Raw genomic sequence first — 261,871 nt, 5'->3', positions numbered from 1 at the left:
CCCATAATGACAAAGTGAAAACAGTTATATTTTTTGGCACATTTAGAATTAAAAAAATACAGAAAAACCTTATTTAAATAAGTATTTCAGACCCTTGGCTTTGAGACTTGAAATTGAGCTCAGGTGCATCCTGTTTCCATTGATCATCCTTGAGATGTTTCTACAACTTGATTGGAGTCCACCTGTGGTAAATTCAATTGATGGGATGTGATTTGGAAAGGCACACACCTGTCTATATAAGGTCCCACAGTTGAAAGTGCATGTCAGAGCAAAAACTAATCCATGAGGTCAAAGGATTAATGTGATTAATGTGGATTAATATGCAAGTCCTGGTGAATATTATTTTGTGCCCATACAGTAACTTAACTCATGATTGCCAATGAATGCTCATCATCGTTCCAGAATTTGTCATCCCCAAAATATTTCCTTCATGAGAATGGTGTGTACTGTACTTACGGAAAGTATTCAGACCCTTTGATTTTTTCCACATTATGTTACATTACAGCCTTATTCTAAAATGGTTTAAATATATTTTATTTTCTCAGCAATCTACACACACTTCCCCGTAATGACAAAGCAAAAACAGTTTGTTTTGCAAATGTATTAAAAATAAAAACCAGAAATACCTTATTTACATAAGTATTCAGACTCTTTGCTATGAGGCTCGAAATTGAGCTCAGGTGCATCCTGGTTCCATTGATCATCCTTGAGATGTTTCTACAACTTGATTGGAGTCCACCTGTGGTAAATTCTATTGATTGGACATCATTTGTAAAGGCACACACCTGTCTATATAAGGTCCCACAGTTGACAGTGCATGTCAGAGCAAAAACCAAGCCATGAGGTTGAATGAATGGTCCGTAGAGCTCTGAGACAGGACTGTGTCGAGGCACAGAGCTGGGGAAGGGTAGCAAAATATTTCTGCAGCATTGAAGATCCCCAAGAACACAGTGGCCACCCATCATTCTTAAATGGAAGAAGTTTGGAACCACCAAGACTCTTCCCAGTGCTGGCCACCCAGCCAAACTGAGCAATCGAGGGAGAAGGGCCTTGGTCAGGGAGGTGAGAACCCGATGGTCACTCTGACAGAGCTCCTCTGTGGAGATGGGAGAACCTTCCAGAAGGACAACCATCTCTGCAGCCCTCCACCAATCAGTCCTTTATGGTAGAGTGGCCAGACGGAAGCCACTCCCCAGTAAAAGGCACATGACAGCCTACTTGGAGTTTGCCAAAAGGCACCTAAAGGACTCTCAGACCATGAGAAACAAGATTCTCTGGTCTGATGAAACCAGGCTGAACTCTTTGGCCTGAATGCAAAGAGCCACGTCTGGAGGAAACCTGGTACCATACCTACGGTGAAGCATGGGGGTGGCAGCATCATGCTGTGGGAATGATTTTCAGATGCAGGGACTGGGAGACGAGTCAGGATCGAGGAAAAGATGAACGGAGCAAAGTACAGAGAGATCCTTGATGAGCACTCAGGACTTCAGACTGGGGCGAATGTTCACCTTCCAACAGGACAACGACCCTAAGCACACAGCCAAGGCAACACAGAAGTGGCTTCGGGAGAAGTTTCTGAATGTCCTTGAGTTGCCCAGCCAGAACCCAGATTTGAACCCGATTGAAGACCTGAAAATAGCTGTGCATTGACGCTCCCCATCCAACCTGACAGAGCTTGAGAGGATCTGCAGAGGAGAATGGGAGAAGCTCCCCAAATACAGGTGTGCAAAGCTTGTAGCGTCATACGCAAGAAGACTCAAGGCTGTAATCACTGTCAAAGGTGCTTAAACAAAGTACTGAAGAAAGCGTCTGAATACATATGTAAATGTAATATTTCAGTTTTTAGTTTTTTTAGTACATTTGCAAACATTTCTAAAGACCTGTTTTTGCTCTGTCATGGGCTATTGTGTGTAGATTGATGAGGGGGGAAACAATTTAATCAATTTTAGAATAAGGCTGTAACATAACAAAGTGAGGAAAAAGTCAAGGGTTCTGAATACTTTCTGAACGCATTGTATGCTGCAATTGTTTATGTGCTGGGGTGTTAGGGTCAGTCTGGTATAATTCTCCAGTCTTATTTGGGGTTCTGTGTGATCTTAGGTATGCTCCCTCTAATTCTCCAATCTCTATCTCTCCCCTCCCAGAGGACCTGAGCCCTAAGACCATGCATCAGGACTACCTGGCCTGAGGACTTCTGGCTGTCCTCGTCCTCAGTCCACCTTGTTGTGCTGCTGATCCAGTTTCTGCTGTTCTGCCTGTGGCAATGGAACCCTGACCTGTTCACCGGATGTGCTACCTTGTCGTGCTGCTAATCCAGTTTCTGCTGTTCTGCCTACGACTATGGAACCCTTACCTGTTCACCAGACGTGCTGCCTTGTCCTGGGCCAGCTGTTTCAACCCTCTCTTTCCCTCTCTCATCTTTAAGAACGATCTGGTCTTGATGGCCATGTAGTCGTATAATCTCCACCCGGCACAGCCAGAAGAGGACTGGTCACCACTCAGAGCCTGGTTCCTCTCTAGGCTTCTGCCTAGGTTCCTGGCTTTCTATGGAGTTTTTCCTAGCCACCGTGCTTCTACATCTTGCTTGCTCGTTGGGGTTTTAGGCTGGGTTTCTGTATCAGCACTTTTTAATAAGCACTTTGTGACAACATTTGACTGATTGATTGAATGCCATAATGGTTGTTATGCATGCTGTGATGATGTAAACTAGGTATACACTAAACCTTTTTTCTCCAACTCGTCTAATTATGTGCTAAGCATGCATGGTTATTTTTTTCTAGAAATGTGTTCTGTCACATACACTATGAAAGCAAATGCACATATTATGAGAGGTTAAAAGGGGTTTAGGCTAAACGTTAAAAGGTAAAAGAATGGTCGTTAAGAGGGGACAATGCAATGAGCCGCCTTCCCTATCCACAGAAAATCATGATAATGAGAGGCCTATACAAAGAAAAAGAGGTCTGAAGTGCAGATCATCCACATACAGCTTACATCATCACCACATGGTGGGAGACAGGCTCAGTGACTTGTCACAGCCTATCAAAGACTCCCTTGCTAAAATGTAGCAGTATCTATTTAGGGATGGAAGAGCATCTCACACATTGTGCAAAGTTATTATGTTCCACATTAAACTTAAGAGAGTTTGTGGTGGAAAGTGAAGGAATCTAAGTCTGAATACATGCAATGGTAGTGGATAAGCAGATGATTTGATGTGTTGCCTCTTGGTTTTAGGCGACATAGCCTATGCCTATATCAACTTTGTGTTGTCTTGCTGTTACTCTAAATTCCTCAGGCCCTTGATCATAAGTAAAGCTTCATCTTAAATCATGTCTGAAAAAGTAACAGAACTGCCCAAAAGAATCCCTTAGGATTTTGGTATGGATTTTTACTATGGCAAGAATCAAGTTGCAGCCTTTTCTTTGATCAATACAGGGAGTGAATTTGAGAAAAGGTACTGTATGTTGTTTTAATCAGCACTGCATCCTGGTAACTGTGACATGAAGTTCTGAATTCCGTCTGATGCCCAGGGCTGAAGTCCAACAACTTGAAGTTCCTATCTGTCTTTATCCCTCTCTTAGTTGAGGGATGTACTGTAGCATCAAGCAGTAAGCAATAGGCCATGGGAAGATAAACAAGAGTGAAGAGAAATAAGAAAACAGCAGAAATCCATGCTTCCATTTTACAGAGACACTGTTACACACAACATTGTTTTTGTTCGTATCACTGTGATCAGTTCATTGTGGCTAATACAGATGGATTAACTGGCTTTCCAGTGTTCATAAGTATAAGCTCCCAGTTACTGTCGATGTGGCTGTATGTACTGTCAATGAAACAAAGGCTGAAAGCAGCAGTGACCTTATTCCAACTGCAGTCATGACATGCAGTACTGTAGCATAGGTATACCGTCAGAGTCACCTAGTGTATTCATAGAACAATAGGTACAATATATTTAGGAAAGAGAGAAAACATAATCTTACACAAATTAAAGAGGTGGAATAGAGATGATGCAGACGTGTCTGTGATTTAGCTGAACAGTGTGTGCCTGATGTGTGCCCTACTGTGTCAGATCACCACACACACACACACACACACACACACACACACACACACACACACACACACACACACACACACACACACACACACACACACACACACACACACACACACACACACACACACACACACACACACACACACACACACACACACATAGTGTAGTATGCATAATGCTCAGCCCCTGCAGGATAAACATGGTTCTGCTGCACCACAAGGCCAGAGTGTGCCCCTGTCTCCCTGGCCATGATGGATGGTTCCATGGTAACCCCTAGCGACCTAGTCACCCCTGGGCTGCTCTCAACTGTTACTCACTGTTTGGTAGCCCACGTTGACTGACAGCTCTCAGACCAGAAGAGAAATATAGGTTTCTTTTTGTGTGGAATCTTAGCATCAGAGCATGCTTATTCCCTCTGGATGAAGTATTGGGTGGGTGAATTTCTGTCTGGAAATTATATTTATTTCTGGATGACTTGTTTACTTACAATTTACAGTACAGTACACTTACTGTACAGACTGTTCCACTCCTCACACACAAGCCCCAGACCTAAAGTAAACAGTCAGATGAACAACTCATCACCACTCAGTTTCAACTATCATGCATCATGAAGAGAATTACAGAGTCTGGTAGAATTATTGATCTCTGTTTCACCTGTTCTGAGACGCAGAACAGGCACTCTGTAACTACAGTCTCTTGTATCCTCCCCCTAGTTGTTCACCAAGACTGGGGCCTTTCCTGTGTAACACTTGAGTCCTTTTCCATCCTCTCATGTACTTTTCAAAAAGGCTTTACGACGAAAGCAAACCAAACGATTATGTTAGGTCAGAGCCAAGTCACAGAAAAACACAGCCATTTTTCCAGCCAAAGAGAGGAGTCACAAAAAGCAGAAATATAGATAAAATTAATCAATAACCTTTGATGATCTTCATCAGATGACACTCATAGGAATTCATGTTACACAATACATGTATGTTTTGTTCGGTAAAGTTCATATTTATATCCAAAAATCTGAGCTTACATTGGCGCATTATGTTCAGTAGTTCCAAAACATCCAATGATTTTGCAGAGAGCCACATCAATTTACAGAAATACTCATAATAAACATTGATAAAAAGATACAAGTGTTATTCACAGATTTAAAGATATACTTCTCCTTAATGCAACCGCTGTGTCAGATTTAAAAAAAACTTTATGGAAAAAGCAAACCATGCAATAATCTGAGTATGGCGCTCAGACAACAAATCAACCCAAAGAGATATCCACCATGTTGGGGTCAACAGAAGTCAGAAATAGCATTATAAATATTCACTTACCTTTGATGATCTTCATCAGAATGCACTCCCAGGAATCCCAGTTCCACAATAAATGTTTGTTTTGTTCGATAATGTCCATAATTTATGTCCAAATTCCTCCTTGTTCGCGCGTTCAGTACACAATCTAAACTCACGACGCGCATGCAAGTCCAGCGGAAAGTACGGACGAAAAGTCCAAAAAGTTATATTACAGTCCGTAGAAACATGTCAAACGAAGTATAGAATCAATCTTTAGGATGTGTTTAACCTGTTGGGGATGGGGGCGCTGTTTAGACTACTTATGCTAATTTGGCTAATTTTTTAAACGGCTTCCCACAAAATCCTTGATCGTACAATATGCATATTATTATTATTATTGGATAGAAAACAGTCTATAGTTTCTATAGGAGTTGAAATTTTGTCTCTAAGTGGAACAGAGCCCATTCTACAGCAATTTCCCTGACATGGAGTCAGATTTGAGAAATGTTGGCCACTGTTCTGAAGTCATTTAAAAGGGCACTGTCGTTGCTATGACTATACGGACACTTCTTACGTCTTCCCCTGGATGCCTTTACGTGATGACGATTCCAACGGGGTCGATTGCGCGTTCACAGGCCCTACAAATGAAAAAACCCTGAAGCTAGTCATTCTTTGGGAGCTGCGTCATGAGCCAAGAGGACACCGGCGCGCACTTGTTCCAAGCGTTAGTTTAGCCTGTTATATTTCTCCGGTCATCTTTTCACTCGTTATAGGAGTTAAAAACATCATAAGGTAGTTAATTTAAAGCGTTTTATAGCAATTTATATCCGTTTAGTGCGATTTTGGGACATTTATTTTTGCAACGATGTGAAAAGTTGGGCACGCTTTTCAGTTCATCCCGAACGCAGTTGACATTTCCACATGGCAAGAGGACAGCTTTCCACCAAAAGACGATTTCTCCCAAGAAAGGATCCTTTGCCCAAGATACTGATGGAAGAACAGCTCAAGGTAGGACATTTTTATTATGATAAATCGTGTTTCTGTCGAAACATTTTAGTGGCTTAGGACGCCATGTTTTTTGACGTAGCTTCGCTTGGCGCAAACTGTATTGAAAAGTAAGGATAAATTAAAAAATGTAATAACGCAATTGTATTAAGAATTAAATTGTCTATCAATCCCTGTCCACCCTGTATTTTTTAGTCACGTTTATGAGTATTTATGTATAAGAGTAGATCACTGTCTAAGTGGCGCAAGGACATTTTCTGACCAACTGAGCTACATTTCACATTGTCTAACCATGATTTTGGGGGCTAAATATAAACATTTTCGATCAAACTGTATATGCATGTTGTAATGTGATGTTACAGGAGTGTCATCGGAAGAATTCTGAGAAGGTTAGTGAAAAAATTAATATCTTTTGGCGATGTTGACTTTTATCGCTCACTTTGGCTAGAATCAATGCTGGGCTGCTAATTGCTATGTGCTAAGCTAATATAACGATTTATTGTGTTTTCGCTGTAAGACACTTAGAAAATCTGAAATATTGTCTGTATTCACAGGATCTGTGTCTTTCGATTCGTGTATGCTGTGTATTTTTACGAAATGTTTGATGATTAGTAGTTAGGTAAACACGTTGCTCATTGTAATTATTCTAGTCCATTTGTGATGGTGGGTGCAATTGTAAACTATGCCATCTACCTGAAATATGCACTTTTTTCTAACAAAACCTATCCCATACCATAAATATGTTATCAGACTGTCATCTAATGAGTTTTTTTGTTGGTTAGGGGCTATAAATATCTTAGTTTAGCCGAATTGGTGATGGCTACTGGTGTTGGTGGACAAATAAAAGATGGTGGATTATGCTAATGTGTTTTTAGGTAATATATGTACATCTTTACATATTGTGTCTTCCCTGTAAAACATTTTAAAAATCGGAAATGTTGACTGGATTCACAAGATCTGTGTCTTTCATTAGCTGTATTGGACTTTAATGTGTGAAAGTTAAATATTTAAAAAAAATATTTTTTTTGAATTTCGCGGCACTGGTTTTTCAGTGGGGGGGGGGGGGGGGTGTGCCGCTAGCGCCACGCTGATCCTAGACAGGTTAACATAAATCTTCAATAATGTTCCAACCGGAGAATTCCTTTGTCTTCAGAAATGCAATGGAACTCAAGCTAACTCTCACATGAACGCATGGTCAGCTCGTGGCACTCTGGGAAAGACCTTACTCAATCCCCTCTCATTCGCCGCCACCTCACAGTAGAAGCATCAAACAAGGTTCTAAAGACTGTTGACATCTAGTGGAAGCCTTAGGAAGTGCAACATGACCCCATTTCCACTGTATCTTGGATAAGCAAAGAGTTGAAAAACTAAAAATCGCAGATTTCCCACTTCCTGGTTGGATTTTTTCACAGGTTTTTGTCTGCCATATGAGTTCTGTTATACTCACAAACATCATTCAAACAGTTGTAGAAACTTCAGAGTGTTTTCTATCGAGATCTACTAATAATATGCATATCCTAGCATCTGGGCCTGAGTAGCAGGCAGTTTACTCTGGGCACGCTTTTCATCCGGACGTGAAAATACTGCCCCCTACCTCAAAGAAGTTAAGACTGACTCGGACGCAGGTCACGTCTCTAAATGAGTCACAGGATTTCCTTTTTGAAGAAGGGGGAGGGGAGGTCAATGATCTCACTGTTTGTACACCATCACACAGCATAAGACTATTCTTTCATGATACATTTATATGTACACATGCTGTTGTTGTTTTGTATGTTTTTTGTTATCAGGTCATTTCACATTAATCATATGAGTAATCCCACTTTGGACTTTCTCAGTGATGCAGGGGACAACTGGCCTGCCTATCTTTCCATAGTATGGTTCCAGCCATTGCATGTCAGTAGGGAAGGACTAAATGCTGTGCCGGATGTGATTGTTAAGCTGGAACCTGGTCTGATCCTATGGGGTAGAAATTTAGTTTTATGATCACAGTGGAAAAAATGTGTCTGGCTCAGGATTCTGTCAGAATCACAGAGACTGTTAAAAGCCTCAGAATGAAACCCCTAAATATAGAACGTGTGAGAATTCAGAGGAATGGGATTTCATTTCAACTTTATGAGTCTGAAGTTGAAAGTGTGAGCGGCTATAGGAATGTAGGCCTGTGTGGCATAGTCTTCACATTACCTGCCCATAAATCCCAGCTTGTATGATTTATTGATTCATCACCACAAATATTGAAGCTGCAAATGTCACATTTCAGGGATCTAGCAACCTGGTGTGCCTGAACTATATCCTAACCCTGTGCTGTTATTTAATTACAGCAGATTTTAACAGCCATTAAGCTTGACAGAAATCTTGACTAGAGATAGGGAGAATAGTCACCCTTCTGCAATCCTCCAGGATTACAGAGGAGCAAGCTCATCTAACTCAGTACATCTGTCCTCTACATTTATTACATTTGACAACATACTATGTGTTCCAAATCTAAAAGCCATGCCATCTCCAGTTGCTGGAGAAAATGTAAAATGTGTAGTATATTTGAGGTTTCTAAAGGTTTCTAAAGTTTGTAATGTCCACTTTCAGATTTGATTTTCCCTTAAGAAAAACGTATCAACCCCTACAGGAATAACATTTCATTTTGCTGCAGGATTATTTTCATGCTGTAGCAAACTGTCTCAAATTAAAATCCTACATCTGTAGGCCTCAAAGGCTTCTAAAGCCATACCTTATGGTTTCGAGACATGTATTTTATGACTGACCTCATATATTTGACATACTTGACATACCCCCCCTAAAAACAACTTCCAGCTTGATTGAAGTGGATGTAGAATATTTTAACTTTCCTGTAATGATAAAATGACATGTATATTCAGTTAATAAACACGATAAATGGTAAATGCCTTTACTTCGATCATTCCAGTGGACTGTTCTGTCTTAGTTTGTAGAGGAGTAAAGAATAATACTAACTCCAGTTTATTAGTTACACTTAGTAAGGCAAAACAGGACCCCGCTTCTCAGTTATACCTAAAATCTTAATATAACACGCCTATGTGACAGCTCCGTTTTACAGCCTCTTGAATAATTATGTTTTACACCTCAAATTCCTGTAGTCGGTAATGTTATGCAACCTTTATGAGGAGAAAAACATAATTTTGAAAACAGTTTTGAACAAGCTGGTCTTCATGCCAAGTGTTGCTTGTAGTGGTGTTAACATGAATCCCATTTCCGTGCTGCCTCGACTGCTTGACTGTGGAGAACAAGATGTGCTCTGCTGGTGTGTACTTAGGTTCAGGTCTGCTGACTAATGACTGATGACCTGGGGACAGCCTAATGAACAGTGGGAACAGCGGTATGGGGGGGGGGACTCCTGTCCTGACCCATCCATACCCAATTTCCACTGTGTTTATGTACCTTGGTGAGTAGAGCTCCAATCACTACTGAAGTGTGGTACCATTCTGCGCCAAAACGTTAAATCTCCAGTAGGCTTCACTGCTTAATAATAGCAGTGTTAGGCAGAATATCAGTAATATCAATGTCGCCAAAGTGTTTTATTTTGCATGTTGCGGTCAAAAAGGTTGATGTAGTTCAAATTAACCCCAGCAGCAATGCTAAATCTGAAAGCAGTCTGAGGTAATTTTCTGTTACCTGATTGAGCCCAGAGATTCTGGAGCAAACTAAGCTGGGTGATTATTAGGAGATTCTGGTGGATCTACCATACTCTAAGGACTGAGACCACATACCTAAGCAGCTCTCCCAGCTAGCAATAAGGAATCGGCCCAGAAGCGGCCCAATGCAAATTTAAATGAATGAATACAAAATTACCCGATTTAGTCATTTTAAATATTACTATTATACATTTTATACATACAAATTATACCCATCGAACAAAAAAACATTTTGTGTTGGAGGAAACACCATACACCTGGTGACCGTGTCAGCGTGCACGCGCCTGGCCAGCCACAGGAGTCACTACAGCTCGATGGGACGAGGACATTCCGGCCGGCCAAACTCAGACGACGCTGGGTCAATTGTGCATCACCACATAGGTTTCCCGGTTGCAACTAGCATGGGTCTCAAACCAGCATCTGTAACAAAGCAGTTTGCACTGCGATGCAGTGTCTTAGACCGCGGTGCCACTCAGGAGGCTCTATCCAGAAAATTTTTAATGCTTATCAATTGCCTTGCACAAAGTATCAAAATACTAAAATACTACTTAAACAGGACTCTTAAATAATTTAATTTAAATGTTAATTGTATTTTTTTATCACAGAAACAATGAGAAAATATGGATAAATAAATAATGAAATGTTAATTATATAAAACAGCCCGTGCAATCATCTGCCAGAGAGTAGCCCAAATCGTCCCGAGCCACAGGTAATATATTTGGGCCGGATAACTCACACCGGAATCGGCCCGAGCTCAATCCTCGCATCCTAGCCATAAGTAATACTGCCGAAGGCGGCCCAGACTCGGGCCACATGACGTAGGCCAAGTCTGACTCTCCGCTGAGTGCCCCGACTCTCATTGGGAATCAGCCCAGATCGACTGTGCTAGCTAGGCTATTACTTTATTTATGCAATGTCCTGTTAGCCATGTATCCTATTTAAACTATATTCTACCTTCTGTCACGATCAATGATATACAAAATTGGTTAATGCGTGTACAGTAATCTAAAAGTGTCACGTTCCTGACCTTATTTTCCTTTGTTTAGCTTTGTTTAGTTGGTCAGGACGTGAGCTGGGTGGGCAGTCTATGTTATGTGTTTCTATGTTTAGGTTCATTGGTAATTAGCCTTATATGGTTCTCAATCAGGGGCAGGTGTTTGACGTTTCCTCTGATTGAGAACCATATAAGGTAGGCTGTTCACACCGTCTGTTTGTGGGTGATTATCTTCCGTGTCAGTGTTGTTACCACACGGGACTGTTTCGTTTGTTTAGTCTGTTCCTGTTCGTGTGTTCTTTGTGTTCTATAAGTTTTCATGTTCAGGTCTGTCTATGTCGTTTTGTTGTTTTGTAGTTATTCAAGTGTGCTTCGTGTTCGTCTTGTTCAATAAATCAACATGTATTCATCACCAGCTGCATTTTGGTCCGATCCTTGCTCCTCCTCAGACGAGGAAGAGAACATTCGTTACAAAAAGTCAGTACTCATACAGCACTTAGTGAGGTGATTCCTTTTTCTTCTTGATTGGAATGAAAGTGGAAGAAGTTGAAACGACTGTAGTTATGCTTAGCCGCAAAATATCTGACAGAACTTGAAGCCAGGAGACTTTCTTTAATGATGTATGTCTGATGTGTCTTCACTCTCTGTCCTCCATTCCACATTAGTCTGCTAGCCATCCATCATTTTACTCAGATCAATTCCTGCTTAATGAGTATATTTCCAAGCCACAGACAGTGACCCTAAACACCTGGGAGTACACTCTGTCCAGTTTATGTGGCCAAAATCACTAAAGTGTGGTGTTTTCCTCCCCAATGTTTGAGAATAGCATCTGTATTTGTGTGTCCCTGCCAAAAAACACACACCTTTCTGTGGTCACAGAAGCCCAGTCGCCTTGTGCAGAGATGCATCAAAGAGCAGAGACGCTGATGACTGATATCAAAATCTCCCATTGAGAGACCTTGACAACCGGAAACACAGGTGACCTTTGACCTGACCAGGTCCAATCCTCTCAGCTGGACAGTGTTATATTGCTCTATATAACCATGTTTAGGTAGAATCTATGTAGCCCTCCCCTCCTGGTGGTTCACTGGCATCATTCTGGCCCATTGTGGGCAGAGTTACAGTAGGGGCACTACTACTGCAGTCACACACAGGTAGACCACACTGAGCTCTTTGAAAGCTCAGCCTGTTTGTCTTGGATCATTAGGACTCAAATAAGCAGACCAAAAGTTGGGTAAAATACTCAGGCCTCCTTGGTCCCCAGCTGCTCCATGGGGTTCATCCCCAGACCAGAGAGAGTTACTGCATGGACAACTTCTAATGAGATACTGGTGGTCGAGAGCATTTAATCACCAAGACCTACAAAACTGCGGTAGAGGATCATGAGGTAGGATGTGTAAAGATGCACTGTTACAATGGGACTGATTGACTGTGACAGACATTTGGTTGTTCTGTATTCTTACTTTTTATAGGAAATTTCTCCACACTTGACATTCACCAGAAAGAGAAGGCTGTGTTGGCTGGGCTTTTTCCTTTATGTGTCCCCACTGTGATTGTGTTTGACATGAGCTTACAAATCAGTCGTGATGATTTCCTCTCTGAAAACAATAGTTAATCATTTTCTGGAAGGCCTTGGCTGCCGAGATGAGGAAAGCAGAAGGAAATCACTCTGCTTAGAAAGACTTTGGAAAAATAAGTCATTCTTGACCCTGTAGCCTCAGCTTCCTCATTATATGTAAGCAATAAGGCACGGGGGGGGGTAGTATATGGCCTATATACCACGGCTAAGGGCTGTACTTACGCACGGAGCAACGAGGAGTGCCAGGATACAGCCCTTAGCCGTGGTATATTGGCAAATACCACATACCCGACGTAACCTAATTACGTGGTTACCAACGTAATTAGATCAGTAAAAATAAATGTTTTGTCATACCCGTGGTATACGATCTGATATACCACGGCTGTCAGCCAATCAGCATTCAGGGCTCGAACCACTCAGTTTATAATGCCATATTAAACATGAGGGAGTCCCTGACTATCTGTGGGTTATCCACAGAGAGATTCCCACTCACACCTGTCCAGCAACCCTTCGCCGCATATAAATAACTGGGCTTTTGGATTGACAAACATTTTATGTTTAAAAAACATATGGTTGAGCTTGTTAAGAAGCTGAGAATTAAAGTAGGTTTATTTTATAGATATCACGACACAAGGCAAGACCTAAGGGTGTCAGGTTTCACATTCTTGGATCCTGGGCAGTAGGAAATGGTGAATTTGTATCTGGTGAATAACAGAGAACACCGAGCCATCCTGGAGTTAAGGCGATTGGCTGTGCGGAGATATTCCAAATTCTTATGGTCAGTCCAAACCAAAAATGGATGTTCTGTTCCTTCCAGCCAGTGCCTCCACTCCTCTAGTGCCATCTTGACCGCTAGGAGTTCTCAGTTACCTGCGTCGTAGTTTCTTTCTGCAGAATTGAGACAATGGGACAGGAAGGCACAGGGATGGAGCTTTTGGTCTACCGCAGGGACAGGACAGCCCCCACTCCATCAGAAGCATCGACCTCAACCACAAGCTGACGGGACGGGTCCGGATGGACAAGGATGGGGGCTGTAGTGAACTGATGATTCAGGTCCACAAATGCTCTGTCAACAGATGGGGACCATGTGAACAGTACCTTGGGAGAGGTGAGTGCAGAGAGGGGGGTCGTCAGGGTGCTGTAGCCATAAATAAAACGGCGGTAAAAATTGGCAAACCCCAGGAAACATTGTAGCTGCACTTTGGACGTAGGTTGGGGCCAATCCACTTCTGCTTTCACCTTTTCAGGGTCTATCTGGACATTTCCTTCAGCAATGACATATCTCAGAAAGGAGATTGTAGAACGGTGGAACTCGCACTTCTCTGCTTTCACCAATAGCTGGTTCTCCAGGAGGCGCTGAAGGACTTGTCGAACATGGAGGACGTGTTCTTGTTCTCCTTCACGTACCCGAACCAGGTGGTAGGCATTCTGAAGGTCCAGTTTGGAAAAGATGGTCGCCCCCTGGAGAGGTTCTAAAGCCGAGAAGAGGGGTGGTAGAGGGTAACGATTCTTGATCGTTATGTCATTAAAACCCCGGTAGTCAATGCACAGACTCAGGGTCTTGTCCTTTTCCACAAAGAAAAACCCTGCGCTGACAGGGGATGCAGAAGGAAGGATGCTTCCAGCAGCCTTAGAGTCCTCAATATACTCCTCCATGGCCTTGCTCTCCAGGCCGGATAGGGAATATAGCCAAACACCAAATCTTTGAAATGCAAGAAAAAGGCAATAATGTATAGATTTTGGCCACTAGATGGCAGCCGTGTATGTGCAAAGTTTTAGACTGAACCAATGAACCATTGCATTTCTGTTCAAAATGTTGTATCAAGACTGCCCAAATGTGCCTAATTTGTTTATTAATGGAATAATACATGATGGCCTTTCTCTTGCATTTCAAAGATGATGGTACAAAAAAATACAAAAGAACGCTTGTTTTTTTCTTTGTATTATCTTTTACCAGATCTATTGTGTTATATTCTCTTTCATTCTTTTCACATTTCCACAAACTTCAAAGTGTTTCCTTTCAAATGGTTCTAAGAATATGCATACCCTTGCTTCAGGGCCTGAGCTACAGGCAGTTAGATTTGGGTTTGTCATTTTGGGCATAAAGGGGCGAGTCCTTAAGAGGTTATTAACAGGTAAGTCAGTTAAGAACAAATTCTTATTTTTCTATGATGACCTACCCCAGCCAAACCCTAATCTGGACGACGCTGGGCCAATTGTGCACCACCCTATGGGACTCCCAATCACGGCCAATTGTGATGCAGACTGGAGTCGAACCATGGTCTGTAGTGACACTTCTAGCACTGAGATGCAGTGCCTTAGACTGCTGCGCCACTCAGGAGCCCAGTACAGTGTGCATGATGGACATTTTTTCTGTGAGACTGGGGGATTGTGTGGTTGCTGTGGTGGGTTGAAACTGCAGACTGCAGTGTGTCAAATCAAATGTATTTGTCACATGCTTCGTAGACAACAGGTGTAGACGAACAGTGAAATGCTTACTTACTGGTACGTTTCCAAAAATTCAAAGTTAAAGATAAGATAAAAAATGTAAATAGTGACACAAGGAATACATGTACAATGAATAACGAATAAAAATAACAAGTAAAATAACATGGCCATACTGTATATAGGGAGTAGAAAATAACATGGCTTTATACAGAGAGTACCAGTACCGAGACGATGTGCAGGGGTACGAGGTAGTTGAGGTTGCTATGTACTGTATGTGGTGTTTGGCGTCAATATGTGTGTGTTGGGGTGTCAGTGTAAATATGTGTGAGTGTGTGGGTATAGTCCAGTGTATGTGCATAGAGTCAGTGCAAGAGAGTTAGTGAAAAAAAGGTTCAATGCATATATATTCCTGCTCACAGAGTACTCTGGATAGAAGAGGATTCCTACTGATGTTATTGTTTCCCATGTTCTGCAAACCCCTGCAATACTTTCCAGATTAAAATATGGACTTCTATCCCCAAAAAAGACTCCAGGACCAGACTCAGTTTGGTGGGTGAAACCAGAGGAACCACAAAGTGGTTTGCTATTTTCCACTGCATATGAGATGATGGACTACTGTACAATTGGTGTGCCTGGATTCAACAATGACAGACTACAACATTATTTCCATACACGTTTCACAAGGCAATTTGAAGAAGTCATTTCTACTTCAGGCTGAATTTCCTGTAATGTGAAGGGATGGTAATTAGATTTATATATTGTTAAGATGATATCACATACTGTATCATCATAGCATACTTGTGGAAAATGTATTGGATAAAGTACATTGAATAATGCAGAATAATTGTATCCATTGTCCATATCATATACTTGAATAAGAATTCAAAACCATTCAGAACTCAATTTAAGAAGTCTATCTCAGGCCACCGTACCCTAGTTGGCTTGAATTTAAGTAAAGAGAAGAGACAGTTACCTAAGAGCAGGAGTACGGTGAGTCTGAATGGTTATGGCTGTGGTTCTGGACTTGACCAACCACTCACTCAACTGCATAGAGGCGCTCAGTGGACCGCATCAGAGGGACAGAATAGGATGGAAAATATCCCCACAGCCCTAACACACACACACACCCCTATCCCCTCGGCTCCCTGGTCCAACAGGCTCTGCTTGAGCTCAAAGTTTGGCCCCACCTCTGCAGGCTCTTTGTGCTCATTGAGGAGCTCCTCCACAGCTACAGGACACAGGCCCACCATTCCTCCTTCTCCTCTACAGCTACAGGACACAGGCCCACCATTCCTCCTTCTCCTCCACAGCTACAAGACACAGGCCCACCATTCCTCCTTCTCCTCCAGCTCCTCTTGCTCTTAAGATCAAAGTGCTGTGTTTAGCTTGGCAGTACTGAAGAGTGAAGCACTTTCTTTTACTCTTTCAAAGTTCTTCATTGAGAGTTATAAATGCAACTAAATGGTAATGATGACTCAGGTTGAATTGGTTCTTCTTCCGGTGAGGATATGAACGGATTATATCCCCGACAGCACACCCACCCACCCATTCAACCCTTATCAAACAAAACAACATTGTGTGAAACTGCCAATGAGATGCTCAACATGAAATGCTGTCAATCTCTAACTGACTCCCTGGAGTTGATGTGTACTGTCCACCTTTAAGAGCAAAATAGGGCCTCCCGAGTGGCGCAGCGGTCTCTCGACCTTCGCCTCTCCCGAGTCTGTATGGGAGTTGCAGCGATGGGACAAGACTGTAAATAGCAATTGTGGAGAAAAGGATGTAAAAGTAAAAAACAAATAAGAGCAACCTGGTCTTAGAGCATTTCGTATTATTCTGTACGTAAATCCAAGAGACTCTATTTAGTGTGATATGTTAGGTTTCGTATGGTATGTATTAATTTGTGGATTACCATCCCCCATTTCGTATTATATGTTACAAATGACAATTCGTATTATATGTTATGAATTTGTCAAACTTACAATACATTACGAATTTTCACAATGTGTTATATGTTACAAATTTGCAAAATGTATGACATGTTAATGCTCTGAGACCACGCTGTTAAGATAGTAAAGTGTTTAATTTCCTCCTAGTGGCAGAATGAGAAATTATTATTTCCTTTCTAACTACTTCTGACAGATGTTCCTGTAAAGATCACATGTCATTTCTGTAGACTTGACATAAAGACATAAAAATATAGCTGAGAGCTCAAAAGTTGCATTCATCCAGTACCAATGTCTAATGAAACATTTCATTGGTTTTACTCAGCCAACCTGGCAGCTTGTTTCCGTTTGGAACAATAGGGGGCCTGTTGATTTAATTCACAAATAGGTAGACTTCATAGTTTAGGCTGCTACTCTGAAGCCAACCAACAGAGTGGCTGCTTTTCCAGGCAGGATGTTACTGAACCCCTGGAGATGTTTAAAGCTGTAATTACCAAAGCTCCTACTGAAAAGCATTATTGTTCTGCACATGGGCAGTATGCTTCTCTAGTCACACACCTAATCAAAACAAAGCAATGGGATGTAATTGAATCGCTACATGTAGGCTTCTAATTCAACCATATTATAAGTAGCGCTTAAGGAATGTAAACATGTATTTAATGTGGAATAATATGCAAGTCCTGGTGAATATTATTTTGTGCCCATACAGTAACTTAACTCATGATTGCCAATGAATGCTCATCATCGTTCCAGAATTTGTCATCCCCAAAATATTTCCTTCATGAGAATGGTGTGTGCTGTACTTACATTAGTATTCAGCATTCAGACCCTTTGACTTTTTCCACATTATGTTCATTTACAGCCTTATTCTAAAATGGTTTAAATATATTTTATTTTCTCAGCAATCTACACACAATTCCCCATAATGACAAAGCAAAAACAGTTTTTTTGCAAATGTATTAAAAATAAAAAACAGAAATACCTTATTTACATAAGTATTCAGACCCTTTGCTATGAGACTCCAAATTGAGCTCAGGTGCATCCTGTCTCCATTGATCATCCATGAGATGTTTCTACAACTTGATTGGAGTCCACCTGTGGTAAATTTAATTGACTGGGCATGATTTGGAAAGGCACACACCTGTCTATATAAGGTCCCACAGTTGACAGTGCATGTCAGAGCAAAAACCAAGCCGCGAGGTCGAAGGAATTGTCCGTAGAGCTCCGAAACAGGATTGTGTCGAGGCAGAGAGCTGGGGAAGGGTAGAAAAAAGTTCTGCAGCATTGAAGGTCCCCAAGAACACAGTGGCCTCCGTCATACTTAAATAGAAGAAGTTTAGAAACAACAAGACTCTTCCTAGAGCTGGCCGCCCAGCCAAACTGAGCAATCGGGGGATAAGGGCCTTGGTCAGGGAGGTGATCAAGAACCCGATGGTCACTCTGACAGAGCTCTAGAGTTCCTCTGTGGAGATGGGAGAACCTTCCAGAAGGACAACCATCTCTGCAGCACTCCACCAATCAGGCCTTTATGGTAGAGTGGCCAAACGGAAGCCACTCTTTAGTAAAAGGCGCATGACAGCCTGCTTGGAGTTTTCCAAAAGGCACGTGGACACTCTTAGACCATGAGAAACAAAGTCTTCTGGTCTGATGATAACAAGATTGAACTTTTTGGCCTGAATACCAAGCGTCACGTCTGGAGGAAACCTGGCACCATCCCTACGGTGAAGCATGGGGGTGGCAGCCTCCTGCTGTGGGGATGTTTTTTTAGAGGCAGGGACTTGGAGACTAGTCAGGATCGAGGCAAAGATGAACGAAGCAAAGTACGTAGAGATCCTTGATGAAAACCTGCTCCAGAGTGCTCAGGACCTCAGACTGGGGCAAAGGTTCACCTTCCAGCAGAACAACGACCCTAAGCACACAGACAAGACAACACAGGAGTGGCTTCGGGACAAGTCTCTGAATGTCTTTGAGTAGCCTAACCAGAGCCCGGACTTGAACCCGATCGAACATCTCTGGAGAGACCTGAAAATAGCTGTGCAGCAACACTCCCCATCCAACCTGACAGAGCTTGAGAGGATCTGCAGAGAGGAATGAGAGACACTTCCCAAATACAGGTGCTCCAAGCTTGTAGCGTCATACCCAAGAAGACTCGAGGCTGTAATCACTGCCAAAGGTGCTTCAACAAAGTACTGAGTAATGGGTCTGAATACTTATGTAAATGTGATATAAGTTTTTTATTGTTAATACATTTCCCTAAATTTCTAAAGACCTGTTTTTGCATATTCATAATGGGGTATTGTGTGTAGTTTGATGAGAAGAAAAAAAACATTTAATAAATTTTATAATAAGGCTGCAACGTAAATCAAAATGTGGAAAGAGTCAAGGGGTCTGAATACTTTCCGAATGCACTGTATGTGTCATATTACTATCTTCACCACTTGAAAGTAGAAGGAAAAGCACAGTTACCTAATATGTGTTACTCATACCTTCCATGCGGTGGCAGCCAATGTTTAGCTTCCACCGATGTGTCAGCTCCTTCCACTGGTTTTCTCTTGGCAGTGTCCTTAAAACCCCTCTATCTAAAGGGGAAGAACTATGCAGACAGAAACACCATGGGAATGTACTCTCACTTTCATTCAGTGGCATCAATCGTTTATTTATAGGTCTGCTTGTGTGCCTATTATCCATCACTTATTACATAATCATTCATGTTCAATCAGGGCTTTGCTACTGTTTTATAAGAGAACCCAGTGTGAAGTGGTCCTCACAGTACATGTACTGTAACTTTGAACCACTTAAGCCAGAGTCTGCAGTGCAGAGTAAAGGACAGTGGAGCGCCTGCGGTTGCATCGCACAGACTCTCTCTCACACCCTCATAGACAGTCCTTGAAGGTGGAGACGAGAACACGGATGGAAAAGCCATCTCCACAGAGGCAGTCACTGTGGCGTTTACTACCCTCTGGTCCTGTTGCCTCATATGAGGTCATGACAGTGGAATGCTCCTGTGAGTGGTGTTAAAAGTCAAGGCAAAGTAATTGACCTGTTTGTTTGGAGTTTTGAACATATTACTATTGTTTCCTTTGACGAGGTAGAGGCTTACCTTGAAAGAAACAGTCAGGTAAATGAAAGGTTTTGTCACGTTTACTCCCGCTCCCCCTCTCCGGCGCTCGACGTTGCCAGTTGTCTCATCATTACTCGCACCTGCCACCATCATTACGCGCACCTGCGCCTCATGACACTCACCTGGACTCCATCACCTTCCTGATTACCTCCCCTATTTATGTCACGTCCTTAGTTCCATTCCCCAGGTAGTATTGACTCTCTATCTGTTTCATGTCTGTATGCGGTTCATGTTTCTTGATTTGTACTATGTTCTATTTATTATTACATTTGCACACCCTGTACTTGCTTCCCGACTCCCAGCGTACACATGGCAGGTTTTCACATTGCCTATAGCCAATAAGTTACTCACTCTATCTTTACTGGATTTGTCCCCATCTCACTCTCTCTCACACACATTTAGAAATATAAATATTCTTGGGACTGGCATCTTATGTGACAAGCAGTTCTTGTAACTCCTGCCTAGAATAAAGTCCTAAAATACTTTTGTGTAAATATTATTGGAACATGTCTGCAATGACAGGACACCACTTTTCATGCTAACAAGTTGTAGTCATTGCAGGTGAACAGTTCATCTATTGTTAATTTAGAAGACTGCTGTGGATTTATGAGCCAATGACTTTCAAAACTGCAATTATTCCATTCCACTCAGTGAGCAAAAGATCAAGACCCTTTAAAGTGATTAACACCTGTCTGATCTCTGCTGTGGGGGAGGGAGCTCTAATTACCGACTATTGAGGGTTTCAACAAAGTGCCATTTACCCTGAAGAGCTCAACTGGCTGTTTGTGAAATCATCTGTCTTTTCTTGACTCAACCTTGCAATGATCCCTTGAATGGTTTCAAGGATCAGGCTTGATCCATTGAGAATGTACACCACAAGTCCTCTCTCTCATTCCCAAGAGTTATTCTTGTGAATCTGTATCTGACTGACCTTGGTATATTTAGATGCATGGTTATGGCTCTGTCTTCTTAAAATGCCTGTGCTCCACACACCCTGCATGATAGAGTACACATGTGCAAACATCCCAGTGCAATATGATCAAATTTCTCTAAACACCATCCACAGCAGTATTTCATGCAACAGTAAGGAGAGGTTTGCAGGACCAATTTGTGTTGTAAAAGTAAAAACGGGAGAGGCTAAATATAAGTGTGCATTACATTTCAAGCTGCATGAACCTTGGAGTCTGTAAATGTCCATGGCTGCAATGGTCAATGGTTTCAGGCAGGCCATGCCAGTGAGAGCACACTCCAGGCTTACTCCTCAGTCTGTTCCAGGGCACATGCAGTGATGGATGGTTGTCAGGCCCCACCACCAGCCTTCTCCCTGAGGTCATGTTGCTGGAGGCACTGCCCCTCTGGAGCCCAGCCACCAGCACTCTCATTTCCAAGAAGCTCAGCTCTTATCCCATACATCCTAAACACTCTTAAAGTCTCAAGTCTCTCAAATGGAGCCAAGTATGGGAGAAAATGATAGAGGATTGCTAATTATTACTGAATGACTGCTCTGCCAAGACAAGCAGTCCTTTACTGTGTTATGCTGGCTTTTAGTTTTCTCTAAGTTGTTGGTACATATAAGACATTGGCCTACGTTTAGTTGTGGTAAAGACTTCAATTTATTGGATTCCTTTTTTATGTGCCATTCTACATTGAAACAATACTTAAGTAATAAAACCCAACTCTTTCTATTTTGAAACTAAGTATATTTTATTGAGCCTGACCACACCACTATAAGTATATACTATATTTTTACAATCTCAATGATGATATTGATCAAAGATGCTTTTCACAAACTTTAGCTACATGTGTGTATCCACTTAAATCAAGCTAGAGATCTGCATCAAGGGAAATCTGGTCAAGTGTCCACTTTCTTATTTAAAATGTGTGAAACAGCAGCGAAACAGATTGTGTATGCTGTAGGTGTTAAACACTTGCTTGCTGTTGTTGACTCTCTACACATGGTGCAGGTAGGCTGTCATGAGTGAGCAGTAGGTCATTCAAGGTCACCAGGCTACCCACTGCATTATCCTTATGATTAATGTGAGGGTCAAGACCTCTAACCCTAACCCAAAGGTTGCGAGTTTGAATCTCATCATGGACAACTTTAGAATTTTAGCTAATTAGCAACATTTCAACTACTTGCTACTTTTTTGCTACTTTGCAACTACTTAGCATGTTAGCTAACCCTAACCTTTACCCTTTTAGCTAACCCTAACCTTAATCGTTTTAGCTAACACTTCCCCTAACCCTAACCCTAAACTTAACCTAACTCCTAAACTTAACCCTAATCTTAAACCTAACCCCTAGCCTAGCTAACATTAGCCAGCAAGCTAACGTTAGTCACCTATTCGTAACATATCATACGTTTTACAAATTGGTAACATATAATATCAATTGTAATTCGTAACATATCATACGAAATGGGTTATGGACATCTACAAATTAATACATACCATACGAAGCGTTACATACTGTATCATACTAAATGGAATGTGACGGATTTACGTACAGAATAATACGAAATGCTCTGAGACCAAGTTGATACCACATGTGGTACGTGTGCATAAGAACAGCAATATAGCTGTGGTATATTGGCCATCCACACATCCTTGGGCCTTATTGCTTAAATATAACCTATCTAGATATGCACAATGTCATTGAGTCCTTGGCTATTTGGGTCCAGTAGTCTGGCAGAGCATAGAGGAACAGCTGTCCAAAACATGAGCGTTTGGTGAAAAAGTTAATTTACAAGTGTCTGGTTACAGGCGTTGCCAGCATGGCATCTGGTTCAGCAGCAATAGGAAGGAAGAGTGGCTGGGCACTCCTGCTGTTTCTGAGCCTGAAACAACCAAATTCCGTGGGGTTTCTACCTTGATCATCACATTTCTGCTACATATTATGCATATGTTGTGGTGGAATCCACCTGCCAATTTTTTGCACTGGTTAATGCCCACTGGTTAACTGTCTCTCACAACTGGCACCCTGAGGGTTATCATACGGAGGCCCAGAGTGATCAACTAGACACCACAACATGGTCCTATTTTCACATTATGTGACCTGTGTCATGTATCCAGTGATATTTTAACGTAAACCAAGGTGTTCTCGTTGCTGGTAGACTTTGCCTTGGCGTGAGAAAGCAGACACTGTTCCAGCAGTGAACAGCATGGGGCTTGCCTGAGCATAATCACCGTTGCAGGATTGACAATTACCTGCCCAACAGTGCTGTAAATCTCAGCCTACTGATTACTGGACAACTGTGGGACTGGAGAATGGAAACTTAACTCATGCTAACGGGGCAGAAGGCTGCAGAATAACCCTAAGGGAGTGGTAAAGTTCCACTGATTATCATTACATGCAGGCTGTGTGGCAGTGTGTTGAGGATGTAAGTATGCCTCTTATGCAATATTTTTGCCACACATTACATAAAGAATTTATGAAACAATGTTAATGCTGCTGGGTTTGTAGATAGGTTTTGACAATCACTGGAAAAAATGACTAATTCTATCTTCTTTTTTCTGTTTCTTTCATATCTGTGTAATTGTTTTTCTACTTTTTCATATTTCTCGCTGAGAAGAAAACAGGAATTGCGCACTTCTTTTGAATGGTAATGTATGTTGAGATAGATCTTTGTGTAAAACTCTCAGGTGCTTTGTCTATTTTTAAGAGGGCAGATTATTTCTCCATCACTTGATTTATTTTTCCGAATTTTGTGAAAGCAAAGTCATGGATGGGAAATTGATGAGCAACAACATCTGACCTGGCATGGTTACTATCTTTATCAAATGTCTGTGCTATTCTGCCAGACATGAACTAGAATCAGATCCAAAACATTAGCGGAGCATGGTTTAAATGAAATAAAACTGGATAAATATCGTCTAATTCCTTATGGTATTTTCACCTGCTACTACCATGTATGAACATTTTGGGGATTTGTAGTGAGCCTCTTTTCCCCCAAACTGCAGTCCCTGAGTATAATGTTAGGAAGCATCGCTGGCTGGATTGGGGGGGGGGGGGCAGGTTGGATGGAGCTCATGTGGTTAGAAGTCAACATCTAGCTAATACCCCTGCTCTTAGACTAGTCTGAATCTGAAGAGGACACTTTCATCCAGGTCTTTTGTACAAAAGAAAGAGAACAGATCCCTGAGTGTGATCCAACCTCACACATTTTTAAATTGACATTTCTGAAAATGTTGACTCAGGCCCTACTCAATAGCCTTGTTTATACCTGCCGCTTACAAGAAGCCTTGTGATCTGATTGTGATCAGATCTTTCTGACCACCTCTGGAGGTAGTCAGTCAGACACGCATTGTGTCTGGATGTCTTACAAGTGTAGAAGGATCTGGACAGTGAAACTATTTAAATCATTATACCACCCTCTAAAATCATTGACAGGTGGCAACATTGACATAGGCCATCAATATGTGTGTTAAAATAAATAAATATAATTTTGAAAGAATAGCAATGAAATAATTAGCATAAAGGGTGGGACCAGGACATCAGAGGGGTATCCTACAAAGCTGGTTCTATGGCAAAGAATCCTTCAGAACTAACCTACTCCGGGGCAGGCTAACTCACAGCTAACTCCACTTACCCTGAATGAAATGACTAAGTGTAACGGATGTGAAATGGCTAGCTAGTTAGCGGGTACGCGCTAGTAGCATTTCAATCAGTTACGTCACTTGCTCTGAGACATTAGGTAGGGTTGCCCCTTGCTCTGCAAGGGCCGTGGCCTTTGTGGAGCGATGGGTAACGATGCTTCGTGGGCGACCGTTGTTGATGTGTGCAGAGGGTACCTGGTTCGCGCCCGTGTCGGGGCGAGGGTTATACTGTTACATAAGGCACGAGTTAAGGACCAGTGAAATCAGATTCCTCTCTCTTGCAAAGATTGTATCAGGATAAGGTAAAACCCAGATGCAGACCGTGTCGAAGTAACAAAGTTTATTACAGCAACAGAGGCAAAGGTACAGGACGGCAGGCAGGCTCAGGGTCAGGTCAGGCAGAGGTCAGAAATCCAGATAGGGGCAATGTTACAGGATGGCAGGCAGGCTCAGGGCAGGCAGAGTGGTCAGGCGGGTGGGTTCAGGGTCAGGACAGGCAAAGGTCAAAAACCAGGAGGGTGTGAAAAAGAGAGGCTGGGAAAAGACAGGAGCTGACAGGACAAATGCTGGTAAGGTTGACAAACAAGACAAACTGGCAACAGACAAACAGAAAACACAGGTATAAGTACACAGGAGATAATGGGGAAGATGGGTGACACCTGGAGGTGGTGTTTGTGTCAATCAGAATGTGGACAAGATCAGGACATAAGACCCATGTTAGCACCGGGTAAAACGGGGCTTTTGACATCACCTCTTCTGGTCACCCACACCTCTAAATCCTTGTAAGTTGAGTTTTGTTAGGTGATGATGCCAGTAAATAGATGCCAGTAAATAGTTGTATTGTGCCAAAAAGTTGAATCATTCATTTCCAATACTTCATCATCTGTCTGTACCAGCAGTGGGGCAAACTCACCAATTTCTTTTTCAGATGCATGCCAGCAAAGCCACTACCCAACCCACACTAAACAATACATTAATTACACTATAACAGTGACAATCAGTGCCCACAAACTGTTAGGGGCTACATGAAGCTGTCCCAACAGCAGTCCCAACACCTTACCACTGCTACACCTGGCTTTCAGCGGAGCCTTGTCTGGCAGCGAAACAGTTCATTCAGCCTCATTTACTGCCTTTAAAAAAACATAGCTGATATGGCTGACTTGCTTAAACAAATGTTGTTTCTACTGACAATTGAGATGTACAAACTCTGGCATAAGGGGACGACGAGCGGATACGAGGTAATCTGTTTTTTTGATTAAAGACAATAACGAGCGAGCTAGGACGGACGTAGTCAATAGAACTATTTGTTCAGCACTTTTAAAATGTACAGTGACAGAATTCAGAACATGGGCCGTTCTTACAGTATTCTCGTGGTACACCAAGTCAGAACTGTAGGATAAATAAAGCAGCACAAGCAGACAATGAAAGCTCTTACAATATTTGATTATTCCATTTCTCTAAAACATGTTATAGGCTACATGTGCACCAACAGTAGGCTACATTATGAGGGGAAAATAGACCAAATGATTAGGGTGAGGCACATGGGCTACTAACAGCTTACTACACAACACACACTTACATGCTGACCATGCCACGAGCGTTGCAAAATAAATTTAAACATACATGTTATTCAATTACTGCACCCACACTGCTCGCGCACACCAACAATCATCTGCGTTGCCAAGTGTTAAAATAGAAGTCAGTTCTATTTGTGACGCTGAACGCGGTGCAAGTCCTGCCTCTCCCATCTCCTCATTGGTTTATAGAAGCAGATACCCACATGTCATGTCTTCATTGGTTATACCCACATGGGTGATTGAAAGATGAACTGAGTTCAGTCGGTCGTTGTGGTTACTATGAAAGTTAGATGCCAATCGTCATATAAATTCCAAAGAAGAAATAGCCTGGAAGGAGGAGAGATGACTAGAAACGAATCGGTTGACCATTTAATGTGTGGATTAATTGTCAGAGTAGAGGACATTGTGCATTTCAGGTAAAATAACAACTCAACGTTTATAACCCAGGACGAATTAGCTAACAACAGCAAGATAGCTAAATAGGACAAATTAGCTAGCAACTGCAAGCTAGCTAGCTAAATTGCCATAAATGTTTAATGTTTTTCGACCTGTCCACCAAATTAATATAATTGGTTCAGAGATTGTTTTGATATTTCAACCTGCGTGCCGTGATCGCTTTGGTGTATGGGGACAAAATCAATTTGCGCACGATGGCACGCGGCCGGTTTGGGTACGGTGTTAGTATTACTTTCTTAGCTACAGTATACATATCTCCCTGGCATATTACGTAATTTATGCAGCAGCATAAAATACATTTTTGGGCTCACCTTGTTGTGCTGTGCTCACTTGAACAGGAAGGTGGAGCGGGAGTCTTGCTTGGGCAAATTTTGTCATCAAACTTTGTCATCAATGTCTGGCATTCTTTGGATTTTTTTTTTTTCAAGACAACTGAGAACTCAGAAAAAAACAAAGTCAAATCATGATGACATCAGTGATATTCAGGTCGGAGCTCTAGAAAGAGGCCAGAGTTCCCGACTTGCAATTCAAAGTTGGATGAACATTTTCCCAGTCAGAGCTAGTTTTTTTCAGAGTTCCAAGTTGTCTTGAACTCACTGAAGTCTGAGATTTCCCAGTTCCAAGTTCCCAGTTGTTTTGAGCACAGCATAAATCATGCTGGATTGACAGCATAAATCATGCTGGATTGACAGCATAGCAAACGTTGAATGTTTATCCTTTTAACCTGTTTGGGCTGCAGGGGCAGTATTGAGTAGCCGGATAAAAGGTGCCCATTTCAAACGGCCTCGTACTCAATTTTTGCTCGTACAATATGCATATTATTATTACTATTGGATAGAAAACACTCTCTAGTTTCTACAACCGTTTGAATTATATCTGTGAGTAAAACAGAACTCATTTTGCAGCAAACTTCCTGACAGGAAGTGGAAAATCTGAAATCGATGCTCTCTTCTAGGGGCTGCCTATTAAAGTCCTTGATATTTATTAGTTTAGATGCACTTCATACGTCTTCCACTAGATGTCAACAAGCAGTGAGAGAAGAAATTGAGTGTGTAACTTGATCTGGGCTCGCATAATAGCTCTTGGCAGGACGTGTCACCAGTTTCCTGTTTTCTGGAGAGCGCGCGAAGGGACCTGGATTTGCCTTCTGTACAGCTGTCGTTATAGACGACTAATATCTCTGGCTTTGATTTTATTTGATACATGTGACAATATCATCGTAAAGTATGTTTTTTCAATATAGTTTCATTGTAGAGATACTCTTAATGATCGGCTATGAAAAGCCAACTGACATTTACTCCTGAGGTGCTGACTTGCTGCGCACTCGACAACTACTGTGATTATTATTATTTGACCATGCTGGTCATTTATGAACATTTGAACATCTTGGCCATTTTCTGTTATAATCTCCACACGGCACAGCCAGAAGAGGACTAGCCACCCCTCATACCCTGGTTCCTCTCTAGGTTTCTTCCTAGGTTTTGGCCTTTCTAGGGAGTTTTTCCTAGCCACCGTGCTTCTACACCTACATTGCTTGCTGTTTGGGGGTTTAGGCTGGGTTTCTGTACAGCACTTTGAGATATGTAAGAAGATGTAAGAAGGGCTATATAAATACATTTGATTTGATTTGATTTGTTTATGTCCAATGGCTGATGAGCACCGATATGTTTAATCTATAATTTCTCTTCATTATTTATCTTCCTACGACAAGGGTTGAAAAGGATTTTCCAGTAGTTGGTCAACTTGATTCATGATGATAACTGCTATCAGTGCAATCAAAGCTACTGTAGATATGTGATTTGACATAATTTTATCTGTGGCCAATGACCTTGAGCCTTCTTGGATGGGCACTTGTAATGGCAGCACCCAAGGGGCTTGAATTTTCGAGCTCTACCCTTAGATTGACAGAACACTGAGCCAATCACGGCGCAACTAGAGAACATTACCAAGCCCTGCGCTCCATATTATCTGCTGGCTGCCCCATCACAGAAAGCACTGAGCTAGGCTGGAACACCAGCATTTTGGAGCTGCCTTACTCAAGGGGGAAAAAAGAGACCAAGTTTTTACATATTTATTTTTACATTGTTTGCAAACTGATAGGTGATATATTACTGCCAAAATAACATGCAAAACAAGCCCAAAAAATGAAGGGTTTTCACTGAGCAGCAGTTATTGCTCAGCATCCCGGAAGTCTTGTCGCTGCAGACAGGTAAAGGGTGAGAGGGATGGTAGGGTGGAAAGTGATGCTCTCTTAAACAGATGGGGATGGAATGGGATGGGGGCAACTTGGATATGGGTGGGTACGAGTGGGTTCGGAGTTAATGGGAACATGGTGGGTGGTTTTTAAGTCAAGTTGTGGGCCCCCTCTCAACAGTGGAATATGATGTCATCGGCTACATATTCTATAAGCAGACATATGAAGTTTTAATACAGGCCAATGGAAATAGATCCTGACCTGAAACTAATTTATAATGTACATGTCTCGCGCTGTCAAGGAAACTGCAATGATTTACCAGTACCACACAGGGGGCATGTTTGAGACTTGATTGAGGGGGCATGACTGAGACTTCCAATGAAATATTGTTTGTTGCAGCTCAACTTTTTACCCAAAGTTTGTTTGTTATAATATTATGAACAGTAATGAAGGAGAAGACTATATGCTTTGTTACATAGTAGTTTCAATTAAATGTATTACATAATAATTTTTATTTATTTTAGTCATTTAGCAGACGCTCTTATCCAGAGCGACTTACAGAAACGATTAGGGTTAAGTGCCTTGCTCAAGGGCACATCTACAGATTTTTCATCTAGTTGGCTTAGGCATTTGAACCAGCAACCTTTCAGTTACTGGTCCAATGCTCTTAACCGCTAGGCTACCATTGCAAATTTGCAATTTGTGCGTGCATCACTGGATTTAATGGCTGCACATTGAAAGGTGTGATGGCGTTTGAGGTTCTCTCAACGACCCAGTTAGGAAGATTGTTCATAGCGGCCATAGTGACCAGTAAACATTACCATCTCATCCTTTATGCCTAATTGGTGGGCCAGTGGAAATGGAAGGACTAAGAATAAGAATATGTTAATCAACACATTCACTAATGTCTTAGTAACTGGGCTGTGGGAAATTATTGTCATTTAGAAATATTTGGCTTCATATATTTGGCTTCTCAGTTGAGCATAACATTGACTAAACACTTACTAACAAATCTTGTTAATGGTTCTAAAAACATGTTTCCAACAGCTTTGTATTTATTCACCCTCTTATATAGTCTGAGAGCATGTTTAACTTTAAGCAGTAGGACAGGAGTCATGGAGAAGGAATGCACTTGGACTGATTAATTGAATACTGAAGAACATTGGAAATGACTCAAGATTTACACAGGCACGCCATTGACATTTCTGTCAAGACTCATGGCAGGCAAACAACATTGCATTACCTAGGTTTGTCAATCAGATGCAACACCACCAGAAAGTATGCTGTATTAATGGTCATCTCAAAGTTTTGAGAAGTGCAGCGTCACATACAGTAAGTATTATCAATGTGTACAGTAACAGTATTGTTGTCTATTTAAAAGGATTGCTCATTCTGTGGCTAAAGTGCCTACCCTCGGCTGAAGTCCTCTACCACACCATGTCATGATGGTTGAGAGTATTACTTAAACTGCCCAGACTGATGAGTTATCATGATGGTCTGAACCAGATGACATTACTCATGCTGCTATTTTTGAGGATTCCAATGACAGAATGTACATGATTTTGTTATTTCATTTCTGATCTGTGATAAGATGTGTGTTGAGTCTATAATGGTTGTTAGACTTTTTGTGCCATGAGTTAACAGTGGCATAATTGGGGGGAGTATTGTTTTTGCTTTGTCTTTATGGGGTATTGTGTGTAGATTGATGAGGGAAAATAACTATTTAAGCAATTTTAGAATAAGGCTGTAATGTAACAAAATGTGGAAGAAGTCAAGGGATCTGAATACTTTCCGAATGCAATGTATTTTTAATATCAGGATATTATTTCCTACCGGTATATGGGATACAGTAGACTAGACCTAGTAGCCTCACTTTGCTCCCAAACCTCTCTTTTGCTGGAAGGCTTAAAGTTGTAATGCCGATGGTTGCGGTCAGAGTTCCATAGCTTCCACACAGTAATTGGGTAAAATGTTGTGCTCATTAGAGTGGAGCCCATAGCGTGGCCATGTGTCCTGACATCCTGACTGTTAAAAGCAGTAAGGGAGACGAGGTTAGAAGCCATCCTCAGCAGGAACAAACCAATGCTGCTTCACTTCCACAAATACTCTACTTTTTATAGCACTGTGGAAAAAGACCCCAAGACTGCCGTGATTGCATGTGTTAGTAGACATTTGTAAACGTAAAAACTTTATAAGAGGCTCATATTTATTTTATTCAACCCAAATGAGGTGTAGTCATGCTGCTTTTCCCCAACAATAATGTTGATTTCCCTTTTGATGCAACTTTTACTTGATTTGTGTGATTGCTATTGTCCTAATTATCCTCATCCACCAATTTCCAATGGTTCAGACTGCATATTGACTTGGTACTAGGTACACATATTCTACTTGGTAACTAACTACACATGTTTTATAGGTTTTATAAATGTCTTTGCTTCTAGACAAAGTGGAAGAAGTAAGGCCCTAATGTGGTAGATATACTGTACAACAGTGCTTGGAGATGTTGGGCCAATCAGTTTGACACAGTGGCTGAGATATTGTTTAATCACACCATAATTTATTGCATTGGATGAATAGCAATGCTTGAAAAGGATTGATTTACTGTACAATGTCTTCTAAAACACAAGAGGGCACTCTTTCTCCAAGTATCAACACGGTTCCCATAGAATAGCCTCACTTGCCATGTTAACAAGACTGCCCACTGTGCAAAACTGGTTGAATCAACTAGTGTTGTCACGATACCGAAATGTTACTAATGATAAGATACAAGGCCAAGTATCAATACCGAGTTGTGTCATGATACCAAGGGGGAAAGATTCAGTTGTGGGTAGTATGGCACTAGGAAAGTTGATAGGCTATGTGACAAAACATATAATTCATCTGTAGGCTACTTGCATATGTAATGAATGTGTGAAACTTACTCCTCAGCCTTAGTGTCCCGCTTGCATCACCTCAATATCTAGCTTTTGAGGCAGAGATCCCGAGTTTGCGCCAGGTTTGGGCCGAATCGGGAGGAAGTGGCACTCGTTCAGCAAAGCAGAGTGATGTCATTTACACATATAACTTTGTTTCAAGTATCAATTTGTACCCATGTTCTTTCCCAAACCGGGTGCAGCACCTGTTAAACTGTAATATCCCTCAAAATACAGGGATGATGATTCACACAGGATAAGTATTATCAGAGGACCTGGGAATTTGTCAAAAAACAGTAGGTTTTTAGGGCTGGGATATTAACCTTTCTGCCAAGTAAAAAATGAATGACATGGCAGATTCGGATAGGACTAACATTACGGATGTGGTGATTTGTGCTCGTTCACATAACTATATTACCTGAGCTCCCCCAGTAAAACTTATCCCATCCGACAGATTATTTCACTTCTAATTCACTGTATCACAATTCCAGTGGGTCAGAAATGTACATACACTAAGTTGATTGTGCCTTAAACAGCTTGAAAAATTCCAGAAAATTATGTCATGGCTTTAGAAGCTTCTGATGGGCTAATTGACATCATTTGAGTCAATTGGAGGTGATAAATATAATTTGTATGATGGTAAAACCTCCAAAATTATTCAAATATTTTTCACAACTTTTAGAACAACTAACACTTACACTTAAATATAATTTTACATCTTGTTGCCCTATGCCCACGTGCTGCCAGTAGGGTTCCAGCCTCATAAGCCCTATTCGGACAGATTATTTCACTTCTAATTCACTGTATCACAATTCCAGTGGGTCAGAAGTTTACATACACTAAGTTGACTGTGCCTTTAAACAGCTTGGAAAATTCCAGAAAATGATGTCATGGCTTTAGAAGCTTCTGATAGGCTGACATCATTTGAGTCAATTGGAGGTGTACCTGTGGATATATTTCAAGGCCTACCTTCAAACTCAGTGCCTCTTTGCTTGACATCATGGGAAAATCAAAAGAAATCAGGCAAGACCTCAGAAAAAAATTGTAGACCTCCAGAAGTCTGGTTCATCCTTGGGAGCAATTTCCAAACGCCTGAAGGTACCACGTTCATCTGTACAAACAATAGTACGCAAGTATAAACACCATGGAACCACGCAGCCATCATACCGCTCAGGAAGGAGACGCGTTCTGTCTCCTAGAGATGAACGTACTTTGGTGTGAAAAGTGCAAATCAATCCCAGAACAACAGCAAAGGACCCGGTGAAGATGTTGGAGGAAATAGGTACAAAAGTATCTATATCCACAGTGAAACGAGTCCTGTATCGACATAACCTGAAAGGCCGCTCAACAAGGAAGAAGCCACTGCTCCAAAACCGCCATAAAAAAAGCCAGACTACGGTTTGCAACTGCACAGATTGTACTTTTTGGAGAAATGTCCTCTGGTCTGATGAAACAAAAATATAATTGTTTGGCCATAATGACCATCTTTATGTTTGGAGGAAAAAGGGGGAGGCTTGCAAGCCAAAGAACACCATCCCAACCGTGAAGCACGGGGGTGGCAGCATCATGTTGTGGGGGTGCTTTGCTGCAGGAGAGACTGGTGCACTTCACAAAATAGATGGCATCATGATGCAGGAAAATGATGTGGATATATTGAAGCAACATCTCAAGACATCAGTCAGGAAGTTAAAGCTTGGTCGCAAATGGGTCTTCCAAATGGACAATGACCCCAAGCATGCTTCCAAAGTTGTGGCAAAATGGCTTAAGGACAACAAAGTCAAGGTATTGGAGTGGCCATCACAAAGCCCTGACCTCAATCCTATAGAAAATGTGGATGCATCCCTCTAGTGACACATTTAAAAAAAATAGACTAGCGACAAATCTAGCAACTTTTTCTGGTGTTATTGGAGACTTTTGGAGACTCTGACATGAAAGCACGTATCGTTCTTACTCTTCTCAACGAGCAGCGGGCTGCTGTGGGCCCCACCCCTGTCCAAAAGCACTCACAGTCCTCACGCAGCAGTCCCTCTCAGCTGCAGTCATGGCAGAAGATGTTCACCCCTCCGAGTCCAGACTGCAAATGAATCGCGCATGCGGGAAGCCGCCGCTGGCAGATCCCGCCCTGGCTTACATTCAGGGCGGGATGTAAATGTAAAATGTTCTTTGTCTAAAATAAATCACTGCACAAAAATAAATCATTGCATTTGACTCACACAGCCTCAGTCACTTACTCACCTTGTCCACTGTGTGTGTGCCTCTCTGTGACATAAGCTAAACATCTAGCTGGCTAGCTCATCATGTCTCAGTCTATAACTGTACACTAAAAAATACAGAAAGGAGTGGGAATCAAACCCTGAATTCAAAGGCTGGTTGAAGCCGTTTATAGGAGATGATACACGGGCATACTGCCTGTATTGTAAGGCTGATTTCTACGCCTAACTTAGTGATGTAAAAAAACACATGACAACTCAAAAACATACTCAAAAGGCAAAGCCTTATAACAGTTCCACCCAAAACAAGCTGCCATTTATGGTTAAAAAAAAATTACTCTGCAAAAAAGGCTGAGGCCACCATGGCATTAGCTATCGCTGAACATTGTTCCATGCTGGCATGTGATCACATTGGAGAAGCATGTAGAGCTAGCTGCTTTCTCAGACTCCACTGCTGCTATCCACTTCTAAATGCACAGCAAAAAGTGCACAGAAATTATTAATGATGATCTAGCACCATACTTTCTGAAAAAGTTGGTCGCAGATGTGGGTGACCAGCGTTTCAGCCTCCTCCTCGATGAGCCCACGGATGTAAGTGTTTCTCAGTACCTGGGATAGTGACACCAAGCAGACAATTGTATCAACATTTCTGGGGCTTGTTGAGTTGGAGGGAGGAGGTGCCAAATCTATAGCCCGTGCTGTTGTGGCTTTTGTCGAGAAGTGTTGTCTTATAAAAGAGAAACTCCTGGGGATAGGGACTGACAATGCCTCTGTTATGACGGGGATTAAAAATGGGGTCCATAAAGTGCTGAAGGAGGAGTATGGCCTCAAATATCTGGTTCTTATTCACTGTGTGTGCCACTCTCTGCAGCTTGCTGTAAGTCATGCTTCCAATGACCCCATCCCCCGTAGTGTGGAGTACTTGGTACGAAAGACTCATAACTGGTTTTCAGTGTTCCCAAAGTGCAGGGAGGCCTACAAGGCCATATAAGAGACCATCAACTGTGGGGAGAAACCTTTACACATAACCAAGGTGTGTGCCACACATTGGCTCTCCATTGAACCCGCGGTTTCACGCATTTTGGACCAGTGGGAGGAGCTTAGGCTGCATTTCACAGTCACCAAGTCAAGTGAACACTGCTACATGGCTGAGGTTTTATACTCCATTTACAGTGATCCTCAAAACATATTGTATCTGACTTTGCTGGGTGATCGCTGGGTGAGGTACAGTTCGCCATCAAGGCTTTTGTCGGAGATCAAGTAGATCCTCTTAAGCTACTTGACAGCTTGGTTAGCCTGATCAAGTCTGTGAGCAGCAGGGTGCTGAATCCACTGGCAAATGTTGATGTACTCAAAGGGCCAATAGATGGATACATCAGTCCCAAACCGTACCTTGGATATCTTTTTGAATCAAAGGCAGCTGAGCTCCACCTTGCGCCTGAGGATGAAAACAATGTCCGAAAGCGGTGTGTAGCCTTCACCATCTCCCTCACTAATGAGTTGAGGGTGAGACTGCCGGACAACATCGAAGCATTGCAGTACATGTCAGTTTTCAATGTGGAGGAAACTCTAAAGCACAATAAGAGCCCTGGAGAAATAGAAAAAATAGCCAAGCTCCTTGGCTACTCCCCTGCAGAGGTAGACAAGATTGTCCATCCCCTGCAGAGCTAGACAAGATTGTCCAGCAATGGCGTGCCATCCATCTTAGTAAATGGAATGAGACAAAAAACACACTGGGCTTCTGGAGTGAGATTTGGAAGTTCAGGGATGCAGCTGATATCAACCTGTTTCAAGAACTTGCCATGGCTGCTGTGTCTGTGTTGTCCTTGCCACACTCGAATGCTGAAGTCGAGAGAGTATTCAGCCAGATGAGTGTGGTAAAAATCTCATTTTGAAATGGGATGTCCTTGCAGACCCTTCACTCCATCCTGTACATTCGATATGGACTGAAGCTGTCTGGTGAGGCTTGCTATGAGCACCAGCTGCCTGATAATGTTTTGCAGCTTTTTGGCACATCAGCTGCTTACTCATTTAAGTCAGCTCCCTCAGTTGCTGAACCTGCCATAGAGAGCTTTGACCAAAATGACGATGACCCACTCTTTCTGTGAGCCAGCACAGCCTGTGTGTGTGTGGAGGGGGGTCTGGGGGAAAAAAACAATTAACCTGAATTACGGCCAGACTAGTTACCATAATTTTCTCACATTGCCATTGACAGTTTTTTCTATTGTCTCTTTTTGGTCAATTTAGATTGTTAATGTAGATTGTATACAAAAAAATATAAAAAATGTTATGGTTGAACATGTTCATGTTTTACTGTGACTTGTTGTAGGCTCCTAAGTGACCAATAGGTTAAAAACCAAACCAAATTAAGAATACGAAACTAAAAAACAGCAAGTAAAGCATCGTAACGTGCAATTACCTCTGCAAGCTCCTTGTAGTTGCCCTTGTTGGTGGAACTTTCCCTCTCTTTGTGTCCTCTATCGATGCAGCTTTTTCCCAGAAGCTTGAATCTGATGTGGGCATTTACATGCTCCCAGCTTTTGGTTTGCCGTTTAGCTGAACGATCGATGTTCTTCAGGTCACTGTACCCACCTTCCGACCAAGGCTCAGACTTTCCAAAAAGCAGGCAAGGCCAGCAATACAGGCGGCCTGATGAAAGGCTCCCTGTTAACCAGATATACTTTTGATACCAGTTGGTTTTGAACACCCTCATCTTTTCATCCTTCTTCATGAAACTGATCTCAGGCAGAGGTCGACCCTCGCTTTTAATTCACATATTTTCATCCTTCTTCATGAAACTGATCTCAGGCAGAGGTCGACCCTCGCTTTTAATTCACATCTTTTCATCCTTCTTCATGAAACTGATCTCAGGCAGAGGTCGACCCTCGCTTTTAATTCGCATCTTTTCATCCTTCTTCATGAAACTGATCTCAGGCAGAGGTCGTCCCTCGCTTTTAATTCGCATCTTTTCCGTGTAGCAGATATATGATATGGTAGAAAGAGCATGTGGCCTTTTCTGAAGCCTACAGGCTGGATATAAATGGATGACAATGTAATGAGATGGACATTTTTTACGTAATGCAGGTTTCTCCGATCAAATAGCCTAACCTAAATGTCCCTCAATCAAATAAAAAAATTACCTGTCATGTTAACAAACAACATATCCTAAAAACAGGACAGGTGGTCAGGACAGTAAAATGGACAATATGGAATTGGACAATCACAACTGTTGTCCAGGAATTTCATCCCATTGTCATGATCAATGGTTTCAAGTTTGTATCCGTGTCACGCCCTGGCCTTAGTATTCTTTGTTTTCTTTATTATTTTAGTTAGGTCAGGGTGTGACATGGGGAATGTTTGTGTTTTGTTGGTTTTGGGTGATTCTATGGTAAAGGGGGTGTTGGGTGTAGTATATGGGTTTGTGTTGAGTACATGTGTCTAGCGTTGTCTATGTATGTTTAGTTGTCTAGGAGAGTCTATGGTTGCCTGAATGAGTTCCCAATTAGAGACAGCTGATTTCTGTTGTCTCTGATTGGGAGCCATATTTAGGGTAGCCATAGGCTTTCATTTGATGTGAGTAGTTGTCTATGTTATACGTTTGTAGCCTGTGTGTGCACATCGTTATTTAGCTTCACGATCGTTTTCTTGTTTTGTTAGTGTGTAAGTGTTTTTGTTTCGTTTTGCCTTCTTCCTCAATAAAAGGAGATGGCTTATTTTCCTACTGCTGCGTTTTGGTCCGTCAATCCTCCACACGATCGTGACAGAACTACTCACCAATACAGGACCAAGCGGCATGTAAAGCGGCAACAGGACCCACCTACACAGGATTCTTGGACATGGGAGGAGATACTGGATGGTAAGGGGCCGTGGGCACAACCGGGAGAATATCGCCTTCCTCGTGAAGAGCTGGAGGCAGCTAAAGCCGAGAGGAGGCGATATGAGGAGGCAGCACGGAGACAAGGCTGGAAGCCCGTGAGTACAACCCAAAAATTTCTTGGGGGGGGGCCTTAAAGGGAGTGTGGCGAAGTCAGGTAGGAAACCTGCGCCTACTCCCTGTACTTACCGTGGAGAGCGAGAGTACGGGCAGACACCGTGTTACGCAGTAGAGTGCACGGTGTCTCCTGTATGCGTGCATAGCCCGGTTCGGTACATTTCAGCTCCACGTATCGGCCGGGCTAGACTGAGTGTTGAGCCGTATGTCATGAAGCCGGCCCAACGCATCTGGTCACCAGTGCGTCTCCTCGGGCCGGCGTACATGGCACCAGCCTTACGCATGGTGTCCCCGGTTCGCCTAAATAGGCCGGTGCGGGTTATTCCACCTCCCCGCACTGGTCAGGCGACGGGGAGCATACAACCAGGTAAGGTTGGGCAGGCCCGGCGCTCAAGGGAGCCAGTACGCATGCACGGTCCGGTATTTCCGGCGCCACCTCCCCGCCCCTACCCAGTACCACCAGTGCCTCCTCCACGCACTAGCCCTATGGTGCGTGTCTCCAGCCCTTTACCACCAGTACCTAAACTACGCACCAAGCCTCCTGTGTGTCCCCAGAGTCCTGTGCGTCCTGTTGCTGCTCCCCGCACTAGCCCTGAGATGCGTGTCCCCAGCCCGGTACCACCAGTCCCGGCACCACGCACCAGGCCTACAGTGCGCCTCAGCCGGCAGGAGTCTGCCGTCTGCACAGCGATGCCTGAACTGCCAGTCTCCCCAGCGCCATCTGAGCCATCCGTCTCCCCAGCGCCATCTGAGCCATCCGTCTCCCCAGCGCCATCTGAGCCATCCGTCTCCCCAGCGCCATCTGAGCCATCCGTCTGCAATGAGCCTGCAAAGCCGCCCGTCTGCCATGAGCCTGCAGAGCCGCCCGTCTGCCATGAGCCTGCTGAGCCGCCCGCCAGACAGGAGCCGCTAGAGCCGCCCGCCAGACAGGAGCCGCTAGAGCCGCCCGCCAGACAGGAGCCGCTAGAGCCGCCCGCCAGACAGGAGCCGCTAGAGCCGCCCGCCAGACAGGATCCGCCAGAGCCGCCCGCCAGACAGGATCCGCCAGAGCCGCCCGCCAGACAGGATCTGCCAGAGCCGCCCGCCAGACAGGATCTGCCAGAGCCGCCAACTAGACAGGATCTGCCAGAGCCGCCAACTAGACAGGATCTGCCAGAGCCGCCAACTAGACAGGATCTGCCAGAGCCGCCAACTAGACAGGATCTGCCAGAGCCGCCAACTAGACAGGATCTGCCAGAGCCGCCAACTAGACAGGATCTGCCAGAGCCGCCAACCAGACAGGATCTGCCAGAGCCGCCAACCAGACAGGATCTGCCAGAGCCGCCAACCAGACAGGATCTGCCAGAGCCGCCAGCTAGCCATGAGCAGCCAGATCCGTCAGCCAGCCATGAGCAGCCAGATCCGTCAGCCAGCCATGAGCAGCCAGATCCGTCAGCCAGCCATGAGCAGCCAGATCCGTCAACTAGCCATGAGCAGCCAGATCCGTCAGCTAGCCATGAGCAGCCAGATCCGTCAGCTAGCCATGAGCAGCCAGATCCGTCAGCTAGCCATGAGCAGCCAGATCCGTCAGCCAGCCATGAGCAGCCAGATCCGTCAGCCAGCCATGAGCAGCCAGATCCGTCAGCCAGCCATGAGCAGCCAGATCCGTCAGTTAGCCATGAGCAGCCAGATCCGTCAGCCAGCCATGAGCAGCCAGATCCGTCAGCTAGCCATGAGCAGCCAGATCCGTCAGCTAGCCATGAGCAGCCAGATCCGTCAGCCAGCCATGAGCAGCCAGATCCGTCAGCCAGCCATGAGCAGCCAGATCCGTCAGCCAGCCATGAGCAGCCAGATCCGTCAGCCAGCCATGAGCAGCCAGATCCGTCAGCCAGCCATGAGCAGCCAGATCCGTCAGCCAGCCATGAGCAGCCAGATCCGTCAGCCAGCCATGAGCAGCCAGATCCGTCAGCCAGCCATGGGCCGTCCCTCAGTCCGGAGCTGCCGTTCCTCAGTCCGGAGCTGCCGTTCCTCAGTCCGGAGCTGCCGTTCCTCAGTCCGGAGCTGCCGTTCCTCAGTCCGGAGCTGCCGTTCCTCAGTCCGGAGCTGCCGTTCCTCAGTCCGGAGCTGCCGTTCCTCAGTCCGGAGCTGCCGTTCCTCAGTCCGGAGCTGCCCCTTATCCTGGTGCTGCCCCTTATCCTGGTGCTGTCCCTTACCCTGGTACTGCCCCTTAGTTCGGAGCTGCCCCTGACCCTGGTACTGCCCCTTACCCTGGTACTGCCCCTTAGTCCGGAGCTGCCCCTTAGTCCGGAACTGCCCCTTAATGCAGTGGGGTTAATGTGGAGGGGGGTCATTTGGAGGAAGCTAAGGAGGCGGTTAGGGACTGTGGTGACGTGGGGACCACGACCAGAGCCGGAGCCGCCACCGTGGATGGAAGCCCACCCAGACCCTCCCCTAGACTGTGTAATGGTGCGCCCGGAGTTTGCACCTTAAGGGGGGGGTTATGTCACGCCCTGGCCTTAGTATTCTTTGTTTTCTTTATTATTTTAGTTAGGTCAGGGTGTGACGGGGAATGTTTGTGTTTTGTTGGTTTTGGGTGATTCTATGGTAAAGGGGGTGTTGGGTGTAGTATATGGGTTTGTGTTGAGTACATGTGTCTAGCGTTGTCTATGTATGTTTAGTTGTCTAGGAGAGTCTATGGTTGCCTGAAGGAGTTCCCAATTAGAGACAGCTGATTTCTGTTGTCTCTGATTGGGAGCCATATTTAGGGTAGCCATAGGCTTTCATTTGATGTGAGTAGTTGTCTATGTTATACGTTTGTAGCCTGTGTGTGCACATCGTTATTTAGCTTCACGATCGTTTTCTTGTTTTGTTAGTGTGTAAGTGTTTTTGTTTCGTTTTGCCTTCTTCCTCAATAAAAGGAGATGGCTTATTTTCCTACTGCTGCGTTTTGGTCCGTCAATCCTCCACACGATCGTGACAATCCGTGAATTTCTGACAAGCTGATCATTGCGAAAAAATAAAATACTTCTGCAATTCCCCCTGTGTAAACACACTGCAAATAGGCTCACAATAACTCTTGATAAAGTTGGGTAGCTGATATTTTTATTTTATTTCTTTATTTAACATTTATTTAACTAGGCACGTCAGTTGAGAACAAATACTTATATTCAGGGTTGAGTAGTTTACTTTCTAAATGTAATCCGTTACAGTTACCAGTTACCTGTAAACGTAAACTTTGGATTACCCAAATTTAGTAACGTAATCTGATTACATTTCGTTACTTTTAGATTACTTTCCCCTTAAGAGTCATTAGAAGAAAACAAAAATGTGTTACCAATCGAATGACATCTATTGCAGGAAAAATCAATGTTAAAGTTTACATAGCTGGCCATATATGGATGTTAAATTTTAGGCTTCTTCTAACCCATCACTTTCTACTACATATAATAGTACGATTAAATTATATCTTTACATGAAAAACCAAAGTATCAGAATTCCAGTCATTTCAATAAATGTTATACCTCTTAATCTTCAAGAATACGATTTGGAAATATAGAAGTATAGATTAGCCAAACTGTTTTACCTGAGCATAACCTCAAAGCAAAGGACTTATTAGCCAGCCGTACTCTGTTGTTTATGATTTTGTTGTCATGGAGGGCTCTTTGGGCTCATTGATTTGAGTTAAAAATAAATGCTGCGCTCATGGAATGGCATGCTTTGAGCACTACTGAAAAGGGCTATTTACATGTGAAAAATGTATGCCATATGCTGCATTTGCTATAGGCCTATTGTTTCATTTTTTAGTTTTAACCATGTTATGAGGCTATACAGTGTTTGTTTACATTTACAATGTTTACAAACATTGGAGAAAATCAAGCTTATATTTTGGGTTCTCATGGAGTGTGACAATTGAACTAAGCTCATGAGGCATTTATAAGTTATATTCTTCAAGAATCAGGTCCAAAAATGGATGTAGCAACTACAGATTGCCCCTTTTAAGTCTATCAAAAGTGTGCAAGTTTGAGCATGTGTCCATTAGGCCTATGGATTTTTTTTTTATCAGCATGAATTAGATTGAGCAATAAAAGCCCGACTTTTATTCCATAGGCTTGGATCCGCACTATGCAGCTGTTGCAAGAGCGCATTTTTCACTGGCTATCTATTGGTTTAAAAAACAACGATTGATAGACTGTCACGCCCTGACCTGAGATATCTGTTTTCTTTATATTTTGGTTAGGTCAGGGTGTGACTAGGGTGGATACGCTCGTTTTTGTATTGGCTAGGGGTTTTGTATTGTCTAGGGTTTTTGTATGTCTAGGTATTTGTATGTTTATGGTGGCCTGATATGGTTCCCGATCAGAGACAGCTGTTCATCGTTGACTCTGATTGGGGATCATATTTAGGTAGCCATTTCCCTTTGGTGTTTGTGGGTTCTTGTCTATGTGTAGTTGCCTGTCAGCACTCATTTGTATAGCTTCACGTGTCTTTTGGTTAGTTTGTTCAGTGTTCATTCTTATTATAAAGAAGAATGTACGCATACCACGCTGCGCCTCGGTCCGATTCATACGACGAACGTGACAGAGGCGCAGCGTGGTATGCGTACATTCTTCTTTATAATAAGAATGAACACTGAATAAACTAACCAAAATAACAAAACGACATGTGAAGCTATACAAATGAGTGCTGACAGGCGACTACACATAGACAAGAACCCACAAACACCAAAGGGAAATGGCTACCTAAATATGATCTCCAATCAGAGACAACAATAAACAGCTGCCTCTGATTGGGAACCATATCAGGCCACCATAAACATACAAATTCCTAGACAACACAAAAACGAGCGTATCCACCCTAGTCACACCCTGACCTAACCAAAATATAAAGAAAACAGAGATATCTCAGGTCAGGGTGTGACATAGGCAGCTTAAACTTCTTGAATTCAACCGTTATTGGGTTCAAATACACATTTATATTTGTGAACAACAACCACAATCCGTAAGGCATAAATAGCTAAATGACAGAGCAGCAGTGTGATTCACATCAATGCGCTATGTAGATATCAATACGTGATATCCGTATCGGCGTAAGTTTCACAGTTACTGCCATCCTTACCTCCAAGCGTTTATTCAAGTTGGATAATCTTTGGATCCCGACAGCAGTCGCACCATTAGCTTGGACTGTAGCCTACAAAGGCATATTCCTGCTTTTTCCCCGCGATCCATCAAACACATTCTGTGTGTCATCATAGTGGTCTCTGACTTGTGCTCAGACTCGCTCAGGTGGAACAAATTTAAAAGTGCGCCTTTTTTCAATTCTGATTTGAATGTCATTGAGAAAACAGAGAAGTGTCAAAGATTTTTTTTTACAAACATCCTTTCTGAATTTAAAAGTAATCCTCAAAGTAATCTAGTTTTTCAAAAGTATCAGTAATCTGATTACAATGTTTTCGCTGGTAACATAACGATTATAGTTACTGTTTTTTGTGACCCCTTACATGTAATGGATTACATGTAATCCGTTACTCCCCAGCCCTGCTGATATTCAGAGTTTAAATGGCCAAGTTGATTAGTCACAGGAATTAGGACTAATAAAGCCAATGCAACGGCCTGTTTTACAAACGGTGGGACTACAACATGGATCGGCATTCAAAATTCCATTGCGGGCCGACATGTTACCTCGTGCTTACTGGGGTGTAGCCTGCCATCTTTTGGACATCTTTTTTTGGTGTTTCACAAACGGTAGGCTTACCATAGATGGGCATTCAAAATATGTAATTTCAGGCAGCACTGTAGCCCTCAGTAAGCACGGACTAACTGCGATGCCGTTTGGAAGGCTTTTTTTGGGGTAGAATGGTCGGCCTTGATTTCCACATCCACTGACATTGGTTTTTGGTCCGGTCTGGACCAAATCTGAACCAATCATAGATGTCTATGTTTGGTTCAGATTTTGTCCGGTCATAACATAGCTGTTAATAAATCACTTATTTCCAACTTTCATTCAGAACCAAAAATGAGCCTGATTTCAATATCTGGAAAATACATATTTTCAATGCCTGGAAAATATGAATTTTCAACATTCATTCAGAACCGAAAATGAACCTTATTTCGATGTATGGAAAATACGTATTTTTCAACATCTGGAAAAGATTCCTTTTCAACATCCTGGAAAATATGTTTTAGACATATGGAAAATACCTTTTCACCTTTCATTCAGAACCTACATTTGAACCAAACTTCAACCTCTGGAATATACATGGAGGGGGCGGCATTTTTTGGTATCGTCACGGGCAGCAGAACAGCCTTGGAGGTAGTGCTGCAGGTAACTGAAACAGTCCAAATATAATTGTGTCATAAATGGCAAAGTTTAATTTCATTTTCTCATTGGTTGACTTACAGTTAAAACACATTTAACGTACATTACTACCAATGACCAAAGCGGACAGTAATACACATTTTCCAAAACAGACATTTTTGGATGAATTTTATGGTTTTACATGTGTATACAGTGACTCTGAAATGTTGGTTAATTCATCACACAGCTAATAAAAGGGAGGGTGCAGTCGAAATTCTAAAGAAATGTACACTGCACTATTGCAGCCATGATTTTGCGGAGTTTGTTCAGCATGTTTAATTCACAAGTATATTGTGCATATTTTCTATTAATATTCGTCTGCTTCCTCTTTCCCTGTTTCACAAACACCCACTGGATGTGGTTCTTCACATTTTGGTGTGTGTGTGTGTGTGTGTGTGTGTGTGTGCATACTACTCACTGAGTATGCTTTTGGTATAACAATAAATAGTTGTTGCTCAGCACGGTGTCTTTGTTGCTTCCCTCCCTCTATGGTTTTTAACCATGGAATTTTGAAACGCATTTAGAAAGATGAATGGCTAAATCAGAATACTACAGCCTACAGACTAAACGTGATTAAGCAGAAAGGGACATTTTCTCTGATGTCCATGTTGTGGCCCTGCTAGTGGAGGCCAACTCCATTCAGCACAGAGTCCAATGAGAGCAATCAAACTCAAATGGTCTTCTACTTCCTGCTTAAGATGGTTTAGTCCAGGCCGGGGGAGGAAATGCTTTCTCATCCGTTTGTTCTTGTAACACAAACGCCATATGGCTCACTGCTTCGATGAAGCTAAGGCCATAAACGTAAACACACTCAAGTACAGTACATTCAGAATAGCACCTGATAGCTGATTCATGTGACAACAATGACTTAAAAGAATAGGAAAACACGAGATAAAATAATATTGACAAACCTGTAGCATTTTCACAATATAAATAGCTGCACGCCATTCTAATGCTATAGGACCATCTTTGGCATGTTCATTGTGATAAATCCAACAAAACAGAACAGATTTTGACTAAACCATGTCCTCACAGTTTAAGATCCATTTCAATACAGTTTACATTGTACCACAGATAAGGGTCCAAATATCAGTGAAATCCTTAGTGATAATACTGTTTGCCTTGTCTCATGATTAGTGCGTCCTTGGCTTGGCTTGGTTGGCATGCTCGTTCTCCCAGGCCGGGGGCCTGATTCTACAGAGATTGAGGAAGGGGACAGGGGCATTTTAGGGGAAAACACAGTCAGTTCCACCCTCCAGCTGAGGGGGGGCTCAGTAGGGGTATCTAGAGATGGAGATGTAGATGATGAAGATGCTCTGGTATGTGATGCGGCCCTGTGTGGAGAGGGTGGTGGCCTGCACCCTCAAACGCACCAGGCCTGGCATCTGCAGGGGCCGTAGGGTGAAGATGATGCCCCTGCCTGCCTCATCCCTGATGCCAAATATCTGGCCCCCTGCCCCCGGATCCCCCTCACTGCCCTGCTCCAGGATGGTGAAGGATGTTCTCTCCTGCAACACCCCCACCTCAGAGAAGGCCGACAGGCGCACCACATTGTGATTGGCTAGGATGCCGAGGGGGAGGGTCAGCAGCTTGTACTGGAGTAGCAGAGGGGAACCTCCAGAGGCACAGTCCCAAGAGCAGGGTCTGTAGCACGTCCTGCCATGGAGAAAGAAGAGTCAACTGTTACACTTCCAGAGGTACTGATACTGTTGTCAGCTGGCTCTAAAGTTCAGTGACACATACAATACATACCTACTGTACACAACAACCAATTCATGTTTTTTTGGCATCAATGGTCAGTGACTTATTACATACATAGCTAACTACACAAAAAATGACTATGGTTGTGTGATAAGTAACTACGGTAACTACAATATTACAAAAATACCCAGGAAACAATCTGTCTAACTAGCCACACATTGCAACACACAGTGGTGTTGATTGAGGCCCCTTACCCTGGGCTTCCTCCTTTCTGATAGGATGCAGGGCAGGGCGTGTCCAGACACTGATGTCCTCCACGAGTGTTGAAGCACATCTGGTTGTGTCCACACTGGATGCCTTGTACTGCACACTCATCAATGTCTGCAAGCATCAGAAAGGAAATTCAGTACCTGTGTATGTTCTTGGCAATGCAAACCCAGTTGTGATGGGTGGTTATGTGAATTGTATGTTTTCTCCATACCTTTACAGCTCCTGCCGTTGGGTAAGAGCTGGTAGCCTGTAGGACAGAGGCACTGGAAACTGCCTATTGTGTTTCGGCACTCATGTTGGCACGGCTTCCTCAGCAAGCACTCATCCACATCTGTACAGAGATCAATGGCATGATGAGGTAAGCACCAGTGGTACCAGATTAAAGTCCCTTGCTTGTGGCCTTTGCTTACAGACGTTCAAGGAAAATGAGAAACTTCTTCTCCATCTTGTCCACAAACACAAACCCAACCTTCGCTCTCTCTCCCCCGCTACTCTCTCCTCTTCCATCCTATCATCTCTTCCCTCTGCTCAAACCTTCTCCAACCTATCTCCTGATTCTGCCTCCTCAACCCTCCTCTCCTCCCTTTCTGCATCCTTTGACTCTCTATGTCCCCTATCCTCCAGGCCGGCTCGGTCCTCCCCTCCTGCTCCGTGGCTCGACGACTCATTGCGAGCTCACAGAACAGGGCTCCGGGCAGCCGAGCGGAAATGGAGGAAAACTCGCCTCCCTGCGGACCTGGCATCCTTTCACTCCCTCCTCTCTACATTCTCCTCTTCTGTCTCTGCTGCTAAAGCCAATTTCTACCACTCTAAATTCCAAGCATCTGCCTCTAACCCTAGGAAGCTCTTTGCCACCTTCTCCTCCCTCCTGAATCCTCCTCCCCCTCCTCCCCCCTCCTCCCTCTCTGCTGATGACTTCGTCAACCATTTTGAAAAGAAGGTCGACGACATCCGATCCTCGTTTGCTAAGTCAAACGACACCGCTGGTTCTGCTCACACTGCCCTACCCTGTGCTTTGACCTCTTTCTCCCCTCTCTCTCCAGATGAAATCTCGCGTCTTGTGACGGCCGGCCGCCCAACAACTTGCCCGCTTGACCCTATCCCCTCCTCTCTTCTCCAGACCATTTCCGGAGACCTTCTCCCTTACCTCGCTCATCAACTCATCCTTGACCGCTGGCTACGTCCCTTCCGTCTTCAAGAGAGCGAGAGTTGCACCCCTTCTGAAAAAACCTACACTCGATCCCTCCGATGTCAACAACTACAGACCAGTATCCCTTCTTTCTTTTCTCTCCAAAACTCTTGAACGTGCCGTCCTTGGCCAGCTCTCCTGCTATCTCTCTCAGAATGACCTTCTTGATCCAAATCAGTCAGGTTTCAAGACTAGTCATTCAACTGAGACTGCTCTTCTCTGTGTCACGGAGGCGCTCCGCACTGCTAAAGCTAACTCTCTCTCCTCTGCTCTCATCCTTCTAGACCTATCGGCTGCCTTTGATACTGTGAACCATCAGATCCTCCTCTCCACCCTCTCCGAGCTGGGCATCTCCGGCGCGGCCCACGCTTGGATTGCGTCCTACCTGACAGGTCGCTCCTACCAGGTGGCGTGGCGAGAATCTGTCTCCGCACCACGTGCTCTCACCACTGGTGTCGCCCAGGGCTCTGTTCTAGGCCCTCTCCTATTCTCGCTATACACCAAGTCACTTGGCTCTGTCATATCCTCACATGGTCTCTCCTATCATTGCTATGCAGACGACACACAATTAATCTTCTCCTTTCCCCCCTCTGATAACCAGGTGGTGAATCGCATCTCTGCATGTCTGGCAGACATATCAGTGTGGATGACGGATCACCACCTCAAGCTGAACCTCGGCAAGACGGAGCTGCTCTTCCTCCCGGGGAAGGACTGCCCGTTCCATGATCTCGCCATCACGGTTGACAAATCCATTGTGTCCTCCTCCCAGAGTGCTAAGAACCTTGGCGTGATCCTGGACAACACCCTGTCGTTCTCAACTAACATCAAGGCGGTGACCCGTTCCTGTAGGTTCATGCTCTACAACATTCGCAGAGTACGACCCTGCCTCACGCAGGAAGCGGCGCAGGCCCTAATCCAGGCACTTGTCATCTCCCGTCTGGATTACTGCAATTCGCTGTTGGCTGGGCTCCCTGCCTGTGCCATTAAACCCCTACAACTCATCCAGAACGCCGCAGCCCGTCTGGTGTTCAACTTTCCCAAGTTCTCTCACGTCACCCCGCTCCTCCGCTCTCTCCACTGGCTTCCAGTTGAAGCTCGCATCCGCTACAAGACCATGGTGCTTGCCTACGGAGCTGTGAGGGGAACGGCACCTCCGTACCTTCAGGCTCTGATCAGGCCCTACACCCAAACAAGGGCACTGCGTTCATCCACCTCTGGCCTGCTCGCCTCCCTACCTTTGAGGAAGTACAGTTCCCGCTCAGCCCAGTCAAAACTGTTCGCTGCTCTGGCACCCCAATGGTGGAACAAACTCCCTCACGACGCCAGGTCAGCGGAGTCAATCACCACCTTCCGGAGACACCTGAAACCCCACCTCTTTAAGGAATACCTAGGATAGGATAAAGTAATCCTTCTAACCCCCCCACCCCCCCTAAAAGATTTAGATGCACTATTGTAAAGTGGTTGTTCCACTGGATATCATAAGGTGAATGTACCAATTTGTAAGTCGCTCTGGATAAGAGCGTCTGCTAAATGACTTAAATGTAATGTAAATGTAACACAGATGCCAATTAGATGACAGAACCAAAGTGACCTTGGTGGTTTAGGTTATTTAATAACAACATCTTTATATTGGGGAAATACTTCCAAAGGGACTTCTACTTTAGGGGGAGCAACACTCACCGACACATGTGCCATCTCGGTTGGTGTAGCCTATGGGGCAGCTCTGTCTGGTGATGCGGGATACCCCATGATGCCGTGAGAGGATGGGCCTACCGAGCGATGACACCAGCTGTGGGCGCAGTCTTTCCCTGATGCGGGTACCGTTGGAGAAGGCCTGTCCTCTCTCTAGGCCAGCACAGGAGCGCCCATCCCCCAGTAACACAGTGCCTGGTGGGCAGAGGCACCGGAAGCTGCCTGGCACGTTACGGCACTGGTGGGCACATGGACTCGGCGTCTGTAGGCACTCATCAACGTCTGAAAGGCAAAATAAGACTCAGACACTACACTTAGAACAACATTTTATTGAACAGTAGCATATTGTTTTGTGTAGTAAAACATGACTATGCCAAAATGAAGCGTCTTACCCAGGCATGGACGTCCCACCCCTTGGGACTGATAACCTCTAGGGCAGACACAGCCGTACCCCCCAATGGTGTTCTGACAGATCTGGCTGTAGCGGCACATGTGGCTCCCATCCTGGCACTCGTCCACATCTGTGACACAAAACGTTGGTAAACACAGGGCTTAATGTGAGGGTCATCATTCTCATGGCACAAAGCTGTACCTGCATGCAACAACAGTCAGAGTAACAGACGCATTAATTATGAATGGCATCATACCCACACAGGCCCCATTCTCTCCCATTCTCATGCCAGCTGGGCAGCTGTCGAAACACTGGTAGCCTCCCTCTGTGTTGCGGCACTGCTGGTGAGCTGGGCACACATTCCTGCTGCACTCGTTGATGTCTGTTTATAAACAAGCATAAAGGGTTTGAGATTCCATAAGTTAACTGCTTCCATAACTTACAGTTTACTGCTTCCTGGTGTGAAACATTTGATTCTGTTGAAAATATCATCAGTGAGCCGCAGGTACCACTGACCTAGACAGCGGTGGCCAGAGAGCTGGTAGCCAGGGTTGCAGACACAGCGGAAGGAGCCCAGGGTGTTCAGACACTGCTGCTGACACGGGGAGAGAGACGACTCCTGGCACTCGTCCACATCTGAAACACACACCACAGCTCTAACTCTGTTACTAATATGCCTTATACAGTTGATGAGCGGCTGAAAGAAAATCCAAAACAAACTTTTCATTTGTTGTGAATAGACTTGCCTTCACAGCTGGTTCCCATGGCGCTGGGCTTGAACCCTGGGCCACATTTGGCCTGGCAGCGGTACGTGCCGACCGTGTTCACACACTGCTGGTTGTAGTGGCACATGTGGGAACCCTGGGCACATTCATCAATATCTGCAGAGAGGTACCACAAATGTGAAGTGAAACATAAGAACACTGTCTACAATAACAGTGTTTATACATTCACAGCGATACCATCAGTTCAGATAATCCCACAACCAGATAGTGTGCACTAGCTATCTGACTATTTAAATGAATGTAAATATTTATATTTTTCTATCTGTCACAATAGATTGCCTTCTAAAGCTTACAAATCAACATGATACCAGAGCCATATACAGACAGATCACCTAATGTAATGACATATCTAAATAGGAGACATAAAATGGTGTGATAAAGTGTGCAGCATTCAGTGAGAATGTTTCCTGTGGCTGACCTTGGCATGTGTTGGTCTTGGGAGAGATGGTGAAGCCGGAGGGACAGGCACAGGAAAAGCCACCCATCACATTGTTGCAGGAATGAGAGCAGGGCGATTCTGCAGCACATTCATCCTCATCTAACGATTCAACAGTTACAGTTTATTTAGATTTTCTGCATGAGTTCATCGTATTGTAATACTTTGTAATTGTATTGTTGTAATACATTATAATTACACTGCAATACAAAATATGATTGGTCAATCCAAAAAGGGTATTTGGAATATTTTCATTTCAACAATTTTCTACGGCATACTTGTAACTTGTTATAATTGTTTGTTTTTTTTAGCTTATTTTTTATTTTAAATCACAGAAGGCAAAAGTATACAAAAACATACCAGCACAGTAAGAGGCTGTATCCAGGACAAAACCTTTCGGGCATGTTTCTCCATCACCATCTAAAAATACAGAGCACCACCTTAAGTCTATGAACCGATTAAATTGAAACTTACATTTAAACAACTACAATGACAAAAATGCAACATGTTTGCTACAGTACATCAGTTTAAAGTCAAGTGTTTGTCTGTCTTGTGTTTGTCTGTCTTGTGTTTGTCTGTCTTGTGTTTGCACTGACCTGGTAGGAGTAATGAGGCTGTCATCTGGAAGTCCAAACTGAGAGTGAATATGCTGTAGATGGCACTCATCTGGGACACCTTAAGCAGCTGCAACAGGGGCCCCTGGCGCTCCTCTTGGCCCTCGTAGATGATGGAGTGGTTACAGCGCAGCACCATGGGACCGCCTGCTCTCTGATGGGCCTGGGACGACCACGAGTACAGCTGCCCTGGTCCCATCTGCACGTATGACTCATCAAACTCCTCCAGGACACAAAGCAATCATCATATTAGAGATAGAGTGTCATGGTTAGTCACGGTCAGGGACTTGAGCTGGCTTTAGAATGAGAGTGTTAGTCATTACATACCTGCAGATTGAGATGGGAGGTTGATAATGTTGGAGGGACAAAGCCATTGATAACGATGTCCATGAGGAGAACCCCCTCTGAGTCCAGACCTCTGGCTACATGTGTTACCCGAAGGCTCTCTCCTGGTTACACACACACACAAACAGAACATTCAGATACAGCATGGATTAATACAAATACAAAAGAACTTGTTTTGAACACATAACTATGTCATGTGTCATAACAGCTGACATAACATGGCCATAACTGTCATGACCCATATATTTACATCTGTTGTGATATATATTGCATTATTTTATGGCTGGTTATGACACTTACATTAGTGTCAAAACCCAAATTTATTCAAATTAGAATTTTCCCTGCCAAGAAGTTAACTTTCGTTTGAAAATCTCTCTTAAATCCTTTGTTTTGATGTAATGAATGCTTTACAGTCATGTTGTTTTCATCATATTTTAAATAAGTTGCAGAAAATACACTTTATGACACTGTCATGAAGCATTATAACATCCTGCGTCACTTTACTTGGACTAAGAAAGTACACTTTGACACTGTCATGAAGCATTATGACCATCATAATCATATATGCCAGATGGGCATGTACGTGATAGGCCTTTATATCAGTCATCAGTCTAAAAGAGGGTGTCTGGTCCTGCTCCAAAAATCTGTTCCTGCATTCATCTCAGTCATCAGCAACAGAGCATTGGGGTAAGCTGCATGTCTGACATCGATGTGTGCACAATTACAATAATTTAGCAGGTAAAAAAAATATTTATATATACGTTTTGACACTTATGTTGGTGTCATAACCATAAAATAATGCAATTATGTCAGGTTATGACAAGTTATGTCAGCTGTTATGACATGGTTATGACCTTGTCATAATGTATTATGACGCTGGGTGTCAAGTAAAGCGTTTCCTAGTATACCATATAGCCTATGTTTTATTCAATTCCTTTTTGCAATACAACCCAATGAGAAGGAAAGTAAAAAACAACATAAGGTTGCAAAGAATGATATTTGTGATGAACTGGACAGTGTTAAAGTGCTACTGAATATATGGTGTTTGGCTCCGTCCAACAGGCTCCGTCCAACAGCACTTCATGCTTTTGGTTCAGCCTTTTCCACAGCGTAGAAAACAGATGTCAGCACACAAACCATACACATCCCAATGACAAAAATACTTGACAACAATACAACCAAATTGTGCGTATGGGAAACGCGTGAGGGTGAATGACGAGACAACATTTTACCTTATAAACTTCTTCGGATCCAAACACGTCATACTCTGATCAAAAATAAAATAAATACTAAATACTTAAAATTCTTTCCCATACATGAAAGTCTGTCTTGGGAAATAAAGAGGATTCTTATAGGTTTCAAAGGATGGCGTAAACCATTGCTTTACTAAGGCTTGTTTAACTGGGGCTACATGGAAAATATTTTAGCTGTTGTGAAGACGGTGTACTCTTATGCACATCGAATTTCCTCAGATCATTTCTGTTGAATATCAGACAGAGGCATACAGCATCACTTACAAACTTTTCACATAGGAATGGGAATGACTAATGCTGGAACACAATGTGACTTCGTTGTAGTAAATTAAGCACAGACCAAATACATGCAAATATTGAAACATTGCTGTTTCCAGTCAATTTTATCTGTGGGAAACAGCTACTCTGTGTGCATTTCTCTTTGAAAAATCATCCTCCACATCTACTACATTTGACCTGTAACTAGTATACACTCAGGCTCTTATAAGACACCCACTGTAAATTTGTCATCCTGTCTGCTGTTCACCTTGCTCTGACTTCCCGCTCCTGATTATTAGTCTATACTTCTACCCACTTGATAAACTTTAAGTGTGCCTTGTCCTACAAAATGGTCCACCCACACAGACAGTGTGGTGAAGAAGGCGCAACAGCACCTCTTCAACCTCAGGAGGCTGAAGAAAATTTGGCTTGGCTCCTAAAACCTTCAAACTTTTACAGATGCACAATTGAGAGCATCCTGTCGGGCTGTATCGCCACCTGGTACGGCAACTGCACCGCCCACAACCGCAGGGCTCTTCAGAGGGTGGTGCGGTCTGCACAACGGATCACGGGGGGCTAACTACCTGCCCTCCATAACACCTACAGCACCCGATGTCACAGGAAGGCCAAAAAGATCAAGGACAACAACCACCCAAGCCACTGCCTGTTCACCCTGCTACCATCCAGAAGGCGAGGTCAGTACAAGTGCATCAAAGCTGGGACCGAGACTGAAAAACAGCTTCTATCTCAATGCCATCAGACCGTTAAACAGCCATCACTAGCACAGAGAGGCTGCTGCCTACATACAGACTTGAAATCATTGGCCACTTTAAAACATGGAACACTAGTCACTTTAATAATGTTTACATATCTTGCATTACTCATCTCATGTATATACTGTATTCTATATTATCTATTGCATCTTAGCCTATGCCGCTCTGTCATTGCCAATCCATATAAAATCTTATTCCATTCCTTTACTTAGATGTGTGTGTATTAGATATTTGTTGTGGAATTGTTAGATATTACTTGTTAGATATTGCTGCACTGTCGGAACTAGAAGCACAAATATTTTGCTACACTCGTAAAACCATCTGCTAAACATGTGTACGTGACCAATTACATTCGTTTTGGATATTTTTTACAAGCTTATCACCTTTTTTTACCATGAAAACCATTTATTCTTACAACTAATTCATGACTTTTGGATTACTCAGTGAGATGTATCTTCTGTACTGTCTGCCAATTGACCTGCTAGCTCGGATATTTCTATTACTAGGACACGTCTGTCTAACTGAACAGGGACTGGTAAGGACAGCCTTGTAATGGCATCAGGATAATTAAGGTACAATGAATGTAATACCTGTGAATTGCAATATGATGAGCTATTTGGAGCATTTACACAATGATTTAGCACTTTGTGTAGGCCACTATAGTCTGCCCTGCAAGCTCCACATTCTAGTCCAGTAAATAAATTATACAAATAATACTTTTCATGATATGGAAGGTGCTCCACCCAGATAATACATGACATATTTTACAATAAGCAATTTGTTAAAAAGTAAATTATACTGTACAGGTTCAGCTTGAATACTTTTTCCCGTTGCTGTGTAACTCCAGCGATCAATTCTATTGATCGTATTAACGATATTAATAAAGCACTTGCTATTTACAATTTAATTTGTCTAAACTCACACAATCTATTCCATTGTACCACCAGAATGTCAAAGAAGCAAGAAGAAGCAAAATCCCAGATGCCAGTGAGTCTTGTAGTCACAAAAAAAAGACAGTAACTGTCACTACAATTTCACAGATCACAAAGAGATATGTACTGTATAAACTGAAATGAGAGCAATTCACAACATTGTTCAGTGGAAGCTGCTGTAATGGAGTAAATGGAATGGCATCAAACACATGGAAACCATCCCCTTTGTGTCCAGAGCCTGGAGCCCTTCTCTCCTTCCTCCAGCCTCCTGTGCTGTATTACCCAGGCCTCCTCCAGCACATGTTCCTTCTCCTCCTCTGTGACACCGTAGAGGATGTTGAAGTGAGTCCTGTTCTGCATCTGGATGTCAGCGAAGCTCCCACCACAGTCGTCATCTGGGACAAGGTCATGTTGGCGCCGTTGTCCAGAGCGCGTCCCACTCCGGTGTGGCCGACCACTCCTAGGTCCCCCTCCAGCAGGTCAGGCTTGATGAAGTAGTGATTATCCAGAACTCCCACCATGAAGTGCAGGCCTGACAGGTAGACTGCGTGGTTTAGGACTGATGCCACACGCAGGCTGTCCTCGCTAGCAACCCCAATGATTTCGGAGATGACGACATCATCTCTGATGGCAAACTTGACGCCCTTACTAAAGATGGAGGAGAAGGCAGAGAAGCGTGGCCTTCGGGCCAAGCCACGCCCCCAGCTGACCACTCACCTTACTCATAGGCAGCCGGTCCAGAGTGATTAAGTTCTTCAGGTGTTTCTGCAACTCACACTGAATACCCAACAGAATCTTACTAGGGTCCCAGTCTTGTGTCTTGGTTTGAGTTCTAATCATTGCATAGGTTTGCTCCATACTCTCCACCTCCACCTCCGGCTTGGGATAACCAGGGACAACATTGTGGAGCTGAAACCCAAACAGTTGCAATCAACTGCTAATATCTGTAGTGAACTTGGTGACATCCTGTAACTCTCCAAAAGCATAGCGGTTGTTGAAGGAGTAGAGGTTGAAAGGCTTGGGGCTGATGCTGAGTTCCATCCACAGGTTATGGTTGGGAGTGGTCCACCTCCCAGCCACCACATCATAGTCCCTCTTCCCCAGGTGCACCAGATTGATTAGCGGGTCATAGAGACCGCCCTGGAACCAGATGATCAGCTAAAAGGAGAGTTTGAGTCTTGGTAAATGTCTCTGTAAGTGGTGTAGAGCATCTCCTTGACAATGTGTCCTTGGCTACTGAAGATGGCCAGTGGCGTGCCAGAGTTATCACAGGCTACGTAGTATTCCTCCCCGCTGCTTAGCTCTATGGCGATGAGGTGGTGTCCCTGCAGGTCATAGTAAAGGGAAGTGATCTCAGAGCTGGAGTGGTTGAACATGTCGGTCACCCTGGTAGGTTTGGTCAGGCCAGCATAAAAGAACTGCAGCTGTGAGCCGTCACGGGTCCTGCCTAGGCCGTTATAGCGGTAGTGAACACTCCTCTCCGACACTGTCAGTTGGAGCTGTAATCAAACAGGACATTGCCCCGCAGGCGAAGAAAGCCATCTTCATCCGTACTGAATTTCTCAGTCTTGTAAGTCGTAGTGCAACGGCATTAGTCTGGCACTGTTGCCATGAATCAGTCACTTAATGCTGAGGTCGTAACTATAAGCTGACTATCAGCATCATACTTGTATGAGTAGCGTGTGATGTTATCCACACCGGTCCTGATCAGCGGAGGCTGGTGGGATGAGCTATTGGAGGACGAGCTTATTGCAGTGGCTGAAATGGAATAAATGGAACAGAGTCAAACATGGTTTCCATATGTTTGATACCGTTCCATTTAAACCATTACAATGAGCCCATCCTCCTATAGCTCCTCCCCCAAGCCTCCACTGATCCTGATGTCACGGATAATGATGCGACCCATTTTATCATACTGCACTAGACTTCAGGATCTCATACTGGACCTCCATCACTTGTCCGTTGGCATTAGATATCTTACTGTGCTTCATGATGTGTGATCACTGAGGTAATAGTTCATGAAACTGAATTTCCCAAACTGTTTGATCCTTCCAGGCACGTCAACATAATGGTTAAGGTCAATGGGAAGAGAAGTTTCATTGATCATGGCCTGCATGCTAGTGACACGGTAGTTATTATTGCTGTAGTCAAATCTGCCAATCACCAGACCCTCCACACTAAACCTATAGATCTGTCTCTGGACTCTACAGGACCTGGCCGTCTGTAGAGGATGGTGCACATGAAGCCCTGGTTCATGAGGTTGTGGTCTTCACCCCCCTCCCCCTGGAGATCCTTACGACTTTTTCCACATTTTGCTAGGTTACAGCCTGAATTTAAAATGGATTCAATAGAGATTTTGGGGGGTCACTGGCCTACACACAATACCCCATAAGTTCAAAGTGAAATAATGTTTTTTTTTTGGTTTGTTTACTTGTTTGTTTACTTACTTTTTTTTGGTTTGTTGTCTGAAATGTCTTGAGTCAATAACTATTGAACCCCTTTGTTATGGCAAGGCTTAATAAGTTCAGAAGTACAACTTTGCTTAACAAGTCACATAATAAGTTGCATGGAATCACTGTGTGTAATAATAGTGTTTAACATTATTTTTGAATGATTACCTCATCTCTGTACCCCACACATATAGATAATTTCAAGGTCCCTCAGTTGAGCAGTGCATTTCAAACACAGATTCAACCACAAAGACCAGGGTTTTCCAATGCCTCTCAAAGAATTGCACCTATTGATAGATGGGTAAAAAAAAGAGACATTGAATATTTCTTTCCACATTAGGAAGTTATTCATTACACTTTGGATGTCACTGCTTTAAAGATAGTTTAATGGCTGTGATAGTTTAATGGCTGTGATAGGAGAAAACTGAGGATGGATGAACAACATTGTTGTTACTCCACAATGCTAACCTAAATGACAGAGTGAAAAGAAGGAAGCATGTACAGAATATAAATATTCCAAAACATGCATCCTGTTTGCAACATGACACTAAAGTAATAATGCAAAACATGTGGCAAAGCAATTAACTTTTTATCCTTCACACAAAGTGTTATGTTTGAGGCAAATCCAATACGACACATTACTAATTACCACTCTCCATATGTTCAAGCATAGTGGTGGCTGCATCATGTTATGGATATGTTATGGATATGCTTGTAATAGTAAAGGACTGGGGAGTTTTTCAGGATAAAAAAATCAATGAAACGGAGCTAAGCACAGTTACAATCCTAGAGGATAACCTGGTTCTGTCTGCTTTCCACCAGACACTGGGAGATTAATTCACCTTTCAGCAGGACATTAGCCTAAAACACAAGGTCAAATCTTCACTGGAGTTGCTTACCATGAAGACAGTGAAAGTTCCTGAGTGGCCGAGTTACAGTTTTGACTTAAATCTACTTGAAAATCTATGGCAAGACTTGAAAATGGTTGTCCAGCAATGATCAACAACCAATTTGACTGAGCTTGAAGAATTTTTTAAAGAATAATGGGCAAATGTTGCACAATCCAGCTCTTAGAGACTTACCACTGTAATCGCAGCCAAAGATGCTTCTACAAAGTATTGACTCGGGGGTGTGAATACTTATGGAAATGAGATATTTCTGTATTTCATTTTCAATAACTTTGCAAGCATTTCTAAAAACATGTTGTCACTTTGTCATTATGGGGTATTGTGTGTAGATTGGTGAGAGAAAAAACTAATTTAATCAATTATGAATTCAGGCTGTACTTAATTTGTGGACAATAAAGGACTAGGAATCTGATTTCTTAAGTGAGCAAAAATTAACTGCAGTCATGGAGCAATATGCCCTCTGCTGGTTCTCTTACAACGTACATACGTAGGATCTTAATTTGACCACTTTATAATGTCAGGAAAATAATCCTGCAGCAAGAGGAAATGTGAATTATTGTGATGATTATAGTTTAATGGACATTTGTGTAGTGGTTGATAAAAAAAATTGTTAGGGCAAATTAAGTCTGACAAGTTTCTAAGCCCTGTCTAAGATGTGGGGGGTTCTAATAAGCTATATGGAATTGTTATAAGATGGTCTTACCAGGGATCATTTTATTATATTATTTGGTATTTTAAGACACCTTGGAGTATCAAAAAAATATAAAAAAATATATAATTTGATGAAACATTATTTTTGGCCTCACTGCTATTTGGCCATAGAAATGCATTGAATAACAGATTCACTACATGAAACAGAGATATAAGAAAGATCAGGAAACATTTGTTATTTCTTTCTTACATATATTTAACCCCTTATTTTTGGCACTAAACAGTCTCCATATATACTACCATACATTTTTTCAACTGGTACTGAGGACCTTCAGTCTTGTGGGGCCTGTGGGCAACCTAGAGCAAAACAACAGATATGTACGTGTTTGTGAGAGTCTCACCTTTCCACAGAGGGGTTAGTGTGTAGCCCAAACTGTTCGGACGCTACAGACAGAAGTTGGTAGATCGGCTGTACCGACTTCAGACGAGTCCCAAGACACTTGTGGGAGTCGTAGAGCAAAACTAGGAACCCCATCATGTTCGTGAGAGTCTCAACTTTCCATAGAGGGGCCAAACCGACGCTACAGGCAATTTTGTGAGAAGACCGATCTTCGGGATGTCTCATGGGCTGACAGACACCGCTCTAGCTCTGTCACCACAGATGCTGAAGTGCGACATAGGCAGACGCAGTGGATTGAGACGCATCCAATATCTCTAGCTTAAACTGACTGATTTTTATGGGGATTTTTTATTATTATGCTAATTCAATATCCAGGGGGGCACGGACATCGACCTTAGGGGGGATAAAGTGGAAATGATAAACTTGAGAAGCCTGTTTAAACCTTGCAATACACTACAAGTTTGTATTTGCTGCTGTTAAGAACATTTCTTGCAACAGGGTGATCCAATTAAGATCCTACACCTTTACAGATTTAAAGGGAAAATTCAGTTCAGTAGAGACAAACACTGTGGTAGGACTACATTTAAAGTAGAGTAAAACAATTCAGGTTATTTTGCAGGATGTAACTGTATCTGTTCCTAACTGACCTGTGTCAAACTCCAGTTGGGACTCCTGTCTGAACAGGCCCTGGGTCAGTGAGTAGCCGTTCCTGGCTGCTCCAGTCTGCAGCACTGTGGTCCAGTAGATGGGAGCAAACACAGACACGAGCGCCCGCAGCAATGGACCTGCAAAACATCAGCAGTAAGACCACAGCTTACATGGAAATATCTCTAAGAAGAGTATGATAGGTCAGGGTACAGACATGCTCAATGACAGTGACTGACTCAACGTCTTCACAACTTGATTAAGTTACTGACTTGATTGGTATTTCTAACAGAATCCTCCCCCACTCCCATACTCACCCACACTAGGGGGGATGTTGTCCAGGTGGGCCTGCAGGGTGCTGGTTCCATCGTCTAGGTTCTCTGTGATGTTAACCTCCAGGAACGACACCCCAAACTCCCTATCATTCACCATCCCTATCAGGCTGCCTCTGGCCTTACGAGGGGCCTCCCCTTCAGTCACCAAACATAGAGAAAGATGAAGGGGGGAGTGGCGAGAGAGAGAGAGGGGAATATAGTATTAAACTTTTTATTTACATAATATAATTCCATTGTTAAATTCAGCTGCATCTGTTTGGAGTGACAGGAGATCAGTTCAATCAGCCGTACCTGGACAGAGTCCAGTCTGACATCTTCTGGAGTCCATACTGGGACCGTCACATGATCGCCCCCCATTGACTGGCTCTGGATTGTTGCATAACCTGATTCGCTCCTGAACCCCTTGTCCACAGGTGGTGCTGCATGGGCCCCACTCCTCCCAATTAGAGTAACCTCCCTTAACTGTGGCGAGAGGTAGAGAGAAAGAGAGAGAAAGAGAGAGAGAGAGAATACATTTAGAGAATGAAATAAACAATCCATTGCTTTTCTTGACCAGAGTTGAGCGCGACAGAAGGTTTAATTTTCTTGTGTGTAATTTTAAGAATACTCCTATTTCATATTTTCACAACAGTATTTGGATGTTGGTGTGACTGTGTTCATGGTCCACACATCACTTACTCTGTACTTTGAGAGAAACGGTTCTCTCAGCGACTCCAGCCTCACTCTCAGCCACACACTGGTACTCTCCTGCATCTCCTCCCTGACACCGATGGCGACAGATAGACATGTTATGGCATAAACACATTTAACACAAGCACATTATTATTGTTCCTCTGAAATCTGAGGATTGATATGCTGGTGGGGACCCTCATCCTTTCACTCTTCCATATAACATCATAGAATGTAGTGACATTACCCCAGTGGTTCAGCTAAATGTGAGTGTGTAGTGTGTGTGTGTGTGAAGATTGTGAGTGTGTAGGCTTCTACTAGAAGCTGTACTTGTCATATTCATATACTAACAATAACCTGCATTAATTGGTCAATTATTAACTATGACATTTATAAATCAAGCTGATGATGTCTTAAAACATCTTTGTTTAATCCTCTGTATCAACTTTGTGTATGTCTAAGATAATATAAAATAGGTGATCTTGACTTCCAAACTGATCATCATAACCTGTCAGCATTATAACCTTCCGCGAAGTATCAATCTGGTATGATGACCAAGGGATGAGTCTTTTAGGTCCTGCCCTGTTTCAAAGTTTCTAAAAGGGTGTGTTAGCTTACTGACTGGTCAGAAATACGTTTCCATATGCTGAAGTATGGTGTACTGTTGAATGCTGCTGAATAAGGTCTTGCCGTCCTAAGAAGTCCCGTTTGAGTTTCTTTGAGTGCGTCAGTCAACTTTACAATAAACATTGTGTTCCACAGAATGTTCATTTTTTTTTCTGTTGAAGAAGGCTGATGCATATTTCAGATTTTTTTATGGAACTTCCATCCCTCATTGACGCATTTAAAAGTTGACATTTTCTAAAAAGGAAAGTTTAAGGTTTTTCCATTAGCTCGTTTGCAATAACTCAGTATGACAACAGAGTATCACAGAGCTCTCTGTGAGAAGAACTATTTGTCTTTGAGAAAGTGTCAGCTGCAGGGTGTACTATTCCAGCATCAACTATAGAGGTAACAAAGTTAAAAACGTTACAGCCGGCAGAACAGAGAGAGAGTCTGGGAACATCCATATCTGAGCTCCCTCCTTCCCTCGCTAGCTAATACTGTTAGCCTCTGACTGAACTCACGCCAATCTGATTACGGCCAGACTCGGACACTGCAGTTACTGTAGGTCACACAATGTTCCATGACCCAGGATTGCAGATGGAGTGCAGATTGACTGCAGTCAGTGGTCCATCCTCTCACTCTTAAGTTGATTTCAAAATTGTCCATCATTTCTTGTGTAAGCCTACTCTCTTTTTGTTTGTACAGACATCTTTTAACTCAAGATATGAACTCTCAAATTCAAAGAACACTGGATAAAAATATTTCTGAGGGAGACAGATGGGACACGTGATGTGTTACCGTGATGCTGTAGATGGCCAGGGAGCCATTATGGAGGGGCTGCAGGCGAAGGGAGCGGAGAAGGGGTCTGCCGTCACGGAGCCAGCGGAGGACAGGACTGGGGTTTCCCTGGACAGGACAGTCCAGCATGGCTGTGCCACCCTGGGCCACAGTCTGAGAGATATGGGCCTCTCCCTTCAAAACTGGAGGTTCTAAGGAGACATGACACATCCCTTACATACAGTGTACCCCTATCAACAAATAGAACAATACAAATACAAACAGTCTAAACTCTGGTCATGTCTTCAAAGTGCTCACCTCTAATGCGGACAAATGAGAGTGCTCTAATGGTGCCCACACTGTTCTCTGCTAGGCACACATAGGTTCCCGCATCACTCATGGTCACATTCTCTATGACCAGGGAGCTTCTGCCTGCCTCATCCACACTGGAACCTAAGATAGATAGAGTTAGAGAGAGAGAGATAGATATAGATCTAGAGAGAGAGACTATTGCAGCAATCAAGATCATTATTACTATATACCTATGACTACATAATATCAATCATAACAGAATATTAGAGCCCGTGGAGTACCTGGATAGGGGCTGTTGTTAGCGGTCCAGGAGATGACAGGGGTAGGGGTGCCCTGGCCATGGCAAGACAAGCTGAGACTTTGGCCTTTGTTCAGGGTCACGTCACCAGGTAACTCCTTGAAGGCGGGCCTCATGTTGACGGACAGGCGGGTGTCCTGTCTCACTGTGCCTGCTGTGTTGGTGGCCACACAGGTGAACACACCACCATCACCTGGCTACAAGGACCAAAAAGTTGATCAGAATCTTCACCTAAATCACCTTGATTATACACTGTAAAGTAGAAATGTCTCTGACCTCTGCCCTCTCAATGATCAGCTCTCCTGATCGCAGAACAGTAAATTTGCCAGGCAGGTTGGGCACGGTGTTATCGTCCTTCTCCCATGACACCCGGGGCTCTGGCGAACCCTGAGCCGCACACGGCAACAAGGCCTGGAAGCCCTGGACAACAGACAGCTCTGGCTGACCACCAGGAATCATAGGCGGGACTAGAAGAGAGAGAAAGACTCAGTTTATTACTGGCAAATCAGTTACGTCATTCTATGAGACACTGTTAATCCTAATGTCAGGTTAAATTACGGTTAAATCTGTCTCATGCCCTCAGTTCCTATCCACTTACTCATTATGACAAGCCTCATGTCATGGCTGGCCCTGCCAACGAGGTTTTTTGCAGAGCAGGTGTACAGGCCAGCATCACTACGTTGTGAGGCCGCGATCCTCAGGGTGCCGTTGGCAAAGAGCTGTATGTGTGCCCCCTTTGTGACGGGCCTGCGTTCCCTGTGCCAGGACACCTCTGGCTGGGGTTGTCCATCTGCCACACACTCCATGCTCACTGGCTGGCCCAGCACGGCCGTGTACTCCACACGAGGAACACTCAGTACTGGGGAAACTGGAGCAACACCATCACACATAGTTGAACCTTTCACTATTGAGATATGCATTATTTAAATTTCTCTGGGGCCCACAAGCATTCAACTAATTATCAACAAGTGCCTCCATACTTTTCTGACAAAATGTCTATGCTCTGTAGAGGTGTAGTGTGTAACCTTGCAGCACGAGCCGTGTCCTTCCCATTGCTGTGCCAGCTTCATTCTGTGCCAGGCACTGGTAAGTGCCCGCATCACCCAGTGTGACCCGAGAGAACTTCAGAGCTCCATTTGAGAGGAGAGCCAGTCTGTGACCTGTAGAGCCATAGAAAGAAGACATACTCTGCTGCTTCTGAATAGTGATAACTGACAATTGTGTTATATAATGGCTTGATTTCTGATCAAGTGTTTAAAAGAGGACATTCTCACCAGTTAATATGGGAACACCCTCTCGTTGCCAGGTGATGGAGGGTCGAGGGAAACCTTTCACCTCGCAGGGCAGAACTGTCCCATGATGCAACACTACTTGTACTTCCTCTGTCATGGGCCTGATCTCAGGGGGCTCTGAGTGGGAGAGGGCAAATCCATTGACGTGGTTTATCACATACAGACTAACCATTGTTAAATGGTAAATTTAAGACCGAGTGTTACAAAGCAAAAACCTGAACCATTACTGTATAACCGTAACAACAATCCACCCGAGGACCCACCTTGCACTGTGAGAGTGATGTGTTTGTGGGCCACGCCTGCAGGGTTCCGGGCAGAGCAGGTGTACCTCCCTGCATGACTGGGGGTAGCAGCTGTAATCTCCAGCACCCCTGGATCCAAACAGTACAGTACCACAACAATGAAGACCAAAGTACTAACATGACAGAATCACTGATGGCCATAGCACCATGTTACACTCTGAGCAGCAGTTGGACCTACCTGTGGGCAGGACCCGATAACTCCCGCCTCGGGAACCCAGCTTGGCTCCACTCTTGGTCCAGCTGACACTGGGCTCTGGGCGGCCCTGGGCATGGCATGGCAGCACCACAGGGGCCATTTTGATAGCAATGACTGTTGTGATGTCATCTTCAATGGTGGGGGGGGCTAAAGGGAAAGAGAGAAGAAATCTCAGTCTGTCTTTATCTTAGATGAAATGGCTCTCCACCAATGTTGGATTAGGACCTAAAAGCAACAATACCTTGTAGGATAACCTCAATGACACTGCGCTCCTCTCCAACCTCATTGGCTGCTGTGCATTCAAAGTATCCCTCATCCTGATTGGATGGAGAGGAAATGACCAGAGATCCAGAGGAGAGTAACCTTGAAACAAAACAAAGTCACACACAATAATTCAAAATGAATCTTTTGTATGTATGTCCATTGTTTTATAACTACTCTGGACGGCTCTGACTTAGAATACGTGGACAACTACAAATACCTAGGTGTCTGGTTAGACTGTAAACTCTCCTTCCAGACTCACATTAAGCATCTCCAATCCAAAATTAAATCTAGAATTGGATTCCTATATCGCAACAAAGCATTTTTCACTCATGCTGCCAAACATACCCTCGTAAAACTGACCATCCTACCGATCCTCAACTTCGGTGATGTCATCTATAAAATAGCTTCCAACACTACTCAACAAACTGGATACAGTCTATCACAGTGCCATCCGTTTATTCACCAAAGCCCCATATACTACCCACCATTGCGACCTGTAAGCTCTCGTTGGTTGGCCCTCGCTTCATACTCGTCGCCAAACCCACTGGCTACAGGTTATCTACAAGTCTCTGCTAGGTAAAGCCCCGCCTTATCTCAGCTCACTGGTCACCATAGCAGTACCCACTCGTAGCACGCGCTCCAGCAGGTATATCTCACTGCTCACCCCCAAAGCCAATTCCTACTTTGGTCGTCTTTCCTTCCAGTTCTCTGCTGCCAATGACTGGAACGAACTGCAAAAATCTCTGAAGCTGGAGACTCATATCTCCCTCACTAGCTTTAAGCGCCAGCTGTCAGAGCAGCTCACAGATCCCTGCATTTGTACATAGCCCATCTGTAAACAGCCCATCTATCTACCTACCTCATCCCCACTGTATCCCCACTGTATTTATTTATTTATCTTGCTCCTTTGCACCCCAGTATATCTACTTGTACATTCATCTTCTGCACATCTACCATTCCAGTGTTTAATTGCTATATTGTAATTACTTCGCCACCATGGCCTATTTATTGCCTTAACTCCCTTATCTTACCTCATTTGCACTCACTGTATATATACTTTTTGTTTTATTTTGTTCTACTGTATTATTGACTATGTTTTGTTTAATACATGTGTAACTCTGTGTTGTTGTATGTGTCGAATTGCTATGCTTTATCTTGGCCAGGTCGCAGTTGCAAATGAGAACTTGTTCTCAACTAGCCTACCTGGTTAAATAAAGGTGAAATAAAAATAAAATAAAAAATAATTCACAGGAGGACAGGCCATTCTGCTTCACGTACCTGTATGTGCCAGGCTGATGGTTGAGGTCTATGGGAGTCCCATTCCTCTTCCAGGTGACTTTAGGTGCAGGTATACCTGTGGCCTCACAGCTCAGCACGGCTCTCACCCCTGTGGTCACCGTCACGTTGAAGGGACCAGGGTTGATCGAGGGACCAACTACAGGGACCCAAATCATAAAAAATACATTTGTATGGCATACAAACCAATCTGACTGTAAGGTGCTGACTGTAATGCAGTGGCTGAAAACCTGAATAAGAGTGTCTGATCCAAAATGTTAATGTAAAAAGGTAAATCTACTGTATTATGGTGTGATTCTGTTTTTCTGTGAGTTGTATTTATTTACCAAACACGCGTAAGTCCATCCCATGGTGATCTGATCCGGCCTGATTGGACACGGTGCAGTAGTAGCGTCCGGCATCACTCAGCTGAACAGCCTTCACACGCAGAGAGCCTTCAGACAGCGTGGTGTACCTGGGACACAGGACGCACACAATCAGTCAGCTCCCCTGACAATCTACACATCTGCAGTCATACAGAAGAGGACACATTCTGCTTTATGTGTAAAGACAGTATCCCAATAACCTCTATCAGCTAAGTCAGTGGAACAAAAAGCAGGAAGCCCTTACTTGTTGTCGTCAGGACCTATAGGGATGCCATCTTTCCTCCACAGGATTGTAGGTGAGGCCTCCCCCTCTACTTCACAGGGCAAGACTGCATCCTGACTGATATGTGCAGTGACCACAGAGCTGCTCTCTCTGATGACTGGTGGCACTGGGGGGAAAGAGGCATGAAAATACACATTATAATTGATTGAGGTTTATAATGCAGATCTATTCCATATCACTGAACGCATGATCTCAATCTTCTTCCTAACTCATCATGTTATCAACTCACTGAGGATCTCCACAGTGAAGAAGAGGTTGGTGCTTCCAGCCATGTTGGTGACCACACAGCTGTACTGGCCACTGTCCTGAGGCCTGACGTCCTGGATCTCCAGGTACTGACCCCCGGCCAGCCTCTGGATACGACCCCCCAGCTGGGACCAGGGGAGAAAGAGGGAGACAGAAAAAGAGAGTCAATTATGTACTATATTGTGTGATTCCTGCCACCCTCTGTTTCCATGACGTCCAGTCTGACCTGTAATTTCACGTCGTCCTTGTACCACTCTATGTCAGGTGGAGGGTCACTGTCAGCCTGGCACTCCAGAGTCAGGTGTCCTTTGGCTGGGACTGACAACGTTCTGACATCATCAGAACCAAGAAGAGTTGGGGGAACTGGAGCAGGGAAACAAGAGTTGATGATTAGGATCAGGATTTGATTTATGAGTACCTTGCTATCGATTGGCAGGATTGACAATATACGGCTAGGAAACATGTATCACCTTGAACACGGACCCAGTGGTTACTTCCATCCTCGCCTGCTGGGCTGCTAGCCAGACAGGTGTATAGACCTGCATCCTCCACCTATCAACAGAGATATCACTGGTATGATCTGGTGTTTACCATTATACAGCAGTGAGATCTGAATGTCAACTAAATGCTGTGTCATTGCGTTTGTGACTTACTTGCACTTTGGTAATCCTGAGGAAGTGTCCGTCCTCCTCTACTATCTCACTATCTCCCTGTAGAGGGCGCCCATCCTTGAGCCAGCTGAGGGTAGGAGAGGGGACACCCTCTGCAATACACTCCAGCTCCAGAGCAGTGTTCACGGCCACCATCAACTCCTCTGGAGAGCTGATGGAGATCTTTGGAGGCTCTGTACAATAATAGAAAATTACATCATTGTTAAACAACAAATATGAACATGACATCTCATTCCTATTACTTCAGCGGAGCTTCAACTTTTCATCTGTGCATAGGTGCTGTTTGGGTGAATGGAGAATGTTTGTTCTGCCTGCTCACCCAACACAGTGAGGTTGAAGCTCTTGGTGCTGCTGCCAGCCTGGTTGCTGGCCACACAGCTGTAGAGGCCTCTGTCAGAGAGCCCCACGTCAGGCAGCTGCAGCCGCGTCTCCTGGCCGTCAAGCAGCAGGTTGCGATGCAGGGACAGAGGCTGGCCGTCCTTTAGCCATTTCAAGGAGGGAGGGGGGACACCCTGCGCCTCACAGGTCAGCGTCACCAGGGACCCCCGCACCACTGTGACCGGCTTTACAGGCTCCACACGGTCCACACCTGGAGGAACTGAGACAGAGACAGACAGACAGGCAGGCAGACAGACAGATATCTGTTTACAGGTATAGCACTTACAGCTCAGTGGTGTATTCATCAAAAGTAGGTGGGGAGTATAAGTTAGTACCTTGGACCTGTACATCAAAGTTAAGCTCAGCGAGGCCAGCACGACTGCGTGCCACACACGTATAGACCCCAGAGTCTGACAGCTGCACTGGAGAGATCCTACACACACAGAGGGCATACACATTCACTTTCACCTCACCTGAAACTCAGGCATACTTACTAAAACAATATCCTGTTTATTCCTTCATTAAGGCAGTTTTGTGAGAGAGCCACCAAACTAGACATTGCCATGTATAGAATCTTACCTGAGTACAGTGTCTGCGGAGAGGAGGCGGATACGTGGAGAGAGGAGCAGGGGGCGCCCATTCCTGAGCCAGCTGATCTGAGGTGGAGGGTTACCCGCTGCCTGGCACTCCAGGGTCACCACACTGTCCTGGGTGGTCTGCACCTCTCTGGGGGCACTGGTCTCGCCCGAGATAGAGGGGGGCACTGTGCGGAATTACACAATCATTATTACCACGAATCCAGATTGTTTCTAGGATGCTCAGTACTAATTTAGTTAGGAAATATTTTCTTTAACAGGTAGATAAAAGACAACTGACCCAGTACAAGGAGGGTGAAGATCTTGCTCTCCTGGCCAGCAGGGCTGACAGCCAGACAGGTGTAAGTCCCAGAGTCCTCAGGCCTCAGCCTTAGCAGGGTTAGAGTGCTCCCATTAGGGGATATGCTGTAACACAGGACACACACACATCAGTGATTACGAAGCAGTGCTGGACATTCAGGTACATTTGCCAGTGTCACACAGGTCCAGCGCCAACTGAAGTCTACTGGCCCATCCAAGAAAGAAAAAAATATATAAACCATTTTATTGTCACATAAACCACATAGGTGCAGTGAAATGTGTTGTTTTACAGGGTTAGCCATAGTAGTACAGAGCCCCTGAAACAAATTAGAATGATTAAACCTGCTCAAGGTCACATCGACAGATTTTTCACTTTGTCGCCTTGTGTATACGGTCTGCAACCTTTCGTTTACTGGCCCAATGTGCTAACCACTAGGATACCTACAGCCATATCAACATCTGACAGGAAAGCAAATGATGTAGCATAATTTCAATAGCAGGTGATTTTTCTCTTTCATTTGCGAGCTAAGCAAGTAGCCTATACAAGGTTTATACAGTCATTGGCAAGTCAAATTCAAGGTCTTTCAATTTGTTTTTTGAGCACTTAATTGTAATTTTCAAGAACCGACATTTTATATTTCACTGTTGTAATAGCCTACAGAAAAAAAGTATGCATTACCACTAAGCATAATGCATTTTTACATTCTAAAATATGTCAGAATAATGTGGGCATTGCCTGACTATATAGACATCATGCTCCCAACACAAACTCACTAATTAAGTCTGTGCATGTGGTCACTAGTCAGTCTCGCCATTTGAGATGCTGAAGAGTTATTGAGGGGTTACTGTATCATGTTTAACTCTTAAGGATCCTTCCTTTTTTTCAATTTTTGTCCAAAATGACATACCCAAATCTAACTGCCTGGAACTCAGACCCTGAAGCAAGGATATGCATATTCTTGGTACCATTTGAAAGGAAACACTTTGAAGTTTGTGGAAATGTGAAAGGAATGTAGGGGAATATAACATATTAGATCTGTTAAAAGATAATACAAAGAAAAGAAAACGTTTCTTTTTTACCATTTGTGGCATTTTGGCCACTAGATGGCAGCAGTGTATGTGCAAAATGTCAGACTGATCCAATGAACCATTGTATTTCTGTCCAAAACTTTGAATCAAGACTGCCCTAATGTGCCTAATTTGTTTATTAATAATTTTTCATGTTCAAAACTGTGCACTCTCCTCAAAAAATAGCATGGTATTCTTTCACTGTAATAGCTACTGTAAATTGGACAGTACAGTTAGATGAACAAGAATTTAAGCTTTCTGCCAATATCAGATATGTCTATGTCCTGGGAAATTTTCTTGTTACTTACAACCTCATGCTAATCGCATTAGCCTACGTTATCTCAACCATCCCGCAGGGGACCCACCAATACTGAAGAAGTTTTAAAAACTAGAAGGCGACCAAAAATCGGTTTCCATTTGAAATGAAACGCTTTGTATGGAAAACAAAGTTTAAGCCAACATTCAATGTTGTCTTAATCATAATAACTTCACAACACCCTTCAATTTAAACAGCGGGAAACAAACGAACGTGGCTACATCTCTCATGAAAACTGATCAGAAATGAAATCCCGGAATAATTCTATTGGAGCAGTAGAACCTCTAAAGCGGCTCCCATAACTTCCTTGACTTGTCAAGGACCAAATAGCCTAGAGGAAATATCTGAATTTCAAAGTAGGCTAGTCCATTATGACTGAATTGCACATCACAAATATTCAACCAAGACTTTGAACTTTTTAAATACCTGGTTTGCATACCTATTCTTGCCTTATCATTTACTGGTAGATATCATAACATCTTACCTACCCCTACAGCTGTCGGTCTTCGGTGAGCTGCTCCATGCAACAACAAGCTGTTTTCCAAGCTGCTTTCTCTCTGCTCGACAGATTATCAATGCTATGTGTGCACCGCGAATGTGATAAGCAGTGGCGAGCGACCCCCTACCCCCAACTGTTTTGAGCACCACCTGTTTAGCTTTCTTCTTTTGTGTGCCTGTTTTGCATGTGATTTTGGATTAATATGTGTCACATATCAGTTTGCAAACAATGTAAAAATAATAATAATAATAATTGAGTTAATGAAGCTGCATGGTCTCTTTTTTGCTTCCTTGTGTAAGGCAGCTCCAAGATGCAGGTGTTTCAGCCTAGCTCAGTGCTTTCTGTGGAGGTGGGGCAGCCAGCGGAAGATACAGAGCGTAGAGGTTGGTAATGTTCTCTAGTTGCGCTGTGATTGGCTTAGTGTTCCGTCACTCATGCGGATACTACGTCACTGCAAAATCTACTGGGAGAGCTCGTAAATTCAAGCCCCTTGGGTGCTGACAGAGTTACATTAGACATGCCCATACAAGAAGGCTCAAGGTCATTGGCCACAGATAAAATAATGTAAAATCACATTATATCTACCGTAGCTTTGATTGGACTGATCATGTCAACATCATACTTTCAAAATCTTAGCTAGCAAGCTGGCAGTCATCATGAATCAAGTCTACAATCTACTGGCAAATCCTTTTCAATCCTTGTCATATGAAGAGAAATTATGAAGAGAAATTACAGATAAAACGTATCGGTGCTCATTGGCCATTGGACATAAACATTACACGACATGTTGGAAATCGCAAATTCAACAATGAGTGGAATCAGTGGCTAACTGCAAGCATTGCAAAGCAATCACTAGCCTGCTATTCAGTGGAGAGGGTGTATGGTCCAAGTCTGGGTTTAAGGGTTTCTTTTCCAAGCTTAAAAGGGATAAACATTCAACTTTGGCCATGCTGTCAATCCAGCATGACTTCTGCCGCGTTCAAAACAACTGGAAACTCAGAACTGGGAAATCTCAGACTTCAGTGAGTTCAAGACAACTAGGAACTCAGGGAAAAAAACAAGCTCCGACTGGGAAAATACGTTTTGAACGGTCAACCAACTCGGAATTCCAAGTCAGGAACTCTGGCCTTTTTCTAGAGCTCTGACTTGAAGATCACTAACGTCATGATTCAACCTTGTTTTTTGCTGAGTTCCAAGTTGTCTTGAAAGCACCATAAATCTAGAGAATGCCAGACTTTGATAACAACGTTTGATGACAAAATTTGCCCACGAAGGACCGCTGCGCCACCTCCCTGTTCAAGGAAGCACAGCACAACAAGGTGAGTCCAAAAATATATTGTATGCTGCTGCGTAAATTATGTAATTTGCCAGCGAGATATGTATACTGTAGCTAAGAAAGTAATACTAAGTGTATGTTGTGTCGTAAGCTGTTAGTAGCCCATGTGCCTCACCCTAATAATTTGATCCCTTTCCCCCTCATAACATAGCGTACTGTTCTGACTTGGTGGTGCACATGTAGCCTATAAACTGTTTTAGAGAAATGGCATCATCGAATATTGTTAGAGCTTTCATTGTCTGCTTATATGCCCCCTTTATTTATCCTATGGTTCTGACTTAGTGTTCAGGGAGAATACTGTAAGAAAGGCCCATTTTCTGAATTATGTCGCTGTACATTTCAAAAGTGTTGAACAAATAGTTACATTTAACTAAGTCCATCCTAGCTTGGTCATTAATATCTTAATCGAAATTACGGATTGCCTCTTATCCGCTCGTCGTCCTCTTATGCCATAGTTTGTACATCTCAATTGTCAGTAGAAACCACATTTGTTTAAGCAAGTCAGCCATATCTTCTACAGTACCAGTCAAACGTTTGAGCACACCTACTCATTCCAGGGTTTATACATCAAAAACGATGAAATTATATTTTTTCAACAGGACAATGACCCATCACACCTCCAGGCTGTATAAGGGCTATTTGACCAAGAAGTAGAGTGATGGGAGTGCTGCATCAGATGACCTGGCCTCCACAATCACCCAACCTCAACCCAATTTAGATGGTTTGGGATGCGTTGGACCGCAGAGTGAAGGAAAAGCGGTCAACAAGTGCTTATTCTACAATGTAGAAAATAGTCAAAATAAAGAAAACCGTTAAATGAGTAGGTGTGTCCAAACTTTTGACTGGTACTGTATGTTTTTTTTAAAGGCAATAAATTATACTGAATGAACTGTTTCGCTGATAGCTGATAGCCAAGTGTAGGTGTTGGGACTGCTGTTGGGACAGCTTTAAGTAGTCCCTAACAGTTTGTGGGCACCATTTGTCACTGTTATAGTGAAATTAATGTATTGTTTAGTGTTGTGTTATGTTATGTTGTGTAGAAGCTTGCAGGCATGCATCTAAAATACTTTGTTGGAGCTTGCCCCACCAAGATGTACATGATAAAATCACCACTGGTGATAAATAATTGACATAAGGAGCAGACAGCTAAGGGATTTCATCTGTTTGTTTGTCTTTAATCAGTTATATAGCCTAGTTTAAAAATAGCCTTATTACAATATTTCCTTCACTGGCCCAAGCGGGCCACTGATGGGGATGCTCGACTGAGCGTTTCCAAAACCACCCCAGGCCAGCAGGCAGCCCTGTATGTCGAACCCTGTTAAGAGAATAACACTGATACACATACAGTTGAAGTCAGAAGTTTGCATATACTTAGGTTGGAGTCATTTAAAACTCGTTTTTCAACTACTCCGCAAATCTCTTGCAAACAACTATAGTTTCGGCAAGTCGGTTAGGACATCTACTTTGTGCATGACACAAGTCATTTTTCCAACAATTGTTTACAGGCAGATTATTTCACTCTATCACAATTCCAGTGGGTCAGAAGTTTACATACACTAAGTTGACTGTGCCTTTAAACAGCTTGGAAAATTCCAGAAAATGATGTCATAGCTTTAGAAGCTTCTGACAGGCTAATTGACATCATTTGAGTCAATTGGAGGTGTACCTGTGGATGTGTTTCAAGGCCTACCTTCACTCAGTGCCTCTTTGCTTGACATCATGGGAAAATCAAAAGAAAAAAGCCAAGACCTCAGGAAAAAAATGGTAGACCTCCACAAGTCTGATTCATCCTTGGGAGCAATTTCCAAATGCCTGAAGGTACCACGTTCATCTGTACAAAAAATAGTATGCACATATAAACACCATGGGACCACGCTGCCGTCATACCGCTCAGGAAGGAGATGCATTCTGTCTCCTAGAGATGAACGTCCTTTGGTGTGAAAAGTGCAAATCAATCCCAGAACAACAGCAAAGGACCTTGTGAAGATGCTGGAGGAAACAGGTACAAAGGTATCTATATCCACAGTAACACGAGTCCTATATCGACATAACCTGAAAGGCCGCTCAGCAAGGAAGAAGTCACTGCTCCAAAACTACCATAGAAAAGCCAGACTACGGTTTGCAACTGCACATGGAGACAAAGATCGTATTTTTTGGAGAAATGTCCTCTGGTCTGATGAAACAAAAATAGAACGTTATAGCCACAATGACCATCGTTATGTTTGGAGGAAAAAGGAGGACGCTTGCAAGCCAAAGAACACCATCCCAACCGTGTAGCACTGGGGTGGCAGCATCATGTTGTGAGGGTGCTTTTCTGCAGGAGGTACTGGTGCACTTCACAAAATAGATGGCATCATGAGGAAGTAAAAATATGTGGATCATTTGAATCAACATCTCAAGACATCAGTCAGGAAGTTAAAGCTTGGTCGCAAATGGGTCTTCCAAATTGACAATGACCCCAAGCATACTTCCAAAGTTGTGGCAAATGGCTTAAGGACAACAAAGTCAAGGTATTGGAGTGACCATCACAAAGCCCTGACCTCATACCCATAGACAATTTGTTGGCAGAACTGAAAAAGTGTGTGCGAGCAAGGAGGTCTACAAACCTGACTCAGTTACACCAGCTCTGTCAGGAGGAATGGGCAAAAATTCATCCAACTTATTGTGGGAAGCTTGTGGAAGGCTACCCGAAACGTTTGACCCAAGTTAAACAATTTAAAGGCAATGCTACCAAATACTAACTGCGTGTATGTAAACTTCTGACCCACTGGGAATGTGATGAAAGAAATAAAAGCTGAAATAAATCATTCTCTCTAGTATTATTCTGACATTTGACATTCTTAAAATAAAGTGGTCATCCTAACTGACCTAAGACAGGGAATTTTTACTAGGATTAAATGTCAGGAATTGTGAAAAACTGAGTTTAAATGTATTTGGCTAAGGTGTATGTAAACTTCCGACTTCAACTGTACTTAGGCTGGCAATTGTAAGTGAGAGGGACTCACTCTATCTCTTGGGTGTCTGAGCCCTCCAGAGTCACTCCATTCTTCAGCCAGCTGAGGTGGGGTGTGGGTGTGCCTGTCACTTTGCACTCCAGAGTCAGCTCATCGCCCACTGGGGCACTCAGGTCAGATGGATGGCCAGAGTCCAGGATTGTGGGCGACACTGAAACAAAAGATCAGCACTATGACTCACAACCATGACATGCCAAGGGTCTTTGATTCTCTTCACAAAATGTGATTATCTTGGGTGTAATCTAATTTACAATATGTAGGGACAATGGAGGTAAAACATTAAAAAAGTTATCCTTTTTAGATAAAACTACACTAAATATATTCTTATGTCACCAAATAAATTATTAAACCACAATGTCTTGCAATATAGCTTTAACAGCACTCTGTAGGGTAGCACCATGGTGTAGCCAGAGGACAGCTAGCTTCCGTCCTCCTCTGGGTACATTGACTTCAATACAAAACATAAGAGGATCATGGTTCTCACCCGCTTCCATAGACTTACACAGTAATTATGACAAGGTTTAATTGGCTTGAAAAGGTTTGATCGCCTGGTCACAGACAGCTGATGTGTTGTGCATTGATGTCTACAAGCGAAGGGAAAAGGTGAGAGGAGGAGAGTGCATAGATGCGAGAAGGAATACAACGAGTTGTTTTGTATCTGGCTATAAAAATGAACTGTTTGCGTGTGATCAGGGGTGTATTCAAACGGAAGCAAACGAAACACGGATAAACATACCTGAATTTGTCCAACAGGAACTCTAGTTTGCAACTGTTGGACTAATGATTACACCCTAGATCAGCTAGATGCAGGCAAGAGTGTGCAAGGCGATATTGAATGTGTTACTGTCTGTCAATGTGTCACTGTTTCCTCAAATCTTTCTTTCAACCTGTGTGCACTTACGTTGTAAACTTTCATTCATAGGCTATGTTATAGCAAACTCATGATGGGTATAGGGAAACTTTGAGTATCATGTAGTAGTCTAAATCTATCGATATTACATTGTACTGGGTGAATGTAATATGAATGACAGTCATCCAATATGCTGTAATAGAAATAAAGCCATGCTTATAAAAATGTTAAAATCATCCTCCCTCATCTTAAACGTCACCGACTGCCACTGTTGTGGGAGAGTCTGTAGCCTACCTTGCACTGTGAGAGCAAAGTCCTTCTGAGTCTGTCCCTCCCTGTTCTTAGCCACACAGGTGTAGGTTCCAGCGTGAGAGAGGGTCAGCGGACCCAGCTCCAGCCTGTTGCCTCGTACCGTCCACTGCCACTGCAGACTGCTCTCTGGGAAAGAAATAACCACACAGGTCAGGCTAAACCAGCAGCTGGAGGTCTCATTCATTCAAATGCATCAATACAAGTGTCAAAATGTGATCTTGTCAAAACTGAATTTGTCACAGTTAATTCATAAAACTTCAGCTTCTTACCAATAGGGGTGCCATCCTTCAGCCAGGTTATACTGGGTACTGGGACCCCTGTAGCCTCACACAGCAAGGTGACATGGGAGCCCAGGTTTTGGGTGAGGGACTCATGAAGAGGTCCATCCAGGACAGGGGGTACTAAGGAGGAGAACAGGATAGAAACAATGAGATTTGTATTATACTGTGACATCTGATATGCCAGTATTACCATATGTAAGAAACAGATCTAATGGAGGTTACATGGGAGGCAAGTCTCACCATGAACAGTCAAGCGGAAGGTCCTGTCCACTTGTCCAGCCACATTGGACACCTTGCAGATGTACATTCCACCATCAGCCACCTATGGACCATGAACCATAGTCAGCATGAAACAGAACAACAGTGTTTCACTTTGATGCTTAAAACAGGGTTCATCTCATGCCCTCAGTTATCAGTGCTAACTCTTTTAAAGCAGTTAAGACAGCACCAACTGAAGGTGATGACAGTGTGTTTACCTGCACTCCCATGATCTCCAGCTGATGCTGCTCCACTTTCAGTCCGGTCCTAGCTGCCAGCTGCAGCCCGTTCCTGTACCATGTGACCTCAGGCGTCGGAATGCCCCGAGCTTCACAACGCAGAGTGACAGATGACCCCACCTGAGGGGTCAGGACCTCTGACTCAGAGTCAAGGCGGGACTTCAGCGTGGGCAGGACTGTAAACCCATAGGAATAAAATAGACAATATTTAAGTGCTAATTCAGATATTGTAGCAAGTGAAGTGTGACACTGATGAGGGCAGCACAGGACTATGACGTTTCTCACCATAGACACTGAGCAGTATGCTCTTCTGGTCCTGGCCTGCTGAGTTGGTGGCAGTACACACGTACTGTCCTGCATCCTCTAGTCTGGCCCGGGGCAGCTGCAGCATCTGACCTCCTACAGTACAGACAACAATACGTCATTCAGAAGGCATAGTTTATGTTCAGTGAATTAATCAGAATGACAGAACAGTAAACTAGATGGCAGGTATCAAAGGAAGTCAGCAGAGAACAGCAGAAAGACAGTGGACAGTAGGCAAATCACAGATAAAATGCATTTTGAATTGCTATGCGTTTATTGTGTATGGTTGGCCGATTGAGTACACAATGAGTTATGGAGTGTGTTATGGGCTCTGGGCAGTGTGTTGAGGAGCCAGCTCTGACCTGGCAGGATATGGATGCCCGTGCTGAACTGGAGGACCTGTCCATCTCTGGTCCATGTGATCTCTGGAGGAGGGTACGCCTGGACGTCACACAGCATGGACACCATGTGACCCATTATCACACTCACCTCCTCCTCCCTGCCAGCTACCATCCTTGGGGGAACTGGAGAGAAACAGGAATAGATCAGCTCACACGTAAACACATTCACAGGATGTCTCTGTCCTTCCTGTGTGAATTGAAGAAATCTGCTTGATGTGGCATTTGAAGAGATGTTTGTACTTGTGGGCTCCATCTCACCTTGCACAGTCAGACTGAAGAGTTTTTCCACTGCTCCAACCTTGTTCTCAGCCACACAAAGGTAGCTGGCCATGTCTGACACCTGCACACTGAGGATCTGAAAGACAGAATAATTAATAGCATAACATTATAGACCTGCCACCTGAGACAGATTAAACAAGAGAGAGCTGTATATTGAATTAAATCAAATTAGTGACATCATCGCAGGACAGGGGCCATTCTATTCCAAGGGAAGTCCTTATACTGTACTAAGCAGTGCAGTGCTTTGGTATACAGGATTCTGACCTGTAGTTGTCTCCCGTCCTCACTGATGCTGTGGTTTTGTCCGGAGGGCAGCGGTGTGCCGTCCCTCAGCCAGGAGATGGCTGGTTCTGGGTGACCCGTCACGTCACAGTGGAGAACCACGGTACTGTTCACCACTGCTCCTATCTCCTCCATGAACTCATCCAACTGGCCCATTATCACTGGGGGGACTGGGAAAACAGGACGCCAAAAGAGAAAAACATTTGGAAATGGCGCATACGTTTTGCAGGTTTAGGCATTAAGGCTTTTGACTGTACGAGGACCATGATTGAATAATACGTTGACAGAATGACAGGGAGTAGTAACAAAGCGTGCCTACCTAAAACCTCCAGGTCAAAGTGCATGCGGTCCTCCCCTGCCTCGTTCACCGCCTGACACGTATATTTCCCAGCATCCTCCTGCTGGACCCGTGGAATCTGGAGTACCTGCCCACCTAGAGGACAACAACATAACAGAGCATCTTATTGGATCACAGTGGAGCTGATGCTGCAGTAGTGCCATTCTGGTCGTTGTACCAGTTTGATATCGTAGAACTAGACCTAGAGGGCTGGTCCCCCTCTCACCTGGCAACAGTACTACTCCTTCAGCGGTGGAGAGCTTGCGTCCCTCTCTATACCAGCTGAGATGGGGCGGAGGGATGGCGTTACTCTCACAGGACAGGCTGATGGGATGCCCCAGGACCACCTCCCTTCTCTCTGTCATCTCATCATCTCTAACCCCTCCCTCCTCCTCCTCCTCCTCTCCTCCCAGACCCCAGGCTGCTGCACCGTTACTCCCCCGATGGAAGATGGGAGGAACTGGAGAGAGAGAACGAATGTTCAGTTAGTTTCACAAGAGTGCAGTGAGATTAGGTTGCATAGTGTGAATGAACAAATTTTGCCAACGGCAGACAGTTTAAATTCCATACGTGGACACTAACCCTGAATAGTGACGTGGAAGTCTCTTTTGTCCTCTCCTGCAGTGTTGGTGACCATACAGGTGTATTGTCCCTCATGGGAGAGCATGGCATTGTCTATGTGAAGAAGGCGACCACTCTCACGGATACCAGTGTGGGAGTTCCTAGTCAACAACTAGAAACAGCAAAAATAAATACAAAAATGTTTCAAATAAGTAGAAATAGACATCTATGGCACTAAATGAACTTATGTGAAATGCAGTAGCTAGACAGAAACCCAAACCAACCTGTCCATCTTTGAACCACTGGGTCTTGGGTTCAGGGAAGCCTTTAGCCAGACAGGACAGGGTTAATGAGCCGTTGATCCGGACTTTCTCATCTCGGCTACCGAAACTCAGAGATGTAGAGTCCCCTTCAATCTGCGGTGGAACTGATCAAATCAAACAGGCAGTCAAATACCTCTCCGGTATTTATGTACATTGAATTGTAATGATGTTAGACTACTGTTTATTACATACACCAGAATCAACCCTCTCCTTGTCTGGTTCCCTTACCCAGCACACTGAGTGAGTAGTGTTTAAGAGTGGTGCCTGCTGGGTTTGAGGCTCGGCAGGTGTAGAGACCGGCACTGTCTCCCTGTGCTGCCCCCAACCGCAGCGCCTGCCCACCCCGGGTGTAGGTGAGCTGGGCACTGGACACGATGGGCTGGTTGTCCTTCAGCCAGGTGATACTGGGCATGGGAGAACCTTCTACGTCACAGGGCAGAACCGTGGGGAAACCCAACACCACAGACACCTCTGAGGTCTCACTGGGGCCCATGATGGTGGGGGGAGCTGGAAAAACAGGAGGAGAGAGGAGGAGCGTGAGAAGAGAGAAAGGTGACTTTCTCAAGTTATACTGTAGTATAGAAGGTGAATCTGCTTCAGTGATAAACATTGTGATTATTTCTGAGATGTAGAAGGAAGTTTGTGTTGTTAGTATGAGGTCATTGAGAAGGAAACATGAGAGAGGGAACAGTACCTTGCACAGTGAGTCTGAACTGGCGCATCTGTGTCCCAGCGCTGTTACTGGCCAGACACTGGTACAAGCCCTGGTCCCTCAGTCTGACTGCCTTCACCTTCATCGCCTGGCCCTGCTCATGGAACTCCACATGGGGGTCCCCGTCCTTGGACAGCACCCTGGAGAGGAGGGAGAGGGATCAATACTCCAAAGCCTGACAGTGTATTGACTAGACTAATCCACACACAAAAAGTGATATCTGACACATGATGTCACAAAATGACCAACTGATGAATTGGTTTACCATTACCATCATAGTCATAAAAACCAAAACATTCCTGTTTTAGGGGTTATTGACTCCTGTTAGAAATGTTGCTACAGCAGGAATATAATCCTGCAGCAACAGGAAGTGTGAATTATTATGTGGATTATAATTCATGGACATTTTTTGGGGGTCTGATACATTTTTCATTTGGACAAATCAAGTCTGAAACTTCAAAGTGAAAATTACTAACTTTAGAATCCTTTTTAAAACTAAAATACACTACAAGTTTGCATTTCCTGCCGTGCAGGAAAATTCTCAGCAACAAAAGAGTAATCAAATTAAGATCCTACATTTGTATATGAGTGTGAATAAACAATTTAATGTGATGGGTAGTAGCTATATGCACAAGTGTCAATGTCAAAAAGACTCACTCTCCATCCCGGCTCCATTCAACTTTGGGGGCTGGGCGCCCACTGACCCGACACTGGAACTCCACCTCCTGTCCTGACACCACTGACAGGTCCTGTACCCTGGACATCCCCGAGATCACTGGTGGGGCTAACTCACACACACACACACACACACACACACACACACACACACACACACACACACACACACACACACACACACACACACACACACACACACACACACACACACACACACACACACACACACACACACACACACACACACACGTTAGGCCATGGTAGGATGCAATTCAAACTTAGACCTGGAATTGCTAACATATACTTAAGAATAAAAAGTAAAAGTATAAATCATTTCAAATTCCTTATATTAAGCAAACCAGACAGCACCATTTTCTTGTATTTAAAATTTACGGATAGCCAGAGGCACACTCCAACCCTCAGACATAATTTCCAAATGAAGCATGTGTATTTAGTGAGTCCGCCAGGCAATGGCGGATTTAGATATAGGCGACATGGGCAGCCGCCCCGGGCAGCATCTTGCAGGGGGCGGCATGGTGACATTTGCACGATCGGTTTGCTATCGCTCATTTGCACGTCACGTCAATGATATCATGTCACCGTGTGGGACTAGGGGTCAATTAACCTTGTCGGAGTGTGTGCCCTGATTCTAGTTTGTGAGCTAGGCAGGCTACTGCCTGGGAAGGTCTCCCACTCAGAAGTACAAGATGGGGAGGAAGGTGGGGTTAGCTTGACCTCAGGTCTCCCCACTGGAAGCCCGAGGTAGGGGGAGCGGGGGAATCTATCAAATAGCGCACCTCTAACTTTGTACAGTACTAATGCAATTAGTAAAATTAGTCACACTACAAAATACAACCAAATACACCACAATTCATTCATTATACTGTGAATATATAGTTTCAGACATATTGTTGCATTTTTTTCTGGTTTTAGCGAAATCGTTAAGAATAATATATAACCAGTCTGCACACCACCAAGGTGAATTGGTTTAGTCTTGACTCTTGGTTGACAGTGTTGGGGTATGGGTAATGTATTGATGCGCGAGTGCCAAATCAACACAAATTTGTTTCTATTTGTCACTTCTTTTTGATATTTAGGAGTCTTAATTGTGTATATATTTTAATTATTATATAGTTTTAAATGTTATGATTATTTATTTGTGTTGTTCCAAATGTCTGAATAAAAATTACAGTTAGTGCAGGATAGTTTCTTTCTTTGTTGGTGGGGTCGGGGCTGAAGGAAGGTTCGCCTAGGGAGCCAAGCTCCAAGCTAGAACCGCCACTGCCGCCAGGTCAGAGGCAGTAGGGATGACCAGCGATGTTCTCTTGATAAGTGCGTTAATTTTGACATTTTACAATGTTCCTGTCCTGCTAAGCATTCAAAATGTAACAAGTACTTTTGGGTATCAGGGAAAATGTATGGAGTAAAAAGTACATTATTTTCTTTAGGAATGAGTGAAGTAAAAGTTGTCAAAAATATACATTACTGTCACGTTCCTGACTTGTTTTCTGTTGTTTTGTATGTGTGTGATGGTCAGGGCGTGAGTTTTGGGTGGGCAGTCTATGTTTTCTGTTTCTATGTTGGTTTTGGGTTGCCTGGTATGGCTCTTAATTAGAGGCAGGTGTTTTGCGTTTTCCTCTAATTGAGAGTCATATTAAGGTAGGTTGTTCTCACTGTTTGTTGGTGGGTGATTGTCGCTGTGTTTGTGTTTATTGCACCACACGGTACTGTCTCGTCTCGGTCGTTCCTGTTCATGTGTTCTTCGTTTCATGTAAGTTCGTAGTTTAGGTCTGTCTAGTTCGTTTTGTTATTTTGTAAATTAGTCAAGTGTATTTCGTGTCTGTTCTTCGTCTTGCAATAAAGCATTATGTATTCATCACCCGCTGCGCCTTGGTCTACTAACTCACCGAAAGACAGCCGTTACAATTACAGTAAAGTCGAGTACAGATATCCCAAAAAAACGACTTAAGTAGTACTGTAAAATATTTTTTTACACAACTGACTTTGCTTAAACTTTAAATATAAAATCAATGGGAGAGGTAGGACAACAACTTGATTTTAAGCACTATGAAAGCTCACCTTGTACAACAATGTTGTAGTCCCTTCGGGCTTGCCCAGCTGTGTTACTAGCTATGCAGCTGAACTGGCCACCGTGCTCTGTCTGGACCCGGTAGATTCTCAGAAGTCTCTTCCCATTCTGTAGATACACTCCAGGGGAGTCCACCACCTATACACAGCCAGACATACATTGTACGTGATTGTTACTGTAAGATCAATATTGGACTGTGATAAACTAAATTACCACTTGGTGTCACTGTGTTGCTAGATACAAATAACATGGTTGTCATCGAAGTCAGTAGAAGTATGGTAACCTATACAACCTATACCTATACATTTAAAAAAAAAAAAAAAAAAAAATGTTTTTAAGAAGTGTTTTTGAATGCCTGGTAGGTGACTCACATTCTGCCCGTCTTTAGTCCAGGTGATTGTGGGGGAGGGGATACCAATGACATCACAGCCCAGAGTGAGTGGATGCTTCAGGGTGACTGTCAGGTTCAGGAGCTGTCCATCATCCTGGATCTCAGGGGGAACTGGAGAAGTACGGGAGACAGACATCATCTAGAAGTCCCTTTGTTAAGACATTTTATTGTTATCTGAACTCACATCAGTTTTGAATAAAGATGGAATTGATAAGATCTCACCATGCACTTTCAGGCGGGTCTTCCGCTCAACAGAGCCTGCATCATTGCTGGCTACACATGTGAAGTCCCCACTGTGACTGGCAGATACTGAACCAATCACAAGAGAGCCGTCCTGTGCCACAGATAGCTCTGATTGGTCAGGGTGTATCTCCAGACCGTTCTTGAACCAGCGTACCTTGGGAGGGGGTGAGCCTGCGAGTGTAAAGATAGCAGAGAGGGTAGTGAGAGGATTCTTTATCGATCATAGCTGACAGAAACAAAAGTTACTTCTGTCTGCGCCCCCACGTACAGAAAGGGCTGAATGGGAAAGTGTCCCAGACTGGAAAAAGCAGGCCCTACATTTATGTTGGACAGCAGGACAGATAAAGACTGAGAGCCCTATCGGTGGGCTGGGATACTTCAAGGTTAGAAAGTAGCACATGAATGCCAAACACAATATGTTGGTAGATGCCTGATTTAAAGTGGTAGTGTTGTGATTTACTACCAGAATCATAGCTTGAGGACCCTGGACAGTAAGAATAGTGATTGGGCCAGAAGTTCTAAGCCTTGATGTGATGTATAGGCACCTGAAACAGATGTGTTTGGAGCTTTACAATGGGGAAAAGGGCCGGGAGCATTGGCAGAAGTCTGGGATGGAGTTAGAGGTGGAGCACGGGACGGAATGGGGTTAGGAGGGCGCACCTGTACCCGATATAACCCAGTCTGAGATCTCTCTTACATAAATAGGACAGGACATACATAGCTGTGCGGACATCCAGTCCAGCTTTTTGCATTAAGAGCAAAGAAAGAAGTAAATCCCTGTCCCATCTCTATTTACAGAACATATCCAAACACCAGAGAGAGAGAAGGCTGTACGGGAAACTAAACACATATTTCATCCCCCGTCCAAAAATACTGAGGGGACAGAGAGGAACCACAGAGAGGAACCAAAGGTAATGTTATCACCCGGGCCCATGCGGAGCACATGTTTACACTTTACAGCACTGACTCAAATGTATAATCTCATTACTGGGAGGAAATACAGATGTTCTGTTTAGATTAAAATAATTAAAACCTGTTTCTTGTATTTATCTGCTTGAGTTCACTACGCTTCCTTCCATTATCTCTTTCATGTGTTTTTTAAACAAGTACTTCCATTATTATGGGGCATTAAGTGTTCCTATTGGTAAAACATAATAATTTCCTGATGGCAGAATCTCTTTTCATCTTGCCATCCAACGTTCGACACAGACAGACACATTTCTATGATACAATGGGGGATGAAAAAGCTATTGTCTCCTAGTTTCCTTTGCCAGACACGTAGTGCTGCCTGCCTGGAGCCGTGGCTGCCTGCGAGCGTCGCTGTGAGGGCCCTGTAACAGTACCAGTAACAGTGTGGGCTCTACAGGGAGGGCCAGTGGAGCCAGCCTCCTCAGCGGAGGAGCACCACAGACATCTCTGTCCATTATCTGGCAGCAGCAGCCTGTAATTAGGATTCCTCTCCCAGCAGGCCCCCTCGCAGAGCGGAGAGGAAAGCAGATGTGGCCCGCTGAGGGAACAGGGAGAATGATGTTCCAGCTGTTGGTGTGTCCGCATTAGCCTACTCCTCACCTTCTCAAACATGCCCCGTTACCATGGCACGGCTCCATACAAACAACACCTATTTAAGTGCCCTGTCAAGAAGAAGCTCAATGGGCCCACGCATAAGAAATAATGCACACACACACACCCTTTCTCAGCCATGCTGAGTGCTACCTCCCCCTTTGCCAAGATGCTAAAATAGAGAAGAAACAGTATGCAAATGAATGAAAGCACAACATTAGGATAGCAGGGTTATTGAAACACACAATTGTTTCCACAGACTAATGAAAGCCTCTGGAAATAGCAGAGCAATGCTTTGAAGGTAGCTAGATAAGTCCACACCTTTGTCCTACATTTCATATGGAGCCACCAGACACCAGACTTGCACTGTATGTTTCCCTCTAGCGTGTATCTGTTTCCCGTAAAACGGACATACTCTACATCATAAATCTTATCCTACCTTCAGCAGGGCAGGGAATGGTGACCTTGCTGTTAGACACTTTCTCCATGATGGCATCTCCAGCCTCTGCGAAGGACGGGGCCTCTGTGGAACCGATAAAGGACAGAGCATTATGACAACACAGGGAATGAGATACACTGTATGACCAAAAGTATGTGGACACCTGCTCGTCAAACATCTCATTCCAAAATCATGGGAATTAATATGGAGTTGGTCCCCCCTTTGCTGCTATAACAGCCTCCACTCTTCTGGGGAGGCGTTCCACTAGATGTTGGAACATTGCTGCAGGGACTTCCATTCAGTCACAAGAGCATTAGTGAGGTTGGGCACTGACCACTGGCTCGCAGTCAGCGTTCCAATTCATCCCAAAGGTGTTCGATGGGGTTGAGGTCAGGGCTCTGTGCAGGCCAGTCAAGTTCTTCCACACCAATCTCAACAAACCATTTCTATTTGGACCTCGCTTTGTGCACAGGCGCATTGTCATGCTGGAAAAGGAAAGGGGCTTCACCAAACTGTTGCCACGAAGTTGGAAGCACAGAATTGTCTAGAATGTCATTGTATGCTGTAGCGTTAGGATTTCCCTTCACTGGAACTAAGGGGCCTAGGCTGAACCATGAGAAACAGCTCTAGTGTCACGAATCCCGCCGAAGATGGTGCCTCTTCCTGTTCGGGCGGCGCTCGGCGGTCGTCGTCGCCGGCCTACTAGCTGCCACCAATCCTCTTTTCTGTTTCATTTAGTGTTGTCTGATTAGTGCACCTGTTTCTTGTTTGGGTTTTGGTTTTGGGCTATATAAACCCGGTAGGCCCGCCGGCTTTTGTGCGGGCTTGTTTTTCTGTTATTGGCGTGTGTATATTTTTGTGGATTTTATTTATCCTCCTCCAGCAGATTTTACAGTTGCCACTATGCATTGGGGCAGGTAGCGTTCTCCTGGTATCCTCCAAACACAGATTCATTGTCGGACTGCCAGATGCTGAATTATGATTCATCACTCCAGAAAACACATTTCCACTGCTCCAGAATCCAATAGCGGCGAGCTTTACACCACTCCAGCCAACGTTTGGCATTGCACATGGTGATCTTAGGCTTGTGTGCGGCTGCTCGTCCATGAAAACCCAAAAGAACAGTTATTGTGCTGACGTTGCTTCCAGAGGCAGTTTGGAGCTCGCGCTTCAGCACTAGGCGGTCCCGTTCTGTGGCCTACCACTTCGCAGATGAGCCATTGTTGCTCCTAGCCATTTCCACTTCACAATAACAGCACTTACAGTTGACCTGGGCAGCTCTAGCGGGGCAGAAATGTGACGAACTGACTTATTGGAAAGGAAAGTCACTGAGTTCTTCAGTAAGGCCATTCTACTGCCAATGTTTGTCTATGGAGATTGCATGGCTGTGTGCTAGATTGTATACACCTGTCAGCAACGGGTGTGGCTGAAATAGCTGAATCCACTAATTTGAAGGGGTGTCCACATACTTTTGTATGTATAATGTAAAGGGTTTATTTAGCATCATGAGTTATATAAATCCACAAGGGCTACTCTAATCATAAGTGTAAAAGTTAGGTTGAGATTTTTATAAGATATGGTCTTAATTTTTGTTTGAAGGTTCTGGTAGAGCAGCATTAGGGTAAGACAGTGTGAGGGTTAATCCTAGGGGTAGGGTGAAGATGTGCTTTTGGCCTGTGCCAATGTGAGTCATGTCTCCTATAACCCATACTCACTCGTTAACCTCCAGCTCTGGCTTCCTCTAATCCTTCCCTCTGCTAAAGCTGATCTCTAAGGTCAAAGAGCACCCCAATCAACCCCCTAACATTAACAGACTGATCCATGCACTGGTCAAATAGAATGGGGTTTATAGGGCTGCTTGCACTCTGACTATGGTGCTGCTTCCAGAGAAAGCCCCTCTAAAGACTACTGTCCTTGTCTATTCTGTCTTTCAACTGGGACAGATTTCTCTCTCATGTAGTGCTGAGCGATTAGTGCTTTTTGAAGTGGAGTCGGTTTTGGTCCCATTATTTTTTTTTAAATATCACGGTTTCACATTTAGATTATTATTTTTTTTTTTACATAAAGCAGTATGCATTACATGGGTTGAATGCTGTAACACAGAACAAAACAATGAATAAAAGTCCCATGATGATAGTGACTGCTTACCACTTAGGCCTATTAACCATCATTTGTTCACATTACATGACTTTACTATATTTAAATTATGTATATTACATTTGTTTTATTTGATGACTTTATTATTTAATTCAAAGTCATCATCTCTCTATAGAGCTGCTGCCTATACTATCTGACAAAATCACAATTTGAGTAGTTCTTCAAAGAAAGTAAGTCATACCAATTATCAATCACTTAGATCATGTATTTCCAGGTAGAAATACCTCGCGAAGCAACTGCTCTCTATCTCTCTCGATCGTGCATTCTACTGTCTCTTTTATGTAGCAGGCGTAAAAGAAACAGAGGTGACAAGTAGCTGCACAATGGATTATGGTCATTTTAATCATGTTTACATCATGTTTCATGTTTACATACTGCTTTACTCATCTCATATGTATATACTGTATTCTATTCTGCTGTATTTTAGTCAATGTCACTCCGACATTGCTCGTCCTAATATTTATATATTTCTTAATTCCAATATTTTACTTTTAAATGTATGAATTGTTGTGAATTGTTAGATACTACTGCACTGTTGGAGTTAGGAACACAAGCATTTCGCTACACTCGCAATAACATCTGCTAAATATGTTTAGGTGACCAATAACATTTGATTTGATTGTAGTTAATTACCCCATTTTCTGCGCTAAATTATCTAGAATATTGGCCTGTTGGAAACTACAACTCCCTACTACATCGCACAGTTCGGGCTTTATTTGATTTATCTCTAGAGAAACTGCAATGTGTGCATTGAGCTCACAGAAGGAAAAAAAACGAACAAATGGAATTCAAATAGTTGAACCGGAGTCAGTCAATTAGTTGTTTAAATGTTGGTTAATCGCTCAGCACCACTCTCATGTAAACCTGGAGGTATCTGCTCTACCTAGAATATTACAGTTCTTGCTGTGTGAACTTCTTTTAACATGTAATGGTTTGGCTCAGTTAGTTTTCAGTGCTGATGGTAAGGGGTGTTATCAGCTGACAAAAGGATACATGGGTGTACAGTATTTGGAAAGAGAAAAGCTGCATCACATTGATCAATCAGACCCCTCAAGTTAGAGACCCACCTAGCACCTCCAGTTTGACCTCCATGGTGTCCTGTCCAGCAGTGTTCTTGGCCACACAGCTGTAGATGCCCTGGTCAGTGAGGCTGGCCCTGTGGATCTTGAGGGCTGCAGTGTCCCTGGCCCAGACAGGACGTCCGTCGTGGAACCAGCTGATCTCAGGGCTGGGCTCCCCCTGAACCACACATGGCAGAACCACTGTCTGGCCTATCAGAGCCTTCAGCAGGGACGGAGCTGCCTGGATCTTGGGCTTAGCTTGGAAACAAACAAACAAGGTTTGTTTCTCATGATATCTATCTGCCTGTTTAGCATTTTGGGTCTTAGATGCACGACAGCATCTTGAACAGTGAAGTGAAACAGGCTGTACAACATGACTATCCATAAGGAGGTACCTTGTATGTGTAAATTGTAGTTGATAGACACGTTGCCTGCTGGGTTTTTTGCTGAGCAAGTATAAAGTTTACTATCAACCAGTCGAACATCAGTGATCTTCAGAGAGCCAGACGGCAGCACGGTGAACCTGGACATGGAAAGAGGTCAGAGGTCAAGCTGGGATAACACTGTCAGGAGTCACACTGCATATGTGCAACCCTGTAGGTGTTTCTGTGTATATATGTGAGTGTGTGTATACATGTGACCGTGCATGCCTGTGTAGTTCTGGCTGTTGTAATACCATTCATATTGCACAATAGTAACTAAACTTCTCAACTGAACTGAAATCCCCAGCAGAATGTCATAACTATTTGCTTTAGTACCTACCCAGCTGCAGAAATTGATTATATGCACAAATATAAACAGTGCTCTGAGATTTATTTGGGATAAGTGTGTCTGCTAAGCAACTCAAATGTAGTTTGCTTAAGTGAAAACGATCTGCAACCACAGACTCCTCTTCAACACTGCACATGTTGCCGTACCACTCTGCTCCCCTACTGCTTCAAACCCAACCAGTAGCATGCATCATTGAAACAGAATGACTGGCTCAGCAGTCAGTGTCTAAGTCACCTTAGCAGAGAGCAGGGAGCCGAGCACACACTGGAGACATGGACCCAAATCACAGTCCCATCCATCTCCCCACATCACTACCCACTGTGGTGTACACTCATCTGTGTACACAGGCTGACTGGGACAAATTGAGCTAGAGGGGTCTGAGTGCAGCTCCCTAGCCACCCTAACTGACACAGTGTGGGCTAGTGCTCCTCTCCTCTCCAGCTGTGCTAGCTCTCTCTGTATACAGCACTGGGGATTGTGGTGGAGGAGGTGGAAGAGAACAGGGTTACGGCAGCAGACACTCAGAACACCCACTGACTGAGTTATTCCAACAATCAGCTCCCCCTGCTCACACCGGCTGGGCCAGGGGATGGGGGGTAAATAGACTGCCGGATGGAGAGAATGCATCTGTCCGCTCCTGTGGCTTGGCTGAGGGCTAAGAGGGTTGTTGGTGGATGTGTGTTATTCTCATCAGACAGCCAGGGCTGGTAGAGAGTCAACATGCTCTTTTATGGCAAGAGATCCACAGGGGAGCCAAACGTCAAACAGGCTTTACTTCTGTCTCTTCTTCCGTCAGTGTTCCTCCCTTCTTCCTGTCAGCACACCCCTCCTCTCTCCTTCCTGGCTCCACATGAATCATCCTCATTCTACCACAACCATAGCTTTCAACACTGTTGCTCAGTTCCTCCAGGGACAGGTCATGGCCAGTAAGTCTCTAATCTGTGCCCTACAGACAGACACCACCAGACAGTGAAGTCTGTACCGAGCGACCACAGACCCAGGCATGAGAGAGTCATGTGTGGAACCAGATGTTATTCTTCAGAGAAGTTGTTATTACTCAACCGTTAATGGCTGCTTTGTATAGCAGCCGGCTTCAATCAACATCCCTTGTAAAAGGAGTTGGTTAGTTAAGTCAGGGGTAAGGTAATCGCCTTGGTATGGTGAGAAACTTGCCCTTTATTGCCTATTTAACATTTTCACTGCTATACTCTTATGTGACCAGTACTAGGAGATGGGACTTCCTCTTACCAGGCAGTGACTGGAGGGATGGGCTGGCCGTTCCTGCTCCATGTGACCAGGGGAGAGGGACTGCCCTGGACCTCACAGGGGAGGATGACCTCAGAGCCCACTTCGGCAGCCATCTTAACTGTGTTCTCCTGACTGCTCACACCTACGATCTTAGGCTTGGCTGGGGGAAAAGTAAACATTACATATTTTACACAGTACTTCTATCAATGAAACACTTTGAAGAGAGGCCATTGACATTGCAGGCACTGGACAGCCTTTGCAGTAAGTACATTTGCAGCGCTTACTGTTGACACTAAGCTGGATCTCACGGCTGGCGTAGCCCACTGCACTGGTGGCTGTGCAGATGTATATGCCTGCATCCTCTGCAGTGGGGTTGAGGATGTGGAGGTAACCATCATTGTCTGACTGGGCAGAGGACATGTCCCTGGGTAGGGGCTCCCTTCCCTGGGGGCAGAGCAGGCAGAATGAGGCCCGGGCCCAGATACACATTCAACTGCACTGGGACACATACAGTGGGGAGGACAAGTATTTGATACACTGCCGATTTTGCAGGTTTTCCTACTTACAAAGCATGTAGAGGTCTGTATTTTTTTTTATCATAGGTACATTTCAACTGTGAGAGATGAATCTAAAACAAAAATCCAGAAAATCACATTGTATGATTTTTAAGTTATTAATTTGCATTTTATTGCATGACATAAGTATTTGATACATCAGAAAAGCAGAACTTCATATTTGGTACAGAAACCTTTGTTTGCAATTACAGAGATCATACGTTTCCTGTAGTTCTTTACCAGGTTTGCACACACTGCAGCAGGGATTTTGGCCCACTCCTCCATACAGACCTTCTCCAGATCCTTCAGGTTTCGGGGTTGTCGCTGGGCAATACGGACTTTCAGCTCCCTCCAAAGATGTTCTATTGGGTTCAGGTCTGGAGACTGGCTAGGCCACTCCAGGACCTTGAGATGCTTCTTACAGAGCCACTCCTTAGTTGCCCTGGCTGTGTGTTTCGGGTCGTTGTCATGCTGTCATACATGGCCCCATCCATCTTCCCCTCAATACGGTGCAGTCGTCCTGTCCCCTTTGCAGAAAAGCATCCCCAAAGAATGATGTTTCCACCTCCATGCTTCACGGTTGGGATGGTGTTCTTGGGGTTGTACTCATCCTTCTTCTTCCTCCAAACACGACGAGTGGAGTTTAGACCAAAAAGCTATTTTTGTCTCATCAGACCACATGACCTTCTCCCATTCCTCCTCTGGATCATCCAGATGGTCATTGGCAAACTTCAGACGGGCCTGGACATGCGCTGGCTTGAGCAAGGGGACCTTGCGTGCGCTGCAGGATTTGAATCCATGACGGCGTAGTGTGTTACTAATGGTTTTCTTTGAGACTGTGGTCCCAGCTCTCTTCAGGTCATTGACCAGGTCCTGCCGTGTAGTTCTGGGCTGATCTCTCACCTTCCTCATGATCATTGATGCCCCACGAGGTGAGATCTTGTATGGAGCCCCAGACCGAGGGTGATTGACCGTCATCTTGAACTTCTTCCATTTTCTAATAATTGCACCAACAGTTGTTGCCTTCTCACCAAGCTGCTTGCCTATTGTCCTGTAGCCCATCCCAGCCTTGTGCAGGTCTACAATTTTATCCCTGATGTCCTTACACAGCTCTCTGGTCTTGGCCATTGTGGAGAGGTTGGAGTCTGTTTGATTGAGTGTGTGGACATGTGTCTTTTATACAGGTAACGAGTTCAAACAGGTGCAGTTAATACAGGTAATGAGTGGAGAACAAAAGGGCTTCTTAAAGAAAAACGAACAGGTCTGTGAGAGCCGGAATTCTTACTGGTTGGTAGGTGATCAAATACTTATGTCATGCAATAAAATGCAAATGAATTACTTAAAAATGTGATTTTCTGGATTTTTGTTTTAGATTCTGTCTCTCACAGTTGAAGTGTACCTATGATAAAAATTACAGACCTCTACATGCTTTGTAAGCAGGAAAACCTGCAAAATCGGTAGTGTATCAAATACTTGTTCTCCCCACTGTATCTAGGCCAAAGGTTCATAACCCAACTTCACTTCTGATGCCTGCTATAATTACAGAGCCGAGCCCCCTTCCCAAATTAAACTAAATAGATGCTCTCTCTCTCTCTCTCTCTCTCTCTCTCTCTCTCTCTCTCTCTCTCTCTCTCTCTCTCTCTCTCTCTCCTCTCTCTCTCTCTCTCTCTCTCTCTCTCTCTCTCTCTCTCTCTCTCTCTCTCTCTCTCTCTCTCTCTCTCTCTCTCTCTCTCTCTCTCTCTCTCTCTCTCTCTCTCTCTCACACTCACACTCACACTCACACACACACACACACACACACGCACACACACTTCCCTTTTGAACACAATATGGCTTTTGCAGACTACCTTTCATCTGACAAGAATATACATTTAGTTCACTCTAGTGCACTAATCTGAGAATGTATGGAACAAGGCTATGAAAAAACGTTCCTTAACACAGGCAGCCGTATAATATATAAACAAGTGTTACGTTAGTTTAAAGGTTATTAACATGATGTTAGTTGCCATTCATTTTAAAACAGATGGGCTGTGATTATAATATCCTCTAGATTCCCTTGTGCTAAATTACATGATTTGTCACGGGCCATTTGTCATATGTGTTTCGAGAGATGGAGCCAAAACCATCATTAGAGAAAAAATTGCTTCCGAGCAGAAAGCATAACATCCTACCTTGGACCAGACAATAGTTGGCTTGGGAACTCCACTGGACTCACATGACAGGGTGATGGCCACACCCTCATTGGCTATGTAGTGGTATGGACCAGCGCTGATCTCTGGGGGCACTGGAAAAGTAGGTCACAAGTACAGCTGTCGACTGAGCATGGACAACCATGGAGGCAGAATTATCCCTGGATTTAGCTCACAGCATCAGCCTTCAAGGCATTTCTTCATTACAACTTGTTGATGAACCCTAATCTGTGTGTGTGTCTGTCATTATTGTCTATGGACAAAGTGACTGTTCATCAATGTATGCAGTCTTAACTATAACACTGCAGGGTGCTCAAGTTACTCAGAGGATGTTTTCCCATACTAATAGTCAGCATGTTCTTAAGATCATTAAATGACCCCATGACTATAACAGGTTGGCATTTGTTGGGATGACTCATGTACTGGAGGCAGCTCTGCAGAGTGGTCACTAGCTGGCACAGCCACAAAGTCATGAATTCTGGTTTTAAACCTAACCCTAACCCTAACCTTAACTACACTGCTAACCCTAATGCCTAACCCTAACCTTAAATTAAGACCAAAAATCAACTTATTGTTTTCATGCATTTCTACGATGCAGCCAATTTTGACTTTGCAGCTAGCTCATCTAGTTCCTCCGTTCCCCTCAATAAACGTCAACCTGCATGACACTAGAGGATCTGCTATAGCCCTGTATTGACCATACTGTAAATCGTTTCTCCTCTCACCGTGGACTTCCAGGCTGACAGATATGTTGACCGACCCCGCTATGTTCACCGCAGTGCAAACATACGTCCCAGCATCCTCTGGGAGTGCCCTCTCTATGTACAGGCTGCCATCACTCCTCAGGAATGTCCTGCCACTCAGCCGCAGCTAGGGAACAGCAATGGATTCAATTAGACAATGGTACACACACATTGCAAGAGGTAGTAAGATTGTAAGATTATTTGGGCCAGGTCATCCTCACTTCATTTCCATTGTGGGTCCAGTGTCTCTCTGGCAGGGGTATTCCATCCAATAGCATGCAGGGAATGCTCAGAGACTGACCAATCCCAGTGGTGATGACTGGTGCACCATGTGCCAAAAAAGGGGGCTCTGTTGGACAAAGCGGGGGGATATTGTTACATGAGCAGACAGACAGAGATACAAAGCAGCAGTAGAAAAAATAATGAAGGATCAAACTGAAACTATTATGGGGAGAGGAAGCAATGGATACTAGTGTTATCTATCAGCAGAGAAAGGTAAGACTGAACACAAACACTAGTTCATACCCAGTCCACTGACACTGACTCTGGCCTCAGTCCTGATGGTTCCAAACTGGTTCTTGGCCTCACAGACATACACGCCTTCATCATCCAACCAGACACCTGTGGACCAATGTATAGCGGGGGGAGAATACTGTTATCATAACCAAAGATATATACAGATTGCACTCTATAGGATGGAAATATATCTCCATGCAAACCTCAGTATGAGAAAGGTAACATGTGGAAGTACTGTATTTAGAGTTGACAAGGCAATACGAACAAGATTTCATTTTCATCAACTTTGTTTCAACCGTTTACTGGCATTATCTTGGTTTAATTATAATGTCATTAGGTTTAATTGAAAACTGATGAATACAATTAGGTGCAAAGTAGTACAGCTGCCTATACAACATGTCTTACACAGTATATTCTACTTAGAACACATTTATTTTTTATTTTATTTATTTTACCGTTATTTTACCAGGTAAGTTGACTGAGAACACGTTCTCATTTGCAGCAACGACCTGGGGAATAGTTACAGGGGAGAGGAGGGGGATGAATGAGCCAATTGTAAGCTGGAGATGATTAGGTGGCCATGATGGTTTGAGGGCCAGATTGGGAATTTAGCCAGGACACCGGGGTTAACACCCCTACTCTTACGATAAGTGCCATGGGATCTTTAATGACCTCAGAGAGTCAGGACACCCGTTTAACGTCCCATCCGAAAGACGGCACCCTACACAGGGCAGTGTCCCCAATCACTGCCCTGGGGCATTGGGATATTTTTTAGACCAGAGGAAAGAGTGCCTCCTACTGGCCCTCCAACACCACTTCCAGCAGCATCTGGTCTCCCATCCAGGGACTGACCAGGACCAACCCTGCTTAGCTTGAGAAGCAAGCCGGCAGTGGTATGCAGGGTGGTATGCTGCTGGCGAAGTGGTGATGATGATGATGATGATGATGATCACATCTGATCACATCTGATGATCACATCTGTCACATGATGACAGATGGAAACATGATTAAATTGCCAGCGTCTACATGGCTGATGTCAACCCATGTGAAGAGTAAACAGTGAGAGTGATGTGGTTCATGCATGTACAATATTTAGCCTACATGCAGAATCTGACACATTAATCAATAGGACACTGGACTCTCTTACTATAAACAACGGCAGGTAAAGACAGAAGCATCTGCTGCCGTTTAAGCAAATCAGGTCAGTATGCAGACACAGACGGGGCGAGTGATGGAAGTCCACTTCTCCATGCAAATACTACTGTTTCTCCCTCGCCAATAAAAAATAACCCCGCCTATAAATATTGAGGATCTATGCTGTGGATATATCAATCTCTCTCTCTCTCTCTCTCTCTCCCCCTCCCTCCCTCCCTCCCTCACTGGCCAAGGCTAAAGTCATGGTCCAAAAGATATTATATCCACATCATACAGTTAAACTCGACTCAACCCTGATTTAACATGGAAATCTCTGTCAGATCTCTAAGGCCCTCAAAGTGCCTCAGTTTGCTTCACTGCAGGAGAAAGGGGAGACGCTCTATTTATTCATCAGTGCCAGCTGTATCCTGTTACGCTCACTCTCTTAAGAAAACGTTTACTGAATCTGATCTGAGGGGCTCCACCTCTTCAATATTTATGAACCCAAAGAATGTCAGCCGTGCCAGTCACACACTTGGCGCCAATGGAGGTTCTGGTCTCTTTGGTGCCTGCTGCTTTGGTATGGAATGCAATAGTGGGATAGTGAAATATTGTAAAGAACAATAGTGGGAAAGGGACATAAGACTCACTCTGGATCAGGAGATGCCCTTTTTCTAGTTGCACCTGGCTACCGCTGCTGTCTACGTTAGTGAGAATCGGTCTCCCATCATCTCGACGCCAGGTAACCTTGGGCAATGGGAAACCATGGGCGACACAGGGTAGGGTGACATTCTCCCCCACATCTGCCATCATGTCAACGGGGGTTTCTGAGAACAGAGGGGCCGCTGTGGGAGAAAGAGTGGGGAGATCAGCATGAAGTTCTCTATACACAAATAGTGTATAAAAAGGACATATAACTACTCTACTTAAAATACATAAACAGTCTGTATTACACCTACTTGGTTTATATAAAGGGTGAAATGCCTTGCCATTATTACTGGTTATCTGAAAGTAGCATTAATTCAGTAAGGCCCTCACCTCCAACCTCCAGAATAACGGTAGCAGAGGAGGTTCCAGCCGGGTTTCTGGCCACACAGCTGTACTCCCCGGCATCCTTCTCCTGCACCCCTCGGATCTGCAGCGTCCCACGATGCACGTCCTGCTCAGAAAAAGGAACTGAGCCTACTTGTAGATCACCTGAGAAAAAAACAAGAAAATTAGACTCAGACACAGTGACTTATTAATGAATGCAAATATCAACCTAACAGGTATCACATCACAACGAATCACTCAGTGATCAGTATTTACCTTTGGACCATTTGACCAGAGGAGGGGGGACACCTGTTGCTTGGCATGCCAGAGTGGCATCACCTCCAACTGCTACCATCACAACCTGTTTCACCACCCAGATACTGGGTTCCTCTGTAGGGAGGGGAACCAAGATAGAGCTTAAATAATAAACATGACCAAAACATGTTTATTATCTGCCAATTCGGCAGACAAGTTCACAATGCTATACATGATCAGAATAGCAAAGTAATGTGAAATTAATTTTGTAAATTGACTGGGCAGCGGCCCAGGCAGGAGGTAAAAATAGAAGTATCGCTGTCTGACATTTCACACGCCTTGTACGTCAGTGGAGACGTGACAGAGACAGATGCTTCAGTAGTCAAGAGAGAGAGACAGCTGAAAGGATGAGACGATGCATCCAGCCAGAGCCGGCATGATGGTGTCTTGACAGTCCAGTGTTGTTCAAAATGACACTCCCAGACAAAAGTGAGTATAATACAAGCACACTCCAGGGAGAAGCTGCCATGGTCCATCAGTGGTGTGCCCTCTGTCAAGCACTCACTGACAGCAAGGCTAAAAATACCTCCTGATGACTGTCAGGCCTACACAGGGAAGTTTCAACCCACTGAGCAAGACAGGAGGAAATATGCCACTGTCAATCTGAGCTCGACTCACAGCTAGACAACATAGCCCAAACACTATGGATCAGAGAGAAATTCATTCAAACAGCACTCAACAAAGTTTTCTAACACATAAACCATACAATAGTGACCCTACTCTGAAAATGTATGCCTGAGGAAACAGTGGAAGATAATCTTGAGTTGAACTAGTCTAGAGAGAACCTGTCATAGCCTTTATAGAGCTGTCTCACTTAACCTATGGTAGGACTAGGGCTGTAACGACATCTCTACCTACCTGCATAATTGAGAGACACAGTCTGTTTAGCAGTTCCAGCCTTATTGGTTGCAAGGCATGTGTAGTTCCCAGCATCCTCAGGGAGGGCATCTCTGATTGTTAGGCTACCATGTTTGGATATAGCCATCCTGTATCATGTAAGACAGACATCAGTCATGGGAATTAATGTTTGTTGATTTAGATGATTACAAATGCAGATGTCTCAGTGAAATTCATCACTAGCTGTCCAAGGAAATGTTTGTATTGCTTAAGGCATTTCTCTTTTGAAAATGTATTTATTGGCAGCCATATGTAAATGTACAAAAAATCTGGAATAATATAGTTTTGTGGTTAGATGTAACTATAAAATTAAGCAAACAAGATGTGACATTTGTATATTCATAGTAGGCATTTAAAATAGAATCAAACAAGTCTCTGCAGCTGCTGTCGTGTAGGTGTTGAGTGGGCTGAGAGTTCCTTTACCTTGGCTGATTAGTGAGGAAGATGTTTCCATGACTCCAGAAGAGCTGTGGAGTGGGGGATCCGGACGCTGTGCAGATGAAGTGGACCTCAGACCCCCTGGAGAAGGCTTGGCTCTGGGGGCTGACTACCACAGAAGGTGCCTCTACAGAGACAGAGAGGATCCATAGTAAAGGGCTGATGACTCAAGTCCCAGTCATGGCTTTATGATAAGTCATTTATTACAGGCAGCGGTGATCATGGCTAAACTGTGGTGAACCTCTGCTAGTCTGGGGGCAGATCAGGATTAACAGGGAGGGCCTGACGTCATGATCACAGCGGATCACAGTCAGAGACGTTTCAAATTTGTTTCATCGTTTTCAAATGCATTTTCAAGCGTCTGATGCCATGCCCATGATAGAACCTGCAATTTTCAACTTGCATCAATTGGGCTGATTTGAAACATGTTCTGACTGGGAGCATTTCTGGAGAAGTGGATAAGTCCTTCTACTAAGGCAGTAATGGAAAGCAGATGCCAGAGGCCTGGAGGAGGTATGGAGGAGGCCCTGGTGTGTTTAGTGTTTACAGTTTTTTCCAACTGCTTACAAACAAAATCTTTTCATGTCACACGATTTTTGAAACCTCTCACTCAAAATGCAAAACTACACACCAAATATCCAAAACCATAAGCTATTTCTCAGCCTTTGACTCAGTTGTCAATTGCATAAAAACTTTTTTCAAGACACTACACACAATTCTCTACCTAAAACACAAAAATCTAACAGGAAGTGACTTGCTTTCCTTTTCCAAACACAACCAATCAAAATGCTACACTTATTCACCAGGTCACACACACACTCCTCACATGTGCAAACACTAATAGCTTAACTGATCACTAACCAATCACTGCTTTACTGTAGTATAGGCCTATAAATAGGTCAAATTATCTGTTTTGAACAATGGATGCCAACAATGGACAGAGAGCAAGAGGAGTAGGAGGGAGAGGAAGAAGAGGACGAGGGCAAAGAAGAGAAGGAAGGAGAGCCATCTCTGATGAGATTAGGGCAACACTTGTTGATCATGTGATCAACCACGGTTTGACCATGAGAGAGGATGGACTGAGAGTCCAGCCCAACTTCCGTCGATTTACAGTGGCGTCCATAATTCGAACCTTCAGAAATGAGAACAGGTATGCAACTATCTAATGACTATTTTAGCATTACAGTAATGTACTGTAAAATACGTATGATTGCATAAACATTTGTAAACATTTGTAACTCTAAGCCGTCCATTTACTGCACTGCATTGAATGAATGAGGTTGGTTCTCATGCTGTCTACATTTTTTTGTACATTGTTTACAGTTCCTATGCTGAACACATACTGTGTTTGAATTCTGTACAGAGTGGAAAGGCAAAGACATCATGGAGGACGAGGACGCTTGTTTACAGATGTACAAGAGACTGCAATTGTAAATATGGTTTTGGCCAACAATGCAATTAGGATTCGAGAGATAAGAGAGCATATCTTGAATAATGACACCATATTTAACAACATCAATGCTGTAAGCCTGTCGACCATACAACGCATCCTTCAACGGCACCGAGTGACGATGAAACAACTTTACAAGGTGCCATTTGAGAGTAACTCTGACAGTCAAGAATACGCGACATGACTTTGTAGAGGTACTGTGGGGCAAAAAAGTATTTAGTCAGCCACCAATTGTGCAAGTTCTCCCACTTAAAAAGATGAGAGAGGCCTGTTATTTTCATCATAGGTACACTTCAACTATGACAGGCAAAATGAGGAACAAAAATCCAGAAAATCACATTGTCGGATTCACCATTAATTTATTTATGTGGATGAGGTTGGCTTCAACCTCACCAAAACCAGGCGCCGCGGAAGAAATGTAATAGGACAGAGGGCAATTACCAATGTCCCTGGACAGCGTGGGGGTAATATAACTATGTGTGCTGCCATCACTCAAAACGGGGTCCTCCATCACAATGCCACACTGGGCCCGTACAACACCGGCCATATGCTCACTTTTCTGGATGCAATTTACACAATGCTTGTCTCTGATCCAGATTAGGAGCCTGCTAGATGGGACAATGTTAGTTTTCACCGGGCTGTTCTGGTCCAAAACTGGTTTGCCACCCATCCACAATTTGTAGTTTTGTACCTACCCCCATATTCACCTTTTCTAAATCCCATAGAGGAATTCTTCTCAGCCTGGCGCTGGAAAGTGTATGATCGCCAACCCTATGCCCGCATGCCGCTTCTCCAGGCAATGGAGGACGCATGTGGGGACATAGAGGTTGCCTCTATCCAAGGTTGGATACGCCATGCTAGGAGATACTTCCCTCGATGTTTGGCAAGAGAAAACGTATCTTGTGATGTGTACGAAGTATTGTGGCCAGACCCAGGCCGGAGAAGAGATGAAGCGTAGCTTAGCACTGGTGACTGCCCCCCCCCCCCCCCCCCCCTACCAATTCCTGGACTGCCCCCCCGGGACCCCCCCCCCCCCCCACACACAATTGTGTTATTTACTGTATTCTAAAGAATATACTTTTGGTTTGCATATGTTTATGGTTTTGTTGTATGCTACTGTATACAGCAGTAATGTTTGGCCTAATAAATATTTTCTGTTTCTACATTGCATTGGTGTTTACAGTGTACTTGTTACCCCTCTCAGCAGATTACTTTCACTGTAGAACGTTGTATTGAAATGTAGATATAAGCCTATGAAAGACCAAAGAGCTTTAGATTTAGAATAACAGTGTTTACATGGTATATCCAAAAATGTACTATTATGAAAGCAGTGTTTGCCATTTGATGCAAATGCTTCATTCTGACATGTGTTTATGGCATTTTGAATGCAGTGTTACATTTTGAAGGAGATGTGAGGCATTTTGCATTTTGTGTGTGCAGTTTTGGGAATTGTTTGTAGAGTTTTGAAAAAAGGAGACAGTTTTGAAAATGTGTGTAAGCAGTTGGAAAACACTGTAAGCAGATAACCGTTGGGGTGCGGTGAGCTACAGTACCTGGGACAAGCAGCCACACTGTGACTCGGCTGTCTCCATGGGCGTTGGTGGCCACACACTGGTACTGGCCGGCGTCCTGGGGCCGCAACCCACTGATCTCCAGGAAGGAGTTGGGCAAGACCCTTACCCTCCCGGAGCGGGTCAGGATAGTGAGGGCTGCCCGCTGCCAGGTCAGGTTGTGGCGCATGGAGCCCTCCACCTGGCAGGCCAGCACAGCCACGGCCCCCACAGTAGAGCTCACATTCACTGGGGCCTTCAGCACCGGAGGAGGCTCTGTCTCATGGGAAACACAGTCAACACAGTGAGACAAACAACACACTATCAGCAGGGACTAAACAGTACAGACATAGTTTACTGTCAATGTAAACATTTGGAATTACATTTTTTAAATCAGTGGACTTTATATCAGCAATATATAAGAAGTATTTTGGAATGCTATTCATATATTTGAAGTGGTGTATGTGTGTGTGTGTGTGTGTGTTCTTCTGACATACCTCTCACAGTGAGCTGTGTGAGGGCTCGTCCCAGTCCCGCGCTGCTCTGAGCGATGCACTCGTACGGACCCTCATCCTCACCTGAGGCATGCAGAATTTCCCATGATGCTTTGCCAGAGAACCTGAGACATATGAACAGTTAGCTGGCAGGTGAATGATGATGGGAACAGGATACTGTCTTACAGCACTGACAAATTAGCCTCTCTGGCACAGAGACACAGTGAATTCCTCTCGCCAGAGGTCGGCATTATTTAATGTACACTACCGTTCAAAAGTTTGGGGTCACTTAGAAATGTCCTTGTTTTTAAAAGAAAAGCACATTTTTTGTCCATTAAATTAACATAAAATTGATCAGAAATACATTGTAGACATTGTTAATGCTGTAAATGACTATTGTAGATGGAAATGGCTTATTTGTTATGGAATATCTACATAGGTGTACAGAGGCCCATTATCAGCAACCATCACTCCTGTGTTCCAATGGCACGTTGTGTTAGCTAATCGAATTTAATAATTTTAAAATGCTAATTTATCATTAGAAAACCCTTTTGCAATTATGTTAGCACAGCTGGAAACTGTTGTTCCGATTAAAGAAGCAATAAAACTGGCCTTCTTTAGACGAGTTGAGTATCTGGAGCATCAGTATTTGAAGGTTTTGATTACAGGCTCAAAATGGCCAGAAAAAAAGACCTTTCTTCTGAAACTCGTCAGTATATTCTTGTTCTGAGAAGTGAAGGCTATTCCATGCGAGAAATTGCCAAGAAACTGAAGATCTCGTACAACGCTGTGTACTACTCCCTTCACAGAACAGCTCAAACTGGCTCTAACCAGAATATAAAGAGGAGTGGGAGGCCCGGGTGCACAACTGAGCAAGAGACAAGTACATTAGAGTGTCTAGTTTGAGAAACAGACGCCTCACAAGTCCTCAACTGGCAGCTTCATTAAATATTACCCGCAAAACACCAGTCTCACTGTCAACAGTGAAGAGGCGACTCCGGGGTGCCATACTTCTAGGCAGAGTTCCTCTGTCCAGTGTCTGTGTTCTTTTGGCCATCTTAATCTTTTCTTTTTATTGGCCAGTCTGAGATAAGGCTTTTTCTTTGCAACTCTGCCTAGAAGGCAAGCATCCCAGAGTCGCCTCTTCACTGTTGACGTTCAGACTGGTGTTTTGCGGGTAATATTTAATGAAGCTGCCAAGTCTAGTGTCTTAGTGTGTTCAACGAACAGATACTCACTGGAACAACTTATCCTCTCCAAGAGACACTCCACTCCGGGTGAACCTCAGCCTATAGGGAACATCGCTCTCTACCGAACAGCCAATCATAGCGGGCTGCATATAAAAGCTGTTCACCACAAGGGGCATGCTCACAGCTGGAGGATCTGTTTCAAGACAAAAAGGAGAGGAAGGAAGAGGTCACACACCGGACTAGGGCTGTCTGTGAGACAGTAGGGTGGAGACTGAGGAGAAGGGTCTCTTACCTGGGATGATGTTTGTGTAGGAGACACTGGACAACCTCTGGAAGCGGTAACCTTCCTCATCCTTCCCTGTCACCTTGAGGAAGAAACTTTGGGAAGGAGTGCGAAATTCTGGGACACTCCAGAGTCCTCGGCTGCCCCTGTCAGAGGGCAGAGGCACAGGGAGGGTGCGTAGGGAGCGTCCTGAACCTGACACTAACTCCATGAGACTCAGCTGACCTGGTGGCTTCAGTCCTGTACACTTCAGTAACACATGGGCTGGAACTCCTATGAAAGGGGAGGAAAGCCAAATGTTATTCAATGCAATCACATATACATACAAAGATGTAAAATGACATGTACACATTACCTTTGATGGGTCTCTCCCTGGTATAGTTGAACTCAGACACTGGTATACTGGAGAACCCAGCCCGGAAGTCCAGATTGCTGACCCCTGTAACTCTCAGAGTGTGGCGGCCACCACAGCCCACCTGGACATAGAAAGGGGACATTCAGTTGTTGTTTTGTACATCAGAGGTGACTAAATCAGTTATCTCATTCTCAATACAGGATGATCACAACCATGTCAGCAGGCTCTACGGTACAGTACCTTCAGAGTCCAGGCTCCAGGTCGGGGGAACTTCAGGTTGACAACACGGGCTGAGTTTGGGATATTCAGTAGCTCTGTGAGGCCCTGCTCCACTCCAACAATGCGACCTACGCAATTGAAACACATAACAATGTAATTTCAAAATGTGAAATAGCATTTGATGTTCAGCTAAATGGATATATAGTATTATTCTCAATTAGTGGCAATCTTTTCAGTGAGAATACATAATGAAAGCATAATGTACCAAGGGGATCCCTGAGCTCGATCTGAGGGGCTGGCCCACTAAGTGACACAGTGAACTCCTTCAGGCTGGGGTCAAAGGGCACCTCCCACTGGTTCTCCTGAGCACTGTCATGGTTGGAGGAAAGCAGGTGGACCTTCAGGCCCTGTACTGTCTCTTCCACCCACTTCAAGACCTGGCATGAAAGAAGACATCATCTCAGCAAGACAGCAGCACACCTCACACCCCACACAGCTAGAGGACAAACTAGACAGTGGTGGTCTGGAACCTGTCACACTAGACTAGGCTATATAACATTCTGGCAAAGACCTCTACTGGAAACCAAATCAGAGCGAAAGGACAGGAAGGATGTGCATGTGACCTCATGACCCATCTCTGATTCTGAAACTGTCTGCTTCAACACTGCAAGCTGGTCTTTGTCTTTGGACCATTCTTCCATCGCCAAAGTATGTCTCAAAGGGATCTTCCATAAACAAAAGGAAAGTGAAACAGCTCAACTGTCAAAAAGATAACATACAGTTTTCTGCACTCTTAAGCATGAATTCCCTGATGAGTTGGAAGGCAACACAGTGGAAGGCAACACACTGTCCTTCTGCAAACTACTAGTATAGTCTAGGAGAGATCTATTCCAGATTATAAACAGGTCCAACTGTGCAGGATAAATGAAGACTATCAATGAATCAACTGTTTTACTCTTTGTTATCTGAAAAATTGGGTGGGCTTTAAATAGCAGATGTGGCCTGAGAGGACTGATCTGGTCTGGAGTTGATGGGATTGTGGCGGCTTCACTGAAATGAGGCTCATTATCTTGTTATCAGAGAAAATATGACCCAATGCCTGGCTTCTGCTGAGACTGAAAAAAACCCTGGGTGGCTTGATTGCATTCAATTCCAGTAGTAAACATCACTGAGTATACTTTTCCCCCATGACTATTACTGTAGAATATTTGACCGGTAGAATTTTTCTCTTTGAGTTTTCAACCCTGTAGGTGAAATCATGCTGGTGGTTATGAATCAGAAGAAAAACAACCTGTGTCCTTTCTCCTTTACAGGAAAAGAAGAGCATAACCTGTTGTGTAACTGTGTCTTATTCATTTCACTGGCTGGACCATCCTTTTTCCATCTTTCAAGTGCTTTACAAGCAACTGTGGTCTTGTATTTGTTTTGACCCCATAATCGTGAGGGCAGACATTATGGTTGCATTGTGTCTATAATAAAACAAACTGAAAACAATGCTTTAGTGGCCCCTCTGAAAAAAGGGGCTTATTCAACACATCTTCATATATTTAGGAATAATGGAGATTGGAGTGAGCAAAGCCTTTGATAATTTAATTAGCAGGCCTCCCCTCTCTGTGTACCGGCCCACTGGCTCCTCTCAGCAGCTGATTCCTCTCAGAGTTTACAACTGGAAACAGCTGTAAGGTCTGCCACATGTGCAGCCGTCCCCAAGGGAGCAGGAAACTGCTGTAGAGTGAGCTACATCTTCCACAAACCGGTGTCTATTTCATCTCCAGCACCCAGGGAGGACACAGAGTAGACATTCATCTCCCCACAGCCTTAGACAAAGGGACATGGAGACTCCGAGACATTCATCTCCCCACAGCCTTAGACAAAGGGACATAGAGACTGTCTGGTCTGACCAAGGTGTGTCTCAAGGAACATGGTGTGTTCTGATGGTGCTGCTACAGCCGCTCCCTGCCTGAGCCATGGGGAATCCAGAGAATCTACGGGTCTTTGAAACCTCATCCGCTGGGTCTCAGCTGAACAGGCACATGCCGGTGTGTCAGGAAGAAGCATGGACTGTTCTTTTCTTCCTCCAGCTTGGTGGTTGTCTACAGGGATTCCTCTTCCTCATGCCCCTTTGAACCCCTCCAGTAGACCGCCTGACTGATGGTTTCTCTCATCGTGGTTGGGGAACCTACAGACTACAGCCCTCCTTGCAGACAGGGGTCACCAAGCTCAAGCTCTGAGGTTAAGACGCTACCACCATTGCGGTGAGAGAAGAGACAGGGTGCCAGGAACCAGGCTATTAGGCCAGATCAGTCCCAGATGATCCCCGTTCTCCTATTGGACGGGAATGTCAAAACACCTGCCTTGCCTTTCCCCCAGACAACAGACAAGAGTCTACCACATCTGTCTTCCTGTCTCTGGTCTAGACCACAGAGAATGGCTTTGTTCACTAACCTCAGGAACACGACAGAGGATACAGGTTAACTGGATTTAATTTATATTTTCACAAACACTCCTGTCGCTTTAACTCACTACTGGGCCCACCTGAAATCATTAGGCCAATGTTTCCAGTGGTTATTTTATGGAAGGAAGTCCAGCTATTTCAGAGAGGAGTGCATATGGATCACAGGAGGTTGGTGGCACCTTAATTGGGGAGGATGGGCTCGTGGTAATGGTGGGAGTGGAATAGGTGGAATGGTATGAAATACATCAAACACATCGGAACCATGTGTTTGATGCCATTCCATTAGCTCCGTTCCAGCCATTATTATGAGCCGTCCTCCCCTCAGCAGTCTCCACAGGTGTGGATTTGAAACACAGAGACACGAACATGCATTGGCCAGGATACTGCCAAGGTGATCATAAACAGTCTACAGTAGATTATAGATGGGAGGGCAATAACTCATGAGCTCATGGCCTGTCCTGTCTCTTTATCACCCTCATTGAGTCTAAGCTGAGGCAACAGAACAGACATCCACAATATGCATGGATTCGTGCATGGATGAAACCTCCCAGAGCCCAGAACGATTTCTCTTGGCCAGGTTCTCAGTCCTCTTACATCCTTCACACACTGAGAACTGAGGATAGCCTCTGTGATCATTAGGACCAGAATCAACGCATTAGTGTTCTTTTTCTACCCGAGCTCGGGATTGTTTGGCTTTTTGCTCCAGTGATAACAACAAGTTAAGTCTTAAGAGTTGAAGGAGTGTCACACACAAGGTTTCACAATGAGCTGTTGTGTGTGGACTTGGAGCCAGCTCCAGTGGGCAGCTGTGTTGGAAAGGGAAGCCATGACAGATCATATCCTGGGATTAGACAGTAAAATAAGCAGTCTGCTTTCTCTCCACCTCTCCCCCCGAGACCACAAAACACTATGTATATTTGATTTGGCAACAGTTTATTAAACTCATATTAAGGGGGAAGATGTTAGTTAGATGTGAGGTATTCATGCGGTTTCTAAGGATTAAAGGATTTACATTCATTTAGTAATAACATGCCACCTAGAAGTTACAATCCCACTGGTTGTAAATGCAACTGAAATACAGTAGTAGTTCTCCATGTGGCTCCATACTAAATGAGCAGAGAGAATAGCATGACATTTTAAAGGTATAATGGGTCACATTAAAACATAAAAGCACTCCTGCCCCTATCCACACTCGGGCCCAGGTTGAGAGGACTGGTTTCTGTTGGGGGGGTGAATGTGGTGCCTCAGCTCCTCACTATTAACCACTATAACGTAGAACAGCACTGTCCTGCAATGTGGACATGACATTCAGACACTCCTCAATGAACTGTGGAGGCTATGAAGTTTTCATAGAACCATATCCCACACACATACACACATGCACCATACATACTTGCATACATAAAGACCGGCATGAGTTGAAAGAAAGCAGACACACATAAAAACACACATTGAGAACTGGGTTCAGGGGTTCAGTGGGCCACCTCCCCCAGTGAACAGTCATACTTGGCTCCAGTGTAGAGCTGCCCTCTCCTCAGCCCAGCCATCTCATGTGATGATATTCAGGATACCAGTGTCTCTCCCAAAGGAAACCGGCTTCTTTTATGTTTGGTTGGGAGTTATTGAGCCCCGTTGAATTTGGCTTCCAAGATTTGGAGTTTAGTTACATGATAAGATAAAGGAATCACTCACCCCTACTATGTAGTTCCTGGTGAGTTTAATATTAACTTTGAAAATATTTGATGTGTGTCTATGAAATATACAATGATTACATGTTCGGGTGATATGGGATTCATATCGCTCGTCTTTCAACTGCTTTTACATATCAAATATTCTCCATAAACCATTTGTTCACTTGAACCCGCGTGCATTTTTTTTAACACTTGTCCAGAAGAGACAATAAACCTTTGCTTCTTACAGAAAAATCACACTATGGTTGACCATTTACTCAGCACACCCTCGTCAATATGCTTGAAAATAATATCCATTTGTTTGATGACTCTCACCTCATTGACTTGCTGCTTGTTCAGGTGAAAGATCTGTCCAGAGCTGGTGGCAGCGATCTCCTCATAGGCTCTGTACCCAGGCTGAGAGCGGTCTCCACAGTCCCCAGTCAAGACAAACACAACCTGGGTGCACACAGAGGACAGCAATGGAAGGTTATTATTACTGAACTTATACTGAGATTATTGTAATCATACATTGCAATCAATCATTACCTGTGACTGTCGGAGCTGCACCAGTTGCAGCACGTCCCTTTTCAGGTGGTAGTCCTTGGCCCTGGCATCAGTGAACACGTAGATAAAGGAGCTTGGTAGAGACACCTCCAGGGCCTTCTTTATGGCTCCTATACTCATCTCTGGACAGTCTCCACCTCCCTGAGAGAAGACAACACACAAACCATTGATCCAACGCCATCACTGAGGGCCTCAATAGGAACAAGCAATACATCACTATGCATAGACCTGTGCTATGCTGTGTAGCCTAACCATAATCTTATTGAGGTTAGAAAACTATACTATACTGTATTGACTATAGAGACTTCGGGCTTTATATTCTAAGTAGTCTGCATTTCTATTGTACAGATCCTGCATAGCCTACCTCTTTCCTGGTCTACAGATTGATATCAAGCATGTACAGCCTATCCTATGGAGTCTGGCAGATGTTCTGGCAGAGGTGGTATAGCTCTAATGTTGTAACATGCTTTGGTTCTGGTACACACCTGGACAAACAGCTCCTGCAGATCCTGCTGGAACTTCTTTGGGTCAGTGGTGATGGACACAGGGCCAATGTCTAGGAGAACACATCATGTGGACGCTATTAACATTATACATGACGAATGGCTGGATAATCAAAGGACAATCGATAAAAGACAAAAATTAAAGATAATAAGATAGGTCAGTTGCACTGGATAATTATAGGCTTCTGGATGATAGTCCATGGTTAAATGATAGTCCATGGTTAAATGATAGCCCATGGTTAAATGGTAGTCCATGCTGCTCCCTCAAATTGTTTTTATTGTAATAACCTAATTCATTAGTGGTGGACAATTAAGTATCACATTCATGCTAGATTATATAATAATATAGCATGTCTATGGGGTTATTGTGCCATCTCTGGGTCAAAAAGCCCATGATGATTGAGTAATCATTAGTTGTATTTAGTGCTGAAGTTAAAGCACCAGTGTAGTCAAATGGCAAACCACCCTGCATCCCACTGCTGGCTTGCCACTGAAGCTAAGCAGGGTTGGTCCTGGATGGGAGACCAGATGCTGCTAAAGTAGTTTTGGAGAGCCAGAAGGAGGCACTATTTCCTCTTGTCAAAATGTTTTAAAGATTCCAATGCCCCAGGGAAGTGATTGGAGACATTGCCCTGTGTAGGGTGTTAATCCCGGTGTCCTGGCTAAATGATTGTGGACTACAGCAAAAGGAGGACTGAGCACGCCCCCATTCTCATGGGGCTGTAGAGAGAAGGTTGAGAGCTTCAAGTTCCTTGGTGTCCACATCAACAACAAACTAGAATGGTCCAAACACATCAAGACAGTCGTGAAGAGGGCATGACAAAGCCTATTCCACCTAAGATGATTGAAAAGATTTGGCATGGGTCCTCAGATCCTCAAAAAGTTATACAGCTGCACCATCGAGAGCATCCTGACTGGTTGCATCACTGCCTGGTATGGCAACTGCTCGGCCTCTGACCGCAAGGCACTACAGAGGGTAGTGCGTACGGCCCTATACATAACTGGGGCCAAGCTTCCTGCCATCCAGGACCTCTACACCAGGCGGTGTCAGAGGAAGGCCCTAAACATTGTCAAAGACTCCAGCCACGCTAGTCATAGACTGTTCTCTCTGCTACCGGACGGCAAGTAGTACCGGAGTGCCAAGTCTAGGTCCAAAATACTTCTTAACAGCTTCTACCCCCAAGCCATAAGACTCCTGAACAGCTAATCAAATGGCTACCCAGACTATTTGCATTCCCCCCCCCCCTCTCTCTCTCTCTTTTACGCTGCTGCTACTCTCTGTTTATTATCTATGCATAGTCATTTTAACTCTACCTACATGTACATATTACCTTGACTAACCAGTGCCCCCGCACATTGACTCTGTACCGGTACCCCCTGTATATAGCCTCGCTATTGTTATTTTACTGCTGCTCTTTAATTATTTGTTACTTTTATTTTAAATGTTTTACTATTTTTTACTTAACACTTATTTTTCTTGAAACTGCATTGTTGGTTAAGGGCTTGTAATTACGCATTTCACTGTAAGATGTTGGTTTTGAAATTCCCAATCTGGCCCTCAAACCATCATGGCCACCTAATCATCCCAAGCTTTCAATTGGCCCATTCCTCTCCCCTGTAACTATTCCCCAGGTGGTTGCTGTAGATGAGCATGTGTTCTCAGTCAACTTACCTGGAAAAATAAGGGATAAATGAAAGTCAAAAACGTGAGGTTGAAATAAGACTTTTTTTTACCATTTTAATTGAAAACAATCACAGTAATGTTTTGATATTGGGATAAAAACGCCTGCATTGGACCTTTAACAGAGGGTGACCTGGTCAGTGTACCCCAGCATGACAAATAACAGCCTGCTAAGATCTGACACTTATTTGGACTCCTTCAAGGGATGATTGATGTAGCAGTAAACATTAACAGAGAATATATTGTTTGTGATAGAGAATAGGTTAGCATATAGAACAGTGTTTCACTCTAGTGTGAGGGATGGGCCTGGTTGGTTGGGGTGGGGCCAACGTGTGTGTGTGTTTTTGTGTGTGTGTTTGTGTGTGTACGTGTGGCGTGTGTGCTTCAAGCTTTGCCATCAAATTGCAAGCCTTGCTTACTAAATATAACTATTACAATAGACATTGATAATTTGTGGACATGTCAGACTGTCAGTCTGCCTGGTGATTATTTCTTGATCGCTCTCTCTCGCTCTCCCACTGTATTTTTCTTGTCAGACTTTTAAAATCTTTGTCCCCACTTCACTCATAAAAGCCCATAAAACATGGATACTGTCACGCCTCCTTGTCAATCACCCAGTTTCTTTGCAATCTCAGGAGGTTAACAAGGTCCCCAAAGACAGAATGTGTGGCGTTAGAGTAGCTAGCCGCACAACATCCCCCTCCCAACTTCCAGCTCTTAGACCCAGGCTTGGTTACTGGGGCTGGTAGGCTTTCCGGAGGGGTGGATGGGGGGTGATTGGGGTAATTACACACAAGCAGGCAGCATATGCTTCTCATCAGGGCTCAAACACCCTCCCCCAAAAGGGCACTCTCTATTTTCAAACTCCAGCTTTCCCATAGAGGGAGAGTGGAAGAGGGCCGCTTGGGGAAGAAGCTTACCTGTTGCCATCCCCTTTAGCCCAGTTATCCTGTTCCTCTGTGTGAGTCATGTTAAGCACACTAACTGTAGCCTAACTCAAATGTAGCTGGGTTGTTCCACCAAGTCGTGCCTTTTGAGATGTGTAACTTTGAGTTTTTTGTTGTTGTTGATTTCACCCCATTTTAACATTCTGTCATAAGGAGCACATGATCAACTTAATACAGCACCTGCTTTACCATTTCAAGAGGTTAAATAAAGTGCCAAATAAAGTGACAGGGTTGACCATAACAGGGTTGACGATTTTATCTTTAATCAGCCATAAATCCCCTTCTGACAGGGGAAATGGAAGCTTGTTGTGTGCAACAGGGAGGGGCAATTGAATGCATGCTTCACAACAAAAAACACATTGTTAAAATACTTCTAGGTTGTCTATCTATGGGTAATAGGGTTGAAGTGTTACAGTATGTTCGACTCACTCGGTTTTCCACCACAAAACACCAGAAAATGGGCAAAAAGAGTAGAGCCAGCTCGCTTGCTTTTATATTATGATTTGACTATTAGATAGATGTTCAATGTTTCTTTTGAAAAATAGATTTTAAAAGGGATAGTTTCAACATATTAAAACAAGAGTTCAGTTCACATAACAGGGTTGACCTTAAAATTTGGGACAGGTTGTTTTTTGTTAAATTTAATCACTACTCACATTTAATAAATAATAATCTCCAGAAATGACTTTGTCAAAGCAACAAAATAACTAGGACTTTACAATGATGGCGAAAACTTGGTTAATTTCGTTAAAATCTTCCTGGAATTTTGGCACATTGGCAAGTCTTTATTCATATACAAATCTGATTTATTGAATTCTCCATGTGGTCTATATTAAAGGGCACTTAATTGAATACAACAGGCTTTTAAAACGTTATTCATCATTGGTGCACAACTTCTAATTAAAATATCAAAGGGATGCAAAAGGCACTCATTTCGTGGAAAGACCCAATTAGTGTCTTATTTTTCGAATTTGTTTATCTTGAAACAGAGCCATAAACATCTGTAATTTGTAGTTTGCTTCCAGTTAAAAACCTCAGATTAGCCAATGGATAATAATTTGCATAATATAAATCAGACAAGGCTATACTGTATAGGCTACAGTTGATTTGGCTAGTAAATATTAAGATAAGTCATGTAGTGAGTGAAATGCAGGAGACTGAAATCAATTGTTCATGTCAATTGTTTAATGTAAATAATGTAGGCATATTGTCATTTTTTTTAAATGCTAAATCTCTTACTCTTGTAATAAATAATTAGAGTTCTGCAACTTTTCATCTTTTATTTTTTTTACCTGGGTCATGAAACGGAACGAGGACAAAGTTTTTGATGGGTCTGGTCCTCCGGTTGAGGGTCTTTTCCAGGATCCGAGAAGCGCCCTCTATCACCTGTTTGAGGTCGTCGTACATTGAGCCAGTAACGTCGAACACAAAGGCCAGGGTTGAAGCGCTGTCACTGTCCAAGTAATCAAAGTCCTCCTGGACCCCCTCAACTCGCAGGTCAGCCAGTACTTTGGACCCGCAAATAAAGAGCGCCAAGACAAGGCACTTCAACATAATACCGGTCATTATCAATTCACTGCATCTGTATTTGTTTTCAGAAATGTAGCAAACCAGTTAAAACACAAAACTTTTGGCGAATAAAAAAAATCACCTTGGCCTATAGAAATACAATTATTGCCAAAAACAACTCAAATCCAAAAATCATTGGAAATGTTGCCTCAATTGAAATGCACGCCGATCTAGAGTAGATGATGTAGCACCTTATTTCCTCCGAGTTACATCCATGTACAAACGTTTGGAGGGACTGGAACGAGCTGCTCCCCTGGAGAAATGGAACGCTGAGCGCTCAGAACGGGGGCGGAGATGGGTGTTAAACGGGTCCTGAGTAGGAACAAGCAGATTTTTTTGTGTGTGTAACTTGACCCGGCTATGACTTCCAGCCCCAACCCTATATCCCACATTCTCCTGGCTGGGTACACTTTATCTAACAGCATTGGATCTGGCCAACCTAGTCTGGTGCAAAGCAATTGTGCACAACTTTTACAGTGGAGAATATTTGTGGTCATGACTCAAGAGCATTGTCCAAATGGCTTGGGTTTTATTAATAGCAGCGTTTATATTCAGCTGGCATCTAATTTTGTACATGCTACTCTCTGGTAGTAGCCTGTCATAACAGTATACTATCCCTCTGGTGCATGAATGGAATCAGTGGCCTGACAAGATACAGAGAAATACTGTACCAGATGTGTTTTCAGAGGGAAGGTTTAGGAAGCCAAGCGTCTCTTTCTCTTCAGATTACACATACTGATAAGAGCGGATACTTCGATTGCATCACATGCTGAAGCATTCGCTCTCAGTGATCTATTTTCTGTATTTTTTTTCCATTCGATTTATTTGAGCCCAAATAAATATGTAACTGTCACGCCATGCAAGCCGCGAGACCGAGGTAGCATATCCGTACATTTGGCGAGGAGATAAGGCTACCTACACGAGGAAGGAAAGGGGATGTCTAGATTGTGGACAATTCAGAGACCCAAAAAATAACCATTGGTGTCTGACAGGAAATAACAGGAAATCGACAGAGATTTAGAGTCACACTTCTGTGACTAAAGGAATTATAATTTCAGTCTCCTATTCCACATTTATTCGTACCCTAGAAAAGCATATAAAAGAGAAACAAAACCTTTTATATGATGCTGCTGCAACGCCAGAAAACAAGAAATTAAAGCTGTTTGCTACAATGATAGACATTTTCTCTTTCTGAACCAACCAGGTCATAATTCAGACAAACAGCGCATTCGGAAAGTATTCAGACCCCTTTACTTTTTCCACATTGTGTTATGTTATAGCCTTATTCTAAAATGCCTTTTCCCTCCTCATCAATCTACACACAAAAACCCATAATGACAAAGCAAAAAAACTTTTTTTGAAATTTTAGCAAATTAATTACAAATATATAATGGAAATATCACATTTACAAAAGTATTCAGACCCTTTACTCAGGACTTTGTTGAAGCACCTTTGGCAGCGATTACAACCTTGAGTCTTCTTGGGTACACCTGTATTTGAGGAGTTTCTCCCATTCTTCTTTGCAGATCCTCTCAAATTCTGACAGGTTGGATGGGGAGCGCCGCTGCTCAGCTATTTTCAGGTCTCTCCAGATATGTTTGATCGGGTTCAAGTCTGGGCTCTGGCTGGGCCACTCAAGGACAATCAGAGACTTTTCCCGAGGCCACTTCTGCGGTGTCTTGGCTGTGTGCTTAGGGTCAATGTCCTGTTGAAAGGTGAACCTTCGACCCAGTCTGCGATTCTGAGCGCTCTGTGGCAGGTTTTCATCAAGGATCTCACTGTACTTTGCTCCATTCATATTTTCTTCGATCCTGACTAATCACCCAATCCCTGCCGCTGAAAAACATCCTCCAGCATGATGCTACCACCACCATGCTTCATCGTAGGGATGGTGCCAGGTTTCCTCCAGACGTGAAACTTGGAATTCAGGCCAGAGTGCAATCTTCGTTTCAGCAGACCAGATTATCTTGTTTCTCATGGTCTGAGAGTTCTTTAGGTGCCTTTTGGCAATCTCCAAGCTGGCTGTCATGTGCCTTTTACTGTGGAGTGGCATCCACTCTACCATAAAGGCCTGATTGGTGGAGTGCTGTAGAGATGGTTGTCCTTCTGGAAGGTTCTTCCATCTCCACAGGGGAACTCTGGAGCTCTGTCAGAGTGGCCATCGGGTTCTTGGTCACCTCCCTGACCAAGGCCCTTCTTCCCCGATTGCTCAGTTTGGCCAGGCGGCCAGCACTAGGAGGAATCTTGGTGGTTCCAAACTTCTTCCATTTAAGAACGATAGAGGCCACTGTGTTCTTGGGGACCTTCAATGATACAGACCTTTTTTGGTACCGTTCCCCAGATCTGTGTGTAACAGTTTAACTTTAGTCCGTACCCTCGCCCCGATCCGGGCGCGAACCAGGGACCCTCTGCACACATCAACAACTGACACCCACGAAGCATCGTTACCCATCGCTCCACAAAAGCCGCGGCCCTTGCAGACAAGGGGAACCACTACTTCAAGGTTTCAAAGCGAGTGACGTAACCGATTGAAACGCTATTAGCGCGCACCACCGCTAACTAGCTAGCCATTTCACATCCGTTACACTCACCCCCCTTTCGAACTCCTCCTTTTCCGCAGCAACCAGTGATCCGGGTCAACAGCATCAATGTAACAGTTTAACTTTACGGCGTCCCCTCGCCCCGACCCGGGCGCGAATCAGGGACGCTCTGCACACATCAACAATGGTCGCCCACGAAGCATCGTTACCCATCGCTCCACAAAGGCCCTTGCAGAGCAAGGGGAACCACTACTTCAAGGTCTCAACGCGAGTGACGTAACCGATTGAAACGCTATTAGCTTGCACCACCGCTAACTAGCTAGCCATTTCACACCCGTTACATGTGCCTTGACACAATCCTGTCTTGGAGCTCTACAGACAATTCCTTCCAACTCATGGCTTGGTTTTTGCTGATATGCACTGTCATCTGTGGGACCTTATATAGGCAGGTGTGTGCCTTTCCAAATCATGTCCAATCAATTGAATTTACCACAGGTGGACTCCAATCAAGTTGTAGAAACATCTTAAGGATGATCAACGGAAACAGGATGCACCTCAGCTCAATTTCGAGTCTCATAGCAAAAGGCCTGAAATACTTATGTTAATAAGGTATCTATCTGTTGTTGTGTTTTAATACATTTGCAAAAGTTTCTGAAAACCTGTTTTCGCTTTGTCATTATGGGGTGTTGTGTGTAGGTTGATGAGGGAAAAAAATGATTGAAAACATTTTAAAATAAGGCTGTACTGTAACAACATTTGGAAAACATGAAGAGGTCTGAATACTTTCCGAATGCACTGTATGAGTATGGCACACTTTCGTCCTCCTTTTGCACCACGTAGTAACTCCAATTCTAATGGCTCTTAGATCTCCTGCACTCAACCAGATGGATAAGAATGAACAGACAGTGTTGAACTTGCTGAGGACCTGCCTAGCCTGTACCCAGCCACTATAAACCCAATCACTATGACTTTCACCCACACAGTGATGGCACATCAAGAACATCACTACTCTTTATGGACTATTTGAAGTGAGGCAGTCTGCTGTAGGAATACTTAAAGTGGAAAGCACTCTTTACTCATATCTATGAACTGTCAAAAAGCACTGTTTAATGAACAAGTTAGTCTTTGTTTCACCAAGTGAGACCACCAGGCTTTGATGGATAAATCCCTGATTAAGGATAACAGGGTATTTTATGTTTAAATTGTACAAAAGCCAGAATCTCCATTGAACAATTACTTCAACTATTTTCTGCCTGAGTTCTGTTCCTGTATCCCATTTTGAATAAAGGGTATTTGAGGGAACCGAGCCACGATTTAGGAAACAAATTCAATCACACAAATGTAAAGGCAGCCACATTTAAAATGCTTTTTATTCTGTGCTCTGTGTTCTTCAATGTAAATGACAGCACAGGGGGAAATGACCTTTCTCACTTGAGTAAGGCTAAATCAATGAAGCTGACAAATACCTAATGTTCAGACTGAAATAACCAAGACTGGAGGGGAAAAAGCATCATCACATGCTGGGATCTGTGATTTCTGTTGAACACACAGGACAGACACAAAGACGACAGACTCAAACACACAGCCCGCAAACAGCTTTACAACGAGAATGTATGCCTGTTTGTTCTCAATAGCCGAAGCCTTGTGTATACACAGGGTGGAGTAAGATGCGCTCAAAGGAAATAATGAGCCTCAATTGGGATATGTCAACTGTGAAGAATTACACTGTGTTGCTTGGTCTTGCCATTCAAGAAGTGGCTTTAAACATTACAATGCCTTGATGGTAGCGCTGATGGGAAAGGGAACACACATCTAACACAATAGGAGGTACATACCACAAACATAATAAATGAATCCTTACAAAAGCCCCTCCCTGCCCACTTTCCCCTCAAATAAAAATATAAAAGAAATCTCCTCAGAAGGAAGCAGTTTGTATTTGAAGGAGGATAAAAAAAAAGGTATTCCATTTTTAAAAAACTCTTAAGCTTCATTTCATGTGAATAAACAGCACTCCAACAAATGTAGCAAGGCAACAAATATTAAATGTTACACACCTATCAACACTGAGTGTACAAAACATTAGGAACAGCCGCTCTTTCCATGACATAGACTGACCAGGTGAATTCAGGTGAAAGCTATGACCCCTTATTGATGTCACTTGTTAAATCCACTTCAATCAGTGTAGATGAAGGGGGGGAGACAGGTTAAAGAAGGATTTTAAAGCCTTGAGACAATTGAGACATCAATTTTAAGTGCCTTTGAACAGGGTATGGTAGTAGGTGCCAGACACACCGGTTTGAGTGTGTCAAGAACTGCAACACTGCTGGATTTCTCACACTCAACAGAACTGAGGCTGTTCTGGGGGCAAAAGGGGGTGCAACTCAATATTAAGAAAGTGTTCCTAATGTTTTGTACACTCAGTGTATACTATATCATATTCACATGGGTTTATAAACAAGTTGATCTCTCTCCACACTCTCAAATCAGTGCCTGTTGATGTCTCCCGCTGTAGTCTTTCAGGTAGCCATGTGACAGCTCTCCACATGTCAGTAACACCACTATGGCTCTGTTGAGCGCCGTTCACAGTTCACACACACCTCAAGGGGTATCCTCCAGTGTAGACCACAGGGAATAACAACCTTTACACTCTCTCTAAAGCTGGTCTTCAGTGCTGTCCATCCCTTGTTTGAGTTCTTGAATGAAGTCCACAGACATATACCATCAACAAATTCCTTCCTCGCATGTTACGTTCAGTGTCTCTTACCCCCTTGCCCTTGTTTTATTTTACATGTTGTAATATCAGAGGTCTCAGAGTTGTTTTCAATGCTTAGTGGAGATGAATATGTGCAATTGAGGACAGTATTACACAAGTCCGTGCCCGCCTCCTCACCCTCCCACGTCTCCTTCTGGATGGTGCATGGAGGGATGTTGATGTTTGTAGATGCTTCTTCTCATAGCAGGTGTGATGGCACTGTGTTAGATTCACTTGGGAATCTGTAATAATAATCACCATTGAGTTCAATGTGGCAATGAAATCAGACATGGAAACAAACAGTGCAAGATCCTATTGACAATAAGGGACCCTGAACTCTATAAGAAGTAAATGCAAGGCTACTTTAAACCCAAGCGGCCACATGTATCTGTCTATATTGAGCTCAAAAACTCTGTCACATGTTGAGCAGAACATCAGCTACAATTGGCAATAATGGTCAGTTGAATACATTAGACAGAGGGAGGAGACCAGCTAACTGCCCTCTCTCCTCTCTGAGCCCTGCATGGATGTTTGATCAGCAGCAATCAGCAGAGGTTCGTTTATTTAAAAGAAAAAAATATATATATATCTTATTTACAATGACGGTCTATCCCGGACCAAACCCTAACCCGGATGACGCTGGGCGAATTGTGCGCCGCCCTATGGGACTCCCAATCACAGCTAGTAGTGATACAGCCTGGAATCAAACCAGGGTCTGTAGTGACGCCTCTAGCACTGAGATGCAGTGCCTTAGACCGCTGCGCCACTCAGGAGGCCCAAACGTTGGATAATGCACAAGAACAAATGGTGGTCTGACAATGGCTGCTCTGCATTGTTTATAGACCATGCGAGTCTCTGACCACTGTACTATAATGTCATCCTCAACAGATCAATTGACAATAAAATTCATAGTTTCTCTAATTATAGCAACAACAAAAAAATGTGATTGTATGATATGTAGAACCATGTGACATTTCCATCACTGGGATGCTGCATGATTAAGATAAAGAGATGAAGATCACTTTATTGGTCAATTACACACAAGGTCCAACCAAACTGTTACTTCAGCTTTTAACCCAACCCCTCCGAAAGACACATACATGCATATACTGGTTTTTACACATACATACATATACAGGTTTTTACACATACATACATACATATACAGGTTTTTACACATACATACATACATATACAGGTTTTTACATATACATACATATACAGGTTTTTACATATACATATACAGCTTTTTACACATACATACATATACATACATACACAGGTTTTTACACATACATACATATACAGGTTTTTACACACACATACAGTTGAAGTCGGAAGTTTACATACACTTAGGTTGGAGTCATAAAACAAATTTTTCAACCACTCCACAAATTTCTTGTTAACAAACTATACTTCTGGCAAGTTGGTTAGGACATCTACCCTGTGCATGACACAAGTCATTTTTCCAACAATTGTTTACAGACAGATTATTTCACTTCTAATTCACTGTATCACAATTGCAGTGGGTCAGAAGTTAACATACACTAATTTGACTGTGCCTTTAAACAGCTTGGAAAATTCCAGAAGATTATGTCATGGCTTTAGAAGCTTCTGATAGGCTAATTGACATCATTTGAGTCAATTGGAGGTGTACCTGTGGATGTGTTTCAAGGCCTACCTTCAAACTCAGTGCCTTTGCTTGACATCATGGGAAAATCAAAAGAAATCAGCCAAGACCTCATCCTTGGGAGCAATTTCTAAATGCCTGAAGGTACCACGTTCATCTGTACAAACAATAGTACGCATGTATAAACACCATGAGACCACGCAGACGTCATACCGCTCAGGAAGGAGACGCGTTCTGTCTCCTAGAGATGAACGTACTTTGGTAAGAACAGTGCACATCAATCCCAGAACAACAGCAACGGACCTTGTGAAGATGCTGGAGGAAACAAGTACAAAAGTATCTATATCCACAGTAAAACGAGTCCTATATCGACATAACCTGAAAGGCTGCTCAGCAAGGAAGAAGCCACTGCTCAAAAACCGCCATAAAAAAAGCCAGACTACGGTTTGCAACTGCCCAAGGGGACAAAGATCATACTTTGGAGAAATGTCTTCTGGTCTGATGAAACAAAAATAGAACTGTTTGGCCATAATGACCATAGTTATGTTTGGAGGAAAAAGGGGGTGGCTTGCAGCCGAAGAACACCATCAAAACCGTGATGCACGGGGGTGGCAGCATCATGTTGTGGGGGTGCTTTGATGCAGGAGGGACTGGTGCACTTCACAAAATAGATGGCAACATATATTGAAGCAACATCTCAAGATATCATTCAGGAAGTTAAAGCTTGGTCGCAAATGGGTCTTCCAAATGGACAATGGCCCCAAGCATACTTCCAAATTTGTGGCAAAATGGCTTAAGGAAAACAAAGTCAAGGTATTGGAGTGGCCATAACAAAGCCTTGATCTCAATCCTATATAAAATTTGATGGCAGAACTGAAAAAGCGTGTGCGAGCAAGGAGGCCTACAAACCTGACTCAGTTACACGAGCTCTGTCAGGAGGAATGGGACAAAATTCATCCAACTTATTGTGGGAAGTTTGTGGAAGGCTACACGAAACATTTGACCCACGTTAAACAATTTAAAGGCAATGCTACCAAATACTAACTGAGTGTATGTAAACTTCTGACCCACTGGGAATGTGATGAAAGAAATAAAAGCTGAAATAAATCCTTCTCTCTACTATTATTCAGACATTTCCCAATCTTAAAATAAAGTGGTGATTCTAACTGACCTAAGACAGGGAATTTTTACTAGGATTAAATGTCAGGAATTGTGAATAAACGGAGTTTAAATGTATTTGGCTAAGGTGTATGTAAACTTCCGACTTCAACTGTACATATGCAGGTTTTTACACATACATACATATACAGGTTTTAATATATACATACATATACAAGTTTTCACTGCTCTACTCACCAAACACTTTCTGCCTTATACCAGCCCATCGTACAGTGACAGTGCCTGCACAATGGAGGGGTCTGCCTTGGAACCCTCCTGAAACTCCTGCAGGGTCAACTTTCCATCAGCATTCTGGAATAGGAATACAGGAGAAAAGAATGCAATGGAACTGCAGCTGTATCGCAGATCAGGCTACTTTTACTCTATCTTACCAGCAGGGGGCAAAAGTGTTTCTCAAACAAATCCCGAGTAAAGTACCAGACCCTGTTCTACACGGCTTGGCTGATCTAGTTCAGTGCACTTGGATGGTCAGCTCTCTTCCCTCTGCCCATATAAATGACTGAGTGCTGCTGCTGTGCTCTGAAGTCAATCCTATTGGCTGATTCTGGCACCGGGTATTGAACTGACAAATACCCAAGCTGGCTCTATCTCATCTCTCACTAAGCCAAGGACGAGGAGGGCCTGAGTGAGCTGACTGGGTATTAGCACTGGGCTGTGGTGGTGAGGATAAATCTACGGTGTTTATACACCGCAGGCAGTGTTAGTGACGCTGGGATGGCTATGGCTAAGAGTTAAACTACACTCCCCGCCTCACTGCACTACAGCACAGGGACAACAGTAAGAACAAATCCACATTCAGTCTTTTCTGTTGATTTTGATCGTCAGTTCATTAGAATAGTACTGCCACTTACTTGTACAACAAAGTAAAAATAGCTACCAACATACCAAAGATCAACACGTAGTTACATAATGATATCATAACCCAAGGTGGTGGTTTTGGGTTACTACAGTGTTTTATATAGCGATATACCTTGTCCATCATGGCAAAAATACGGTCCACTCTCTTCTCAGGTGTATTCTCTTCTTCTGGTAACTCTACAGTGTTCCCCTGGAATACAGAGGCAAATATACTGTCAATATACATGTCAATGTATTTTGTGGGGGCGCCAGGTAGCCTAGTGGTTAAAGTGTTGGGCAAGTAACCGAAAGGTTGCTAGATCGAATCCCTGAGCTGACAAGGTTTTAAAAAAGCTGTTGTTCTGCACAAGGCAGGTAACCCACTGTTCCTAGGCTGTCATTGTAAATAAGAATTTGTTCTTATTAACTTGCCTAGTTAAATGTTAAACACTATGTGCATGCTACCATTTCTCTTTGACATTTTAGTATTGTATAACTTACCACCATCAGATATATGGCATCTACGATGTTTAACATCTCGTCTCGTGTGATATAGCCATCGTTATCAAGATCATACAATTTGAAAGCCCCTGTAAAGACAGCAAAAAATGGTGAATGCCCAGTACTGACTGTAAATAAAGTTGTTTTGAGATTGTGCAGATGGGGATCGATGAGTGTATGTAGCCTTTATTTTGTACTAATGTATTGTATGCTTGCCAATCAGATTGAAAATGAGTGGCTGTGTGTGGGGGAGGGGAGTAGGATGAGGGTTTTGAAATGGAATGAACCCCTGCATAGTCAGAACCATTTTCCCCAAATATCCAAACCCAGGGCTCACACAGTAGGCAACATAATTTAGCTTAATGCGCTACCATGTCTAACTATCTCTTATTTGTTGTCTTCTGTGAGCCTGTTAAGCTCTTTGTTTTGTTCATGCATAACAATAGGATCACAAAGAGCCAGGTCCTGTCACTGAAGTGTCAAAGTGCATCTGGGGGTCACTGCCTAATGTGAAGGGGTCATCTCTCCTTACATCTGAGCTTCTCATCCAGTGTCCCCCGAGAGGTCACCGACAGGGCCTGGATGAACTCAGAGAACTCTATGCGTCCGTCCTATTCAATGACAGAGAGAACAAGAGAGAGAGAGAGAACGAGGGGTAGGGAAGTCAGACAGGCAGAGAGAGAGAGCGAGAGAAAGAGAGAGGGGGGACAGACAGGAAGCAAGAGAAAGAGAGAGTGAGAGGGGGGATAATAGAGAGAGAGGCAGAGAGAGAGAGCGAAAATGAATATCTTCTTTCACACTAACACCCCAATACACTTTGTTTGGTCTATTGCTGAAAAATGGGACAGACTTGTGCTTAGTGTCCGCTGCTATTTCTGCACTGCACCTGGCTCTCCGCCAAGGCTAAAGCATGTTATCGCTGGTCATTAGCGAGATGGATGCATAATGTACGATATTTTGAAAGTTATTACACACTCATAGAACCATTGTATATTAGAGCCAAATAAGTTTCACAGCTTTCACATCGATTATACATCTGAAATGGACATCACAGGTTTATCCCTCTGTCCTACAGGGTAAAGCATTCTCCAGGCAGTTTTATTTCGCTCCAGCTTTCTTGGATTCCCTCACAGCATCCTGCCACAGCACTCAGAAGAATTTCCAATTACCTTTCAAAAATTGGGGGCAAATCGGTGGCCTGCAGCTTACTGCTGCAAGGGTTCAATTTGTGTAGTACATGGAAATGTCTGCCAATAAGAGATAGTGGTCAAGCATAAAATGGAATCATAAAGCAGCACTAACAAAGACAGAAGGGCTGCAAATTCAGCTCTCTTGATGAAGTTCTGAAATCAAAGCTAATTCAGCTGTACCAGACTTGCACTAATCTATTCTTTAATAGTGCATAGTATTTTGCTATTCATGCTCTAAAGCAGCATATCTGTGACAGGAGCTGCTCCTAGTAAAGCCTGAGAATTGACACCTTGGATAGGATAGTAACCCTGAGAAGAAGTTCCCCACTGCTCCTATTCAGAGAGTCTGACCCCACTATTAAGACCAATGTGTTCTCTAACTACAGGGTGCTTAGCACAAATGAAGCCCATAAATAAAGAGCAGAACCAGTGTGTGTGTGATCTCCATGGCACAAAGCCAATTACCCACAGGCTATGGCCGCCAGGGGTCATCGGCCAGCCTGGAAGGGCTGTTCTTAACAAGACATAGTCCATTTCCCTTTCATTTTCAGGCACCTCTAACCTGTGCTTTGTCAACCCGTCTCACCTCTGATTGGCCCCACAGAAGGGACTCCTTTCTGTGCTCGGATTCCACCTCTGATTAGAGACCATTACACTGCACTACCAGTACCATGACTAGACACGACCAGTAACATGACTAGACACTACCAGTAACATGACTAGACACTACCAGTAACATGACTAGACACTACCAGTAACATGACCAGACACTACCAGTACCATGACTAGACACTACCAGTAACATGACTAGACACTACCAGTAACATGACTAGACAATACCAGTACCATGACCAGACAATACCAGTACCATGACCAGACACTACCAGTACCATGACTAGACACTACCAGTAACATGACTAGACACTACCAGTAACATGACTAGACACTACCAGTAACATGACTAGACACTACCAGTAACATGACGAGACACTACCAGTACCATTATCAGACACTACCAGTAACATGACTAGACACTACCAGTACCATGACCAGACACTACCAGTACCATGACTAGACACTATCAGTACCATGACTAGACACTACCAGTAACATGATTAGACACTACCAGTACCATGACCAGACACTACCAGTACCATGACCAGACACTACTAGTACCAGATACTACCAGTATCATGACCAGACACTACCAGTAACATGACCAGACACGACCAGTACCATGACTAGACACTACCAGTAACATGACTAAACACTACCAGTACCATGACCAGACACTACCAGTAACATGACTAGACACTACCAGTACCATGACTAGACACTACACGTAACATGACTAGACACGACCAGTAACATGACTAGACACTACCAGTAACATGACTAGACACTACCAGTAACATGACTCGACACTACCAGTACCATGACTAGACACTACCAGTACCATGACCAGGCACTACCAGTACCATGACCAGACACTACCAGTACCATGACCAGACACTACCAGTACCATGACTAGACACTACCAGTAACATGACCAGACACTACCAGTACCATGACTAGACACTACCAGTACCAGACACTACCAGTACCATGATCAGACACTACCAGTAACATGACTCGACACTACCAGTACCAACCAGAGACAGCACCCTCAACCTTTTTACTATATGTTACCGTTTGTTTACTAACATTGCAGTGACTTTGAAATTGTAATTAAAATCACAGAAAAAGCACATGTACTTGTGGAGGAACAAATGAAGGAATCAACAATCAAGAACCTTGTTTTCATCAAAGACGTTGAAGACAAAAGAAGCAAACTTGGTGGGGTCACCAAAAGGGAAGAACTGCTTGTAGATGTTCTGAAAGCCCACAGCATCCAGCTGACCACTTGGACAGTCCTTTATAAAGCCTTTGTACCTGTAGGACATGATGATGATGAGAGGGGAAGGTAAAGAGAACACAAGAGAAGGTTAACAGGATAAGGATACAATTAGCCTATTGAATATAATAGGAAAATGTGTTCAATGCTTCAGATACAGCTATTCACATGCAATCAACATTTATCTAGTATAAAACAGCATGCTGTATCAAAAGGTTCGACCCAAAGCTATTTGTCTTGCGAGCAGATAAGACAATGTCTCTAAACTGATGAAGAGGCAGAGGGAGTTTAATTCAAATGACTTTCTTGTCTCCTTCTGCTAATGTGCATAAATGATAGATCAATCTGTGAGCTTCTAGCCTCTGCAGATGATACATCCAGAATGACATAACATCACAGTTAAATACAGAACCATGTTTCATATGCAATTTCCCAGTCAATCAAACGTAGACAGTCTCGTTGTACAACTCAATAAAGAAACAGTGTTATCAGTCGAATAACAAGCCTTTAATGGGTCTGTACAGAGGCAGGGAGGGAAAAGGAGAGGGAGAGAATGAATCAGAGATGAGTATGCTAGATGATAAGTGTAGATTTCTCTCTTCATATCTTTCTCTGGTTAAGGCATGGGGGTACTTATCAGTCTGGAGGACAAACATGTGCATCCATATGACGTCTGAACCAATGTTAGACGGTGATGTTCAGAGGTGGACAACTCTTCTGTGAGTTCCCATAACCTCCTATGTCTCTGTGTAATTGACCACAGACACAGACTGGTCCTGATGAGGATCTGCTGTAATGAAGTCCAGACTGAGAGTCATGGACGATGAAGCCCAGGACAGATCCTGGAATTCATTCAGTCCTTCCTTTGGCTCCTTACTCTGAAACGCATACTTTTAATCTGCCCAACAGACAAAACACACTCCTCCATGGCATGGAATAGGACAGAAAGACACAGGGAATATCTGAAGATATGCAGAGAAAAGTTTGAAGAGGAGACCATAAACCTTCCATTTGCATATCCAGATGTGGAGATATGCAGAGAAATGAAAACCCAGCGAAGAACAATGAGGAATCAAGTCTAATTGCCGTTCAGTGTGCAGGCAATACAAAGCACATCATAATCCCAAAATGACCCACTTCAAGTGAGATAGATTTCGTCTGACTCATTTGTGAATTTCCCATTGTCTCCGTAAAAAGGAAATATTTTCAGTAGATTCATTGGGGAACTTACGCAAAAAAACTGTTCATGCAAAAACTCACAGCCCTCTAGATTTAATCAGTTGGTTAGCAGCCATTGACTACTAATTGGACATTAAGCAGGATGATCCCTATCTAACTAAACTAAATGTGATGCAGCTCTTTCTAGTTTGAAGTGGCTCTGGCTAACTCAGTAGTATATGTGGAGTTGTGCATGGACACATATAGTCTAGCCTGGTGTAACGGATGCCCTGCTGCCTGCTTAGCGAGTACCGCTTCCTCCTGATTCGGCATATACCAAGGCTTGAACCCAGTACCTTTGCTTTGCTTCTTACCAGACAGCACAGCCAAAAAGCTAGATATTCAGTGACGCAAGTGGGGACACTTCAGGCTCAGGAGTGAGTTTCGCACATCCCCATGTGATAGATTCACCCCCTCAACTTAATCCACAACGACCCCAGCGTTGTTCTGAGTGCAACTGCAGATCCAAATCACAGCACCATGTGTAACAGATGTCACGTTGCCAGTTTAGCGAGTACCGCTTCCTCCAGATTTGGTTCATACCGAGGTTCCAACCCATGGGACCTCTGCCTTGCTAGCATACGTGACCGCCCTCCCGGAGTCTTACCAGTCAACGCCACCAAAAAGTTAGTTATTCGGCGGCGCAAGTGGGGACATTTCAGGCTAAGGAGTGAGCTTCACACATCCCCATGTGGTACACTAGGTCCCAGGCCATTCAGGATAATTGTATTTATTCACATTGAGATAGCCAGTAGAATTATGTCCCAATTAGCGAGCCAACATGACTGGCAGCTTTCTACCATCATGGTGGATGGCTATAAACAGTGTTGTGGACTGCTCATAGCCATCCACCATGATATTTAGCTATTTTCCCTTGTTGTTGTCCAGTTGACAGGGATACTTGGCTCTGTCCCTCTGTTATTGATTGTAGGTGAGCACTAAGCATACTAATGACATCTCCCCCTGAATATATTAGCATATAATCAATACAGAGGAGACATTTAATGTACAGCACCGGCATTTATCTAACCCAGCTAATTCTTCCATGTCTGTCGGTGGCTCCTCCACTAATTACACACCATCTGGCATTTCCCCTGTTTAAACTGTCTCTCATCCTTCACACTCAACCATGGTGATTGCGGCTGATCTTCAAGTGGAGAGTCATGCAAAGTTTCCGTAAAATAATGTATGGGAGGGTCACTGAGCTGGCTGCAGTGCCCAGCTAAGGGGTTATTCTGCCCCAGTGCATCCAGGCAGCCCCTGAGACTGGTCAGCTTTGTAGCCCCGTGCTGGAGAAGCCCACTAAGAATTGTCTTTATGCTGTTGCTGCGTGTGGATGTGCCCTTGCTCACTGGCCCTATCAGAGAGGGCCAAGTGCATCAGTACACTGACTGGCTGGCACTGACTCCTCTCCCTAAAGTACAGTCAGGATCAGGTTTTGACACAAAGCCAAGGCCGAAAAAAGAGCGTTAAAGACCTGGCATGTGAGATGGACAGGGAAAGGCAGCATTGGCACGTGATATAGGTTACTGTAAATCATAATTCATTGTTTAGGCTAGATCTAGCCTGGGGTGAGATGTATTCAACTCTTTTCCACCACTCATTTACTACAAGAGTAAAAACAGAAGCATTTGCATTGTGTAATAAGGATCCAGTAGGCTCAGCCGGCTACATCATCATTTTGCTTTAAGATTAGTTGGCTGTGTTTTATAGCTTTACATGGCAGAGGACATGACCCAATTCCCTGTGTGCTTGAAATTGTAAAAAAAAACTGTGAGGGGGAAAGCCATGCATGCAAAGACAAAGAGTACCTATAAATACTCACATCATCAACAATAGCACCAATCCTTGACTCTGTAGGAAAAAGTCATTCTATTTTCAGAACTCTCCAAGGGAATGTGTGAAAAAATAACTTTAGCCTCAAATGCAGTAGCACTACGCAATCTATTAGTGATGGGGGGGGACGAGACGATGCAGTTACATATATCGCAATACTATAGTTGGATGATTTTATATCGATATTTGACCCCAAGTACTGATTGAAAAAATACATCAAATATATATTTTTTGCTACTGTAGTAGCGCTAGCTGGCGCTAGTCAGCTGTACCTGCTCCAAAACCCAGGTATTTTTAATCCTATAGCTTGTTCTTCATTTTCTTTTAAATAGTAAGCCAACACGTTTCCCTAACTGATCAAAACTTGTTTTCTCATGCTCTCTCTTGTCTCCCTGCAGCAGACATATGGTGAGCAACATGTTTGGAACATCAAATCGCAATACATATAGAATCGTGAGAATCGCAATACATATTGTATCGGCACCCAAGTATCGTGATTAGGGTTGCAAAGTTACCGGTAATTTACCAAAGTTACCTGAATACTTTGCAATTTTTGTAATTAACAGGTCATCTATGGCAATATATATGGTATATATGGTAACTTTGGTCATTTATACTTGAATAACTTGTACATAAATGTATTACTTTTTTTTATATCTGTGTACATATTGTCCATGATTTTCTTGTGGATAGACCATATGGTTCAAGAGAAAATACCCAAATGAATGAAAAAATAATCTAATCAACAATGGCATTATTTTTAATTAACTATTGACTTTTTTCACAACTGCCAGCAGTTTGGCGCAAAAACATTTAAAACAAAGACATATTCACATAGTAAAATAAATAAACGTGTGTAAAAAACATAAAATATTGAAACCCTCATATTAAACAATGGCATGAAATAGCATTAAAGACCTGGCATGTGAGATCGATAGGGAAAGGCATCATTGGCACGTGATATAAACTCCGCAAAAAAAAGAAACATCCTCTCATTGTCAACTGCGTTTATTTTAAGCAAACTTAACATGTGTAAATATTTGTATGAACATAACAAGATTCAACAAGCTGCATGTAAGCTGCATCTCCTCCTCATGGACTGCACCAGATTTGCCAGTTCTTGCTGTGAGATGTTACCCCACTCTTCACCCTAGCCCTCACCCTCCAATCCAACAGGTCCCAGACGTGCTCAATGGGATTGAGATCCGGGCTCTTTGCTGGCCATGGCAGAACACCGACATTCCTGTCTTGCAGGAAATCATGCACAGAACGAGCAGTATGGCTGGTGGCATTGTCATGCTGAAGGGTCATGTCAGGATGAGCCTGCAGGAAGGGTACCACATGAGCGAGGAGGATGTCTTCCCTGTAACGCACAGCGTTGAGATTGCCTGCAATGACAACAAGCTCAGTCCGATGATGCTGTGACACACCGCCCCAGATCGATCCCGCTCCGGACCCTCCACCTCCAGATCGGACCCTCCACCTCCAGATCGATCCCGCTCCAGAGTACAGGCCTCTGGAACGCTCATTCCTTCGACGATAAACTCGAATCCGACCACTACCCCTGGTGTGACAAAACCGCGACTCCTCAGTGAAGAGCACTTTTTGCCACTCCTGTCTGGTCCAGCAACGGTGGGTTTGTGCCCATAGGCAACGCTGTTGCCGGTGATGTCTGGTGAGGACCTGCCTTACAACAAGCCTACAAGCCCTCAGCCAGCCTCTCTCAGCCTATTGCGGACAGTCTGAACACTGATGGAGGGATTGTGCATTCCTGGTGTAACTCGGGCAGTTGTTGTTGCCGTCCTGGACCTGTCCCGCAGGTGTGATGTTCGGATGTACCGATCCTGTGCAGGTGTTGTTACACATGGTCTGCCACTGCGAGGACGATCAGATGTCAATCCTGTCTCCCTGTAGCGCTGTCTTAGGCGTCTCACAGTATGGACATTGCAATTTATTGCCCTGGCCACATCTGCAGTCCTCATGCCTCCTTGCAGCATGCCTAAGGCACGTTCACACAGATGAGTAGGGACCCTGGGCATCTTTCTTTTGTTGTTTTTCAGAGTCAGTAGAAAGGCCTCTTTAGTGTCCTAAGTTTTCATAACTGTGACCTTAATTGACTACCGTCTGTAAGCTGTTAGTGTCTTAACGACCGTTCCACAGGTGCATGTTCATTAATTGTTTATGGTTCATTGACCAAGCATGGGAAACAGTGTTTAAACCCTTTACAATGAAGATATGTGAAGTTATTTGGATTTGTATTAATTATCTTTAAAAAACAGGGTCCTGAAAATCACAATTTATTGTTTAGGCTAGATCTAGCCTGGGGTAAGATGTATTCAACTCTTTTCCACCACTCATTTACTACAAGAATAAAAAGAGAAGCATTTGCAGTGTTGAAAAAGGACCCAGTAGGGTGCGTAAATTACCGGTAACTTTGCAACCCTAATCACGATATTTAGGTGCCAATACGATATGTATTGCAATTCTCACGATTCTATTTGAATTGCGATTTGATGTTCCAAACATATTGTTCACCATATGTCTGCTGCAGAGAGACAAGAGAGAGCATGAGAAAACAAGTTCTGATCAGTCATGGAAATATGCCACATGCTTCAAGATGGCTACCATGTTTCCTGTACCCAAGAAGGCAAAGATAACTGAATTAAATGACTACCGCCCAATAGCACTCACTTCTGTCATCATGCAGTGCTTTGAGAGACTAGTCAAGGATCATAACACCTCCACCATACCGGCCACCCTAGACCCAATTCAGTTTGCATACCGCCCCAACAGGTCCACAGACGATGCAATCACCATCACACTGCACACTGCCCTATCCCAACTGGACAAGAGGAATACCTATGTAAGAATGCTGTTCATTGACTACAGCTCAGCATTCAACACCATAGTACCCTCCCAGCTCATCATCAAGCTGGAGGCCCTGGGTCTCAACCCCGCCCTGTGCAATTGGGTCCTGGACTTTGACGGGCCGCCCCCAGGTGGTGAAGGTAGGAAACAACATCTCCACTTCGCTGACCCTCAACACTGGGGCCCCACAAGGGTGCGTGCTCAGCCCCCTCCTGTACTCCCTGTTCACCCATGACTGCGTGGCCATGCACGCCTCCAACACAATCATCAAGAGTGCAGACGACACAACAGTAGTGGGCTTGATTACCAACAATGACGAGACTGCCTACAGGGAGGAGGTGAGGGCACTCGGAGTGTGGTGTCAGGAAAACAACCTCTCACTGAACATCAACACAACAAAGGAGATGATCGTGGACTTCAGGAAACAGCAGAGGGAGCACCCCCCTATCTACATCGACAGTACAGCAGTGGAAAAGGTGGAAAGTTTAAAGTTCCTCGGCGTACACATCACAGACAAACTGAAATGGTCCACCCACACAGAGAGTGTGGTGAAGAAGGCGCAACAGCGCCTCTTCAACCTCAGGAGGCTGAAGAAATTTGGCTTGTCACTAGGGCTGGGCGATATGGCCAAAATATTAAATCACGGTATTTAGACTGTATTTTTTGTTTTTGAATAATAAAAGTTCTACATTAGCTTTATGAGTAGTGAGTGATCCTATGGTGGCAACACATACATTCTAAGTGATTTCAATGAGTCTTTCTCCATTCTGATTGTTTTATACTGTTCAAATCAACTTCAACCAAAACAAATTTCAGCACTTTTCATTTCTGCATTTCCTGCACTTAATTGCAGAGGTGGAAAAAGTACCCAATTATCATACTTGAGTAAAAGTAAAGATACATTAATAGAACATTTCTCAAGTAAAAGTGAAAGTTACCCAGTAAAATACTACTTGAGTAAAAGTCTAAAGGTTTTTGGTTTTAAATACACTTAAGTATCAAAAGTAAATGTAATTGATCAAATGTAATTAAGTATCAAAAGAAAAAGTATAAATAATTTCAAATTCCTTATAGTAAGCAAACCAGATGGCAACATTTCCTTCTTTTTTATTGACGGATAGCCAGGGGCACACTCCAACACTCAGACATAATTTACAAACAAAGCATTTGTGTTTAGTGAGTCCTCCAGATCAGAGGCAGTAGATGACCAGGGATGTTCTCTTGACAAATGGTGAATTGGACCATTTTCCTGTCCTGCTAAGCATTGAAAATGTACCGAGTACTTTTAGGTGTCAGGGAAAATGTATGGAGTAAAAAGTACAGTCTTTTCTTTAGGAATGTAGTGAAGTAAAAGTTGTCAAAAAAAAAAAAAAATAGTAACGTATAGACACCAAAAAAACAACTTAAGTAGTACTTGAAAGTATTTTTACACCACTGCTCAATTGAGATAATTTCCACACTGCCAGGGCTGCACAACATGGGACAATAATCTAGGATTTATGTAACTATGTGTACTGAGAGTCAGGAGACAAGTCCAGGGAGTGAGTGTTTTAATAACAGAACATAATACAAAACAAGAAACACTAACAGCACACAGACATGAAACAAAATCAATGACACCTGAGGAAGGAACCAAAGGGAGTGACATATATAGGGCAGGTAATCAAGGAGGTGATGGACTCCAGGTGAATGTCATAATGCACTGATGCGCATAACGATGGTGACAGGTGTGCGCCATAACGAGCAGCTTGGTAACCTAGAGGCCGGAGAGGGAGCACACGTGACAACTTATTTTTAACCAAATGTTGCAATTGCGATTTGACTTGAGAATTAGAGAAAACTGTTGGAATCATGGAAATAGAATGACTATTCTAATGTTATAGTTAGAATATAAAGTTGGCACTATGAATACGGTGTTGTTTGAGATGAAAACAAATTAAAATGCCAGGGAGTTGTTATTGTGCCATAGTAGGAACTAAAGTGTTGATATGTGTTTCCTAGGGGACCCTACTAGCTTTGACTACATTGCTTGTTTTCTCTTAGCTTCTTCATGTAGCTAACATATTCCTCTGATTTAGAAGATATTGTTGCAAAAACATGCTGATTTAGGTCTACGCCATCAATACTATTATCAGGCTGTATTAGCTAGCTACGTTTGCTCTTACGCAGTACATTTATTAGCGGCTAACAATTAGCAATTAGTACATTTATTAGCGGCTAACAATTAGCATCTCAAGATTTAGGACCACTTGCTAAGAAAATACAAACAGCTGTTTGCTATTGTAAGAAACACAAACTAATAGTGTCATTATAGAATGCTAGTGGATTTATATTAAGAAGCAAAGTGAAAACAGCATTGTTGCATGTGCTGCATTGACCATGCAGACTGAATGCAAATGTCTCGTGGTTGAGGAACATCAAATGTGCTCCTTGAGTGACGGGGCGTGGCTAGGTCTGTGTGGAAAGTGGCACGGTGAGAAAGAGCAGAGAGATGACTCGAGTAGCGAAGTAAACTATAAAAATTGACATTACACATGGCGTATTACATTTAACAAACAAAACATTCAAATACCGGTATAGAAGGTGAAGTAAAAATACAAACCGGTCCCTATATCAATACCGATATATAATAAAATACGGTATACTGCTCAGCCCTACTTGTCACCTAAAACCCTGACAAACTTTTACAGATGCACAATCGAGAGCATCCTGTCGGGCTGTATCACAGCCTGGTACGGCAACTGTACCACTCAACCGCAAGGCTCTCCAGAGGGTGGTGCGATTTGTACAACACATCACTGGGGGCAAACTACCTGCCCTCCATGACACCTTCAGCACCCGATGTCACAGGAAGGCCAAAAAGACAATCACGGACAACAACCACCCGAGCCACTGCCTGTTCACACTGCTATCATCCAGAAAGCGAGGTCAGTACAGGTGCATCAAAGCTGGGACCGAGAGACTGAAAAACAGCTTCTATCTCAAGGCCATCAGACTGCTAAACAGCAATCACTAACTCAGAGAGGCTGCTGCCTACATTGAGACCCAATCACTGCCCACTTTAATAAATGGATCACTAGTCACTTTAAACAATGCGACTTTCGGACATTGCTCATCCATATATTTATATGTACATATTCTCATTCACACCTTTAGATTTCTGTGTATTAGGTAGTTGTTGGGAAATTGTTAGATTACTTTTTAGATATTACTGTCGGAACTAGAAACAAGCATTTCACTACACTCGCATTAACATCTGCAAACGATGTGTATGTGACCAATAAAATTTGATTTGATTATTCACTAAATTGATGGTTTATATTTAGGACAATGTTTTACAGCTTCGTCATTATATATATATGATATGTATATATATACAGTACCAGTCAAAAGTTTGGACACACCTACTCATTTTTCATTTTTTACCATTTATTGAGTAATAGTGAAGACATCAAAACTATGAAATAACACATATGGTATCATACAGTAACCACAAAAGTGTTAAACAAATCAAAATATATTTTATATTTGAGATTCTTCAAAGTAGCCACCCTTTGCCTTGATGACAGCTTTTGTCTGGTAGCTTTGGTAAATTGAAATGCATTCCAGGTGACAACCCCATGAAGCTGGTTGAGAGAATGCCAAAAGTGGGCAAAGCTGTCATCAAGGCAAAGTGTGGCTACTTATTTTATTATTTTAAATACTGTATTTTGCATGAAGGCCAGAGATAATTACAGACACCTGTGATAATCCAAAGTACCCAAAAGGGCCACTAGATGTTTTGCGATAAATTACATAAAATCCTTGAAAGTTACTACAATTGTGGTAGTTTACTGGTAAACTTCTAAAGTTTCCAGTAATATACCCTCCCTTTTCAACCCAAATCGTGATAATATTGTAGTGTGAGGTCCCTGGCAATTCTCAGCCCTACAATCTAGCCTACTGAAATACTTTATCCATGGATTTCACTTTGGAAACAATATCCGTGCACCACGGAACTATCAAATTGAGGATTTAATCAAAGGGCTATATAAAGTTAGGCATGCTCTCTGCACTCTGTAGAAAGGCCTTAATAACCAGAGCAGAGTTGGAGCATCAGTCAGACATGAGTAAACAACTCTTGACACAGTCTGGCTGCTGCTCAGGAAGCTCCAGCCCAGCCAGCTCCCAGCCAGCTCACCTCCCAGTCACTGGGCTCAGCCCACAGAGCAGCAGACCTCCATTCCAGAGTCAGACCAGTCAGTCTGAGCCTGCAGGCTTCAGCCAGCCTTTAGATGGGACCCATTCAGCAAGGCATATGGCCCCTGGAGTACCTGACATTAACACCAGAACACCTGCCAAATTTAGTAAACAGCACATGGTGCAGGTGAATCTGTCACTCACTCACATTGGCAGGTACAGTTCTGAGAGTCTAATTGAGGACTAGGCCCAATGCAGACTAGAATAATTTGAGTTTTTGGAAGAAGAGAGGGGTAGAAAAGGGTACAGCAGGAAAGGGAGATTTGGAGGGTCATTGAAAATCATATGTACTTACCACTGTTGCACCTCTTTCTCTGTAACTGTAAGAAAAAAGGAGAGTTTTTAGCAAGAGAGAATAAAGTTATGTACCATGTCTCAGACCATTTAGATGACTTGGAAAAATCCACTGTCAGTTCAAAATCACAGATTCCCATGACTGCATAGGACTGGACTGTAACAAAAAGAATCTAATTATGATTGCACTGAGCATTTTGGGGTTTCTTATCAATTTGCACCCACCCTGAGGAATAATGTGTAATTATTTTTGTTGTTTAATGTATAATTGAATTCAGTAATTTGGTGTTTAATGTGTAATTTAATTCAGTACTTCTGTTGTTTAATGTGTAATAGAATTCAGTATTTTTGTCATTTACAAACTGAATGATTCATCACACCTGAAGCTATGGAATTCACTAATCTGCTACATTGCTCCCAAGGACTTCCACGTTATTATAATTCAAAGGTCAATTTAGCAGATTCATGGACAGAGGGAGAGAGAGAGACAGAGAGAGGTTAGCAGGAGGAAAGTGAGTAGCTTGGGGAGCAAGATGTATTTTCATGCCCACAAACAGCGTTAGTATCAACCACTCCCTCGTGGTTCTCCCTCCAGCCTCCAAAGTAACCAAAGCCATTTTCACCATCTGAACAATGAGGCATACTTTCTAAAATAAGGGCAGAAAAATCTATGGCTGTAGGTAACCTGGTAGACCTGTGAGGGCGTTTTGAACGTACACTGCTCTTAGCCTCAGGACAGACATGGCGGATTCTCTAAACCGACAGGATGCTTCTTAATAAGGCACAACAAACAACATAATGAACTAGATGTTCATGGGCTAGATTTTGCTGTTCCCACTGCCACAGGTCATACTGACACATGGATATGGTGGTGCGGTACTGTTGCCTCGGTAATGACTGTTCTAATGTTGTAGTCCCCATAATCTTAGTTAGATAAAAAAGCTAATATATAGAATCATTCAAGACCTTATCCAGTCTTTGGAGGGAATAATTAATGGATTTGAATAGTCACAACTATCATATTACCTAAACCTTACACAGTGAGGGCTCTATTTTAACAAAACAAACGCAATGGTAAATCTAAGCACTGGCGATAGTGCTATAGGTCGGGGGGTGGGCGAGAAATATTTTCTATTTTCACAGCCTTCATTTTCAGCGCAATAGCTGGCAGTAGCGCGAAATGGTTGGGTTTTGAGGAGAAAAAACTAGGCTTGTATGTGTGAGGCAGGTTCTCAATAAGCAAAATATACACTATATAACCAAAAGTATGCAGACATCTGCTAGTTAAACATCTCATTCCAAAATCATTGGCATTAATATGGAGTTGGTCTCCCTTTGCTGCTATAACAGCCTCCACTCTTCTGGGAAGGCTTCCCAAAAGATGTTGGAATATTGCTGTGGGGACTTACTTTCATTCAGCCACAACAGCATTAGTGAGGTCGGGCACTGATGTTGGGCGATTAGGCGTTCCAATTCATCTCAAAGCCCGAACCATGAAAAACAGCCCTAGACCACCACCAAACTTTACAGATGGCAATATGCATTGGGGCAGGTAGAGTTTGGCATTTGCCAAACCCAGATTTTTCCGTTGAACTGCCAGATGGTGAAGAGTGATTCATCACTCCAGAGAACGTGTTTCCACTGCTCCAGAGTCCAATGGCGGTGAGCTTTACACCACTCCAGCCGACGCTTGGCATTGCGCATGGTGATCTTAGGCTTGTGTAAGGCTGCTTGGCAATGGAAACCCATTTCATGAAGCTCCTGATGAACAGTTCTTGTGATGATGTTGCTCCCAGAGGCAGTTTGGAACTTCATTGTGAGTGTTACAATCGAGGACAGACGATTTCTACATGCTACGCGCTTCAGCACTCGGTGGTCCTGTTCTGTGAGCTTGTGTGGCCTATCAATTCGCAGCTGAGCCCTTGTTGCTCTTAGACGTTTCCACTTCACAATAACAGCACTTACAGTTGACCGGGGCAGCTCTAGCAGGGCAGACATTTGATGAACTGACTTGATGGACAGGTGGCATCCTATCACGGTGCCACGTTGAAAGTCACTGAGCTCTTCAGTAAGGCCATTCTACTGCCAATGTTTGTCTATGGCGATTGCATGGCTGTGTGCTCGATTTTATACACCTGTCAGCAATGGGAGTGGCTGAAATAGCCAAATCCAATCATTTTAAGGGGTGTCCACTTACTTTTGTCCATGTAGTGTATATACTGTATAAAGAGAAGCTGTAAAACATTGTCCTAAATATAAACCATAAATTTAGTGAATACCATTGTTTAATATGAGGGTTTCAACATTATATTTATTTGACACACGTTTATTTATTTTACTATGTGAATATGTCGTTGTTGTAAAGCGCCAAACTGCTGGCAGTTGTGAAAAAAGGCAATAGAACAGTTGCAGAGTTAACTGAAAATAATGCCATTGTTGGTTAGATGCTGTTTAAATTAATTATGCTATTTTCTCTTGAACCATATGGTCTATCATCTAGAAACACGTGGACAATATGGACACAGAATTAATCAATGAAAACTATATATGAATAAAACATTTCTAAGTTATTCATGTATAAATTATACATTTTGTATATATAGTGTAGCCTAGGCCTGACGTTGATACTGAATTATAGGACTGAATAATTGAAATACGTTTGGAGGAGAGCGTCTTTGGTAACCAAATGAGTGGCGCTCTTTGTGAATGGGGATGGATACAAGCCGCATGGAGTATGCACTGCAGGTAAGCCTATGTGAATTGTGAGTACTGCAAAAGCCTCATGAGTAGACGACCATTTAGAAAGCTTTTATGGATCTAAGCTACTTGGTGAATGCAATGCCAGGATAGGAGAGACCCCAGATGCATTGCTGTTGAACCAGCTTTCCTTAAAGTAAGGTAAGGGTAGCTTACTAAGGACTTGTATTTTAATGAAACGAAACGGAAAACAAGCAATTGTTACAGGAAAATAACTGAAATGTTTCCAAATACAAGTGTCACCCGATTCATCTCATTTTGTTCCATGATGTCTCGTTCCATGATGGGCATATAGCCTACAGTACATGGAGTTTTTTTTACGCTAATCCAAGATAATAACAGGCGCTGGATAAAATAATGTAAAGCATCCATAGATAAAAAGGGGATGTCCCCTCACTGTTTTGCTCTTGATCTTTTAATAAAGTTCTGTTGATTTTTTCCCAAAGCGGTCTAGAGACAAATCCTTTATCAATAGTTTTGACCACTTGGCGAATGCATTGGACAGGACAAAAAGAGTCTTCATTGAGAGGAGGATGCTTGGTTTTTAATCAAATTAAATGAAATATGTGGTTTACGGGCACAAATAGCACATCTCTCTATTTCCATGTGCATATGGGCACAGTGTGACACGTCTGGATAGGCTGCGCTTCTTTTGTCAAAATCCATGTCATAACCAACCACCCACCTTAACGCTAAGACCAACTTTCGGTCTCAAATTTTGGCACTTTGGCGCATGTTTTTAAGGACACAGCCCCTCCAACCTCAGCGCAAGCAAGCTCATATAAGACAGATAAATTACCAGTCCTGGTGCTAGGGTTTGAAAATAGAATAGTACCGGCTTTAACAGGTCAAAATTGCTAAAGAGCCCCGAATGTGCAAAGGTCATGTCCAGGAATACCTGTAACTTTCAAGTATTTAGCCTATGTCAGTGACTGCCTGAATGTGAGTTCCCAGTGGAAAGGGAGAGGGATGATGAATAAACGAGTAGGTGTCAGCCTTTCCTCCTTCACGCTCAATCAAATATCCTTTGGTTAAAGAATGCCTCATTTTAAAGGCCAAAATATAAACTCTTTATTTTCCTCTTTCATTAACAGCAACCTAGACAGCGCCATTTCAATGCTAAGCAGTTCAAATAAAAACATTTTATTAGCATCTCACTGAATGTGCAGCAAATGGTAGGCTATTTATACAGTGCCTGGTGCAGTGTTGTTTTCAATGGCTCTTTCCTTGATAACAAGGTACTTTATTTAGGTAGATAAGTGACTTTGACAATGTTACAGACATTCCTGACTGTAATACTATGTTAAAGCCTACCTCAGTGAAGCTGGGCTATATCCTAAGCCTGTGTGTACCAGGCTTTCAGAAATAAGTGTGTATCCAGTGTAAAAGAACAGGAAATGAGTCTCAGCAGAGTCCAGAGATTAAGAAAGCATTTCTTTTGGGAGGAATTTGGAGAGCCTTCAACCAGCATGAGAGAAAATCATCATTAATTCTAACATCCAGACACTGTCTATGAGTCAGAGCTGCGTCATTGTGTCCATTACAGAAAGAATGGCCACATCCTGATAATAGTGAGATACAAGATATACCATAGATTGAAGACTATATATTTAGTACAATACAAAACCTAGGTCTAGACCTTGTTCAGTGCTCTATATTTTGTAGTAGCTGGTCCGCTCTCAAAAAAGAGATTAAAGGTTAGTATTTAGTATTTATTTAATTAATGTGTATTATATAGTATATTTATATTATAGTATATATCCATTATTGACGTGTGAGTATATTCCAGGAGCGCATACACGAACGCACCTGTCGCTCGTTACCCTAAACAAGTTCACAATATAGAAGCACACCTTCAGAGGAGACGCTGATGACACCGACGAAGGCTTAGGCTGAAATGTTTGTCTATCTACCGTGAAATAAATACTAAAAAGAAACCTTGAATATTTTTTTGGAGTGTGGACCAGCTATGTAATAGAATTTTGTAATTCTATTACATTTTGGTCAACGCACCTGTTCTGAGAGCAGCGGTCACTAGATCTTCCATATTATGTAGTGACAGCTTACAGGAATATTGCAAGCAAGGGAAAAATGTAACTGTTATTATGGTCGCAGCCATAAGCCAGGCTATTAATTCTCTCCAACAGACTGGTTACAATATTGGTGTTATTTAATCACATATGGTGACTGACTGGTGCAGTTAGAATAAGTGCAGTATAGAGACATGTTCATCCCTGCTTCACTTTGCTTCGCTCAGCGATTCACAGGGAATCATCATGTGGCACATTCAGAAATGACAGAGTCGATCTTATGACTGTCAGGCCAGCCAAGCTACCATTAAAATGGCCTCAAAAGTAAATGGCATCAAATAATTGAGGCAATTCACAATGCCTGCGATTCAATCAAGTTTTATTACGTAACTCAGTCAAAGGCAATGGGCAGTAATATAATCAGCCTATAAGGAGGGAGGAAAGCAGTGAGGCCAGGGCTAGCAGCTCAGCTCCCTTTGCCCTGCAGGGCCTGCTCACACACATCCAGCTTGCACTCTGTCAGTATCAACCTCTGAGCTGAGTCTGACGGCTAACAAAAACACCTATTACATCCTCAAGTCATTTGACAGGGCTTGCTCTTTCCACATGATATCAGACCAGTCATTTGGAAAACCATTTAGGCGTGTTCAGTTTTAGGTACAGTAGGCTAAACTGTGGCCCCCTACATTAAAAGATGGGTATACTATGCCTTTAGGCATAACATGTTATATAAAATGCTTGTTACAGTGGCAAATTGCAATAGCTAATAGTGACAGAAGCCAAGCACAGGAAGCCTCTCTGCTTTCTGTCTTACACAAACCAAACCTGTAAGACTGGTATCATTATAGATAGGCCTCCAAACGAGCTTGCAACACTCCTTCCGTGGCCTCCAACTGCTTTTAAATGCTAGTAACTAAGTGCATGCGCTTCAACCGATTGCTGCCCGCACCCTCCCGCCCGACTAGCATCACACCTCTGGACGGTTCTGACTTAGAATATGTGGACAACTACAAATACCTAGGTGTCTGGTTAGACTGTAAACTGTCCTTCCAGACTCACATTAAGCATCGCCAATCCAAAATTAAATCTCGAATCCGCTTCCTATTTCGCAACAAAGCCTCCTTCACTCATGCTGCCAAACATACCCTCGTAAAACTGACTATCCTACCGATCCTTGACTTCAACGATGCCATTTACAAAATAGCCTCCAACACTCTACTCAGCAAACTGGTTGTAGTCTATCACAGTTATCACAGTGCCATCCGTTTTGTCACCAAAGCCCCATATACTACCCACCACTGCGACCTGTATGCTCTCGTTGGCTGGCCCTCACTACATATTCGTCGCCAAACAGACTGGCTCAAGGTCATCTATAAGTCTTTGCTAGGTAAAGCCCCACCTTATCTCAGCTCATTGGTCACCATAGCAACACCCACCCGTAGCACACGCTCCAGCAGGTATATTTCACTGGTCATCCCCAAAGCCAACACTTCCTTTGGCTGCCTTTCCTCCAGTTCTCTGCTGCCAATGACTGGAACAAATTGCAAAAATCTCAGAAGCTGGAGTCTTATATCTCCCTCTCTAACGTTAAGCATCAGCTGTCAGAGCATCTTACCGATCACTGTACCTGTACACAGCCAATCTGTAAATAGTACACCCAACTACCTCGTCCCCATATTATTACTTACCCTCTTGCACCCCAGTATCTATACTTGCACATCTATCACTCCAGTGTTAATGCTAAATTGTAATTATTTTCACATCTGTGGCCTATTTATTGCCTTACCTCCCTACTCTTCCACATTTGCACACAATGTACATAGATTTTTCTATTGTTTTATTGACTGTATGTTTGTTTGTGTAACTCTGTGTTGTTGTTTTTGTCCTACTGCTTTGCTTTTTCTTGGCCAAGTCGCAGTTGTAAATGAGAACTTGTTCTCAACTGGCCTACCTGGTTAAATAAAGCTGAAATAAAATCAAATAAAAATTACTTTGAAGTATCAAAAGAGAATGTCTCAAATTTGGCATTGGATCAAACTGAGGTTGGCAATAAGAGTAAAAAAGATGCTTATGAGATTTACTTGACTGGCTGTCAAAGTACCTTGGATGCAAAATAAAAAAAATCTGCAGAACGGCATCCCTAAATTTAGCTAATGCACAGACGGTGCTCCTCCTCGAAGTTGGGTGTGTGCCTTGGACATGATAGGAGTGTAAGCCAGCTTCTTTTAATATTTTAGTATGGCACTGAAAACAGGCCTACAACATCCTGAGCTCAAAATTGATCACTGAAAACATCTTCCTATGGGAAAGGAAGAAAGTCCCTGCCCATTTTCTGAAAACATCTGAAACCCTACCTCTTCAAAGAGTATCTTAAATAATCCCACAACACCTCCCTCCGCATCACCCCCCCCCCCCAAAAAAAAAATAGAAGAATTTTGTTAACCAACATTCGCACTTTTTTCCCCCCCCCCCCCCCCCTTCCTAGCTCTGACTTTGCTGATAGCTACTTTATTGAAGAAAAATGTACTTACTATGACTGTGATAGGTGGTTGTCCCACCTAGCTATCTTAAGATGACTGCACTAACTGTAAGTCGCTCTGGATAAGAGTGTCTGCGAAATGACTCAAATGTATGTAAATGCTATAAGTCAGAGGAAGGATATTTAAGCTTCTCAACAGGATAGGGAGAAGAGGGACCAGAAAGAGGAGGGAAGGAGACATAATGAGGAGAGAAATGATAAGGGGTCTAAGTTAGACAAGAGCTGGGTAAGGGAGTGGGCATGCTGGGAGAAAAGGCTGGGTGCCCCTCTGAGCAAAGCTAAGCAGATAAGATTCTAATTATACTAGTTAATTCCTTGCTCAAAGAGGGCAATCAGGGGATGTAGAGAGTAAGCGAGGGAGATAGAGAGAGAGAATCAGAAGAGGGAGAAAACAGGAAAGAGAGCTGGCTAAAGGACAGCAGCAAATAGCCCATCCCAGCACGAAGCACAATCTTCCTCACCCCTGCAATTTCCTGTCACAGCAGCCTTCCCTGGTTGTGGTGGGGTGAAGCCAACCGCGTGAAAAACACTGTCATTAGGCAGCCATAGGCTGTCAACTCCCACCCAACACCTGGCATGCTATGCTACAGGCTAGCCATCCATTAGACTAGATACAGTGAGGGCAACACATTTGAACAATCAGTTAAACTCTAGTCTGTTAAGTACTAAAACAACAAAATATTAGTGTTTTTATCCACAATGGATGACTTGGCTTATATGGATTCTGTGATTAGAGAGTTTAGGCCTAAATAACATAATTTTCATTATCTTTTTATTTCTACAAATGCCTCCAGTCTACTTTGCTTACATAGGTTAAGTGATATATTGCCAACAATGAAAATATTGTTATTTCACCTGCTACTTAAAGACCTTTTAAAACACTTTGCCTAAATGTGCATACTTATGGAAATGTATGAAGGCTCCAGCAAGCCCATATTTGCTATCTTTGGCAAAACACCAGTGTGATTGCTGATCCAAAGTCTTAACCCCCATCAGCATTTTCAAAGATCTCTCCTTCCCAGTGGAGTGTTTCAAAAGACGCTGATTAGAACCACTTCCAGACCTAAACTAATCACAATTTGTGACACCATATGAGTATTTATGCAAAAATATGAAGGCTATATCCACCGTGGAGCTGACATTTAATTTGTGCTGTTGATTCTGAGGATTAAGAGAAACAGAGGCGAATATGTCTTACACAGGCTACACGCAAACCAGTTCATATGAGGCACACATTTAGTACTATTTCTATTCACTGTTGCTCATCATAAAACGCTTAAAACGATAATGATTATAGATCGTCTTGGGTCACTGCTATTATAGTGCTGTTATGGGTATTAACCTAAATAGGATTAGTTACTGCATGTTACAATGATTTTGTGATCGCCACAAATAAAAACATATTAGCATTTTTTACAATCCATGTCTGATCAGTCCCGTTGAAAAGAGAGAACAGAAGAAGGCTACTCACAGTAGGTCTTCCTGGTCAGTTCCTCCACCACCTCCTGCTTGAGCTTGCTGTTTGATTTGCCCATGGTCTTTACCTTTCTCCTTACTGCCTTGGGTTACTCCTCCACGCCTACTCCTGCTCCACCTTGACACAAACTAACTGAACAACCCTCTCAGTCCAGACCTCGCTGGTCAAACAGATGCAAATATCGGCCAGTAGAGGAAAGCAATACAATTATACCACTGAAACAGTCAACTCTGAAAGAGGATCGAACTCAATCCACCCACATCAGTCTTGTGTTCAGTGCAGTCCACTCTGGATGTGTCAAGACTTCAGCCCTCCAGGGCAGCCACTCTAACCCCAGGGGCTCAGGACTGAATAATGGGAGACTGCTGAGTATCTGAGTCTGAGTGTTCGCCTCTCCTTTCTTTAGAATGTCCACTGGGCGAGAGTGGCGTTGTGATGCGTTGCTACCTTCGTCCTTGGTTACAGGAGTCACCCAGTGTCTGGGTTTTGTGTACGCTCACTCCCTCACACTCTGCTCACTGTTCCTCTCACCCCTCCTTTTCCTCCTTTCACTCTATCCCACCCTCTTTTCCCACCACTGTCTCTGTGGTTTCGGGTAACTTATAAGAGAATCCTCCCTCTTCACAGCTGAGATAAGGGGGTGGGTAAACTAAAATACTTGGCCTCAAAAGCATTCCCTTTTCAATTACACCCCCGGCTTGAACTCAGATCCCAGTAGGGCATCTTTCGGACACAGCAGCAGAAAAGTCAAAAGGGCTCTGTGACTTAAACTGTCATTTAAAATGCAAAATGCCGAAATGAGAGAGAAAATAGAAATGTCCCAATTCTTTGAATGAACGGCTAAGGCGGTTTTCCCAGTATGTTTCCAGGCTGAGGGATTTACAGAATGACAGTTCACTTTTCTCCTCCATTCTGACTCATTTTCCCTACTGCCTGGCCTCACGGCGGCACAGTGTAACCTAATGATTTCAGCCTCTCACAGACGACAGGAGATGGATCATGGAATTTCTCTGTATCAAAGGCCTGAGGTGGCATTCATTGATGCTTCACCCCAGCAGCTGACTGAGCCTCAGGACAGGACACTACGGCACCTTATCTCAGTAAGCATTAGGATCTATGCCTATGTGTTTGTTCCGTTCCTGGCCAGGACTGTCTTCTCCATGCATGTAACTGTGGTGGTGGTAATCATCCTTGTGTTTGCTCAGCACTGTTTTCCCGGGTAACCCAGACACTGTGAAAACAAACAGCAGTTGCAAGGTCAAGGCAGTGCCAGGAGGGCCAGACTACTGTGAACATCAGCTATCCTTAATCCCTGAGATCTCACCCACTCCACACCAATGACAGGAGCACTCATCTGTGTCAGATGTTGAGTACTTGTTCTCCTCAAACACTCACTGTTGCCGACTTTCCACTGAGGATTTACCCTGTTGTTTTACCCAAAAGACTCAAGACTTTTCTGTTTCCATCTACGTGGACCGGCACCCGCGTCTCACTGTGCCATGGCTCCGGCGGACCTGCCCTGGGGCCAAGCCCAGGTCATGGGGCGGCAGGGTAGCCTAGTGGTTAGAGTGTTGGACTAGTAACTGAAAGGTTGCAGGATCAAATCCCCGAGCTGACAAGGTAAAAATATGTAATTCTGCCCTTGAACAACGCAGTTAATTCACTGTTCCTAGGCCGTCATTGAAAATAAGAATGTGTTCTTAAACTGACTAGCCTAGTAAAATAAAAATGGGTACTTTTAAGCCAGCATTTACATAATAGAAAACTGTGAACTTTAACACCTTCTCACAAAGCAACTGTTTTGAATGATGCAGAGGTTGTTGATTCTGCTCACCCCATGTCTTAAAGTACTACTCCAGTCTGCTTTTCACCTAATGTATCACCTGATTTACAAAAAGCACATCTCAAAAGCTGGTCCAGGTATCTTTTGTCCTCTAATGCTCCTCTATTGTTCCTGCAAGCCAGGCGGGATGACATCACATCAGACCAACTCCTTGAATGGCCTAATCCTTGTAATTGGGAGTTGTCTAAAAAAACACTATTTTGTGTAATACTATATTGTTTACCCTTAAGTACATTAATGTATTTATACTTGGAATATTGTATTTAAATGGGAAAAGTAAAAAAAATAGCTGATGTGTGTCTTCAACAAATTACACTAGAGCCTACATTAACATAAAATACAGGTGACCCACTGGTGTGTGGGTAAGTTTCAACAGGAAAAGCAGATACAGCCAAAGAGCAACTTGCTTGACTTTCACTGGGGTGAGAGACATGCCCTGCTCCAGTATGCAGCCCTCACAATACAGGGCTGCTCTTGCCAATACTACATAAATTGGATCAATAATACCCTACTGTGGGTCATTCAATGTAGCATATATGTTATCCAAAAACAATCAATTCTGCAAGGTGCACTGAAAATAAAATCTAAATTAGATATAATTTTGATCCTCATTGAACAAACCTCATGCATTTTGGTTTGAGTTCACTACAATATTTCCACTATACCCAGGCTGGGTGATGTTTCTTACAACAAAATAACAAATCAATAAGGAAAGACTAGGCTAAAATATGTGAAACTTTTATTGGGCTCTGTGCATTAACCTACCTTTCCAGGTGGTGCAAAAGTACCAGAAGCAAAGACGGTTCCAGCACTATTGCTTAGCAACACTAACAGTTTACAGATTTGACCACCGTGAAGGAAATCTAATATAAGCCACTGTGAGCTCTTCGCTTTGTACCTGTCATTCGGTTACTTCTCAAACGACTTTCACTGTCCAATCTATGACAAATATTACCCTTGTAACAGACATAACAGCTTTCTTTTGAAACACTCACCTTAATTAATTTTCAGGTTGGCATCCGGAATTGAATACTGTAAATGGACGAATTATGTTCTTTCCCGCGAGGCATCTGTACAAGAGCGCGGATTTCCTGCCGCTCTCTTCCACTGTCATCGACTCGATTCAGAACATCGCAGTCCGAACCACCCGACACAGTTGGCTATTAACCCATTATTTCCTGTGCTATTTTCGAAAGCCTTGAACTGTAAATCAGAGGTATTGTGAAATTATTTAAAATGAACAACAATTGAGAAACAATAGGAAAGCAAACCTAATTTGTTTTCCTGCATGTGTAATAGAATAGTATACTTTATTTTCCATTTGGTTAGAAACGGAAATTCGTCCTCTGCCTTTACTAACCCCGCAGACGCACACCAACGTGGCACCGGGTAAACAGTGGTGCAGTGCCTTTGGAGCAATTTTGGGGTTAAGTGCCTTGTTCAAGAGCACAACGGCAGTGGAGCTGGGATCACTTTTAAATCGCATCACCTTGAGAGAACCATCTCGAGTGATGCTGTGGTGTTCTGGATGAGGGTTTACTTTGTCATTACAATAGAATTTGAAGAACATAAGGACAGTTAGAGGAGAGATTACTTTCTAGCTGTTGGGTTTGTTGTTTTTCCAGCATTTTACAGAAAAGCGATGTAAAACGGTTCATCCTAGGCCAGAGAACTGCACCCCTGGTCAGATAAAATCCCCAAACACATGCACAGCGCAGACCTCCCCATCAGTTTCAATTTCTGTATCTGTCAACGGGCTACAGGCTAAATGTTTATTTCAAATGAATTGTTTGGGTTTAAGTGAACTGGGACTGGTTTGAGTAAAGGTTAGAAGCTGGAGGCACAGTTTGTGATCATACGCACATCCTTAAAAACATAGTTGCTGGGCTAATAATGAATACTGTTAAAGCTCCCAATTCACTGCTGTATTGACAACGGTTCGATCCAAAATGGATCTTCGTTATGTCTAACAAACTGAGTGCTCACATATACACATTTCACCTCATGTGACCATTGTGGACATGACTCATGGTGGGTGCAAAAACAATGTGCAGCTCTAATAATTTAATAACAATGAGATGGGTTTAAATATATATAACATTTATTTAACTAGACAAGTCAGTTAAGAACAAATTATTTTTTACACTGACGGCCTACCCCGGGTAAACCCGGACGATGCTGGGCCAATTGTGCACCGCCCTATGGGACTCCCAATCACGGACGGATGTGATGCAGCCTGGATTCGAACCACAGACTAGTGCCGCCTCTTGCACTGAGGTGTAGTGCCTTAGACCGCTGCGCCACGCAGGAGCCCATGTACCATGGGTACACTAAGTAGTTTCAGAAAATAATATATATTTACTAAATGACCAAGTGGGTGACCTGGAAGGCAAGACAAATCAAAGTGACTTACTCATGTAACAAATGGTCTGATATCAAACTCCTGGTTCAGACCTCTAGGAGACATGGTACACAAACGGTGAATCCAATCCATCAGTTTCAATTTCTACATCTGTCAACCAGCTACAGGCTAAATTGTTTGGGATTAAGTGAACTGGGACTGGGTTGACTAAAGGTTAGAAGCTGGAGGCAGTCAGCACATCCTCTTCACATTCACAACAGAGAAGAACACACTGTATCTGACAGGGGCTCGCGCCAGACTTTTAGTATTCACAACAGAGTCCTGCAGTCCCTTATATTGCACCAATATCAGGTATACGCTCAGAGGAATAGATTAAGATAAACTGCCACACAACATCATCTGTGTGTCTCTCAGTATTTATTTATTTTATTGAACCTTTAACTAGGCAAGTCAGTTAAGAACGAATTCTAATTTACAATGACAGTCTAACAAAAGGAAAAAGGCCTCCTGTGGGGACAGGGGCTGGGACTAAAAATACAAATAAATTAAATATAAATATAGGACAAAACACACATCACAACAAGAGACACAACACAACACTACATAAAGAGACCCCTAAGACAACATAGCATGGCAGCCACACATGACAACACAGCATGCAACACAACATGGTAGCAACAACAACAACATGCTAGCAACACAACATGGAAGAATTCTTCCAATTGCCACATTAGCTCATTATTTAAAATGATTAATGACCATATTAGTAATTATACAAATATGCTGTGTGTTTTATTGCAATGAGAAAGAACAAAAAGTGGCAAATGCTTGCCTACAACAATGTAAAGCTTATACTACTACTACAGTTTGCTTGTATCTTCAATGTTTACCAACCCACATTGCCTAAAGGTGCATTGATGCATTAGGAAAGTAAGGGTGAAAGTAGCTTCAAATGATTTGTGGGGATGATGCAGGGTTGGGGAGGGGGACCTTGGCCAGTGCTGAGAGGCACAGACTGCACTATCCTGGTTAAAAAACACCCAGCGCACCAACTGGAAAAGCTATATGTTTGCCAAGTGTTGGGCACAGTCAGGAACCAGGAACACACATTTGCCCATCTGTCACCAAAAACCTTATACCATACTGCCCCGTGCACAAACACACATGATCTGAACTGTGAACCAATTTAAAAAAAAAAATCATATCCACCTCAATCAACATTCATGTCCACACCTTATGTTATAGTGAATAACTTAAAACAATCCAACAAGAATATAATAGTCAGCCCAGTCAGTTGGATGTGTTATGGAAGCAGTACACAGCTAAACCTGTCTAATAGTTACTGACTGACTTGAATTTCCATGCCTGGCACAGCATGGGGATGCAATAAAATTAGTAGAGGTAAAGAGAGCCATGTATTAATTTCTAAATACATGACCCTGGAGGGAAATATTGCACAGATTTCCTGTGTGTAGCCAGATCTTACAGATCATATATTACATTACAACTGTGAAAATACAGCCACCCTCCTGCATAAACAACACCCCAAACAATTAAAGAAAATATCCATATATTCGAATAAAGTTTGAGGCTATTGGTGATATTTTTTATGTGCTGCTGTACTATTTGCTCAGCATCAGATCAATCATTATTGCACTTTCATAAATAGTGAAGGACATAACTTTTCAATTAATGCACATTTGATAAATCACAGTGACAGATATACTCTATAAACACAGCACGAAAGATGAGCAAATACTGAAATATATACTGGACAAACCCAAATAATTACAATCTTGTATGTTAGACTGAACTTCACAAGTAAACACTCTGCTGACTTACTGTAGCAGGACACAATTTATTAACTTGGTGAGTTGACAATCACAATTTTTTTGTAATTTCAAAGGGCAATACATAAAGAGTTCCCTACAACAGCACAATGTTCCAAACCATCAGGACAATGCCTCAGCAGGTGTCACTGAGGACAAAATGCATAAAAGCACAAAAGAAGGAACTCCCAGTCTGGGCCACTGAGGCTAGTGCTGCTCTCCTTTCTTGTGACAGCTTCAGAATGTGGTGGTCAGTGCTAGTCATGACAAAATATAAGAGGCAGTGGACTAGTTTATCTGATGGCCCTGCCGTACAGAACACACAGAGCACTCAGAATGACATCCGTTCACTGAGGTATGTTTCAACCCCCTTCCGTCTGTCCTCCCATGCTATATAAAAAACTGATTAGAAGCATACGCAGAGCGGAAATTTCTGTTGTACCAACCTGGGGAAATATATCTATGTTAAATTTAGTGCTTCATAAAAACTGAATCCCCTCTCTCGTCTTTGAGACTAGACTCCCCACTAGTACATTTATCTGAGTTGTGCTGCTATTCCAGGGGGGCAGCAGGGTTTAGTAAAGCAGCTCTGTTGGTATAATGCCTAACACCCAGCTGTTAATTCAGACTGACAACAGGAAGACATTTAGCCGACTAATGGCAGATGGGACTGGAATCCCAGCTTTATAGAGATAAACTATGCTCACTGTGAGAGAGAGAGATTCCTGCCTTGACAACAGAGTTCCAATTTGTCAAACACCATATTAGTGCAAAATATCTAAACACCAGATTCTTACAGTTTGATAACATTTGGTATGTGCTACTCCATAGCATCAAAAGCATGTGTTGATTCAGAGAGAAAAAGAATAATGTCTTTATTAACAGTAAGTGAATTACACAGACTCAATTCTCTTCCTGTCAGTTAACATTTCTGGTTAATTAGAACATTGTCTGGGAACTATGATCTCAACAGGGGCAATTCTTTTCCCTCCATAATCATGCTGCAGAGTAGGCTGGCTTGAGCAGTATCAGGGTAAAATAAGTCTATTTAGAATTTAAATACTCACTGCTAATATACCAATACCAGGAAAAACATAGAAATAAACCCTAGAGAGTGACATGAGAGGGTGTTTTTACCCATTTCATTTAATCAAAGGCCTTTAATACAACACAATACCCACTAGGCACAAACATCAGATCAATGTCTATAGTTTTGATTTACATTTGGTTGAGTTGTCAACTGACGTGAATTCAAAGTTAACACGTTGGGTGAAAAAAGGAGACGAAATGCCCTCATATTTATTACTTTTTTTAGAAACTAATCAGATTCCACATAGATTCAACATCACATCAATTTTGGGGGTTTGAAAGGATGTTGGAAACGTTGATTCAACCAGTTTGTGCCCAGTGGGTAAATCAAAAATGAATTCATAAAACATCACTTTGAACTAAACAATTCTGTCTCCATGACTAAGTATTTTGTTGGACGGTGTATACCATGTGTATCCTGTACATACTAATACAACTTGAACTTAAGTGAAATACACATCATACTAGATGAAGTGAAAGAAGAAAGTTCACAAAAGTAGACAATTTAAGAGCAAACTGACATGATTGAGTATGGCAGCAAAAAAAGCATGTCAAATTTGTTCTTGGATTTAATGGCATTTGCTGGCCTAAAATACTTATTAAAATAACTTCTACACTCATCTGTGTTTCATGACAGTATGGCATGGAGTAAGATACAGTAGTCTAATGGGTTAACAATCACCCTATAGTAGTGGGGCAAAAAAGTATTTAGTCAGCCACCAATTGTGCAAGTTCTCCCACTTAAAAAGATGAGGCCTGTAATTTTCATCATAGGTACACTTCAACTATGACAGACAAAATGAGGAAATAAAATCCAGAAAATCACATTGTAGGATTTTTAATGAATTTATTTGCAAATTATGGTGGAAAATAAGTATTTGGTCAATAACAAAAGTTTCTCAATACTTTGTTATATACCCTTTGTTGGCAATGACAGAGGTCAAACGTTTTCTGTAAGTCTTCACAAGGTTTTCACACACTGTTGCTGGTATTTTGGCCCATTCCGCCATGCAGATCTCCTCTAGAGCAGTGATGTTTTGGGGCTGTTGCTGGGCAACACGGACTTTCAACTCCCTCCAAAGATTTTCTATGGGGTTGAGATCTGGAGACTGGCTAGGCCACTCCAGGACCCTGAAATGCTTCTTACGAAGCCACTCCTTCGTTGCCCGGGCAGTGTGTTTGGGATTATTGTTATGCTGAAAGACCCAGCCACATTTCATCTTCAATGCCCTTGCTGATGGAAGGAGGTTTTCACTCAAAATCTCACGATACATGGCCCCATCCATTCTTTCCTTTACACGGATCAGTCGTCCTGGTCCCTATGCAGAAAAACAGCCCCAAAGCATGATGTTTCCACCCCCATGCTTCACAGTAGGTATGGTGTTCTTTGGATGCAACTCAGCATTCTTTGTCCTCCAAACACGACGAGTTGAGTTTTTACCAAAAAGTTATATTTTGGTTTCATCTGACCATATGACATTCTCCCAATCTTCTTCTGGATCATCCAAATGCTCTCTAGCAAACTTCAGACGGGCCTGGACATGTACTGGCTTAAGCAGGGGGAAATGTCTGGCACTGCAGGATTTGAGTCCCTGGCGGCGTAGTGTGTTACTGATGGTAGGCTTTGTTACTTTGGTCCCAGCTCTCTGCAGGTCATTCACTAGGTCCCCCCATGTGGTTCTGGGATTTTTGCTCACCGTTTTGAACATTTTGACCCCACGGGGTGAGATCTTACGTGGAGCCCCAGATCGAAGGAGATTATCAGTGGTCTTGTATGTCTTCCATTTCCTAATAATTGCTCCCACAGTTGATTTCTTCAAACCAAGCTGCTTACCTATTGCAGATTCAGTCTTCCCAGCCTGGTGCAGGTCTACAATTTTGTTTCTGGAGTCCTTTGACAGCTCTTTGGTCTTGGCCATAGTGGAGTGTGGAGTGTGACTGTTTGAGGTTGTGGACAGGTGTCTTTTATACTGATAACAAGTTCAAACAGGTGCCATTAATACAGGTAACGAGTGGAGGACAGAGGAGCCTCTTAAATGAGAAGTTACAGGTCTGTGAGAGCCAGAAATCTTGCTTGTTTGTAGGTGACCAAATACTTATTTTCCACCATAATTTGCAAATAAATTCATTAAAAATCCTACATCTGGATTTTCTTTTCTCATTTTGTCTGTCATAGTTGAAGTGTACCTATGATGAAAATTGCAGGCCTCATCTTTTTAAGTGGGAGAACTTGCACAATTGGTGGCTGACTAAATACTTTTTTTGCCCCACTGTATACAGTGCATACACGGTCAGATGTGAGATGTAGCAGGTTTCACCTTGAAAGTTAACCAGCCTGGCAACCAGTTTGTCCTCCGCCTCAGGGCCAACTGGAGTTGCTGGCTGCCCAGTCTGATCTCCCTTCATCCAACAGGAGGACAGCAGCAGAAATATCACATTAGATTTGGCTCAAGTACTTTCTAAACCGCCAAAACCTTCAGCGAGTTTTAAAGGTTTGTCACTTCTAGAAGGGTTTGGCACCAATCAACACCTACTAACAGAGATTAGGGTATATCTTTGCCAATCAACATCATTGGTAATCTAAGATTGGATTGTATGCCTAGACTGCAATATTCTCGTAGAGAAAGTACAGACAACTACGGAATATATAAGTAGAAATAAAATCTATAAAAAAAATACAAAAAAAGAACTGTCTTATTCAGAGGCCTTCGCATATATTTTTCATGATTTCATTGTATTAAGTGACAGTCCAATAACATCAAAGGAATATTGGAAAGGGAATTTAATAGCGTGACCTAGATTAATGGAAACTAGTTCTATTTCTAATTGAAGTGCATCAAATGATTGTCTTTCAAGTACATTACTGAGGTGCAAGAATTTCATTTTCCACCAATTATACACACAGCTAAATTATATGGTCCAAGGGCTACTTGTTAATAATGCATCAAAAGCACACAAAAGAGTTTGTAAAAAAATGTCCAAATTGATAGAAGAGTGAGAAGCTCAGTATGCGTCAGAGCGAACTGCCTCCTAAAGCAGTGACGCTTCCAGAAGTAAAGCAAAAGGCCAGAGTTGAATAGATTTCTATTGGAAACAATCATGGAAAAGTAATCGATCCACCACCAACAGAATCCCAACTGAACCCTATAGACCAATGGAGGCTGCTGCGGGGAGGACGGCTCATAACAATGGGCAGAATGGAGTAAATGGAATGGTATCAAACACATTTATGAGTTTGATAATTCATGTGTTTGATACCATTCCATTCCAGCCCTTAGTAACCTCCACTGCTGTAGAAATCCAACCTAACACGGAACCCAGACCAGCTGCCCGCGTGCGCCATCATGCATAAATTTATTTTGTCCCCCCCCCCACACCAAACGCGATCACGACACGCAGGTTAAAATATCAAAACAAACTCTGAACCAATGACATTCATTTGGGGACAGGTCGAAAAGCATTAAACATGTAGATGACAATCACCATATAAGTTCAAAGATGAAAAAGCCAGGAAGTAGGAGAGATGACTAGAAACGATTCGGTTGGTCGTTTTATGTGTAGATTAATTGGCGGAGTAGAGGAGCTTGTGCATTTCAGGTAAAATAACAACTCAATGTTTATATCCCAGGACAAATTAGCTAGCAACAGCAAGCTAGCTAAATCGGATAAATTAGCTAGCAAGTGCAAGCTAAATTGCCATGTTTAGTGCTTTTCGATCTGTCCCCAAATTAATGTCATTGGTTCAGAGTTTGTTTTGATATTTTAACCTGCGTGTCGTGATCGCTTTTGGTGTAGGGGGACTAAATACATTTATGCACGATGGCGCAAGCGCGCAGCCGGTTTGGGTTCCGTGTAAGGATCATTCAGTCCTGCAGTACACCTGCAATGTGACAATAGGTCTCGTCTGCCCTCTAGTGGTACTATATTAAACTTCTAAAGAATGCACTCTAACCCCACAGAATTTATGATACTGCTTGTGTGAACTTATAAGGTCAGTTTAGAGTTTCTGTGAAAATGATCAGGCCAAATTAACATCTTGTTATTTTCTGTTGATTTACACACCTATTATGCTCCCTTTGAAAGGCATTGGTCTGTCAACAAGTCTTATTCAAGAGCTTCATTACAAATATTGCATACACTGAGAATACAAAAACATTAAGAACACCTGCTCTGGGCCTCCCGGGTGGCGCAGTGGTCTAGGGCACTGCATCGCAGTGCTAACTGCGCCACCAGAGTCTCTGGGTTCGCGCCCAGGCTCTGTCGCAGCCGGCCGCCACCCGGGAGGTCCGTGGGGCGACACACAATTGGCATAGCGTCGTCCGGGGTAGGGAGGGTTTGGCCGGTAGGGATATCCTTGTCTCATCGCGCTCCAGCGACTCCTGTGGCGGGCCGGGCGCAGCGCGCGCCAACCAAGGGGGCCAGGTACACGGTGTTTCCTCCGACACATTGGTGCGGCTGGCTTCCGGGTTGGAGGCGCGCTGTGTTAAGAAGCAGTACGGCTGGTTGGGTTGTGCTTCTCCCGAGCCCGTACGGGAGTTGTAGCGATGAGACAAGGTAGTAATTACTAGCGATTGGATACCACAAATTGGGGAGAAAATGGGATAAAATAATAATAATAATTTAAAAAAAGAACACCTGCTCTTTCCATGACAGACTGACCAGGTGAAAGCTATAATCCCTTATTGATGTCACTTGTTAAATCCACTTCAGTCAGTGTAAATGAAGGGGAGGAGACAGTTTAAATAAGGATTTTTAAGTATTGAGACATGGATTTTGTATGTGTGCCATTCAGAGGGTGAATGGGCAAGACAAAATATTGAAGTGCCTTTGAACGGGTTATGGTAGTAGGTGCCAGGCGCACCGGCTTGTGTCAAGAACTGCAACGCTGCTGGGTTTTTCACTCAACAGTTTCCCATGTGTATCAATAGTCGGTGGTGGACCAAAAGGCATCCAGCCAACTTGATAACTGTGGGAAGCATTAGAGTCAACATGGGCCAGCATCCCAGTGGAACGCTTTCAACACCTTGTAGAGTCCATCCCCCGACAAATTGAGGGGTGCAACTCAATATTAGGAAGTGTTCCCAATGTTTGGTACTAAGTGTATAATGGCATTTCCATGTGCCAACTCTCATGGGATTTAATGGAATTTTCCATCCTACACTACTACCATGTCACAACAGAATACTGTACATGAAACAAGCATGGAGTGGGTTTGTGGACAAATGTACTGTTCTGCACTGTAAATTACACCCTTCAGTGACCAATATAATAAACATCAGTGTTCACCAACCAGCTGGGATTGCTCTTTTTACCTCGGCCCACATGAAAATTAGTTAATGAGGTCTGTCACTTAACTACTGTCCCTGACTTTGTAAACGAGTGTGCCACTTCTCCACTTGGCTGGGTCCCATCAGACTCAATCCAATTGATTGTTAAACAGATGTCATCTGAAATTAAGGGTATAAACTTAACAAGCAATGTTCCACATTCCTCCCTCACACTATGCTGTCTGAGTAGCAGTTTGAGAGGACCCAGCTGGCCTTCATGGCAGAGCAGTGCTCCAGCCCCTGTGCCTGTCCCCCAACACTGTAGGATGTCACAGTTGGGCCAAGACACCTCGTCAATCGGAATGGTGGGGTGGAGGGACAATAAAACTACTATAGTTTGAAATTCTCCCTCCACCCACTATATCCCTCTGATTGTTCCTCATGACCAGGGGATGAACAGTGCAGGTATATGTGGAGAGAGGGAGAAAACTTAATTGTAAGCCTTTGGGTCTCAGTTTGTGGATGGGACTCGGTGTGAAACAGACAGTCCAGCTCCCTTGGGTGCCACCACAGCTTGTCAAAGAAGGGATGTGCCAGGTAAAGGCCTGCTTGGGTTTCTCCACCTTAGAACTTTCTAAGAGACAATTTGAAATATTATTAGACCTGACATGTCCTCATAAGCTAATGGGGCATAATTTCTACCGGTCTTCCACCAGCTGTTTGACTGTGATGGAGTGTTGTAGTCTGGGAAGGTGGAGGAGATGGCTCCTCCTGCAGTCTCACCTCTCAGTCTTACAGTGGTGGTCAGGCCAGAGGTAATGACATCACACCTCAGTCTGGAGAATGACCATATCTACCTCCGTCCAGTTCCAGTTAATAAACTCTCCTTCCCAGTTTATTTGATTCTCAGAGTACCTCACATTCCTGACCTTGCCAGTGAATGCCACTCAGGTTCACATTGCCAACAGGGCACCTGTCTTCACTCACCTGGGTGAGTATCTGGGGTGACCGTGGGTGGTTTTAAAAGCCCCCCCCCCCCCAAAGAAACAAAGGACAGTAAGCAAGGTGTCAGGTGTTTTTATCCATAGCGGTGTTGGTTGGGGATCAGTATGTTGTGCCTGGGAGTTGCAGCATGGCATTAAACATCACTCACCCCTCTCCTCTGGAGGACGGTCATCTGGTTCACCATCTGTACCTGACCTCCTGCCTCTCATCGAGGAACTGCTGCTGCCTGGACCTGTTTCCAAAGGAGACACATACAGGTCAGCAGGGAGAGGCATTCACAGACATGACAACAGACACTCAAAAACACAATTGACATTTAAGTAATTTAGCAGACGCTCTTATCCAGAGCGACGTACAGGAACAATTAGGGTTAAGTGACTTGCTCAAGGGTACATCGACATATTTTTCACCTAGTTGGCTCGGGGATTCGAACCAGCAACCTTTCGGTTACTTCCCCAATACTCTTAACCGCTAGGCTCCCTGTTGCCCATCACATACAGTGCAAGCTGCACAATTATGAGAGACACCCAAATAGAGAGATGTTTACTGAATCCTCAAAATAGAAATGAAAATAAAGATCACTCTGTCTGCAGTTCTATCTGAAATATGGAGAAGCATATGGAGAGCAAACCAGTCCAAACATCACGTACCAATTCTATACACCCATTAGTAAAAATGCATTTATGAAAAGAGATACCCAGGGGAAGGTGGACCGTTGTTACAACATCCTTCTCTGTCACCTGTGGCTAGGGTAAGTTGGACTAGTAACTGAAAGGTTGCAAGATCAAATCCCCGAGCTGACAAGGTAAACATCTGTCGTTCTGCCCCTGAACAAGGCAGTTAACCCACTGTTCCTAGGCCGTCGTTGAAAATAAGAATTTGTTCTTAACTGACTTGCCTAGTTAAATAAAGGTAAAATAAAAAATAAGTGTCACTTTGGATAAAGTTTCATAGTGCTGTGCTGCCTTTCTTTGATCTACAAATTATTTTTGACATACAAGTTGTAATGTCAAATGTGAGACGTACGATTAAACATACATTTTTTGTTTGTTGTGGTAATAGCTACTTTTCCCAGAATAATAGGAGGTCACTGAACTGACCTCCAGGACCAACATCCTGCTGGAATCTCCTGGAAACAGAGCGCTGCTCACTTACAGCAGTCAGAAGACCTCCAAGAAGAGTAATCACTCATCACCAGGGTGTGACGGTACGGAGCGGCTATGGGCTGAAACAGAAGGTATATTTCAATTATGCTGTTACACAGGGATAGAAGAAAAGATTTGGTAGAATGACATGCGACATTTCAAATAACATGATTTGGTTCATTTAAGACATACTCATATGCCTCTCAGTGTTGCTCCCACAGACTGATGTCCAGCTGTTTGCTCCCAGCGGAGTCATTGAGAATCCAACGATGACCTCAGCTTTGGGCAGTCTCACCTTTCAAGTGCTCCTCAATGCCCCTCCCTCAGTAAAGATCAGGATCCAGGCTCTGCGCATGGGCCCCGTGGACAACAGCACAGCAGCCCAGTCCACCTTCATTATGGTGAGGGAAGAGGGAGACAGTTCTGTTTTGATTCTTCAGTATTTCAATGCAAACTGTCTAGTTGAGTGTACATTAAACAATTAACCTTCATCTTGACATGTATGCCATTGTAAAAAACATGTATCCAATACCATCTCCATTACATACGAGATGTAGATGTCTTGAAGACCAACGTGTTCAAGGGCCAACAGCTCTTTCACTAGCGCTCAGCTGGAAACATGGCGGAGATAGAATTCCATGGCAAGTACTTGCATAGCAAGGGTAGCTTCCGAGCGAAATACTCATTTGTGGAGCCTTGATCTGTGGCTCGCCTTTCTATTATACAGTATTTAATGAAATTTAGGCAGTTACTGGAGGACAGTTTTTCCTTAGTTTAATCAATATTGTCAGGTTTTGTAACATTAAAATAAATACTCAAAGTGTAAATGATTATCATTACAGCAGTCTTTGGTTTAGTTTTTTTAGTTGTATAGAAAACATTTACCAATGTGAATCAAAGCAGAACCACTAAGCAAGTCATTATTATGGCACATCTGGTATAGTATGGCACACAATTTCATTACTTAAATAACTTAACTGTTTGAACTGATTCTTTTTTAAATATGAAATAACAAATATGTAGGTAAACAAAAGGAATAAATGCATGTAAAAACAACCAGAATAACATTTAAGACAGCACCAACATGTGTAGACTTAAAAAAATAAAATAATAATCATTTAAAAAAACATAATATAGTCACCATGATCTGGTGTGGATCTTTCTTTAACATAAGGTTCTAACTATCTGGAAATGGACAAACCCATATCATTAAACATGAAATGTATAACTTTCCATCAGTCATACTCACTTTTCACTGACGTACAGGTATAGTCTTCTGGGTATAACAGGACTTTCCTTCCCACACATATCAAGTCTACCTGAAAGGCCCAAAAGCTTTCCAAGGCCCACCTAAATCGGTGCAACGTGCTTCTCCTCTCTCCATGTTAGAGCACTAGATATACCAGGGTGGCTTTAGTTTCTCCCACTACATCCAGCACAGGTTCAGTCCCACACAGCCCTACAGAGGAGCCATGTCCCCTGTGGGGCCTCACTGCTTAGCATTAGCTGTCTCCTCCAGCAGAGACCTCATGTCTCTCAGAGCCTTCTTCACACCCCGGCCAAAGTTGGCAGCATGTGTCTCTTCACAGCTGTTGAAGGCTGTAATGGCAATGTTGATGTGGTCTGCCATGGGGTTGTAACACACTCCATAGCCATCCGGCACCATCGGACCGAAGCACATCACACAGTCCGTCTTAGCACCAGCCTGAAGAAGAGACAGTGAAAAATGACATTTTAGGCATTAGCATTTACAAATGCGGTCCAAACCTTATCATTGTCTAATAAACTAAAATGAGACCAAACCTTACATAGTACTTGTATTTACAATGTTTTTAGTCATGTTACCACTGGCTACAGATCTGAAACTTGACCTCTTATAAGTTGCATTTTGGGATGCTTAATATCTCACATAAACAGCTTGCATACCTGGCTGGTGGAGAGATTAAAGTGTTCAGCCACAGCATAGGCTGTATCCATGAATATCTCTGGCATGGAAGTCAGTTCTTCAATCGCCTGCAACTTCAGGCCAAGGAGATGTCTGTCTATGGCCTGGCCATGAATTGCCTGCTCAGTAACAGACATACATAAAAGCACAAAATAAATGTACATTGCAGTGGGTGGGGACAAGCATGTTATTACAGTAACTGTAGATTTATTATTATTGTGTTATTACAGTAACTGTAGATTTCCATCAAAAACTGATAGAGTTCCAGTCCTCACCATATGAGTGTATTCTCTGTGGGCTTGGCATGCTTTGTCCAATAGAAAAACCTTCTCTGTGTTCTGTCAACATATAGTAAAACATACATTATTGCAGTACAGTAACAGCCAGTGGTTAGTGTCTATTTACTGTCAACATCCAGGTTTCAGAGTTGACTCACCGGTTTAGCTGGGTCCTCCATCGCCTGGACAAAGTTGAGCGAGTCGTTGGAGCAGGAGCGGATGGTGTCTGTTCGACCAAGTGCAAACATACGCAAGGACGCACTCTCATAGGTAGAACAGCACATCTTATACATTCTGAAACATGAAAGATCAGTAAGTCTCAAATGTGGCAAAGTGACAGGTTAAGGTAACCCAACTGCTGTTTCAGATGCTGCTTTTTATAGTAGAAATGTAATGAAACCCACCTGAAGTAGGCAAGCTGTAGAGCCATTTGTATAAAGGCATCTGGACTCAACTTGTGCGCCCTTGGAACATTTCTCCCATAGTCAGAAAAGAAGACCACGTTCACATCCAAGTCATGTGACATTCTGGGGTATAAAAAAAAAGTCAGCCAAAGGGTGAGAAACACTTCAGACATGTTTGAATAGAAACTGCTAGGAAAACCGAAACAGAATCTGCTTACATGTTCATATTCTGCTTGGCCGACTCAATATCCTTCTTCACCTCAGGTGTGATGTTAAAACGCAGTTTGGGAGGCATGGGCAGAGGGGTCATGGGAGTTCGTACTACCTCCATCCTCCTCCTGTTTAAACACAAAACAAAGGGCCAATCAGTTGTTGAAACAATAACAAAGCCCCGCCACTGTTTCGGTAATAAGCTGAGGGATTGGGCTGGAGAAATGTAATCGCTCAAATTCATAGACAGAGGTCTGACCATGCAAGGTCTGACCATCCATGATAAAAAATTATAGTTTTGACCATGTTGAGGCTATACAGTGTGTTTCCCTATACTTTGTTTACAAACATTGGAGCAAAACAAGTTTAAATTACGACAGTTGAACTAAGCTCATGAGGAATTTATAAGTTATATTCTTTAAGAATAAATGGGTACATATCATTAATTTGTAAGTCCAAAAATGGATGTAGCAACTGCTGTGGTAATGGTCACAGCCTCGTCATGGTCAGTAGGCCAGGGTCATGGTCACAGCCTGGTCATGGTCAGTAGGCCAGGGTCATGGTCAAAGCCTGGTCATGGTCAGTAGGCCAGGGTCATGGTCAAAGCCTGGTCATGGTCAGTAGGCCAGGGTCATGGTCAAAGCCTGGTCATGGTCAGTAGGCCAGGGTCATGGTCACAGCCTGGTCATGGTCAGTAGGCCAGGGTCATGGTCAAAGCCTGGTCATGGTCAGTAGGCCAGGGTCATGGTCAAAGCCTGGTCATGGTCAGTAGGCCAGGGTCATGGTCAAAGCCTGGTCATGGTCAGTAGGCCAGGGTCATGGTCAAAGCCTGGTCATGGTCAGTAGGCCAGGGTCATGGTCAAAGCCTGGTCATGGTCAGTAGGCTTCAAATGGCAGTTAAGAGTTTTTAAAAGGATGAGGCACTATCTGAACATGACAAACTGGAAATCTTCAAAATGCTTGCTATGCTCAGGCACAATGCACCTGATCCGGTTGGAAAAGTAGCCATTGCAGCCAGCAATCTGTGCCAAAGTTCTTCTCTAGAGTACACATTGACCACAGAAATACTATGTACCATTAATCAATTAATGAAATATATTCTGTAATGCCTTACATGTACTCAACCACATGGTCCACCAAGAACACAATGGGTGGGCCTTCAGCTGGGGCATGCTCATACACCAGACCACATGTACCATCTTCACCCACAATAAACTGGGGATTAAATAACAAACATTATAAAAATGGCAAGAGACTTGTGAATTAAAATATGAAGCAAAATATCTAGGAGGATGCAACCTTTGTTCTATAGTTCTAATCTCAGAGCTCACCTGTAACGTCTTATCAAACCAGCGGTTGCCACTGTTCCAGCGACTCCCTCCACCATGCAGCATCTGGGCAGCAACACGACTCTGGTACCGCTGCTCAGACATCTGTGGCATGGGGGCGTCTAGACACACCGTGAATATGCTCTTTTGGATAGCACGGACAGACTCCTTATTTGTCTTGTCTAGGGGGGAAAACGATACAATAAGCTACCCAACAAGGACCTAGAGGAAATCATTGACCAATAGCTCTAAAACAGTGTGTCCAAAGTGATAGGTTGCTTCCAGTTACTCTTACGTTATGGCTCAAAAATGGCTTTTGTTTATTTGGTGAGTCACCCAATATGCTCCTCTGAGCCCTCACTGTCATAGTGATGTCCCCCCTCCATTGCCATACCTTTGATGAGGTTGTTGTAGGCTTTGCCCCAGGTGTTGCGGTGCTGGGAGGTCAGGATGCCTATAGGCTCCTTGTTGCTCTGCAGGGACGAGTTCCAGACCTTCTCCAGTTGCATGTAGATCTGGTCCACCGTCAGTGGTGAGCCATCGCTGTTATACACATCCAGGACAAAGAACTAAGGCCAGAGGGAGAAGGCTAATCAGCATTTGAGATTTGGTTAAGTGAGTTACAGCCAAGAAACTAACAATGCAACGTGATTGATCTCCTCTGTGTTATAGCAACATAAAGCAGCAGCAAAGAGAGCAAAGCAAAGCTCTAGTTTACCTGGAAGTTATGGACCACAGTGATGTGAGTAGGGGCCACTTTCCCGATAGCGTGGTTGACCACAGTGTCTCTCTTTGGTCCAGGGATACGACAGGAGGACAGGATCTGGTAGTACTGGTCCATACACAGAGGCTTCCCACCCAAATACTCAATAGGCAACGTCTCACTAAGACACAGAGTTAGAGTCAACCAGGGTGACGAACACGTTAGATGTACAGGTTACTGCCAAAATAAAAGAAACACCAACATAAGGTGTCTTAATAGGCCATTGGGCCACTACAAGCCAGAAAAGCTTCAATGCACCTTGGCATAGATTCTACAAGTGTCTGGAACTCTATTGGAGGGATGCGACACAATTCTTCCAGAAGAAATTTGATAATTTGGTGTTTTGCTGATGGTAGTGGAAAACGCTGTCTCAGGCACCACTCCAGAATCTCCCGTAAGTGTTCAATTGGGAGATCTGGTGACTGAGACGGCCATGGCAAATGACTTAGATCGTTTTCATGCTCATCCAACCATTCAGTGACCACTCGTCCCCTGTGGATGGTGGCATTGTCATCCTATGAGGGCGTAGCCATGGGTAGCTAAAATAATTGCCTGCCCTGCATTTTTATACATGACCCCAAGCATGATAGGATGTTAATTGCTTAATTAACTCAGGAAACACATCTGTGTGGAAGGACCTGCTTTCAATATACTTTGTATCCCTCATTTACTCAAGAGTTTCAATTATTTTGGCAGTTACCTGTATATCATTAAAAGAGATAATATTACTAACCTGTCAATCATTTTTTTGAAGTCCAAAACCCCTGCAATCAATTTTGCAGCAAACCTGAGCAGAAAACATTGTTGAATTAATAATGAAACCATATATGGTATTTCTTCATCCAACTGACATTCAGTCTTTCACCGCTCCCCATCTCATGTTCTATTCACATAATCTACACTTTAGTGCACTATTTTGTTTTCCATGGCCTCATATTTAGTCTAGCGGTTAAGAACATTGGGCCAGTATACGAAAAGTCGCTGGTTCGAATACCCGAGCCGACTAGGTGAAAAATCTGCCGATGTGCCCTTAAGCAAGGCATTTAACCATCATATGCTTCAGGGGCGCCATGCTGCTATGGCTGACTTTGTAAACAACATATTTCACTGCATCTATCAAGTGTATGTGACAATAAAAATGTATTTTTATTTTATCTCCAACCAGTCTTGCTTAAGTCAGACTCAGGACCACGATTATTATTATTATAAGAAACATCTGTCTATTTTGATTCTATATCTCCACATTTAGTGAACTGTCTGTGTCACTCTAGTCTAGTGGCTAAGATGGTGTACAGTACAGTATATTGTTGAATAATTGGCTTTTCATATGAGCATTGGAGTCTGCTCTAGTATCCTCTTCTAGTCTACTGTATAAGTTTGGCACTGTCCGTAATATCGAAGCAGTACCACATAGCGGCAAATGTTTTGCAAGAATGGTCCAGCTGAAGCGAACTCAATGGCAGCCCACTCTTACACCCATGTGTGCGTGCTCTCTCTATAGTACATTCACTGACACGTTTTGCTCAACAAAAACCCACGTAAGCTCACAATGTTGACTGCGTACCTTATGGATCACTGTTGTCCAAAAAAGCTGAGCAATGCTTTGAACAGCCAATGTGCCTAAAATAGCCAGCACGGAGGGGAAGTCTGTCTAAAGGACAGTATGAAACTCAAGCCTATTCTCAAGCTCAAGCTATGGTGTAATACAACACTAGTCAATCACTTTCTACTAACTTGCTTTCTAAGAAGCAGTAGGCCTATAAAACGTGCTTTTCATTGATGTGTAGGACAGCCATAAAGACTTGTCAGTGATGTGTAGGACAGCCATAAAGACTTGTCAGTGATGTGTAGGACAGCCATAAAGACTTGTCAGTGATGTGTAGGACAGCCATAAAGACTTGTCAGTGATGTGTAGGACAGCCATAAAGACTTGTCAGTGATGTGTAGGACAGCCATAAAGACTTGTCAGTGATGTGTAGGACAGCCATAAAGACTTGTCAGTGATGTGTAGGACAGCCATAAAGACTTGTCAGTGATGTGTAGGACAGCCATAAAGACTTGTCAGTGATGTGTAGGACAGCCATAAAGACTTGTCAGTGATGTGTAGGACAGCCATAAAGACTTGTCAGTGATGTGTAGGACAGCCATAAAGACTTGTCAGTGATGTGTAGGACAGCCATAAAGACTTGTCAGTGATGTGTAGGACAGCCATAAAGACTTGTCAGTGATGTGTAGGACAGCCATAAAGACTTGTCAGTGATGTGTAGGACAGCCATAAAGACTTGTCAGTGATGTGTAGGACAGCCATAAAGACTTGTCAGTGATGTGTAGGACAGCCATAAAGACTTGTCAGTGATGTGTAGGACAGCCATAAAGACTTGTCAGTGATGTGTAGGACAGCCATAAAGACTTGTCAGTGATGTGTAGGACAGCCATAAAGACTTGTCAGTGATGTGTAGGACAGCCATAAAGACTTGTCAGTGATGTGTAGGACAGCCATAAAGACTTGTCAGTGATGTGTAGGACAGCCATAAAGACTTGTCATTGATGTGTAGGACAGCCATAAAGACTTGTCAGTGATGTGTAGGACAGCCATAAAGACTTTTCATTGATGTGTAGGACAGCCATAAAGACTTGTCAGCGATGTGTAGGACAGCCATAAAGACTTGTCAGCGATGTGTAGGACAGCCATAAAGACTTGTCAGCGATGTGTAGGACAGCCATAAAGACTTGTCAGCGATGTGTAGGACAGCCATAAAGACTTGTCAGCGATGTGTAGGACAGCCATAAAGACTTGTCAGCGATGTGTAGGACAGCCATAAAGACTTGTCAGCGATGTGTAGGACAGCCATAAAGACTTGTCAGCGATGTGTAGGACAGCCATAAAGACTTGTCAGCGATGTGTAGGACAGCCATAAAGACTTGTCAGCGATGTGTAGGACAGCCATAAAGACTTGTCAGCGATGTGTAGGACAGCCATAAAGACTTGTCAGTGATGTGTAGGACAGCCATAAAGACTTGTCAGTGATGTGTAGGACAGCCATAAAGACTTGTCAGTGATGTGTAGGACAGCCATAAAGACTTGTCAGTGATGTGTAGGACAGCCATAAAGACTTGTCAGTGATGTGTAGGACAGCCATAAAGACTTGTCAGTGATGTGTAGGACAGCCATAAAGACTTGTCAGTGATGTGTAGGACAGCCATAAAGACTTGTCAGTGATGTGTAGGACAGCCATAAAGACTTGTCAGTGATGTGTAGGACAGCCATAAAGACTTGTCAGTGATGTGTAGGACAGCCATAAAGACTTTTCAGTGATGTGTAGGACAGCCATAAAGACTTTTCATTGATGTGTAGGACAGCCATAAAGACTTGTCAGCGATGTGTAGGACAGCCATAAAGACTTGTCAGCGATGTGTAGGACAGCCATAAAGACTTGTCAGCGATGTGTAGGACAGCCATAAAGACTTGTCAGCGATGTGTAGGACAGCCATAAAGACTTGTCAGCGATGTGTAGGACAGCCATAAAGACTTGTCAGCGATGTGTAGGACAGCCATAAAGACTTGTCAGCGATGTGTAGGACAGCCATAAAGACTTGTCAGCGATGTGTAGGACAGCCATAAAGACTTGTCAGCGATGTGTAGGACAGCCATAAAGACTTGTCAGCGATGTGTAGGACAGCCATAAAGACTTGTCAGCGATGTGTAGGACAGCCATAAAGACTTGTCAGCGATGTGTAGGACAGCCATAAAGACTTGTCAGCGATGTGTAGGACAGCCATAAAGACTTGTCAGCGATGTGTAGGACAGCCATAAAGACTTGTCAGCGATGTGTAGGACAGCCATAAAGACTTGTCAGCGATGTGTAGGACAGCCATAAAGACTTGTCAGCGATGTGTAGGACAGCCATAAAGACTTGTCAGTGATGTGTAGGACAGCCATAAAGACTTGTCAGTGATGTGTAGGACAGCCATAAAGACTTGTCAGTGATGTGTAGGACAGCCATAAAGACTTGTCAGTGATGTGTAGGACAACCATAAAGACTTGTCAGTGATGTGTAGGACAGCCATAAAGACTTGTCAGCGATGTGTAGGACAGCCATAAAGACTTGTCAGTGATGTGTAGGACAGCCATAAAGACTTGTCAGTGATGTGTAGGACAGCCATAAAGACTTGTCAGTGATGTGTAGGACAGCCATAAAGACTTGTCAGCGATGGAGGGCTGATGGAGAGAAGGCATCTAAACTGTCTTGTCACAATGGCTGGTTTTAGTACAGTGGTCTCAGACACGCATGGTTCCTTGTTGCTCACCTCATTTGTCCTTGGCGATCTTGGAAGGTCATGCGGGGCAGGGCCACCCCTGGGCTGGAATAGACTGCCACAGGCATCCGGCAATCCAGATAGGCTGACTGCATCCACCACTCTGTGAGCTACATAAACAGCAATGACAATGCTATAGTCCAGCAAGTATCAGATAATTTTCTCCTAAACACATTCGCATGTTATGATATATGCAAGGGAGTAAACCTATGGGTAAATGTTAAATGTAATCTTGAAAAGTGCGGGAAATGGATGGAATTAACATCACATTACGTAATTGCATAATGGATGTAATACAGGGATCTTTTCCTGCCAATCAACACAGATCTTTAGCTGCCTGTATCCCTCTAAGGACTTATTTAATTTTTCTTTCAACCTCTATTGGCCATGCACTGCCCTACCACATAAACCTCTTCTTTATGTGACCTTCTCTGTTCAACTACAGTATGTACCAACCCAGTTTCCTTTGTTGCTGGCTCTGCGCTCCAGGCTTCTCTGCAACCTGTCTCCTACCCCACCAGGAATGAGGAACTCCTTGACCAGCTTGCGTGTGTGATCCAGCTCCTCCTCACTGAGCAGGGGCTCCAGCATCAAAAGGTAGCGCTCAAATGTCTGCCTCAGTGGAGGCACTGGCAGCTTGGGCAAATTGTCCTGGTGGTGCGAAGATCTCTTTGGGAGGATAGTCACTGACACTGGCTTGACCAGGTGATATGGCTTCACCAAGCCTGACCTTAGCTAAAAATAAAATAAATCTGTCATTGCATTTCTAATAAATAATTTGTTCTGCATTCAATATAACATAATTCAATACCATACATGTCTAGGATGATATTTTGTATTTTAAAGTATCTAAAATATTAGTATCCACAGTTGATAATCCCATTGGCATATAAAATATATCAACAATGTTGGTTGACAACCACAGAGCTGATTTATAGGCCTATATTTGCCAGCAACTGTCAACACCATGACAAAGTGCCATTGCAAAAGAAACCAGAACATAATAAAAACAGACAAAACTGAGATTAACAAAGTGATTAACATTTATTTACATTCGTTTCAATGTAAAAAGGTGTGATCAAAATAATCCTATTTCATGAACCAAAAACCTTTTGAAAAAATAGATTGTTAGAACACTGTATGATCTAATTTTATGACAGAAACTTGAGACCAAAACAGATCTATCAAGTTTAGTATGTTAACACCATGACACAGTGCCTATTTGTTTGGACTGTGCTTGGCTGTCAAGTTTCCTGATAGCTTTTTAAAGTTAGAATATAAATAGCCAGTTCTGCTACGGTGCGTGAACACTTGCAATGAACATGCACCACACCTAAAAAGCAATCTGTTGGCTATTTACAATTGTATGATAGTTTAACCCACTGTTTAATCTTAATCTGATATAGACAACCATGAAACCTTGAAATTGACGGCTATCCATGTTATAACCTAATATTGAGACTCGAGTGATAGCTACAATGGGGTAAATGCTAATTTGATATGATTTTCGTGGAGAAATTCGGAGTGCCCTGACTTCACATTTTAGGCTACAATAATAACAGTTACCTAACCTGGTGCCCCACCCTCATTTACAGCAGTAATAGTGAACGCGCTGCTCTTACTTATGGGCGCACAACTGCGCACTCATGAATTAGGCTATAAAAACGTTTGACTCACCACGGCTCTCACAAGAAGACCCAGCATTTTTTCATAGAAATGGCCCCGCAAGGCTTTGCTTGTTGTTAATTTTAAAAAAACACCTCGAACTGTCATTTCATTCCTCAAGGACGTAGCCTACGCATGACGTTTGTTACTCAGAAATATCGGTGTTCTCCGCCGCCCCCCGATCATAACCCGAACCGATATGGCTCCAATTCTGTTGCAAAACATTTCGTCTGGTTTTGCAACAGAAACAGTCTACTCCAAAAGGAAAACGCAAACGATAGTTTCTATTGGACAAATTCAAGTAGGTCCCTCCCAGTTTCCGTTGTTAAACGGCAAAAGGTTTCCGTAATGAATACATCCTTGGAGAGGGCTAAATTGTTGCCTATATTCAATCGGCCTTCGCTATCTGGAATCCTTGGGACGTACCCCCTCATTGAAGGAGAAGGCACAGATAAACGTATAAATGTGAAGCCTCCGGCTGGCGTTTCCACTCACTACCAAATATGGTGATGAGAGGAAGCCAAGTGGCTGGCAGTGGGAGAAGATGAAGCGAGATGGATTTGGCCGACGTTCTGCACATTTTCTCATCGAGGAAACATTTCATCTCCATACAGTTTGTTACCAAAATTAAAATCCCTTTAAAACTAAAAAAAACTGGATGAACTGATTTTTGAAGACTTTACCAACGTTTCTAAAAATGGCGTTGTTTAGAAAGAGCGCAAAGGCGAATTGAGTTATTGCACACGCGCACTTAACAGAGTAGGCGTTCCTCAACGGAAATATGCAAATAAATGTATTTAGTTACAAATAAATTATAGTCCCTTGCTTTGTAGAGTGCCATAATTAAGTATGATGGTACAGAAATAGTGTAAGACATCATTACACAAAAATGTACTTGGTCTACAGGCCTAATTAAAACAGCCTATACTGGTCTATGAAATGCATAACACACCTGCTAATTTTCTTATAATTTCACGGGAGTTATCAAAATGCATTTGGCAATAAATTGGTGTAGTTCTTTTCCATCATCGCATGGTGGAGCTGGTTCTGCATCACACATTTGAGCAAGGCATGCAAGGCACATGAAGGCAACAACATGGTGCAGGAAAAAGCTCCATGTCCAGTGAATTACATATACACACTAGAATACAATTTGAATGCGCTGTGTTGAAGCCACCGTACCTCCATCTTGGTACTCCCCCACCAGTGTAAAAACTTTTTTTTTTGGAAGCTATATAATTGCATTTATTGCCCACATTCGTTTGCCACATGTATTTTATTACAGACACCTTCATGTAAGATACACATTCAAAATAAAAAAAGATGTAAAAAAAATCCTTAAAGTCAAATTTTTGGGACATTACTAATGTTACTGTCCCCAATACAACAACAAAAATACTTACATACATTTAATTTTCCCTTGAAACATTTAAATGAAATGCTGTAAAATTCCATTAATTGCTACCGAGGACTGCACATACTGGGGAATGCCAATATGGCCGGCCCGTGGCTTCAAAGCCTCTAAATGGCCAATAGACATACATAGCATCAGCAATCAATGGTTGCTATAGGTCATTGCACATATTGCGCGAGTCCTCTCCCCAAAGTACAATTTAAATTGAGTTCAACAGCTTTTAAATTGAAAAAGAGCAGAACAGTGTTAAGTATATCAATTGTCTATTTTATTTGGGACCACCAATGGTTTGTAGAAAAATGTAAAATGTGTCAATCAAAAAGCCTCAATTGCTCTAGTCCATGCACCGCTGCCCGCCAGTGCTTGTTTACAGCAGTTTGTTTGTCCGTTTACTACCTGTTCCACGTCCGTTTGCCAGTTCAACAGCTCAGTAAACCCCGAGCCTAACACTGACATGAGGTTGGAGATGTTCGGTGTGTCCAGTTGTTCGGAATTACAACAAGAAACGTCATCAGACCTAATGCGTTTGCATGACATGGGCACAAAGTCTGACAGATAATCGGAATCAGAAGCATCACTTGAATCAATTTTTCTTTTCTTATGAGAACTTTGCGGGCCCTGACCATGTTGTTTTAATGACACGCAGTAGTCTGGGGGGAGATATCCATTCTCGACAGTAGTCACCACATGTGTGTCCAAGTCCAATACAGTCTTTTGGTTGTGTGTGTTTGAGACAGGAATGTCCCGGTTGGCTGTGTAAGGTTCCGCATAACAGTCCCAGCAGACCCCCGAGTACTTGAGGTTAGAGTCACATTGACAGACAGGAGCCATGAAACAGGCAGGTGCCGTTTGGATGTGCGCTTCGGGCACCATTGCTGGGTGGCAAGCCGATTGTGGCGCTGCGCAGTGGTAAGTGTCCAACACATCCCCTGTGTAGTTGCAGCAAAACTCACCAGCTAGATCCTCACAGTTCCCGGTCATTTCAAAAGAGTCCTGCTTTTCATCACAGACCGTCCTCATCTCCCCGTTCTGCTGTAGGTAGCTATACATTTCTGCAAACTCCATGCTCATGTAAAAATCTCTAGCGTTTTTCAGCACATATGTGACCAGCAAGTGCTTGTGGAGCTTGATACCTCCTCTCTGCGTTCTGGAGTTATGTATTTTCCGCAAAGAAATAGAGATCAAATTCTGTGCGTCAACTGCACACGCCATGATAATAAATGTACACTTCTATTTGTCACCTACTCTAGTGAATAAAATAGACTGTCTTCTGGACGTAAAAATATAAGTAATTTGCCTATTATAGAAGTAAATTCGTGGAGAAAATCTGAACATGCTTTCTCATGCTTTCTGGGTATGGGCATGGATTTACGCCCATTTTTGCTGTGAACAATTTAAAGACATCTCACATAGGTTCCTCCCCATCACGGGTTCCACCAACGAAACCCCGGCGTTGTCAAAGACTGACTTTTTTGCCTCGGCTTATAGTTTGTACTGGCCAATGAGGGAGAGGCGGTTCTTCGCTACTATTCAAATATATGTGTGCCAAAAGCGTACCAGGATGCACAATTGCGCATTACGCATAAGTAGGCCTTCATTTCTCCCCAATGATAAAACGTGGAAACTGGTTGTACTTCTGGTATTGCTATTTATTTAGTACATCTTCAAACATTTAAATTCATTAAATGACTTACCATTTCAACTCATCACACACACACACACACACACACACACACACACACACACACACACACACACACACACACACACACACACACACACACACACACACACACACACACACACACACACACACACACACACACACACACAGGTTAGGGATGAATCAGTTCATGTGCACCTGGAGGTGATGTCATAAAGTCCCAGTGATTCACGGAAACCTCTCTGTCACTAAGCATTTATGTCTGGTTAGGAAAGCTCCCTGTTGATAGACTAATCAGCCAACTGAACTGCACATCTGCTGGTAGTAGACAGATAGCTGACATCATACAGCACACCTGCACACTGCGTTCATGTTCTGCCAAATAGGTTACAGTAATAGAGGTAGGCCTAACCACTCAGGTAAAAATAATAAATAAAGAATCATCTTTAAGGCTATTATGGCCTGATAATACTGTTTGTAAACTTGGTAGTCATGTGTGATGGTATGTCTGTCAGTGTAGCATTGTTGTCAGTGTTTGGGTGTGTATTTTTCAATGGGTCCAGAATGAGGGACTCAAATGAGTGTGACTCATTATTGCTTTCTTTGAAGTTTGACACAAGGGATTTCCCCAACCCACAAGTTGATGACTCAAATATCTTTCAAATATAACACACTGGCAAAGAAGGAGGCATCGTGAGAACCATACAGCATACTGCCATTATACTAAAGTCAGTGTTGTTGGAGTTTTTAAATGTAGTAAAAGATAGGAATGAAAGAAAATACCCAATAAGAAAACTTGAATGCACCTGTGCAATGAGTGAAAGCGCTCAATCTCATCCACGGCCATTTATTTCCTTTTTTTGACACTGACATTGCAAATGTCAAGTCAGGGCACATAAACTATGACAGCCGCACACAGTTAACATCACTGTCAGAGTGGCGCATATAACAGGATGAAGGTCAAATGTTTAGCACCATGTCACCATCTCTGGCAGACAGAGAGACATCTACAGTGGTGCTAATGCGCATATGTGGCCTGCAGCGATACACCCGTCTTGTGTGCCATCCTTGACTAACTAAAATAAATTAAATATTGTCATTTAAAGGATGCATAAGCACTCAGATTGTATTTTAAACTTAAGCAGCAGTATAAAAATGTCCATATTATAACATGTTAATTACTTTACTTGCCCTTAGCACAATTGATAATAACTCCATTACTTGTTCAAACAGCTCGATGGTCAAACCAAGGAGAAACAATGCAAGGAAGTAGACAAGTAGCCTCAATTTACTCAGTGAGAAAGAATGGGCTTCAGAAATTAGTGATCAGCAAGACGGAGAAACGGCAGCTAGTGACAATGCAGTGCTTCTGTCGGTTTTAACAGAGAAAATAGTCTCAGAGTGTACTAGTTTGGGGTTTTGGTGACACCTTGTGTATCACAAGTGATATAGATTCATAAGCGTGACAAAATACTTTTTTTGTCTCAACACTATTCTCTTCAAGGCTGTTAAAAGAGAATGGGAACGGTAAAAGTATACTAATTAATGTTGGATCTTTGAATTTCATAAATTATATCATTCAACAAAATACATTTCACCAAGCAGATGCTCATTGCTTTAATATAACTCTATAAACTTGTAAAATGCAAGCAGACCATTTCTATTCCCTGCAATGCAGTCTGCAAACTGCTTTCTGTGTATTAGGGAAGAGGGAAGGTACTGAAAGGGGAAAAAAGGAATGAGGCTGTAGACCAGTAAAGATGCATACAATTGTCACCACCAAGCAAGCGTGGTATATTTACATATGCAAATGCAAGGTTACAATAAGAAAAAGAAAAGTCAGGTATAGAATAATTCTTGCAAATTGAATAGCCAGTTTTAAACCTGATACTGTATATTGCCAGAATTTCACTTTGTTAATGCTACACTCCCATTTCAAAACTCTAACGAAGACAGCAAATGTTACCCTGTCAGTAACCCATAAGAGATTGCTAGCCATCTTAATATAAAATAGGAATAAAATGTATTGCTGTTGGCTCATTATGGAGCCAACACCTCCTTGAACCATAATACATACCTAAGTTTTACCATCAGTCACTGCTAAATATACAGTATGCAAGGTGTGTTGAAAATGGCATAGGTTCTATACGACGCTGCATCCATTCAAAATAAAAAGGAAAACTTAATGGACAGGTTGGATTTAGCTTTATTTACCACGTAACGTGGAGATACAGTATGATCCAATTGTACTATAGAATGTTCTTTGATGTTACATGTGGGAAACAGATGTATGTAATTCAATTCATTCACACATGAAAACATATGTTAAATTTAACACACGTGCTATGAAAGGGGGAGAAATCAGTAAAAAGTCTGGAAATTGAGCTTTTTTTCCACAGAGCTTAAGCTTTAGACAAAATATTTCTGTGTGTTCTGTATGTGCACGGCCCACAGCGAGAACAAGAAAGAAAACACTCCATTCCAAACCACATGCAATGGATTTTTCTGAGGCTACATAAATCAACCTTGTGTTTCAGATCTTTCTCACTATACCCTTTATGTTATTCCCAAGATATCCTGTTACTAGTTTCCTCCACAGTTTTCCATTTCCTGTGCATAGGATCACCTGTACAGAATGGTCTGGTTCCCTGCCCCATGCTCAGACTGGAAAACAGGAAAAAGGGTTCAAGGGTGTCCAACAAGTAGAATACTACTCCCACACACACAGCAGGGAAAACACAGCATGGCAGTACTCCCAATTCTTAGACCAGTACATTGTGTTTTAAGAACATTGAGCTTCCTTGCCTGAACACTGCCAGAAACAACACGAACTGAGGTGATTCCATTGCTAAATGAGGTACATTTATATTTTTCATATTTTCCACACTGCCTGGACACGCTGTTTTATTTCTCACATGTAGAGTCACCTTGGCTTAGTTCAGCCAATCAGCATAGCCATCACAATGGTTCACTGTTCTAAGGGGCTTCATTCTACGTATTTTGACATTACACTGTGATCAATACCATGGTGCTCTATAGGGTGTCCTCTTGACCATGTGCATCTCTGACAGTCAGTCACTTCACTGTTCAAGTGGGGCTCTCTAGCTCGCCTGTGGAAGCATGCAGATTTATTCCTGAGCGATGCTAGCTAGCTCCTGCATATTTGATTTAAGCCTTGTTTGCGTAACCTCTCTTTCGCTCCATCTCCCTCTTCCACTTTCTCCCTCTCCCTCTTTGTATTTTTCTGAGGCATCACTTTAATATGTATGCAAATAGTTGTGCTGCTCCATGCGTTAATTGGTGTGGCCTCCTGCAGTCGATCAGTCAGGCAGGCGGTCGGTCGGTGTGGGGAATGTGTTTGTATTTATGAGGCTGCATCAGTCCCTGCCAGCCTAATGTGAGGGAGCGTGACTGGCAGTGAGAGGCTCTGCAGTGCAGCCAGAGTGCAACCTTGCTGCCGCTCTGTGGAAGCCATTCTAGTCACAAACGATAAGTAGAGGTGACAATGTGTATGCCAATGCAGTCCTACTATTCTTTCCACTTCAATACCTGCCTTAATGAAAATATTACTCCCTGTCATGGTACAAGAACATACAATATATACTGTACCTATAGATTAATTTGGGGGAATGATTTTTAGATCTATCAAAATTAAAGATGAAGCTTTCATTGACAAGAAAATATTAAAATGATGCATTGAAAAAAAAGTGACGTAATTGCTGCAAAAAGTTTGTTGCCCAAGAAATTGGTGGCCTGTTGGCAAATCTTATAGGAAGGATCAGAGTAGAATATAACTCAATTGTGAGCAGAAGACAAGACATGTCAGCAAGTTGTTTGACTGCTTCAATCATCCTGTCTAAACTGAGCCCAGACGTGTCTGTCTGGCAGTCAGTGGGTTATTCTCCTGGATTGCCCTTCAAGTTGACAATTTAAGACCTCAGTCTTTGACAGTGATGTGGTTTATCAACTCCCTTCATGTCAGAAACATGCAGATATGAACACATTCATAATTGGACATACAGTGCCTTCAGAAAGAATTCATGCCCGTTGACTTATTCCACATGTTGTTCTGTTACAGCCTGAATTAAATATATTTTTTTCTCTCACACATCTACACAAAATAGCTGACAATGATAAAGTGAAAACATGTTTTCAGAAATGTTAGCAAATTTAATGGAAATTAAATAAATAAATATCAAATTTACATAAGTATTAACAACCCCGAGTCAATACTTTGTAGAAACACCTTTGGCAGTGATTACACCTGTGAGTCTTTCTGGGTAAGTCTCACTAGGGCTTCCGAGTGGCGCAGCGGTCTAAGGCACTGCATCTCAGTGCTTGAGGCATCACTATAGACCCTGGTTCGAATCCCGGCTGTATCAAAACCGGCCATGATTGGGAGTCCCATAGGGCGGCACAAAATTGGCCCAGTGTTGTTAGAGTTTGGCCTGGGTAGGCCGTCATTGTAAATAAGAATTTGTTCTTTACTGACTTGTCTAGTTAAATAAAAAATTAGTTTTCCACACCAGGATTGTGCAACATTCGGCCATTATTCTTCAAGCTCTATCAAATTTTTTGTTGATCATTGATAGACAACCATTTGGAAGTCTTACCCTATATTTTCACGTACTGTATATTTAAGTGAAAAATGTAATTCGGCCACTCAGGACTTTTCACTGTCTTCTTGGTAAGCAACTCCAGTGTAAATTTGGCCTTGTGTTTTAGGTTATTGTCCTGCTGAAAGGTTAATTCATTTCCCAGTGTCTGGTGGAAAGGAGACTGAACCAGGTTTTCCTCTAGGATTTTGCCTGTGCTTAGCTCCATTCCATTTCATTTTTATCTTGAAAAACTCCCCAGTCCTTAACGATTACAAGCGTACCCATATCATGATGTAGCCACCACTATGTTTGCCTCAAACATAACACTTTGTATTGCAGTATTACTTCAGTGCCTTGTCGCAAACAGGATGCATGTTTTGGAATATTTCTACTCTGTAATTGCTTCCTTCTTTTCACTCTGTCAACTAGGTTAATATTGTGGAGTATTTACAATGTTGTTGATCCATCCTCAGTTTTCTCCTATAACAGCCATTAAACTCTGTAACTGTTTTAAAGTCACCATTGGCGACCTTCATGATGAAATCCCTGAGTGGGGTCCTTCCTCTCCGGCAACTGAGTTAGGAAGGATGCCTGTATCTTTGTAGTGACTGGGTTATTGATACACCATCCACCGTGTAATTAATAACTTCACCATGCTCAAAGGGATATTCAATGTCTGCTTTTTTACCCATCTACCAATAAGTGCCTGTTTTTGCCAGGCATTGGCAAGCCTCCCTGCTCTTTGTGGATGAATCTGTGTTTAAAATTCACTGCTCGACTAAAGCGACCTTACAGATAATTGTATGTGTCGGACACAGAGATGGGGTAGTCATTCAAAAATCATTTTAAACAGTATTATTGCACACAGAGTGAGTCCATGGAACTTATTATGTGTGCACATTTTAACTCCTGAACTTATTTAGGCTTGCTATAGCAAAGGGGTTGAATTCTTATTGACTCAAAACATTTCAGCTATTCATTTTTTATTAATTTGTAAACATAAAAAAAAAATATCATTCCACTTTGACATTATGGGGTATTGTGTGTAGGCCATTTTAAATTCAGGCTGTAACACAACAAAAAGTGGAAAGTCAAGGGGTGTAAATACTTTCTAAAGGCACTGTACATACGAAGGAAGTATCTTAATTTGAGCCAGTTTGCTACAGCTGGAAAATAATCCTACAGCAACAGGAAATGTGAATTATTATGTGGATTATAATTAATGGACCTTTTTTTAGGGGTTGATACAGTGGGTTGCAAAAGTATTCACCCCCTTGGCATTTTTCTTATTTTGTTGCCTTACAACCTGGAATTAAAATAGATTTTTGGGGGGGTTGTATCATTTGATTTACATAACATGCCTACCACTATGAAGATGCAAAATAGTTTTTATTGTGAAACAAACAAGAAATAATACAAAAAACTGAAAGTTTGAGTGTGCATAACTATTCACCCACCCAAAGTCAATACTTTGTAGAGCCACCTTTTGCAGCAATTACAGCTGCAAGTTTCTTGGGGTATGTCTCTATAAGCTTGGCACATCTAGCCACTGGGATTTTTGGCCATTCTTCGAGGCAAAACTTCTCCAGCTCCTTCAATTTGGATGAGTTCCGCTGGTGCACAGCAATCATACCACAGATTCTCAATTGGATTGGGCTTGACTAGGCCATTCCAAGACATTTAAATGTTTCCCCTTAAACCACTTGAGTGTTTCTTTAGCAGTATGCTTAGGGTCATTGTCCTGCTGGAAGGTGAACCGCCGTCCCAGTCTCAAATCTCTGGAAGACTGAAACAGGTTCCCCTCAAGAATTTCACTGTTTTTAGCGCCATCCATCATTCCTTCGATTCTGACCAGTTTCCCAGTCCCTGCCGATGAATAACATCCCCACAGCATGATGCTGCCTCCACCATGCTTCACTGTGGGGATGTAGTTCTCGGGGTGATGAGAGGTGTTGGGTTTGCGCCAGACATAGCATTTTCCTTGATGGCCAAAAAGCTCAATTTTAGTCTCATCTGACCAAAGTACCTTCCATATTTTTGGGGAGTTTCCCACATGCCTTTTGGTGAACACCAAACATGTTTGCTTATTTTTTGCTGGTCACTCTTCCCTAAAGCCCAGCTCTGTGGAGTGTACGGCTTAAAGTGGTCCTATGTACAGATACTCCAATCTCCGCTGTGAAGCTTCACAGCTCCTTCAGGGTTATCTTTGGTCTCTTTGTTGCCTCTCTGATTAATGACCTCCTTGCCTCGTCCACCTGGTCTTTGGTGGGTAGCCCTCTCTTGGCAGGTTTGTTGTGGTGCCATATTCTTTCCATTTTTTAATAATGGATTTAATGGTGCTCTGTGGGATGTTCAAAGTTTCAGATATTTTTTTATAACCCAACCCTGATCTGTACTTCTCCACAACTTTTTCCCTGACCTGTTTGGAGAGCTCCTTCATAGTGCCGCTTGCTTGGTGGTGCCCCTTGCTTAATGGTGTTGCAGACTCTGGGGCCTTTCAGAATAGGTGTATATACTGAGATCATGTGACAGATCATGCGACACTTAGATTGCACATAAGTGGACTTTATTTAACTAATTATGTGACTTCTGAAGGTAATTGGTTGCACCAGATCTTATTTAGGGCTTCATAGCAAAGGGGGTGAATACATATGCACGCACCACTTTTCCATGGACTTTTTATTTTATTTTTTTTGTCTGTTTTTTGAAACAAGTAATTTTGAAAATTTCACTTCACCAATTTGGACTATTTTGTGTATGTCCATTACATGAAATCCAAATAAAAATCAATTTAAATTGCAGGTTGTAATGCAACAAAATAGGAAAAATGCCAAATGGTTGAATTAATATTTTTGCAAAGGCACTGTACATTTTTCGTAAGGGAAAATCAAGTTGAAATTTCAGAGTGGAAATTACAAATACCAGAAGCATTTTAAAACCTCAAATACAGTAATATAAATTAAAAGTTATCCTGCAACAGGGTGATCAAATTAACATCCTACATCTGTAGTTAATCTCAAAGATGTCAAGTGTATTAAAACATCATGGTCTCATATAAGCATAGAAAATGAATCGTATCATGTATTGTCATTTCAGCCATCTGTTCGTTAATCATTACAAGCGGTCTAAATCTAACACAGCCAGATAGATCCTGTGTGCATGGTATTGGAAAACTCTGTACAGGTTCATATTTCTATACTGGCAGACTTTATAGAATAGATATTTGATTGTGAAGATATTTTAGCACAGAGTTTGTTGAGAACAAAAAGTCCAGAAAACTCCTAGATGAATTAACTAAACCAAGGAGGGGGGAAATGGTTCTGCTCCACCATATTATGCTCCTGTTCCCCTAACCTCAGCTTTTGGCAAGGCTGTGGTTCTTCATTGATTGGTGTGGGTTAAAAGCAGAGATTATTGATCTGCTGCCTGGGACCACATGGGATAAGGATCACTGTCTGCAGGAGGTGGACTTGACGAGACAAGGTCAGGTCATCCGGCAAAGACGTACCCTTAAACCATTTCATCAGATGCCCACTTTACTAGGAGGTAACAATCAATGTCTTGGTAGCACTGGATGAAGGCGAATGTGCTTACTCAACAAGGCACTTGGAATTGCTATTTAGTAAGAGCTTCCTCTCATCCTTGATATTTGTTAGATCAAACAAATGTTAGAAAGCAAACTGAAAAGCATAGACTGAAATTACAATAAATATAGCACTGAAACACGGAATCATATATGCTTCTATTCCATACTGCCTTCATAGTGTTCTTGAATTGGGTAGTAGGTGAGGCCGATACTGCTGGGAGGACTCTTTACGGATCTTGATCGTATTTGTTGTTGTATCACATCTGCGTGGCAGGCATTGCCATTGCAACATTTCCCCACGGCTCTTACAGCTTCCATCTTTCACTGACAGCAGTGGGATGGGAGAGAGGAGAAGAACAAGGGAATGGAGAGAGAGTGAAGTGTAGAATAGAGAAGCAATGCTTTAAGCAGAGAAATCACAATGATCCAAATAACATTAAAGCCAAACCACACACACACTTCTCATAAATAAAGCATACAGTGTCTCGTTAGGCTTTCCATGAGTCAGACACTACCACCACATCTCTCTCCCCTGTTAGGCGTTGCAGAAGTGAAAATATTAATTAGAGTGATGGCCGGCTCCTGTCAGCAGAGCTTGTGGGGGTCTTTGGACATCCTTCCACCTGCCTCCAGAGCACTCAGGGAATAGCATCTATCTTACTACAGCCATCTCTGGAGAACCTAGACCTCTCATCCATATTCATCCCCAGTCACAGCCACCACCTTCATCCTCACCACCGCTATGGTGTCTATCACCAGGTCCGTCTCCTGTAATGGCTGCCTGGAAACCCCCTCTACAGCTTAAAGAGACAGAACACCACCCGAACATCCTGATGAAGCTTTTTACATGCATATGACCAGCATATGATTGTTCCTTACCCAACAAGCTGTTAAGCAGGAGAACATATCTAAATGAAGGAATCATTTACAGTCAGAGACATATGAGAGACATATTTTTATTTTATTTTATTTTATTTCACCTTTATTTAACCAGGTAGGCTAGTTGAGAACAAGTTCTCATTTGCAACTGCGACCTGGCCAAGATAAAGCATAGCAGTGTGAACAGACAACAACACAGAGTTACACATGGAGTAAACAATAGACAAGTCAATAACATGGTAGAAAAAAGAGAATCTATATACAATGTGTGCAAAAGGCATGAGGTAGGCAATAAATCGAATAATTACAATTTAGCAGATTAACACTGGAGTGATAAATCATCAGATGATCATGTGCAAGAAGAGATACTGGTGTGCAAAAGTGCAGAAAAGTAAAATAAATAAAAGCAGTATGGGGGTGAGGTAGGTAAATTGGGTGGGTAGTTTACAGATGGACTATGTACAGCTGCAGCGATCGGTTAGCTGCTCGGATAGCAAATTTTTAAAGTTGTTGAGGGAGATAAAAGTCTCCAACTTCAGAGATTTTTGCAATTCGTTCCAGTCGCAGGCAGCAAAGAACTGGAAGGAAAGGCGTCCAAATGAGGTTTTGGCTTTAGGGATGATCAGTGAGATACACCTGCTGGAGCGCGTGCTACGGGTGGGTGTAGCCATCGTGACCAGTGAACTGAGATAACGCGGCACTTTGCCTAGCATAGCCTTGTAGATGACCTGGAGCCAGTGGGTCTGACGACGAACATGTAGCGAGGGCCAGCCGACTAGGGCATACAGGTCGCAGTGGTGGGTCGTATAAGGTGCTTTAGTAACAAAACGGATGGCACTGTGATAAACTGCATCCAGTTTGCTGAGTAGAGTATTGGAGGCTATTTTGTAGATGACATCGCCGAAGTCGAGGATCGGTAGGATAGTCAGTTTTACTAGGGTAAGTTTGGCGGCGTGAGTGAAGGAGGCTTTGTTCCGGAATAGAAAGCCGACTCTAGATTTGATTTTGGATTGGAGATGTTTGATATGAGTCTGGAAGGAGAGTTTGCAGTCTAGCCAGACACCTAGGTACTTATAGATGTCCACATATTCTAGGTCGGAACCGTCCAGGGTGGTGATGCTAGTCGGGCGTGCGGGTGCAGGCATCGAACGGTTGAAAAGCATGCATTTGGTTTTACTAGCGTTTAAGAGCAGTTGGAGGCCACGGAAGGAGTGTTGTATGGCATTGAAGCTCGTTTGGAGGTTAGATAGCACAGTGTCCAGGGAAGGGCCGGAAGTATACAGAATGGTGTCGTCTGCGTAGAGGTGGATCAGGGAATCGCCCGCAGCAAGAGCAACATCATTGATGTATACAGAGAAAAGAGTCGGCCCGAGAATTGAACCCTGTGGTACCCCCATAGAGACTGCCAGAGGACCGGACAACATGCCCTCCGATTTGACACACTGAACTCTGTCTGCAAAGTAGTTGGTGAACCAGGCAAGGCAGTCATTAGAAAAACCGAGGCTATTGAGTCTGCCGATAAGAATATGGTGATTGACAGAGTCGAAAGCCTTGGCCAGGTCGATGAAGACGGCTGCACAGTAATGTCTTTTATCGATGGCGGTTATGATATCGTTTAGTACCTTGAGCGTGGCTGAGGTGCACCCGTGACCGGCTCGGAAACCGGATTGCACAGCGGAGAAGGTACGGTGGGATTCGAGATGGTCAGTGATCTGTTTGTTGACTTGGCTTTCGAAGACCTTAGCTAGGCAGGGCAGGATGGATATAGGTCTGTAACAGTTTGAGACATATGAGATACAGTCAGAGACATATGAGTCACACACACATTTACATTGGGTTCCAGTACAGATATAATCATGGTCTCCTCTGTTCGAAATAACAGGTAAATGTTATATCATCAATCAAAATGTTCACAATAGGCCTACACACATACAAGCACACACCATTTATCTGTCTCACACACAGTTTGGCCGGTAATGTTTAGTTGAGGTGGAGGTGCTTGCTGGGGTTTGGATGGAGGTTGTTTAGAGCAGCCTTTCCCCTGGGGTTAGAGCAGGGCAGGCTGAGTCTGTTGAAGTGGCTATAACTTTCTGTCATGGCATCCCAGATCCCTGTTGATGAAGCCACACTCCCCACAGTCAAATATGGCCACAGAGGTGTTGGATACACCATCCAAGGATAGTGCTGTGGTTGTTATGGCAAACAGTGACACAGAATGTGCTCTGTTGTACTATTTTAATAAAACCATTTACAGTGCATTCTTCAAAGTATTCAGACCCCTTGACTTTTTCCACATTTTGTTAAGTTACAGCCTTATTGTCACACCCTGACCTTAGAGATCCTTTAAATTCTCTATTTGGTAGGTCAGGTTGTGACTAGGGTGGGAAATCTATGTTTATATTTCTTTGTTGGCCGAGTATGGTTCCCAATCAGAGGCAGCTGTCTATCGTTGTCTCTGATTGGGAATCATACTTAGGCAGCCCTTTTTTCCACCTTCTGTTGAGGGATCTTGTCTTTTTGTGTTGTAGGTGTTGCACTCCTAGCTTTACGTTCGTTGAGTTGTTTATTGTTTTTGGTGGAACATTTAAAAATGTAAGAAAATGTACGCCTACCATGCTGCACCTTTGTCTTCATTTAACGACAAACGTAACAGAAGATCCCACCACCAACGGACCAAGCAGCGTGGTCAGGAGGACTGGACCTGGGAGGAAATCCTGGAGAGAGCAGGACCCTGGACAAGGGCCGGGGAGTATCGCCGTCCGAAGGAGGAGATAGAGGCAGCGAAAGTGGAACGGCGACGAGACGAGGAGATAGCTCAACGAAGCAAGCACGAGAGGCAGCCCCCCCAAAACATTTGCGGGGGGCACACGAGGAGATTGGCGGAGTCAGGTTTCAGACCTGAGCCAACTCCCCGTGCTTACCGTGGGGAGCGAGTGACCGGTCAAGCACCGTGTTATCCGGTTCTGCGCACCATGCCTTCAGTGCGCATCCACAGCCCGGTGCCCTCTGTGCAAGCTCCCCGCAGTTGCCGTGCTAGAGTGAGCATTCAGCCAGGACGGATTTTGCTGGCTCAGCACTCCTGGCCTCCGGTGTGTCTCTTCGGTCCAGGATATGCTGCGCCAGCTCTACGCACGGTATCCCCAGTTTGCCAGCACAACCCAGTGCGGCCTGTTCCAGCTCCCCGCACTTGCCGTGCTACAGGGGGGATTCAGCCAGGACGCGTTGTGACAGCTCTACGCTCCAGACCTCCAGTGCGCCTCCACGGCCCAGCATATCCTGCGCCGGATCTACGCACTATGCCTCCAGTGCGCCTTCATAGCCCAGTGCATCCCGTGCCAGCTCTCCACGCTCACCGAGCTAAAGTGGGTATCCAGCCAGGACGTGTTGTGGCAGCTCCCTGCACCAGGCTTCCAGTAAGTTTCCTCAGTCTGGTGAGACCTGTTCCGGCTCCACGTACGAAGCCTCGAGTGATGATCCATGGCAAGAAGCCTCAAGTGATGATCCATGGCACGAAGCCTCCAGTGATGATCCATGGCCCGGAGCCTACAGTGATGATCCATGGCACGGAGCCTCCAGTGATGATCCATGGCCCGGAGCCTGTAGTGACGATCCATGGCAAGGAGCCTGCAGCGACGGTCCCCTGTCCGGAGCCTCCAGCGACGGTCCCCAGTCCGGAGCCTCCAGCGACGGTCCCCAGTCCGGAGCCTCCAGCGACGGTCCGCAGTCCAGAGACTCCAGCGACGATCCGCAGTCCAGAGCCTTCAGCGACGAGCTGCAGTCCAGAGCCTCCAGCAGGGGATCTCAGTCCAGAACCTCCGGCGACGATCTGCAGTCCGGGCCTCCAGCGGTGGTTCCCAGTTCAGAGCCTCCTGCGGTGAACCACGGTCTGGTTCCTCCGGCAACGATTCACGGTCTGGAGTCGCTGGCGACGATCCACGGTATGGTTCCACAGAAGCGGAGGGATCAGCGTAGGGAGCGGGGGCTATGTCCCGAACCGGAGCCGCCACCGAGGGCAGATGCCCACCCGGACCCTCCCCTATAGGTTCAGGTTTGCGGCCGGGAGTCCGCACCTTTGGGGGGGTGGGGGGTGGGGGGGGGGGGGGGGGGGTACTGTCACGCCCTGACCTTAGCGATCCTTTAAATTCTCTATTTGGTAGGTCAGGGTGTGACTAGGGTGGGAAATCTATGTTTATATTTCTTTGTTGGCCGAGTATGGTTCCCAATCAGATGCAGCTGTCTATTGTTGTCTCTGATTGGGGATCATACTTAGACATCCCTTTTTTCCACCTTCTGTTGTGGGATCTTGTCTATTTGTGTTGCAGGTGTTGCACTCCTAGCTTTACGTTCGCTGAGTTGTTTATTGTTTTTGGTGGAACATTTAAAAATTAAAGAAAATGTACGCCTACCACGCTGCACCTTGGTCTTCATTTAACGACGGACGTAACACTTATTCTGAAATTGATTAAATAGTTTTTTCCCCCTCAACAATCTACATGCAATACCTCATAATGACAAAGCAAATACAGTTTTGAAATGTTTGCTAATTTGTAAAAATTAAAAAAAAACTGAAATATCACATTTACAGTGGGGAGAACAAGTATTTGATACACTGCCAATATTGCAGGTTTTCCTACTTAGAAAGCATGTGGAGGTCTGTAATTTTTTATCATAGGTACACTTCAACTGTGAGAGACGGAATCTAAAACAAAAATACAGAAAATCACATTGTATGATTTTAAAGTAATTCATTTGCATTTTATTGCATGACATAAGTATTTGATCACCTACCAACCAGTAAGAATTCCGGCTCTCCAAGACCTGTTAATTTTTCTTTAAGAAGCCCTTGTCACGTTCTGACCATAGTTCTTTTGTGTTTTCTTTGTTTTAGTGTTGGTCAGGACGTGAGCTGAGTGGGCATTCTATGTTGTGTGTCTAGTTTTCACGGTTCTATGTTTGGACTGATATGGTTCTCAATCAGAGGCAGGTGTTAGTCATTGTCTCTGATTGGGAACCATATTTAGGTAGCCTGTTTTGTGTTGGGGTTTGTGGGTGGTTGTCTTCAGTCTTTGTGTTCTATGCACCAGATAGGACTGTTTTCGGTTTTGACACATTTGTTATTTTGTATTTTTGTAGTGTTCACGGTTTTGTCGTTTTTAAACATGATGAACACTAACTACGCTGCGTCTTGGTCCGATCCCTGCTACACCTCCTCTTCAGACGAAGAGGAGGAAATCTGACGTTACAGCCCTCCTGTTCTCCACTCATTACCTGTATTAACTGCACCTGTTTGAACTCGTTACCTGTATAAAAGACACCTGTCCACACACTCAATCAAACAGACTCCAACCTCTCCACAATGGCCAAGACCAGAGAGCTGTGTAAGGACATCAGGGATAAAATTGTAGACCTGCACAAGGCTGGGATGGGCTACAGGACAATAGGCAAGCAGCTTGGTGAGAAAGCAACAACTGTTGGCACAATTATTAGAAAATTAAAGAAGTTCAAGATGACGGTCAATCACCCTCGGTCTGGGGCTCCATGCAAGATCTCACCTTGTGGGGCATCAATGATCATGAGGAAGGTGAGGGATCAGCCCAGAACTACACAGCAGGACCTGGTCAATGACCTGAAGAGAGCTGGGACCACAGTCTCAAAGAAAACCATTAGTAACACACTACGCCGTCATGGATTCAAATCCTGCAGCGCACGCAAGGTCCCCCTGCTCAAGCCAGCGCATGTCCAGGCCCGTCTGAAGTTTGCCAATGACCATCTGGATGATCCAGAGGAGGAATGGGAGAAGGTCATGTGGTCTGATGAGATAAAAATAGAGCTTTTTGGTCTAAACTCCACTCGCCGTGTTTGGAGGAAGAAGAAGGATGAGTACAATCGCAAGAACACCATCCCAACCGTGAAGCATGGAGGTGGAAACATCATTCTTTGGGGATGCTTTTCTGCAAAGGGGACAGGACGACTGCACCGTATTGAGGGGAGGATGGATGGGGCCATGTATCGCGAGATCTTGGCCAACAACCTCCTTCCCTCAGTAAGAGCATTGAAGATGGGTCGTGGCTGGGTCTTCCATCATGACAACGACCCGAAACACACAGCCAGGGCAACTAAGGAGTGGCTCCAGACCTGAACCCAATAGAAAATCTTTGGAGGGAGCTGAAAGTCCGTATTGCCCAGCAACAGCCCCCAAACCTGAAGGATCTGGAGAAGGTCTGTATGGAGGAGTGGGCCAAAATCCCTGCTGCAGTGTGTGCAAACCTGGTCAAGAACTACAGGAAACGTATGATCTCTGTAATTGCAAACAAAGGTTTCTGTACCAAATATTAAGTTCTGCTTTTCTGATGTATCAAATACTTATGTCATGCAATGAAATGATAAAATCATACAATGTGATTTTCTGGATTTTTGTTTTAGATTCCGTCTCTCACAGTTGAAGTGTACCTATGATAAAAAATGACAGACCTCTACATGCTTTGTAAGTAGGAAAACCTGCAAAATCGGCAGTGTATCAAATATTTGTCCGACTTGTCCGAAGCCACTTCTTAATGGTCTTGGCTGTGTGCTTAGGGTCGCTGTCCTGTTGGAAAGTGACCCTTAGCCCCAGTCTGAGGTCCTGAGCACTCTGAAGCAGGTTTTCATCAAGGATCTTTCTGTACTTTGCTCCGTTCATCTTTGCCTCAATCCTTACTAGTCTCACAGTCCTTGCCGCTGAAAAACATCCCCACAGCATGATTCTGCCACCACCATGCATCACTGTTCCAAACTTCTTCCATTTAATAATGATGGAGGCCACTGTGTTCTTGGGGACCTTCAATGCTGCAGAAATGTTTTAGTACCCTTCCCCAGATCTGTGCCTCGACATAATCCTGTCTCGGAGCTCTAAATACAATTCCGTCGACCTTATTTGCTCTGACATGCACTGTCAACTGTGGGACCTTATACAGACAGGTGTGTGCCTTTCCAAATCATGTCCAATCAATTGAATTTACCACAGGTGGACTCCAATCAAGTTGTAGAAACATCTCAAGGATGATCAATGGAAACAGGATGCACCTGAGCTCATTTTCGAGTCTCATAGAGAAGGGTCTGAATACTTACGTAAATAAGATATTTCTGTTTTTTTATTTGTGATACATTTGCAAAAATGTCGAAAAATCTGTTTTCCCTTTGTCATTATGGGGTATTGTGTGTAGAATTCTAAGGATTTTTATTTATCTAATCCATTTTAGAATAAGGCTGTAACATAACTAAATGTGGAAAAGTCACAGGGTCTGAATACTTTCTGAAGGCACTGTATATCTAAAGACTATGGTAAATACAAATGGCTGAGATGCAAATTACTGAGTCCAACTGATGCTGGTGACAGAGCAGAGATGCATACCTTGGTGGACTGTAGCACAGACAGTAACCATGACAACATGGCAAGAAGAGCGAGAAGCATAAGAAAATAGAAATGGTTTCTGCTCAAGAAACAAAAGAATATAGAAAGGGGTTTCTGCTGAGACCTGCACTTGTGGACCTACAGCAATCCCTCTAAAGGGTCCGTGAGATAGGGAGAGGTGTAGACAGACAAGCCCTTATTAAACATACATGCCAACTGTCTCCCTCTGCTCTACCCAATTAGGGTCATTCCCACTAGAGGCGCTGAAGCCAGTGAGGCGGAGCAGTGCATGGCGGCATGGATTAGTTCTAATGAAGGTTGCATGACATTCAGTGGTTGACTTGCACTAGCCCAGTTACACCTTTAATACTAATCAGATGCTATATAGTTAAGAGAGTGTGATAAGTAAAGTGTAGGACAGTGTGCCGAGCAGGTGTGTAGTGCTGGGGGAGCCCGAGATAGCAGCTCACTTTACTCAATTTGAGAATACATGGAGCTGGTAAAACTATATCTGGAAAAACAAATCGAATTAAATGCTAAATAAATTATATTTAATTACCACAAAAATTCCATGAAAAACAATAGAATGACAAACAAAATAAATATGTATATGTAAGGCCTGGGTGTCGGAGTGGAAGTCAAGCGCAGGCAACAGCAGGTGCAATAACCAATTGTTCTTTAATGAACATGTAGAAAACTAGGCCACCCAACTAACACACTGGGTGACCACTTAAACAACCCCAGACACGGGGAATACGAAAACAGTACAGCAAACACGATGCATGACACAAACACCACCACTTACAAACAAACAATCCCGCACAAAGAAACGTGTATGCCGGCTGATTAAATAAGCCCAACTAATTAACCCTCATACAAAACAGGTGCGCCCAATAAACACATAGGGAGGGGGAGAAAAGGATCAGTGGCAGCTAGTAGGCCGGTGACGACGACCTCCGAACGCCACCCGAACGGGAAGGAGAGCCTGCCTCGGTCGAAGTCGTGACAGTATATCCGCCTAGAGGTAGGTAAATTGTTGTTGTATACTAATTCAGTGTATGTAAACTTCTGACCCACTGGGAATGTGATGAAAGAAATAAAAGCTGACATAAATCATTCTCTCTACTATAATTCTGATATTTCACATTCTTAAAATAAAGTGGTGATCCTAACTGACCAAAGGCAAGGAATTTTTACTAGGATTACATGTCAGGAATTGTGAAAAACTGAGTTGAAATGTATTTGGCTAAGGTGTATGTAAACTCCCCCCCCCCCCCCCCCCCCCCCAATGCAGGCCTATTACCCTCATCTAAGTTTGAAGTACACACAGACCAGCCAACCTCCAGTCAAAGCTTTACAAGGGGCTCTCTCTGAAGCCACAATAGTGTGTAAAACTCATGCATGCATATCTGTTAAACAGCAGTGCTGCTGCAGTACTTCAGCATGGGATAATATGGGGTGAAAATGTACACATTTTTCCAATCATTAGCTTGCTGTATTTTTTCATATTCAGCTGCATGACCTGCATCTATTAATCGTTTGTAAGTCTTCCATCAACTCCACTGTAGTAATAGGAAGGAGTAGGTCTACATTCTTCTAAGATGAGGTCACCACATCTGTGGTCTTGAGAGACTGTCTGTGATTATACATACGCACAAACATTTTGAGTGTTTACTTAGAAGATCCCTGCTTTGGACGCAGGTTGACGATTATTATCAGGAATATTGCCCTGGAGGCGACTTCCGCTAGTAAAAATTCATTGAAACAAAAATTAGCTTTCTGGTCATACTTTAAGGTGATGGTTAGGCATTAAGGTTAGCCGTATGATTACGTTTAGTGTTACTGTTAGGTTTAAAATCCAATTTGATTACTTTGTGGCTGTGCCAGCTAGTGACCACTCTGCAGAGCTGCCTCCAGAACAAGGTTAATTATGAAAAACGCTAACCTGCATTTTGGACAGAGAGTCTTTGAGACCATAACTAATTGGTCTACAAAATGCTTAAAACAAGTGTTGGGGAAGCTACTCTGAAATCATAGTTTACCAAACTACCAATTATTTCACACTAGAAGAAGTTACCTACATTAATGCAAGAACAGATCACTCTGGAGTCAGATGTTAACATAATGTGCAATTTAGCCTATTAAAAACAGAAAATAAAAAATAAAATTATAATAATAAAAACACAAAAAACACGTTTCAAGTGAGAATTAGGCAGGTCTGATGCCTGGAAAATAAAGGTAATTCTTGCCTATTTCACCCATATTTTCTTCTCTTTTTGCAAGAAGAGTAGTGTGTAGTTTCAGTAGTTTGCTACAACACTACATGGCAAAAAAACGAATTAACTACACTGTAGTTGAATTACATGTAGTTCATTACTCCCCAACTGCTTAACACTAGTGTGTTTGTATGCCTATTCTCTCTTAACCGCTATCCAGCATCAACCTCCCAATGCCCTCTGTCTTGTGTTACTCCGCATCTCTCTCCACGTCTCTCATAACCATCTTCCTCCTAGGCCATTCTGAGTCCTGACTCTTTCATGGCTTTGGGAGCAGCTGAGAGTCCAGAGGTGTCTGTAATTACCTTGTGTCTACACATTGCCAGGTGGAAGACATACACGCAAATTGAGACCGTGTTTGTGCAAGGGACTGTAGTAATCTTAGATTTAAAATTGTGTCAATGTCAACCATGACATATGACAAATCTGTCTCTATATGATGGTGTCATCTGCCCTAGACACTCAACAACAGCTTGTGTTTGTCATTGTGGTGACAATGTTATGTTATCCACATCCTTCAGACAATTGAGAGACATGAGGTGCATTTAGAACTAATGTATGCATCAATTCAAATTACATCATGGACATGCTCCACTGTGTTGAGTTTGTTGTCATAATCACTTATTTTCTGTCCTATTTCCCATGTTACCGATTGTTTCATCATTCTTTTAATGTTGTTGTTTTTCTGTCTGGATATTATATGCTTGAACATCTGAAAGGCCACTGTAGGAACACCAACCCTCAAATCTTCTATTGAGCACAACATTTTAATCTTTACTATTATAATAGAATGGGCTCTGCACAAAGCTGATCACAGTTTTTTGGAGATAATTTTTTCAAATAGAGGGGAACTGATACTAAACAGGCCATGTAGGATTGGCTTACCGAAACAGGTTCACGGAGTATGAATGTCCCACAATTCTCAACAAGCCCCAGTTTCACTTACTGATGTCAACAGTCTTTTGTTTTCACTGAAGCAGAAAGACCATGGTAGAGGTACTGTAGCGGAATAGGAGAGGAGGGAGAACATTGTCAAGTCGGAGCACAACTTGACTGTATTTATTACTGAATGTAACCCTTGAGGTTTCTTTCTATCCCATTCCCCAAGCAGACACAGCAGAATGGTTTATTTTAGAGGCCAGGTTGTTCCATTTTCTTATTCCCCTTCTTACATTGTCCTCCCAGAATCCCAACTTCTTCATCTCTTTTCTTCTTGACAGTTTGTTTGCAATCCAAAGTGTACAGTGTGTGACTGAGACAATTGATTGTGTCCTGGACTGGTCTACTGTCCACTGAGTAACCTGCAGTAGTTGACTATTACATTACACTGATAGGTAGGTAGGCATTGTGTTACCACAGGTTATAACACTGTTACCACAGGTCATAACACTAATATCTAAGCACTTTGTTCTTTGGAATTGCATTCTGGAGAATAAACTATCTAATTATCATAGCTTCAAATACCTTTATCGTCATCTTCTCAATGTGTTCAGTGGTAATGCTGCTGGCAGTTTGAGGTATGTGTGAACATGTGCTTGTAAACGTTTTTATGTCAATATATAAAAAAAACTATTAGAGCTCAGACTCACCAAACAATCCCTGCTGTATATAGGCCTACTCAGAAGCCTCTTCTCCATCTTTACAACCTTCCTGGGACACGGCTACAGCAGCTGAGGTGGAGGGCTGAAAGGATGAGGAAAAGAATGATGGGAGAATAAGCAGATGCAGAGAAACAGGTAACATTCAATGGGTGCTTGAGAGCAGAGTGATGGGTGCTTGAGAGCAGAGAGAAATAACTGAGTAAGTGACAATAATGAAACAAATTGAAATGTGTACAAAGATGGAAGGACAAAGGAATGGGAAACATTCCTAAGAATAATAAAATAAAATATGATTCACTGTCAGGGAAAGAAAGAAGGTAGAATGAAATAAAGAATCAGGGAGGAGTGAGAGTATGAGCAGATGGGGTTGTACAGACCCTGAGCATGGGGAAGAGAATAGATCAATAACTAATTTCAGTGGTGAGATTCAGCCACATTGTTTCTCAATAATGATAGGTAGAGAGGCTTGGCTCCTCTCTCTTGGTTTCTTGGTTTTATCACCTTTTGCTGGCAGCATTGGGTCATCATTGGGGAATGCTATGTATCTGCCTCGGCATGATTGTTGGCTGGGGTAAGTTATGCCTTGCCGACTCTCCATGGTGGCCTTTACAGTCCATGTACACACCACCAAATGATCTCTCCTTCTCAAATCCCACACTTGCTAAAGTGTGATGATCCCAACGCAAGGCCAGTGGAAGTCTGGGGTTGGTTTTAGGCCAGGGCTTGGGGAACATGAAACACAAGACAGTAAACAGACTGTGTAAACCAAGTTGATCAAATGTATCTCTACTGTATGTAAAAAAATGCTTTAATGTATGTCCCTTGGTCCCCATCTCTTTCTCGGTAATACTGTATTGGTTTCCTCTATAGTAGGGTGGCTTGGGGTTAAACACCCCCTCTGTAATTCTTACAGAAACCCCTGTCACCACATTTTTGACTCTTTCCCTAGATGCCACTAGTTTTGATTAACTAAAAATCTCATCCGTCTCATCTCAACATTTTACGTCACCCCAACAAAACGACTTTGTGGTACATTGTCAGCACATTTTTGACTTTTTCCCTAGATGCCACTAGTTTTGCTTAACTAAAAATCTCATCCATCTCATCTCAACATTTTACATCACCCCAACAAAACAAATCTAATATTTTGTCATTTAGAAAAAGTTATATATATTATATAAACTAATGAAGTTAGATCTATATATTTTTTAAATATTTACCAGTAGGGATAGATAAATACACACCATCTCAGTCTTTCTCTGTATGGTTCATTCCCCCTTCTTAAACCAATGCAGGGGGTGGGGTGGGTTGTAGCGGGGTCGAGGTTTGGATTATATAATACACATGGATTTAAAAAAATGTAATCCTTTTTTATTATATATTTTTTAATTACCCCCTTTTTCTCTCCAATTTCGTGATTACGATCTTGTCTCATCGCTGAAACTCCTCAACGGGCTCGGGAGAGGCGAAGATCGAGTCATGCATCCTCTGAAACATCCTCTGAAACATGACGCGCCAAGCTGCGCTTTGTAACACCCGCTTGCTTAACGCGTCAGAGGAAACACTATCCAACTGAGGACTGAAGTAGCCTGCAGGCGCTCGGCGCGACACAAGGAGTCGCTAGAGCGCAATGAGCCAAGTAAAGACCCCCCCCGGAAAAACCCTCTCCTAACCCGGGCGACGCTGGGCCAATTGCGCCTCCATATGGACTCCCAGTCACGGCCAGTTGTGACACAGCCTGGCATCGAACCACATACTGTAGTGACGCCGCAACACTGCGATGCAGTGCCTTAGACCGCTGTGCCACTCGGGAGGCCCTTTTAATCCATTTTTTATAAAGTAATACAATTTTAAGTGAGTATGTTTGGGGCAAAACAAGAGATATTCAATGTAATTTTTTCCCAATATTTGATTCATTTAATTAAAATATGATACCTAGACTTCAGCTACTCAAAAATGCCCAAATAAATGTATCAATTTGATTTTAACACACTAATCTCCTAAATGTCTTTATTTTATTCTGCATACTTATTTCCCTTCAAAATGTGTTTGCCTAAAGATAGCCGGTATGCACATATCTAAATCTGACCAAATGTAGCTTTTTTTCTGTCCCGAAAATATACATTTCCCTTATTGGTGGCAATTCCCCCCCAAGTTACCCTACTGTTCTCTCTCAAATCTTTTTTTCCTCTAATCCAAACCTCGACCCCACTACAACCCACCCCACCCCCTCTCCCTGGCGGCTGATGTTGGGGTTTCGTCAGAGCGTGTGGAGAGATTCAGACAGACAGGAGAGTGAAGTGCGTGTGGAGCGGTTGCCGCTGTAGCTGCCTTCTCTCTTCAGAGGCTATGACCTAGATAAAGAAGAGGAGTCAATGCGCCTGTCTGCAAGCCAGGCAGCCACTGCAGCCCCAGCCAGCAATGTCAGGAGGGGGTTAGTTGTGTAACACACTGTCCTATTTAGTTTGCTAGTCTCTCTCTCAAACGCATTCATACACACTCTGCTAAAGCTGCATTAAAATAATGACTCTATAGTAGCATCTGTCCATGCACGGCTTCAACAGTCAGTGGCAGCAGTGTAACTGCATTGGCTTAAGGGTGAATGAAACATACAGAGACTGAGATGGTGTGTGAATCACACCAGATAAACTCTGAATAACCTTTCCACACCAGCAGACAGTCATCACAGTTCCATTGCGTCCCACAGAAAACCCCTACTCAACCAAGACTTCTCTATTTACACTACCATCCACAGCAGCTGTTTGTGGAACTGCAATGCATGTGTTGAATACTGCATATCTGTATTCTCAAACCTGACACAAATATTTTGAAAAAAATCTGCAACAAAATCTGCATTAGCAAGAAATCAATGTATGCATTGTGATGTACTAAAATGAGTCATGTGTAGAACGTGGGACATTCAAAATTACTTAAAAAGAAAGTGAGTGTAAAGGATTCCATCTACCACACAACTGTTTCCTAAAAAGGCAGTGGATATTGTGGAGTTGGTAGATGTAGTCGAACCAAAACAACCACTGGTCTCTCTCCTGCCGCATTGTGTAACACTGCCATCATCTGGCTTCTTGGTCACAGTACAATTAGTAGCAATCCCTTTTCAATACATGTGCTCAGAGAAAATTTTAACGGAGGAGTGTGTTCTCACACATGTCCATTTAGTTCAGTAGTACATTGAGTCTTTAGGGTCAGGGTAAATCAACAGCAGATACTAAAAGGGCTGCTAATTAGCCACCTAAAACATACACTGCAATACAAATCAAATCAAACGTTGTCACATGTGCCAAATACAACAAGTGTAGACCTTACCGTGAAATGTTTACTTACAAGCCCTTAACCAACAGTGCAGTTCAAGAAGAGTTAAGAAAATATTTACCAAATAAACTAACGTAAAAAACCATAAAGAGTAACACAAAATAACAATAACGAGGCTATATATAGGTGGTACCGAGTCTGTGTGCAGGGGTACAGTTAGTTGAGGTAATTTGTACATGTAGGTAGGGGTGAAGTGACTATGCATAGATAATAAACAGCGAGTAGCAGCAGTGTTCAAAACAAATGGGGGGTCAATGTAAATAGTGGCCATATGATTAATTGTTCAGTAGTCTTATGGCTTGGGGATAGAAGCTGTTAAGGAGCCTTTTGGTCCTATACTTGGCGCTCCGGTACCACTTGCCGTGCGGTAGCAGAGAAAACAGTCTATGACTTGAGTGACTGGAGTCTCTGACAATTTTATGGGCTTTCCTCTGACACCGTTTCCTGTAGTCCACGATCAGCTCCTTTGTCTTGCTCACGTTGAGGGAGATGTTGTTGTCCTGGCAGCACACTGGCAGTTCTCTGACCTCCCTATAGGCAGTCTCATCATTGTCGGTGATCAGGCCTACCACTGTTGTGTCGTCAGCAAACTTAATGGTGTTGGAGTCGTGTTTGGCTACGCAGTCGTGGGTGAACAGGGAGTACAGGAGGGGACCAAGTACACACCCCTGAGGGACCCCAGTGTTGAGAATCAGCATGGCGGACGTGTTGTTCCCTACCCTTACCACCTAGGGGTAGACCGTCAGGAAGTCCAGGATCCAGTTGGAGAGGGAGATGTTTAGTCTCAGGGTCCTTAGCTTAGTGATGAGCTTCGGGAGCACTATGGTGTTGCATGCTGAGCTGTAGTCAATGAACAGCATTCTCACATAGGTGTTCCTTTTGTCCAGGTGGGAAAGGGCAGTGTTTCTTAGGCTACGTTTACACAGGCAGCCCACTTCTGATATTTTTTTCCACTAATTGGTCTTCTGACTAATCACATCAGATCTTTTCACATCAGATCTTTTTCAGAGCTGATCTGATTGGTCAAAAGACCAATTAGTGAAAAAAAATACCTAAAAGCACCTTCTGTGCCAGGCTGATCTGCCCTGTAGCTCTCAACAGAATCCGGCTGCCGTTCAGCTCAACCTTCTGACTCTGTAGCAACACAAAGTCCTCCGACTCCACTACCAAGTCCCATAGTCACCATACACTGCTATACCGTAATGTGTTAATTGTCAAGTGTTTTACATTTAAGCCGTGTCATTGCTATTAAAATAAATAAGGAAACAATCTATGCACAATCATGGGCAAACACGTAGGAAAGGTTGATGAGAAGAGTCAATGGCTCATGAATACAAAAAAAATACATGAAATGTGTATCAGATATAAAAATGTGTTTGAAGTATTAATGAGATTTCTGATTGTGTCAAGAACTCTTGAATATAATATAAATTGGACCTCTTTTTTAGCAACTACCTGCTTACAAAGAACAACACTGCTATCTTGTGGCCCATCACTATACTTCAACTGTTATCGCTGACCCATAAAAAAGATGCAGAATAACTGATCCTGATTGTTTTATTCAGATGACAAAGTCCAACCTTCTCTGCTAATATTTAACAAAAGACTCATCTGCACCCTTCCAGCAGTGCAAACGTATGGAAGTTACAACTTATTCTTAAGAAATGTCTGAGGATAAGTGATCTTGATCTCGTGATAGTAAACATATTCAGATTCTTTGTATGATTTGGCACACACACTTAAACAACAAAACAAAGGCCTCAATGGCAGGTTCTGAGTACATTGATAGACTTGGTGTTAGGACACCAAATCATTACAAAAGGATAAAGGTCAATTAATCAATGTGTCATCCCCAGTTACCAGTGTAAAAACTTGTGTCGTCAGCGTAGGGTATGCTGGGGCTTGAAGCAGTCCCATCCTGGCTTGGGGCTCAGGGTGTGTTCGGGAAGCAGGTACTCCTTCAGTCTGTCAGGTAAGGGCAGAGCCTTCACCCTGTCGTCCAGGGGCCAGGGCTGCAGGTGACCCCGGATGAAGGCCCTGCAGAGGCAGCGCAGGGGGGGAGGGCCGGTCTCCTGCTCCACCACACGCCGATGGAGGTCCCGCAATGTCTGTGCATTGGGGTCTTGGTCTGGCATAGGCAGGTCCAGGGGCAGGGCCAGACTTGGGGAGGACACCCGGGCCAAGTCCAGGAGGACCTCAGCCTGCTCCAGGAGCTCAGCCGCCTGCTCTGCATCAGAACAGTCCAGCAGGGCCGTCTGGAGCCTCTGGAATACCAGCCTGTAGCCTGTCCAGCAGGAGGCTCTGTGGCGAGAGCAGTGGAAGGAGGCACCACTCTGCAGCAGCAGCACTGCCAGGGGAAAGAGCCGATCAAAGTGCTCCAGGCTGGTCACTGTCAGGGAGGGTTCCCCATCCGCCTCCCCGTCGGGGGTAAGGCAGCAGCTGGGGTCAGCCCCGTGGGCCAGAAGCAGCCGCGTGGCCCTCAGACAGAAGCGACCGATCTCAGCTGCATCCGCCACAGAGCCCTCCAGAGCCTCCTTCACCAGAAAGACCAGCGAGGATACAGCCGTCTCTCCATCCAGTGTGGCAGCATGAACATCTGCACCTTAGGAGGGGAACAAACAACAAAGATTCCTAAATATAAATACATTTGGACATGCCCTGCTGTTGTTGATGTACAAGCATTTCGCTACTCTTGCATTAGCATCAGCTAACTGTGTATGTGACCAATACAATTTGATGTTTAGCATTTCTGTCTTTCTGCCCATAAGCCTACTCCAAATTAAAGCGGCAATATGTAACTTTTTGTGCGACCTGACCAAATTCACATAGAAATGTGTACGGTCATTCTAATTGAAAGCAAGTGTAAGAAGCGGTAGATATGTTCTATCCGTGTGTGGTATTTCTATGCTTCCCGTTCTTAAGTTTAGTTTTTGCGTCTTACTTTCAGTTTTGTAAAACCATTCTCTACACTATACTTGCTTGTTTTGTCACAAACTGAAATTAGGGGAACTATTCGAATTTTAGAACCAAGAAAATGCAGAGCGATTCCTGCAAAGGTTATAAAATAACAATTTAAGGTTATTTTATAGCACAGTACCTCCCTGGAGTAGCAGCCGGATGTTTTCTGTGTTATGCACAGTGAGTCCATCACTGCTAGCTAGGGCATGTAGCAAGGGTGATTTTCCTTTGGGGACAAGATCAAAAAGGCAGTGTTGAAATATACAGTAAATACAGTTCAAAATGTCAACTCACCATTTTTTATTACCATCGTTTACTCCCCAATTTCAATCTTGTCTCATCGCTGCAACTCCCCAACGGGCTTGGGAGGCGAAGGTGGAGTCATGTGTCCTCCGAAATATGACCCACCAAACCGCGCCTCTTAACACCCGTCTGCTTAACCCGGAAGCCAGCTGCACCAATGTGTCGGAGGAAACACAGTTCAACTGACGACCGAGGTCAGCCTGCAGGCGCCCGGCCCGCACAAGGAGTCGCTTGAGCGAGTAAAGTCCCTGTGGTTGTGATACAGCCCAGGATCGAACCCGGGTCTGTAGTGACGCCTCTAGCACTGCGATGCAGTGCCTTAGACTGCTGCGGAAGACCGGTGTGTTTAGAATTATTTTTGTTGTATTAATGCTATTTAATCTCTCCTCAGACTAATATTATTCTGTTTGTCCTGTGGGTACCTTTGCCACTGTTCCACCCCTTGTGTATTGCGCTGTCATGGTGTATTTGTTATTTTAACAAATACACCATGACAGCGGGAGGCCCACAACTCACCATTTTTATCTCTTGCATTCACGTCAGCACCCATGTCCAGCAGTGTGCGCATACAAGGCAGTCTCTCTGCCTCTTCACTAGCGAGATCCAAGGGGCTACTTTCATGGATCTGCATAAGATACAGTACATTGTGTTACAGAGCCATAACACATTCTGTATACAGAGCAAGACATGTACTGCAGAAAAGACAGAACAGTAGTATGTAATGCAGCTATAAGTTATTGCTACCTGTGGTACTCACCCGATCTCGCTTGTTAATGTCAGCTCCATGTCCAGCCAGCAACCTCACCATAATCGGCCTGTTCCTCAGTACAGCAATGTGCAGTGGGTTGTAATAAGACACAGGGTCTGGGAATCAAATTATATTTAGGTCAATAAAATATCAACAAATAGTCTCCTAATATTTGAATGACAAGTCAGTCCTCTCACCCTCAAAGTTGAGATCTGCTCCATATCGTAGAAGGACTTCTGCTGCACAGACTAGTCCCCGTTCAGCAACCTTAAACAGAGCATAGCTGATCCCCTCCTCAAACACAGCTGACTGGGACTCCTTCTCCAGCAGCTCCACTAAAGACCCGCATAGACTGTCCTCATCCTCCGGGCTACGGCTCCTGTAAATCCAATAAGAAGACCATGGTCAAATACAGATAAATACACAATAGATGTTTCAGCTTAGCTTACACATTGCCATATCGACTGACATTGTGGATCTTGAGTGTCAGTGCAAATTACTGTAGCAGTCACTTATCCCTGAACCAGACTCACAGCATCACATAAAGTACACTCACCTCTCTCCAGTGCTTGTCCCTTCCTCCAGACCAACAACACACAGCACGGCGTCCACCAGGGGCTGATACTCATATATAATCCTGCGAAAGCCATGGAGGAAAGGCATGCTCTTGGCTGATGTACCACTCTCTGCTGCTTGCGCTAGAACACTGGACAAGTTACACCCAAATGGAATATAATTACTAGCTAAACAGGCTGTTATAAGTTATTTTATTGATAGTGCTTATCTGAAATGTTCAGACCGTTAAGGGTGGTCTCGGATTTGTATAACGTTACGCCCAAAACAAAAGTGCAGAATTATGCATAACTAGCTTTATTCTGCAAGTTGTGAGTGCAAACGTAACAATTATTGCCACATGCTAGCTAATATACCCACAAATTAATATTTGGTATGCATGTGTATTTAAAGCCAACATTGAACGCTAAATACGATTTGGCTAGCTAACGTTAGCTGTGAGCATCAGCAGACGCAAGCTAACTACTGTAGCTCCAGACATGGCTAGTTAGTTCATCATTTGTGTTACCTGGAGCAGAACGACAGAACAAGAATTGACATGACGGCAAAACGTGCAAGCTAGCTAACAAGAATAGCTAACTAGCTATTTTGTTTTGCTTTTAAATTAACCAACGAGCTGCCTTCAAGCTGCAACGTTAGCTTACCTTCAAAACAGGAAGTGTACTTCTTCGATGAGGTTTAACAGCGGTTGTCATCCAATAAATGTTGCACTACTGCCACCTGCTAGACTGGAGCACAACTCCCTTATATCATGCTTGAGAAAATGAATAAACAAATACCATACCCTCTAACACTACCCTGCCCCACTATTTTTTTTATCTATTCAGGCCAACATCCTGAAAGGATTGGACACCACCCCCACCCTGTAATTCTTTTGATGTCAAGTTTCACACACCCAAATACCTCTCACCATCTAAATGTTCTGCGACTTACATTCCATCCCTGCAGTACAGTTGATATACATTGCTATAAATGCTAAAAGTTTAATCTTACTGAAACATACTGTATATCACTTGTTGGCCAGAGCGCCTTATACCACCCACCCCTGCGGCCTGTATGCTCTAGTCGTCTGGCCCTAGCTACATATTCGTCGCCAGACCAACTGGCTCCAGGTCATCTACAAGTCTATGCTAGGTAAAGCTCCATCTTATCTCAGCTCACGATAACAACACCCACCCGTAGCACTCACAAAGCCAACACCTCATTTGGCCGCCTTTCCTTCCAGTTCTCTGCTGCCAGTGACTGGAACGAATTGCAAAAATCGCTGAAGCTGGATACTTACATTTCCCTCACAAACTTTAAACATCAGCTATCTGAGCAGCTAACCGATCGCTGCAGCTGTACATAGTCCATCTGTAAATAGCCCACCCAATCTACCTACCTCATCCCCATATTGTTTTAATTTACTTTGCTGCTCTTTTGCACACCAATATCACTACTTACACACCATCATCTGCTCATCTATCACTCCAGTGTTAATCTGCTAAATTGTAATTACTTTGCTACTATGGCCTGTTTATTGCCATACCTCCTCATGCCATTTGCACACACTGTATATAGACTTTATTTTTTTCTATTGAGTTATTGACTGTACGCTTGTTTATTCCATGTAACTCTTTGTTGTTGTTTCTGTCGCACTGCTTTGCTTCATCTTGGCCAAGTCGCAGTTGTAAATGAGAACTTGTTCTCAACTAGCTTACCTGGTTAAATAAAGGTGAAATTCATTTTTAAAAATCCCTCTGTACTGGTACAGATCTACTACTCACACCACTCCTCTCAGGATCTCTCCCCCTTGACCCATCTTCCTCTACATATGAAAACTCCTGTACTACTCTAAGCCTGGAAACCTCAACCTGCTTCTCTTGCACATGACATTTCTGATCCCCAGCCCTATGTGCACCCCTACAGTTAACACATGCCACTACACATTCCTTTGTCTCATGGCCTTCTGCACACCTAGGAACCTTTATATTTAACTAGGCAAGTCAGTTAAGAACACATTCTTATTTACAATAACAGCCTTCTCAGGGAACAGCAGCAGAACATATTTTTACCTTGTCAGCTCAGGGACTTGATCCAGCAACCTTTCGGATACTGGCCCAACGCTCTAACGACTAGGCTACCTGCCGCCCCTACCTCCTACATGCTCCTGCCACATGCCCATAGGCTTGACACCTGTAACAACGTAATGTATTCGGCACAAGAGCTAACATATATCCTAACATCACTTTGTCAGGCAAAGACAACATCAAAAGTCAATAGAACAGACAATGACTCCTCTGTTTCACCTCTCACTCCGTCGTTTGCTGCGACGCAGACAGTGTGAACATCACAAACACCGGGAATCTTCCCCTTCAGTTGGTTAACTTTTACATTTACTGCTTCCCCAGTAATCACTCCTTTCAATGGCACCCTTTTCTTGAGAGCAAAACAATTCACATCTCTTTCCCCCCCATTCGTTTAACGCAGAGCACCTGTTCTCTCTGACCAGCAGAAACACAAACAACTATCACAAGACCACTTCTCTTACCCTCACCAATTCCACAGCTTCCAACTCTGCTTTCACCCACCCTGAAACCACAAATGGATCAGCCAAAAGGCAAGGGTCCACTTTTAACAAAAACTTCCCTCCTACTGTCACAGGCTCATATTTACCCTTGGTGCAAGCCTCACGCCCCAAAAACTTCACCACACCTACCACTTCAGCTCACTCTGCTTACACTTTGTACCATTTTTCTTTAACAAACCATCTCCCTATTTTCCGCCATTTTTAACCGAGTCATGCTCACCCTCTGCCTTTCTTTTTACCTCCACTCGTCCTCCGTATCCCAAGTATACATCTCCTCATGATAACACCGAACTTCTCCTGACATACATCTTGTTCTCGCCTTCACAAGGGACACCATTTAACCGGCTGTCACAATCTCCATACAATCAGCACAAACCCCTCAGAATGTAATGCTCAACAGTGCATCCCTCTTATAAAGCAGCTGCTTCGTCTTGATGTCCTTCTTTATCCATAGCTACCGCATGCTTTTCCATTTCAAACTAGTGCAACCTTCCAACCACCGTCCTAGCTATTCTGATCACAGGAAGTGTACACGCCCACAATGACTTTTCATCTTTCTCCTCCCAAGTAACATGTTGGTGGTGCTAAAACGTTCCTAGTTGTCACACCCTGATCTGTTTCACCTGTCTTTGTGATTGTCTCCACCCCTCTCCAGGTGATGCCCATCTTCCCCTGTGTATTTATACCGGTGTTCTCTGTTTGTCTGTTCCCAGTTTGTCAATCTGTGGTTAACCTGTGGTTTGTGTCTCAGCTCCTGCTTTGCCAGTTGCTCTTTTCTCGCACTCCTGGTTTTGACCGTTGCCTGTCCTGACTCTGAGCCCGCCTGCCTGACCACTCTCCTTGCCCCTGAGCCTGCCTGCCAATCTGTACTTTTGCCCCCCTGAGTCTGCCTGCCGACTTGTACCTTTGCCCCCCTCTGGATTACCGACCTCTGCCTGACCCTGCCTACTGCCCGGTACTGTTACCCCACCTCTGGTTTACTGACCCCTGCCTGCCTTGACCTGTCTTTTGCCTGCCAATGTTGGAATATTAAACTATTGATTATTCTACGTGGTCTGCATCTGGGTCTTACCTTCATACCTGATACTAGTTACACCTTTAGTAAATTTCAGTACTTTTTCAATGCAGGTTGTAGTCAACAATGTACACTACCATTCAAAAGTTTGGGGTCACTTAGAAATGTCCTTGTTTTTGAAAGAAAAGCAAAAATTGCCCATTAAAATAACATCAAATTGATCAGAAATACATTGTTAATGTCGTAATTGACTATTGTAGCTGGAAAAGGCAGATTTTTTAAAATGGAATATCTACATAGGTGTACAGAGGCCCATTATCAGCAACCATCACTCCTGTGTTCTAATGGCACGTTGTTAGCTAATCCAAGTTTATAATTTTAAACGGCTAATTGATCATTGGAAAACCCTTTTGCAATTGTTAGCACAGCTAAAAACTGTTCTGATTAAAGAAGCAATAAAACTGGCGTTCTTTAGACTAGTTGAGTATCTGGAGCATCAGCGTTTGTGGGTTCGATTACAGGCTCAAAATGGCCAGAAACAAAGAACTTTCTTCTGAAACTCATCAATCTATTCTTGTTCTGATAAATGAAGGCTATTACATGCAAAAAATTGCCAAGAAACTGAAGATCTCGTAAAACGCTGTGTCCTACTCCGTTCACAGAACAGCAAAAACTGGCTCTAACCAGAATAGAAAGTGTGGGAGGCCCCGGTGCACAACTGAGCAAGAGGACAAGTACATTAGAGTGTCTCAACTGGCAGCTCATTAAATAGTACCCGCAAAACACCAGACTCAACGTCAATGGGGAAGAGGCAACTCTGGGATGCTGGCCTTCTAGGCAGAGTTTCTGTGTCTGTTCTTTTTCCCATCTTAATCTTTTATTTTTATTGGCCAGTCTGAGAGATGGCTTTTTCTTTGCAACTCTGCATAGAAGGCCAGCATCCCGGAGTCGCCTATTCACTGTTGACGTTGAGTGTCACGGTCGTCATAATAACTGGACCAAAGCGCAGCGTGATCTGGGTTCCACATCTTTTTATTACTAAGTGAAACTCACAACAAAACAATAAATAGCAAAACGAAACGTGAAGCTGCTATAGTGCTCACAGGCAACTATACAAAGACAAGATCCCACAAAGCACAAAGGGGAAATGGCTGCCTAAATATGATCCCCAATCAGAGACAACGATAAACAGCTGCCTCTGATTGGGAACCATACCAGGCCAACATAGAAATATAATTACCTAGATGACCCACCCTAGTCACACCCCGACCTAACCAACATAGAGAATAAAAAGCTCTCTATGGTAAGGGCGTGACATTGAGACTGGTGTCTTGCGGGTACTATTACAGGGAATGAGACAAAGTCCACTTGATCAATAGTTATTGCTCTAGTATCCTATGGTCCCGTTGGTGTCAATGGCATATTTAGTCATTACATAGTCAAAAAAGTGAATTGTTAATAGTTTCCTTATTTTTTAAAATATTTCAAATGCCATGGTTCACCATGGTAGCCTTTGATGACTCTAAAATGTTTCAAGTTGATAGGCCATTGTGGAGTGGATTTACAAAGGATTATAATGAACATGTAAAATCAGATTTCCTGATTTATCAATAACTCAGCCATCTCTTAACCAATCCCTTAGCTTTTTCCAGCTAAGTTAAGAGATGTATCATGGGCCCACATACCACATTTTGGAGTTATGGTTTGATGAGAATACGTTTTCCAAAATCTCTAAGATGGAAGAAAATCTATCCGTATTGACCTTATGGGTCCTTGAGGCAAATTTGTTCAGCATGAGGAAAGACATTTACATACAAAGTATCAAGTCTCTAGGTCAAACGGAGCGACGGATATGAGTGTTTAAGTTAGACTGCTTATAATAGCGTCAACTATAGGCCAATGAGTGCCGTTCTTTTTGAACATGTTACTCATGGCCTCTAGTTTCTGTGTGCCAAATTAGAAAAAAGTTACCAATCTATGCTTGAGTTGTTTGACCATGTCATGGAAAACAATAAGAAGTCAGAGAATAACAATAGGTTTGACAACTTCACTGTGAACTCCTAATTATCAGTCAATTGAAGTTGGTGAGTTCAAAAATCCTTTATTAGGTATAACACACACATTGACGCAGAATAACGTTTTTTACTTTCCCACGTAGACAGTCGTGCACAGTCCATACAAAAAGCTCAACATTAAGATGAGGCATGTGCTGAACAGTGGGCTAATAGAAAACAGAGATCCCAGCGAGTAGAGTAACAGGAGAATGAGTAATGTGCGATAACTTGCAAATGTGCGCAGGGTAAGGCGTGGCCGCAGGTGGTAGTCCTCCTGGCTTTGCTGTGTCACTGTACTCCTTGGGAACCTTCCTTTTACAGTGGAGGTGATAAGGTAGTGTTGTCCCAGCCTTCCCAGCAGGTTCTGTTGTGAGCACAGATCGTTCATGTGTCCTTCAAGCTGCAGGACAAAATTCTCAAGTAATTTAGTCAATACATGTATCCCTGTACTACTACCAATCATTATAGGTAGGCTTACTGTATGCCATATGCACTGAGTATACAAAACATAAGAACACCTTCCTAATATTGAGTTGCACCCCCTTTTGACCTCAGAACAGCCTCAATTAGTCAGAGCATAGACTCTACAAGGTGTTGAAAGCCTTCCACAGGGATGCTGGCCCATGTTGACTCCAATGCTTCCCGCAGTTGTGCCAATTAAATATTTTGTTTTGGCCATTCACCGTCTGAATGGCACACATACAAAATTCACGTCTCAATTGTCTTAAGGCTTAAAAATCCTTCTTTAACCAGTCTCCTCCCCTTCATTTACACTGATTGAAGTGGATTTAGTGACACCAATAAGGGATAGCTTATCATAGCTTTCACCTGGATTCACCTGGTCAGTCAATGTCAGACTGTTCCTAATGTTTTGAGAACTCAGTGTAAATTAGAGAAACATTATAGAAACATTAAATTGCGTATAAAGTAAGACCCAAAGACATCATGCCCATAGGGGGCACAGGGGCACGTGACTCCTCAGATTTGTCATGTAAAATACAAAATATGAAATAATTTAAAAAGTGAATTTTTTTGTTGTTGTAATACTGTAATACTACTAGCCAACTGGCAATTTTATTAAGTTATGTAAATAGCAGATACTGTAGATTCCCAATCTCCCAACCTCATAACTAGGTACCAATACGCCATTTCAGGATATCAATCAAGTTAGAGTAGCTAGCTTGTCTAACTGTCTTAGCTGGTATGATTGCTGGCAAGGTTGGTACACTTTAGAAAAGCAAGCAATTACTAAATATATTGAATAAGACTCACATTCCTTTCAATATTTTACCCAGATTTTACCCAGATTTTTTTTGAGGTATGTTTATATATGCAGAAAAATAATTATAAAATTAAGCATGATGATTATGGCTCTAGATCGCAAGAAAAATATGTTTCAGGTGTTTGAAAAATGGCAACTTCTCCAACTTCCATCCCCCAGCCATCCTCACGCACTTTGTGCCCTCTCAGATTTTTGGGGTGCATGAAGCCCCTGGTAAGACTCCCCACTTACTCTGTTATTGATTAGTGTGGCGATCCAAAACATAAGCTGCACCAAGACTGCATTTTCATAGCTTCTCACAGGCTGCAGCTGTGGGTCCCCTTGATACTCAATATCAAATCTGCGAAGGCCATTGATAATCTGCAATAGAACACAATTACAATGTACAATTATGCATTGCACCGTATGCACATCATTCATTTTTATTGCAGTAGTTATTTTCACCTGCATTCTGCCAAGGTCTGTCAGGATCATCCCATTTTCACTGTGAATACAGTCAGGGAGCTGCTTAGATTCCTCCACTGACCCCATGTTCATCATCATCTGAGATAGATGACCTGTGTTGAGCTACAAAACAACCACAAATGATTTGAGACATCCCTTTAACATTGGTTACTACTACTTGATAATAATAACCAATGTCATATCATCTTCTCACATTGAAAACCTGATTGAGGTGGTCCACAGTTTTCTTTAGTAGCTCCACTGTCTTCATGTCAGACTTGGTCATGTCATTCCCCCCACTTTCTGAATTGGTTTTAAGAATCAACCTCTTCCAGGAACAGAGAAACTGACCAACTGATACATTGGCTGGCTGATCCAATGTGGTTTTTGCAGTCTGTTGGGCCTGCATTAGTCTCTGGACCAGTTTTAGCACCTACAATGTTCAGAATATAGGAAAGCATTTGTGACCACTATCCATATTTGGTAGATTGCAGCACCCTCAGTCAAATGGTCTTTCTTGTCATTCACTTGTCCTTAATGGGACTTACCTCAGCTCGCATTTCTACCCCAAACATTTGTAGTTTCTTGTTATTGATGTGTGTCTTAGGCAGGGCAGCTATTTCAGTGGGCTGCACCTGAGATGCCATCAGAGTGGATGGGAGGAGGGGACCCTGATGCAATAGCAATTTTTCTCCTGTAAACAAAATGTATGGAGAAAACAAATCAAAAAAACAAATCTAAACAAGTCTAATGTTGTTCATTGTGATTGAGTTACAGTGTCCTTCAACTAAGAACAATTGTGGTTACCATTTTCAATCAATTCTGGAAGACTGGTTTGGGCAAATACTTTTGCCATCCTGAAAACCATGGTTGCATTGTCGATGTTGACGAGGTCGACATGTGCAAATCTTTTCAAGAAGAAGCTGAATAGCCTGGTGTACATGAGAATATTCTCCTGAATGAAAGAGGCCCTAAGAGACAGAAACAGCTTTATGTTAGCAAACGCACTCTTCAACCCAATGCTGTGTCTGAGCTATAACACTATTGAGCACATTCAAAATATCTTACCATTTCTCTTTGCTTTCACTGTAGACATGTTTTTGGTATCTCCAGGGCTGGATGTAACTAAGCCACGTCTCTAATACCTGTATTGAGAAACGGCTAATTCAAAACCACTTCTCTTATACATACATTCAGAACGCCTACAGTAGGATACCTTCCAAAACCAGCTAGAAACACTGCAAAACAAGCAATAACATGGCCAAATGTCAAAGACAGACTAAATGTAAATCCAATGTAGAACTTAAGTGTGCACTCACTGCTCTGAAGGATGTCTCCATAGGCCACTGTTTGAAGCAGTGCAGCAAGAGAAGGTACAACCTCTGTACATATTCTGATGTGACCACTCTGGGTTTCAATAACAACATGTTGTTAATATCATCATTATCCTCATCCTCATCATCATCATCATTGTAAAAAACACTCAAGTGGGTATTCACCTTTTAAAATCTTCTGAGAGATAGGTTTCTGAGTGGGCAGAAGGTAAGATATCAGACTGGTCTAGTTTTGTTTTTCCAGAGAGGGCATGCATGTGCTTCACCAGCAGTCTCACCACCAGTATGTGCTCCTCTGTGATGACAGAGACCTGCAGGTTTACAGACAAGTGCTTATCATTAACATGTCGAATTTCTGAATCCATTAGATTAACAATGTGAATAAAAGTGCATGTTCGTCATGAAGAATGAGTCATCGAAGGAAGGTAGGAAAGACCTCATTAAGCTTCTGGTGTGTCTCCAAGGGGAAATGTGGCAGCCATATCTCCAAAAAGATCTAAAGCAGGGACAATGAACAAGGCCATACAATGACTCAACAACTGCACCTTTGCGAGACAAGCCAAGATTGCTATATTAAAAGTGTCTCTGTCCAACCCAGATTTTTCTCAATCACCTGTAGCATAGTCCCTGATCCCCAGATACTCGGATTGGTTGTCTCAGCGTTAACAGGGCACTGGCATTTCAACAGGCCTTTGCTTGTTTCACTATACCTAGAGGACCTGGGGAACCATCAAAACAAGCGTTATCAAATATTACATTTCATATTTGCCCTATATTGATAGATGATGTGCTGGTCTTATAATGCATTGTGAAAGGCACAGGCTAGCTATACAGCACCTTGGAATGTGTGAGGTCAAGGTGCGTTTGACATCTGAGCGAGGGGATTCTTCTGTAGGGAGGAAGTGTTTGAAATATGCATCCACCAAGGCAAAGTAGACACTGTTTGAGATGGAGGTTTGCTGCCCTGAGTGGTGATCCTAATTTAACAGTTAAAAACAGAGAACACTCAGGTTACAAAATGAGATAGCATTGGGAATGGATTTACTTTATTAATAACTTTATTTGAAACAAATGAAATGGAATAGCACTTCGGCCTACCTTCTGTGTAATGACACTTGTGGCAAAATAAAACATGAAGTACTCAAAGGCATCTGGTGACAGTTAAGAACAACGCTAAACTAAAGTGGACAAAGTTAAATAATACTTAGTAATAGTTGTCATTGTGTCAAACATTGTAAAAAAGGATACTGAGTGACAATCTCTGATGATTCTGAGAGGGTAATTTATTGAGGAAAATCCGGCTATTTGAAATGAGCCCCTTGTGGATGGAAATTAAAATGAAAGAGAAAAAAACCTCAGCATTCATACAGGAATATAGACCAATAGGCATTTAACTACTGATATTGTAATGTGTAGTAATTATTGCTAACGCAATGACATTGTGAAGTATGCTGAAATAACACTGCACAATTAGCATTTACAGTCACATCTGAAAGTATTGGCGCTCTTGATAAAGATGAGCAAAAAAAGACTGTAATAAACAAATACAAATAAAAATGATTGGCACCTATTTTCAAATACTTTGTGTACCCTCCCCTTGTGAGGATAACAGCACTTAGCCTTTTTCTATAATGTTATACGAGATAGAAGAACACATTGGGAGGGATCTTAGACCATTCCTCCATACAGAATCTTTCCAGATCCTGTCCAGATCCTTCAAACCACAGGTTTTCAAGGGAGACTAATTTTGTGGCCAACTAACCATTGAATGTGTGCTTGGGGTCATTGTCTTGCTGGAAGATCAACTTTCAGGTCAAGTTCTGTAATTCTCCAACTGTGGGCCTTGGACTAGTCTTTGTCTCCCGAACCATCATCCTCGCTGTGTATGGAGAAAATATACATTTGGGTCCTCTACCAGGCAAGTTTACACCTTTCCAGTAGTTTTAAACTTTGTAATTGTTGCCCTAATAGTGGTACGTGATATATTTGGTTTTTCAGTAGTTTTTTTGTACCTATTGCCTGATTTATGAAAGTCACAAACCATTTTTCTCTTTTAATTTGTGAGTTCTTTGCCTTTCCCCACGGTGATGGATGACAAATGGATTTTACATGTGTGTGACCAAATGTTTATACCCCAGTGAAACAGGAAGCCATGAAAGGTCAAAATACAGTTTCTTGAACTGAGATTAATTTAAAACAGTATAATGTTAATGCAGATTAAATTGTTTGATTTATTTATAAGAATCGTTAGGGTGCCAATCATTTTAACACCTAGATTTTTTTTTACTGGTTAAACAAAATCTCTTTCTCTGAGCAATTAGTATAAAATAATATAATTTTGCCTACAATTTAACTTGGTACCAATAATTTCGGATGTGACTGTACTGTATGTTGAAAACTTACAGGTAAATTGGCGACTTGGATCTCAAAGTTGTAGTCTTCAGCTTGAAGTTTATAAACAAGTTTCAGCATTGGGCCACTGCAAAAATATTGTATGTTGGTGAAAACTTCCATGTTTATTAGTATACTGTAGGTGTAATACACATTAGTAATATAATATTATCGATAGCAAGTTGTGGAATGTCTCAAATCACAGACAGGTCCACCTTGGTTTTAGGAACTCCAGTACATTGCTGTAGTCACTGCTGTGGGCTTGCAGGGAGGAAAGACTCCAACCAACAGTGCTGCCATCCAGGCTGCCAACAACCCTCTCCACCAGCCAGGGGAAGATAACACATAGCTCCTGTATGAGGCCAAACAGCATCGTTAACACACCCCACACTCAGTTTATACATGTATAGGCTACGCTACCTGATTTGAAGAAGAGTTGTGCTATGACACAGTGGCAATCTGAAATCTTTGCATACTGAGGAGCTAGAGGATAATTTGCAACAGGAAGCAGCATATGTACATGGTACAGCTGTCTGAATGGCTGTGTCCAGACAGTCACAGTAACACATTGTCTACATCAGCATGAAACAGCAACTGGCTGATCCTCTCTGACATTTACTCTACACATGGCACCTAACAAGCAACTTTTTCATACCGCTTGCAGCTTGTGTGTGAATACGTTACCCACTTATGTTAAAACGTTCAAATACAATGTATTTATGGAAATTGGTGTAGTAGCTAGCAGGGGTGCAACTTTGGTTTTAGAAGTGAGGTGGACATAGAGTAGCAGACAAACGTTTGGAAACACCTACTCATTCAAGGGTTTTTCTTTATTTAAAAAATGTTTACATTGTAGAATACTAGTGAAGACATCAAAACTATGAAATAGCACATATGGAATCAGGTAGTAACCAAAAAGGTGTTAAACAAATTTAAATATATTTTATATTTGAGATTCTTCAAAGTAGCCACCCTTTGCCTTGACGACAGCTTTGCACGCTCTTGGCATTCTCCCAACCAGCTTCTTAAGGTAGTCACCTGGAATGCATTTAAATTAATTAACAGGTGTGCCTTGTTAACAGTTAATTTGTAGAATGTCCTTTCCTTCTTAATGTGTTTGAGCCAGTCAGTTGTGTTGTGACAAGGTAGGGGTGGTATACAGAATAGCCCTATTTGGTAAAAGACCAAGAACATATTATGGCAAGAAAAGCTCAAATAAGCAAAGAGAAATGACAGTCGATCATTACTTTAAGACATTAAGGTCAGTCAAGGTCAATCAAACATTTCAAGAACTTTGAAAGTTCTTTAAGTGCAGTCGCAAAAACCATCAAGCGCTATGGTGAAACTTGCTCTCCTGAGGACCGCCACAGGAAAGAAGTTCCAGAGTTACCTCTGCTGCATAGGATAAGTTCATTAGAGTTGACTGAACCTCAGATTGCAGCCCAAATAAATGCTTCACAGAGTTCAAGTAACAGACACTTCTCAACATCAACTATTCAGAGGAGACTGCGTGAATCAGGCCATCATGGTCGAATTGCTACATAGAAACCACGACTAAAGAACACCAATAATAATAAGAGACTTGCTTGGGCCAAGAAACACGAGAAATGGACATTAGACTTGTGTAAATCTGTCCTTTGGTCTGATGAGTCCAAATGTGAGATTTTTGGTTCCAACCGCTGTGTCTTTGTGAGACGCAGAGTAGGTGAACGGATGATATTCGCATGTGTGGTTCCCACCATGAAGCATGGAGGAGGAGGTGTGATTGTGGGAGGGTACTTTTCTGACACCGTCAGTGTTTTATTTAGAATTCAGGGCACACTTAACCAGCATGGCTACCACAGCATTCTGCAGCGATACGCCATCCCATCTGGTTTGCGTTTAGTGGGATTATCATTTGTTTTTCAACAGGAAAACGACCCATCACACCTCCAGGCTGTGTAAGGGCTATTTGACCAAGAAGGAGAGTGATGGAGTGCTGCATCAGATGACCTGGCCTCCGCAATCACCCAACCGCAACCCGATTGAGATGTTTTAGGATGAGTTGCACCACAGAGTGACGGAAAAGCAGCGAATAAATGCTCAGCATTTGTGAGAACTCCTTCAAGACTGTTGGAAAATCATTCCTCATGAAGCTTGGTGAGAGAATGCCAAGAGTGTGGCTACTTTGAAGAACCTAAAAATAACATATATTTTAATTTGTTTAACACTTTTTGATTACTACATGATTCCATATGTGTTATTTCATAGTTTTGATGTCTTCACTATTATTCTACAATGTAGAAAATAGTCAAAATAAAGAAAACCCCTTGAATGAGTAGGTGTGTTCATATTTTGGCTGGTACTGTATATACAGTTGAAGTCAGACGTTTACATACACCTTAGCCAAATACATTTCAACTCAGTTTTTCACAATTTCTGACATTTAATCCTAGTAAAAATTCCCTGTCTTAGGTCAGTTAGGATCACCACTTTATTTTAAGAATGTGAAATGCCAGAATAATAGTAGAGAGAATTTTTAAATTCAGCTTTTATTTCTTTCATCACATTCCCGGTGGGTCAGAAGTCTACATACACTCAATTAGTATTTGGTAGCATTGCCTTTAAATTGTTTAACTTGGGTCAAATGTTTTGGGTAGCCTTCCACAAGCTTCCCACAATAAGTTGGGTGAATTTTGGCCCATTCCTCCTGACAGAGCTGGTGTAACAGAGTCAGGTTTGTAGGCCTCCTTGCTCGCACACGCTTTTTCAGTTCTGCCCACACATTTTCTATAGGATTGAGTTCAGGGCTTTGTTATGGCCACTCCAATATCTTAACTTTGTTGTCCTTAAGCCATTTTGCCACAACTTGCTTGGGGTCATTGTCCATTTGGAAGACCCATTTGCGACCAAGCTTTAACTTCTTGACTTATGTCTTGAGATGTTGCTTCAATATATCCACGTAATTTTCCCTACTCATGATGCCATCTATTTTGTGAAGTGCACCAGTCCCTCCTGCAGCAAAGCACCCCAACAACATGATGCTGCCACCCCTGTGCTTCACTGTTGGGATGGTGTTCTTCGGCTTGCAAGACTCCCCCTTTTTCCTCCAAACATAACGATGGTCATTATGGCCTAACAGTTCCATTTTTGTTTCATCAGACCAGAGGACATTTCTCCAAAAAGTACGATCTTTGTCCCATGTGCAGTTGCAAACCGTAGTCTGGCTTTTCTATGGTGGTTTTGGAGCAGTGGCTTCTTCCTTGCAGAGCGGCCTTTCACGTTATGTAGATATAGGACTTGTTTTACTGTGGATATAGATGGATACCTGTTTCCTCCAGCATCTTCACAAGGTCCTTTGCTGTTGTTCTGGGATTGACTTGCACTTTTCGCACCAAAGTACGTTCATCTCTAGGAGACATAATATATATAGGTCTTTGTTTCTGGCCATTTTGAGCCTGTAATTGAACCCACAAATGCTGATGCTCCAGATACCCAACTAGCCTAAAGAAGGCCAGCTTTATTACTTTTTTAATCAGACAACCGTTTTCAGCTGTGCTAACATAATTGCAAAAGGGTTTTCTAATGATCAATTAGCATTTTTAAATTATTAACTTGGATTAGCTAACACAACGTGCCATTGGAACACAGGAGTGATGGTTACTGATAATGGGCCTCTGTACGCCTGTGTAGATATTCCATAAAAAAATCTGCCGTTTCCAGCTACAATTGTCATTTACAATATTAACAATGTCTACAATGTATTTGATCAATTTTATGTTATTTTAATAGACAGAAAATGTGCTTTTCTTTCAAAAACAAGGACATTTCTAAGTGATCCCAAACTTTTGAACGGTAGTGTATATGTATATTATATATATATATGTATATATATATTTTTTTTTATCCAATTGGATAAACACTCCAAACATGGTCCTAAAGCACAACTTTGCTTTGTTTTGTATCACATTCCAATGCTTAAACTAAGGGGGACAAAAATGCAATTTCAGAATGTTGTGTTGTTGTGTGTTGTGTACCAGGGGCACAATGAAAGTTGTGCCCCTGGTAGCTAGCCATAGAATTGCAAGTTGCAACAGCATTACTGTGATATAGTGTAATTAATGAGGACGATACTACAATATTCACATCATCTCTAGATACAATATAATTCAGTTGATCGTTTAGCTACCTTGACAGGTTTATCATCAATTTCTTTTGACATCTCTGTGCATTGCTGTGGGATTGACTTGATTGTCCAATCTGTCTTCAGATGATCCTGCATGGGAGAACACTCAATCATTAACATCAGCTATAAAATCCTCTGCTAAAATAAAAATCTTGAGCATTTTAAGATTTGAGATTTAAGATTTGTCTTGACTCACCAAAGAGGACATGACTGCAATGTAGTATTCCCATAAAACGCTTATCAGAAAAAGTAAACAAGAGATGAAAACACAGTATTGAAGTCAAATAATCAGTTTAAAACATTTCCTTTACCATCTTGTGCACTTTTAGTTCAGAACGTTGTGCCAATGTTTTGTATGATCATGTCTTTAGAGACTTCAGTGTATGACAGCTGTCCTCTGCAACAGTTGCTTGTGTGTCCCCCACATGTCATTTATTCTGCACCTAGCCCCAAGTCTAGCTGGAGGTGGAATATTCCATGTTGATGAGGTTCTGTCAAAGAACCAATTCAGAGAATTTTGCATTTTTCAAACACCTGAAACAGCTCTCTCCTGCTATGTAGAGCCATAACCATCATGTCTAATTATATGTAATAAATAAATAAATATATAAATGCCTATTTTTCTGCATAGGTTGTCTAAGAATGCCTCTTTACCATTCAATTGTCATTTTAATTAAGGTTGCACATAGATTTTTTAAAGAACGTTATGCCTTAGGAGTTTAGTACAAGTGCCACATTGGTATATTGTAGGGCTGTGACGATACCAGTATCATAGTATTTTTTATAATCAATGACACTCTATAGCAATAAGGCTCAATGGATAAAAGAATCCCACCAATCCATCTGCAGAGTTAAACTCTATCTCCATATGTCCATGGTTATTTCTTACCAGGATTGAATATTCATTAGATAGTCACACAATGTCACAATAGTATAATTGGTAACATTTCCTATAAATTCCACTCTTCATAATGCATTATGAGCCCATTTATAATGCCTCATGAGCTATGCATAAATCAGAAATGAAGACACACATACAGAAATGCACACACGCACACAATCAAAAGCACAAAGCACTGTACTTTCACTCCATGTGCTCTAAGTTTTAATGTGTATTCATCCATCACAAATGCCCAGTGGAGGCCAAGTTCTTTCCCTGAAGTGGAATGCAAAACACAGCAGTTCAATCAATGGCTGATTAATCATTCTAATTTCATCACTTTCAGCCAAGCATTATTATAATCACATCCCACCCAGGCATTCAATATAGCATTGTTCACTGCAGGGATGGCAGGCTGCTCTAAATCATTCTGATGTGGCTGCAGTGTCCTGCTATTTCCCACCAAACTCAATTTACTCCCCATTTTTATGCCATGTGGTCATGAATGATCAATTTCCCTTCCCATTTTTGGCCAATCTGCCAGAGATGAGTTCCCCGGCCAATATAGTCTTTGTGCACACACCTGTCTACTCTGGTGCTGCTATGGATCTCAGATCTCAGCTTAATTTAATTGATATCCTCAAGTTTCACGTTTTATTAATGATATGTACAGGATACACATGGTATACACCATCCAACGAAATGCTTACTTGCAGGTTCTTTCTCGACAATGCAACAATAATAATAAATATTTATATATAAGAATAGGAACATAAAGTAAATGGCTCAGTAGAAAATATATTTTAAGTATAATACAGGGAAGCACAATTTATGGTACAATATTCACACATGTATCAGAGAAAGGGGGGATTGGGGGCAAGTGTTTAAATTATGCAGTATTAGCTATAGTATGTAAGAGTCTGGTTGCAGCATTTGCGATGTGTGTGTAGCATGAATGTACAGTGTATGTGTGTGTGCGTGTTTGTGCATGGGTGAGTACGTGTGTGGATGTGTGTCTGTCTGGGTTTGTGCATGAGTGAGTGCATGTGTGTTAAGGTGCGGAGAATCAGAGCAGATGGTCAGTCCAGTTCAAGTGTTCAGCAGTCTGATGGCTTGTAGATAGAAACTATCTCTGAGCCTGTTGGTATCAGACCTCATGCTCCGATACCGTCTGACCGACGGTAAGGGAGAGAACAGCTTGTGTCTGGGGTCTGTGTGTCCTTGATGATGCTGCTAGACTTCCTCAGCCATCGTTTCAAGTAGATGTCCTGGATGGGTGGGAACAAGGTTAATTCCTGTACCAGGCTGTAACACAACCGGTCAGGTCACTCTCGATGGGGCAGCAGTAGTTTTTGGAGAGGATGCGGGTGGCATGACGAATTTCTTCAACCGCCTTAGGAAGTATAGGTACGTTGTTCCCTCTTGACAAGAGTGGTGATGTTGTTGGTTCATGTCAAGTCCTCGGTGATGTGGACACCGACTAACTTAAAACTGCTAACTCTCTCTACTCCGGCCCGGTTGATGTAGATCGGGACGTGTTCCAGTGGTGTCAGCTCAGCTAAACCTAGGGTATGCCAAAGTGGGGTGTGTTTGTGTGTGTGCTGGGGGGGTTGAAGCTCATTTACTGCATTTCTTCACAATTTAAAAACGCTCAAATTATATTTAGAGAACAGCAAAAACAACAAAAATGACCCCAGCTATTAACACTGCAATATTAGGTTTAAAAGTCTGTGGAATGACATATACAACGTCAACAACTACTCAACCTCATTATAAATGTACTAATTTACTTGTGGAATAGTGCATACAGTGCAACGTGAAATACTGTAGATGCATAATACACGCTATCAAGTCACCACAAGGCTGACTTCAAATGCCGACATCCATAGGCTGCCCGTGAGTTTGGGAAGCAATTTCTTCATCACAGAATTGCACATTTACAGAGCTGCTGGAAAATGTGGCAAGACAGCATTTCCCACAGTCCTTTTCAAAAGCAGCAGCACCGACTGGGCCAGTAACTTCTCAGTACATTTTTGTGTTAGTTCGACATTTACCTGATCTGTCGCAGTCTACCATTGAAAACCATTGAAGACTACATGCAGAAAGTTGTGCTATTTGTATTTGAGCAATATGGGGTGCATTCGTAAATTCACTCTGTCTGTTCGTAAATTCGGAGAATTTAGCTCTCAGAGCGTTCAGTGCACACTTGACGCTCTGGCCGAGGAGTAGGGTTGAAATATCCACAGAAATTTCACCGGATGTATAAATGGGAAGCATCCGGTTGGCGTTTCCACTCAATACCAAATATGGTGATGAAAGGAAGCCCAGTGGCCGGCAGTGGGAGCAAGATGAATTTTGGCCGACATTCTGCTAATTTTCTCATTAATGAAACATTTGATCTCCATAAAGTTTTCTGTTTCCAAAATTGGAATCTGTAACAAACAGAGTGGACTGCATCTTGTAGACTTTAACTAAAGGTTCAAAATAATGGGTTGTTTAGAAGGAGTGCAAGGGTGAATTGAGTTATTTCACACGTGCACCTCACAGAGTAGTCGTTCTGATATACAAATACGCTAATAAATGCTCAAATGCACCAATAGGATCTCACTATCTTGTTCTTGGCTCTGCCCTCCTCCTTAATTGTTCTGCCCACTATGATTCATTTTCTCCCATTGGAAATGACAGACTCTGGTCTATCTTGGATTAGTTATAAAAAATCTTTGGTTGTTCCAAGTGTTCTGACCTCACAAAGCCAGTCAAGCACCCAAGCAAACTGGCTAAAGTTTTGCTCACCCTAGTAGAGCTGGTTAGAGTGTTTTCATCTTATCTAGAGGGATAGTGGTTGTAACTGTGTTATTGTCACGCTCGTCGTAACATTGAAGAGAGGAGGACCAAGGCGCAGCGTGAAATGAATACATTCTTGATTTATTTAACGAAGACGAAAATGAAGAAAACTTGACAAACTAATACAAAACAATAAACGACGAACGTGAAGCTAATGAAAACTAGTGCTGATACAAACACTACACATAGACATAGACAATAACCCACAACCCACAATAAAAAACAGGCTACCTAAATATGGTTCCCAATCAGAGACAACGCAAAACACCTGTCTCTGATTGAGAACCATATCAGGCCAAACACAGAAATAGACAAACCAGACAAACAACATAGAATGCCAACACAGATCACACCCTGACCAACCAAAACATAAAACATACAAAGCAAACTCTGGTCAGGGCGTGACAGTTATGGCAAGAATTTAATTCAGTTATTTAGCCGATGTTTACTTACACCTGCCATAACAACCACGTTTAGGTCGTTCGTTAATTCCTTAATTATTCTGCTCTCTGGCACTCTCAAACCAGAGTGCTCTAAAATCGGAGTAAATGACAACTGTGAATTTACGAATGCACTCATTATTGTCCTTCATTCAAGCCCCATTATGCTCACGTGAGCCACAACTTGGAAATAGCATGGCGCTGACAAAGATGGTCACCTCGCTCCGAGTTCTTAGGAAACTATGCAGTATTTAGTTTTTTAATGTATTATTTCTTAAATTGTTACCCCAGGAAACCTTAAGTCTTATTACATACAGCTGGGAAGAATTATTGGATATAAAAGCAACGTCAACTTACCAACATTACGACCAGGAATACGACTAACTCTGTTCGGACCACAACCCAGGACAATGGATCTATTTCCAGTAGGCGATCCAAAACAACGACGCCGCAGAAGGGGCAGACGAAGTGGCCACCTGGCCAGGCTGGGGAGATGTGCACATCGCACACCGCTACCGAGCATACTACTAGCCAATGTCCAGTCTCTTGACAACAAGGTAGACGAAATTCGAGCAAGGGTTGCCTTCCAGAAAGACATCAGAGATTGTAATATTCTCTGTTTCACGGAAACATGGCTCTCTTGGGATATGTTGTCGGAATCGGTTCAGCCACTGGGCTTCTCCATGCATCGCGCCGACAGAGATAAACACCTTTCTGGGAAGAGGAAGGGCGGGGGTGTATGCTTTATGATTCATGGCTCATGGTGTAATCATAACAACATACAGGATCTCAAGTCCTTCTGCTCACCTGATCTAGAATTCCTTACAATCAAGTGCCGACCATTTTACCTACCAAGAGTGATCTCGTCAGTTATAGTCACAGCTGTGTTCATTCCCCCTCAAGCAGACACCAAGACGGCCATCAAGGAACTTCACAGCACTATATGCAAACTGGAAACCATACATCCTGAGGCTGCATTTATTGTAACTGGGGATTTTAACAAAGCAAATTTGAGAACAAGTCTACCTAAATTCTACCAGCATATTGATTGCACGGACTGGAATATGTTCCGGTCAGCCTCAGAGAACAACATCGACCTATACACTGACTCGGGAGTGTGTTTATAAAGAAGTGCATTGGAGATGTTGTACCCACTGTGACTATTAAAACCTACCCTAACCAGAAACCGTGGATGGATGGCGACATTCGCTCAAAACTGAAAGTGCAATCTACCGCATTTAACTATGGAAAGAGGTCTGGGAATATGTCTGAATATAAACAGTGGTGCTATTCCCTCCGCAAGGCAATCAAACAAGCAAAATGCCAGTACAGGGACAAGGTGGAGTAACAATTCAACGGCTCAGACACGAAACGTATATGGCAGGGTCTACAGGAAATCACGGACTACAAAAAGAAATCCAGCCATGTCACGGACACCGATGTCACGCTTCCAGACAAACTCAACACCTTCTTTGCCCGCTTTGAGAATAGTATAGTGCCACCGTCGCGGCCCGCTAACAAAGATTGCGTTCCACCACCCCCCTCTCCTTCTCCATGGCTGACGTGAGTGAAACATTTAAACGTGCTAACCCTCGCAAGGCTGCTGGCCCAGATAGCATCCTTAGCCGTGTCCTCAAAGCATGCGCAGACCAGCTGGCTGGTGTGTTTACGGACATATTCAATCGCTCCCTATCCCAGTTTGCTGTCCCCACATGCTTCAAGATGGCCACCATTGTTCCTGTACCCAAGAAGGCAAAGATAACTGAACTAAATGACTACCGCCCCGTAGCACTCACTTCTGTCATCATGAAGTGCTTTGAGCAACTAGTCAAGGATCATATCACCTCCATCTTACCGGCCACTCCAGACCCACTTCAGTTTGCATACCACCCCAACATGTCCACAGATGACGCAATCTCCATCACACTGCTCACTGCCCTATCCCATCTGGACAAAAGGAATACCTATGTAAGAATGCTGTTCATTGACTACAGTTCAGCATTCAACACCATAGTACCCTCCAAGCTCATCATCAAGCTGGAGAACCACGCCCTGTTTAATTGGGTCCTGGACTTTCTGATGGGCCGCCCCCCAGGTGGTGAAGGTAGGAAACAACATCTCCACTTCGCTGACCCTAACCACTGGGGCCCCACAAGGGTGCACGCTCAGCCCCTTCCTGTACTTCCTGTTCACACACAACTGCGTGGCCATGCACGCCTCCAACTCAATCATCAAGTTTGCAGATGACACATCAGTAGTGGGCTTGGTTACCAACAACGATGAGACAGCCTACCAGGAGGAGGTGAGGGCACTCGGAGTGTCGTGCCAGGAAAACAACTTCTCACTCAACGTCAACAAAACAAAGGAGATGATCGTGACTTCAGGAAACAGCAGAGGGAGCACCCTCCTATCCACATCGAAGGGACAGCAGTGGAGAAGGTGGAAAGTTTTAAGTTCCTCGGCGTACACATCACAGACAAAATGAAATGGTCCACTCACATAGACAGTGTGGTGAAGAAGGTGCAACAGTGCCTCTTCAACCTCAGGAGGCTCTATAAATTTGGCTTGTCACCCAAAACCCTGACAGACTTTTACAGATGCACAATCGAGAGCGTCCTGTTGGGCTGTATCACAGCCTGGTACGGCAACTGCACCGCCCTAAACCACAAGGCTTTCCAGAGGGTGGTGCGGTCTGTACAATGCATCACTGGGGGAAACTACCTGCCCTCCATGACACCCACAGCACCTGATGTCACAGGAAGGCCAAGAATGATCAACCATCCGAGCCACTGCCTGTTCACACCGCTACCATCCAGAAGGCGAGATCAGTGTAGGTGCATCAAAGCTGGGACTGAGAGACTGAAAAACAGCTTCTATCTCAAGGCCATCAGACTGCTAAACACCAATCACTAACTCAGAGAGGCTGCTGCCTACATTGAGACCCAATCACTGCACACTTTAATAAATGGATCACTAGTCACTTTATATAATGCACTCTAAATAATGCCACTTTAATAATGTTTACATATCTTACATTACTCATATCACATGTATATATATACTGTATTTTATACCATCTATTGCACCTTGCCCATGCCGCTCGGCCATCACTCATCCATATACTTACATGTACATATTCTCATTCACCCCTTTAGATGTGTGTGTGTATTAGGTAGATTTGGGGAATTTTTAGATTACTTTTTTTAACTAGAAGCACAAACATTTCGCTACACTCGTATTAACATCTGCTAACCATGTGTAGCTGACAAATAACATTTGTTTTGATTTTATTTGAATTTCTCAAGCACTCAAGCAGTACAGACGCTGATAGCTACAGTACCTTCAGAAAGTATTCATACCCCTTGATTTATTTAACATTTTGTTGTGTTACAGTCTGAATTCAAAATGGATCACTCATCTACACACAATACTCCATAATGACAAAGTGAAAACATGTTTTTAGACATTTATGCTAACGTATTGAAAACTAAATACAAGTATTCACACCGTTGAGTCAATACATGTTAGAATGACCTTTGGAGTGATTACATCTGTGAGTCTTTCTGGGTAAATCTCTAAGAGCTTTGCACAATTGGATTGTACAATATGTGCTCATTATTCTTTTCAAAATTATTCAGGCTCTGTCAAATTGGTTGTTGATCATTGCTAGACTAGACAACTATTTTCAAGTATTGCCATAGATTTTCAGGCAGATAACTTGGCCATTAGGGACATTCACTGTCTTCTTGGTAAGCAACTCCAGTGTAGATTGGGCCTTGTGTTTAAGGTTATTGTCCTTCTAAAAGGTGAATTCATCTCCCAGTGTCTGGTGGAAAGCAGACTGAACCAGGTTTTTCTCTAAGATTTTGTCTGTGCTTAGCTCCGTTTTTTTTTTATCCTGAAAAACTCCCTAGTCCTTAATGATTACAAGCATACCTGTCACGCGGGACTAGGCTGGTGAGGAAGGAATCAGGCGCAGAGAGTTCCACAGGGAAAAGGTGCACTTTAATACGGCACACAGAAAAAACCACAAGCCCAAACACAGGGCACGGTTAAATAAATTGGACCACCCAAAACATAGGGTGCCAGGTCCAGAACATAAACACCTCTACCTTACACACACGTAACACAAAACAATCCCGCACAAAACAAGGGCGGGGACACATACTATAAATAAGGAAGTTCATCAAACACATACAACAGGACACAGGTGAAACTAATAAGACACAACCAACAGACAACGAAAAAGGGATCGGTGGCGGCTAGTAGGCCGGTGACGACGACCGCTGAGCACCGCCCGAACAGGCACGGGAGTGAACTTCGGCAGAAGTCGTGACAATACCCATAACATGTTGCAGCCACCACTATGCTTGAAAATAGGGGGAGTGGTACTCAGTAATGTGTTGTATTGGATTTGCCTCAAACATAACATTTTGTATTCAGTACAAAAAGTGAATTGCTTTGCCACATGTTTTGCAGTATTACGTTAGTGCCTTGACGCAAACAGGATGCATGTTTTGCAGTGATGACCCGTCATTCAGGGCCTGTTTTGAGCCCCACCTGTTTAGCAAAAAAAATATATATATATTTGTGTGTGTGTGTTTTGCATGTTATTTTGCCATTACTACGTGTCACATATCAGTTTGCAAACGTTGTTAAAAAAATATGTATTTAGTTAATTAAGCCACATACAAACATGGTCTCTTTTTTGATTTCTTGAGTAAGGCAACTCCAAAATGTAAGTGTTTCAGCCTAGCTCAGTGCTTTCTGTGGTGGAAGGGCAGCCAGTGGATAATACAGCGCACAGGGGTTGGTAATCTTCTCTAGTTGTGCAGCGATTGGCTCAGTATTATATCACTCTTGGGGACACTACATCACCGCAACATCTACAGGGAGAGCTAGAAAGTTCAACCCCCCGTGGGTGCTGCCATAGATTTACATTAGAAGTGCCCGTCCATGAAGGCTCAAGGTCATTGGCCACAGATGAAAGGACGTCAAATAACGCTATACATCGCATTCAGAAATGTAACGGTAGTCGTCATATTCCTCCTCCTCGGACGAGGAGAGGCGAGAAGGATCGGACCAATTCGCGGAGTGGTTAGTGTTCATGATGAATGATTTATTATAACGGAAACTGAACACTAACATGAAACAAAATAACAAAATGAATACAACCGAAAACAGTCCCGTGTGGCACGAATACTAACACGGAAACAAACACCCACAAAACACACGTGAAACCCAGGCTGCCTAAGTATGATTCTCAATCAGGGACAACGATTGACAGCTGCCTCTGATTGAGAATCATACCAGGCCGAACACAAAAATCCCAACATAGAAAATCAACCATAGACAAACCCACCCAACTCACGCCCTGACCAACTAAAATAAATACAAGACAAAGGAAAACAGGTCAGGAACGTGACAGAACCCCCCCCTTAAGGTGCAAACTCCGGGCGCAACACCATATACTCTAGGGGAGGGTCTGGGTGGGCGTCTGTCCACGGTGGCGGCTCTGGCGCTGGTCGTGGTCCCCACCTTAACAATGTCTTTGTCCGCCTCCTTACCCCGTGGTCTCCTCCTAACAACCACCCTCCATGTACGCAGCACCGGACTGAGGGGCAGCTCCGGACTGAGGGGCAGCTCCGGACTGAGGGGCAGCACCGGACTGAGGGGCAGCACTGGACTGAGGGGCAGCACCGGACTGAGGGGCAGCACCGGACTGAGGGGCAGCACCGGACTGAGGGGCAGCACCGGACTGGGGGGCAGCTCCGGACTGAGGGGCGGATCCTGGCTGGCTGGCTCTGGCGGATCCTGGCTGGCTGGCTCTGGCGGATCCTGGCTGGCTGGCTCTGGCGGATCCTGGCTGGCTGGTTCTGGCGGATCCTGGCTGGCTGGCTCTGGCGGATCCTGGCTGGACGGCTCTGGCGGGTCCTGGCTGGACGGCTCTGGCTGGTCCTGGCTGGACGGCTCTGGCTGGTCCTGGCTGGATGGCTCTGGCTGATCCTGGCTGGACGGCTCTGGCGGATGCTGGCTGGCTGGCTCTGACAGCTCCTGGCTGGCTGGCTCTGGCTGCTCCTGTTTGGCGGAAGGCTCTGGCTGCTCTTGTCTGGTGGAAGGCTCTGGCTGCTCCTGTCTGGCGGAAGGCTCTGGCTGCTCCTGTCTGGCGGAAGGCTCTGGCTGCTCCTGTCTGGCGGAAGGCTCTGGCTGCTCCTGTCTGGCGGAAGGCTCTGGCTGCTCCTGTCTGGCGGAAGGCTCTGGCTGCTCCTGTCTGGCGGAAGGCTCTGGTTGCTCCTGTCTGGCGGACGGCTCTGACGGCTCGGGACAGACGGGCAGCTTTGATGGCTCGGGACAGACGGGCAGCTCTGACGGCTCGGGACAGACGGGCAGCTCTGACGGCTCGGGACAGACGGGCAGCTCTGACGGCTCGGAACAGACGGACAGCGCTGGGCAGGCAGACAGTTCAGACAGCGCTAGGTAGGCAGGCAGTTCTGGGCAGACTGGCAGTTCAGGCAGCGCTGGGCAGGCAGGCAGTTCAGGCAGCGCTGGGCAGGCAGGCAGTTCTGGGCAGACTGGCAGTGCAGGCGGCTCTGGGCAGACGGGCACACCTGTAGGGAGGAGACGGAGAGACAGCCTGGTGCGTGGGGCCGCCACAGGACCCACCAGGCTGGAGAGACCTACAGGAGGCTTGATGTTAAGAAGAGGCACCTGAAGGACCGGGCTGTGGGGGAGCACTGGAGCTCTGGTGCGCAGCCTTGGCACCACTCACCCAGGCTGGAATACTACTCCAGCCCGTACCCTCCAGAGTGCAGGCACAGGTTGAACCGGGCTGTGGATGAGCACTGGAGATCTAGTGCCTACTACGCGCACCTCTCCCTTAGGCTCCTCTCCCACATTTGCCCGGTACGAGCGGAGCGTAGGCATAGGACGCACTGCACCCTCCGAGCGCCCCGGAGACACAGCACGCAGAGCCGGCGCAGGATACCCTGGACCGAAACTGCGTCCTGGAGACCAGACCCGCTGAGCAGGCACAATACGCCCCGGCTGGATGCCCACACTCACATGACACTTTCGGGGGGCTGCCCTATAGCGCACCGGGCTATGGGCATGCACTGGCGACACCGTGCGCTTAACCGCATAACACGGTGCCTGACCAGTAACGCGTTGCTTATGATAAGCACGAGGAGTGCGCTCAGGCCTGCTATCTGGCTTAGCCACACTCCTCTCTAGCCTCCCCCCAAAAAAATCTGGGGTTGCCTCTCGTACCTGTCGCGCTGCCGTGCTGCCTCCTCATATCGCCGCCGCTCAATTTTCGCTTCCTCCAGCTCAGCTTTGGGGCGGCGATACTCCCCAGCATGTGCCCAGGGTCCTTCACCGTTCAAAATCTCCTCCCATGTCCAGGAGTCCTGGGATTTCTGCTGCTGCTGTCGCTGCCCTTTTCCACTCCGCTTGGTCCTTTGGTGGTGGGTGTTTCTGTAACGGTAGTCGTCATATTCTTCCTCCTCCGACGAAGAGAGGCGAGAAGGCTCGGACCAATACGCGGAGTGGTTAGTGTTCATGATGAATGATTTATTATAACGGAAACTGAACACTAACATGAAACAAAATAACAAAATGAATACAACCGAAAACAGTCCCGTGTGGCACGAATACTAACACGGAAACAAACACCCGCAAAACACACGTGAAACCCAGGCTGCCTAAGTATGATTCTCAATCAGGGACAACGATTGACAGCTGCCTCTGATTGAGAATCATACCAGGCCGAACACAAAAATCCCAACATAGAAAATCAACCATAGACAAACCCACCCAACTCATGCCCTGACCAACTAAAATAAATACAAGACAAAGGAAAACAGGTCAGGAACGTGACAGGAAAGTATTCAGACCCGTTGACTTTTTCCACATTTTATTACGTTGCAGCCTTATTCTAAAATGGATTTTAAAAAATGATCCTCATCAATATACAAACGATACCCCATAATGACCAAGTGAAAAAAGGTTTTTAGAAATTTCTTGTACAATTATTACAAATAAAAAACTGAAATATAACATTTACATAAGTATTCTGACCCTTTGCTCAGTACTTTGTTGAACCACCTTTGACAGTGATTACAGCCTCGAGTATTCTTGGCTATGATGCTACAAGCTTGGCACACCTTTATTTGGGAAGTTTCTCCCATTTGTCTCTCTCAAGCTCTGTCAGGATGGGGAGCGTCGCTGCACAGATATTTTCAGGTCTCTCCAGAGATGTTCGATCAGGTTTAATTCTGGGCTCTGGCTGGGCCACTCAAGGACATTCAGAGACTTGTCCCGAAGCCACTCCTGTGTTGTCTTGGCTGTGTGCTTAGGGTCGCTGTCCTGTTGGAAGGTGAAACTTCGCCCCAGTCTGAGGTCCTGAGTGCTCTGGACCAGGTTTTCAACAAGGATCTCTCTGTACTTTGTCCCTCGATCCTGACTAGTCTCCCAGTCCCTGCCACTGAAAAACATCCCCACAGCATGATGCCGCCACCACCATGCTTCACCGTAAGGACGGTGCCAGGTTTCCTCCAGATGTGATGCTTGGCATTCAGGCCAAAGAGTTCAATCTTGTTTCTCATGGTCTGAGAGTCTTTTAGGTGCCTTTAGCAAACTCCAAGCGGGTTTTCATCTACCTATTTCTGAGGAGTGGCTTCCGTTTGGCCACTCTACCATAAAGGCCTGATTGGTGGAGTGCTGCAGTGCTTCTGGAAGGTTCTCCTATCTCCACAGAGGAAATGGAGCTCTGTCAGAGTGACCATCAGGTTCTTGGTCACCTCCCTGACCAAGACCCTTCTCCCCCGATTGCTCAGTTTGGCTGGGCGACCAGCTCTAGGAAGAGTCTTGGTGGTTCCAAACTTCTTCCATTTAAGAATAATGAAGACCGCTCTGTTCTTGGGGACCTTCAATGCTGCAGAAATGTTTAGGTACCCTTCCCCAGATCTGTGCCTCGAAACAGTCCTGTCTTGGAGCTCTACGGAAAATGTATTCGACCTCATGGCTTGGGTTTGCTCTGACATGCACTGTCAACTGTGGGACCTTATACAGACAGTTGTGTGCCTTTCTAAATCATGTCCATTCAATTGAAATTACCACAGGTGGACTCCAATCAAATTGTAGAAACATCTCAAGGATGATCAATGGAAACAGGATGCACCTGAGCTCAATTTCGAGTCTCATAGCAATGGTCTGAATACGTAAGTAAATAAGGTATTTCTGTTTTTAGCTTTTAATACATTTGCAAACATTTCTAAAAACCTGTTTTCGCTTTGGTATTATGGGGTATTGTGTGTAGATTGATGAGGAAATGTTTTTATTTAATCCATTTTAGAATAAGGTTGTAACGTATGTGGAAAAGGTCAATGGGGTCTGAATACTTTCCGAATGCACTGTATCGACTGTACCGTGGATGAGATGTGATTGGACAGTCAACATGTCACGGATCTCTCCGGAACTTTCATTACGCACACCTGTCCTCTTTTCCCGCTGATTAGTACTTGTATAAGTGTGCCCTTTGGTTTCCATTGGGCGGTCGATTATTGTTACAATGTCCGTTAGTGCGTGTGAGTACCTGTGCTGTGTGTTTTGGCTTTCGTGACTTGCGCAGATGACTACGGGTCTCGTCCGGTGTGTTAATCATTGTGCGCGTGTGTTATTTATTCAAGGTACTCCTCGCTCTTTTGTTTGGGTTTCAACCCTGTGTTTTTGTATGGTGTTTGTTTGGTCTTCGTCCCCTGTCTTTACATGGCACGCCGTAATTTAGGCTTAATAAAAAAAACTATTACGTATTCCTGCGCCTGTCTCCCAACCCTTCATACCAACATGACACAACATCGTACTTTCAAAATCTTAGCTAGCAAGCTAGACAAGCAGCCATTATCATGAATCACGTTGAGAATCTACAAGTAAATCTTTTTCAATCCTTGTCATATTTAGGTAGCCATTTTCCCCATTGTCAGTTGTGGGATCTTGACTATGTTTAGTTGCCTGTCTGCACTATTTTTGTATAGCTTCACGTTTCGTTTGTGCTTTATTGTTTTGTTTTGGAGAGTTTTCCGTTTATTAAAAATATGTGGAACTCTACTCACGCTGCGCCTTGTCCGATCATTACGACGAACATGACAACAACATACACTTAGTATTACTTTCTTAGCTACAGTATACATATCTTTCAGGCATATTATATAAATAATGCAGCAGCAAACACTAGATATTTTTTCATCACTGTTGTGCTATGTTCACTTGAACAGGAAATTTGTCGTAAACTTTGTCATCAAAGTCTGGCATTCTCTGGATTTATGGTGCTGTGAACAAGGTTGAATCATGACATCAGTGATATTCAGGTCAGAGCTCTAGAAAGAGACCTGAGTTCCTGACTTGGAATTTCGAGTTGGATGACCGTTCAAAACGTATTTTCCCAGTCGGAGCTCGTTTTTTCCCAGTTGTCCTGTGCTCACTGAAGTCTGAGATTTCCTAGTTCCGTGTTTCCAATTGTTTTGAACAGCAGAAGTCTTGCTGGATTGACAGCATGGCCAATGTATTCAACCTTTTCTGGCCTATGGTGTTGCGTGTGAATGGTTATCATTTTAAGCTTGGATCACAAACCCTATCCCCCGAATAGCAAGGGAAGTAAAATAGTGATTGCTTTGCAACGCTTCCAGTTAGCCACTGATTCTTTCCAAACCACTCATTGTTGAATTTGCAATTTCCAACTTGTTGGGTAATGTTTATGTTCAATGGCCAATGAGCACCGATACGTTTTATCTATAATTTCTCTTCATATGATCCCCAATCAGAGACAACGATAAACAGCTGTCTCTGATTGGGAACCATATCAGGACAACATAAACATACAAAAACCCTAGACATACAAAAACGAGAGTACCCACCCTAGTCACACCCTGACCTAACCAAAATATATAGAAAAACAGAGATATCTAAGGTCAGGGCGTGACAGTTGTGTAGTAAGCTGTTAGTAGCCCATGTGTCTCACCCTAATAATTTTGTCCCTTTCCCTCTCATAATGTAGCCTACTGTTCTGACTTGATGGTGCACCTGTAGCCTATAGCCTATTTAGAGAAGTGTCATCGTCGAATATTGTAAGAACTTCTAATATAAGCAGACAATGAAAGCTCTTACAATATTCGATGTTGTCTGCTTATATGCCCCCTTCATTTATCCTACGGTTCTGACTTGGTGTACAGGGAGAATCCTGTAAGAATTGCCCATGTTCTGAATTCTGTCACTGTACATTTCAAAAGTGCTGAACAAATATATTGACTATGTTTGTCTTAGCTCGCTCGTTAATATCTCAGTCAAAATTAAGGATTTACTTACTAAAATCGCCACTGATGTTTTGGAATATTTGTAATCTGTACAGGCTTCTTTCTTTTCACTCTGTCAATTAGGTTAGTATTGTGGAGTAACTTTAATGTTGATCCATCCTCAGTTTTCTCCTATCAGACCCATTAAATGTTGTAACTGTTTTAAAGTCACCGTTGGCCTCATGGTGAAATTCCTGAGCGGTTTCCTTCCTCTCCAGCAGCTTAGTATATTTGTAGTGACTGGGTGTATTGATACACCATCCAAAGTGTATTTCATAACATCACCATGCTCAAAGGGATATTCAATGTCAGCTTTTTTTCTTTTTTTTTACCAATCTACCAATCTACCCTTCTTTGCGAGGCATTGGAAAAACGTCCTGGCCCTTTGAGGTTGAATCTGTGTTTGAAATTCACTGCTTGACTGTGGGACCTTACAGAGAATTGTATGTGTGGGGTACAAAGATGAGGTGGTCATTCAAAAATCATGGAAAACATTATTATTGCACACAGAGTGAATCCATGCAACTTATTATGTGACTTGTTAAGCACATTTTTACTTCCGGACCTATTTAGGCTTGCCATAACAAAGGGTTGAATACTTTAAATTTTTATTAACTTGTAAATATTTCTAAAAACATAATTCCACTTTGACATTATGGGATATTGTGTGTAGGCCAGTGACAAAAAAATCTAAATTTAATCCATTTAAAATTCAGGCTGCAACACAAGAACATTTGGAAAATGTCAAAAAACTTTCTGAAGGCTCTATACGTTCACACAGGACACTCGACATGTTCCCCTGCAAAAAGAAGCGCCCATTAATCTATTCTGAACAAAAATATAAACGCAACATGCAACAATTTCAACAATTTTACTGAGTTACAGTTCACATAAGGAAAACAGTCAAGCAACATATTTTTTAATATGACAAAATGAGTAGCTACTCTGCTGACACTGACAAACAGATCAGTAAAAACGACTTATCTTAAGTGCAACCATCTAATCTTCGAAAAGGGGAGACACAAATTGTACAAAATTATCTTCATCTAGCCTGGAGGATGAAATGATTGTCCCCCAATAAACTTTCCAGTGGTACTGACGCAGTAATAAAGACAGTGAATATGTATGCACTTACAGGGGGATATGGCTGATGCTCTCTGCAGGTGCCAATAAGATAGGATACTGTTCGCTCAATTGGAAGTTCAGAATTTAGATAACTAGAGACAGATTATAGTATTCTATTTATCTTCTTTTTTCAGCAATAGCCATGTGCTTTCTAAGCATTTTTTTCCTACAATTGTATTTTGAAATATTGCAATTGTCCTTGGCCTATTTAATAGCTTTTTACTGACCGCTGAAACTCAGCAATCAGCTATTTGGTAGACTATTTGCTGCGCGCTCCCCAAATTGCATGTTTAAAACAATCCAAAGCTCAATTTTAAAAGAAGTTAATGATTATCAGTGGCCAAATCATGCTCTCTGGTGTAGTATTTTGAATGATGTTATTTCTTTCTGTATAGGCACGAGTCATTGCAGTATATAGCTTATTTTGGCAAAAGTAATTCAATTTACTTTAGGGGAAGCATATTGCATTAAACAGCTGACCGGAAGGCTTACAAGGCTGAGTTCAAATGTAGACATCAAATTCAAAGCAATCGGCGCACTGACTAAACGGGTGACCGGCAAAGCAAACTGTCTGTCACTGTCTTTGCTCTCTGCTTTCTTAAGGTGAGAGAAAGGCACCAGGCTGGCAGCTTGTCTCCAAGCGATGACCGGAGGGCCCTACAGCCAACCATCAAAATGCTAAACAGCCGTTGCATTTGAATTGGTATTGAAATCATATTAGTCTACTTTATTGTAGCCTACTTTTACATTTTGGTCTTGAGCTAGGGTATGGGGACTGCCATACCCTGCCATATCCCGCCATACCCACAATGCCAGCTTATTTACCTCCTCCCTATAGTCTGACTCGTTGTTGTTGGTTATCAGGCCTATATCCAAGCGTGTTGCCATCATCAAACTTGATGAAGGAGTTGGTGTCGTGCAAAGCCATCCAGTTGTGGGTGAACAGGGAGCACAGCAGAGGGCTGAGGACACACTCCTGGGGGCCCCCTGTGTTAAGAGTCAGTGTGGAGGAGGTGTTGTTGCCAATCCTCACAGTCTCTGGTCTGCCCTTCAGGGCGTCCAGGATCGAGTTGCAGAGGGTAGTGTCCAGACCCAGGGCTCTGATCCTCGGCTCCATGTGGTGGGCAGGGGCACAGAGCTGCTTGTCAGACTAATGGAACAGTGGGTGGTGAGACACATGTGGTGCCTGATCCTTGAGAAAACAGTATACATCAGCCTTGAAGCTCCCCCTGTGTCTTAACATTAACTCAGGCGCGGGACAACAAATTGACATAGCTTGTGAACATCACAAACGACTAGTAAATGGGGTCACAATAGCTTTGTAAACATAATCTTCTGATGTTCTTCGGTATATGTTCAGTTATTCTAAATAGATACATACTGTATTTGAAGGTTGACCTCGGCTACTGCATATTCTTAATGCTTACCCACTTTGTGGATTCATAGAAACAAACCTAGACCATTTTGGTGTCATAGAAACATACCAAAACCAAATAGAGGGGACATGTTATGTTCACCTTTGAAGAGATAGCAGTTCAAAGGTGGCAGCCATGTATCTGATGTCGATAAATTACCAAATTACCTTGGTGGTTTTTGTTTTGTTTCTCCCATCACATTTTCAGCTGGATTGTGAAAAGAAGGGAGCAGAATAAGAGAGAAGATAACTGCAATTCCATTCCTATACCACCTGCCGGTAAATTGGCTCCTTATTACATTTAAGCCACATCTATCAATAAATGGACTGGTATCGAAATGTCTTTGTTGGCCACAAATCGTTAGCAATAGATCCGGTCTCTCCTGAAACAAGGCAGTCATTTATCTGGTCCACAGTTCCTCCCTGGGTGAGACGAAGTAGAACACAAGACTTTTATTTGTTCCCTCAGTGATAGATGTGCCCCCCGCTGAACCTTTGATTACCAGATTACCAGCAGTAAAGTAGGAATCCATTAGACAATCATTTAGTGCTGCTGGGGCACCTTCGGATTCTCCCTCTTTCATCAACTGGTGCTACCAGGGAGGCCAGAGACACAGAGAAGACTAATGCCATACCCAGCAAACCGAGAGTGTTACCAGGACATAATGTAAGTTCTAATTAGGTTATGTAAAGCTGAGAGTAATTTTCCTCTAGAGGGCAATGCATTAAAGTCGAGAATAAACGTGAATGAGGAATATAATATTAATATGTAATGAATTAAATATGAGTAAAATGTTCTACATTAAAATGAATCTATTTGCTCATACACCTTTTATGGCCACAGACTGTATACCATTGCAAGGTAATAGAGTGCCCTTGGCAAGATGAAGGTAGTGGCAGACTGAAATGGTAATCAAGTGAGGGGGAGATTTGGGAAGGTCTCCCCAGTGCTTGGCACTCTGAGCGGTGGATTTATCAGTCCAGTAGGTCTTTACGCAATATCCTCTTGTGCTTGCAGCATATTGAAGAGAAAGAATCTGTGTGGAAATGATCAGCTGTATGAAAGGTCAGGGAAAGTTAAGCATGCCCTAAGCAGGTCATGACTCTTCTTCCATGATAAGAAATAACTGCCCATGTAAGGCAGAATGAGGAAAAAAGATAACCTTGTCCCATTTGTCCTATTGAAATTGCAGAACTGTCACTCAAAATGATAGTCAGTCAACTGGCTTGATCAAAACTCTCTCAGGAGGAGATATTTGGTACCTAAAGCTGTGCTTATTGAGTAGTTGCATAATAATTGTGCAATTGTTTTTGCAGAATGCATTGACAGATTAGATTTTTCATGTTCATCTGGCTAGAAAATGTTTACAACATTTATTACCATAGACATAGCCAGTCCACTTCAGGTCTGTATGTTATTTGAAACAGAAGATGTTATTTTGTGCTGTGTCTAAGTGAGTCATTTTTGTTTTAAAGGTTAGGAAACAAGAACAAATCAACAGGAGAGGAGCAGTAGCATAACGCACCCTCCTGTGACTTACTGAGGGCCATAGGAAGGTCACTTTATTCTTCCCCTGTGGGCATCTTCCTGGCACACAGAGTGAAGATAATAAGTAAATATAATTTTAATGGCCTTCACTCTGAATGGGTGGCTGTAATCTGCACAGGCTCAAGGTGTACTGGGCACCAAAGGAGACAGGGAATAGTCTGCAGTGCCAGTGGTTATTATTAGCGCTATCATAGATCAGATATAGAGGAGGAGAATGAAGTGTGATGATGAATTTGGGGCTCCTGTCAACTTCTGTGGAGCTGTCAGGGCCAGTAGGCAAGGGAGCCTGGCTAAGGTCATGGATAAAGGATGCCACCTCAGGGAGGCCCCAAGGGAACTATTCACTACATTACACGTATAAAGGGGGAATATATTGCAACTCTGAAGAGAGGGGGGAACAAAAGTTTCTGTTCACACATGGAGTACCTTAGATTCGTCCCTAAGAGTCAGGTAATTCCCAAAAGTACATAGGGTAATTAATTAATAGATTTATTAATAGAATGCTTATTCAATGTCTTTATCTACAAATCTCTCTTAGGTTCCTTTGTCTTCAAACCTGCCCATCCATCTTAATTTCACGTTCCCTTACATCAGTCTGAAGTAAATTGATGCGGTGTGCAGCTGCTGGCAATGTCCATGTTAAAAAGCTAACCACATGTACAAAAACATTCCCTTAACCAATAGACCTGAATACTAATATACTTAGCAGATGTGGGTCTATGGGGAGTTAAAGGTGTATTATTGTATTTCAAAATGACTTGCAGCCACAGACAGTGTAACCCTAGACATTGAGGCCCAGTCTGGAGCATATGAAAACCTTCAGAAGTAGAATAGATCTCAGTGTAGAATTGGCTTCCAGGGCTTTCAGTGGGGCCCAGAAACACATGCTCTGCCTATGGTCTGGCGCCAGCTTTCATGTGAATAACATGCCAGTTCACCATTACTGCTGAAATACATTTTTGTGAGCCAATGCTTTCTCCTTCCAACTCTTTTAATGTTTTTCACAGATGTTCGAGAGTGAATTTGTTTCCCTCCCAGAGATCACATTTCATACATTCAGATGGAACCAAAACACAGGTTCCACGTGGGGAGGGATGGAATTTGAGATAGAACCTGAAAGCATAATATACAGCATAAAAACAATTATAGTGTGAGAGCATTGTAGAACGAGTATAGCTGATTGAAATGCAGTGGTGGTGCCAACTGTAAATCAATGCTGGTCAATGTAATTTCATAGTGGATCCTAGATATGTGAACACCATCACAAAGTACTGAGGATGCCAGGATATGCTCAGCTTGAGCTCACTCTATTCTGACTTGCATCTGAATAGATAGCAGGTTGATCGAAGTACAGTACAATCGAGACTTTTATGATATGGGTCTGTTTCATGTTTAATGTATCTTTCCTACCTACGGACAGAATATATGCAGGCTGCCCTGTGGATGTCATCCTCACCTCATGTATTGGGCTTGAAAAGAGACATCAGAGCACTCAGAAAGAGCGAATAACATGAAAAGAACGACTGAACTAGGCAGATTTTAATTGCATTTAGTGCTCATATTCAATAGGATTTTGCTTGGGATTCTCCTTGTCATTCAAAGCAGGCAATATACTTCCCATTATGAATTCAACTGTATGGTTTTCAAAATGTAATTAGTCATCTGATGAGAGCAAGCTGACGCACACTTCATGTCTGTGTGTGATAGAACATGTTGTTGAATCAATGGCACTACTGATTGAGGGTTAGTCCCTGTCATGTAGAATTGATTTTGAGCATGACAAAATAGATGGGTTTATGATGTGTTTGTGCCTAGGTGGCATTTCGGTCACTCTGAATGCTGGCAGGATACAGTTGAACCTTTTCAGGTTGATCTTCAAAGTATAGCGACAATGTCACATCATGCAAGATGCCCTGGCAGTAAAGATCTGAATACATGGGTTAGATTGATTCACGTTGGCTACCGGGACTTAATTTAATTATAATGAACTGTCCTGTAGTTAAGGTATTGCAGTTGACAATATGTTAGCACTGGTAATAACGATCTATATTATGAAATGCACGAAGATAATACATCTATGAACAGTTGTATTCTAAGGATTACAGGCTGGTCTCACGTTGGGTCTCCGACTATAGTGACTACAGTTGGCTAGATGGAGAGGCTCGGTCTGCTCGGTCTGCGTCTTTCAATGTGTCATCAGCCCGGAAAAAAAAAAAAAATGCATTTATTGTAGTCCACATGGTGTCGCTGTTGCCTGTCAATCAGCATAATCTTGAGAAGTGGACAGGATTTTAGATTGAGGAGAACACATGAATATGCCCAACGTGAGAATCCTGAACCGTTTGGCAACAAACATGGGAAGTTTCCTTTATGAATATTAGTTTGTAAGAAATGTGTTAGATATGGTAACAACCCGCTTCCTAAATATCTGCACTCTAGGCTAGAGCTTGGCTACTGCGGGAAGAAGAAACAAGACAAACCTGTAGCCTAGCCAGTTGTCAAGTTGTCATTTATAAATGTCAAAGTAATTCTCACATATTTTTCAAAGTGAGGTTGGAAGTGTAGGTTACGTCCGTGACGCAGTGCTTCTTTGCACCACACTGGCACAATGAACATAAAATGACCAATAGTCAATTTTAAGTGTTAGTGAGTTGACAGTCACATTGAGTTTGGCATAATTAAGTTTGGCATATTATCCGCCTGGCTCTCGAGAGGTCAGGTTGGACGAGATACTTCTGCAGCCCAAAGTCGACATAAAACAGAATACAAAACTACACGTAATTGTTGCGATTTGGGCGTATTGCCCCATGTTAGATTTTCACCCAGGTAGCCTAGGCCCATAGGCTGTCTAACTACAAAAATATATATTTCCTATAGCCTAAGCAGCAGTAGCAGAGTTATGTGTATCCAGATTGTTTGGCAAATTTAATAGCAGAACCATTTGTGAGTGCGCTAAAGTTTCTAAATGCTTTGCGTAAAATGCACAATATCCTCCATCACGTTTGTTGGTAAAACTAATCACAAAACCTGTTATCTTCATTAGTACCCTATCACGTCTGCGCTGTTTATTTTTTATTTAACTAGGCAAGTCAGTAAAGAACATTTACATTACATTTACATTTAAGTCATTTAGCAGACGCTCTTATCCAGAGCGACTTACAAATTGGTGCATTCACCTTATGACATCCAGTGGAACAGCCACTTTACAATAGTGCATCTAGATCTTTTAAGGGGGGGGGGGGGGGGGCAGAAGGATTGCTTTATCCTAGGTATTCCTTGAAGAGGTGGGGTTTCAGGTGTCTCCGGAAGGTGGTGATTGACTCCGCTGTCCTGGCATCGTGAGGGAGTTTGTTCCACCATTGGGGTGCCAGAGCAGCGAACAGTTTTGACTGGGCTGAGCGGGAACTGTACTTCCTCAGTAGTAGGGAGGCGAGCAGGCCAGAGGTGGATGAACGCAGTGCCCTTGTTTGGGTGTAGGGCCTGATCAGAGCCTGAAGGTACTGAGGTGCCGTTCCCCTCACAGCTCCGTAGGCAAGCACCATGGTCTTGTAGCGGATGCGAGCTTCAACTGGAAGCCAGTGGAGAGAGCGGAGGAGCGGGGTGACGTGAGAGAACTTGGGAAGGTTGAACACCAGCCGGGCTGCGGCGTTCTGGATGAGTTGTAGGGGTTTAATGGCACAGGCAGGGAGCCCAGCCAACAGCGAGTTGCAGTAATCCAGACGGGAGATGACAAGTGCCTGGATTAGGACCTGCGCCGCTTCCTGTGTGAGGCAGGGTCGTACTCTGCGGATGTTGTAGAGCATGAACCTACAGGAACGGGCCACCGCCTTGATGTTGGTGGAGAACGACAGGGTGTTGTCCAGGATCACGCCAAGGTTCTTAGCGCTCTGGGAGGAGGACACAATGGAGTTGTCAACCGTGATGGCGAGATCATGGAACGGACAGTCCTTCCCCGGGAGGAAGAGCAGCTCCGTCTTGCCGAGGTTCAGCTTGAGGTGGTGATCCGTCATCCACACTGATATGTCTGCCAGACATGCAGAGATGCGATTCGCCACCTGGTCATCAGAAGGGGGAAAGAACAAATTCTTATTTTACAGCCAAACCCTCCCATAACCCGGGGGACGCTGTGCCAATTGTGCGCCGCCCTATGGGACGCCTGATCACTGCCGGTTGTGATACAGTCCGGGATCGAACCAGGGTCTGTAGTGACGCCTCTAGCAGTGAGATGCAGTGTCTTCGACCGCTGCGCCACGCGGGAGGCCAAATATTCAAAATGTTAAGTGCGTGCGTGGGGTGCTGAGCAGTCGGTCCGCCTTACTCCACACTACACGCCCCCTAGACCAGCATTTGCCAATACAAATTGTGATTTGGGTTCAATTCCCTCTTATTTTTATACAAAGGATGTTGACGATGTGCATTATGCCAGGAGGATGGATTTAAGAGGGCGGAGTGTCAGGTCTTTATAGCGTGGGTATATCTGCAGCAGGGCACATGGATACAAATGCAAATAAGTATTTCATACTGCATAGTCAGCGGCCACATGGAGTGCCGAAGTTTGATTAAAACGGATATAAAACAACAACTGACTGACGGCTATTTTGTACTGTATCCGACATGGAATTCATCTTTGTTCCCGCTGTAAATAACATGTATTGGAGTTAGCCGACGCGTGATTTGAAACATTTATTTTTCGACGGGTGACAGGACATCTGAAGAACTGTATGAAAACAAATTCTTGAGGTTCGACGATAAGAGCTATTACGCATCGCCAAGAAACTTCACATCGGTCTGCAAATGATGCAGAGGAGACAGGGATGACAAACGGGTGAAGAAAGCGGATTTAAAATACAGTAATATAATCCCTATGTAAAAATTCAATTTTTGTGACAACGGCTTCCATGGTGATTATTCATGATCCCATGTAGCAGAAAACTAATAGGCTACTAATAATCTTCTGTCGATCGGTAACGCTGAAGTCACCGTGCGTTATTCAGTTATCTGGATAGTGAACTGCAACTTTTAACAAGTATTTTTATGACTTAATATTTACTACATATTGCCACGTTTTCATTTACATTCGATATTCAGAAATGGTCATCTTTTGCTGAGGGCTGTTCACATTGGATTATAGAAACGGGCATGACTTTTTGGAACTTAACAAACTATCCATTTGGATGGTCAGTGGACATTTGTAAAAATCCTGAAGTCAGTTTTGATGCAGCCAAGTCTATGTTTTGAATCCCTTTTGAATGATCTATTATCACTAAATCTAAATGGATTTTTTGCAAGAGGCGAACAGAAACATGGTGCATCTCCATGCGCTACAATCAATCATGGTACTTTTAGGGGGTAAGTGGAACATTATTTTAAACCATGTGTTTTGTGACCAATGCACACATACAACTCATCTTAGCTCTATGATTTAGATATTTGAAGAATTTAATATTTTATTCATTCTGGGATGCTTAAGCTTTACAATTGTGTTTTATGTTTCTCTTATTTATAAACATAATTTTATGGAGTGTTCATCTCGTGAATTGGGTCGTTCCACCAATACTGTGCCTTTTGAGATGTGTAGGGGGGAAAAAACGAATTAGATTTCACTTAATTTTAACATTCTATCATAAAGAGAACATGTTCAACTTAATAAAAAACATGTTTTCCAACCTCAAGAGGTTTTAAATAACAAAATGACAATAGTCAGTGCCAAATAAACAGGGTTGATCATTTCATCTTAAAGGAGTTGTTAATTATTTTACAACATGTTAATATAAGGTTCCTCACCCTGAAAGTAGTCTATGGGCCAGGATACATTTTAACCCATTGTTCGGTTTTCTTTAAACAACCACTGCAAACTTTAGCTAAATATAGCCACCGCCAGCTAAAAATCTATGGTAGTAATAGGGGCATGTGAACATTTGATTTGGCCATTTAAAAAAATAACATGAGTTGATTTGAGTTTATTGTAATTTTTGGGGGTTACAAGGGATGGCATGCCCTGTCATTTCCATAGATCTTTAGCTAGCAGTGGCTAAAGTTAGCTAAAGATTGTAGTGGCTGTTTAAAGAAAACCGAACCATGGATTACTGGCCCACAGCTTACTGTCAGGGTAGGGAACCATCTAACATAATGTTGTAAAGTAGTGAACTACTCCTTTAAATCAGTCATAAATCCCCTTCTGACAGGGAAACTGGAAGCTTGTTTATGTGCAACAGGGAGGGGCAATCAAATGCGAGCTTCACAAAAAAAACCTGAAATTGTTAAAACATTTCTAGCCTGCCTATGTGTATGGGTAACAGGATTGATGCGTTATGCTTGACCCACAAAACAACAGAAAAAGGCCCAAAATAGTAGAACCAGCTCACCTGCTTTTACTCTATGATTTGATTATTAGCTTACATGTTCAATGTTTCGTTTGAAATAAGTATTTAAAAAGGAATAGTTTCCCCATATTAAAATGAGAGTTCAGTTCAGAGTTGACCTTAATGAGGGACAGGTTTTTATAATTTTTTTAACTTTAAATTAAATCACTAATGACATTAAATACATCATCTTCAGAAATGACTTTGTCAAAGCAACAAAATAACTAGGGCTTTATAATGATGGTGAAAACTTGTCGAAATGTTTGGGTTAAGTGGGTTAAAATCATTCTGGAAGCCAGAGGGTGCATGTCAAAATTGTGCATTTTTGCACTTTAGCAAGTCTTTATTCAGATTTATTGAATTCTACATGTGGTCTGTATTAAAGGGCACTTAAATACATTTACAAGGCTTTTAAAATTCAAGATTTGTGCACAATTTCTAATTGAAATATCAAAGGAACACAAAAGGCACTCATTTCGTAGAACGACCCAATTATTAGTTGACCTAGGACCTATGTTAACGCCTCACACGGATCGCTTCCTCATGGGAGTCTTTCAACAGAATTCTTAAGGCTAAGTGCTTACAACAAAAATTCAAGAACCAACTGATTTTCTGTCGGCATGGCTTTGTCCATTCCTTTCAGAACAGTTCTCTACACCCCATTCTCATACCCAGCTACATGTGACAGACGTAGGGTTGGGCGGTATCTAGATTTTGATACCGTTATACTATTTATGTACCATACTGGGATGTACGGTATTACCGGAAGTGCAGACAAGGGGAGCTATAAAAAATTATAATACAGTACCAGTCAAGTTTGGACACCTACTCATTCAAGGGTTTTTCCTTATTTTTCCTATTTTCTACATTGCCTTGATGACAGCTTTGCACACTCTTGGCATTCTCTCAACCAGCTTCATGAGGAAGCTCTTGAAGGAGTTCCCACATTATGCTCAGCACTTGTCTGCTTTTCCTCCACTCTGCGGTCCAACTCATCCGAAACCATCTCATTTGGGTTTAGGTCAGGTGATTGTGGAGGCCAGGTCATCTGATGCAGCACTCCATCACTCTCCTTCTTGGTCAAATAGCCCTTACACAACCTGGTAGTGTGTTGGGTCATTGTCCTGTTGAAAAACACATGATTGTCCCGCAAAGCGCAAACCAGATGGGATGGCATATCGCTGCAGAATGCTGTGGTTACCATGCTGGTTAAGTGTGCCTTGAATTCTAAATAAATCACTGACAATGTCACCAGCAAAGCACCCCCACACCATCACACCTCGCCCTCCATGCTTTTGGGTGGTAACCACACATGCAGAGATAATCCGTTCACCTTCTCTGCGTCTCACAATAACACGGTGGTTGGAACCAAAAATGGCAAATTTGGACTCACCTGTCTAAAGGACAGATTTCTACCAGTCTAATGTCCATTGCTTGGGTTTTTTGGCCCATGTCTCTTCTTCTTATTGGTGTCCTTTAGTAGTGGTTTCTTTGCAGCAATTTGACCATGAAGGCCTGATTCACGCTGTCTCCTCTGAACATTTGATGTTGAGATGTCTGTTACTTGAACTCTGTGAAGCATTTATTTGGGCTGCAATCCGAGGTGCAGTTAACTCTAATGAACTTAACCTCTGCAGCAGAGGAAACTCTGGGTCTTCCTTTCCTGTGGCGGTCCTCATGAGAGCCAGTTTCATCATAGCGCTTGATAGTTTTTGCGACTGCACTTGACGAAACTTTCAAAGTTCTTGACGTTTTCAGAATTGACTGACTTTCATGTCTTAAAGTAATGATGGACTGTCATTTCTCTTTGCTTTTTTGAGCTGTTCTTGCCATAAAATGGACTTGGTCTTTTACCAAATAGGGCTATCTTCTGTATACCACCCTTACCTTGTCACAACACAACTGATTGGTTCAAACGCATTAAGAAGGATAGAAATTCCACAAATGAACTTTTAACAAGGCACACCTGTTAATTTAAATGCATTCCAGGTGACTACCTCATGAAGCTGGTTGAGAGAATGCCAAGAGCGTGCAAAGCTGTCATCAAGGCAAAGGATAGCTAATTTGAAGAATCTAAAATCTAACATATTTTGATTTGTGTGACACTTTTTTGGTCACTATATGATTCCATGTCTGTTATTTCATAGTTTTGTTGTCTTCACTATTATTGTACAATGTAGAAAATAGTAAAAATAAAGAAAAGTCTCTAGAATGAGTAGGTGTGTTCAAGCTTTTGACTGGTACTGTATATATATGTGTACCTCTGTACGACACATAGAAACGCAACATGGAACAATTTCAAAGATTTGACTGAGTTACAGTTCATTTAAGGAAATCAGTTAATTGAAATGAAGTCATTAGGCCCTAATCTATGGATTTCACATGACTGGGAAAACGGTTATGCATCAGTTGGTCACAGATACCTTAAAAAAAGGTTGGAGCGTGGATCAGAAAAGCAGTCAGTATCTGGTGTGACCACCATTTGCCTCATGCAGCGCGACCCATCTCCTTCGTAAAGAGTTAATCAGGCTGTAGTTTGTAACCTGTGGAATATTGTCCCACTCCTCTTCAAGAGCTGTGCGATGTTGCTGGATACTGGCGGGAAATGGAACACACTGTCGTACACGTCAATCCAGAGCATCCAAAACATGCTCAATGGGTGACATGTCTGGTGAGTATGCAGGCCATGGAAGAACTCAAATTTTCAGTTTCCAGGAATTGTGTACAGATCCTTGTGACTTGGGACCATGCTTTATCATGCTGAAACATGAGGTGATGGCGGCCGATTAATGGCACGAAAATGGGCCTCATGATCTCATCACTGTATCTGAAATTGCCATTGATAAAATGCAATTGTGTTCGCTGTCTGTAGCCATACCATAACCCCACCGCCACCATGGGGCACTCTGTTCACAGCATTGACATACGCAAATCGCTGGCCCACACGACCCCATACATGGTGTCTGCCATCGGGATTCATCGGTGAAGAGCTCCCTTCTCCAGCTCAGTGTTCATCGACGGTGATCATTTTCCCACTGAAGTCGGTTACGATGCGAACTGCAGTCAGGTCAAGACCCTGGTGAAGATGACAAAGATGAGCTTCCCTGAGACGTTCTCTGACAGTTTGGTTGTGCAAACCCACAGTTTCATCAGCTGTCAGGGTGGCTGGTCTCAGACGATCCCACAGGTGAAGAAGCCGGATGTGGAGGTCTTGTGCTGGCATGGTTGTGAGGCCGATTGGACGTAATGCCAAATTCTCCAAAACAACGTTGAAGGCGGCTTATGGAAGTGAAATTAATAATACATTCTCTGGTGACAGCTGTGGTGGACATTCTAGCAGTCAGCATGCCAATTGCAGGTTCCCTCAACTTGAGACATCTGTGGCATTGTATTGTACGATAGAACTGCACTTTTAGAGTGGTCTTTTATTGTCCCTAGCACAAGGTGCACCTGTGTAATTATCATGCAATTATGCAGCTATTTCTATTGTTGTTTTTATATGCGTCTTAATTTGCCACACCTGTCAAGTGGATGGATTATCTTGGCCAAGGAAAAATGCTCACTAACAGAGATGTAAAAAAAAATGTGCACAAAGTTTGAGAAAAATAATATTTTTGTGCTTATGGAGAATTTCTGGGACCAACACTTTACATGTTGCGTTTATATTTTTGTTCAGTGTAGATCCTTATACTGATGTCACAAGAGGGCGCGACTCCCAATAGATAAGTTTGGAGATGCATGCTATGGAGCAATCTAAATTAAACACAACCCACACACCACAGGAGGTTGGTGGTACCTTAATTGGGGAGAACAGGCTCGTGGTAATGAATGGAGCGGAATCAGTGGAATGGTATCAATTACATTAAAACATGGTTTCCAGGTGTTTGATGGCATTCCATTTGCGGCGTTCCGGCCATTATTATGAGCCGTTCTCCCTTCAGCATATTCCTCTGCTACACACAGAGGCCAGGCGAAAACAGACACACCATGCACAGCTGGGGCTGGGCAGACCAAACCAAGCACACCATGCACAGCCGGGGGAGGCCGTGTCTTTTAATTACATTTTTTCTGGTTCTTGCAAATAATTGGAGACAGACACAGCTCTGACAGCATTCTGAATGTCAGTACAGAATTAAATAGGCTAATTCACTTTCACAAAAATATATTTGCATTCACAAATCTAAATAGTGTTCATCAGGCTTCCATGAGATGAAAACATTGTATAGAGAATTTTTGGGAGTCTGTGAATGCTTGTATGGTATATCTACATCCTAGATTGGGTACCCAGATCAAGAAAAATGCATACTTTTAGATAAATAGCCTAGACCTTTTTCACTTCACAATCTCTGGTGCTCTCGGATTTGGTGTAAAAAAAGGATATATAAGACATCAGAATGTATCATCATGGCAGAGCAGGGGACGTTGCTGTTACTGTTTCAAGTGTTTGGTTGTTGTACTTTTTCACTGACATTGTAACTGAAGGATTAGTAACCATAGCAGCACAGCACCACTCTAAGGCCTCTGTCTGTGGATCACTGCCAGTAGTGGGTGATGGTAGTAAGGCAAGAGGACTGTTGCTTTGTTTTGTTCCTGAAGTATTTTGAGTGAGATTTTTGCTGGGGTTGTGAGGATTTGTACGCAACTCAGAGGGCGAGAGAGAGAGACGGAATGGGTTCGAATTCCATTCAACAGGGTTGCCTTGGGTAGACATCATAGTTTTTTTAAATATTTTGTTTGTTTTTAGTACCATCCTTCAGTGCCACTCAACCCCTCCCATCTATCTCTGAACACCATCCGGTTTTGATTTCAATTTGCCATGTATTTTTCAACTGGGTTGTGATGTTTCACAAAAGTTCTGAACCTTTCTATTCTCATAGATTCTACATATTGCGTCACAGATTATTCATTTTATATTCTAACAATGGATAGGTAGTTGAGCATGAAAATGAAATTAACTGTCTGGTGCACTTAAAATTGTGATTGAGGCAGTCAAATTAGAGGCAGACAGATCGTAAAAGAAGCAGACAGTGATGCACTAAATTATTCAGCGATACATTAACATCTTCATACATTTTGCATCCAATTTGAATCACATTGTAATCATTTTCTCTGGCTAATCGTCTGTTATCCTTGGGTTCATTCATTCTCAGTATTCTGTAGAGGCCCCATCACATTTGTGTTAAAGAGGGGGCCCTGGGGTGAGGAGGAGAGGCTGCAGGAGCAGATAGTGGTGTAGAGGGGAAGGTCGTGCTCCATGCCAAATCAACCTCCTCTGCACGGAGCCCACAGAGCTCTGTGTTGCGCTGGACGCTGTGACTGCCAGGGCGCCCCTGACTCACTGATGCCACACGGCCATGGCGGGACTGCCCAGGAGTCACAGGCCCTTGGCACACAACTGCTGTGTAGGATCAAACAACTAAGACAGGACGGGAGGGTAGCAGGATGGAATTTGTGTTTGAGAATGTTCTTGATGTAGTACAGCCACTTAGGCCACCATTTCGTTGGCTAGAAATGAACAGTACCAGTGCACAGACACTGTTTCTGACTGAGTGTGGCCTCAGTGGTTTTGGTGTTCTTTGTTTAAAATAAGTGTAGACAATATGAACATTCACTCAGTGGAGTTATTTACTGATTGAGCTCCGAGTGGCCATTACCTCCACTCTGATTAGGAGCAGAGGATTATGGCACGTTGATTGGAGACACACAAACACTCAGGCTTTCCAATTACACTCAGAACCTCACTCCTAGTTACAGTTCTGTTCCTCAGGCCATTTACATGACTGATTAGAGTTGGACAAAAACACAATCAGTGAATCTATTTCTTCTGTAGTTTCAACAGATCGCATAATGCAATTCTAAATAAAAGCTGGTGTACAGCACATAAAAAGCAGAGGATGTTTTAACATTGACCACACAGCCACCAGTGAAAGGACAGAGAATGTATGGGGCAGATATATGGTGTGAGTCATGGTTTCATATATCCCAGCCCAGTGAGTAAACACCTCCACTGCACCACTCTGATCCAAATCAGAGGGAGATGGCAGAGGCTAGAGGGGGCCTGTTTTGGCAGGAGAGGAGAGAGATATGATTGAAAGTCTTGTAAAATCGCCTACTAAAACAACCTTCATTGTAAGGGTTATCTGAGGGTCCGTGTTTGGTTTGACATCGAATCTTCAAGCACAAGAGTAGCAGATATATTCGTGTCCTGTCTATTATCTTTAATTATTTGTTATTCTTACTTTTTTCAGTAATTTTCTTAACTGCATTGTTGGTTTTAAGGGCTTGTAAGTAAGCATTTCACTGTAAGGTCTACACCTTTTCTATTCGGCACGTGACAAATAAAATGTGATTTGATCCAATAAAGCAGTAATGTCCATCCATTTTGCTGTTGTCTCCCTGTACAGGGCCTGCCCAAATACCCTTTTTGTCCATTACCACAGACTGACATTTTGATTTAAAGTCCAACAATAAAAAAAGGTGCATTCCATCACAGATAATGACACCCTGTAGAAGGAGCTTTAGTATTTGCTGAAGTCAACAAAGAAAATTAACTGTGTATAAAATGTGATTCAAATAGCTGGCATTATCAATATTCAACATGATAAGCAAGTCTACAAATCTACTTGGAAGATCTCCAGCCTGAGAATGAGAAATACACTAGGCTAACCTTTTTGTTTCTAAATGCTATCTGACTTACTCATCCCCAGCTCTCAGTAACAGCCTCACTCTGAATCACAGAGAGGTGTCAAGACTCCACACTTAACATAATCCTGACAGTCTATACACCTCACCACAAAGAATTAAATGGCCCTTGAAAATATACACCTGTCATTGCCTCTTCTAATGCATTTAGCTCTGATTCCTCCTATAGATGCTGACAGTTACTCACAGAGACTTCACTCTGATGCTCTGTAAACCTTTGTCCAGCCACCTGTGCATAATTGTTTCATTCCGAAAAAGAGATGCAAAACAAATGTGCATGCCAAAGATGGATCTATCCAGCAGACAAGCATTTTTGGGGTGAACAATTCAGATATCTATACAGCTTGCCTGAAATTCAACAGGGTTGATTAGTAGACACCATACGATTTCTACCAAGATGTAAATCATCTTTCAGTGTCACAGATTATGCATTTTTATATTCTAACAATGGATAGGTAGTTGATCATGAAAATTAAATTAACTGGATGGTTCACTTAAAATGGTGATAGAGGCAGTCAAATTAGAGGCAGACAGATTGTAAAAGAAGCAGACAGTGTATGCAATAAAGCATACAGGTTAACTTAAATGCCTCCAAGCACAACATATTGCATTAATATCTAATATCATGTTGTGCTGGTTTAGTATTTTCTCCAAGGCTGTCTGCTACTGTAATACCATCTCTAGTAATGAAAACATAATACCTTTGCTGCTTCAAAGTCATTTTGAATACATCATAATTAGACACGTTTCAAATTTAGCTGAATGTTTTTTTTCTGTATGTTGGACCTAGACACCAACAGTGAGGTCTGTTCTATGTACAGTAGGAAACCAGCCAAGCAAAACTTGGACAATCTGATATGGTTTGTGAACTTCAACTTGAGTAGAGAACATCTTCTTTATAAAGAAACTGGGCAGTAAGTAGTCAGTGATCATGTGATTATCCCAATTCTGAGTGTATGCCTTCTACAGTCAGTAATGAGTTGGGTGGTCCCACTGTGAGAGCACAGTTGTGAATGTTGCATGGTAAACCATAGCTTTGAACCCAGACAGATTGACACGCCGGAGGTCCTCTGTTTTGACCTCACAAGGCTGGAGAAGGGAGAAAGCACAAACACTGAATCAGCCTCAACATCAATAATTACAATTCATTGCCCTCAGTTCAACTCTTTGTACATCATTTATTAAATCCCACCAGTAACCGTTACAGTAAATTCCATTATCAAATGCAATGAAGGGTCAAACTCAATGAAAGGAACAAGTGAACAGCTGTCACCAACACATTAGTAACTTGAACATTTTCTTATCAACTTTATTACTTCTTAAATACTTAAGTGTTTTGTTGAGTGTACTAGCTGTTTCCCAGAACATCCAGGTAGATTTGAAGGCAATCCATGAGGGGTTCAAAGACAACCCAGAGTGGAGCCCTTATTTTGGTATAAGCTGCTAGAAATATATGGGCAACCTATCAATACCCCCCTTCAGATCTATCTGCTGAAGGTCCCAGAGGGGCTGAGATTACACACAGAGGGCATCTTTACCTCCACACTACCAATGGACCCTCAGCTGAAACTCACAGCAAAAAAATGCTGATTTTACAATTGCCTTTTTACATTTACATTTACATTTAAGTCATTTAGCAGACGCTCTTATCCAGAGCGACTTACAATTTGGAAAGTTCATACATATTCATCCTGGTCCCCCCGTGGGAATTGAACCCTGGTCCCCCGTAATCCATTGGCTTTGGCTGTGTTTCCCAAGTATTCCAGGCAGCATTTTAAATCAATTTTCTGTTTAAATCTCACTTCCCTTTTCTCATTGCAGGATGTGAAAGCTGAAGGTTGCTAGTTGTAACTCTTATCACAAGTGTCAGGGGACAAAGGATAGTGGCTAACCCTGGGCATTGTGTGGTGGATCCATAGATATTCTATTCAATTACATATTAGAGCCTGTAAGTAAGCATTTCACTGTAAGGTTGTATCTGTACCTGTTGTATTTGGCGCAGGTGACAAATAAACTTGGATTTGATTCTAATTCCTAATTATATGGGTGAATCATATGAGAGTGGATATCACACTCATAGTATACTCAACAAAATTATAAACACAACATGCAAGAATTTCAAAGATTTTTCTGAGTTACAGTTCATATAAGGAAATCAGTCAATTGAAATAAATTCATTAGGCCCTAATCTATGGATTTCACATGACTGGGCAGGGGCACAGCCATGGGTGGGCCTGGGAGGGCACCCCAGACCACCCGGGCCTACGCACTGGAGATCTAGTCCAACCCACAAAGGGCTTTATTACAGACAGAACTACTCCCCCCTCTGAAAACCCTGCAGGTGAAGAAGCCGGATGTGGCGGTCCTGGGCTAGCATGCTTTGCGGTTGTGAGGCCGGTTGGATGTACTGACAAATTCTCTAAAATGACATTGGAGGAGGGCTTATGGTAGAGAAATGAACATTCCATTTTCTGGCAACAGATCTGGTGGACATCCTGCAGTCAGCATGCCAATTGCATGCTCCCTCAAATCTTGAGACATCTGTGGCGTTGTGTTGTGTGACAAAACTGCACATTTTAGAGTGGTCTTATTGTCCCCAGCACAAGGTGCACCTGTGTAATGATCATGCTGTTTAATCAGCTTCTTGATATATCACACCTGTCAGGTGAATGGATTATCTTAACAAAGGATAAAATGCTCACTTTGTGCACAACAGTTGAGAGAAGTATGCTTTTTGTGCGTATGGAACATTTCTGGGATCTTTTATTTCAGCTCATGAAACATGGGACCAGCACTTTACATGTTTCATTTATATTTTTGTTCAATGTATACAGTGCATTCGGAAAATATTCAGACCCCTTCCCCCTTTCCACATTTTGTTAGGTTTCAGATTTATTCTAAAATTGATTACATTCATCTTTTTCTCATCAATCTACACACAACACCTCATAATGACAAAGTGAAAATAGGTTTTAAGAAAAAAACAAAAATACCTTATTTACATAAGTATTCAGACCCTTTGCTATGAGACTTGAAATTGAGCTCAGATGCTTCCTGTTTCCATTGATCATCCAAAGAGATGTTTCTACAACTTGATTGGAGTCCACCTGTGGTAAATTCAATTGATTGTATATGATTTGGAAAGGCACAAACCTGTCTAGTATATAAGGTCCCACAGCTGACAGTGCATGTCAGAGCAAAAACCAAGCCATGAGGTTGAAGGAACTGTCCGTAGAGCTCCGAGACAGGATTGTGTCGAGGCACAGATCTGGAGACGGGTACCAAAAAATGTCTGAAGCATTGAAGGTCCCCAAGAACACAGTGGCCTTCATTGTTCTTAAATGGAAGATGTTTGGAACCACCAAGACGTTTCCTAGAGCTGGCCGTTCGGCCAAACTGAGCAATCGGGGGAGAAGGGCCTTAGTCAGAGAAGTGACCAAGAACCCTGATGGCCACTCTCACAGGGCTCCAGAGTTTGTCTGTTAATAAGATGGGTCAAACTTACAGAAGGACAACCATCTCTGCAGCACTCCACCAATCATGCCTTTATTTTAGAGTGGCCAGACATAAGCCACTCCTCAGTGAAAGGCCATGACAGCCCGCTTGGAGTCTGCCAAAAGGCACCTAAAGGACTCTCAGACCATGAAAAACAAGATTCTCTGGTCTGATGAAACCAAGATTGAATTCTTTGGCCTGAATGCCAAGTGTCATGTCTGGAGGAAACCTGGCACCATCCCTACAGAGAAGCATGGTGGTGGCAGCATCATGCTGTGGGGATGTTTTTCAGCGGCAGGGACTTGGAGACTAGTCAGGATTGAGGGAAAGATGAACGGATCAAAGTACAGAGAGATCCTTGATGAAAACCTGCTCCAGAGTGCCCAGGACCTCAGACTGGGGTGAAGGTTCACCTTCCAATAGGACAGCGACCCTAACCACACAGCCAAGACAACACAGGAGTGGCTTTGGGACAAGTCTCTGAATGTCCTTGAGTGGTCCAGCCAGTGTCTGGACTTGAACACGATTGAACATCTCTGGAGAGACCTGATAATAGCTGTGCAGCGACGATCCCCATCTAACCTGACAGAGCTTGAGAGGATCTGCAGAGAAGAATGGGAGAAACTCCCTAAATATAGCTGTGCCAAGCTTGTAGCGTCAAACCAAACGAGACTCGAAGCTGTAATCGCTGCCAAAGGTTGTTCAACTAAGTACTGAGTAAGGGTCTGAATACTTACAGTACCAGTCAAAAGTTAGGACACACCTACTCATTCAAAGGTTTTTCTTTTATTTTTACTATTTTCTAAGTTTTTGAATAATAGTGAAGACATCAACACTTTGAAATAACACATATGGAATCATGTAGTAACCATAAAAGTGTTAAACAAATCAAAATATATTTTAGATTGGAGATTCTTCAAAGTAGCCACCCTTTGCCTTGATGACAGCTTTGCACACTCTTGGCATTTGGCCGGAGCAAGGAGTCTGGGTAGCCAGGCAAGGTTATTCATTGACAGGGATGCAGTTAATGCTGGGAGAGTCACAGCAGCTGAAGGAGGAGACAGCATGGTTTGTGTGCCTATGATGCCAATTGTAGACTATCCATACTTGATCCCCAATTGCATCTGGATGAGAGGTAGGGATGGAAGATGGGTATTTCTCCTAGCCAGCAGTCCAATTGGGACACCGTTCAGTGGTATCAATTAAAAGAGGGGTGAGGTTGAGAGAACATATTACAGTTTGAACTTTGGGGAGATACAGTGGGGCAAAAAAGTATTTAGTCAACCACCAATTGTGCAAGTTCTCCCACTTAAAAAGATGAGAGAGGCCTGTAATTTTCATCATAGGTACACTTAAACTATGACAGACAAAATGAGAAAAAAAATACAGAAAATCACATTGTAGGATATTTAATGAATTTATTTGCAAATTATGGTGGAAAATAAGTATTTGGTCACCTACAAACAAGCAAGATTTCTGGCTCTCACAGACCTGTAACTTCTTCTTTAAGAGGCTCCTCTGTCCTCCACTCGTTACCTGTATTAATGGCACCTGTTTGAACTTGTTATCAGTATAAAAGACACCTGTCCACAACCTCAAACAGTCACACTCCAAACTTCACGATGGCCAAGACTAAAGAGCTGTCAAAGGACACCAGAAACAAAATTGTAGACCTGCACCAGGCTGGGAAGACTGAATCTGCAATAGGTAAGCAGCTTGGTTTGAAGAAATCAACAGTGGGATCAATTATTAGGATATGGAAGACATACAAGACCACTGATAATCTCCCTCGATCTGGGGCTCCACGCAAGATCTCACCCCGTGGGGTCAAAATGATCACAAGAACGGTGAGCAAAAATCCCAGAACCACACGGGGGGACCTAGTGAATGACCTGCAGAGAGCTGGGACCAAAGTAACAAAGCCTACCATCAGTAACACACTACGCCGCCAGGGACTCAAATCCTGCAGTGCCAGACGTGTCCCCCTGCTTAAGCCAGTACATGTCCAGGCCCGTCTGAAGTTTGCTAGAGAGCATTTGGATGATCCAGAAGAAGATTGGGAGAATGTCATATGGTCAGATGAAACCAAAATATAACTTTTTGGTAAAAACTCAACTCGTCTTGTTTGGAGGACAAAGAATGCTGAGTTGCATCCAAAGAACACCACACCTACTGTGAAGCATGGTGGTGGAAACATCATGCTTTGGGGCTGTTTTGCTGCAAAGGGACCCATGATGACTGATCCGTGTAAAGGAAAGAATGGATGGGGCCATGTATCGTGAGATTTTGAGTGAAAACCTCCTTCCATCAGCAAGGGCATTGAAGATGAAACGTGGCTGGGTCTTTCAGCATGACAATGATCCCAAACACACCGCCCGGGCAACGAAGGAGTGGCTTCGTAAGAAGCATTTCAAGGTCCTGGAGTGGCCTAGCCAGTCTCCAGATCTCAACCCCATAGAAAATCTTTGGAGGGAGTTGAAAGTCCGTGTTGCCCAGCAACAGCCCCAAAACATCACTGCTCTAGAGGAGATCTGCATGGAGGAATGGACCAAAATACCAGCAAAAGTGTGTGAAAACCTTGTGAAGATTTACAGAAAACATTTGACCTCTGTCATTGCCAACAAAGGGTATATAACAAAGTATTGAGAAACTTTTGTTATTGACCAAATACTTATTTTCCACCATAATTTGCAAATAAATTCATTAAAAATCCTACAATGTGATTTTCTGGACTTTTTTTCTTCTAATTTTGTCTGTCATAGTTGAAGTGTACCTATGATGAAAATTACAGGCCTCTCTCATCTTTTTAAGTGGGAGAACTTGCACAATTGGTGGCTGACTAAATACTTTTTTGCCCCACTGTAAGAGAAAATTTATTTCATAAAATAAAAGAATGGGTATGTTTAGCCCTTATAAATGACTGTTTTATGAGGTAGCAATTTGCCTATTCTGAATGTACTATATTACAGTAGGATTCAATATATTGAGTCAGTGCTTTTCCTCCCATTCCATTTATGTTTTCTGTGTGTGCTCTGTAATTAATGTGCATAACCTTCACCAACAAATGTGCGCACACACAAATTCTTTCTCTCTCTCCCTTTCGTTCTCTCTCTCTCTCTCTCTCTCTCTCTCTCTCTCTTTCCTCTCTGTCTCCTCCCCCCTTACAGCTCTATGAACTGAGCCGGAAAGCTGTTTTTCTATATTAATAGTGGAAATGCAATATCTGATTTTCTTTTGTCAAATTAGTGAAAATGTTTAGTTTCCAACTGCAGTAATAACTTGCTTAAACATATACAATAAATACACAGACCCATAGATGACAAGCAAAGAGCTGAAAATGTTCAGACAAAATATGATATATAATCTATTCAGTTCTCTCCCTAAACGTCAACAAAATGAATGAGCTTATCATGGACTACAGCAGACAAAGAGGGAGCATGTCCCCATCCTCATCGACGGGGCCACAGTGGATAGGGTCAAAAGCTTAAAGTTCCTCGGCGTGGACATCACTGAGGACCTGAAATGGTCTCGCCACAACGACACCGTGGTGAAAAAGGCGCAACAGCACCTCCACAACCTCAGGCGGATGAAGAAATGAAGAATGGCCCCTTAGACCCTCACGGATGGGGCGGCGAATAACCCGAACGTCTAGCAATTCAAATGTTGCGAGTTTGAATCTCATCACGGATAACTTTAGCATTTGAGCTAATTAGAAACTTTTCAACTTCTTAAAAGTTTTTAGATACTTTGCAACTACTTGTTAGTTAACCCTAACCTTAACTAACGTTAGCCAGCTAGCTGTTTACATTTACTTTGTTAACCACCATTGGAGTAAAACAAGTTTATATTTTGGAATACGATGGTGTACAACAGTTGAACTAAGTTCATGAGGCATAAGTTAAATTCTTCAAGAATCAATGGGTACATTCATTTATAAGTCCAAAAATGTATGTAGCAACTGCTGATCGCCCCTTTAAAACTACAAGGGAACATCCTGGTATTGCAGTGATTGGCAATGTCCTATTTTAAGCTACTATCTCAAGTTTTTGTGACTCAAAGGGGCTATGGTCCTCATTATGAGCAATAATAGTGGAGCATCTCACATCATTGATGATAGTATTCACTTCTTGTTTTTAACTTTAGCTTTACCATGAAAAGCTCCATGGTTGTGGAATGGGAGAGATAACGGCTTCGTCCCGGTAGGATTCCTCAACACTAGATTGCTTGACTGTCCATCTTGGCAGTCAGGCAAGAGGGCTTTGAAAATGAAATGTGCTCAGCATTGCCCTTCGCACAAATATTTATTTTTACTTAAGAGACATTGTCTGAAGCAAGACAGCACATTGCTTTTCCTTGTGATCTAGTCTGAAATAGAATACTCCCTCTCCCCTTGTTGTGTCCTTAATGGCTTTCTTCTTCTGGAAAAAAATAGAGGTACTTAGTTCCCACTCTGACAGCTTTTGGGTTTTACCACAGATTTAGAGCCAGTCCATCTGGAGCCGCAACAGAGGTTATTTTAAAAAGGAAAGGGCCACAGTGAGGTGAATGCACACTTCCTCTTTAGATAGATCATTCTACTGCATTTTCAATAATGGGTTATGAAAATAAATAATTTAAGGCTATTTGTATGTTTTGTAATGGCTTTTGCGTTCAAGACCTACTGTATCTGGATTTTTTCTTCAAAGGATTGCAATATTTCCATAGATACATAACTAAGATAGTAAGGTTATGTTTTCAGTAAATGCCAAATTAGCAGAAACTATGAAAAGACAGATTAAGCCAGGAGTAAGGTCTAGTTGAAAAAGTGATTTTCTAGTCTGGTTCCCTTCGTAGAAATGCAGTGTTGTCATGTTGTAGAATGTATTGTTCGGTAATATGGGTGACACTGGGAAAGGTTTACCAATATATTTAGGAGGGTAGGAGGGCCTGTGTGAATGTAAAATAATACTGAGCTACCATGCTGCACTGGCTTTTTATGCACCAGCTCACTATTTTAAAAGCTTGTATTATACCTGCGTTCCTTCATCAGCTACAGTACAGCCACAGTACCCGGTTAGTAAGAAACTCAAGTCATATGAAACAAATTATGAAAGGAATATCTGGTCAACTTTGTAGTTCTAGACAGATGTTTGACTGTAGTTGTACTTTGGTGTGAGATACTAGCTTCTCTTCCCTGGCAGCCTGGGATGATCTGATCTCAGTGAGGTGTCTGAACTGTGGTGGCGTATTAAAGAACATCCTGAGGCTGAATCCAACTGAAACATCCTCCATCCTCTAATGTGAGCTGCCCTCCATTTCTCACAGCCATTAAAGAAGCCTGTAGCTCAGTCAGTCATTGGCTTTAAACGTGCACACTTCCTTCCACCACCATGCATAACAAATGGTTGCTACTGCTACACTGAGGTGTTGTGTTGTTATAGTCACATGTAAAGACCTGTACTGTAGAAATATCCTGTTGAATATTTCATTTTTTTATATCTATTTGACAATTTTTTTTAATTTTGAGGGGAAATGACTAACGAGAGGGTTTGAAAAGGTGTGTGGCAGTGTGCAGATTACGTTCTTGCCTGCCATCACACAGCCACCTATTTGATATGCCATTTTTAGACTCTGGGTATGTGTCTTCTGTAGTACAAAGAGGAGAAGGTTACATGCCAAGCTAGATGCTTAGCCTCTGACTGGAGAAGTAGCTATTGTCCTCAGGTCTCTCAGTCAAGGCGGATGAGGCAGTCATTGTTCCACAGATCCTCTTATTCTGTATGCACAATTATCATTAAGAGTAGTTTTGATTACTTGTCATCAATGACATTGTGTGCAATCAGTGGTAATATTTTTTCAAGATTCTGTAGATTTCCTGTTTTGTGATAAGAGGACAGGGGGTCAACTGGTACTGTAGGTGTTATACTGTCCAATGAAGAGTGAAAGGGTTTGTCAGGGCCACTTGTAGCTGTTAAGGACCAGAGCAATAAACTCTCTCCACACGACTCTGGTAAGGACTATCCTTGACTATCCCCCCCAGCTTTTATCCTTTTGGTTTCTGTCATGTTAGGAGGCAGAGGTCATATTGAAAAGGCATCCACGTTCTCTCCACAGCTCCACCATCACCTCGGTCCACATGGTGCGCATTGTCCTTAATTTGCTCATCGCCATCATTGTTTTGGTCTCACGTGCTGAGTGCTCTTTGACTATTGGCAGTAGTCCTTGCCCGGTAGTGTCGTAGCACTGCTCATACGACAAGATGCACAATCAACATTTCTGACATGGCAGAAAATTATCGGGAAATCTGTCACGGGTCTGGAGAACGGAACAGCCATCATCAGTGCATCCTTGACCCGCTCAAACTACGCGAGTCCCAACCTAACTGATTCTAGACCAAGTTTATAGGATTTCACCCTAATCATGAAAATTAGTCTGGGACAGCAAAAATGTAGCGAATTCATGGCAAAATCGTTTAGTGTATGCCCGGCATAATGTAACAGCCCGATGACGATAGTCACTACAATTCCTTATATTACAGCAATGTATCTGATCTTTTTTGTCTTCATATTTTGCACTGTAAATCTTCTGCAATGAATATCTCTGAGCTTCAAGTTGTGGTCTGAGAGCAATCCTTTTGGGTGATATGAAAGTGTAATCATCATTTTATTGACCTGTGCTTAGTCAGATGTGGCGAGAATGGAGATTTCAGTGTGTGCTGTTTCCTGTAGTGAGACCGGCGGAGAAGTGAACTATATTTTTTTTACAATTAAAATGTTTAGCATTTTCTCATCCTCGTAATGTTTACTGGAACATTTTTATTTGGTTACATACTTTATTTTTTACACCCGTTGTGCCCTGCACCGGGCAGTATGTTGTCTGAGCAGCAGCGTATAGATCTTTGGTGGGTTTGTGTCCACTTATTCCCCTGGTCTGCTCTCATTATTAAATGTCCCTCAGTGCACACAAAGAGGCCGACTCACTCTGCCCTCCGAGAGGCCCTGTGTTTGCCCTGATTTACGATATCACTTTGCAATAAAGGGCAGTGTGAGGGCAAGAGATTCATTAGGCGGCCAGTTTATGTTTTAGAAAAGTCCGGAGCGGCCCTGGGAATACTGATTGGCACACAAATCTGTGCTTGTCTCATCCTCCCTGTCCAGGCCAAAAGCTCTCTGGCCTGGCCTTGTATCCTCCCCTACAACCGTGTGCGCTGCCTGCTCTGGCACAATGGAGCCCTTCTTCTCTGCATCCAGGAGACCAGTAATGTCTACAGCCCAGCCCAGGTCACTCACTGATTGATAACGTCTGTGATAACAGTGTTCCAGACACATCAGGCCTTATCACAGCACCTGAACGTTCCTTTTTAGCAACTAATTGTGTCCCCGCTGTCTCTCACAGCGAGGCACATTGGGACGAGAATGTGGTGGTCGGGGTTCTTCTCTTCTCTGCCCCACAGCTTTACCAAACACATCCAAAGAGTACAGCTACAGCTACTGCTGTTGTTTACTTTTCCCTGGTCAATAGTCTTTAATCTCCAAGATGATGCTTTCTCTCATAAACTCAAAAATAGCTATTCTCTTAGTGAAGCCACAGGCCCATTACTCATTATTAGCTCTTACCGTGTAGAATGTGGCCATCTATTAAATGTCAGGCAGCAAACAGCTACAGCAGGCTCACCACTATAGTCGAAGAGGAAACTGGTTTTACACACAGCAATTTGCACATGAGTAGTTATTATAGATGTAATTTTGCTCATCTCAGGGATAGAGAGGGAGGGGTAATAGCGCCTTGGGAAAATGTCAGTTTTTTTAATAGAAAAACAACCAAATTGGATGTTCTAAGTCCACAACAATGCTTAAACCCCCTCAGGAGACCACCTTTGAGGTCTTGAAAAATCAAAAAAAAATAGATTTTCGGGTGGGTTGCACCTTAATTCAAGTGTGCAC

General features: G+C 43.1%; 7 protein-coding genes across 11 annotated transcripts in view; 1 reads left to right on the top strand and 6 right to left on the bottom strand.

Moving 5' to 3' along the window:
* Nucleotides 1-44,352: 44,352 nt before the first annotated feature.
* Nucleotides 44,353-114,229, bottom strand: hmcn2 (hemicentin 2). The gene is made up of 81 exons (XM_055919608.1): nt 113,713-114,229; nt 109,775-109,845; nt 109,272-109,430; nt 109,059-109,181; nt 104,863-105,034; nt 104,619-104,725; nt 104,379-104,499; nt 104,033-104,296; nt 103,789-103,933; nt 102,554-102,675; nt 102,060-102,332; nt 99,042-99,183; nt 98,580-98,707; nt 97,683-97,796; nt 97,413-97,571; nt 97,025-97,219; nt 95,250-95,345; nt 94,946-95,073; nt 94,707-94,851; nt 93,964-94,076; nt 91,523-91,682; nt 91,239-91,398; nt 89,615-89,742; nt 89,226-89,477; nt 86,002-86,085; nt 83,982-84,173; nt 83,740-83,870; nt 83,359-83,506; nt 81,259-81,385; nt 80,584-80,741; nt 80,118-80,396; nt 79,851-79,993; nt 79,588-79,738; nt 79,232-79,465; nt 78,988-79,101; nt 78,651-78,838; nt 78,366-78,462; nt 78,069-78,230; nt 77,689-77,802; nt 77,383-77,579; nt 77,147-77,228; nt 76,895-77,026; nt 76,608-76,751; nt 75,455-75,614; nt 69,211-69,335; nt 68,914-69,097; nt 68,670-68,767; nt 68,276-68,554; nt 67,939-68,129; nt 67,756-67,837; nt 67,512-67,648; nt 67,269-67,410; nt 67,001-67,145; nt 66,718-66,845; nt 66,374-66,530; nt 65,073-65,194; nt 64,814-64,978; nt 64,597-64,704; nt 64,316-64,450; nt 64,067-64,201; nt 63,640-63,909; nt 63,318-63,508; nt 63,025-63,238; nt 62,750-62,884; nt 62,453-62,643; nt 61,058-61,139; nt 60,671-60,841; nt 60,362-60,514; nt 60,047-60,184; nt 51,757-51,878; nt 51,412-51,652; nt 51,176-51,235; nt 50,798-50,917; nt 50,341-50,475; nt 50,111-50,230; nt 49,851-49,976; nt 49,596-49,724; nt 49,192-49,485; nt 46,534-46,653; nt 46,307-46,433; nt 44,353-46,007 (listed from the first exon to the last, which is right to left on the bottom strand). Exons 1-81 carry the CDS (start codon nt 113,984-113,986, stop codon nt 45,623-45,625), a joined length of 12,645 nt encoding a protein of 4,214 aa, XP_055775583.1. The 5' UTR covers nt 113,987-114,229; the 3' UTR covers nt 44,353-45,622.
* A 3,642-nt stretch (nt 114,230-117,871) lies between these two features.
* On the bottom strand, nt 117,872-160,974 carry ncs1b (neuronal calcium sensor 1b). Of its 3 annotated transcripts, XM_055919607.1 has the most exons (10): nt 160,503-160,974; nt 160,266-160,390; nt 159,314-159,397; nt 136,969-136,993; nt 126,412-126,550; nt 123,961-124,039; nt 123,429-123,517; nt 123,061-123,138; nt 122,268-122,381; nt 117,872-119,523 (listed from the first exon to the last, which is right to left on the bottom strand). In XM_055919607.1, the coding sequence occupies exons 3-9, from the start codon at nt 159,372-159,374 to the stop codon at nt 122,283-122,285; spliced, it is 570 nt and encodes a 189-aa protein (XP_055775582.1). In that variant the 5' UTR covers nt 159,375-159,397; nt 160,266-160,390; nt 160,503-160,974; the 3' UTR covers nt 117,872-119,523; nt 122,268-122,282. The 3 variants fall into 3 exon arrangements, with proteins under 3 accessions (XP_055775582.1, XP_055775580.1, XP_055775581.1); XM_055919605.1 differs by lacking the exons at nt 159,314-159,397; nt 160,266-160,390; nt 160,503-160,974 and adding exons at nt 145,765-147,001; nt 148,609-148,753; XM_055919606.1 differs by lacking the exons at nt 117,872-119,523; nt 159,314-159,397; nt 160,266-160,390; nt 160,503-160,974 and adding exons at nt 119,530-120,271; nt 145,765-147,001; nt 148,609-148,754.
* A 93-nt stretch (nt 160,975-161,067) lies between these two features.
* On the bottom strand, nt 161,068-171,947 carry LOC129853494 (carnitine O-acetyltransferase-like). Its single transcript, XM_055919602.1, has 14 exons — nt 171,233-171,947; nt 170,012-170,290; nt 169,547-169,665; nt 165,972-166,025; nt 165,194-165,359; nt 164,870-165,044; nt 164,479-164,657; nt 164,262-164,362; nt 163,156-163,275; nt 162,938-163,060; nt 162,692-162,827; nt 162,531-162,593; nt 162,237-162,374; nt 161,068-162,015 (listed from the first exon to the last, which is right to left on the bottom strand). Exons 1-14 carry the CDS (start codon nt 171,326-171,328, stop codon nt 161,800-161,802), a joined length of 1,965 nt encoding a protein of 654 aa, XP_055775577.1. The 5' UTR covers nt 171,329-171,947; the 3' UTR covers nt 161,068-161,799.
* A 530-nt stretch (nt 171,948-172,477) lies between these two features.
* Nucleotides 172,478-174,020, bottom strand: LOC129853495 (immediate early response gene 5-like protein). Its single transcript, XM_055919603.1, has one exon. The coding sequence runs from the start codon at nt 173,844-173,846 to the stop codon at nt 172,950-172,952; it is 897 nt and encodes a 298-aa protein (XP_055775578.1). The 5' UTR covers nt 173,847-174,020; the 3' UTR covers nt 172,478-172,949.
* A 25,476-nt stretch (nt 174,021-199,496) lies between these two features.
* Nucleotides 199,497-203,267, bottom strand: asb6 (ankyrin repeat and SOCS box containing 6). Of its 2 annotated transcripts, none has more exons than XM_055919601.1 (7): nt 203,184-203,267; nt 202,523-202,672; nt 202,164-202,345; nt 201,976-202,082; nt 201,735-201,843; nt 201,055-201,141; nt 199,497-200,559 (listed from the first exon to the last, which is right to left on the bottom strand). In XM_055919601.1, the coding sequence occupies exons 2-7, from the start codon at nt 202,627-202,629 to the stop codon at nt 199,838-199,840; spliced, it is 1,314 nt and encodes a 437-aa protein (XP_055775576.1). In that variant the 5' UTR covers nt 202,630-202,672; nt 203,184-203,267; the 3' UTR covers nt 199,497-199,837. The 2 variants fall into 2 exon arrangements, with proteins under 2 accessions (XP_055775576.1, XP_055775575.1); XM_055919600.1 differs by lacking the exon at nt 203,184-203,267 and adding an exon at nt 203,048-203,177.
* A 4,505-nt stretch (nt 203,268-207,772) lies between these two features.
* On the bottom strand, nt 207,773-218,001 carry LOC129852844 (sphingomyelin phosphodiesterase 4-like). The gene is made up of 18 exons (XM_055918482.1): nt 217,990-218,001; nt 217,797-217,883; nt 213,844-213,980; nt 213,641-213,716; nt 212,486-212,555; nt 212,336-212,388; nt 212,075-212,214; nt 211,851-211,956; nt 211,674-211,733; nt 211,403-211,548; nt 211,223-211,310; nt 210,972-211,048; nt 210,711-210,874; nt 210,452-210,597; nt 210,118-210,336; nt 209,904-210,026; nt 209,691-209,819; nt 207,773-208,577 (listed from the first exon to the last, which is right to left on the bottom strand). The coding sequence occupies exons 1-18, from the start codon at nt 217,999-218,001 to the stop codon at nt 208,266-208,268; spliced, it is 2,145 nt and encodes a 714-aa protein (XP_055774457.1). The 3' UTR covers nt 207,773-208,265.
* A 23,708-nt stretch (nt 218,002-241,709) lies between these two features.
* The window catches only part of LOC129853492 (transmembrane protein 132C-like), a 211,449-nt gene continuing 191,287 nt past the window's right edge, over nt 241,710-261,871 (top strand). Inside the window, exon 1 of one of the 2 annotated variants that reach the window (XM_055919598.1) lies at nt 241,710-242,739. In XM_055919598.1, coding sequence (XP_055775573.1) covers nt 242,664-242,739 — 76 coding nt within the window. In that variant the 5' untranslated portion in view covers nt 241,710-242,663. The remainder of the gene's footprint in view (nt 242,740-261,871) is intronic. The other variant, XM_055919599.1, reaches the window with a different exon arrangement.

This window comes from Salvelinus fontinalis, chromosome 4 (genome assembly GCF_029448725.1).
Source record: "Salvelinus fontinalis isolate EN_2023a chromosome 4, ASM2944872v1, whole genome shotgun sequence".
Classification (NCBI taxonomy): domain Eukaryota; kingdom Metazoa; phylum Chordata; class Actinopteri; order Salmoniformes; family Salmonidae; genus Salvelinus; species Salvelinus fontinalis.
This window is presented reverse-complemented; position numbering and strand designations above follow the sequence as displayed.

Excerpts from the sequence above, each read along its gene's own strand:
- hmcn2 (XM_055919608.1), bottom strand. The coding sequence starts at position 113,986 with ATGACCGGTATTATGTTGAAGTGCCTTGTCTTGGCGCTCTTTATTTGC. Across the intron at positions 91,399-91,522 it reads GATCCAGCTTAGTGTCAACA|CCAAGCCTAAGATCGTAGGT; the intron begins GTAAGCGCTGCA and ends CTTTTCCCCCAG. Across the intron at positions 61,140-62,452 it reads TGGCCATCTACAGCATCACG|GGAGGAGATGCAGGAGAGTA; the intron begins GTAACACATCAC and ends CATCGGTGTCAG.
- ncs1b (XM_055919606.1), bottom strand. The coding sequence starts at position 145,828 with ATGGGCAAATCAAACAGCAAGCTCAAGCAGGAGGTGGTGGAGGAACTG. Across the intron at positions 123,139-123,428 it reads ATGCCATATATCTGATGGTG|GGGAACACTGTAGAGTTACC; the intron begins GTAAGTTATACA and ends TCTGTATTCCAG. Across the intron at positions 122,382-123,060 it reads TTTTTGCCATGATGGACAAG|AATGCTGATGGAAAGTTGAC; the intron begins GTATATCGCTAT and ends TTCCTATTCCAG.
- LOC129853494 (XM_055919602.1), bottom strand. The coding sequence starts at position 171,328 with ATGACAGTTCGAGGTGTTTTTTTAAAATTAACAACAAGCAAAGCCTTG. Across the intron at positions 166,026-169,546 it reads GATCGCCAAGGACAAATGAG|GTTTGCTGCAAAATTGATTG; the intron begins GTGAGCAACAAG and ends TTTTCTGCTCAG. Across the intron at positions 162,375-162,530 it reads ACAGAGAATACACTCATATG|GCAATTCATGGCCAGGCCAT; the intron begins GTGAGGACTGGA and ends GTTACTGAGCAG.
- LOC129853495 (XM_055919603.1), bottom strand. The coding sequence starts at position 173,846 with ATGGCGTGTGCAGTTGACGCACAGAATTTGATCTCTATTTCTTTGCGG.
- asb6 (XM_055919600.1), bottom strand. The coding sequence starts at position 203,079 with ATGTCAATTCTTGTTCTGTCGTTCTGCTCCAG. Across the intron at positions 202,673-203,047 it reads GTTCTGTCGTTCTGCTCCAG|TGTTCTAGCGCAAGCAGCAG; the intron begins GTAACACAAATG and ends TAACTTGTCCAG. Across the intron at positions 201,142-201,734 it reads GAATGCAAGAGATAAAAATG|GAAAATCACCCTTGCTACAT; the intron begins GTGAGTTGTGGG and ends TTGTCCCCAAAG.
- LOC129852844 (XM_055918482.1), bottom strand. Across the intron at positions 212,215-212,335 it reads CAAGTGTCATTACACAGAAG|GATCACCACTCAGGGCAGCA; the intron begins GTAGGCCGAAGT and ends CTGTTAAATTAG. Across the intron at positions 209,820-209,903 it reads CAGACCTTGGCAGAATGCAG|ATTATCAATGGCCTTCGCAG; the intron begins GTGAAAATAACT and ends GTTCTATTGCAG.